This window comes from Homo sapiens, chromosome X (genome assembly GCF_000001405.40).
Source record: "Homo sapiens chromosome X, GRCh38.p14 Primary Assembly".
Lineage (NCBI taxonomy): Eukaryota > Metazoa > Chordata > Mammalia > Primates > Hominidae > Homo > Homo sapiens.
The window spans coordinates 67,522,057-67,810,414 of record NC_000023.11 but is presented as its reverse complement, the minus strand read 5'-3'; the positions used below and the strand labels follow the sequence as shown (position 1 = coordinate 67,810,414).

The 288,358-nt window shown below is 39.7% G+C and overlaps 1 protein-coding gene, 1 long non-coding RNA gene and 2 pseudogenes across 6 annotated transcripts, besides 3 other annotated features; 2 read left to right on the top strand and 2 right to left on the bottom strand.

Annotated features, from left to right (window-relative positions):
• Nucleotides 17,366–18,505, top strand: BMI1P1 (BMI1 proto-oncogene, polycomb ring finger pseudogene 1; annotated as a pseudogene).
• NXTAR (negative expression of androgen receptor regulating lncRNA) lies at nt 25,525–65,466 on the top strand. The gene is made up of 5 exons (XR_938423.3): nt 25,525–25,605; nt 48,449–48,542; nt 59,151–59,189; nt 60,809–60,911; nt 64,546–65,466. It is a non-coding gene; the product is annotated as a negative expression of androgen receptor regulating lncRNA (long non-coding RNA).
• Nucleotides 29,314–29,608: an enhancer, noted in NCBI's record as "tiled region #14511; K562 Activating DNase unmatched - State 24:Quies, and HepG2 Activating non-DNase unmatched - State 24:Quies". NCBI's record gives its function as "activates a minimal TATA promoter and a strong SV40 promoter by Sharpr-MPRA in K562 cells, with weaker activation in HepG2 cells {active_cell/tissue: HepG2 | K562}" and the evidence as "EXISTENCE:reporter gene assay evidence [ECO:0000049][PMID:27701403]".
• Nucleotides 79,796–266,394, bottom strand: AR (androgen receptor). 5 transcript variants are annotated; one of them, NM_001011645.3, is made up of 9 exons: nt 263,653–265,792; nt 241,393–241,579; nt 167,008–167,159; nt 124,289–124,405; nt 98,726–99,013; nt 92,793–92,937; nt 88,452–88,582; nt 87,431–87,588; nt 79,796–86,729 (listed from the first exon to the last, which is right to left on the bottom strand). In NM_001011645.3, the coding sequence occupies exons 2-9, from the start codon at nt 241,410–241,412 to the stop codon at nt 86,574–86,576; spliced, it is 1,167 nt and encodes a 388-aa protein (NP_001011645.1). In that variant the 5' UTR covers nt 241,413–241,579; nt 263,653–265,792; the 3' UTR covers nt 79,796–86,573. The 5 variants fall into 5 exon arrangements, with proteins under 5 accessions (NP_001011645.1, NP_000035.2, NP_001334990.1 ...); NM_000044.6 differs by lacking the exon at nt 241,393–241,579 and having other exon boundaries at nt 263,653–266,394; NM_001348061.1 differs by lacking the exons at nt 79,796–86,729; nt 87,431–87,588; nt 88,452–88,582; ... (1 more) ...; nt 98,726–99,013; nt 241,393–241,579 and adding an exon at nt 114,340–115,742.
• Nucleotides 264,996–265,098: a tandem repeat, named in NCBI's record as "androgen receptor repeat instability region".
• Nucleotides 265,032–265,097: a repeat instability region, noted in NCBI's record as "repeat instability region; expansion of the (CAG)n trinucleotide repeat is associated with spinal and bulbar muscular atrophy (SBMA)". NCBI's record gives the evidence for it as "EXISTENCE:polymerase chain reaction evidence [ECO:0000082][PMID:2062380, PMID:7702080, PMID:1303283]".
• LOC100288853 (poly(A) binding protein nuclear 1 pseudogene) lies at nt 276,472–277,261 on the bottom strand (annotated as a pseudogene).

Below are 288,358 nucleotides of genomic sequence, written 5' to 3'. Positions count from 1 at the left end.
GTGTGTATCTCTTTGTGTTGGTTTCCAACTGTTTGATTTGTGTATATATTATATGTTCATTTCTATTATTGGTAACTTGTATCTTCTCTTTTTGACAGTCTTGCTAGAGTCTGTCTCTTTCTCTCCATATAGGTATGTTTATATGTAAATATATCTACATATATTTCTTTATATTTCATTTATCTCTCTCTCTCTCTCTCTCTATATATATATATATATATACCCTTTATATAAATCTTTTTTACTTTTCCCTATTTATAATATAATTTCTTAAAATATTTCCTCTACATATGTATGAACCACACTGAAGTGTTATAATTTTGTGTGGACTATCACATATTATTTAGAAAGCACAAGGGAAGGAAAGCCTATTGCATTTACTCATATTTTTGCTTATTCTGTCTTTTATTCCTTCCTGATTGTCCAAGGTTTCTTATCTTATTAATTTCTTTATTTTAGATAACTTCCTTTAACCTTTTTGGGGGGGGGGTCAGGTCTGCTGATGGCAAATTCTCTGTTTTCCTTCATCTGAGAATGTTTTCATTTTTTTTTTTTCCTTTCTGTAAGAAATTTTCACTGGGTATAGGTTTCTGGATTGTTTTCCTTCAATACTTAAAAATATGCCATCTCTTCCTGGTATGCTTGGTTTCTGACAATAAATCTGCTGTCATTCCTATTGTTTTTCTCTAGTTGATAATGTGTTGATTCTTACTGCTCTAAAATTACTTTTCTTTGTCTTTACCTTTCAGAAGTTGTACTATGATGTATATAGGCATGGATTTCTTTGGGCTTAGCCTGTTTGGGATTTCTTCAGCCTCTTGAATCCATAGGTTCATGTTTGTCACCAATTTTTAATAAAAATTCAGTCATTATTTCTTTGAATACTTTTTCTGCCTCTCCTTCTTTCCCCTCTTCTTTTGAGCTTCCAATGACACAAATGTTATGTCTGTTGTTATAGTCTCATATATACCATAGGCTCTTTCCACTATTTTTTTTTGTTTATTTTCTGCTGTTCAAATTGGATAATTTCTATTATTCCATCTTCTAGTTCACTGATTCCTCTGTCACCTTGTCTCTATTGTGCTGTTAAGCCCATCCCTGTAACTTTTTATTTCAATTATTGTATATATCAGTTCTAGTTTTCCATTTGCTTGTTCCTCGTATTTTCATTTTCTTTTTTTGTTTCTTTCATCTTTTTTTTTTTTTTTACTTTCTTCATTTTTTTGCTGAGTCTATTTTTTGGGGTAGGTTTTCTATTTTTTCATTTGTCTCATGTATATTTGTAATTGTGTTTTAAAACTTTTTTTTCATGGATGCTTTAAAATATTTGCCAGATAATTCTAACATCTCTATCATCTTATCTTGCCACCTATTTATTTTCTTTTCATTTCATTTGGGTTCCTCCTGGTTCTTGGTATAATGATAAATTTTTATTAAAACATGAACATTTTCAGTTATGTTAGGAGCCTCTGGACACTATTTAAACCTGACTTAAATTGTGTTTTAACTGACTTTTTAAAAAGGCCACTCTGGTAAGGGAAGAAAGTTTGCCACCTCATTACTCCCAGGTAGAAGTAGAAGTTCTCATACAGCTTCTGTTGACAGAAGGCCAGGGTTCTTCATTACTGCTAGGTGGGAGTGAGAGTTTTGACTTCTGCAAAGTCTTCATGTACACTGTGCTGGGGGAAATGTATTTATCGCTTGGTGATAGTGAAAGTCCTGACTCTCCACTAGTACAACTCTGACACCACTGCAATTAAGAGGTGGTGGGACACCTTATTACTGGCGACTGATGGGGAAGTCTAGGCTGCTGAGTGGTCTCCACTAACACTTTCGTGATGGAGGGACATGTTAATAGCCGCTGTGTGAAAGTTTTGATTTTCTACTTAGCCTTTTCTGACACCACTCTGGGGGGTTTTGGAGTACCTCATTACAGCCTTACAAGGGTGGAAGCTTAGGTTTTCCACTCAGTCTACATTTAACACTGTTATGTGTCCTGTGCAGAAAATTGGTGAGTCTTGGAGAACTACACTGGATTATCATAAGCTTAACCAGCTGGTTACTCCAATTGCAGCTGCTCTATCAGATGTGGTTTCATTGCTTGAGCAGAATAACAAATTCTCTGATGCAGCTATTAATCTGGCCAATGCTTTCTTTTTAAAAATATTATAACTTGTAGCAAGGACCACCAGAAAGAGTTTTATTTAATTTGTTAAGGCCAGCAATACACATTCACTGTCCTACCTTAGGGATATATCAATTCTCCAGACTTGTGTCATAATTTAGATTGAGGGATCTTGATACCTTTCCCTTCCACAGACATCAGACTGGTCCATTACATCGATGGCATTATGCTTACTGGACATAGTGAGCCAGAAGTAGAAACTACAACGACTTGTCAGTAAAGCATTTGCATATCAGAGGATGAGAGATAAATCCAGCAGAAATTCAGGGGCCTTCTACCTCAGTAAAATGTGCAGGGGCTCAGTGGTGTAGGGCATGTTGATATAACTCTTCTATGGTGAAGGATAAGTTGTTACATCTCGCTCCTGCTACAACCAAAAAAGTGGTCCTGTGCTTAGTGGAATTCTTTGAATTTGGGAGACAACATATTCCTCATTTTGGTGTTAGAGGCCCAAAAATCTGCTAATTTTGAGTGGGGCTGAGAAAAAGAGAAGGCTCTGCAACAGGTACAGGCTGCCATGCAAGCTGCTCTGCCACTTGTGCCATATGAGCCAGCATATCCAATGGTATTTGAAGTGATAGTGGTGGATAGTGATATTGTTCGGACATTTTGGCAGGCCCCTGTAGGTGAATCACAGTTCAGATCCTCAGGATGTTGGAGCAAAGCCTTGTAATCCTCTGTAGGTAACTACAATCCTTTTGAGAAAGAGGCTTTGGTGTGCTACTGGACCTTAATAAGGACTGACTGCTTAACCATGGGCCACCAAGTTACCATATCTGAGCTGCCTATCAGAAACTGGGTGTTGTTTGACCCACCAAATCATAAATGTGGATGTGCACAGAAGCCTCAAACAGGACTGAAGGCACAACAAAATTACATAAAGAAGTAGCCCAAATGTCCATGGTCCTGATTCCTCCTATCTTACCTTCTTTCTCCCAGCCTCAACCTAAGCCTTTTGAGGAGTTTCCTGTAACCAATTGATATGGCAAGTGAAAACTAGGGACTGATTTACAGATGCTTCTCTGCAGTATGGAGGCACCATCCCAAAGTGGACATCTTTAGCACTACATCCTCTTTCTGGGACATGCCTGAAGGACAGTGGTGAAGAAAAATCCTCCTAGTGGGAATAATTTCTAGTAGTATACCTGTTCATTTATTCTACTTGAAAGGAGAAATGGCCAGACATGTGATTGTATACTGGTTCATGCATCATGGCCAATGTTTTGGATGGATAATCAGGGACTTGGAAGGAACATGATTGGAAAATTGATAACAAGGAGGTCTGGGGAAGAGGCATGGATAGACCTCTCTGAATGGGTGAAAAACATGAAGATATTTGTGTGAATATCTATGTGAATATTGTGAATGCACACCAAAGGGTAACCTCAGCAGAGGAGAATTTTAATGATTAAACGCATAGGATAGCCCATTCTGTGGATACCAGTCAGCCTCTTTCCCCAGTCACTCTAGTCATTGCCCAATGAGTTCATGGACAAACTGGACATGGAGGCAGAGATGGACGTCATGCATGGACTTAACAATTTGTTTTTTCATTTACCAAGGCTGACATGGCTGCAGCCACTGCTGAGTACCCAATCCTCCAACAGCAGAGACCAACACTGAGTCCCCAGTACCGCACCATTCTGTAGGGTGACCAGCCTGGTGGTAGGTTGATTACATTGAACATTTTCCATCATAAAAGGGGCACTATTTTGTTATTATTTGAATAGACATTCTGGATATGGATTTGTCTTCCCAGCACATGTTTCTACTAAAACTATCATCCACGGATTTACGGAATGCCTTATTTGCTGTCGTAGTATTTGTATTTGCCAGCTCTGGCTGCCATAACACAATACCATATGTAGTCGTGTGTCACTTGAAGATGGGGAATGTGTTCTGAGAAATGTGTCATAGGGCGACTTCTTCACCGTGTGAGCATCATAGCGTGCACTTACACAAACCTGGATGGAATAACCTTACTACTCTCCTAAGCTACATGGTATAACCTTTTGCTTCTAGGCTAAAAACATGTAAAGCGTGTTTTTGTACTGAATAGTGTAGGCAATTGTAACACAATGGTAAGTATTTGTGTATCTAAACATAACTAAACATAGAAGAAGTACAGTAAAAATATGGTGTTATACTCTTATGTGACCATCATGTTATATATGGTTCATCATTGGCTAAAATGTCATCATACGGCACCTGACTGTATTGGTTGTCTTAAATGACAGAAATTTATTGTTTCACACCTCTGGAGGATAGAAGCCTGCTATTAGTTTTGTTTTTCTAGAAAACCCGTACTAAGATTGATATGATTTTATCATTTTTTTCTGCATTGTTTGGCTGAAGTAGAGTGGTTATTGTCTAAAATCTTCTGACTGGCTAGATTGTTCTTTCCTTGATCTTTTGGATAAAAATAGCAGGCTTTTATTGTACCATTTTTGGTCTGTGCCCATTGGTATTTTTGGGTTGCTGATTTTTCAGCTCCATGTCTTAGATATATGAGCAAAAGGAAAACCCAAAGGAACCTATCACCATGTTGTTCCTCAGGTCTCAATGTCCCTTGCCAGTCTGCTTTCTCTTCTGTAGATTTCAGTCTTTTTATGTTTGTTTTATATATCACATTCAGGGTTTCTAGTTGTACTTAATGTGAGGAATAGGGAAAATTGTATCTACTCCATCTTCTCAGAAGCAGAAGTCTATATAAAATATTTTGTTTATTTTGCACAACATATTATCTTATACATTTCCTGATGTAGGCACACCCCACTTTTGAGAACTCAGGCCTAAAGAATGACTCTAAGCATTTGAGGAAGTGGAGGACTGGAAGTAAGAAGAAGTGGGTTCTACTCCTGGCTTGACTACTGTGTGATTTTGGACTCATCATTCTTTATCCTCAGTCTCTGTTACTTTATCTCGAAGATGAGCATAAAAACAGTTACCTTGCCCACTTCTAAGAGTTATGTAATATAAAATTTTAGAGGAATGTGAAAATTCTGTAAAAATATTAATAATCACTAGAAATCCAATACACAAGTATTGTGTATTGTGGGCTTGGGAAATAGCATTACATATCTAAGCAAGTAGGGTTATATCTGATATTTTAGTTTAACACTCTTGGGGATATGGAAGGGATGGAGAAGAGGGAACATTTTGGTAAAAGGATTAAATTCTAAGGAAATCTAGATGGGGAAAGGAGGAAGATGTTAGGAGTTTCTATGTACAGACTTTATATGGTACTTTTGCTTATAAGAAGTCCACTTCTTTTTTTAAGTATAGAGGATCCATTTTAAGGACTTGTACCCAGGAGACCAAGAAAAGCAAATCATCTGGTATTCAGTAGTATGGAGAACTACAGAATAGGTCAAAGAAGTTCCAGGGTCTTCAGCAACTGGAGGTTATGGTTTCTCATGCTAGTAGTCTTCCATGAATGGAACTCAGCTCCTCAATAATTTCTCTATTCACTTTTCAATTGTGGCCAATTTTATACCCTTTTCTCTACCTCCTGGCTTCTGCTTACTTGTGGTTCTGTTTCCACAAAATTTAGGGTTAAAATAGATTCATCACTGTTGCTCTTGTCTCTCTTTACCCGATAACCTTTCATATTCTGGCCTACTGTACTGGTACTGCTAATTGCTCCTTTCTCTCTGTATTTCTTAGTTCAACTTCTCAAAAGTTAGAGAGTTGCCCCAGCACATCTTTTTGTAGTAGAAAGTGTAATAGCTCACTGGCAAATCTATGATTAGGCTAAAAGTTTATTAAGTTTGCACCATAGTCTAATAGCTATGGCCATGCATGAGAGTAAAGTCACATGTTCTTTTAGTAGGGTCTGAAGTCATGGCCAGCAGTCTATAAGAAGAGGATGTGGGGAAATAGGAACACTTTTACACTGTTGGTGGGACTGTAAACTAGTTCAACCATTGTGGAAGACAGTGTGGCGATTCCTCAGGGATCTAGAACTAGAAATTCCATTTGACCCAGCCATCCCATTACTGGGTATATACCCAAAGGACTATAAATCATGCTGCTATAAAGACACATGCACACGTATGTTTATGGTGCCACTATTCACAATAGCAAAGACTTGGAACCAACCCAAATGTCCAACAACGGTAGACTGGATTAAGAAAATGTGGCACATATACACCATGGGATATTATGCAGCCATAAAAAAGGATGAGTTCATGTCCTTTGTAGGGACATGGATGAAATTGGAAACCATCATTCTCAGCAAACTATGGCAAGGACAAAAAACCAAACACCGTGTGTTGTCACTCATGCGTGGGAATTGAACAATGAGAACACTTGGACACAGGAAGGGGAACATCACACACCGGGGACTGTGGTGGGGTGGGGGGAGCGGGGAGGGGGGAGGGATAGCATTAGGAGATATACCTAATGCTAAATGATGAGTTAATGGGTGCAGCACACCAACATGGCACATGTATACATATGTAACAAACTTGCACGTTGTGCACATGTACCCTAAAACTTAAAGAATATATATAAAAAAGAAACCATGAGTGAGCAGGCATCACAATTTATATCTGACACAAAATAAATAATGTATAGAGCACAGTATGTAAATTACCAGTTGGTATTTCTTAGTATAAAGTCAAAGGGAATTGGGCAAAAAGGGATTTCAAAGATTCAGCTGTTCAGTTTAATCAGAGAATAAAGAGAGAATAATACTTTCACCTTTTTTCTACTACAAAACAAGTATGGCTTTTGAGTTTCTCTTCTTCCTGGGCTTGCTTCTTTATGACTAAGTGCTTGGGGCTTAATCAGCGGGCTCTGGGATTTGTGCCCTCTCAGTCTTCATCTTGCTGGCTCAATAAGTGACTCCTTTATGACCATTCCCGATATTTTACTGTTTCTTTATTATTCAAGTGTCATCTGTTGTTTTCCTTGTTAACGATCAAGTTGAGTAATGAGCTTTGTGTCTCAGGCAGTTTAGAGCTAACATTAATTCCATGCCTCATTATTAATGGGTTGATTTTATGTAGAGCCATTTTCCCCTTTGAACTATCAGAAAAAAGCTGTTAACCCCTTTATCAAATTCCCTTTTCTTCTGCTTGTCACCAATTTGCCTTCCTTTTTCATCTGCATAGGGTAGTGTCTTGAATTGTATTATCAGTCTTCTTTCTTCACCCTTGTCTCTTTACATGAATACACAATTGGAAAGTCTTTCAGACAAAATAAGAGCTATCCAGTCGGCCATTTCCACTCACAATTGACTAGCCTGTCAGTCAGCCTGTAGGCCTGAAGACTTGTCTGTTGGAAAGAATGCTAGGTAATCTGTTATCCAGTATGAAACCAGCCAGTAGGCCAGTCAGTCAAAGTGTCCGACAGTCAGAGAATCACCAAGTTTGTATGTCAATGAATCAGTCTATCAGACAGTCCATCAGATAATCTATCAATCACCTATATGATAGAAAAGGTAACTAAGGAATCAGCCTGCCAGACCACTAATCAGACACACAGAAAGCTTGTTCACTAGAGCACAAATAAGTCAGTGAGCCAATCATTCAATTAGTCAGAGAATCAGAAAGTTATCCTATCAACTAAATAAATTTGCCACTCACTCTATATAAGTCAGCCAATCAGAAATTTAGTTAGTACAGCAGCTGGTTAGCCAGTCAGTAATTCTGTCAGTCAGAGAGCCAGCCAAACTTTATTTTAATCAGCCAGACCACCAACCAGCACAGAGGAAGGCTAATATATGGGCCCTTTTGTGACCTTAAGGTGGTGACAACAGATAGGGTGAGATAGACATGTCCCATCATGGCTCAGGTCACATCTCACATCTTGATTGTCATCTTCTAAGACAGGAGAGGATTGCCAAGACATATAGTACCTTTGTGTAAATTATTAAAAGGAACCTCCCCACCCAAGATAAACTGTACAAAAGGCAACTTCAGGGATTGATTAGGAAGAGGCACTCTTTTTATTCTGACACAACCCCAAGCCAGGGCTCAAGTCTTGGCTAGCAGATAATGGGCTGAATTTCAGCCCCTCTGTTCTCAGTTGAGAGCCTTTGTGCAATATACATTGTATAATCATTCGTGAAGGTCCTGTGAGAAAGACTTTTCATGACACAGCCTAAAGTAGTTCCCAATATGCTGGATTGTCTCTGTCGACTTGGTATCAATTTCAGAGCCATATTTCTCAGAATCCTCTTCTTTATGTGGTTTTAGGTTATAGTTTTCCAAGAAAGGGCACTTGCATCAGATTTGGAATTAGAAGATGTTATTCTGTGGAGGCAGTTGCAGCAAGACATGTAGGCAAATGTGAGACTTACAGCATTTTTCCAGTGAGCTCTTAAGGTCTATCTACCTGCTTCACTAAGACTAAAATTGTAGATGGGAATATCCCTGAAGGATTCTGGAGAATTTTAGCAATTTTCTCATGAGCTCTTAGAAACCACTCACTTCTGTGTTTCAGAATACAATCATTATTAGCAGCATACCTCACCTTTGCTACCCCAGTTCATACAACAGTTGTATCATCTCCTAGTTCCTACACTAAGACTCTTCACAGCTGGAATCCATAGAGTAGCTTCTCTTTTCCTGACCAAACTATTTGATAGCCACAATCACTCCTTTTTTCCTTAACTTTTAAATTCAGGGGTACATATACAGGATGTGCAGGTTTGTTACATAGGTAAGGGGTTTGTTGTACAGATTATTTCATCACCCAGGTATTAAGCCTAGTATTCATTAGATATTTTTCTTGATCCTCTCCTTCCTTCCACCCTCCACCCTCCAGAAGGTCCCACTGTGAGTTGTTCCCCTCTATGTGTCCATGTGTTCTCATCACTTAGCTCCCACTTATAAATGAGAATAAGCAGTGTTTGCTTTTCTGTTCCTGCATTAGTTTGCTAAGGATAATGGCCTCCAACACCACCCATGTCCCTGCAAAAACATAATCTCATTCTTTTTTATGGCTGCATAGTATCCCATGGTGTACATGTAACACATTTTCTTTATCCAGTCTATCATTGATGGGAATTTAGATTGATTCCATGTCTTTGCTATTGTGAATAGTGATGCAATGAACATACATGTGTATGTGTCTTTACAATAGAATGATTTATATTCCTTTGGGTATGTGCCCAGTAATGAGATTGCTGGGTCGAATGGTATTTCTGCCTTCAGGTCTTTGAGGAATTGCCACACTGTCTTCCAAAATGGTTGAACAAATTTACACTTCCATCAACAGTGTAAAGTGTTCCTTTTTCTCCACAACCTCGCCAGCATCTGTTGTTTTTTTGACTTTTTAAATAATAGCCATTCTGGGCTGGTGTGAGATGGTATCTTGTTGTGGTTTTGATTTACATTTCTCTAATTATCAGTGATGTTGAGCTTTTTTTCATATGATTTTTGGCCACAAGTAAGTCATATATATATATATATATATATATATATATATATATAATTATTATACTTTAAGTTCTAGGGTACTTGTGCACAACATGCATATTTGTTACATATGTATACATGTGCCATGTTGGTGTGTTGCACCCAGTAACTCGTCATTTACATTAGGTATATCTCTAATGCTATCCTTCCCCCCTCCCCCCACCCCACAACAGGCCCCGGTGTGTGATGTTCCCCTTCCTGTGTCCAAGTGTTTTCATTGTTCCATTCCCACCTATGAGTGAGAACATGCGGCGTTTGGTTTTTTGTCCTTGTGATAGTTTGCTGAGAATGATGGTTTCCAGCTTCATCCATGTCCCTACAAAGGACATGAACTCATCCTTTTTTATGGCTGCATAGTATTCCATGTTGTGTATGTGCCACATTTTCTTAATCCAGTCTATCATTGTTGGACATTTGGGTTGGTTCCAAGTCTTTGCTATTGTGAATAGTGGCACCATAAACATACGTGTGCATGTGTCTTTATAGCAGCATGATTTATAATCCTTTGGGTATATACCCAGTAATGGGATGGCTGGGTCAAATGGAATTGCTAGCTCTAGATCCATGAGGAATCGCCACACTGTTTTCCACAATGGTTGAACTAGTTTACAGTCCCACCAACAGTGTAAAAGTGTTCCTGTTTCTCCACATCCTCTCTAGCACCTGTCGTTTCCTGACTTTTTAATGATCGCTATTCTAACTGGTGTGAGATGATATCTCATTGTGTTTTTGATTTGCATTTCTCTGATGGCCAGTGATGATGAGCATTTTTTCATGTGTCTTTTGGCTGCATAATTGTTTTCTTTTGAGAAGTGTCTGTTCATATCCTTCACCCACTTGTTGATGGGGTTGTTTGTTTTTTTCTTGTAAATTTGTTTGAGTTCTTTGTAGATTCTGGATATTAGCCCTTTGTCAGATGAATAGATTGCAAAATTTTTCTCCCATTCTGTAGGTTGCCTGTTCACTCCTATTCAACATAGTGTTGGAAGTTCTGGCCAGGGCAATCAGGCAGGAGAAAGAAATAAAGGGTATTCAGTTAGGAAAAGAGGAAGTCAAATTGTCCCTGTTTGCAGATGACATGATTGTATATCTAGAAAACCCCATCGTCTCAGCCCAAAATCTCCTTAAGCTGATAAGCAACTTCAGCAAAGTCTCAGGATACAAAATCAATGTGCAAAAAAAAAAAAATTTTTTTTTTTGAGATGGAGTCTTGCTCTGTCGCCAGGCTGGAGTGCAGTGGCATGACCTCAGCTCACTGCAACCTCCGCCTCCTGGTTCAAGTGATTCTCCTGCCTCAGCCTCCTGAGTAGCTGGGACTACAGGTGTGCACCACCACATCCAGCTATTTTTTTTTATTTTATTTTTAGTAGAGACAGGGTTTCACCATGTTGGCCAGGATGGTCTCGATCTCTTGACCGTATGATCCACCCACCTCAGCCTCCCAGAGAGCTGGGATTATAGACTTGAGCCACCTTTCCTGGCTCACATGTATGTCTTCTTTTGAGAAGTTTCTGTTCATGTCTTTGCCCACTTTTTTATGGGGTTGTTTTTTTCTTGTTAATTTGTTTAAGTTTCTTATAGATGCTGGATATTAGACTTCTGTCAGTTGGCAAAACTTTTCTCCCATTCTGTAGGTTGTCTGTTTACTCTGTTAATAGTTTCTTTTGCTGTGCAGAAGCTTTTTAGTTTAATAGATCCCATCTGTCAGTTTTTGCTGTAGTTGCAATTGCCTTTGGCATCTTCATCATGAAATCTTTGCCCATGCCTATGTCCTGAATGGTATTGCCCAGGTTTTCTTCTAGGGTTTTTATAGTTTTGGGTTTTATATTTAAGTCCTTACTCTATCTTGAGTTAATTTTTGTGTAAGGTGTAAGGACAGGGTCCAGTTTCAATTTTCTGCACGTGGCTAGCCAGTTATCCAAGCACCATTTATAAAATAGAGAATCTTTTTCCCATTGCTTGTTTTTGCCAGGTTTGTTGATGATCAGATAGCTGTAGGAGCGAGGTCTTATTTCCGGGTTCTCTGCTCTTCCACCAGTCTATGTGTCTGTCCTTACACCAGTACAGTGCTGTTTTAGTTACTGTAACTTTGTAGTATAGGTTGAAGTCAGGTAGTGTAATGCCTCCAGCTTTGTTCTTTTTGCCTAGGGATTACCTTGGATATTTGGGCTCTTTTTTGGTTCCATATGAATTTTAAAATAGTTTTCTTTACTTCACAAGTTACTCCTAACAACATTACCCTTTTTAATTCCATTATAGCACTTATGTACTACTAGGTGATATTTTCTTGTTTATTTTCTAGATCTTTCAACAGGATTAAAATTTTGTAAAAATAAAATTTGTTTTCTACAGTAGTATCCCCTATGCTAAAACAGACTCCAAAGCATAGTAAGCTCTCAATAAATGCTGTTGAATTACGGAATAGATAAACCCAGAAAGTAATTTCTTACATTTGTATAACACATTAGACTTTATTATTTTTAAAGTACTTTCCTTCAATTATGAATTATGAGCTAGGTGGAGATTTTTATCCTCATTTGATATGTGGGGAAGTAAAACTTTGGAATGTATGTGCTAAACAATTTCCCTATGCTATCAACAAGTGGATGCTAGAGTTATAAACTGAACACAGACCTCCTGACTCCTATTCTCTAAGTAAAAAAAAAAAAATCCCAACCATGGTAATGGGAAGAAGAATAAGGCCAACTTTTGTTAGTGGCTTGGAAAGCAGAGTTGGGCACAAGAGTCTGATAAACTTGTTGGTGTGTCTGTGTTCCACAGTTGACTTAAAAGCAACTCAGCAGGTCCATCTCAAAGAAAAATAGTAAAGTGGGCAGAGTTTATGTCTTCCCTTTGGGTTCTCTGTGCCCAACATTTAACTCTAAACCTGGTTGCCTGTCTCCACAGAGCTTCCCCCATTGTTTGGACTTTCTCAAACCCCACTTCCACCTTTTCATAAGTGCCCCTTATTCTTTCAGGGCACATCTTATGCTCACATTTTTAGTTGTGCTGATATGCAAAGGGCTTAAGAGACCAATATGTTACCCAATCTAAAGTTATAACATGTTGGTATTTTATTTGGTTTATTTATATATTTTTATTTTTTTATTGCAATCACTTTGTGGGTATAAATTTTTTCAGTACATGGGTGAATTTTATATTGGTAAAGTCTGGAATTTTAGTGTACCCATCACTTGAGTAGTGTACATTGTACCCAATAGGTAGGTTTTCATCCGTCACTCCCTTGCACCCTCCCCCTTCTTAGTCTCCAATGTGCATTATACCACTCTGATTGCTTTTGCTTACCCATAGCTTGAATGCTCTCACTTGTATGTGAGACTATGTGGTATTTGGTTTTCCATTCCTGAATTACCTCTCATAGAACAATGGCCTCCAGTTCTAGCCATGTTGCTGCAGAAGGCATTACTTTGTTTTTTTTGTTGTTTGTTTGTTTTAATAGCTGAGTAATATCTCATGGTATATGTATATACCATATTTTCTTTATCCACTTAGCAGTTGATGGGCATTTAGGTTAATTCCATATCTTTGCGACTGTGAGTAATGCTGCAATAAACACACACATGCAGGTGTCTGTTTTGCATAATATTTTCTTTTCCTCTGAGTAGATATCAGTAGTGGGATTCCTGGATTGAATGGTAGATCTAATTTTACATCTTTGATAAATCTCCATACTGTTTTCCATAGAGGTTGTACTAATTTACATTCCCACTGGCAATATATAAGTGTTCCCTTTTCACCACATCCATGCCAACATCTTTAAAAAAATATATATATGTATATATATGTGTACATATATACATATATATATACATACATATATATACATATATATACACATATATATACACACACACACACACACACACACACATATATATATATATATTTGTGACAGGGTCTCACTCACTCTGTCACCCAGACTGGATTGTGGTGGCACAATCATGGCTCACTGCAGCCTAAAACTCCAGGGCTCAAGTGAGTCAACCACCTTAGCTTCCCGAGTAGCTGGGACTACAGATGTGTACCACCAGGCCTGACTAATTTTTTTTTAATTATTAGTTTTTGAAGAGATGGGGTCCCACTATGTTGCCCAGGCTGGTCTCAAACTCCTAGGCTCAAGCAGTACTTTCACCTTAGCCTCCCAAAATACTGGGATTGCAGGTGTGAGTAATCACAACAATCCTGTTTTTTGACTTTTTACCTAGCGTTCTGGCAAGGTAAGGTGGTATCTCATTGTGATTTTAATTTGCATTTACCTGAAGAAAATGTAGTAATGTTTGATGTAGTGAGCATTTTTTTATGTTTCTTGGCCATTTGTATATATTATTTTGAGAAATGTTTATTCATGACATCTACCCATTTTTTAAAGGATTTTTTTTTCTTGCTGATTTGTTTGTATTCCTTGTAGATTCTGGATGTTAGTCTTCTGTTGGATACATAGTTTGCAAATATTTTCTCCCATTCTCTAGGTTATCTATTTACTCTGATGATTATTTCTTTTGCTGTAAAGATGTTTTTTAGTTTCATTAGGTCCCATTTATTTATTTTTGTTTTTGTCGAATTTGCTTTTGGGGTCTTAGTCATAAATTCTTTGCCTAGGCCAATGTCCAGAAGAGTTTGCCTGGATTTTCTTGTAGAATTTTTATAGTTTCAGTACTTAGAATAAAGTCTTTAATCCATTTAGAGTTAATTTTTGTATATGGTGAGAGACAGGGCTCCACTTTCATTCTTCTACATGTGGCTATCCAGTTTTCCCAACACCATTTATTAAAGAGGGTGTCGTTTCCCCACATTATGTTTTCATATGCTTTGTCAAAGATCAGTTGGTTGTAAGTATTTGGCTTTACTTCAGGGTTCTCTATCCTGTTCTATTGGTCTATATATATACTTTTATATCAGTACCATGCTGTTTTGTGTACTATAGCCTCATAGTATAATTTGAAGTTTGGTAATGTGATGCCTCCAGATTTGTTCTTTTGCTTAGGATTGCCATTTGGGCTCTATTTTTGGCACCATATGAAATGTAGGATTGTTTTTTTCTAATTCTGTGAATAATGATGTTTGTAGTTTGATAAGAATTACTTTGAATCTGTAGATCGCTTTGAGCAGTATGGCCATTTTCATGATATTGATTCTTCCAATCCATGAGCATGGGGTGTATTTCCATTTGTTTTTGTCATCTATGATTTCTTTCAGCAGTGTCTTGTAGTTCTCCTTGTGGATAACTTTCATGCTTTTTGTTAAGTTGCAACTATTGTAAAAGGGATTGAGTTCTTGATTTGATTATCAGCTTGTTTGGTGGTATACAGCAGTGTTATTGATTTGTGTGCATTGATTTTGATACTTGAGACTTTGCTGAATTCAGTTATTAAATATAAAGTATTTTGGAGGAATCTTTAGAGTTCTCCAAAGATTATATCATTGGCAGGGAAAGATAGTTTGACTTTTTTTTCTGATTTGGATGCCTTTTATTTCTTTTTCTTGCCTGATTGCTCTGGCTAGGACTTCCATGTTTGTGTTTTAACCTAGAGACAATACCTCAGCTCAAAAGAGTAAGCTGAATAGTAAAATTTCAGGAATGGTTTAAAGCCAGTGGACAAGAACTTAATATGAGAGATTTTGTTATTTTTTGTTTTGTTTTTTGTTTTTTTTTTTTTGTATTTACAGATTTCCCAGTAGACACTTTGGTGGAGACCTCCAAGCTGGGACCCTGGGTCTTGAGTGCCCCACTAATGGGCCAGAATGTCCTTGACTTCATCTATCACTTGAACTTTTTTTCAGGTTTATAGGTCAATCACTCACATTTACTAAACATCTCTTTTATAGCAAACTGGCTCTGTGTCTAAAAACTTTGACCTATACCATTGTGATAGACTCGGCAAGTTACCTACTCTCTATCCATTCTTTCCTCCTTCTAAACAGAACCATGATTTTGTTTGGGTAAATAATGCACCCACTTAAAATACTCCTCTCCACAAACTCCCTGCAACTAGGTGTGATAATGTGACCCACTGTGGCCAATGATAGATTGAGCTGGCACTCATCCTGTGCCTTTTGCCCTTCATCCTTTCATGCCTAGAATGTGATGCAACTTGAGAGCACAAGGAAGAAATATACATGCTAAGGATTTGGGGGGCCAAGAATCCTAAGAACCTAATATTTAAAGACTTTAGAACCACTGTTCCAATCCTCTGTGGTTTAAGTCCATCCTTTTTTTTTAGTGACACAAATAAAGCCCTTATTATCTAAGCCACTTTAGGTGAAAGAATTTCTGTTACGCAAAGACAGCACAATCTTAGCTGATAAAATAATCTCATTTAATCTTCTCAATAACTTCATGAGGTAGGCTTTATTATTCCAATTGGACACATGAAGAAACAGAAGCTAAGAGATTTGTCTAAGTCCACACAGCTTTTAAGTAGCAGTCTGGACCCAAATCTAGATCTATCTTTTCCTATGCTTTTTCTTCTATACTATTGCATGACAGCTTTCTTACAGGATACTCTGCCAGAGAGAGATTGTGTGTGTGTGTGTGTGTGTGTGTGTGTGTGTGTGTGTGTATTAGACAGGGAGAGACAGAGAGAGAGAGAGAGAGAAAGAGAGAGAGATGCAACCTTTTGAGAGAAGAATCAATCACTGCCCTCATGAGGCATTTTCTAGGTTCCTGATGGTACTAACTGGGTCATATACAAATAAGATATGTATGTATATAGGAAGGGACCAGGAAACTTTGTTCTTACCTCCCAGGAGCTTCTGGTCTAAGAACAATAGTCCTACTCTATCCCTTCTATGCCTTCCCACAGCATTGTTGGAACCACTTGTTGTCATTTAGGTGTAACTTTAATCCATTTATCTATGAGTTTAATGAACATTTATTAATTACATTTTCCTGACCAGGCACACCAGAAAAGAAATACTGGACTGATCCTGAAGACCTGAGTCCTAGTTCTAGTACTACCACTAGGAATGAGTTCTACGCCTCAGTCTCTCCATCTATATAAGAAGGACATTAGACTAGATGATCTCTAAAAAAACTTCTAGCCCAAACAGACTTGGTTCCTTTGAATTGATTCAGGTTTGGCCAAAAAGGTATTTTAGGGCCAGATCATACTAGATCTTTAATACCTTTTGAAATGTCTGGGACTTCCCCAGAGACGATAAGAAACTATGGAAGTTTTTCAGGTTATACTTGGGTAGTGCTTCTAAGTTAAAATTGCAGCTTTCAGTTTGCTGGTTGTGTGATCTTGGGCAAGTTTCTTAACCTTTCTGTGTGAGTTTCTATAGAACGGGAACAACAATTGCACCTATGGCATAGCATTCGTACTAGGGTTAATGAGAAATAAACATAAAAAGTCCATAGCACATTGCCTGGGAAAAAGAAAATGATTAATCCATGGCAACCATGATTATTACTGTTATTAATTTTCTGCCTTCTAGACACTCTCTCTATTTTCTAGCCAGGTTAGTAGGCCCCCTTTCTTCTTTTCCTGCCATCACACAAGGAAAACAGCTGCCCTTGCTGAAAAAGAACTGGCAAGGGTGAGGGTGGGGGTGGGAGGGGAGGGGATGTTGTCAAGGAAGCCCTGATTCGAATTAGAAATACCTTCTAGCCCAGCAGAACAGTATTGATTACTGATCGCACTCCTTCCTCATGCTCCCTCCCCAGGGCACAGAAGAGGAGCCAGGCTTGGGAGGTAGCCCAGCTGAACACCTACGAAGCAGAGGCTCCTCTTTGGCTGTTGACAGTGGTATCTGCTGCTCACTTTAAGATGGCCAGTTAGCCCACATTCATTTTCTGCTCAATGACTTTTAACTTTCATTGTCTTTTCCACTCGCTTTGATAACCTCAAAGTGGCTGCTTTTCTGAGATCTTTCATAACGCAAAAATGCATTGAGCAATCGGAGTCAAAATCACTGAGCTAAATCCCCACTTAATGTGTGTGCTTTGTGGAGGATACTTAATTGATGCCAGAACCATAATAGAATATCTGCATTCCTTCTGTGAAACCTGTATTTCGTGTTACCTATAGATCAGCAAATATTGTCCTTTAATGTCCAAGTTCACAAAACCATTATGCTCTGAATATAACATCAGATAAAAATCCTCAATCTATTGTATACAATTACTTCCAGGCCTTTTCAGAAATAAAATGAGAAGGGATCTTTATGCATCTCTTTATTCAGCTGTTGCTGCCAATGGCGCTAATGAAAATAGAGAAGTTGCAGATGAAGATAAGAGAATTATAACTGATGGCGAAACAATAAGCTTATCCATTGGATTTTTTTTTTTGACCAGAACAGAAAGTAAACAAAGACAAAGAGAAGTTTAAGGAGGAGGTGAATGATAAAAGTTATTTACAATGCTCAGCCAGAATGACTGTGATGAACCTAAGGAACATATCTTATACTTCCCAATTGATGTCATGTATGAAGAGGAATCTTTAAAGGATAAATATACATTAATGGATATTACTTACATTTATATGTGGATAAGAAATGGACTTCTTCCTTTAAAGTACGGTGTTTGACCTATTAGTAAAAGAATGAAGCTTAGTTGCTGGAGAGATGAACTGACAAAAATGCTGGAGAACTGGAATGTGACTTTGGAATTAACAAGGCCAATGGCCTAGTAGGAGTTATTTCCTCTAGCTCTTCTTGTTTGCCTAGCTGCACTACTCCAATCCAGTCTCCTCATCTTCACTTTCCTCACATGCCCAGTATTATGAATGCCACCAGGAACAGTCCCACTGGTAACTATGAACCTTTCTCTGCCAACAGACCTAAAAAATCATCAGCAAATGGGTTATTAGAAACTTCATTCTTAGGTTGATAACTGAGACTGTTAAGGAAAAAAAAATCCAGCTCCTAATTTTTTTTTTTTTGAGACAGGGTCTTGCTCTATTGCCCAGGCTGGATCACAGTGGTGTGATCACAACTCACTGCAGCCTAGACCTCCTGGGCTCAAGCTATCCTCCCACCTCAGCCTCCCAAGTAGCTGGGACCACAGGTGAGTGCCACCATGCCCAACAAATTTAAATTTTTTTTTAAATGTAGAGATGGGGGTCTCCCTATGTTGCCCATGCTGGTCTCAAACTCCTGGGCTCAAGCAATCCTCCCTCCTTGTCCTCCCAAAGTGTTGAGATTACAGATGTGAGCCATAGTGCTCAGCCAAGCTCCTAATTTATATAGGTATGTCTATGCCATTACAGCTTTACAAACACTAATACACATGACTGTGGTCAAATTTGCTTTCTTTTGTAGTTACATTGAATTTGACTATAAAAGATGGACCAAGTGTGACATTCATATATACATTACTTGGAAAGAAAGATTGTCTTAAAAAGAACTGGTTTTTGTGTGGGCAGGCAATGTTTTCTTCTGTGTGAAGTGTTTTCTGTAAACACTGTTTGAATGTGAAAACCCTCTAAAATAGACATAAACCTTGGTCCATAGTTCGTCAATCTCCATTAACATCTGTGTTACATGCTCTTGGATTGTTCTTGCTATTATGTTGTTTTATGAACCTGTAGACAACACATGCTTTTTATTTTGAAATTTAAAAAATAAAAAGAATATGCATAGAATGGTGCATAGACTATACATCAAATGCTGCGATGTAACTGTGAGTAGCCATTTCTTGCATATTTAACCATTTTGAGTTCTTCATTTCACTTTACTTCTCTGTTATTGCACAGAACAATCTTAAGAAAGTAAACAGCAGTTTTACAATTTGTGTGCTTTAAAAGTGGGTACTATTGTTTATTTTTACTGACTTGTTTAAATGAATATATTTTGTAAGAATCAGATGGCATTATGCTTGCTTTACAATGCTGTATTCGTACAGAAACAGTATTGTATATTTATAAATATAATAATGAAAATATTGTGTTTCATGTACTTAGAAATGGTTTTCAAGTTATCCAAACTAGTTCAGACTTGGCAGATACTCTGTGTTTGAACCTTGCTTATCATCATGTAACATTTTAAATGTGGATACACAAATCTAAATTATTTTCCATTGGAAGAAATTGACAAATCATTACAATGTTGAAATATTTCCAATAATACATTTTTTACTTTAAAATTTTATTACTATAATAAAGAAAATCTCTTAACCAAGGAATATAAAAATTGTGTATATCGTTCTAAATTTTGCCTGTTGGCTATGGTGGAATTAGTGTGTTTTTAAAATGCCTGTCAGTAACTATAATTCTATAGCAAATTTTAAAATGAAACGTTTAAATTTTTAAATGAATCAGAATTTTTCTTTTAGTATGGGGCATAGTAGCATTTTCTAATTTAATAGTTACTTTAACAGTTATAAACAATGGAATATACCTTCTCTGTAATGTCTGATAATACAAATAATTTATTATGATCTTCTACATGTATTAATTTTAAAATAGAGTGAGCATGTTGAACATAAAATATGAATAACTCCAACAATTTTCCATATATATTTTGCTTTGGCCAAACTGTGTATATTTATCATCTATCAGTTACATGTGAGGCTGTTTATTCTATATGAATATTGCTTCAGGTTTATATGGAAAATTTTTGGCTAAACATTTCATTGTCCCCTCTATGTAAAAAAAAGCACAATTCTATCATTTTGTCTTGCTTATCACTATTAAATCACTACATTTGCGTATTTTTAAAAATCAGAACTGGGAACATCCTAGGTTTTGCCAAAGAAGAGTTCCAAAAGACAAGGGTGTAGGAGGGAAGGTACAGTTTGTATCAGATGCCCATATTTTATCTACTGGGTTTTACTTTCCCTTGAAGGCACTGGTTCTCACTGTCACCCCTTGTAAGGGAACAGAGTTCTCAATTTAATGAGCACGGAGAAATTCCCAGGTTTGGACAAAGAAGAGCTTGGAAAGGAAGGCCTGCAGGAGGGGAAGGATTGGCTGCCCACAGCTCACCTCTCAGGATGATCTCTTTCTCAGCAGACACAACTGCCCCACTACTCTTTCAACTCTAGCTCAAGAAGGTATGCAAACTACATAAATTTGTGATTGCATTTGGCCACAAATAATAAAAGCAAATAAGCAAACAAAGAAACCCGGAAGTTTAAACAAGCAAAAGGTTTGCTTTTCTCATATAACAAGAAATCAAAAGCTAGCAAGTCCAGGAACCACTGGATATTCAGGCCCTCGTGTCTTTATGCTCTGCCATTCTTGCCTGCAGCATCATCCTAGTGATATAGGTATCTATCTACAGGATAGATAGCTCCTGAAGCTCCAGGCATCATGGCTGCATTGCAGGAAGAAAGAAGAGGACAGGAAAAAGGCAAAACTTATGTGCCCATATAAGTGTCTTTAAAAAAATAAACTTCTAGAATAGCAACACAGTGAGTTCTGCTTATATCTCATTGGCTACCTGTCATCTGGCTACACTTCTACAAGGCAAGGGAGGCTGAGAAGTGTAGTTCGTTCAGCTGGGCACACTTCTGCCTCAAACAAAATTAATGTTCTGTTAGACAGGAATAAGAGTGTAGGTATGGGATAAGGACAAGCAGTCTGCCACACATATTTTCTGCTTCTTTGCGGTACAGGTGAAAGTGGCTGTCATTTCACAAATAATTGTATTAAATACTAAAAACAGATCAAAGAAGGAAAGAATGACAAGAAAATTAAATCTTATTAACAAGGTCAATTTTACAAAGCAGTTCTTTGTGGCCAGAAGACAAGTATCCAGGCGCCTCTACCACTTCAGTGGGGCCTTGCTAGCACCACCTCCCAGGAAACTACATTTCTGCCCTCCCAGCTTCCTTCTAAATCACAAGTGCCACCTTTCTTGTTTATTTTACTGTCTTTTTAAAATGAGTATCTTTTGTAAGGATCAGATGGCATTATGCTTGCTTTACAAGGCTGTATTGGTACAGAACTAGCATTGTATAGTTATAAATATAGTAATGAAAATATTAGAAGGATAACAAAGGTACCTTTGGAGCACTCTCTTGGGTCTCACAAGCTCTTTCTAACCTAAGGCCAAAGACAGGGGTTGCCTAGGGCCGAATTTCCTCAGGTACAGTTTTCAGCCTGCCTCATTCATAGTCCATTGACGGGGCTTGGGTAACAGGGATGTCAGCAGTGGCAATGAACAACTGAAGATTAGAGGCCCTTCTCCCATTTCTCTGGATGCTGCATAAGCCTGCTGGATCAGGATCACCAACGTGGGAGGTGACATTAATGGCTTACATGGGGGTAAGCAAATGGAATATGCCATGTACACCTGCATTTGTACCTGAGAGTCATACCTAATGCAAATGTCTCCCTCATTCCAATGGTTCCTCACTGTTCCTCCACATGGCCCTTTGATGCTGACTTCACCTACCTGCTTCTTGTTGTGCTTGCCCTCTGTGTCCCTACCCCCTTCAACTCCACATGCTAGCCAAGATGTTTCCCACTGGCATCTCAAAGAGATTAGATATTATTTACATGATATATAAATATAATGTGATTAAGAGCTTCAGCTCTGAAGGGTGCAATACTGCCTTCCCTCTTGTCTACTTAAGATAGCCTTAGGTAAGTCATATAACCTCACTGTGTCTCAGTTAGCCATCTGTAAATGGGATAATAACATTACCTACCTTATAGGGTTGTTGTCAGGATTGAGTGAGTTAGTTCATAAGGTACTTGTCACATAGCTAGTTCTCAATAAATGTTAGCTACTGCAATACAGCTATGGGCTTTTGACGTGTTAGTTCCTCTGCTTGGAGCACCCTTTTCCACCTCTCCTGTTGGAAAACTCTCTTTTGTCCTTCCAAAATCACTCCAAATTTATCTCCTTTATGAAGAGCTAAGCAAAATTAGGGATTCACTTAGGTTTATTCAACACTTTGCACATGGCCCTCACTAATCTGGAACCTCCTTGAGGACAAGGTTCTATGCCTTATTTCTTTATCCTTAGCATCTTGCACAGGGCCTGACCTACAGTAGACTTTTGGTGGCTGTTTGGGAATGAATGAATGAATTGATGATGAATGCAAAACAAAATGCAGCAAGTGGGATCATCATATTCTCCCTTCCCAAGACTCCCCAATGACAGATTTTATAAGTTCTGCCACATACACATCACTTTTGCAGAATTTAATATAATACCCTCTTTCATGATGTCCTAAAATGTGACTCCACACCCCCCGTTTTATTCATGATAACCTATGGGTGTTAAAACTCACTGGACTAGCTATCAGCAGAGGGAGCTGATAGGGAGGGATGGTGTTTGGGAGGACACGAGTTGGGGTGGAAGAAGCCTAAGTCATCAAGATCTCCAGGGATGATACATCCCATTCCATTCCTTTCCCATAGGGCATGCTCTTAAAGATGTTTCTTGAGGGGACGTGAAACTTTCATGACCTACAGCAGTTCCTGTCTGTGAAAAGGATGGGGCAGCTGTGCCTGATTATAGAGAAAGAGGCTGGGAACTGAGCCAGAGCAGTCATAAAATGATACAGAGGCTGATCATAGGCTTATGTTGTCAGATAACCAAGGTCCCAAGCAGAATCAGGTGTGGTTGGCAAGTTATTTGAACCAAACTGATGGAAGGAGTAGGGCCCTCTCTTTGATAGTTCCCCTTGTGTCCAAAACTTGGGAATTCACATGAACCAAAAACTCTGACAGGGATGACTTCCACTAGAGTGTTAGGCCATAAAGGGTGAGGGATGAGGTGTGGAAAATTGGCAAAATCAAACTGTAATGTGGTTGCTTCTTTTCCTATGGCTTTGCCACTGACTCACTATGTGACCTTGGGTAAGTTCTCTTTTTTCTAGGCCTCAGTATCCCCATCTCTGCAATAAGGCGGCTAGACCTGATGATCTCTAAGAAACTTACAGCTCTGTAATTTTGGCATAAATTGTGAAATGAGATATCCAAAGACCCTTACAACCAGGAGAGATTCATCTGTCTGGCTTGAAAAGAAGGCTGCCCAGCATGAGGGCAGGGGGTTGTATAGGATGATCCCCTTGAAAGCCCAATGATCCTTGAATGTCTGTGTCCCCCAAGTAGTCTGGGGCTAATTCGAGCTCACTCCAGTCTCCTAGCCTTTGTATTCTTAATATTTTTTTTTGAGTGCCACCCCTAGCATGGGGCCCTGGCCTTGAAAGGTCTGAGAGAGGCCCTGGCTAATGAAGGCATTTCTTCCCTAGAGGAATTGAAGTGCTTTTTCCAGGCTGAGAAGGTGATAATTTTCTCATTTAAATCACATCTATTATAAACTTAAGTGGGGCTTATTTAGAGAATAATTTAGTTTCTCAAGACAACTGGAAAAAAAACTATTAGCAGTGGGAGACTGCTCCAAGCAGATGGCTTTTTTTTTTCTCCTGAGGTTGGGGGGGCAGGGTGGGGAGGAGGTAATTTGCTGGCATTTTTATAGTCCTTTGAAGCTAACAGTGGTATGGCCAGAAGGAAACATGGCTCCTTAGCTCTGGGGCAGGGCCTGGGAATCTGCATGTTGCTTTCTGGGAGTTGCAAGAAGGGAAACATCCTTGAACTACAGAGAAAATGGGTAAAAGGATAACAAAGGCACAGAAATGATACAAGGAGAAGCCCTAGGATGTGACTTAAGGAGAAGGCTTGGGGTCATCTAAAGTACAGAATGATGGGATTGTGATATTTAAAGACTGGAAGGGCCTTAAAGGATTGCCTGGGTCAAATATCACCATTTTGTAAGTTAGGAAGCTGAAGCCCAAGGGGCAGAGACATGTCCGAGTTCATACACATGCATAAACACACTCACAAACACACCTTAAAGTTATGGAATCGTAGATACACAGTGTCCTGGAACTGAGCCACTGTAACACAGTTTATCCAACACCCCCGCCCCTCCCCCCCCGGCCTTATGCTATCAATGGGGAACTAGAGGTCCAGAGAAGAGAAAGGATCAACCCAAGGTCACACAGAGAGTCAGCGGTAAGCTAGGGAATGGAGACACAGAGAAAGAGGTATTTGGAAACCCCATAAAGAATGAAGTGGGAGATGGAAGAAAAGGCTGCCGAGATTTGACACCAGGGAATTAGCAGGCAGACCACACACAAAGAGTGTGTTTACTCTTTCTAAGGCAATCCTGCCCTGGATAGTGGTCTTCATTTCCAAAGATTGCTGCAGAAGGAAGGCTCATACACTAGAGGCACATGTAAAAATTGCTATAGCCTCCAGTTCTTGGTTTCCATCATTTCTCTCTTCTCATCTCTCTCCATTTATCCTATCCTTGCTTGGCCTCCTCAGTTTCTCTCTCTGGTTTCTCTCTCTCCCTTGGGTTCTTTGTTTCAGAATCACTACTCCTAGGCCCCATCTTAGTTTTGTAGGTTGTGTCTATACCTAGCTGAGTGGCACCTCTTAGAGTTGCAGTGTGCATCCTGTATAACTCTATACAGCATTCCTGCTCCACCCCATCAAAAACAAAATGTTTATTACCTTATCTCAGGTAGATATATGGGAAGGAAGGCCTAGATTAAACACTAATGATGCCATTTTCCCTCTCTGGTGTCATATCGCTTTCAAAAGGAGAGCTAACTGCCTCCAATGAAATCTCATTGATGGATGATTATAGTTGGAAATATGAAGTTAGGGGAGGGGGGATAATATTGGGGATATAACTACTCCTAATATAATACCTTACAGATCTAGCACCAAGGACTTAAAGTTAGAGAATTCTTTCAATGAGATACTCATTACTGAGCACCTACTTTGTGCCAGGTTTCGTGTTAGGTATGGGAAGGGCATGAGAGTGAGAAAGTGGCAGGGAAAAATTACACAAAGAATTTCACAAGGAGTAGGGCAGGTGATTGCTTAAGGAGCTAATTATAACTCGGAGCTGAAGGATGTGTGAGCTAAACAGCTCAATATAGAAGTACAAAGGAGAGGGATGTTATCTTCTAGTGGGGGTGAGGGAAAAGGAAGGCTGCACAGAAGAACTGGCATTTGTGTTCTGCCTACAAAGCTGAAAAGGATTTCACCCAAATCAGGGAAGGTGAGGGGAAAGGGAACAGTGGGATGAGTAAATGCCTAGGAACCTGAAAAAATAGAACATGTTTGAACCTTGTGATAGGAGAATAACAGGGAGGAAAGGGTAGATGAAGTTTTACAGTTAAGAGTGGTATAAAAGGGAAGCCCGCAATGCCAGGCTAAGGGGTATGGGTCTTATCCTTGGGGAAATGAGGAGCCATTGAAGAGTTTTAAGCAGGGAAGTCACATGATCATATTTTGTTGTTTATTTTGTTTTCTTTCTCTGGATAATAATTATGGCAGCAAAGTGGAGGACTGGCTGGAGGAGGGGAAGCCTGAAAATAGGGAGATGAGTGAGAACATTTTGAAGGACAGAACTGAGTCAGTGTAACAGATAGAAAAGATATTTTGGTAGTAGATTAACAGAATTTGAGTAATATTGGATTGAGGGGTTTAAGAGTGAGCTACTAATGCTCCAGAACAATCACTGATCTCAATGCCGTATAACAACAAATATTTATTTCTCACTAGAATAACTTCAGGTCAACTAGGGTTGTGATGACCAGGCTGGGCTTGTCCTGGATTGGCTACAGGAATGAGAAAACACACACAATGCTTCTTAGTACCTAGCTTCAGAATTTGCATGCTGTCACTTATGCCAGCCTTCCATTGGCAGAAGAAAATAACATAACTGGGCCTAGAATCAGAGTGGAAGGGAGTGACATGTCACATGTCAACAAAGAGCATGGATAAAGAGAAGGGTGAATAATTGAGACCATTAATGCAATCAGTCTACCACAGTTGGAGCTGAAGGATGAGGCAAAGGCGGAAAGGTGAAAAAGACCATACGGCACATTTGAGAAACAAACAAAAGGCTAATATGGCTGTACCACAGAGAGCAAGGAGGGAGAGTGGTGTGATATAAAGCTGGTAGATGCCAGATCATGTAGGTTATCACGGGTCACAGCAATGGTTTTAGTCTTTATTCTGAAGGCAATAAGAAACCACTATAGAGATTTAAGTAGAGGAAGGACATTCTCCAAATTTTCAGCTGGGGCAAATGGATACCTTATGATGCTATTCAGTGACATAGAGAAGCCTATTGAAGCCTGAGTTCTTCAGCTGGAAGACCAAGATTAGGTGTATGGTAGATCTTGATGAGTATAAGCCAAGGTTTCTCAATGTTTAGTGCTATTGACATACTAGGTGTGATCAATGTTTGTTGTGGGGCTTGTCCTGTGCATTGTACGGTATTACCAGCACCCCTGGTCTCTAGCAGATGCTGGTCGTACTACTCCCCGCAAGTTGTGATAACGAAAAATTTCTCCAAGCATTGTCAAAGTCTCTGGGGACCAAAACCACCTCTGGTTGGGAATCACTGGGTCTAATCTAACCCTGGTCTAAACTAATCGTGGTTATTTCATTTACTTTGCCACTAATTGATTAGGAAGTGACATGCATTTCAGAGTGCTGGCTGTCCCCCCTGTTCTCCACTTCTTTCATAGCAATAGAGTGCCACTTTTTAGCTGGGCACTTTGCTATCAGATTCTCTTACAGATGGGTGTAGGAATGACACTAGGTTTTTGCCAATGAGTTTTTTTTTTCTTTTTTTTTTTTTTTTTTGAGAGGGAGTCTTGCTCTGTCGCCCAGGCTGGAGTGCAATGGCACGATCTTGGCTCACTGCAACCTCGCCCCCCACTCCGGGTTCAAGCGATTCTCCCGCCTCAGCCTCCCAAGTAGCTGGGATTACAGGCACCCGCCATAATGCCAGGCTAATTTTTGTATTTTTGTAGAGACAGGGTTTCACCATGGTGGCCATGCACCAATGAGATTTAAGTGGAAGTGTTGTATTCGATTTCTGGGAAGGCTCCTTAAAATGGATAGTGCGTCTTCTCTTCTGTTTCCTCTGTCTTCCTTTCTGAATATGAATGTCATGACTGGAGTTCCAACAGCCATTTGGGGCCATGTAGATATGGGCAATTCCATAAGAATGGCAGAAGAGAAGGCTGGAAGGATTCTGGGTCTCTGACGACTTTGTGAGTCTGTCATACCGGCCCTCAGCTGCCTGCCCCTGGGCTTCTATACAGAAATAAAATGTTACTATATTCAGGACATCCATTTTGTTTTATGTTTTGTTTCATTTGTTTGTTTTTCTGTTGTATTGCTGCAGAATCTAAAGTCCTAACTGCTAAAGCACATAGTGCAATTCTTACCAATGACATGTGAGAAGAAGTCTGTTGTGGAGCTTGGAGGAAAGGTTACTTCACTTGATCCTCACCAAAAGGCAGAGAAGTGACAGGAAAGATTTTTGCTGTCTAAAGATGAGTGAAAATGAAAGACTTTTCTCTTTTTCAGCCTTTGGCTATTAGTGTATGGAAACTTGATGCCTGGCACTGTGGCAGCCATATTTTGACCATAAGAGGAGCAGCTGACATGCTAAGGGTAATAGAGCAGACAGATGGAAAGAACCTGGATTCTTCATACCAGTGAACCGCTGAATTGACCAACAGCAGAACAGAGTACTTGTTAGATAAAGCCAATACACTGTTAACATAATTTAATCATTTTTACTTAAGTTTCTGTTACTTGCACCTTAAAGTCTCCAAAATGATACAATTAAGATATGAAGGAAAATAATGAGCTAAGTTGGGATATATAGAATTTGAAAAAATTTATGGGACATCTTTTTTTTTTTTTTTTTTTTTTGATATAGTCTTGCTCTGTCACCCAGGCTGGAGTGCAGTGGCGCGATCTCGGCTCACTGTAACCTCTGCCTCATGCCTCAGCCTCCCGAGTAACTGGGATTACAGGCACACACCACCAGGCCTGGCTAATTTTTGTATTTTTATTAGAGGCGGGTTTCACCATGTTGTCAGGCTGGTCTTGAACTCTTGATCTCAAGTGATCTGCCTGCCTCTGCCTCCCAAAGTGCTGAGATTACAGGTGTGAGCCACCATGCCCAGCCTGACATCTATGTTTTTGATGCCTAATAGTCCGTTGACCATATATATTTAAACCTAAAAGAAGATATGAGATTGGCCTCAGTAATGGGGAAGGAGCTCTAGTCCTCCTTGCAGGTGGGGGCTTGGCTATCCACTGTGACCGACCTCCCACTTCCTTATAGCTAATCTATTGGCAGGGTCACAATAGGGGAGCTCTACTTCAGGGTTCCAGGGAAAGAATAGCAGGGAGCTGCAAAAGAAGGGGCATGGGCCTCACTAGAATCAGAATGATATCTCCAAGGCCCAAAGTCAGCACTTGTTCAGGCTGACCTCAGAATACTGGTAATACTGTCACTCCCTCTCCCCACACCCCACATTCTGAGCTTGGCTTATAGCAGTAGCTTAGGGGAAAATCCAAGTACATGTGGGACCCCTGCTAATGTTACCAGCTGGTTATTATCCCTATATTGTCATTAAAGCTTGAGGCCTCCGGCTAAGCTCCTATACATGCTCATAACCACCAGAGGACAGTACGGTCTGGACAAGGCTTGCCAACCAGCAATGCAAGCCAGCCTTTCTGGAATTATTTATTGCCTAAACCAGAGGCCCTCCTACCTCTGCCTTTAATTTTAGACTGGGGCCCAAGAGGCTCTAGGAAGGAAGCTCAGAGCCATTGGGTTTTGAAGGAAGCTCTAGCACTTTGCCTTTGTCTTTGTTACTCCGTTTCAGGCTTTGTAGGGAAGCAAGAACTCCTCATGGCTTCAGAGTATCATGGGTTAAAGCCAAAAGCAGCTGGAAGCACAAGCTAAAGGATATATTTGGAAGGTGGATTCCTCCTCCTCTTCCTCCGGAAGGGGCAGGCAGATCTTGGCCTCATGCCCAGATCACAGAACCACAGACTCAGAGCTGAAAGAGCCCTTAGCTATCAGGCAGAAATTCTTAGCCTACAAGTCCATGAGTCACTTGAAATTGTATGCTAAATTGTGGCATCTGCATCCACAGATTTCGTCAGATTCTCAGAAGTCTGTGATTCCATGAAAAGTTAAGAAACATTACAAGCCCTTTAAGTTACAGACAAGGCACTGAGAGGGGAGGAGCTTGCCCAAGGCCACAGAGTTAGTCAGGGTTAGAGCTGGGACTGGAAACCAGGCCTCTGACATCAGTGCAGACACTCTGCACTATGCAATAATCCTTTAAACCCTTCTCTTCAAGCTGTGGTTTCCTGGGCACATAGGGGAATAGGGATAGAAGGTGATGGTAATGGTAAGCTAGATCTGGGCAGCAAGTACAACCCAGACTGCATTTGTAGGTGGTGGAATAGGCTGGAGGGGAAGATGGGAGCAGTGTCAGGGAACCCAGCAGTCTTATTGGGGAAGTTACCAGGGTGCTTTCTCCATGTCCTTTCTTTCTCTTTTCCTCTGGCTCCAGGATTATATCTTCTTACTTGTCTTACACATTATTACTGACTCAATTTCCTTGGGTTCCACCTCAGTATGCTCAGCTGGAGTTTAACTGTGGATTTGGATATAGTTTCCTTAGCTTCTTTCATTTTTTGCCTTGCTGAGCAGTGAGCATTTAGGAACTTTGGGTGTTGGTGCTATTCACTTCTGGGCCAGGGGAAAACCAAAATAACTAAGTAATCTTATAGAATGTTTTGAGTAACTGGCCCAGATCTACCACTAAGCTCAGTGGCCTATATAATGTCAAAGGGGAAAGAGATCTTAGGAAGTTCATCGAGTCCTTGATTATACAAATTGGGGTCTGTGGCCCAGAAAGGAATAGAGATGAACCTGTCAACACACAGTACTTAGGCAGGTGGAACTGCACTCTAAGGATATAAGAATCCTAGCTCTCTCTAGCATGCTTCGCTTTTCCCCATTGTGTTTTGGCCTCTCTAGGATGGTACTGGAAGTCTCATTTTGAAGCCCTGGCCAGCAAGTAAAGCTGTTAGTCTGGTGGGTTTTTTAGGCCCTATCAGAACCTTCTTCCTGATCTTGTGCCTAATACAGGACACTCCCCACTGCAAACATGCCAGCAGGTCAACCCTCTGGCTCCCAACTCCTTAGTTGTGTGTCCCTGAAGACAGTATGGCAAAATAGAAAAAGTCCCACAGACTGGGTTACTATACCAGGCAAGTTCATTTCTCTTCTCAAAACTCAGGTTTTTAAATCTGTAAAACAGGGAGAGAACCTCACTGGGTACTTTTAATTCCCTTTATGCAGCTTTACGTATTTTCATAGCGTTTATAACTTTCTTGCATACCTTATAATTTATTTACTTATTGTCTTTCCAATTGAAATGTCAGCTCCATGAGGGCAGGGCTCTTTGATTGCTTTATTCACTTCTGCATGCCCAGTGCCTAGAACAGTGCTTGACATATAATGCGTACTCAGTGAAAAGCTGTTAAATGAATGAGTGAGGATTAAATAAGAGAATGAATCGGGGAGTGTCCAGTTAACAGGAAACTCTCATGTTGAGAGTTCTTTTGGTCTTTCTAGGTGCTGATCCTGGCAAGTGTGCTGGTTAGCTAAGTACTTATCCCCCTCCCTGGCCTGCCTTCACAGCTGCTGCCTGCTCTTTGCACTGCATACCAAGGTGATATTGTAGCACTCCTTGTTGCAAGGTTGGAGATTGTGTCCCAGAGGCAGGCTGGGAGCTGGTGTGAAGAGTCAGAAGGCTATTCCAGTCTAGATTTGTAGCTGTCTTCCCCGGATGGTGAGATTCTTGCACAGGTGCTGCGCTCTCTCCTTGTGTAAAACAAATACCTAACCCCCAAGAAAGACATGAATGATTTACTGGACAATTTAGTACCTTTTGGGTGGAATCAATTAAAAAAATAATCCGCATTTAGGAAGCACTTAGAAATCCAAAGATTGTTTAACTACTAAGGTCACTATTATGAGAGCTTTGTCATTGTAATGAGAGTTCCAGTGAATGTACATTTAAGGCAGTCTGGCCTCTTCTGCCCACTCCCCACTTCTTCCCTCATCTGCCCTCACCTTCCTGAAAGTTGTGTCTTGTCTGTCTGTCTGCCTGTCTCTCAGACCACTCCTTGTGTCTCCTCTAAGCGTGCTCTTTCTGGGTTATCGAATTATGACATCTGCCTATCTTTTTCCCCTGTCTTTGTCTGGTTCTCAACCCTCATCTTGAGAAGTAAGCTGTAAAATATTCTCTTGGTAATTAGAAGTGGTAAAGCAGTTCTGCTGGCAGATAAGTCAGAAAATAAGTTTCTGAATTTCCAGAGGAAAGGCCATGGATCCCCTAACAGAATCTTTTGAGGCAGGAATTGTTATCTAAGTCTCTGTGAGCTGTGAGACACTACCAAACAGATTATGCTTGGGCCTGTACTGGGGGAATTCTCAGTTGCACAGAACCTAGAATACTACGCACGTATAAAACTAAGAGATTACCTAGACTACCTCTGCTCCCTTTAAAAGATCTATCTATCTATCTATCTATCTATCTATCTATCTATCTATCTATCTATCATCTATCTATCTATCTATCTAGATATGATTCTTCTCTGCAATAACTTGGAAAAACACTTGTCTAGGCCCCTCCTGCATATCTCCTATGATAAGGAGTTCACTCCATCTAATGACAACCTGTTTCATTTATAGGCTGCTCAGTTAAAAAGTCCTTCCTTGTGTTGAGCTGAAATTTGTTTCCTGCTGGTTCCCACCCAAGGGTCTCATTTCTGCCTTCTGAAGCCTCTCAGACTCCATCTGCTCTCTCTGTTCCTGACAATATCTTAGAGGTCTACAAAAAGAGCACTTCTCTTAAGTCTTCTCTTCTCCAGCTGATAGGATTTGGATGTTTGTCTCCTCCAAATCTCATATTGAAATGTGGCCTCCAATGTTGGAAGTGGAGCCTAGTGGGAAGTATTGGATCCTGGGGTCAAATCCCTCACGAATGGCTTAGCACTAGTTCCTTGGTGATGAGTGAGTTCTCGCTCAGTTAGTTCATGAAAGATCTGGTTGTTTAAAAAGGTCCAGGACCCCTCTTCACTCTCTTGCTCCCTCTTCTTCCTCCGCCATGATCGTAAACTTCCTGTGGCCTCACCAGGATTCAAGCAGACAGCAGCACTATGCTTATGCAGCCTGCAGAACCATGAGCCAATTAACCTATTTTCTACATAAATTACCTAGTCTCAGGTATTCCTTTATAGCAACACAAAATGGACTAAAACACTAGCATAAATGGCCACAGCTCCAAATTCTTTCAGCCGCACCCTTGTCTGTTCACTCCCTTCTGTACACATCCTACATATGACCCACTTAATGTATGGTAGTCCGAGCCAAAAGGAAGTCCCTCAGTAAGGGTCTAACCACTACAGAGTGGAAAGGGACTGTTGCTTCCCTTGATCTAAACACTATACATATGTTGTTGCAGCCTAAGTTCCCATTAGATTTTTTGGGCTTTATCATCTCAGTGATGATGCCTATAAGGGAAAGTCTCAAGTTCCTTTTCTGCAAACTGTGTATAGGACAGTCTATTCCACCCTGTGAATAGTCAGTTGGTTTTCTGCACTCAATTGCAGGCCTCTCCATTTGTAACTGTCAATCATCTGGTCAGGTTCAACCACTTACTTCAGCCTGTTGACATCTTTTTGGAGCCTAACTCCATGGCCTGAAATATTCCTCCCTCCTTTTCAGCTTTCAAACTTTAGTAATAATTTCCTCTCTTCTCTCTACATGAGCCTGTTTTGCTATTTTGTTGAGACATCAAGTCCCTCATTCATTCCTTCAGGAGGGTAGGGGCCACCTTCTCTGGGTGCTCCTGGGGGCAGTTCTCAAGGCCTGTGGCATGAAAACGACTTTGATCAGTGAGAACCAGCAGCTCACTGCTGCTCGGTGGAGAAGGCAGCTCCAATAGCAACATCTCCCTCAGCCTACCTGGGCCTCTGCCAGGGAGAACCCCACATACTGGCTGGCTCATTCAGATGTGGATAAAGTAAGATTTCCAGTTGGCTGCCAGAGATGAAGCCCTGGGATATCAGGCCAAGCAAGGGCACATCAGCACATCAACCTGATTCCTCTGATGGCTCAGAAGTTTTCAGGATCAATGGGCCTCTAGTCATTTATGTCACAACCCCTTCTTCATCCTTGGAGGGCTGGCCTGATTCCAATATTGACTGTCAGCACTCAGCTTTTTAAAACCGGCCGTATTTCTGACAGTCTTGGAGAAAAGACTGATGGCAAAAAGGGCTGTAATATTCCAAGAGCCTCCTTCTTACCAGTCCCCTTAACAGCTTATATCTTTTTATGTTAACACTTTATTTTAGAAGAATACATACACATGGTCAAATATTTTAAAAAAAGGAAGGAAAGTTCAAGATTCTTACAATCCCACCATTCAGGCATAAACCATTATTTGACGTTTTGTTGAAAATCTTATATTGGCAAACACACACACGCTCGTGTGTGTGTGTGTGTGTGTAATGCAACGTTATATTATTGAAAATATGCATTGGCAAAACATTCTGATCTAAAGTATCATTCCTAATGACATAATATCCCATAGGTACTTCTCTTGGGAGATATTTAGGTTGCTTCTAATTTTTCTTTCTTTTTAGCTTTTATTTCAGGTTCAGGGGTACATGTGCACATTTGTCATATAGGTAAATTTGTGTCATGGGTTTGTTGTACAGATTATTTTACACCCACGTGCTAAGCCTAGCAACAATAGTTATTTTTTCTGGTGCTCTCTCTTCTCCCACTCTCCACCCTCAAGTAGGCCCCAGTGTCTATTGATTCTTTGTGTCCATGAGTTTTCACCATTTATCTCCTACTTATCAGAAGAACATGCAGTACTCGATTTTCTGTTCCTGCATTAGTTTGCTAAGGGTAATTGCCTACATTTCCACTGATATTCCTGTGAAAGACACAATCTTGTTCTTTTTTTATGGCTGGATAGTATTCCATGCCATATATGTGCCACATTTTCTTTATCCAGACTATCATTGATGGGCATTTAGGTTGATTTCATGTCTTTGCCATTGTGAATAGTGCTGCGATGAACATTCATGTGCATGTATCTTTATAAAAGAACCATTTATATTTCTCTGGGTATGTACCCAGTCATAGGATTGCTAGGTCAAATGATACTTCTGTTTTTAGCTCTTTGAGGAATTGCCACACTGCTTTGACAATGATTGACCTAATTTACACTTCCATCAATGATGTATAAGCATTCCCTTTTCTCTGGAACCTCATCCCCATCAGTTATTTTTTGACTTTAATAATAACCATTCTGATATGTGAGATGGTATCTCATTGTTGTTTTGATTTGAATTTCTCTAGTTTTCAGTGACATTGAGCTTTTTTTATATGCTTGTTGGTCACATGTGGGTTTCCTCCTCCTCCTCCTCCTCCTCCTCCTCCTCCTCCTTCTTCTTCTTCTTCTTCTTCAGACAGAGCCTTACTCTATTGTACAGGCTGGAGTGCAGTGGCACAATCTCGGCTCACTGCAACCTCCGCCTCCTGGGTTCAAGTGATTCTCCTGTCTCAGCTTCTCGAATAGCTGGGATTACAGTTTGTTTATTTTCTCATAAATTGGCAAGTTCTTTATACATGCTGGATATTAGACCTTTGTCAGATGGATAGTTTGCAAAAATTTTCTCCCTTTCTGTAGGTTTTCTGTTTAATCTGATAGTTGCTTTTGCTGCACAGAAGGTCTTAATTTTACATTCCATTTGTCAAGTTTTGCTTTTGTTGCGATTACTTTGGTGTCTTCATCATGAAATCTTTGCCCGTTCCTTTGTCCTGAATGGTATTGTCTAGGTTGCCTTCCAGGGTTTTTATAGTTTGGGGTTTTACATTTATCTCTTTAACCAATCTTGAATTGATTTTTGTATATGGTGCAGGAAGGGGTTCAGTTTCAATCTTCTGCATATGGCTAGCCAGTTATTCCAGGACCATTTATTGAATAGAGAGTCCTTTACCTATTGCTTGTTATTGTTAATGGTGTAGGTGTGTGGCCTTATTTCTGGGCTCTCTATTCCATTCCCTGGGTCTATGTGTTTGTTTTGTACCAGTACCATGCTGCTTTGGTTACTGTAGCCCTGCAGAAGAGTTTGAAGTCAGGTAACGGGAAACCTCCAGCTTTGTTCTTTTTGCTTAAGATTGTCTTGGCTATTCGGGCTCTTTGTTGGTTCTGTATGAATTTTAAATAGTTTTTCTAGTTCTGTGAAGAATGTCATTGATAGTTTGATAGGAATAGCATTGAATCTATAAAGTGCTTCAGCTAGTATGGCCATTTTAATGATATTGATTCTTCTTATCAATGAGCATGGAATGTTTTTCCATTTTTTGGTTTCATCTCTGATTTCTTTGAGCTTAATTTTCATTATAGAAATCTTTCACCTTCTTGGTTAGGTGTATCCCTATGTATTTTATTCTTTTTGTGGCAATTGTGAATGAGATTTTTGTTCCTGATTTGGCTGTCAGCTTAGGTATTGTTGGTGTATAGGAATGCTCATGATTTTGGGACATTGATTTTCTATCTTGAGACCTTTCTGAAGTTGTTTATCAGGTGAAGGAGCTTTTGGGCAGAGAGTATGGAGTTTTCCAGATACAGAATTATGTTGTCTGTAAACAGGGATAGTTTGACTTCCTCTCTTTCTATTTAGATGTCCTTTATTTCTTTATCTTGCTTGTTTGCTTTGGCCAGGACTTCCAATGCTATGTTAAAATAGGAGTGGTGAGAGAGAGCATCCTTGTCTTGTGCTGGTTTTCAATGGGAATGCTTCCAGCTTTTGCCCATTTAGTATGATGTTTGCTGTGGTTTTGTCATAGATGGCTCTTAGTATTTTGAGGTATGTTCTTTCAATACATAGTTTATTGATAAATTTTAACATGAAGGGGTTTTGAATTTTGTTGAAAGCCTTTTCTGTGTATATTGAGATAATCATGTGTTTTTTGTCTTTAGTTTTGTTTATGTCATGAATCTCATTTATTAATTTGTGTTTGTTGAACCAACCTTGCATTCTGGGGATGATGCCTACTTGATCATGGTGGATTAGTTTTTTAATTTTCTGCTTAATTTGTTTTGCAAGTATTTTGTTGAGAATTTTTGCTACAATGTTCATCAATGATATTGGCCTGGCTTTTTCTTTTGTTGTTGTTGTTGTTGTGTTTTACCAGATGTTGTTATCAGGATGATGCTGATCTCATGGAATGCACTGGGGAGGAGTTCCCTCCTTCTTGATTTTTTGGAATAGTTTCAGTAGGAATGGTGCCAGCCCTTCTTTGTATATCTGTTAGAATTCAGCTGTGAATCCATCTGGTTCTGGACTTTTTTTGGTTGGTAGGCTATTTATTTATGATTCAATTTCAGAACTTATTATTGGTCTGTTCAGGGAATCAATCTTTTCCTGGTTCAGTCTTGGGAGGGTGTATGTGTCCAGGAGTTTATTCCTCTCTTCCAGGTTTTTTAGTTTGTATGCATAGAGGTGTTTATGGCAGTTTCTGGTGGTTATTTTTATTTCAGTGGAGTCAGTGGTAACATCCTCTTTGTCATTTCTAGTTGTGTTTATTTGGATCTTTTCTGTTTTCTTCTTTATTATTCTAACTACTGGCCTATCATATTAATTTCTTCAAAGAAACCAACTCCTGTATTCATTGATCTTTTGAATCATTTTCCCTGTCTCAATTTCCTTCAGTTTAGCCTTAATTTTTTTTGTTCTTGTTTTCTGCTAGTTTTGAGATTGGTTTGCTCCTGCTGCTCTAATTCTTTCAGTTATGATGTTATCTTGTTAATGTAAGATCTTTCTAACTTTTTGATGTGGGCATTTAGCGCTATGAATTTCTCCCTTAACACTGCCTTAGCTGTGTCCCAGAAATTCTGGTATGTTGTATCTTTGTTCTCCTTAGTTTCAAAGAACTTCTTGATTTCTGCCTTAATTTAATTATTTATCCAAAAGTCATTCAGGAACATGTTGTTTAATTACCATGTAATTGCATAGTTTTGAGTTATTTTAAACATCTGAACTACTATTTTATTGTGTTGTGGCCTCAGAGTGTGTTTGGTATGATTTCATTTCATTTGCATCTGCTGAGGATTGTTTTATATCCAATTATGTGGTTTATTTAAGAGGATGTGTCATGTGGTGATGAGAAGAATGTATATTCTGTTGTTTTTGGGTAGAGAGCTCTGCAGAGATTTATTAGATCCATTACATCCAATGTTAAATTCAGGTTCTAAATATCTTTGTTAATTTTCTGCCTTGATGATCTGTCTAGTACAGTCAATGAGGTTTTGAAGTAGCCTACTATTATTGTGTGGGAGTCTAAGTCTCTTTGTAGGTGTCTCAGAACTTGCTTTATAAATCTGGGTGCTCCTTTGTTGGGTGCATTATATTTAGGATAGTTATGTCTTCTTGTTGAATTGAACCCTTTACCATTATATAATGCTCTTCTTTGTCTTTTTTGATCTTTGTTGGTTTAAAGTCTGTTTTATTTGAAATTGGGATTGCAACCCCTGCTTTTTTTCTGATTTCCATTTGCTTGGTAGATTTTTCTCCATCCCTTTATTTTGAGCCTATGGGTTTCATTCCATGTTAGATGTGCCTCTTGAAGACAGCATACAATTAGGTCTTGCTTTTTTATCCAGCTTGCTACTCTGTGCCTTTTAATTGGGACATTTAGCTCGTTTACATTCAAGGTCAGTATTGATATGTGTGGATCTGATCCTGTCATTGTGTTGTTAGCTGGTTATTATGCCAGATTGTGTGATTTCTTTATAGTGTCACTGGTCTGTGTATTTAAGTGTGTTTTTATATTGGCTGCTAGCAGTCTTTCCTTTCTATATATTTAGTGCTTCTTTCAAGATCTTTGGTAAGGCAGGTCTTTTTCTTTTTTTTTTTTTTATTTGAAGGAGTCTTGCTCTGTCGCCCAGGCTGGAGTGCAGTGGCTCAGTCTTGGCTCACTGCAAGCTCTGCCTCCTGGGTTCACGCCATTCTCCTGCCTCAGCCTCCCGAGTAGCTGGGACCACAGGCGCCCACCACCACACCCGGCTAATTTTTGTATTTTTAGTAGAGATGGGGTTTCACCATGTTAGCCAGGATGCTCTCAATCTCCTGACCTTGTGATCCACTTGCCTCAGCCTCCCAAAGTGCTGGGATTGCAGGCGTGAGCCAAGGGCAGGTCTTGTGTTAGTAAACTCCCTCAACATTTGTTTATTTGGAAAGGATCTTCTTTCTCCTTTACTTAGAAAGCTTTGCTTGGCTGGATATGAAATTCTTGCTTGAAGCCTTTTTTTTTTTTTCTTTAAGAATTTTGAATATAGGCCCCAATCTGTTCTGGGTTGTAGGGTTTCAGCTGAGAGGTCTGCTGTTAGCCTGTGGTATCCCTTTTGTAGGTGGCCTGCCTTTTCTGTCTAGCTGCCTTTAATATTCTGTCTTTCATTTCAACCTTGGAAACTCTGATCATTTTGTGTCTTGAGGATAATCTTTCTGTGTAGAATCTTGCAGTGGTTCTCTGTATTTCCTGAATTTCACTGTTGGCCTCTCTAGCAAAGTTGGGAAGGTTTTCATGGACAATATCCTGAAATACGTTTTCCAAGTTGTTTGCTTTCTCTTCATCCTTTTCAGGGATGCCACTGATTCATAGATTTGGTCTCTTTACATAATCCCATATTTCTTGGAGGTATTGTTCATTTCTTTTCATTCTTTTGTCTTCATTTTTGTCTGATTGTCTTGTTTCAGAGAGCCAGTCTTCAGTTTCTGAGATTCTTTCCTCAACTTGGTCTATTCTGCTGTTAATACTGGTGATGGCATTGTGAAATGCTTTTAGTGTGTTTCCCAGCTCTGTAAGATTTGTTAGGTTCTTTTTTATACTGGCTATCTCATCTTTCAGCTTTTGTATCATTTCATTGTGATTCTTAGTTTCCTTGCATTGGTTTTGCCATTCTCCTGAATCTCGATTATCTTCATTCCTATTCATATTCTGAATTCTATTTCTGTCATTTCAGCCAGCTGAGCCTGGTTAAGAACCCTTGTTGGAGAACTGTTGTGGTTGATTGGAGGATGTACAGTACTCTGGCCATTTGCACTTCCAGAGTTCTTGTGTTTGTTCTTTCTCATCTCTGCCTGTGAGTGTTCCCTTAACGGCATTGTAGATTGAGTAAAGTTGATGGACTTCTTTTCTGAATGTTTATACAGGGCTGAGGCTTTGTGCAGGGTCCTTATTTGCAGCTTACTTCTTGCCTTTGGTTTCAGCGGGGTGTATGTTAGTGAAGTATGGTTTTTTTTTTTTTTTGTATTGAAGCTTTGGGGCGTGATCTGTAGGTGGTGCTTAGGCATATTGGCTAGTTGGTAGACTCTTCCTCAGTCACATGGCTCCCCTATATTTCCTCATAGTTGCAGCTGTGCTCCCTCTCAATGGTCTGAAGGTGTGGGCTCCTCTCCCACTTAAGTGCTGGCCATAGATTGTGGCTGGGCATTCTTGGGCTGTCCACCACAGCTCTAGGGTGATCTCTGGGTTTATGTCCCCCCTCCTCCAATTTGGAGGAAGCAGAGGAAGGGATCTTAGTAGTGGCTGTGGCCAAGAGTCCTTTGCTTGCCTCTTGGGGGTTCCACCACAGAGAGCTGCAGGTCAGCAATTGCTCAGTGCAATTAGCCCAGGATGGAAGGTCTGTGCTCTGGGCCTAATTCAAGGATTCTCTGAATGGTGATCAGCAAGGAAGTAAGTGGAACCCATGGGAGATGGACTAGCCTCCTCTCTTTGGGTTGACTGCAGCTTGTTGGAGGTGTAGATAAGGCACTTAGGGTCTTTGCTCCTTCATTAGTCTAAGGGTAGCAAGAGCAGTTCCACTGCAGAAGCAGTGGCAGAGAAGTTTTCAGTTGCCTGTGGGAGCTCTGCCTCCAAGAAACACAGAGCCACTGTTATTGGGGTTGTTCAGCCACTGGAGTGGGGAGGCTGCACTGCTGTTGTGAGCTTGGGGTTCCACTTGTTGGGGAGCTAGGGGCAGAAGGCTCGCAGGGAGGAGAGATTGTTCTCCTCTCTGTATGGTACTGGTGGCATGCTGTAAGCTTGCATGTAGCCCTCAAGCTCTTTATTTCTTCTCCAGATGAAGGGCAGCAGGGATAGAACTGTTACTATGGCAGTGATGGAGGGGCTGTCATATGCTTCTGATAGCCTCTCCCTGGGGAAAATCTGGGCCACTACCAGTGGGCATGCTCATCCATGGGTAGGGTGGCTGTTCTGCATTCATGAGCCAGGGCTCCTGCCTGGTGAAGAGTGCGCAGTGTAGGTTTCCAGGGAAGAAGGGTTGTGCTCCACACTTTGTATGGTGGCTGTGGTGTGCTGGAAGTACCAGTGTAATGACTAGACCTTTTGTTCCTTCCTTATTCTGAAGTCTGAGGGCTGTTATGGCTGTACTACTGCAACTGCAGTGGTGGAGTGGTTGTGAATTGACTCTGGGATTTCTTCCTCAGAGAAATGCTGGCCTGCCTCTGATTGCGGTGATCAGGTAAGGGCAGGTTGGTTGTGCTGGAGTCTCAGGTTGGGTGGCTCTGCCCATTGAGAAGTGAGGACCACGACCTGCATGGAGAACAGTCTGACCACTTTTCTGTGAGGTGGTTGCTCTGTGCTGGGGGTCCAAACCAGCCCTTGGTCCCCACAGACTCTTCCAAGCCTGGAAACAGCAAGGGAAAGGGCTGAAAGGAGCAAAGATGGCAACTCACCTTTCCCACTGGGAGCTCTGTCCAAGGAGCTGCAGAGTTGCTACTGGCTCAATAACCCTGGTGGGGGCTGGCTGAAGGCCCAGGCCTGGAAGACTCACCCAGGGAGGAAATATGGGAATGGGCACCTATGTAACAGTCTGGACACTTTTCCACAAGGCTGTTGTGGTATGATGGGGTTCTGCCCCAGTCCCTAGTCACTTTGAATTTTCCAGTACCTGAAAGCACCAACAGTGAAATCTGCAAAACAGCAAAGATGGTGGCCTGCCCCTCCCTCTGGGAGTTCCATCACAGGGAGGTATGGACCTGTTGCCAGCCTGAATGCACCTGTAGGAAGAAGGCTGGAGACCCCAGTTGGGAGGTCCTGCCAAGTGAGGAGAAATGGATCCAGGACCCACTATAAAAGCAGTCTGGCCACATTTTTGTAGAGCAGCTGTGCTGTCCTGGGAGGCCACTGCAGCCCCTAGTTGCTTCAGACTCTGCAAAGACTGAAAGCAACAAAGAAATGCTAAGTTGGCCAAACAGCAAAGATGGCAGCCTGCCCCTCTCTCTGGGAGCTCCATCCCAGCGATAATTTTTCAGTAGTACAAACATCGTAATAAATACTCTTGTGTAGCCAGGTGTGATGGCGGGCACTTGTCCTCCCAGCTACACTGGTGGCTGAGGTGGGAGGATCACATGAAACCAGAAGTTCGAGGTCACAGTGTGCTATTATATGATCATGCCTGTGAATAGCCAACGTACTCCAGTTTGGATGACATAAGGAGATTCCATTTCCAAAAATAAAAAACAGAAAGAAAATCTCTAGACATTGCCAAATGTCCCCTACAAAGTGACTAGCCCCCAGGTTGAGAACCACTGGGTTGTTCAAGGTGTTCTTAGGACGCAAAAAGCATGAATCATTAAAAAACGGAAAGAAATGATGAATTGGATTATATTAACACTTAAAAATTAAAAAATATTCCTGTATATAAAATACATGTTTTAAAATGTACTTATTCAGGAAAGATTGATTTAATGCTTACAGGTGCTTATTGTGCTAGGCTCTGGGGAAATATGGTGGGTAAAACATGTTAATTTTCTGCCGTGCTGGAGCTTGTAGTCTAATAGTCTGTCTGTCTCCTTGGGTTTAGCTCCTAGGGATGGAATTGCTGCATCAAGACTGCTTTCCAGAGCAATTTATATGCTTCTCAGTAGAAGACAAGGTTTCTCATTTTCCTATATTCTCATGAACATAGATTTCCTTTGAACTTTGAGTGGTTTCTTAATAATTTCTTCAGGAAAATGGAAGTGGACAACCTAGAATACAAGGGTGAGGAAGTTACATGGCCTCTAGACTCTTACCAATGTTTTCTCATTTTGGTCTTTGGCTTCTAGCACCTGATGCTTTTTGCTAGATAGCCCTAATAGTTTTCTTTTTCCCTGTGGTATTTTAGATTATGGATGATTTTATTTGTTGGTTTATTTGGTCATTCATCTATTCATCATTAATCACAGGATAAGTGCCTACTTTGCACTAAGGCCTTACCAGGTTACAGGGATATAGAAATGAAAGATAAGCTGCCTGCCCTCAAGATCTCTCAGACTACTACTCACAGGACCTGGGAGAGAGAAGGCCTCTGACACTATCCAATTAACTGAAGTGCCTTGATGTTGGAGCTCCTCAGGCCTCTGAGCATCCCGCAAAATTGAAACATCAGTGTTGGAGCCCAGAGGGTGTGTATATGGGGTGGTTCAGGCCTCTTTGCCTTCTGTGAGCAATCTAAGAAAATATAAAAAACTCATATAGAGAATAGCTCAGGCTGATATGTATGGAGGTGACTGCATGAATGGTAGAGTCCTTGCAGATGACATCTTTGGTAGTTTGACACAAAGCATTCCCTCCCCAACCCTATCTTAACATTTTGCCCAATAATTTTACCAATTGCTTTGTTGAGGGCTAGAGAACATTCCAATCAAGGTTACATATGCAAACAGGCTGTAAATGGGTAGGGCCAGGAAACAAGAGCCCAGGGTAATATCCTCAGTCCAAGGAGGGTGCATGTAGACCTGGGCTCCAGACCACAGCTGACAAGATGTATTAATCTTATTCAAGTGCAAAGTCCTGTACCTCAGCTCTAAAATCTAGCTGTAGTGTCAATTAAAAACAAAATGAAACTTTAAAAAAGTCAGTGAAATAATAGACACTGACTCCATGAAAATACCACAGGAAGCTCTAGAACTAGTGAGGGAAATAGAAAAAGAAATAGAAAGATATTGTCCAGAGTGATTAGTGCTACCATAGGGATAAATATATAACACTGTGGGAGCACTATATTAAGATGCATGAAGAATACATCCAGATGGGAAGGTGAAGGTAGTGTCAGGAATATGACAGTGAACAACAAACAAAAATTGCTGTCTTCATGCAGCTTACTTTTTAGTATAGGAATTTACACAATAAATACAAAAATATTATATACTCATATTAAGTGATATGGTGGAAAGTAAAGCAGATAAAAGGATGGGATGTGGGGGCTTGCTGGGGCTGTAATTTTAAATAAGGTACAATGACTGAGAAGGTGACATTTGAATAAAAAGCTGAAAAAAATTGCAAATGAGCCATGTGAGTATCTGGAGTAGAGAGTTCCAGGCAGAGGGAGTGATACGTACAAGGGTCCCAAGGTGGGAACATACTTCTTATGTTCAAGGAATAAGTTGGAAGACTGGTGTCCCTGAGGCAGAGTGAGCAAGGATGAGTAGTAGGACACAAGGTCAGAGAGGTTAGGATTATAGGGCAAGGTGGGAGGCGGAGCATGGAGGGTCTTGTAAGCCACAATAAGAATTTCGGCTTTTATTCTGAATGAAGTGGGAAGCCACTGGAGGTTATGATCAGACCTTAGAGGAACTTGAATGCTTTGTTCAACAGTTAGACTTTATTCTAGAGAATAAGAGGAGCCTTTGAATGTTTGTTGTTGTGGTGGTGGTGGTTGTTGTTGCTATTGTTGTTGTTTTGAGATGAAGTCTCATTCTGTTGCCCAGGCTGGAGTGCAATGGCATGATCTTGGCTCATTGCAGCTGCTGCTTCCCAGGTTCAAGTGATTCTCCTGCCTCAGTCTCCCGAGTAGTTGGGACTACAGGCACCTACCACCACGACTGACTAATTTTTGTATTTTTAATAGAGGCAGAGTTTCACTATGTTGGCCAGGCTGGTGTTGAACTCCTCACCTCAGGTGATCCACCCACCTCGGTCTCCCAAAGTGCTGGGATTATAGGTGTGAGCCACCACACCCGCCCTGTGAATGGTTTTGAGGAGAGTGGCATGTGGATATCTGTGTTAGAAAGATCATTCTGGTAGCTAAAGAAGGATGAGTTGAAAAGGAACATGTGAAAGTAGGAAAAGCAATTAGGAGACCCTGTCTCCTATCCTTCCTGTTCCAGATCCCCGAAGGAGCTGGGAAACAATTGGTCCTTCTCTCAGTTGAAACCTCAAAGCCAGTAGAATGGGGTGGGACTAAAATAGTGGCAAGGAGACTTGTTAGGAGACAATTAAGATTATCCCAATGTGAGACAATGAGGAGCTGAGCAAGGAGGGACAGATTTGTGAGAGGGTAAAAGTGCAGGGACAATCACAAGATGCAAAGTCAGGGCTCAATAGCAGCAACTGTGAAAATGACAAAGGGGTTTTAATTAACAACAACATCCTTGGCTCAATAATGTGATATGACTGTGACAAAAGCTAGGAAAGTGACAGGATGCATTGATAAAAGCATGATACCCGGAACAATGAAAGCTATCAATCTGCTTTAGTCTATATTGGTTAAGACTTCCCTTTTACCATGAACCTTTCTCTTATTAAGCTTCCATTATCTGTCAGGCACTAGGCTTAGAGCTATACCTGGGGTATCTCACAGAATAATCACCACAATCCAGTGTGGTAGCTATTTTATCTCCATTTTATAGAAATTGAAGTTTCGGAGAGGTAGAGTGACTAGCCAAGATCACTGCATCTTCTTCTCCCATCCCGCCTGCCAGGGCCTTGCACAGATTAGAGGGAAATATGTGGGTAATAATTCAAAAAGACTCTAATAATGACATCGAGTACTGGGCTTATGTTTAAAACAAAATTGAGGCTATGTTTAAAATAGAAACATTTTCTGTTAAAAAAGCATTCTGAAACACTTAGGGACTAAATGATTTACTTTAAAATACCCTGAGAGGAAAATGCATGGAAAGGCAGCAGAGTATGGAAAATGAAATGAGATGGGCAAAAGGTTAAGTACATGGGAGTTTATTATTCTGTTCTCTCTACTTTTTTATGTGTCAGAAATTTTTTATAATAATAAGTTAACAAGTAAAATGTAAAAAATAGAAAGAGGAAAAAAGGTCCTTAACACTGATGTATGATGATTACTAAAGCATCGTGGAGAGGGAGAGAAGACAGTCATTTAATAGCCAAATGAAGAAAGTTCTAGAGGCAAACTTGTTGGCATCAGTGAGCCAGGAAGAGAGGCAGTAAGATCTTCCTGGTGCTCTAGTACTGCACTGTCCAATGAGGTAGCCACTACCTACATGTGGCTACTGAACACTTGAGATGTAGCTATTGCAAATTGAGATGTGCTGTAAGTATGAAATATATACTAGATTTCAAAGAGTTAGTATGAAAAACAAAATGTAAATTATCTCATTAACAATTTTTTAAATTGAATTGCATGTTGAAATGATAACATTTTGGCATAGTAGATGAAATAAATACATTATTAAAATTAATTTCACTTTTTAAAAAAAACTTTAAAAATGTATTCACTAGGAAATTTAAAATTACATATGAAGCTCACATATTTCTATTGGACAGCAACAAAATGTCGTGAAACACTTTATTTCAAAGGCTGACATTTACTGTTACTCATTTATTCGTTCATTCATTTAAATGCTCAAACTGATATTGAGTGCCTACTCAATTCTTGAAGTGTTGCAGTGAAAGACAAAGCATGTATTTTAGAGTCACAAGGACCTGCTACTTACCAGCTTTGTGATCTTGAACAATTATTTAACCTTCCTAAACCTTGGTTTTTCTCATCAATGAAATCTATGGCCCAAGGTTGCCAAAGGCCATAATTTATTGCCATATTTCCTCAAATCTAAGATGCCATTGATTGAAATTACACCATCATTTTATGTAACACTAAAAAAAATGCTGTCAATGAAATGACAGCACATTGCTAAGAAATCATTGGTCTCAAGATGCCTCCTGATTTCAGAGATGTCAAAATGTAAAACACTGACCACACTGTACTTGTCATTATTGATTTACAGATAAGTATTTGTTGAAAGAGTGAAAATTTATCTTCTCCATTTCACCGTGAGCTACTCAATAACAGAATCGGCATTTAAATGACCTTTTTCCCTGAAACAGGGCCTGGCACAGTGTAGGCACTTAATCCATTTTATATGAATTGATTTGGCTTCCCTTTCTTCCCATTTGCTCTGTGTCAGGTGCTGGGGAGGCAGTGATGAAGCAGATTAGGCCCCAGTTACCTAGGAGCTCTAAGTCCGATAACAACAGCAACAAAAACAACAATTATAAGAATCATTCACTGAGCTCTTACTATGTGAAAGTATTTTATCATTATATTAATATATATCTTTCTAAATTCCTTTTCCTTTTTACTTCATTTCTTTACTTTTTCGTTTGAGACAGCGTCTTGCTCTTTCACCCAGGCTGGAGTGCAGTAGTAAAATCATAGTTGATGCTTGGGCTCAAGTGATTCTCCTGCCTCAGCCTACCAAGTAGCTGGGACTACAGGCATGTGCTACCATGCCTGGCTATTTTTTTATTTTTTGTAGAGACAAGGTCTCGCTATGTTACCCAGGCTGGTCTTGGACTCCTGGCTTCAAGCGATCCTCTTGCCTCTATCTCCCAAAGTGCTGGGGTTACAGGTGTGAGCCACTGCATCTAGCTCATCCCTTTACTTTTAATTTATTCGAGTTTTTAGAATTAAGGTGGGTTTCTTGTAGACCCAACCCACACAGTTGGGTCTTGTTATTTTAATCCATTCTGACTACCTCTGTCCTTTAATTGCTGTACTTGGACCATTCACATTTAAAGTGATTATTGATATAGTTGAATTAATATATATCATGTTTGTAACAGTTTTCTGTTTGTTGTACTTGCTCTTTATTTTTTTTCTTCTCCTCATTTTCTGCCTTTTCTGGTTTTGAGCATTTTATATGATTCCATTTTTTCCTTTCTTAACACACCAATTGTACTTTTAAAAAATTTAGTGATTATGTTAGGGTTTGAAATATAACCTAAGTCCAACTTATCTAAGTCCACTTTCAAATGATTTTATACCACTTTTATGTGATGTGTAGTGCAGTACCTTAGAGTAGTCATAATTCCTTCCTCCCTTCCCTTATAATATTGCTATTATTCATTTCACTTATTCATATTCTGTAATTGCACAGTACATTGTTACTAGTATCACTTTAAATGGACAGTTTTAGATCAATTAAGAATGAGAAATTAAAATATTTTATTTTACCTTCATTTATTTATTCTACAATGCTCTTTCTTTCTTTATGTGCATCCTGGTTTTTCATCTATATCATTTTACTTTTCTTTGAAGAACTTTTTACATTTCTTGCAGAGCAAGTCTGCTAACAACAAATTCCTGCAGTTCTTGTTTTTCCGAGATAATCTTTATTTATTATTCACTTTTGAAGGATAATTTTACTGAATATGGAATTCTCTTGTCAAGCCTTTTGCCCTGGAAAGTAGGCCTTTGTTATGGAGAATGCTCTGGGTGCACTTAAAAATGATGGTTACTTTTTCCTTCCTCCTGCCAGAGCCATCAGGAGATTTTTCTTGACTCCTCACCATGATAAACTGATGGGATTCCTGAAGAGACACTCCACAAAATTGTGCTCCTCCCAAAAAAACCCTGTGGCTCCCACTTTCACACTAATTCACACTCAGCCTCCTGTAATTTGTCAAAATTATCATTTAAATGTTCTTATGATTTTATGGCTCCAGGGACTTCTGCTCTAGAAATCATGGCTATAAGTCTCATAATTCACCTGTTTCACCAGATTTTGGAATGACAGCTTGCTCTGCATTGCCAGTTCTCTGATGGGTCCAATAAAAGTTATTCGTATTGAGTTTGTTCCAGACTTTCCTTTTTGTTATGATAGGATTAATATGAGATATGAAACTGGAAGTCTGGGAAAGCATTTTAAACATGCTTTTTTTTTTTTGTCAACAGATCAGCCTTATGAGGTGGATATTATTGCCACAATAATTTTCCAGATGAAAAATGGAGGCCCAGAGATGTTAAGGAATTTGCCCAAGATCATGAAGTAAGTAGTGGGGCTTGTATTTGAATTCAGTTCTGTCTGACTCTGAAGGCTAGAACATGGACACACATAGCATAATATATGAGTCAGAAAGTATGAGAATTATAAAAGGGCAGAAAAAATGTTATGGCAGTATGTAGAATGACAACGCCAATTTAGGGTGGGGGAAGGAAATTTTAACAGAAGATGTAGAAGTTAGGTGGATCTTGAAGGATTTAAACATACGGAGGTCAGCATTTGACCCAGCCATCCCATTACTAGGTATATACCCAAAGGACTATAAATCATGCTGCTATAAAGACACATGCACATGTATGTTTATCGCGGCACTATTCACAATAGCAAAGACTTGGAACCAACCCAAATGTCCAACAATGATAGACTGGATTAAGAAAATGTGGCACATATACACCATGGAATACTATGCAGCCATTAAAAAAAGGATGAGTTCATGTCCTTTGTGGGGACACGGATGAAATTGGAAATCATCATTCTCAGTAAACTATTGCAAGAACAAAAAACCAAACACCACATATTCTCACTCATAGGTGGGAATTGAACAATGAGAACACATGGACACAGGAAGGGGAACATCACACTCTGGGGACTGTTGTGGGGTGGAGGGAGCGGGGAGGGATAGCTTTAGGAGATATACCTAATGCTAAATGATGAGTTAATGGGTGCAGCACACCAGCATGGCACATGTATACATATGCAACTAACCTGCACATTGTGCACATGTACCCTAAAACTTAAAGTATAATAATAATAAAATAAAATAAAAAACATATGGAGGTCAGGACAGAAGACTGAAACCTTGAAACCCTGGAGGCAGGGGATATAGATATTAAGGGATTAAGATTTCCTTATGTAAATTTCCCATGATTTCTAGCCCAGCCATTGCTTACCCTTCTTTACATGGAAACCTATGATGATAAACAAAAAAAGGTTATTCAGTGCCTGACAAGGAGTGAGAGCTTATTGGCCATTCTCTTTCGTTAAACTCACATTACAAGTCAGGTATCTGAGCTTTGATGTGTTTTATTCTCCTCAGGGGTTCTTTCTTTGGAAATTATTGGAGAAAGTGGCAGACTCAGTGCCAGAAAGACCTTGTCGTCTTAACAGTGGTCAGTGTCCTCTTCACATAGGGAGGCCAAGAAGGGGAAACAACTGCCAGTGAATCGCGTCTTAAGAGGACTAGGAACTGCAACAGCTGGCTGGCCACTTTTATTCATTCCCTTCAGAACAGACTTGCATGCCAGATGCTCTTCATTCTTCTTTCTAACCATGTCCCTGGCACTCCCCAACCTGTCGGGGAGCTGATGAGAATTCTGTTGCATATAACACTGGGAACAGAGTTGATGTTTTATCTTCTTCTGGGAGTACAAGAGCCCCTCCTCCTGTCCAAAAAAGAATCCATGTTGAGAGAACAGGCAGCTACAGGAGGTGCCGTAAAGCCCCATGTGGTGCATCCCTACTTGTGGCGGGGGGAACATCAGGGTGAGTGGAAGCCCACTGGCCCAGCAAACACTGAAGACCAATGATGGAGGCCCCAAATCACCACTCTCAGAAGGCCTCATTACTCTTTTTCCCTCTTAGGGATGGTTCTGCAGAAAAGGTCCCCTGCACACACTCTATTGTCTTGATGAGGAGGACACACTACCAAAAATGCACCAGACCTGGTGTATAAACAGAATTGGATGATTATATAGGTAATAAAGAAGGTCTCTACCTATATTTGAGAAGTGATGGGTCCCAAAAGGCCCCTGCATAGCTGCCTCTTTCAGTATCTCCACATAGCTCACCATTGGCTATCTCCTTCTTAGGACAGTGACTTTTAAACATTTTTTACTGTGACTCATAGTAAGGTATACATTTTATAGTGTAAACTAGTAAATGCTTTCACTGTGTGTGTATGTGTACATACACAAATGTATACGTACATATGTGTGTATACATACATATTGGCAATTTTATATATTGTTCAACCTAATATAAAAACAAAAGTTTCACTAAAAAATACCCTTAATATATGCAGTCACATTGATATTTTCTATTTTATTTTATTTCACTTTTAAAAAGTGCCAGTTCTTATCTACCAGATTGATTCCATTATTTACTAGTGAGTTGTGACCCACGGTTTGAAAAATGCTGGTTTAAGATGTAACTTCCTTAAAGCCCTTCTTGAAGTATAGAGATTTTTCCTGATATAGTTAATGTCACAAGTTAAGGCCAGAGGGTCCCTCAGAGAATATGCAGATGAAAGGAGAAGGGAAGGAGGGAGAAAAGAGAGGGAAAGGACTGATGGAAGAATAAGTCAGGTCAAGGTATCTGAAAAGCTACAAAGTAATAGAACTAGAAGAGTCTGAATCTGTCATGCTACATATGGAGAAACTGAGACAAAGAGAAAGAAGAGATTTGCCCCAAGTCATATTTCAAATGTGTCATGGAGCCAGAGGTAGAACCTGAGGCTCTTGACTTAAATTCTAGGGATCCTTCCTGCCAAGAGAAATTGTGGCAACACAGCGCTTACTCCCAGAGGCATAGTAAGCCCCACAGGCCAGAGCTGGCACTAAGTACCAGCATTTGGGGCCTAGCTCATGGGATGATTGGCCAGACTTTAATCTGCCTCCTGTTTTTGACATGCCTAGTCATAAGTAATCTGTTCTGCTGACAGCTTCAGTGTCCAGTTACATGCTCATCTAAGCTAAGACAAGGGCAGGGAAGAGGAATGCAACCCACATGCATAGGTGTCCCTCAAACCAACTCTCTGGCTTGAGCAAGAAAGAGGTGGCTTATGGACTAATGGGAGCAGCTATAGACAACAAGGCATCTGAGTTTCTCTTGTCAGACCCTACCTGGATTCCAACCTCTGCCTCCTTCCTCCAAGAATAGCTAGGGCCCTTTTGACCTAATCAGTTAACCCAACCTGTCTTGGACTGGGCCTGTAGTACCAGCCCCAAACAAGTCCTACTTGGCTTCCTTTTGCTACTGTTATGGTACTGTCCCGGGGCCCCAAATCTGAGTTTCTGCCTGGGTTGCCTATCTTGTGCCTTCAGTCCTCTAAAGCCAGCCCCCCACCCACACCCCAGGTCAGTGATTATGAGCCTAACTAGCAGCAGGTTTATAATGCCTGGATCTAGGGAATCTGACTTCATCTCTGAGTAGCTGGACTCCGGGGCTACTGAGAGGGCTTCTCATCCAGCTACAAAAGGTTGAAGGAGTGAGGGAGGCAGATAAACATCTGCTGAGGGCTTAGTACTTGTACCTTCTCAGTAAAGCCAACTAAGACTCTTTTGATGGGCCGTTTTTAGGACAAGACCCCAAACCAAAAGTCTTTGTTTAACTGCTCTATAATTATATCATGAAAACTTATTCCTGCTTAAGTCCCTGAAATACCAAAACTTGCGGATAACAACCATGGATAACAACCATGAACATTCTGGAAAAAATATTTTTTTCCAGCCATAGCAGAAGACTTGAGGCCCTCTTCCTTGTATGAGAACCTAGGTAGCTTTCCCTCAGAGAAAGCCAGGCTAACACTGATGACTTTCTCCACCTGCATCCAGCCACCTGGTCGTGGTACTCAAGACCACATTGTAGGGTGGCACTACTTATGCCTTACACAACAAAAGCTGAGAAGGCAAGCAAAGACTAAAAGGCAGACTTGTCCTACTTGCCAAATGGCAGCTCATAATTCTGTACCCACCCAGAAGGGACATCTTTGTGTACTTGGTCTGCCCAAAGAAGGTATCTTTTTCTAATTCACATTGTACAGAGTAGGGGAGCATTGATGAGATTCTAAGAGCTCGTCTTGAAAGAAATGTTCTAGAAGCTTCTCTGGGCTAGGCCACAGTCATAGCTCCAAAAGAAGGGCCTCTGAGAACTGGGTCTTCCCTGCCTAATTACTTTAACCATCTGGTTTCCTCTATCTCAGGGCCTCAAGTCTTACTTCTGTGTTAATCTTTCCTCAATCCAGCTCTTCACCCCTAACTTCATTCTCAAACTCTAGATCGGTATTAGCCAACTATAACTGCTATCTCCACCTGGAGAGCCCACAGGCACTTCACACTCAAGGTACATTCCAAATCTCATCCCCTGCCAATATTCCTCATCTGTGTTGAACATTTTCTACTTGCCCCACCAGAAGCACTCTCTTCTCTACACTGCTCTGTTCCCTGCAACTCTGACCTATACACCTCTATTTCCTTCCTTGATTCTCCTTCCTTCCCATGTTCTCATTCCTTCTAAATAAGGTTAGAATCCATATTTTCTCTCTGTCTTAGCTCCCATATGCTCTGGATATGGAATAAATAGCTAGTGTGTGTGAATGTCTCCTCTGCTAGAAAGTGATCCCTTTGAGGGTGGAGACCATGTCATGTTCATCTTTATGGTCTCAGTGCCCCTCAGAGAGCTGACACAGAAAATACTAAAAAAATACTGAATATAAGCTGATTTGTTCTATTTTCTTCCTTTCTTTCTTTCTTTCTTTCTTTCTTTCTTTCTTTCTTTCTTTCTTTCTTTCTTTCTTCTTTTTCTCTCTCTCTCTCTCTGTGTGTGTATGCATGCACACACACAATAAAGGTGGGGCAGTAGGAAGTCCATGTACTGGAGATCACAACAAATGGCAAAAAGTTTGAGACCAAAGTTCCTGCATGAAAGAGAGCACTAAAGAAGGTAGGAAGAGGTAGAAAGGACTTGAGGTCTAGGAAGCGCCTATTGTATGCCAGGCTTATGAGGCTCAGAGAGGTAGGCAAAATAATAATACCTAATATTTATTAAACATTTTTCTATGGACCTGGAATATTCTAAGTGCTAGAAATGGATGAAGCTATTTAATCCTCACAAGGCATCAATGAGTTACGTACTATTATTATCTTCATTTTATATACAAAGAAACTGAGGCACAGAGGGTAGCCCAAGTTACCACAGCTAGGAAGTGTCAGAGCCAAAGTTCAAATTCATGAATTCTAGCTCTCTATAGCAGGAAGGACTTTTGTCTGAAGATCTAAATGATTAGAATTAAGCCCTAGCTCTGCCCTTAAGTCACTCTGTAGCCTTTCCCCTCCTCAAACCAGGTTCCATATTTGCAATATAGTATGTAATAAAATGTAAACCAGGAGTCTCCATTAGCGGACTTTAAAGTTCTTCCAGTGCATTCATTCAGTCAGTCCCCAAATGGTTACATCCTCAACGCCAGGCCCTATGTGAGCTAAACACCATCTTTTCCTCATAGAGCTCCTGTTTTAAGGGAGGAAGGAAGGAAGATCACACTAATCTTCCCTGAGTCTGGGGATGTGTGGCCTGTGTGTGCATGTGTGCATGTGTGCATATGTGTGTGTAAGTCCAGAAGGTAATGGGATGTTTAGCCTGGCGCAGTCAGGCTGCTCTCAGAATTGTAGAGGAGGAGAAAGACCAGGGAGTGGCCTATCTTGTGCTCTCTGTGTCCCCTAGATGCTTCCCATGATCTTACTCCAAAGATTTCCACTGGAAACCACACTTTCAGCTTATATTTGCTAGCCTTAGTGGATAAATAGCTTCTTTGTAATGAATAATAACTTGGCATCTGCAGTCCATAAGTGTTTCTGAATCAAGGCTCCTGAAGGGATCCAGGGTAGGGGACACACCCTGATGACACAGAAGGGACACAGCTCGGAATTTTGACAGGAAGTAGCATGAAAGAGTTTGGGGAGACAACTGGGAGCAAGAGGGAAGAGGTTAGCAAGGAGGGAAGGAGGAAACGAAGGGGTGGACAAGAGGAGTGAGGGAGAGAGGGAAGTCTTCCTAGCTGGTCTGTGGAAACTGAGTTATCTATACATACTTCTCTACAGACTTTCGGTTTTGGAGCCCCACAGGCTTCAGGTGACTTATCTAAGAATACAACATAATTTAAAGGACCAAGGTGAGTGTCAACTCTAGCATTATCACTTCTGTGTGGTGGCTTCTAAAGGGTGTAGAGAGCCCAGGAGGCTCAGACAAGCACTGAATACAGCCTTCACCTAGGAAGTTTTATTTTTCCTCCATGCTCTGAGCTTTCAGCAGCCATTTTTGTACTATGTGCCATTACCATCAGGTCCAAGCTGTCTCTCAACCAGTTTTTACTATGAGGCCTGCTAATAAGTCGCAGGCTGTTCCCTTCGCCTTCCCAGAGGCACAAAGCACCAGTGGTGGAATTTCATGCATTGGGTCATGTGATAGGGAAATATATTCTAAGATCTGGAATGATAGTCACGTAATAAAGATGCCACCATTCCCCCTTCCTGTGCCTGTGCACAAATCACTAATTGATCATACCACTTTCTTCTACAGCACTAAGATACTGCCTGGCAGTATCCTCTGGAAATGAGTAAGCATTAGAATAACAAAAATTATATTTATTTGCAACTCTGCTTAGGCTTATCAGAGCATGCTAAGTAGTCAACTACTTGCTTCATACGTGCAAAAGCCAATGGTTGGAAGAATATTTCAGTCCTTAAGGGCTCATTCAGTGAATGCTCTTCTATCTATCCTGAGCACTACCCTAGAAAGACCCAAAAACGATAGCCATCAACAAGGTTCTTAGATCTCACCTAATGCAACTAAGGCACTTAGAGTGCTTGCTCTGATAAGTTTAGTGTTTGAGCTTCATACAGGCTAGAGCAAAAAAGGGAAATATGGTGGGCTACATAATTTCTATGTTTGAGAAAAGAAAACAAGTTATTTATGCTAAACAAAGATTTTTTGAATTATATGAAAAGAGAACATGAATTATTTCCTTTTGACTTTGCAACAACCATGTTAGATAAGATTTATTTTGAAGATGGTGAAACTAAATATCAGAGTGATAAATAATCCTGCCCAAGATCAATATCTAGGATATGATAGAGTCAAGATTTGACCAAGATTGGATCAATTTTAATCTAAAGAACCTTTTCAACCTATGTTGCCTCCAAAAGTAACACAGAATGACATAATGGAATTTCAATCAACTTATTCCACAAATATATATTGAGTTCTTGTTATGTTCTAGGAGGAACTGCTCTAGGCACTGTGTGAAACAAGGCAGAGAGGATTCTTGCACTTATGGAGCTTAAGCTGTAGGTCTGGAGGCCTAGGAGTCAAAGAGGACACAGGCAGTACTCAAATTATTACTCAAATTACTCAAAATATACTATTGTAAACTATGAAGGTGGTAGTAAGGTGAAACACAGGGAGTCAAGAAAGCATATCGCAGAGGGGATTTGATAAACTCCTGGAGATTTTAGTTGAAATCTATAGGTGAAGAGAGGTAGAGAGAGTAATCAGACATTCTGGGTTGATGGAAAAGCATGTGCAAAAACTCTAACAAAGGAGGACCTGTTAAAAGGTGAGTATGTCAGGAACACAGAGCATGAGAAGAATGATTGGTGAAGAAGGCTCTGTAGGCCTCAATGAGGGGTTTGGATTTTTATCCTATGAGCAAAAGAAGCCATTGGAGAATTTTAAGCAAAGAAATGAAATTATCCAATGTGTATTTAAAAAAAATTTTTCCACTATGATATATGACACATATGTAGCAATGTGCATAAGACTTGTTTACACAATGCAATAAATATTTATACAATGATATCTGTGTAGCCATCTCCCAAGTCAATAAATTTGCAATAATACATTGCTAAGACCACAGAAACGCTTATGTGACTAGATCATAACCTTCTTCCTTCCCTCAGAGGTAATCACTGTCCTGACATTTGTAGGGCCCATGGGTTTTTTTTTTTTATTTTTATGAGATAAACTTTCTATTTTATGGTAATTACAGATTTATATGCAGTTGTAAGAAATGATACAGAGAGATCCCTGTACTCTTTACCAAGTTTTCCTCAGTAATAATATCTAGCAAACTTATTGTACAATATTACAACCAGGATATTGACATTAATACAGTCAAGATAGAGAACACCACAATAGTCCCTCTGATTGTCCTTTTACAGCCATACTTGCCTTTTGCTTCCTTTTCCCCCACCCCACTCATTCCTGAACCCTAGAAACTACTAATCTGTTCTCCATATTTTCCATTTCTCTAATTTTTTCATTTCCAGAATGTTATATAAACGATCACATATACACAGTATGTGACCTTTTTGGAATGGCTTTTTTCACTCAGCATAATTCCCTGGAGATTCTCCCAAATAGTTGCATTTATCACTAATTCATTCCTTTTTATTGCTAAGTAGTATTCCATGGTATAGATTTAGCACAGTTTGCTTAACTATTCATCTGTTGAAGCACATTGGATTGTTTCCAGCTTTGGAATATTAAGAATAAAGATATTGTAAACATTAGTGTATAGATTTTTGTGTGACCATAAATTTTAATTTCTTTGGGATAAATGCCCAAGAGTGCAATTGCTGGATTGTACATGTTTAAATTTCTAAGATACTGATAAATTATTTTCCAAGGTAGTTGTACCATTTCAAATTGTCACTAGAAATGTACATCATGCAGTTTGTTCATGTTCTCACCGGCATTTGGTGTTGCCATTGTCTTTAGTTTTAGCCATTCTGATAGGTGTGTAGTGATGTTTCTTAGTGATGTTGTTTTAATTTGCATTTCACTAATGTACAATTATGTTGAACCCCTTTTTATATGCTTGTCAATTGTATATTCTCTTCAGCAAAATGTCTTCTCTTTCTTTTGCCCATTTGTTAACTAGATCGTTTAGAGTTTTGAGAATTCTTATAGATAATAGTTTTTTGGTTGGGTCATTTGGGTGGATTGCATGGTTCAGTGTTTCTATATACTGTTTTGTTGATTTTCTGTTGAGTGGTTCTATAAATCTCTGAGAGTAGAATGTTGAAGTTCTCAACTACAGTTTTGGATTTGTCTATTTCTCTTTTCAACTCTACCATTTTTTTTCATTGTTATCTGAGTATCAGTTTTTGGTGCATACACATTTAGAATTATATGTCCTTCCAGTGGACTGATCTTTATATTATTATGTAATATCCCTTTTCATCCATCGTATTTTTTGCCCTAATGTAGGCTTTATCTTATATCAATATAGATATTCCTGCTTTTTAAATTAATATTTTCATGGTATCTCTTTTTCCATCTTTTTATTTTTAACATAGCAACGCCATTGTATTTGAAGTAGGTTTCTTGTAGACAGCATATCATTGAATAAATTATTTTTCCAGTTTTGAAAGCTCTTTTACTTATATTTAGCCCATTTATATTTAAGGTAAATGTCATGTTAGTCTGTACTATTTTTTTTCCTGTTTAATTTATCTGTTTCTTGTTCCTTTGATATCTTTTTTATATTCTTCTAGGTTATCTGATCATTTTTAAGGATTCCATCTTAATTTATTTTTAGTGTTTTTGAGTATATTGCTTTGCACCATTTTCTTAGCAATTGCTCCAGATATTGCAATATACATACATAACTCACCATAGTTTGCTGGTATCAATGTTTTACTATTTTGAGTGAGTTGTAGAAACCTCATTTTCTTTAGGTCTCTTTATCCTTCCTACTTAAAAATGTAGTTTGTTATGTATTTCTTCTGTATTCACGGGGTATGACATTAGACAGTTTTATAATTTTTACATCAATCTCCAAATATTGATTTAAGAAACTCAAGAGAAGTAAGATATTCTACTATATTTACCCCTATTTTTACTCATGGCAATGTTCTTTCTTTTCAAAAGTTCCAAGCTTTCTTCTGTTATCATTTATTTTGATTTAAAAACTTCTTTTAGTCATTTGTTTAGGGTAAGTATGCTGACAATAAATTCTTTTAATTGTAGTTAATTTGAGGATGTCTTCATTTTTCCCATCATTCATGAAGTTTATTTTAGCTGGATATAGAATACTGGGTTGACAGGTTTTTCTTTTTTTTGTTTTATTATTCTCTAAGTTTTAGGGTACTTGTGCACAACGTGCATGGGTATATACCCAAAGGATTATAAATCATGCTGCTATAAAGACACATGCACACATATGTTTATTGCGGCACTATTCACAGTAGCAAAGACTTGGAACCAACACAAATGTCCATCAATGATAGACTGGATTAAGAAAATGTGACAGTTTTTTCTTTTAGTGGTTGAAAAATGTGTCAACACCTTCTGTTTTCTATTTCTTGAACTCTAATGATCCAAACAGTAGATCTTTCATTATTCTCTAATAGGTATCCCATGCTCTGTTCATTTTTTTCCGTCTATTTTCTCTGTTATTCAGATTGTGTGAATTCTATTGTTATGGCCTCAATTTTTTTATTCTATCCTCTGTCATCTCCACTTTACTATTTAGCTCAACTAGTGAGAATTTTTTTCTGGCATTAGATTGCCAGTTAGTTTTTTTTTTTATAACTTCTTTTTCTTTGCTGAGAGTTTCTAATTCTTTTCATTTGATTCAAGAAAATTTGTAATTGCTTGTTGAATCATTTTCTGATAGCTGCTTTAAAAGCCTTGTTAGAAATTTTCAACGTCTAATTGTTGGTGTCATTTGATTGTTTTTCTCATTGAAGTTGTGATTTTCATGGTTGATATAGTAGTTAATGTTTTTATTGGACTCTGGATTTGTTGGATATTGTGTTATGATATTCTGAGTGAGTCTCATTTAAATATTTTAATTTGTTTTATATTTTTTTAAAGAAGACACTCTCCCCTATTGAGATGTCATGCAAGGATCAGGTGGGTATGTTTGTTCAAATTGTCACTGGGCCCTGCTGATGCCACCTCTGTCAAAGCGGTGCACTAACTTGTACTGCTTCACTGCATATGGAAAAGGTAGAAATTTAGCCACTCCCTCCACTCCTCACTCCTCTGACGCCTTCCCAGTGAAAGCAGGGTACCCTCTTGTTGCCTCCAAGTGGACGTGTAAAATCAACTCCTCACTGGTTCCACTGCCTCCCCACCCCCAAAGAGAGCTGATTCAAATTGCTCTGTTGCTGTGAGATGGGGGTGAAAGCTCAGCTTCCACTAGACCCTGCTGACATAGGAGGAGGTGAGAGGAGAGGGAATAAGTGCCAACTAGCTCTGCTTTGCATTGCCTCATACAGATTTATTGCTGTCAGGTGATTGTGGAGGTTCAGCCCCAGTCCCATGGGGGCTATATCATCTTGGCAGAACCAGAAATATGTCTTCTTTAAATGTTTACCAGTTTATTATAACAATATTATAAATGACACAGACAAAGGGATGCATATGGTGAGGTATGAGGGAAGGGGTGTGGAGCTGCATGCCCTCCCTGGGTGCGTCACCCTTTAGAAATATCCATGTCTGCAGCTATCTGGAAGTTCTAAAAGTATGTCTTTTTAAATATAGTTTTATACCTGCATATACATCTACAAAATTATAGCTAGATTTTTCCTTTTTACAAACCTTATATTAACGGAATCATATAGTATATGTTATTTTATTTCTTTTGCTCAACATTATGCTTGTAAGATCAATACATGTTGTTGCTTGCATGTAACTATAGTTCCTTTGTTTCCATTGCCATATAATATTCCATTGTACAAATACACTACAATCTACATATTCATTCTACTCTACATAAGCATTTAAGTTGCTTCAAAATTGGTGCTATTATAAACAGTGCTATCATGAGCATTCTGATATATGTATTATGATGCATAAGTATGTTAGTTTTCAAGTCATAACAGTTGTTGTAGAATATCTAGATCATAGAGTACAAATATGTTTAACTTTAGTAGATAATGTCAGATATTTTTACTAAGTGGCTTTCCAATTTACACTGCCATCAACAATATATGAGAGCTCCCATTATTCTACATCTTCATTACCACTTGCTATTGCCAGTCTTCCAAATGTTTTCCAATCTGATGGGTGTGTCTGATGTGCATTTTTAAAAAGATCTCTCTAACTACAATAAGAAACATGTCTTGTAAGGGGAAAGAGTACAACATACTTTCAATGGCAATTTTATGGAGGATGTAGACATACTTTTTATTTTATTTCAGATTGCTATTACAGCAAAGGGTATTCTGGGGAAATAGAACTAAGAAAATACATTTCCACCAGTGAAGGGAGAAGGAAGGAAGTTATGTCTAAGAATGGCCAGGAATTTGTTGATCTAACCCTAGGTTTCCCAGATTATGAGCTGAGGTTTCCCGGGGCACAACTGTGAACTCACAGGGCCTTCGTGGGATATTTTACATTTCTGAGGGGAACACAATGACACTAGACATCTGTCAGACATTCCACAAGCTACTAGCTTGTGTCAGTTCACAATTTCAACATTAGATTGTACTACATTCCTTTTGATGGCTGCTGTGACAAAAATCAAGTGCTGTGTGAAAATCCACATGAAGCAGGAAATGCAGGTGGTGGTGTCCAATCTGATTTCAAGATCTGAGAAGCTGTGCACTGCCTGAAAGGTATCTATTTAAGGTAAAATAAAAATATTTTTCTCCATTAATATGCATATTAATATTTTTCTTTTAATTTATGTGTATTATGATTTTAAGTGGCTATTAAGCTATTAAGGGTATAAATACTTATTAAGTTTTGTGAACTTAACTTCTGAATAAATGAAACTGTTAGATATTTATTTTGGCCTAGCGGCACTGTGAATTAATGAGATGCTAAGGACATTGGCAACCAAGAAAGCTTAAGAACTTCTGATATAACCCGATAAACCAAGAGAAATGGATGAGGAAGGTGACCTAAATGTTTCCGCTTTCACCCATCTCCCTGTTCTGGAATAGAGGTCATAAGACTGCCCAGAGCTTTCTTCCAGTTTTTCTTTCCTTGTCTCTAACCCTTCACTGACTGAGAGATGGACAGTTGTTAGGGGGAAGTGTTGGGGAAGCATTTTTTAACTTTACCTGTCTGCAGAAGAAAAACTGTCTTTGACTGGAACCCCAAGTATCTATCGTAGTTTCTAATTTGGGTGTAGGATTTTTTTATAGGCCATAATAAAATAGCTTTATCTACTCCATTTTAGTGATAGCTCCCCATTTGAAGGAGAGAGATGTTATTTACCTGTTCTTGTTACCAATGGACAAAATAAACTCATTAATTAATATTTTGAGCTCACTTGATAAGAAAAAGGTCCACAGAAAAATAGATTACATTTATAAGAGGAATTACCATTGACCTTGGTTTTCACTGGCACAAGAAACTCTAATGCTCTAAATGCTATACTTAACATAGGGAGGTAAGTAGGTAGATAGGTAGGTAGATAAGTAGACAGATATAGGTAGATAAGTAGAGGTAGATATAGGTAGATAAGTAGAGAGATATAGGTAGATAAGTAGGTAGTAAGTAGAGGTAGAGATAAGTTCTATATATAGAGAGAGTCAAAACTATCCACTAAGGAAAAATTATTAAACTCTCAAATGTTTTCATCAAGAAGGGTGGGGAAGAAAACTCAGAGGCTAGATAATAATAGGATGTTAGAGTGGTAGGGTATCTAGAGACCCGCTGGCCACATTACAGATGTAGACATTAGAGAGCTGACCAGATTCTAACAGAGGGAGAAAGGTTGAAAAAGAGTGTGGGAATAGTAGAAGGGCCTGAGCCCTTGTTTCCTAAGGGAGGGCAAGCAAGTAATAAAAGTTTAAGAATTATCTTCTCTTTGTCACATGGTGTTCCTTTCATACTGCTACCACTAAGATCTCTTCATTAAAGACTTACCATCCAAAATGTAAACATATTATCTGTTTTTAAAAAGTAAAAAAGTTCCACTTTGAGAAAATCCATTTGAAGGAGTGGTTGCTATGTTTCTGGGGGATTCTGAGACAAAGAGAGGTAAATGACTTCTTAAGGACTCACAGTCAGGCCTAGAACCCTTGGCTCCTGACTGAAAAGCTAAAGCTCTATCCAGCCAATCCTAGAGTTCTTTCTCTACCTCCCAGCAGTATGGGTCAGGAAAACTGTAATCTGAACTGATTTTCTAAATTTCTCTAGAATGGAGAACTCCTTCAGCTTGGGCGGCTTGGCTCCCACATCTGGTTTCAGGCCCAGTGCTGAGTATTCAGTGCTGAGAAACTTCCCAGGCCTGTCTGGGGCTCTTGACTTCCCTACCCAAACACTCAAGGGAAGGTACTGGTGAATCCTTTGGGGTGGCTGGGATTAGTAGCCCATGTGGGGAACCTGTTGGAATGCTTGTTCCTAGCTGGCCCTGGATGGAGATAAGGAAGGAAAGGAGGAAGAAGAGAGGAGGGAGACAATGAGGCAGAAAAGCAGGGGGTTGGTTCCTCCAACTGTCCCTCCCAGAAGGCACTGGCCAGGACCACTGGGCCCAGTACTCATGGCCTCAGGGAGGCAGAGATCTGAAGATCGATTACTGGCTGTATTTTCTTTCTCCCCTACCCCTCCTTTTTTCCCCTCCTTTTGCTCTTTGGGTTATGGTGACCTGAAACATCTCTCACAGTGAGTTCTGATGCAGCAATGTCTGAGAATAGCTCACAGAGCAGAAACAGTCTTTGCCGCCCTCTGAAAAGACAGGCAGGGGAAAAATTGTGGTGTATTCTGTTCACACTGCCTCTAAATGATTTGGGGGGGCTGAGCGCTGTGGGGGGGAAGTCATGACCTTATGTTCCTTGATGTTATTTGATGTTGGTTTTGGCTGCATTCAGAGAGTTAAAACGCACATAAAAAATGAAGCTAATAAAACTGCAGGGCTAGAGAATGGGCCAGGCACACTCTGTGGGTTCCCAGAGCAGCTGTGGCTGAGCTCTTGGGCCTGGATGGTTCACTATCCTTCCAAGGTACAAGTTTGTGGCAGATCACTGCCAAATGGCAGAAATTAGCTAACTTAGGTGGCCTATCTGATTTGAAACCTTGATTAGCTTTGTACAGAAAAAGACAATGAAGGGCACAGAGGTGGACATTAAGGCTCCACTTGTGAGATTCATGGATGCAAAACTGAGGTTGCTTTCCTTCCAGGCAGCATTTACTCCATCCAGACTAGAAAGATCAGGGTTCCTCTGCCAGTCTGCCCACCAAGGGACTCTGTGATAAGAATAATGGTGAGAGCTAAACCTACCAGGGGGTAATGGCATCAGGATAGGAATAAGGAAAAGAGGGTCAGGTCCCTGACATCTGGTCCAGGCCATGGAAGGCACCTTATTTAGGCAAATTCTGGGAGGCTCTGAGGACCTGTAAGGTGTTAATGATGAACAGAGTCATCAGTATCTGCCTGCTGATTATCTGGAGGTGAGGAGTGACAACTGAAAGAATGCCCAGTGTGAGTGCGAGTGGAGGTCACCTGTAAATGGCTTCTTGTCTCCACTATGTATGATGGTCCACATGTATGTAAAACCAGAAGGGGATCCTTTGCCACATAAACATGATTGAGGTGAAGGCAGAAGGCCAGGCTTTCACAGAGGGATGCCTAGTGGCAAGGGCATTGGATTTGGAGTTGGAAAACCATAGTCTTGACTTTGCTGCTTTTTCATTATGTAACCTTGCATAAGTTTATGACCTTCCCCCTAGCCTTAGTTTTCTCATTTGTAAAGTGATCATACAACCTTTGTTCTGATTAAATGAGAAAACGAATGCAATGTGTTTGACAATGTGTCCAGCATATACTTAGCACTCAACAAATTCTGGTGCCTACCACCCCCACCGCCCCCACACACATTTACTAAAGGCTGTATAAGGCTGAAAGGACAAGTGGAGAGATTTGGGGCTATGTATTCTCTGAAACATAGCCATAAATATTCACACCGAGAATGGAAATCTGGAGGTGGGCAGAGCCCCAAAGAGGATAGTTCTCATAGCTATTCTGGTGAAAGTAGAGGCAGGGAAGAGGAAAGGAGGGAGAAAGGGAGAGTGGAGGGACTTAAACCACGTGTCAGAAAATCCAGATGACTTTGAGAGAAACAGCTTCCACTAACTGAGGTCAAGGACACTTTCTCTTTCAGTGTAGTAATGAAGATGAGGAGCTGGTGAGAGGTGACTTTCCAGCTGCACTGGGCATTCTTGTAGCTGCCATTTCCTCTCAATCCTCTGAGAATAACCTTAATTCTGGCAATTTGTCCCTACCCTGATATCCATCCTATCTTCAATCTTGCAGGTGTCACCAGACTCCTGCTCCACTCCTGCCCAAGGCCCAGCCCATCCAAGAGCAAAAGGCAAGTGGTGTTACAACCTTGGGATTTCCTGTATCTGCCCTCTTGCGGATAGCAGGACAGAGTCACAGCTGCATTAAATTCGCTTAAGACTTATTGAGACACTTCAACACTTCAACAACGACCTGTGAGATTAAGATTATTATTTTAAATTTACAGAAGGGGAAACTAAGAATTATAGACATGAAGTGACTCACCTATGACCACCTGGTGATAGAACCAGGACTAGAGCTCAGGTATGAAGATTTCTGGGGGAGTCCCTGAAAAAAAGGCTCCATATGGAATTACAATGTGGAAAAGGCCAAGGCCTCACCAACCCTTTTCTCTTCAACACCTGGATCCCTAAGTCCTTATTCGTAACCTCCTCTTTGGACAAGGTTTTGGTAGACAAAGCCAGAGCCTCTTGCACTGAGAAAGACAAATTCTCCTCTTGCAGTGAACCACAGGTAAATGCTCCAATAGAGAGTCCAAGCCAAACCTCCGGGTGTTATTCATGACCCAGGCAAGTCTGCTTTCTCATTCCCCCTATCTCTAGACCGTTTTCCATTTGGGCTTCCTTTTCTTCTTTTATCCTCAAAGAAACATGTTTCCTTCTAGTAGGTTTGGCTGCCACCACTAGGGTCCTGGCTACAACTGGCCCTCAGGTAACTCTCTCACCTCTGAGTTGGATAGTATCCTCTCTCGTCCCCATACACAAGTGTTTCTCTTCCCAGACACCTTCCTTACACAATTTCCCATTTCTTTCTCATCTCACCCTTGCTTTAATCAACATAGTTCTTTCCCCTGAGATTACTCTTCAGCCTTTCTTGTTGAAGCACTGCCCAGTGGTTCTCTTGGGATTTCCATTTCTCTCCCCTCAGCTCTCTTGGTACCAAATTCTGTAAGCTTCTCTGGTTTTTGGTTTCTCTTCCTTCTTTTCCTTCCAGGCAACATTTACTCAATCTAGGCTTGGATGATCAGGTACTTCTGCCAGCCTGCCCACTAGGGAACTCTGGGCTAGGAATATGTCTCAATGGCACCATTATATTTGGAAGGACGCTTCTGTATTTACACTGAACACACTAAAATACTAAACTTGAAGCCAAAATCCCCTCTCTGGCTCCAGTTCATATGTTATATAAAGATGATAGTCTATAAACCATCAGGGTGAAGAAAAAGCACACTTCTGCTGCCTGGGGACCCCAAAAACAGACAAGGCAGGGAGCTGGGCCCTCCTGTGGCTGATTTTCAGACTATGGTGAAACTGAGTGGGTGGTAATTATTGCAGTAAGAGGTGTGTGTTGGGATCATTATGCTTCAAAATGAAATATTTGTATGACATTTTTTCTCCCATTTCCAATAAAATTAAGAGCTTTGGGGTCTAAATGCTATAACCTTCAAAAGATACAGTCTGAGCATGGCAGTGTTTGTCTATGCACCAGAATAAAGCTTATAAATTAGAAACTGTCAGTCAGAGTTCCCCATGGAAAGGTTATGCTGTACCTGAGAAATGTGTACTACCTAATTAATTCCAGTCTGGATTGTAGCTGTAGAAGCAAGATAATGTTATGGGGGAGGATGCAAAACTCAGGCATTTCTTTGAGTTAAACTCTGTTTTTTTCATTATTCATTTATAGGACTCCCAGGGTCCTGAAGATCTTGGTGACTTGGGCCTGGTGGGAACCAAATATCCAGGGGAAGACTATTTTGACTGCAATGATAGGACCCAGTAGATGCAAGCAGCCTAGGCAGGGCAGAACAAGTCACTAGACAAACATGAGTTGAGGGGACAGAACAGTGAAACTTGAGGGTACACTGATGCCCATGTCTTACTCATTGCCCACTGGGTATCAGATTCAATCATCAGCAAAGGAGACTTGGGGGAAGTGGGATGCACAGCATAGTAAACCACTGTTAGACCCCACATCTGAGGAGTACACTTTCTTTCAAGGCTGCATTGGCTGAAGGGGCTAAAAATTCAAGATTATTTCTGTTGTAGTCAAGACTTACTTAGGAACTGGGCCACTTTACCAGGCTGAGAAGGAAGTCAATAGTGTGGCAAATTTGGATTGGAAAATTGTGCAGAGGGGAAGTTGGGGCTTATATCACCTGGCCATTCCTCTTGTTCCATTTCCTCCTCACGCATATCTTTCACCTCTGCTGTCTGTCTCAGTTCCTGGTGTAGGTATTAATCATTCCCAGGCAGATAAATTAAGAATTTAATAGGCTTTGGAGCCAGACACAAAACTTAATTCTGCATCTTCTTAGTATGTGATTTTACTCATGCCCCCTTTTATCTCTGATCCTCACCGCTCAGTTCAGTTTCTTTGTTTGTAAAATGGGAATCATAGCCCTTTCTTTCTTTGCAAGGTTGTTGTGAAGAGTCTACGAAATTATGAATAATAAAATCAAGCATAATGTCTGGTACCTAGAGATTATTCTATAAATATCTGTCAAATTGGAATACTTGAGGCAAAGTTTGGGATCTATTTGAGGTAAAGATTGGCCCTAGTACAATTCAAAGTTAATTGCATTCCTTGGGTGGTTTTGTACAGGCACCTAGTGGGTATTGGGCAGAGCATTAAAAAAACAGAACTTGTGAAATCTGAGAGCAGAAGATTAGAAGAGAGGAGAGGAAGATTGTTATTGGAGGGAGAATGAAAGAGACTAAGCTGGGAGAGAGGGATAGGGCAGTAGAAATGAGAAAGAACAAGAACACTAAGAGAAGGGAAGCAGTAGAGAGATAAAGAAAATATGAATAGAAGGAATGAAAGAAGAAGAAAGAAATATGAGAGGAAGAGAAGACAGAGCAAGTGAGAGAGAAGAGGAAAGAGATAGGAAAGGAGAGAGAGAGGCAGAGACAGAATGAAAGAAAAGTGAGACAGAATGAAGGAGAAAAAAATGAACGAGATATTGGAATCAACCCAATCCAGTTGCCATTGGGCTACATCCTGCTCTGAGACTGGAAGAAGAGTGGGCTGGAAAGTGAGTCATAAAGGGGATTTTGACAGAAGGTAAATTGTAGGTTCCTATCTGTCTGCTGGTATAATGGGATAGGAGGAAAATTTCTCCCCCAAATCTTCTAGCCCTCCCTCCCTTAGTGCTAGTCTAACCATGAGGAAGAAAACAGACACTGGCATTTGCAGTTTGCCTCCTACTGACATCCTAAAAAATGTCAGAGTCTTGTTCATTTTCGCAGCCATAACCTGACACATTAACAGATCATGTGCAAGAGAATCAAGGTGAGCAGGTCCTGGAGGTAGAGAAGTCATTAGGCAGCTCTTGCTCAGTGATAGGCAGCTAGACTTTTCTTTAGCAGTATAGATAATTCCCCTGTGCAATACCTGGGGAGCATATAGGCTCTAGACCTTTCTTTCCTTTTGACCTATTGCACATTCTATCTTCTTGACTAAACTGTCTGTGGACTCCAAATCAGAAAGGCCCAGTGTGCAGGTGTGATACAACATTTGGATCCTCCTCTTCTCACCTTGGTGATTTTCTCCCTCCAATTTCTTCTTCATAAACTTTGTGTTTTTCTTGGTTGCATCCTTGACTACATTGTACTGATGTTATCTGTTTACTAGAACTATGAACTTCTCCAAGCCATATCTCATATCTTCTGCCTCCTCAGTAGCCATCACAAAGCTTGAGACACAGCTGATCTTGTTGAAGATTTCTGTGATGTATGAATGAGTAAATGAATGGTCTCACTTTGGCTATAGGTCTCTCATATCTAATGAAATAGCATACAGGCAAAGGTGGTACCATTTTAATTTTCAAAATAACCTCTAAGTTGAGGAGTTGTATAAGAGACACTGACTTCATTACTTTATGTATTTGTTTAATTTTAATTCAAAATATAACATTCATTACTAATAATAACAAATTCTACATTTTTTTTTTATTGAGATGGAGTTTTGCTCTTGTTGCCCAGGCTGGAGTGCAGTGGTGTGATCTCGGCACATTGCAACCTCTGCCTCCCCGGTTCAAGCGATTCTCCTGCCTCAGCCTCCCGAGTAGCTGGGATTACAGGTGCTTGCCACCACGCCTGACTATTTTTTGTATTTTTAGTAGAGATGGGCTTTCACCATGTTGGCCAGGCTGGTCTCAAACTCCTGACCTCAGGTGATCCACCCGCCTTGGCTTCCCAAAGTGTTGGGATTACAGGCTTGAGCCACTGCGCCTGGCCAGATTCTACATATTTTAATCAAAGGACATGAATCAATCATACACATTGATTATCTATTAAATGTAATGAAAAAAATATTTGAAGGCACCAAACATAGTGTTTAACATACTGTAGGTATTCAAACTTTCCAGTGGAATTGTCTTACAGTCATTAGCAAAGATATCTGGATTGCTAGAGCCAATGGATACTTTCACTCCTTATCTTGAAGTAGGCACTCAATAAATATCTATCGAATAAATACACACATTGGTGAAAATATGTTATCCTACTTTGATCTGAGTACTAAACTGTATATTGTGGAGGATACAGAGTTGGGAAACTTGGTGAGATAAGCCCTTGTATATGAACATAGTGAATTAGAAGAGTATGAAATTTAGAAGTTGAAGACTTGGATTTCAGTTTCAGATTTAAGCCATATAGTGGTTTTAGTGTGGCTTTGAACAAGTATAAATTTTCTCCTGTTGATAATCCAAGTGTCTTCCACCTGAATGTCCTCTAATTCCTTCAGCCTGTGGGAAGTAATCATTTCATTTAATACCTAAATATTAAAATAGAGTAATTTCCTATATAGACTGCCCCATTGAGTAATTCAATAGTACATCAAGAAAATTTTCCTCAAAATTTATTTTCCTCAAAAATTATTCCATCTAGTTAATGAAGAGTGATGGAATTAGTGTGTCATTATTTTACATTCCCTATTTAATTAGTGAATCTAGGCAATGATCATCAATGGCTTTTGCCACAGCAGAGACAAATATTTTGTGCATTAAGATAGGTACACCTATGAAATAGAAATCGTTTTACCAAAAAAAAAAAAGCTGAATTTGATGAAACCACAAATTCCACCTACCAATTTGCAATTTCTCTGACCTACAAAGGTCAGAGAAGCTTGTTAAACTATGCTGTGAGGAGGCAAATGACAAAATCCAAACTGTGATTCTATTTAGAATAGTATCAAAAATAATAAAATACTTAGGAATAAATTTAACCAAGGAGGTGCAAGAAGTGTACACTGAAAACTACAAAATATTGTTGAAAGAAGCTAAAGAAGACCTAAATAAATGCAAAGACATTATGTGTTCATGGATTGTTAATGTTGTTAAGATGGCAATACCTCCTACATTGAGCTACATATTTAGGGCAATCTCAAAATCCAAGCTGTCATTTTTCTTGAAATTGATAGGCTTATTCTGAAATTCATATGGAATTACAAGGGATCCAAAATAGCCAAAACAACATTGAAAAAAGAACAACGATGGAGGACTCACAATTTCCAATTCCAAAACTTACCACAAAGCTACAGCAATCAAGAGAATGTGGGACTGGAGTAGTGATAGACGTAAAGAAGAATGGAATATAATTGAGTCTAAAACTAAATTCTTACACTGAGTGTCAATTGGTTTTTGACATGTTTGCTAAGAAAATTCAGTGGGAGATAGAATAATCTTTCAACACATAATGCTGAGACAACTTGATATCCACGTGCAAAAGAATAAAGTTGGACCTCTATTTTACACAATATATAAAAATTAATTCAAAATGGGTCAAAAACTAAATGTAAACAGCTAAAAGTGAAAAATTCTTACAAGAAAACATAGGTGTCAATTTCTGTGACCTTAGATTAGCAATGGTTTCTTAGCTATGACTCCAAAGGCAAAAGCAGCAAAAAATAATAACAAAGTGAACATTATCAAAATGAAAAACTTTGTACTTCAAAGGACATCATGAAGAAAGTGAAAAGATATCCTACAGAATGGAGGAAATTTTTTTCAAATCACATAATGGTCTTCTTTCTTGAATACAAAAAGATGCTAAACTTGATAATAAAAAAGATAAATAACCCATTTTGGAAATGGGCGAATTATCTGAATGGGAATTTCTCCAAAGAAGATATACAAAGTGCCAATAGGCACATGAAAATATGCTCCACAATATTAGCCATCAAGGAAATACAAATAAAAACCACAGTGGAATACCACTTCACACCCACTGAAATGGTGATGACCAGAAGACAGATAGTAACAAATGTTGTTGAGGATGTGGAGAAATTGGAACCCTCACATACTTGGTGGGAAAATAAACTGTTTCAGGCTCTGTCAAAACAGACTAGCAGTTCCTCAAAATGTTAATTTAAGAGTTACCACATATGACCCAACAATTCCATTCCTAGGTATATATCCAAAAAAAAAAGAAAAGAAAACAGATGTCAACACAAAATCTTGTACACAACTGCTCATAGTAGCATTATTCATCATAGCCAAAAAGAAGAAACAACCCAAATGTCCACCAAATGATGAGTGGATAAAAACAAAGTTATGTATGTATACAATGGATATCAATTGGCAATGAAAGGAAATGACATACCAATATGTGCTACAACATGGATGAACTTTGAAAATGTTAGGCTAAGTGAAAGAAGCAAGTCACCAAGAATAACAGGCTGTATGATTCTATTTATACGAAATGTCCAGAATAGGCAAATCTGTGGAGACAGAAAGTAAACTAGTCACCATCTAGGGCTGGGGGATAGGGGTGGGATATGGAGGGATTGGAGAGTGACAGTTAAGAGGTGTGGGGTTTCCTTTTGAGGTAATGAAAGTGTTCTATAGCTAATTTTGGCAGTGGATGCACAAATAAGTGAATATACTAAAAGCCACTGAACTATAAACTCTAAATGAGTGAAACGTATCGTATGTGAATTATATCTAAATACAGCTGTTTAAAAAAATAAAGTGAAAAACAAGCAGCAAGATGTATTTCACCCAAGGGCCAACTCCTGGTCTAGGACATGGACTATTTTCATAAATATTCTACATGTGTTTGAGAAGAATATGCACTCTCCTGTGTTGGGTATAAAACTCTACATATGACCAAAAAATTAAGCTTGCTTAATTTTGCTGTATAAATCTTCTATATCCTTACTGATATTTTGTTTCCTTTAATCTATCAATTCCCAAATGAAATATGTTAAAAATCTTTCACTATAATATTGAGTTTGTTAACTTTTTAATGTAATGTCACACTTTGCTTTATATATTTTGAGGCTTTGTTATGAGAGTTAACATATTTAAAATGGTGTTAACTTCCTGAGAAACTGGACTTTCAACATTATGAAATTATTCTCTATTTATAGTAATGTTTTGTCATAAAGTTTGTCTGCTATTGATATAAATGCATAAGCTTTCTTTGGTTAGCATTGCCTAGTAAAAATTTTTCCATTTTTTTGGCTTTCAAACTTTCTGGTTATCTTAGTAATTTTAATGTAGATACTTAGTGAAGTCTAAAGTTAATGAGTATCTTTATCTTCATCCTCAACAACTTAAAGATCTTAGAATTTTTTAACTCTAATGACTCCTTACCATTGTATAAATTGTTGTTCAATTATTTATCTTGCTATTTTCCCACAAATTAGACATCACTGTTGTTTTTAATAGTTAATGTATATTGAGATTTACCCCCATGTTTGCCAATGTCTTTGCTTGCTCTTACCTCTTGCATCTCAAACTTCCCATCCAGAATTATTCTCTTTTCATCTGAAGTACATAACTTAGATGTTTCTTTAGCATGGATCTGGTTAAAATTTTTCTTATTTTAACTTTCTTTAAAGATAATTCTGCTAGGTACACAATTATCTTAGTACATTACAGGTATTTTCCACTGTCTTCGGCAGCCATTATTATTATAGGTAAGTTAAACTTAAATCTAATGGCTATTTTTTTTGTACCTGATCTGTTTTGTTCTCATTTCCCTCTTCTCACTGGCTGCTTTTCTAATATTATATTTTTCTTTAGTGTTCTGTAAAAACACTATGATGTTGTCTAGTGTGGATTTTTTTAAAAATTGCCTAGCTTGGGATTTTTCAGAATTCTAGACTTTAAAGATGAGTGTCTTGTAACAATGCTGAAAAATTCTCAGACATTAAATCTTTGAATATCACCTCTTTTCTACTCTATAACTGCTCTGGTACTCTGGTTAGATGTAAATTAGATCTACCTTCTCTTCCTTTATGCCTCTTAACCTCTTTTATTTTTCATTTCATTGCCTTTCAGTGCTACAGAAAGTGCTATGAATATTTTATTTGCATCTATCTTCCACTTCCCTAATTCTCTCTTGAGTTGTATATATTCTGTTCTTTAATCTGTCAATGTATGTTTGAGTCCCCTTTTCTACTTTTTAGTTCTGGACATTCTATTTTGTCCTTTTTCAAATACAATTGGTTGTCCTTTATAGTCTCCTGTTCCTTTCTCATATTTATATCATTAAAAAAAATCTCTTTAACCACTTTCAATAAAATTAACTTTATATTCTATGTGTGATGGTCCTACATTCTGAAGTCTGTGGGTCTGATTCTGATGTTTCTTGTTTCTGTGTGCTTTTACTCAGAGTGTTATGTTTGTTTGTGCATTTTGTAACTTTTGACTGTGAGATGCTCATTTTCTTTGGACTTTTATCTGTAGACATTTTTGAGGCTGGATGAAAGTTGCATTCTCCATAGAGGATTTGCCTTTGCTAATCACCCATGAGAATTGCTGATCTGGGATCTCAGCTTTTGATTTTTCAGACCTCATAAGTATCTTGAATTAGGACTACAAAATTATATGAGGACCACCTGTGGTTACAAATTCTCATGAGAGGTTTATCTCGCCACTTCACCTAGGGTCAAAGTCAAGCAAAGCAGGTTTCATTGCTATTCTCTTCTGTGAGATGGATTTAATTATCTGCTCTTACACTGAGATTATGGTCCTTTAGGGTACCAGCTTTATGTGGAAGTCTCCTATAAGTAAGTCTCTGCATCTTGGGCTGGCACAGTCTTTACCTCCTGTTTCCCTAATATTTTACAGCCATCAAAGTAGAAACTCAGAATCTCCCAGGGTCTGGTAAGATTCTAAGGGCAAAATCTGGCTTTGACACTAATTTACCTCCAGGGTTCCTGCTTTCATTTCTCTTTTAGCCTCTGTGGATTCCTTACTATCACACTAGCACTGCAATGAATTTTAAAAGATTATTTTTATATTTCACTTAGCATTTTAATAGTTTTTATTGGGTGGGTCATTCACAGTATCCAGTAAGACATACTGCTAGAAATAGAAGTCTCTAGCCAACTTCTAAAATAACAATGCTTCTTTTCTGTCACATATTTAGATGAGACATTAATTTCTGCTCTGCTTTCCTTTAGGATTCCAGTGTGTCTTCAACGACATAGTGCTATAAGGTATAAAGCATTATTTATATAGCAGTGGGTTGCTATTATACTAACTGCAAGCCAAGCTAGTGGTTTGGGCTAAGAGAATGGAGATTCCAAGTTCGAAGGATAGAGAGCTCATTTCCCATTGGAGAAATCAGAGAAAACATCTTCGAGCTAGTTTTTAATCTGAGCCTTAATGGGGAGGAAAAATTTTGTCAGGCAGAAATGGGGGAGGGCATTTCATATGGAGAGAACCACGTGAAAAAAGGGCTGATAAGATGTATTGTCCTATTTCCAAAGGGAAGCCTCTGGTCTGGTCTCTTGCCCACTAATGCTTATCCAAGGGCATTGCCTATATTCTGGTTCCAGTAAGAACGTATCACCTTCACCTCAGAAACTCCTCAAGCAGTCACAGTTGCCCACATTTATTCTGAATGGGAGATATGTCTGGCAGAGTCTTTGGCCCATATCAAAATATGTATACAGAACAGCCAAAGGGGCATTTGTAGAAACATATTCCCACTAAGATTGACAGGTGTGTCTGAATAGCAGGCAGAATGGTGTACTATAAGGTGGAGACTGCTGTGGAACAACAAACAATACGTTATTGGGTGTGTAGTCAGAAGGCTGATGGCTGGATATTTGCAAGTATGGAAAACACTGTCATTGGTCTTTTCTGGGATAAAGAATTCTAAAATGTGGGGATAAGATTATAGGCATTGGGGTGAGACAAAGTGAGAGATTCCCAGATTGACAAAATTCTCGTTTTAGCCAACAATTTCAGAGTCTAAGAAAGCATATTATAGCTGGAAGAAAAAAATGAGTCCTTTATCTCTTGCTCTACAGATGGGGAGACTGAGGCCCAGAAAGGGGAAAGGACCTACTTAAGTTAAGCTGGTTAGTGGCAGCAGCTGAAATACTGATTCCTGGTTCAATGTTCTTACTCTCTGCCTGCCTTTATAGACAAATATGCTCATAGGTTCTTTGGATGCCCAGTGAACTCCTGCACCACAGGTACCTGTAACCAGAGACAGGAAGGGGGAGCAAAAGCCTCAGTAAGACACTTGGGAGATGGTAGGGCATTCATTCTCCCAATAAAACCCACTTGAAGTTTGGGGAAGAGGCAGCTGCTCTGTGGAAATCCTGAGCTCTTATAGACCAGGCATAACTGTCATTCTCAGAGTGGGTGGTTATAAAGACAATTCCATTGACATAGCTTCTTTATTCCTGTTTATAATGCTGCCTGCTTTTGAGTTCTTTGGGCTCTTTGGAAAGATTTTGAGAAAATAAACCAGACTTTCAAGAAATAAAATGTAATGTAATGATCAAAATTTCAAGATTTGGTTACAAATATACTTGTTTAAGTTTAGGCTTTATTACTTAAAAGTAACCTTCGGTCTGGATCAGCAATAATGTTGAGTCAGAGCCTCAGTTTCCTTATTTATATAATGAAGGTAACTTCTCAACTCATAGGATTGATGTGAGGATTATAGAACATATATGGTGTAAAGAACTTTGCATTAGCATTTTCTGGCACATAGTAAGTACTCAGTAAATTTTATTATTGTTGTTGTTGTTAATTTGCTTTGGAATCAGTCTCTATTCATCTTCTATCATATTCTCACACAATAAATTTTAGCATAGTTTCCATCTACTGAAACTCATTATGTTACAGTTTTGCTCAAAAATCCTTAGTTATCTCAACTAGTGTTCTGTAATCAGATGTGAGGTGTGGCAAATAATTTGTTGATAATATTTTAAACATTGAAGTTGGAGGATAATTTAAACATACTGTAAGAGTTTCAGATTTTTCCTTTCAATACTGTCAGTCTTGCTTGCACTCATATCTGCTTTCTTAAGTGTGAGAAAAAGGAACTAAGTGTTTCAGGAGTTGAATACAGCCCTAGTGGCTCCCTTGAGAGTATGCCACAAGTGGCCATTATCTTTCACATGTGGCAACTGAGAATAACTAGCCTACAGAAGAAAACCTACCTCTTAACAGGGGACTTGAGGCCTTTCACAATGGGTCGTAGACCAGACTCATCTCCAACTCTTACTCCCCACTAGTTCCCAAACAGAAGGCATACTCTTTTCTGCTTCTTGTGAATTTGTCCATCTGTTCCTTCTTTGGTTGCCTGCCCAGCTACCTTTTCCTGTTATGAAATTTCATCTCATTGTTCAAGGCTGGGGGCAAATGTTACTTCCTCTAGGAAGGTGAAAAGTTGTCTCGTCTTTCATCATTTTTTTTCTTACTTCCTGTTTGGATGAATGAATGAGGCCCAATACCCATTTAGCAGCAATTTGGCTGGCTTTCCACAGACTGCACTACCCCTTAAGATGATGCTACTGCTTTTCTCTGGGGTCACCTGTCTGCCATTTTGGGAACCCTGTGCCATTGAATGTCACCTCAGGAAAGCCATGCCAGTTGCACATGGGATAGTAGGCAATGCCTGTTCTCACTAGAGTCATGTAAACACATTCCAAGAATTGCATTGCCAGGTCCTTTGATAGATTGGTGTAATGTGAATAGACTGAGACTGAAAATCAGGAGAATTGGGGCTTCCACTTTAGACTTAGGGCTATCAGTTATTTGGGAGCAGCCATTGGACAAATCACTTCATCTTGATGGACCAGTTTTCCTTTCTGCAAAATGGGCCTGATCCCTGACCCCCCTGCCTCTTCATGATGTTATGAGGTTTAGATGAGATTATGTGTCTGACAGTGCTTTAGGAATTGAAATGGTGGCAAAGGCTTCTATGGCTCCCCTTCATCTTTGGGATAAAGGCCTATATGTCACTCTTTAGTGTGACATATAGGCCATTGCTGGCTTTGCTTGTGCTTCCTTCTTTATCTTCATCTCTCAAAACCATACTCTTCTTCAAACCCTTCCCTCAGGCTAAACTGATCACAGTTTCCCTTACTAGGCTACTGTCTCTTGCCTGAGTTAGAATGCCCCTTTCTCCACACCCAGCCCCATCTTCATGCAACTTGTTTCACAGCCTAGACTTCTCTAAGAACCCTTCCTTGACCTTTCTACTAGACTGGGCTAGGCCTCCTTCCTCTGTACCCCAGCAAAATCCCCAACTTCCCTCAACATAACATCCATTACATTATATTACAATAGTCTGTGTCAAATAAATAGCTGTTGAATAAAGGAAAGAACAAATAAATGAGGAGAACACTGAATACTATGTCCCTGTGAGGGATTCTTGCAGTCTTTTGAGGCAGTGGAATTGTCCCACAATATAGTCCAACACAGACATTAGCCACCCGTGGCACTGTGCACACACATCAAAAAGGCCTGCTTCCTTTGGAAACAAGTGTTGCTGCTCAGGTAGTGAGTGTTGTGCCTCACACAGCATCTGCTTGCTCTGCTGGGCTGTTTTCTGGTCTGAGATCCAAAGTACTCTAATGGGGGTGTGGGGAGGGCTATTTGCATAGAGTTTGGAGTAAACCACCTTGTTTGGCATGAAGCCTTGTGGTTGACAGCCATACGAGGTTCCCCTAATGACCTTCTCCTTGCTTGAAGCCTGTGGGGAAGAAGCTAAGGGAAGCAGGGAAGTTGTGGCTTGAAAAAGAATTGGTGGTGGGATAATATGAGGATTTGAACCATCTGCATCTGCCTGTTAATTCAGAAAGTTCTCATACCTCGTGTCTGTTAAATTGTTCTCATTGCCTCTGTAGTCCCTATTCCAGCTCCCCCAACAGTTTTCTCCTTCTTTCACCCTCCCCTAGAGTGGCATGAAGAAAACCCCTAGGAGTGGGTGGTAGGTGAAGTAGATGCTGTAGTTGGTGTAGAGATCCTGGGTCTGTATATGTAGGAGCCAGACAAGAGGTGGAAGCTCTCTCACTAGGGCTCTGAACCCATATGCAAAGGGATGGTAGAAAGTCTCAGGTGCCCTATTACTTTGGTATGCTGCCTGCAGGCACATGAAGGGACCACGAGCTGGGTGTTGTAGGGCTGGTCCCTTGACACAGGCCCTAGTTCACAATAACATTCAAATTTTTTGCACAGCTCCCTCATGTGAAGAATAAGAAGTTAGGGCTAGATGAGGTCTAAGATCCTTTCTAGTTCTACCGGCAGGAATTCTAAATTAGAGGTTAGCCCAATCTCTTTGGAGAGAGTGATGTGGGAGGACTGGGGTTGGGTGTTATAGGTTGAAGTTCCAGAGTGGTCTGGCAAAGGCATTTAATAGAATGTAAACTCACTGAAGGCACAGACAGTGCATGGACTGGGGCTTAACTCCTACTTATCTCTGCCATTTATGAGATAATCTCAATAGGAAACTATTTCCCTTTGAGCCCCTTCCTCATCCATCAAGGGGTTGACAATATCTATTACACAGGACTCAGCTGTTGTTTTGACCCTCTCCACACTAGTTGTTTTGTAAATAATTATTGAGTGCAAATGTGAATATTCTAGCTCCAAAACTGTTCTAGGAGTAGTAAATGGTCTTTTTCTTTCCCCTTACGATTAAGAAAGATGTTGCTGCAGTTTTCAATAACCATGGCATCTGCACTAGAAGGGACTTCCCATCTCATGTAGTTTTACTCCACACATTTTACAGATTAGAAAACCGAGGTCCAGCAAGGGCAGATTGCTGCCTAGTGTCACATAGTAAATCAGCAGGGGAGAATCCTAGCTATACACTAGCTGCATGACTATGAACAAGTCACACACAGGACTCATGCCTCTAGGCTCTTTTCAACCCAATAGGTGTCCTTTGTGCTTTGCTACTCCTTGGAAAACTTATGGTGGATGCTAACCACCTCGTCTGTTTAGGCAGGAGCTGAGTGGTGAGTGAAGCCAAGTCAGATGGCTGTAAGGTCATTCGCTGTAGATGCAAACGAACAGGACCTAAGCAATGGTGGTTAGAGAAGATCCTCTGGAGGCAGGCTCTGACTTTACACACACAACCTGCAAATAAACATACTCTCTGTCTCTTACTTAAACACATGCATAACACACATCCCAAGAATCTATTGTTCTCCTCTCCTCTCCATCAAGCATTGATCTCAGGAAAAATCTGAGAAATCCATCCATTCTAAGGTGGTCAGTGATAAACATGGCTCAATGTGGGATCCCTCTCAAGGGTTCTGGCATTTTAACAGGGAGCAAAGCCAGAGCTTAATAGCCCACCAGCTGTGTCACATATGTTCTCACTGAATCCTCAACCCAGCCCAGAAAGAAGGCATTCTGACAACCCTTATTACAGGGGAGGATATGGAAGAATAGATAATTTTCTTATTATTCATTGACATGCTTTGTCACACCTCATTGATGGCTTGTATCTCAGGCCCAAAAATTCAATCTGCAACCTCATAAATATTAATACTGAGAGGCCACAAGAAGAGGCCTTGCTTGAACTGAAGAACCCAAAAGAAGGCTGATTTAGATTTTACTTGGGTGGTCAAGGACGGTAAGGCCCCTGAAAAATAGTGAAGATGTGAAGGTACCCATTCTTTAACTGAAGCTTGGTTAGAACTGGGCAGTGATGACACCATTTTATGCTCCTACAAGGATAAGGATGTGAAGGTGGGCAGCTGGGCTTTGTGTGGCTTTTCCCCAGCTGACAAGTTTGGGGTTTTTCAAGAGAAGTTGTGATGGGTCACCAGTGTCCATCTGTGCTTTCTAGCCCAAATTCCTTGTTATTTTGGTGGTCCCAGGTCAGCTTATGCTAAGGCCACCACAGGGCAAATTTGTAACCCTTGTGCAAAGACTTTTAAAAATATATGAAAATCAAAATAGCATAAAACGCAACCGGGCATGATACCAACTCTTGACTTCAATAAAAACAGCCAATAAAAAGAGCTAATTAAAAGAACTCTGATGACATTCATCTGAAATTTTAGATTTCTTTATGTTTTAACAAATTAACAACAATGATAAGAGGACATTAGCAGCTTTTCTTGGGTCTCTTTGTTAACAATAACTCGATCCTGCAGCCATAACAGGGGATGTGGCCAAGTTTTAGCTGGCAGACCAGTAAGCCAATATTTTACACAATGGATGACATTTCTGAAAGCAGAGGCAGAGACAGACCCAAAGTCACACATGTAGTCCAACAAACAAGTTTCTGCCATTTTTAATTGTATTTAGAGCAACAAAAGATTCCAAGATTACAAAAAGAGAACAGAACACTAGCGCTTGGAGCTGGTCCTGCTGCCCAGTGGAGGCCAAGTGCCACCGTGAGAAATGAGCCCCATCTAAAGAGATTTCAAGCAAAATTGTTTCTTTTAAGAAAATCTTTGTGTGATGCTTTCTTTCTCTCTCTCTTCTTATTTCTTTTTTCCTTCAATATTGAAAATTAATTTTTATCTCTGTTTACATAGTCTGCTCCCTCCTGCTGCCAGATTAATTCCAAGGACAGCACAAGAATGTCATGTCTGAGGCACTCCCTAATCAATGTTCCAGTCTAGAGGAAAGCAGAAAGGTGTCACTGGGTTGTGAGGGGACTTTTTAATTTTTTTTTTCTTTTTTTTGCGTGGGTCATTCTGATGGTGGCTGCTGTCAGCATCCAAGTGGCTTATGGGATAGGACAACCCCCCAGGCACTTCACTGTAGGACAGTTAGCACCAAGGGCTAAGGTTGTGAGATAATGCAAATCTGGCCTGTCACCTCTGCAGAGTACAGGTTCCCATACTGTGAGGCAGCAGCCAGAGAGGGAACCACCAGAGAAACAGCATTTCAGAATTGTCTTTCCTTTGGTGTATGGATATGTGTGTGTTCTAGTCTTTGGTGGGCAATGGAATCTGCAGCTCCATGACAATCTTGTTAAGTAGCTTATGTGGGAAGTGTTTCAGGTCACAAGGGCCACCCATTCTAAGGCTTCTCATTTAATTCCCCAGGCTAAGAGACAGGTGGGGAAAGGAAAAAACCTAGCACCTTGCTATACTGAATTGGAATCAGAAGCCAATCAATGCATATTACCTACTTTCTGGCCAAATCAAATGAGGATAAATCAAAGCTGAGTCAAAAGCTGTTTTTACTATGAAACTCCACCTGCTAAATTCAAATATCTACCACTCTTTCTATGGGTGAAAAAATTCCAAAAGATTTGTTATCTCAGCTGAAATGTCTGAAGAGGAGTAACTAATGTGGATTTTTCTGCCTTCACCTAGAAATGGTTGAGTTGGGAGGTCCTAGGCAACAGAAGTGTCAATCTCTTAATCAAAGAAAAACACCCTACCTGTGGGCAGAAATGGACCTGCACCTACAGAGATACAACTTCTAGTACTCTGACAAGTTTTAACAGAGAAAAACACATTTTCATTTGTCAAAATCTTTACAGAACATATCCAAAACCAGAATTACAGCACACAGACACCCAGTAACAAGAGCACCTCAATCTCAGGTGAGGGAATTTGTGTGAAAGATAGAGCGCTTGCTCCAGGTTCCAATGCAGGAAACTGCCCTTCTCTCACAAGGATGGTGAAGACCAAGGAACAGTTCTCTTCTTCCAACAGCTCAGGTCCCATTAGGGGGCCACTGGTCAATCACTTGGGTAGGCTTTTGGCCCCAAGTTTGGGCCTTCCCTGTGGTAAATCTCAGTCAGTTCCATTGAGTTTTTATGCTTTCCACATTCATCTGTCTTGAACTAGTAAAGTACAATGTATCATGTCCTCTACTCTTTTTATCCCTCTGCTCCTTCACAGGACCTGTGGGTCAAACCCAATAGGGGAGAAAACTTTTAGTTAACTGATCAATCCAGGTGTCTTGTTTGTTCTGAGAGAGCTTCCAAAACAAAACTGCATCCTCTCTCACAAGTACATGGCATCAGGTGTGATCTGGAACCAAATATAAAGATGCAGAGAAAGTTAAAGCTATCAGAACACACACACACACTATATATATATATATATATATATATATATATATATATATATTTCAATTTTGAAACATGGATACAAATATTCATTTACAATGTATTTCAACTTTCTGCCTTCAACTGCAGATAACTTTTTGTGCCATCCAAAGTGGGCAGAAATAAGGATTTCTGCCTGCTGTCCCTCTAGTGCAAAATCTAGTACTTTAAATGCTCCCTTATCAGCAAGGGTTTCACATCTTCAGATAAGCTAACATGGGCACTAGCAAACACAGTGGCTAAGAACAGCTCCATTTCCAACCATGCAATGATGGAGCTTCAACAATTTGCTCAGCAACTACTAGAGAAAAGGAAAGCCAGTTCTGCTTATAAAATCACTTAGTGAAGGACCCATAATCCCATTTTCCCGAAATTATTTTCAATTCTTCTAAACATGTATATTATTAGGGAAAAAAAAACCCACAAAGCTCTTATAAGTCAGTCACCAGCAGAGTCCTTTAGTCTGTCTTTGGACAGCTTATCAAAGAGGCACTAATGCTTGCTCCCCCCCTGCCCTTATGAATTTTGGTATCTTAGCAGGTACAATGTAATCTTTGGTTATATAATGTGATGCTTTCATCTCTCTTTTTAAAAACTGCTTTAAAAGATTTTCAAAAAGATTAATGGTGAGAACAGATCTGCCTACAAAGGCATCAGGGGTAGAAACTTCCTTTTCCAAGAAACTGAACATGCTGAATGGCTTATTTTGACTTTAAGTTTTGGATTTGATCTGGTGCTTTGGCATTCCTGATTCCCATGACCCCTTGTAGTGGGTCAAACATGAAAACCACTCCCTTGGCCCAGTGCCCTCTCACCTGGGCAACTGGCACAAGATAATTCGTAGACAGTCAGCCTCTTATTTTTCCAGGGCTATGCAGGGGCCATGCTCGGGTAGTTACTGGGCTGTCTGGAGAGAGTCTCCTGAAATGCAGCTTTGGTGCAGGGCTGGGAAGGGGCAGAGGAAGTGGCCTGGGCCTTTATGCCCTGCCAGATATCAAGGGAGAGAAGGGGGGAAAGGCCACATCTGTGCTGTGCCTAATGAAACAAACACTTAGAAGCTACTTGAAGCTCAATGTTAGCTCATTTGTGCATCATGTGGATGGTGGACATATTTTCTCTTAAAGTACAAGTCAAATAAAACTTGCTATGTATGCCTATATGTATTTAGAAGTAGAGTATGGACAGAGAGGGACTCTAGCATCAGCACATTATTTTTCAACCTGGACAATTACCTCAGCAACTACCCAAAGGACAGAATGAAGCTCTCTATATTTTTTAGTGCCAGTGAACATACATAAAAATATATGTATTACAGATTTTCTTTTTTCAAAGATATATGACAGTCCTTCAAAATATCCCTTTCTCAGAGTAAGGGAGTTAAAAAAATAATAAACTTTCCAAGAACAACAATATTGCCTATGGCATAGAAAAAGCTATGAAACAAAGAATCCAACAACTCCCATGTCAGCTCAGAGGCTGGGCCTAGGCGAGCTGCCCAATGAACGAGAGCTGAAACTGCCACACGACTCTTTTCTTTGACTACAGAGTTCGTGATCCTGGCAGCTGTCTGCTGCCCAGCACAGACGGAGCCTTCTCCCTGGTGCTCCTTCTTTTTCTCTTCCTCACTCTTCGTCCACATCGAGCACTGCCAACTTGTTTGGAGATGGTCCTTGTGACTTTTCCAGTGAGTGATCCTCATCTTCTAGCTCACCAGCTAAGTGGGTCTGAGTGGCCAGTCCCTCACAGGTGAGTACAGTATACCAACCATACCAACTCTGTTTGTAGAGCAGAGCGCATGCAAAATGAGACTTCTGTCAATTACATTGGCTAGAACATCAATGGCCAAAAGAAAAAAAAAATCCTCCTCCTTTCATCCATGGGAGAACAGAGCCAAGCTAAAATCTCCTTTGTTCACTCAAACCCAAGCACAGAAAGAGTAGGCCTAAAGGCTTGTGTAGGCTATTTTTCCCTAGTTTTGTCATTTGGAAATTTGGAGTAATCCAGTTGTTGCTTTTAATTACACTGCTGTTTCACTGATTTTTGGCTTTTGCAAATGAAAAACATATATTCATGAAGACAAGAGTCACAATTGGGAAACCCATAAAGATGAAAAATTTGATAGAGAAATGTAAAGGAGAGCTTCTAGTATTTACAAGGAGAGATATGAAAATGATATAATTCAATCTGTGTATCACAAAAGATGAAAATCATTCCAAAACAGATGTAAAGGACCTATTAAAATGTAACCTAGTGTAACTGAAAAGAGTGGTGGATATTTTTTTCTGTTTAAAACAGCTAAAAGTGATCCTGTACATGAGCCAGATTGTGTAATAATAAAGAAAACCAGAACATGTCTATCCCACCCCAAAAAGGGAACCTGTCAGCTTTAGTTTTCTCCAGCAGTCTTGGATTGGCATATTACTCATCTTAGGTTCCCCTCTCCCTTGTTATTTAAAGCTGTTTTGAAGTTCGTTTGGCTATTAATATCAATGCAGAAATCAGGGAAGGAAACCCTTGTGGATCATATCATGTCACTCAGAAACTATCCTCTCAACAAACAGAGTGAATCAATTAAAATGGGCAGCTTGATGACTGGCCCTTGATTTCTTGAGTTCAACAGATGAGATTAAGAGCTAAGTAAGGAGGCAGAGGCCAAGATGAGAAAGTAGGTGGACATTTTCCCTTGCACTTGGGCTTGAAGAACGAAGTCAACAGAACACAGGTGTGCCAAAAGACTATATAAAACCAGTGTCCCAGGGCACACCCTGAGTTCATGGGTGGCAAAGTATTGGAGCCACACCAACCAGACCTTTCCGAAAGAAGCCATGGTTCTGTAGAAAGTCTCAATGGTTTGGCCTCCCTCTGACTAAGAGGCAGCAACAAAGGTGGGGAATCTGAGTGAGTATGGGCAATGTCAGAGCCCAGAATCAGCAGCAGAGGAGGATGATGAGTAAACTCACCAGATGGTGTCCATCTGGCTTTAGGCTTTGCCGCTGAAGATTTTAATTCAGTAGTCAGAGTCTCCTCTTTGTTCCTTCTCTCTTCTCATGACTTCTGCAGGTGGATATGCTGGGTGACAAGAAGAGCATTTGCAGGGTTTCTGGTTCTAGTGCCTTCATTCTTCCCACCCTGGTAATTGAGTTTTCTCTTCAACCCTGATCTGGGTAGCCCCTTTAGCTGCTCTAAAGAAGGAAGTGAGAACTTCTCCACTTGCTGGGAGGGTATCATCTCTGGGGGACAAGGGCAAGACGCCCAGCTTGCCTGATCCCTTTGATGCCTTCTTTCCAGTTTGTCTAAGGGCTCCAGCGATCTGAGAGTTGGTAAGAAATCTTTGTGACTACTGGCATCTACAGATAGATGTCAGAGCTGTTGGCCTGCTAACCTTCTTGGTGGTGGGGGCTCTTAACAGAGAATCTGTGAACATGCCCAAAAGAAGCAAACAGGCTTGATGACCATGGCTGAAATGCAGTGTGATGAAATTCAGGCCCACAAAACACTGAAGGGAGGACATAAGGTGCTTGTGGCTTCACGGAGTTTGGCAGAAAACTTCATTCAGGTCTTTTAAAGGTGGGGAAAAGGTAGTGGCAGTGAGAGTTTAACTATTCAGTCAGTGTCCTAAGCAGGAGAACAGCCAAGCTATCATTTTCTTCTCCTCTGGCTCCAGCTCCTCCCTGACTCACACATGAGAAAGCAGACCTGGATCCAAATGGGGCCTTACAAAGGGTTAAATCTCTGCTCTCCTTCTTCTCAGTGGTCAGACTTTTCTGTGGAAGTCGCCAAGTTTTGGCTGAAGAGAACATTCAGTTCAAAGGTCTTAGAAAAACTATTGAAAGTCAATCTGAAGTTGGAGGCAGAGAGTGAGAGAGAAAAGGGTTTGGGGGTGAGGCATTAACATGCAGACAAATTTTCAACAACAAGCACATTTTCAGTATAATGAATTGCTCCACAGTTGAGCAGTCTAGCCCCCAGGGACCAAGGCTGTGGGCAGGTACTGATGCTCCATTGCCCTCCTTGTCCTCTCCTCTCTGTCCACCCCCCTGCCCAACTCAGCTCTGGGGTCACTCTGCCCTCTAATGGCAATAGCCATTGGCAGAAAATAAAGTCTCCCGTGGAGGGAGGAGATGAAAAAATCAGTAACTCCCCATGGGCCTGCAATTTTCACCTTCTCGTCACTATTGGCCTCTTTGGGGATTTCTATATGTTTGTATGTATGTGTGTATGTATGTACGTATTTATTTATTTATTTATTTATTTTTGAGGAAAAAACACTAGCAAGGTTTTTTGGCTTATTTTTTGTTTTGTTTTTGCTTTTTTTTTTTGTTTGCTTGTTTTTGTTTTGATTTCCCCAGATAATCTTAGCTCTCTAAACTTCCCGTGGCATAAGATAAGTAAACGTTTGTGTGGCTGGCACAGAGTAGTGCTGTAAACAAGCACAACTTGACACTGGGCCATATGAGGATCATCACAGATTTAAAGGCATACAACACCATTCAAAACACAGATAGGAGCCACAATGGGAAGCAAAGTCTGAAGGTGCCATGGGAGGGTTAGATAGGGAGGGAAGAAGAAAAAGAAAGGAGAGAAAGAGAAAAAAAAAGCCCAGCAAATAGAATTCAGGAACATGTTCATGACAGACTGTACATCAATAGAGGAAATTCCCCAAGGCACTGCAGAGGAGTAGTGCAGAGTTATAACAGGCAGAAGACATCTGAAAGGGGGCATGAGCTGGGGTGGGGAAATAGGGTTTCCAATGCTTCACTGGGTGTGGAAATAGATGGGCTTGACTTTCCCAGAAAGGATCTTGGGCACTTGCACAGAGATGATCTCTGCCATCATTTCCGGAAAGTCCACGCTCACCATGTGTGACTTGATTAGCAGGTCAAAAGTGAACTGATGCAGCTCTCTCGCAATCTGTAGGGAACAATAAGAGGGAGAAAAACAGGGTTGACAAGGAGGTGGCCTCTGCTAGCCTCTTCCCCAACCTCTGATTTTTGGTCTTTCAGCCTTTTGTTTCCTCCCCCTTCCCCGTACTTCCTTGGTCCTCCCCCATGAGGTCGTGTGTGTGTGTGTGTGTGTTAGAGAGAGACAGCGAGAGAGAGAGAAAGAAATGGTCTCCATGGAGTCACTGAGGGCTCCCAAGAGATGTCTTATACCATTGTAAGCTCTCTGACTCAAGACTTCTCCAGCTTGTGCTCTCACCCAAGCCTCCGCACTCCATCTCTCTCTCTCTCTCTCTCTCTCTGACACACACACACACACACACACACACACACACACACACACAGACAGACAAACTCACATGAACATGACTCAAAGAAGAGGGGAAAAACATCCAGGTCTGTTTTGTCTGCCTAGAGAATTCATCTGCTGCAAGTCCCTTCCCTGAGTCCCAACTGCTCTGTTCTCAACTCCTCCACCCCTTTCACAATATCCAGCTGGGACACTGTGACCCGTGTTCTTTTCTTCACCACATTTTCTTCCTGGACCACACTCAAAGCCAGAGGGGAATGGAAGCACCTCCCAACAGGTGGTGCCAGACTCTAGAGAAGCATATTATCATTGGCTCTATCAGGCTGTTCTCCCTGATAAAGCACCCTCCATCGTTTGCTTACAGGCTGCACGGAGTCCAGGAGCTTGGTGAGCTGGTAGAAGCGTCTTGAGCAGGATGTGGGATTTTTTCTTTTGCATGCAATGATACGATCGAGTTCCTTGATGTAGTTCATTCGAAGTTCATCAAAGAATTTTTGATTTTTCAGCCCATCCACTGGAACTGATGTGGGATGAAGACAGAATGGGGAGGGGAAGCATGCCCACGAAGGAGCATTAGACAAAGCACCAAGTTTTCTGACCACAGACTTGACCCCCACCCCCACAGGGAACCATCTACTTGGCTTCCTGTTAGTTGAAGTCTGTGTGCTTGGGGCCTTCAGTCTGTCAGGGAGATCTCAGGGGAAAGGATAGCTGGATCCGATCTGAAAGGAGTCAAGTAAATCAAATTTCCTGAACCTTTTCTTTTTCTACTCTTCTCAGATACTCATTTTTTAGGACCTAAGCTTTTATGTCATTCACAGTAAAACCCTGATTTAGATAACCAAAACACATAGCTTTGAATATCAAATTTTGCCCTTCTCCCTCCGTAGGGGCTAAGAGAGGGCTCTTAGAAAAGATATTAAAGAAAAGTTCCTTGGCTGCCATACAAATCCTATCTGAGTTGCTTACATAGATCTCCTCCTGTTGGCAGAAGAGGAAATCTTTCCAGGAGGAAATGCCTCCTGCTCTACTGCCCTGCAAAGAATACAAGGTGGCCCATGTCTGTTTCTATAGCAGAAGCTATGGAAAAATTCAGAGACCTGCTGTAACCAGTCAAAAAGGCCTTGTCCCAAAGACAGACTGGGGATAGGTGGGGAATCTGATGGAGGTTGACTTCTAGCAAATAAATTGGCTTCTAGTCATGAAATTGTTTCTTGTTAGGAAAATGATGCTGAGAGAGAGTAGAGTGGGGATGGGGAGGGGGAATGAAGAAGGGAAATGTCCAGGAGCTGGCTTTTCCCTAATAATGTTTTAATGGCAAAAGTGGTCCTCTCTGAATCTCTGTGCCCTCAGGGGGCATTCCCTGCACTTCTAGGCACTTACTAATGCTGAAGAGTAGCAGTGCTTTCATGCACAGGAATTCCTGGGGGGTGATTTGGAGCCATCCAAACTCTTGAGAGAGGTGCCTCATTCGGACACACTGGCTGTACATCCGGGACTTGTGCATGCGGTACCTGGGAAGGAGATACACAGAGGAAAAAGGAATGAGGGGAAGTTTACAATAAGCCCAGAGGGAATGTCTCTGATTGCCATCCCTCGCCAGGTTTTCCAAGAAGAGCTTGCTGTTTCTCCTGCTGGTGCTCCAGGGACCAGGAAAAGGTTTTTTTGTTTGTTTGTCTGTTTGTTTGTTTTTTTTCTCTCTCTGTTTTCCAAAATCCTGACACCCTGATAACTACTCATCTTCTCTGGCCAGGATATGGGTTAGCACATGGAATTTCCAGGTCTCTGTGCCCCTTCTGTTTTCTGAGTCAGGGACAGGAAAGCCTAACCAAATGAACACAATGGGGGAGGCACATGGTCTCCCTGACTACAGTTCTAACATCTCAGCTACAGCCAGAATGAGAACCTGCCTTCCAGGCAGCTCAACATGAAGGATTTTTAGGAGAAGCCCCAGTAGTCAGCTCTTAACATCAGGACATCAAGATTTGCAAATGACCCGAAGTGTTTGGTCATCCTGTTGACCCCTTTGCCTCTGGCCTGGAATACTAGAAATTTCATACTTATTCAAAAACTCCCAGTGAAGGAGATTCCACATTGTTCTTTCAAAACGAGTTCCAATGTTAAATCTGCCAGGGAGTGTTTTTGAATGTCTAGTTTAAATGTCCCCTGCTGAAGGGGAGCCCATTCCCTCATATGCTGGCTGCTCCTTACCACAGTTTGGAAACTGTAGACATATGTGAGTTGCATTTATTATAGTCACTTCTGAACAGATCACCACATTATCACCTATAAATTATATGGGGAAGTGGCCAATGCTTGGCCAGCTTTTCAAGGAAGAGCAACCTCTCGGTTCCATGGCTGACCATGGCATACCTCTAAGAGAAGACACAGCATCCTCATGCTAGTAGGCCTTCCAGTTTTCAGCACTTCAAAAATCGTGTGTGTGTGTGTGTGTGTGTGTGTGTGTAAGACAGAAATTGATTGTGCAGCGTGTGCAGAAAGGGAAGGAAATTTGACACCCACTTAAGTGGTGAGGACAAAGACCTCCCAGATGGAGCCTAAAGGCTATGGTTTGACATTTTGGTTTCCAAGCCACTAGCCTACTCCATAGGATGAGCAGGCCTGGTATTGTCTGGGTGGAAGCTCAGCATCCTATCTCAGAGAGATCTTGGCTGTCCTGGAGAAAGAGAGAAGAGGGCAGATGGTGTAGAATTATTCAACTCAGGCTGAAGCCCAACTAGAAAGAGGAAGTGTTTAGATGGTATCACAAATCAATTGAGCAGAACAGTGTTGCTCCAAGCTCTTTCACTGTAGAGAATTTTTTAGTAAGATTGGCTGACCCTGAGGTCTGGCTCTGCTCCAGTCTCCAATGTACTTTCCCACCTCTGTTGATGACAATGCTGCAATCTTTTTACCATTGAAATCACAATGCTGGAATGAGGATTCCTTTAACATTGCTGCAGGCCTCAGGGGCAGAAAAAGTGGGGAATGGAGGAAAGAGAAGGGGAAAGGAAAGAGAAGAAATTCATGGGGGAAGGGGAAAAGAAAGGGGGAAAAGGGGAAAAATACTAGGGAGACAGTTAAAGGAAGGAAGAGAGAGGAGAATGGAGGGTAGAAAAATGAGGCAGGAATGGAATTTAGGAAGAGAACAAGGTTGGTGGGAGTGCAAGAGAGAAAATAAGAGGAGAAATGAAGATTGGAAAACACTGAGCACAGTGCCTGACACATAGCAGGTGTTCAATAAATGACATATAGAAAGGTGCTATTATAATACTCTTCAGCAGTCTCCAGATAAAATTTGCGGCACATAGAAGTTCAGTAATTTGCCCAAGGTCACACAGCTAAGGTTCAAGCTCATTATCCTCACAACATGTGATCTCTACAAAGAGAGAAAGAAAGAAAAAAACAGGGCTGATAATAGAGCTTGGTGTTGAAGAGATCAGCAAATGGGTTGACCTACATTGGACAAGTTCTTCTCTCTCTCTTTGGGTCTGAGGCTCCCCATTAGCACCTTAGGAAGGCTGGCAGGGATTAGTTGCACTCAACTGGAGAGTACTGCCTCTTCAGTGGGTGTCAGAAATGTGTGGGAGCAGTTTGGGCTGTCAGAATGACTGGAATCCTATTTGGTATAGAGTAGGCTGGTGCCAGGTATGTTAACCATATTCTACATAATGACAAAATTATTTTTCCCAATATGTCAACAGAATCCATGTTGAGAAACACTTATCTAGATGTTTGTAGACACCCTGAGAGCTCTAACACAGTGGCTTCCTACAGGAGGAATAGGGGTCCTATTGTTTCAGGAGCCCTGGGTTTGATGGGTCTAGGCCTCTGACCCCGTAGGGAGGCCTTTTTATAAGATGAACAAGACTGGACCAGGAAGCCGAGGTGGGATGCCACATGCTTACTTAGAGGCAGAGAAGGAAATGAGGATTTAGAGAACAACCAATTATCACTTTTCAAAGCTCCAAAGGTCTCAGGGCTCTGGGGAAGGTAGAGCAGGTGCTCATGGAGTTGATTCAACTGCTTAAGGGCAGCAGGGGTTTAAGGATGGGAGATGAACAGTTAGGGGGCTTTTCAAGGCCTGCCCCAGAAGATGGCATCATAGGCAACTTTGCGGAGATCTGAAAACCACAAAGCAGTTTGTGCCAAAAGCCTAGTGGTTATTCTTAGCTTTTGGCTACCAGGCTGGCAGGGTTGGGAGAGGGCAGCTGGGGACGCTCACTCTCCCTCGCATTGCAGTGCTGTACTGGAAGGAACCATTGGCCTGTAGATTTTATTTTAAGACTCTTCTGGGTTAGAGGGCTGAAGAGGGGGGAAGGTCAATTCCTGTCCTGACTGGAAGGATTCTCTGTGGTGAGACTAGCTCAAGGTCCTTGGGAAGATTTCTCTGGCCAGCTCCATTCACAATGCCATCGAGGGACCTCATACAGCAGACATAGAAAAGATTATCATGCCCGGCTGAGGCGGGCAGATCATGAGGTCAGGAGTTTGAGACCAGCCTGGCTAACATGGTGAAATCCCGTCTCTACCAAAAATACAAAAATTAGATGGACACGGTGGCGGGCATCTATAATCCCAGCTACTCGGGAAGCTGAGGCAGGAGAATTGCTTGAACCAGGGAGGTGGAGGTTGCACTGGGCTGAGATCATTGCGCCACTGCCCTCCAGCCTGGGTGGCAGAGCAAAACCCCATCTCGGGGAAAAAAAATGTATCACTATTAGGGAAAGGGTGAATCAGAAAGGGACTTTTTTTTTCCTTCTTGCCTACTATGGGCCAGACATTCCACATCTGTCAATTCCCATTTAGTTATCATAAGAAATTACTTATGAAGGTTCTGTTATCATTAATGGATGAAGAAATTGAGGGTCGGAAAAGTTAAAGGTCTTTCCCAAAGATGCTGACTAAGAAAATAGTAGAACTGAGATTTTAGTGGAGAAAAATGTAATTCCAAAATCTGAGCCACTGGCCAAATTCATGATGTTATATGGAGCTGGTGGCAGGGCAGGTATTAATTAAAGCTGTTTAAGGGAAGGAAAATGGCAGTACCAAGGTCACACAGCCAGAGAGCGGTAGAGGTACTCCTTCCCATCAGTTACCACCATGACGCAGAAGAGCTGAGATCGACAGGGACATACGTTTGAATCTTGTCTCCAACAGGCACTAGCTCTGTGACTTTGGGTGAGTCACTTTATTTTGCTGAGCCTGATTTTCCCCATCCATAAAAAAATAGTGTTATCTATAAAAAGGTGAGGTCAGGTCACCATGAGGACTCAATGAGCTAGGATTTAGAAAGTATCTAGCATAGTCTTGGCACAAACTAGTTGCTCAGCAAATGGTGACTAGAAGTAGCCTTTGGTGGTAGCAAAAGAACCCAAGAAACTCCAGCCCTTAAAGCCAGAGTCTTTCTGCCTCTTTTATATGTGAAGGGGAGGAATCTTTCCATGTGGTTTTGAGATAAGCTGCAAAGCAGACCAGAAATATGACTAGGATTGGTTCTTGGGTGTGAAAGGGGTGGTCTCAGCACCATCCTCCTGGGCTCCTGCCAGTTGGCTGAAAGCCAGGGCAAAGCCGCCTCATACTGGATTGGCTGGCTGGGGCATCCGCTGCGACAACTGCAGATCAAATGAGCTAAGCTTCACTGTCACCCCATCACCATCACCACCAACCAGGTCTGGCCAAGCTGCTGTATTTTAGTGAGGTCTGGGCCCCAGGAGCACTTACTCATTGAAAACCAGATCAGGGGCGAAGTAGAGCATCCTGGAGTTGACATTGGTGAAGGATCGCCAGCCCATGGCAAACACCATGAGCCCCATCCAGGAGTACTGAATGACAGCCATCTGGTCGTCCACGTGTAAGTTGCGGAAGCCTGGAGAAGAAGAGGCAGAGGCAGTGGTCAGTCTGGGTACTGACGGGTTGAGCTAAGTCTGAGTCCCTGTTGGGCAGAGATGCTCTGGTATTCGGGCATCCCCTAAGGATCCCCAGGGACCATCCAGGCTGGCCATTAAGGGGTGGTGGGGAAAAGCACAAACTATATGGTGAGGATAATATTCCTTATCCTCCCTACTTCCCTGAGCTGCTCAAATGAGATGATGATGGAGACAAAAAGGGCATTGTCAGTTGTAAGAGAAAAATAATCTAACACTTATTGACTGCTTATATGAGTGAACTCTTTTTTTCTTTTGCTATTGGATTGCTCTTTTTTAAAAAAATTAAAAATAATTTTGGGTACATGATAGTTGTATGTATTTATGGGGTACATTTAACTCTTTTCTAAGCACTTTACTTATATTATCTCATTTAACATTCACAACAATGAGTAAGGTAAGTACTATTATTATCTCCATTCTGTGAACCAGTACAAGTGAGTCAGAGAGAGGTTAAGGAACTTGTCCAAGATCATACAGCTAGTAATTGGCAGACCAAGTTACAAAGCAAAGCAGTCAGATTCCAAGGTCTGTGCTCTTGATCACTTCACCTTTCCAAAGATGCAGTTTAACAATCATTTCCCCCACATAAACAGCAGTTTTCACTTCACAAAGCTGTTTTCCAGCTACGATCTGGTTTGACCCTTCTAACAACCCTGGGAGATGGATATTACATACAGTGTACAGGGTATGGAGAGATGTCTTGACAGCCACTGCCACCTGTTCACCACTTTCATGTTCCCTCTCTTGCGTCCATCCTCTTTCTGCCTGGCATTTCCTCTCCATTCTTTTCTACTCAATAGGTACCCTGGCCCTACTAATTTCCCACCCTACTGCCATCCTCATCTTACTGCCATCATTATACATGAATAGGCCCTTTATGACCTGCCTACCTAGACTGATCTCTTGCCACTTGCGCTCTCACATGCCTCTATATCTCTGTTATCTCTGCACAGGCAGTTACTTTTGCCTAGAATGCATTCCTCCTTCTCAGGCCTTTCATCCGGTAAACACTACTCATCTTTCAAGTCTTCACTCAAAGGCTACCTCTTCTGTGAAGGCTTTCCCAACTCATCCAAGAAGAAGGCTTAAAGATTCTTCTTTTACATTCTCATTGCACCTTGTGTAGCCTCACCCAATTATAGCAGTCATTACACAGCATTGAAGTCTATGTATATACATGTCTGTCTCCCCCACAAGACTTGGAGCTTCTTGAAGACAGGGACCATATCTTCTTATTTATCTTTACCTCCCTAGTACTTAGTACAGTCCACGTATTTGAGTGGGCACTTAAGAAATATTACCTAAACAAATGGCCTAAAGACCCTCAATTTTTTTTCCTTTTGTAAAATGAGAATTAAATGATCTCCAAATTACCTCCCTTAAGCTCAGAGAGCAGAGGCTCCCAGAAGCTACGTCTACAATAATACACAGGTAGAACAGACATGGCCATGTTCTCCTGGAGTTTTTGAAACAGTTGGATGCTTAAAGTTATAAAGGCATCACCTCAGAGCTCGTCCCTACCAACACTCTCTCTTCTCACCAACAAATCCAGAATTATCTGAAATTTTGTCATCATACCTCATTAGGAATGCTTCCCCAAATTTAGATCAAACTTCTCACTTTCCTGTTGATGACCTAATTTAACTCTCACAATAATCCCAGAGGTTAGGTGATGTGGCACTTATTTTACCAACAAGGAACATGAGGGCCAGAGAAATAAACTGACTTACCCAAGGTCATATGGTTTATATGTGGCTGAACTAATACTAGAACCCAGGTGTTCTGATTCTCTTCTCCAGTGTTTTTTCTACTCCACTAATGAAGGTTACAGCTCAGGAACTACCAAGGTCACCAGCTTTTGTCAGCCATAGGATCAGGTCTGAAGTCTACATTATCCAGACACATTGTTCTGCTTGGTTGGTCCCTGTCCACTCATATAGCCCCATTTCCCTGTTCTTTTCTTTTAGATCCTAGGCCTTCCAGGTATCAGGGATTCTAGAGTCCCTCATCTTAGCAGTCTTAGCTCCCAGGCCTGTGCTTCCCACCTTCACTGTAATGACACGCTGACAGACCGGCTGGAGCCTCAGATCCCAGAGTAGTTCCTGCTTGGAACCCTTCTGTAGCACAGAATGCCTTGGACTGACCCTTCTCAGCAGGAAATAAGAAGCAGGGTCTAAGCATGTAGCAACCAAGGATCTCTTAGAGAAGAGGCCTGGGAGGTTGACCCTGAATATCTTGGGTAGGAGGCAGTGGGGAGCAAGAAAAGCTTTTGGCTGGTGAACCTTGGTCTTCTGGTGGAATGTGTGAATGTGAAGGCACATGGAAGGATGAGAATTAAATTGTACAGGTATCAAGCAAATTGTCCATACTGATGCTTATTTTTTTCTCCCTAAAATGCCACCGAACTAACAAAGAGGAGAGAAAAGGGAAAGCTTAATTTGGCCATAATATTAATTAACCGTCCTTAATGAGAGCTGCTTAGCACTCAAACCCAGTAACTGTGCACATATCAGCAATATGGCTGGCTAACCTCCCTAGAGTCTAATCTGATTATAATACCTGACTCTGTTCTCTAATGCCCAATCTCTGAAGTAGCCTACATGACTATCAAGGGATTACTTGAGGAAAGAGTAGCTGCAACCCTACAGATTTCCTTAAGTATGCATTCACTCAACACCCATTTGCCACTGTGTTAGGCTGTTCTGGAGAAACAGAGAGGAGTCATTCTCAGGTTCTGAAACACATTAAACACGCTAGGGAGCAGAAGCAGTTTCTTTGAGACTCTGTTTTCTCACTAGAATCCGATTGACATCATATTTTTTTCATGTGCAGCAGAAACTTGTAGTCTCCTGTCTAGTCTGGGAGAATGGGCTCAAAGAAAGGCCAGTTTGGAAATCTTTGCTGCTGTAGTACATCTGCCAGCCGAGGTCTTCAGAGAACACAATTTCACCTTGGGGTCCATGCATGAGCTTCTAGGCAAGGCAAGTGGTAGCTAAAATTGAGTTTCGTGAAAGCAGTGGCTTAGCATTCAAGTCTCATAATAATAAACCACCATTTACAGAGCATTGACTATGTTTCAGGCTACGTTACTAGGTGCTCTTTATACATAATCTTTTTGTTGACAACAATTTGAAAGGTAGTGATTATTCTATCATCTTACAAATGAGGACACAGAAGCACAGAGAAGACATGTGATTTGCTCAAGGTCACAGAACTAGTCCATAGCTAGGATTCCAAACCAGATAAATTTGATTCTAAATATACTGTGCACACCCAGTCTACTCACCCACTCCAAATTAACAGTTATCATTTATTAATGTGCCAGGTACTCTACTAGGCAATTTTCATACATCTTTACTGTCACAGAAAACTTAAAACAAAATTTATCTTATTAGGGGCCTAGCACAGTTCATCTTACAGGTCAAGAACTCAATCTATTGAATTAGCAAATTACTTGTACTTGTAGGTAATTATAGATAATATGAAGAACAGTTCTTGTGAATGTGGTAATTGGCTTTCTTTTGAAGCTATTCTTTTAAAAGACTTGGGGTCAGAAATCATTTAGTCTGGCAAGCTAGATGGTGAACTGATATTGGCTTGCAGATTTGTTAATGTAAGGGGAGGGGGCTTTCCATCTTGGTGGTTGGGCCAAGGAAAGCCCCAGTGATCCCAAGTCATACAAATTCTGCTATAGTGTTTTGCACTAGGTTATTGTCAAGATAACCAATTTAGAAACCCGAAGGTCTAGGTCAAGTTCTGGTTCCATGTGTTAAGTGACCAAATGGAGCAAGTTAGTTAACCTCTTTGAGCCTTGGCATGTGAAATGGAAATAATAGTCTCTATGATTCATAGAATTGTTGTAAAGATTAAGTGGGATCATATATATGAAAAAGCTCTGTAGCCTATAAAATGAGATAAGTGTTTGGAAACTGCTTGGGAAGATTAAACTTTGAATCTCTGTCAAACACATGATATCAAAATATCCAGATGAAAAAGTGATAAGAATTAAAGCAACCTTCTCCTTTTTCTTTTTTATATTTTTCCTCTCTGAGTGAACCCTCTGTTTTGGCACAGAGCATATCCAGTCAGAGTCCTTGGGTTTCCTTCCCAGTGTTCTTATTGGCTAGTCGACCTCAGCTTCCCAAGCTGAGAAGGTATAAGAGATGGTTAGGGCTGTGACCAGGCCCTGTGAGTTGGAAATACAAATCTAAGACTTGACAGCCAACATGAAATGTCTTCAAATGCAACAAGCCCATACTATGACCCAAGTGGCCTTCAATGAAGCCTTGGCCCCTCACTGTAAAGCCCAGAGCTACAGAACTGCAGTGGTGCTACAGCCTACAGGTGGAGTGGAATAGAGAGAATTTGGAATCAGGAGAGAACCTGGGCTCAAGTTCTGGTCCTGCTATTTTCTGACTATGTAACTATAGGCCAATCACATCATTCTCACAGCTTCCCTATTTGGTCTGTAAAATAAGAGAAAGAATCTCATGTTATAGGATTCCTATAAGAATCAATTCAGGTAATACATACAAAATTGCTCTGTTCACTATAAATTTCTACCTGAATGGCAGTTATTATTGAAAGGCAGGTTAATCTTTGACTCCACAAGAGAAGGTTTGGTTGTTGTTATTTCAAAAGAATCTTTGAATCATAATTGCAGGATTAGGAGAACCTTTAAAGGGCATATACTTCACTGGTTTTCAAACTGTGTTCCTTGGAGCCCTAAGATTTTGCAAGAGTGACCTAGGGCTTCCCTGGGATAGAGAGAAAGAGGCTGAACTGGTGAGGCCCAAGCTACAGGCTCTGGCTTTAAATAAACTAGCTCCACTTGTATCTGTGTACAATTCTTTTGAGAAATAAAGCACTTGGCTGCTAAAGGAAAGTTTGTGAATCATTGGATAGAGGATCTCTAAGAATTCCTTAAGCTGTAATATTTTAATAACCAGACTTGTTTAAACAACAGATGACATAAGAAAGAAGTGAGTTCCCCATCACTGAGGAACTTCTGTTATCCAACTTCTGTTAGACCAACACTTGGTAATTCTTTCACTATTACCTAATCTTTCCTCTCATTATGATTCCTTAGGTAGTTTAAGGTGCAAAAAGCGTTCCTTTTTTCAAAAACTGGAAACCATCAATTTGATACAAACCACGCTTTATACATTATACAGATAGAGAAATTGAGACCCAGAAGGGGAAGGGATCACACAATAAGTTACTAGCAGAGCTAAGAGCAGACCCGAAGTGTTCTGATTCCCAACCTCATGTTCTTTCCACCATACCATATTATGAGAGTTCCCATGATATAGCTCCTAAAGATGACATTGAAGACAGAATGTCAGTCAAACTAGAGATTATCTTTGGGGTGAGCCTGTGTGTGCAAATATAGAAGAGCATCCTAAGGCATATATGGGTATGTCTATGTGATTTGTGATTAATGGAAAATTTGCTGACCATTTTTGTGAGTTGAATATGAAAGCATGACTGCTGTGCATCAATGTGGGCCACATAAGACACCCGATAATACTATCTTTCTCTTTGCTTTCTGAGTTTCGATCCCTGTATGTTTAAATTGAGACTTGTAACAATCCCTCTCCCACAGGGTTATGATGAAGACTGCCTGAGTTAATGGGCAGAAAAGCACCAGACATGGTGGCTGGTCCATAGGAGCGTTCACTAAATATGATCCCCCTTATCTCATGCTCCCACTTCCCTTTTCCTTACCAGGCAAGGCCTTGGCCCACTTGACCACGTGTACAAGCTGTCTCTCTCCCAGTTCATTGAGGCTAGAGAGCAAGGCTGCAAAGGAGTCGGGCTGGTTGTTGTCGTGTCCAGCACACACTACACCTGGCTCAATGGCTTCCAGGACATTCAGAAAGATGGGCTGACATTCATAGCCTTCAATGTGTGACACTGTCAGCTTCTGGGTTGTCTCCTCAGTGGGGCTGGTGGTGCTGGAAGCCTCTCCTTCCTCCTGTAGTTTCAGATTACCAAGTTTCTTCAGCTTCCGGGCTATTGGGAAGGAAGAGAGACTTGAATTTATCATCAGTGGTCAAAAACACACAATGCAACTACCTTTTTAGAAAAACTGCCCTAGCTAAGAAAATCACCATTCTCCCTGGTCACAGACTCTAAACTCCTTAAGGACAAGTGCTCATTCAACACTGGTTAAATGTATAATTCATCATCCCAAATACCTGCTAAACCCAAATTTTTCATAGCTTGCAGAGGAAAACTCTGATTCTTGTGCTAGACCAACCTAGCATATCCTTGGATCCAGCTCTGCCTGAATGCAGCCTTCAGTATTCATACCTGGAACTTTAATTAACGTATTTACTAATATATTAATGATTCATTTTCGTTCATTCATTCAGCAGATATCCATTGTTAGACCTTTGCTTCTGGGTGACAGAAAAGACACAGGCCCTGGCCCAGTCTGGTAGCCTGGCCACAATCAATTCTAGAAAACGTTGGACTGGAAAATGCTGCAATGGAGGCATCAACAAAATAGGAAAACACTAATCTTTTTACATAGGTGGGTTTAGAAAATGCTTTATATGGAAGATAGTATTTGATAGAATTTGAAGATTGATGAGGATTTCACCAGGCAAAGGTGGGCAGAAAGGGCATAAACAAAAGCACCAAGGAGTGTTCAGGGAAAAACTAGACACTAGTATGGCTGAAACATATGTTGCATATATGGGAAAGTGGTTAATAATGAGGTTGAAAGCAAAGATGGTGCTTGATTTTAAAGGAGCATGTATATCATATTAAGAAATTTGGCTGGGTAAGGTGGTTCATGCCTGTAATCCCAGCATTTTGGGAGGCTGAGATGGGAGGAGTGCTTGAGGCCAGGAGCTCAAGATCAGCCTGAGCAACACCACAAGACAATACACCATCTCCACAAAAAATAGTAAAAAACCAAATTAGCTGGGTCTGGTGGTGCACATCTGTAGTCTCTGCTACTCAGGAGGCAGAGGTGGAAGGATTCCTTGAGCCCAGGGGTTCCAGGCTGCAGTGGGCTATGATTGTGCCACTGATGCTCTAGCCTGGGTGACATAGTAAAACACTGTCTCTAAAAAAATAAAAATAAAAGCTAAGTTTGTATTTTATCATATAAGTGATAGACAAATACTGAATGTTGTAATTCAAAGGAGTGATGTACATGTGTCTATGTCTAGCATGTCTAGCCGATTGCTAGGGAAAGAGACTAGAAATGGAGAATGACTAGACTTGTTCTTTGGGTCCCAGAAAGAACAGTGAATTGGATTTTAGTCTCTCCTTCTCTTTCTGTCTCTCTCTCTCTCTCTAAACACACACACACACACACGCACACTCACACACACATGCACACACAAAAACACACACACATACATTTTGATAGTTAAAGCTCTTGGAGACGGAAAGGTTGGCAGGCACACATATCACTGGAAATGAGAAAATACTAGACACACAGTGGTTAAGAATTCAAGCATCATATGGGAATGGGGTTTTTAAAAGTGGCCTTGAAGGTCCTTTCCATCCTCAGACTATCAAATTCTATCCTATCATTTTGGGCTCAACATATGACAATTTTATGGTATTCCATTTCCCATTGAATACACATAGTTGCTCATAGTTGAACATGCATGATTCATAAGATGGCCGAATAGGAACAGCTCCAGTCTACAGCTCCCAGCGTGAGTGACGCAGAAGATGAGTGATTTCTGCATTTCCGACTGAGGTACCGGGTTCATCTCACTGGGGCTTGTTGGACAGTGGGTACAGGACAGTGGGTGCAGTGCACCAAGTGTGAGCCAAAGCAGGGAGAGGCATCGCCTCACCCGGGAAGTGCAAAGGGTCAGGAAATTCCCTTTCCTAGCCAAGCAAAGCTGTGACAGATGGCACCTGGAAAATTGGGTCACTCCCACCCTAATACTGCACTTTTCCAATGGTCTTAGCAAACGGCACACCAGGAGATTATATCCCACACCTGGCTCGGAGGGTCCCACGCCCATGGAGCATCGCTCACTGCTAGCAGAGCAGTCTGAAATCGAACTGCAAGGCAGCAGTGAGGCTGGGGGAGGGGCACCCGCCATTGCTGAGGCTTGAGTAGGTAAACAAAGCAGCTGGGAAGCTCGAACTGGGTGGAGCCTACCGCAACTCAAGGAGGCCTGCATGCCTCTGTAGACTCCACCTCTGGGGGCAGGGCATAGCCGAACAAAAGGCAGCAGAAACCTCTGCAGACTTAAATGTCCCTGTCTGACAGCTTTGAAGAGAGTAGTGGTTCTCCCAGCACACAGCTGGAGATCTGAGAACGGACAGACTGCCTCCTCAAGTGGCTCCCTGACCCCCGAGTAGCCTAACTGGGAGACACCCACCAGTAGGGGCAGACTGATACCTCACATGGCTAGGTACCCCTCTGAGACGAAACTTCCAGAAGAATGAGTAGGCAGCAACATTTGCTGTTCAGCAATATTCGCTGTTCTGAGCCTCTGCTGCCGACACCCAGGCAAACAGGGTCTAGAGTGGACCTCCAGCAAACTCCAACAGACCTGCAGCTGAGGGTCCTGACTGTTAGAAGGAAAACTAACAAACAGAAAGGACATCCACACCAAAATCCCATCTGTATGTCACCATCATCAAAGACCAAAGGTAGATAAAACCACAAAGATGGGGAAAAAACAGAGCAGAAAAACTGAAACATTCTAAAAATCAGAGCCCCTCTTCTCCTCCAAAGGAACACAGCTCCTCACCAGCAACAGAACAAACCTGGACGGAGAATGACTTTGATGAGTTGAGAGAAGGCTTCAGATGACCAAATTTCTCCAAGCTAAAGGAGGAAGTTTGAACCCATCGCAAAGAAGTTAAAAACCTTGAAAAAAGATTAGACGAATGGCTAACTAGAATAATCAATGTAGAGACGGCCTTAAATGACCTGATGGAGCTGAAAACCATGGCACGAGAACTATATGACGAATGCACAAGCTTCAGTAGCTGATTCGATCAACTGGAAAAAAGGGTATCAGTGATTGAAGATCAAATGAATGAAATGAAGCGAGAAGAGAAGTTTAGAGAAAAAAAGAGTAAAAAGAAACGAACAAAGCCTCCAAGAAATATGGGACTATGTGAAAAGACCAAATCTACATCTGATTGGTGTACCTGAAAGTGACAGGGAGAATGGAACCAAGTTGGAAAACACTCTGCAGGATATTCCCCAGGAGAACTTACCCAACCTAGCAAGACAGGCCAACATTCACATTCAGGAAATACAGAGAACGCCACAAAGATACTCCTCGAGAAGAGCAACTCCAAGACACATAATTATCAGATTCGCCAAAGTTGAAATGAAGGATACAATGTTAAGGGCAGCCAGAGAGAAAGGTCGGGTTACCCACAAAGGGAAGCCATCAGACTAACAGTGGATTTCTTGGCAGAAACTCTACAAGCCAGAAGAGAGTGGGGGCCAATATTCATCATTCTTAAAGAAAAGAATTTTCAACCCAGAATTTCATATCCAGCCAAACTAAGCTTCATAAGTGAAGGAGAAATAAAATACTTTAAAAACAAGCAAATGCTGAGAGATTTTGTCACCACCAGGCCTGCACTACAGGAGCTCCTGAAGGAAGCACTAAACATGGAAAGGAACAACCGGTACCAGCCACTGCAAAAACATGCCAAATTGTAAAGACCATCGAGGCTAGGAAGAAACTGCATCAACCAACGAGCAAAAGAACCAGCTAACATCACAATGACAGGATCAAATTCACATATAACAATATTAACCTTAAACGTAAATATTAACCTAAATGCTCCAATTAAAAGACACAGACTGGCAAATTGGATAAAGAGTCAAGACCCATCAGTGTGCTGTATTCAGGAAACCCATCTCATGTGCAGAGACACATATAGGCTCAAAACAAAGGGATGGAGGAAGATCTACCAAGCAAATGGAAAACCAAAAGAGGCAGGGATTGCAATGCTAGTCTCTGATAAAACAGACTTTAAACCAACAAAGATCAAAAGAGACAAAGAAGGCCATTACATAATGGTAAAGGGATCAGTTCAACAAGAAGAACTAACTATCCTAAATATATATGCACCAATACAGGAACAACCAGATTCATAAAGTGATTACTTAGAGACCTACAAAGAGACTTAGACTCCCACACAATAATCAAGGGAGACTTTAACACCCCACTGTCAACATTAGACAGATCAACAAGACACAAAGGATATCCAGGAATTGAACTCAGCTCTGTACCAAGTGGACCTAATAGACTTATACAGAACTCTCCACCCCAAATCAACAGAATATACATTCTTCTCAGCACCACACCACACCTATTCCAAAATTGACCACTGAGTTGGAAGTAAAACACTCCTCAGCAAATGTAAAAGAACAGAAATTATAACAAACTGTCTCTCAGACCACAGTGCAATCAAACTGGAACTCAGGATTAAGAAACTCACTCAAAACCACTCTACTACATGGAAACTGAACAACCTGCTCCTGAATGACTACTGGGTACATAATGAAATGAAGGCAGAAATAAAGATGTTCCTTGAAACCAATGAGAACAAAGACACAACATACCAGAATCTCTGGGACACATTTAAAGTAGTGTGTAGAGGGAAATTTATAGCACCAAATTCCCACAAGAGAAAGCAGGAAAGATCTAAAATTGACACCCTAACATCACAATTAAAAGAACTAGAGAAGGAAGAGCAAACACATTCAAAAGCTAGCAGAAGGCAAGAAATAACCAAGATCAGAGAAGAACTGAAGGAGATAGAGACATGGGAAACCCTTCAAAAAATCAATGAATCCAGGAGCTGGTTTTTTGAAAAGATCAACAAAATTGATAGACTGCTGGCAAGACTAATAAAGAAGAAAAGAGAGAAAAATCAAATAGATGCAATAAAAAATGATAAAGGGGAGATCACCACCGATCCCACAGAAATACAAACTACCATCAGAGAATACTATAAATACCTCTATGCAAATAAACTAGAAAATCTAGAAGAAATGGATAAATTCCTCGACACATACACCCTCCCAAGACTAAACTAGGAGGAAGTTGAATCTCTTAATAGACCAATAACAGGTTCTGAAATTGAGGCAATAATTAATAGCTTACCAGCCAAAAAAAGTCCAGGACTAGATGGATTTCACAGCTGAATTCTACCAGAGGTACAAGGAGGAGCTGGTACCATTCCTTCTGAAACCATTCCAATCACTAGAAAAAGAGGGAATCCTCCCTAACTCATTTTATGAGGCCAGCATCATCCTGATACCAAAGCCTGGCAGAGACACAACAAAAAAAGAGAATTTTACACCAATATCCCTGATGAATATCGATGCAAAAAACCTCAATACAATACTGGCAAACTGAATCCAGCAGCACATCAAAAAGCTTATCCACCATGATCAAGTGGGCTTCATCCCTGGGATGCAAGACTGGTTCCACATATGCAAATCAATAAATGTAATTGAGCATACAAACAGAACCAAAGACAAAAACCACATGATTATCTCAATAGATGCAGAAAAGGCCTTTGACAAAATTCAACAGCCCTTCATGCTAAAAACTCTCAATAAATTAGGTATTGATGGGACGTATCTCAAAATAATAAGAGCTATTTATGACAAACCCACAGCCAATATCATACTGAATAGGCAAAAACTGGAAGCACTCCCTTTGAAAACTGGCACAAGACAGGGATGCCCTCTCTCACCATTCCTATTCAACATAGTGTTGGAAGTTCTGGCTAGGACAATCAGGCAGCAGAAAGAAATAAAGGGTATTCAATTAGGAAAAGAGGAAGTCAAATTGTCCCTGTTTGCCGATGACATGATTGTATATCTAGAAAACCCCATTGTCTCAGCCCAAAATCTCCTTAAGCTGATAAGCAACTTCAGCAAAGTCTCAGGATACAAAATCAATGTGCAAAAATCACAAGCATTCTTATACACCAATAACACACAAACAGAAGCCAAATCATGAGTGAACTCCCATTCACAACTGCTTCTAAGAGAATAAAATACCTAGGAATCCAACTTACAAGGGACGTGAAGGACCTCTTCAAGGAGAACTACAAACCACTGCTCAATGAAATAAAAGAGGATACAAAGAAATGGAAGAACATTCCATGCTCATGGGTAGGAAGAATCAATATCGTGAAAATGGCCATACTGCCCAAGGTAATTCATAGATTCAATGCCATCCCCATCAAGCTATCAATGACTTTCTCCACAGAATTGGAGAAAACTACTTTAAAGTTCATATGGAACCAAAAAAGAGCCTGCATTGCCAAGACAATCCTAAGCCAAAAGAACAAAGCTGGAGGTATCACGCTACCTGACTTCAAACTATACTACAAGGCTACAGTAACCAAAACAGCATGATACTGGTACCAAAACAGAGATATAGATCAATGGAACAGAACAGAGCCCTCAGAAATAATGCTGCGTATCTACAACCATCTGATCTTTGACAAACCTGACAAAAACAAGAAATTGGGAAAAGATTCCCTATTTAACAAATGGTGCTGTGAAAACTGGTTAGCCATATGTAGAAAGCTGAAACTGGATCCCTTCCTTACACCTTATAGAAAAATTAATTCAAGATGGATTCAAGACTTAAATGTTAGACCTAAAACCATAAAACCCTAGAAGAAAACCTAGGCAATACCATTCATGACATAGGCACCGGCAAGGACTTCATGTCTAAAACACCAAAAGCAATGGCAACAAAAGCCAAAATTGACAAATGGGATCTAATTAAACTAAAGAGCTTCTACACAGCAAAAGAAACTACCATCAGAGTGAACAGGCAACCTACAGAATGGGAGAAAATTTTTTCCATCTACTCATCTGACAAAGGGCAAATACCCAGAATCTACAAAGAACTCAAACAAATTTACAAGAAAAAAACAAACAACCCCATCAAAAAGTGGGCAGAGGATATTAACAGATACTTCTCAAAAAAAGACATTTATGCAGCCAACAGACACATGAAAAAATGCTCATCATCACTGGCCATCAGAGAAATGCAAATCAAAACCACAATGAGATACCATCTCACACCAGTTAGAATGGCGATCATTAAAAAGTCAGGAAACAACAGGTGCTGGAAAGGATGTGGAGAAATAGGAACACTTTTACACTGTTGGTGGGACTGTAAACTAGTTCAACCATTGTGGAAGTCAGTGTGGTGATTCCTCAGGGATCTAGAACTAGAAATACCATTGCACCCAGCCATCCCATTATTGGGTATATACCCAAAGGATTATATGTCATGCTGCTCTAAAGGTACATGCACACATATGTTTATTGTGGCACTATTCACAATAGCAAAGCCTTGGAACCAACCCAAATGTCCATCAATGATAGACTGGATTAAGAAAATGTGGCATATATACACCATGGAATACTATGCAGCCATAAAAAATGATGAGTTCATGTCCTTTGTAGGGACATGGATGAAGCTGGAAACCATCATTCTCAGCAAACTATCTCAAGGACAAAAAGCCAAACACTGCATGTTCTCACTCACAGGTGGGAATTGAACAATGAGAACACCTGGACACAGGAAGGGGAACATCACACACTGGGGCCTGTTGTGGGGTTGGGGAAGGGTGGAGGGATAGCATTAGGAGATATACTTAATGTAAATAAGGAGTTAATGGGTGCAGCACACCAACTTGGCACATGTATACATATGTAACAAACCTGCAAGTTGTGCACACGTACCCTAGAACTTAAAGTATAATAAAAAATATTTAAAAAAATGCACTGTAACATACATATTGATTTTTTTCTTTTTTAGCAAAGGGGAGAAGAGCGGTGAAAGGCTGAAGTCCTCAATAGTATCAAAGAAGTGAGAGAATCTTTCTGCCTCTGCCATCAGTCTGTAAAATGGGAACTATGCTAGGAGACAGTCATTGGAAAGAATGATAGAAATAACATTATTTAAGACAACCACAATAATCCAAAACTCAAACCTTAAGAACCATCTTCCCCATGTGCTCACACACACAATTTAGAGGTCCTTAGGCATTCCGATGCTTACTTTGTACTATTTTTTCCAGTATTTATATAGACAGAAATATAAATAATTGAAAAGGTCATAATTCTGAGGTCTAGCATAAGCAGTTGCACTGAGAAAGACCATGAACCACTTTAATCCCTTTAACATAATAATAATAAATAAGAAAGGTAGAAACCAAAGAGAGAATTTTATTGCTCAATTTAAATGGATAAATACAACAAAACCTGCTCTCATCTGTGTCTGGCCCCTGTGAAAAAAGATACAACCTGGAACTGACTTTTTTTTTAGTTTTTATTTATTTTTTGAAGGAGGATCTTCCTCTGTCACCCAGCTGGAGAGCAGTGGCACGATCAAAGCTCACTGTAGCCTCAACTTCCTGGGCTCAAGCAATTCTCCCTCCTCAGTCTCCCAAGTAGCTGGGACCAGAGTTGTACACTACCACTCCTGGTTAACATTTTTTGTAGAGATGGGATCTCACTATGTTGTCCAGGCTGGACTCAAACTCCTGGCCTTAAGCAATCCTCCCATCTCGGCCTCCCAAAGTGCTGGGATTATAGGCGTGAGCCACCACACCCAGCCTGGAACTGACTTTTAGTTCTAATTAGAAAAAGAAGTCCTTCAATGCAAACTCCAGTCATGGTGTCACCCAATAAATCACTGCAAGAATGGATTACATGTTTGGACCAACAACTAGGGTAGGGAAGAGGAAAATAGTGGGGTTGGTGTTGCAAGAGGAACACAGAAGAACTCAGGGGAAAATAACAAGGAAGCCTGGAAAACCAGCCCTGAGTGCAAGATGACTTTGTCCAACAATCATTTCTGCGGGGCTTTGGCACAGCCAGTAATAAGGAGATATGCATAGCCACTGCCAACACCCACATCCCACCAAAGGCACAGGCTGCAAGGTATGATCTGGGCCAAGACCATCTTCTTGAGTTAGAGGCCTGAACCCCACAATAACTTGTCATTTGGTGGGCTTATTGCAAACATGAGTTCTTGGACACAGCTCCACAGACTGGTGGCCTACAGGATCTGCTCCCCTGCTACAGTTCCTACAGAAAGACCCCATCTTCCCCATTACTGGACCTTTCTAGCTTTGAGCTCGGGAGTTGCCAGACCATTTAGTCCCCTTAAGGGTAACTACTAATTTTTTCAGGGCCTTCTGCGTGCCTCGCTTCATCACATTACATCACTTAATTCCACATGATCTTAGGAGGTTAAAGATATTTCTTATCCCTATTTTACAAATGAATAAACTGAGGTAACACAGCTATAAAAAAGGTGAGAACCCAATCATCTGAACCTCATCTTCTGATTATAAAGCCCATATTCTCTCTACTGCCTCCCCAAGGAATCTGAAGCCCTGAACCCTACTTCTAACTCAAAAGCAGAGTTGAGGAGTGGGGCTGGGGTTATATCATCCCTGCCTCCCTTCTTCACCCTTGACTCCAAACTTCATAACTAGTATCAAATCCAGAAGGGAATAGACAGGAGGCTATGAGAATACTCCAGTCATCTGCCCAAACTGGAATAGATTTGGGACACTATAGTGGCTTAAAGATTTTCAGCATGACAAAACAGGAAGGGTCCTTAGAAATTATCTTATCCAATGGTGACAGATTAAAAGATCTTCAGGCTCTACATAGGCAATACAGTAGGGTGTGTGTGCATGTGTGTGTGTGTGTGTGTGTGTGTGTGTGTGTGTGAATGGTTAGTACACTGGTGAATTGAAATGAATGCCTTACTGCCTTCCCATGCTTGTGCATGGGCACATGTCTGCAAGCGTGCATACACACACCTAGAAGGCATTAATAGATTTTTAAAAAATTCCTGAAACTTGTGTATCCCAAAATTGAATTCAGTCCATAGCCACCATTTTGGGACTTTCGACGTTAGTTAGTTTAACCTTTCAAGTCAAAGATGGGGAGGCTGAAGCCAGAGAGGGCAAGGTCACCTAGTGGCAGAGCTGAGATTAGAGCCAGGGCTCTAATTCCCAATCCAGAATTCCCTATGTTACATTGGCTCTCTTTTTGACTTATTCCTGCTGTATCTCAGCATGTGTCTCTCTGAGATCCTTCTAGACTTGTACTGTCCAGTATAGTAGCCAACTAGCCACATGTGGGCTACGTAAGTTTAGTTTAATTATTAAACTATAAAATAGAAAGCAAAAATTTTAAAAAATTAAATTAATTACAACATTAAAAAATTAAAAATATAATCCCTCAGTCTCACCTGCCACATTTCCAGTGTTCAAAAGCTACATGTAGTTAGTGGCTGTATTATATTGTACAACATAAGATATAGAAGATTTTCATCATCTCAGAAAGTTCTACTGAATAATGCTGTGAATGTACACTGTTCTCTGGGGCAACTTTCCCATTTGCAATACCCCACTAAAGCTATTGATAAAGAAGAAATAAATCCAAATGAATTACACACAAATGAATCCATGGACTTTTTCAAAAGGTGGAGGGACACACAGAGCAATTGGTGACAGTGAGATCAGTGAGATATAATCTGTCGCCTCGACTTTCCCACCAATGACTCAGATCTCCCTGGGATGATGACTCGTGAACCTAAGCAAACTCATTACAAGTAAGATCAATATGTGCAGAGACTGTGGGGAGAATCCATCAAGATGAAATAATTCCCCTTTCTCTGTATAGTGCCAATGAGAACTTGGCTGGTATTCTCACATCCTCCTCCCCAGGCCTATATGGCATCTGCTTAAGGAAGAAAAACTGCATTCCCACTTGCCTCCAGGACCCAGGTAGTGTGCTTGTCCCTGTGACCACAGTGGCCCTAGCTGCACCAGGTGTTCTGGCTTCTCTGCCTAAAGAGAGTGACTATACTGAACGTAATTGAAATCAGACTCCATTCATTCTGCCGGGGGATCCTCTGTTCTGTCTGCAGCAGAGACCAGGATGTTGCTAGACGACTTGGAATCCTGGACAATGAGGCTTGCTAGTCTCAGCTGTTACTCAGTATCCAAGGACTTCTTTTCTTCCATGAAGGCCATCCTTATGCCCCTCCTGCCCTCTGCACCTGAGCCCCAGAGTCAAATCTAATTCTTTCATATAAGATACAGGTCAGCTTGCCACTGTGTCAAGGCAGAGACTCATTGGTTTACTTAAATGGAGTGATAAAGCAAAGAGAAAGGGGGAAGTATAAGTGGATAGTTTTAATAGTATGTGAGTTCACTATCTCTGCCCTGTTAGTCTTGGGTCAGAGCAGTGACAAGAAAGGGCCATTGGCAAGGGGCTTTCCAGTCCATACCTCCTCTTTAGGAGATTGTAACACCTGGCCTGATATCATGCCTGGATGGATCCTATGGGGAACTAACTTTTCAGCCCTGGGGCATTAGACCCCTGTGGGAGCTATCTATAGCACCAGAGAAAAAAATTTCAAATCAGGTTCCATGGATCATTCCTAGGGAGGAGCAGATGTAACCAATCTGTAACTTCTTTAGCGTCCTTAACCTTTAGGTACTGTTCCAGTCTCACTCCTGGCCACTCCAAGATATAGGCCTTCTCAACCATGATTAAGGAAAAGGTGAAAGTGGCGTGAAGTTTCCAAAGTCTTAGGAAGTTTGAATCCCTTTACCTAAGGTCAAGGATGTGATGTTTCTGTTCTCCCTATCTCACTATGAAATTTGACACATGAAAAGAATCAACATCTGTAGTAGGCTGACTTCTAAGACGGTCCCCGAGATTCTGAGACCTTAGTTTCCAGTCATTCAGTCAAGCACTAACCTAGATGCTGTTGTAAAAAGGCTAGGTAGATGTAATGAAGGTGCTAATTCAGTTGAATTTGAAGGGTGGCTATTCTTGATGTACCTGACCTCATCAGGTGAGCCCTTACGGGACTGGGATCCTCCAGGAAAGACATCCGTAGAGTGAGAAACATTCAACACAAGGAAGAGTCTCTGTTGTTGGCTTTGAAGGCGTTGGGGTCCACATGATAAGGAAAGAGGGCAGCCTCCAAGAGCTGAGAATGGCCCTTGGCTGGTAGCCAGAAAGGAAGAGGGAGCCTTAGTCCTACAACCACAAATAACTGAATCCTGCAATAATTACATGAGCTTGGAAGAGAACCCTGAGCTTCAGATTAGAATGCATCCTGGTAAACACATCAGTTTCATCCTTCAGAGACCCTGAACTGAGAATCTAGCCATGCTGTGCCAGACTTCTGACTTACAAAACAGTGAGCTGATAAATGTTTGAAGCTGCTAAATTTGTGGCAATGTGTTATGCAGTAATAGAAAATGAATACATCTTCCTTGTAAGGAACTGTGGTGTAGGGCAAAAGAATAGGCTCTGGAGTCCAACAGTCTTGCGTTCAAATCCCGGCTCCGTTAATTACTACCTTAATGACTTTGAGGTCTTTGTTCAGCTTCTCTGAGATTTAGTTTCCTCATTTATAAAACGAATGTGCTGCTACCTGTCTCTTAGGACACTTATGAGAACTAAATGAGAGGATGCTTGGGACACAGTGAACCCTCCAAACTGGTTTTCACTCTCCATTCATTCCTAAAGATTAACCAGTGAATGGCTTGCAGGGGCCCTAACTCAGGCATGAAGAATGGCAGAAAGCAGGATTGACAGGGGTCCAGACACAGCAGGGAAAGCAAGGGTGAGACAGTATGAAACAAAAAACAATAACTGAGGTTCTTCCACACATGAATGCCTGTGAAACTAAATTCTGATCTTAAATCTAATTCTAAACACTAAGTAAACATAAAGGTGTGTTTGGTGTAGGGCTACAAATTCTTTGTGAAGCTAGACTAGGCTATACTTTTGTGAATGCATGTGTGCAGTGCTTATATATTGCAATGCTTAAATCTAAAAGTCATAAACTCAAATACCTTCACAAGTCAGGCAGACACATAAATGAGTAAAAAAGCCTGGCAAACATAAATAAGGAGGGCTGGGGACAATGACAGTGATTGATGCCCTGCCTAGGGGCAGTCTACGTCAATTTTCTAAACAAACACTGTGCTGGACAAACAGAATTCTGCAGGTGAATTCTGGCTCTGGGGAAGCCAGTTTGTGGCCTCTGGCTTAAATCATGCCAGCCATCTTTCCATCTACTAGGATTAGAGTCAAGGGACCTTACTGTATAACTTTAGGATTAGAAGGTCAGAGGAATACTGGATTGTGAGTCAGGGGAGCTCACTGTGGGGCCTCAGGGACATCTTTCCCTCTTTTGCTTTTAGTTTCCTTACATATGTATAAAGAGTAGTAGTTAAGAGCAAATATTCTGGAGTCAGGATGCCTCATTTGTAACTCCGGCTCTATCACTGACTAGCTGTGTGACTTTGGGCAAGACTTAGCCTCTTGGTATCTCAGTTAACTAATTTGTAAAATGGGGATAATATCATTACTTAATTCATAAGTTTGTTATGAGGGATAAAGACACTGTGGTGTTGTCTGAGAGTAGAAGGCAGATTCTGTACCACCAGGACTCCAAGATTAAAGCATGGTGAAAAAGTGCACTGAACTCCAGGAGGCAGAATGCAATAATGACACTGAAGTTCTAAAATGCTTTTCACATAAAAGGTTTATTATTCTTGATGGTGGTATTCAGAGTCTTATGGAATGTGTGACCTTGAACAGATCTCTTGATTTCTCCTACACCTCAGTTTTTCTCATCTATATAATGGTGATGATATGACTGGACTACTGCATAGGACTATTTTTAGGAGGAAATGAGATGAACCCAGTGAAGGTACTCTGCACCATGTGACAGTGTATGCTAATGGGCAGGTTCTGACTTTTTCTAAGAATGGATCTCTAGCTAGAAATCACTCTGAAAGACTGCTTATGGTGGTAAACTGTGAAAAGTATAACCTTCCATGTTGGGCAACTGGTCTCAAGTCAAAGATTGAGAGTCATGCTGGCAGGTTTCAGAATCTTAAGATAATAACAGATCTACCTCACAAGGTTGTTGTGAGTTTTCGGATGAGTATGTGTGTAAGATGCTTAGAACAGAGTAAATTCTGCAAGCCAATCAATGATGTTTTTTACTATTGCTAGTTACTGAGCCCCACATTCTCCACTTCATGACCTTTACCCCAAGCAGGTGAACTTTCTGAAAAAGTGAACTGATGAAACATATAGAGTTTCACAAGGACTGAAATGTAACATAAGAGAGACTTGGCAGATCCCCAACAGTCCTATAAGTCCTATAAGTTTTTTCGAGGGTTCCTGAGAGGGGGCAAAGTGGGCCTGAGCATGTGGCTCCAAGCACCCCACTTCCTTTCAAACAAGAACAGCAGTATTTTATTCTGTAGGTAAATTTGGGACTCTGCATCAAATTTTGTTTGAAGAAAAGGACCCATTTCCAAAAAAGAGTTCAAAGGCCTTGGATCTTGTCTATCCCTTCCTTCCTCCTCCAAACCAATTCTTAAAGACTGTTCAGACTGAAGAGCAAAGGTTAAGTCATGCCCCAGGTCACACAGCTAGATAATGGTAGAGCAGGAGCTAAAACTAAGGTATCCTGACTTCCAGGGTGGTGCTACTCTTTATATTTCATCGGGTTGAATAGCATCTTACTGGAGAGAAGGATCAGTAGTGGGAAATGGAGATAGGTGAGGAAGAACTAGGACAGGGATGAGAAGCAGGGAGCAGAGCCAATCCTTGGCAGGTATGGAGTGAGGGATTAGTAGGGAGTGCAACCAAATGGGATTAATAAGTGCATGCCAAATTCCCCCAGGCAAGAAGGCTCCTTGATTCTTTCCCCCAAGTCTCCAATCCCCTCCCAGCCCCAATTCTGGGTCAGAGAAATGGCCAGGCAAAAGAATATCAAATTTTATCTTTCAAGGTTTATGTTGGACTATTTAGTCTAATGGTTTTTAGTTCATGGAGGAGTAAACATAATTAATGATAGAATGATATGCAATGCTGCACATCCTTGCCAAAGCACAGGATCCAGCAGAAACTGTCTCCAAGTCTCCTCTCTCTGACTACTGAGCCAGAAGAAAGGGGCTCACTGTCCAGATACCACCCTGAGTGAGGGACAAAAGATTTTACCAAAAACCTGCTCATATGAAATTGCAGAGCCTGGAAATGCTTTCGAATACCAGGCTTTTCCACTGAAAAAAGTAACTACATGATTTTAGAGCATACATGCTTTTACAATTACATTTAAACTGACATTAAAAACAAATGTGAAACAGTCCAAGCTGAACAGGTCAGCATGACCTGGAAAGCAAACGAGAGAGAAAAAAAAGGAAAAAAAAAAAAGAAAAAAGATCCAATGTTAACAGCATTAATTCTCTCAGTCTGTTGTAAATAAGAAAATACGATTGGTGTATTAATGGCTTTATTAAGGGAAAATTTCACTAGTAGAAATATGCAACATTCAAACAAATAGAAAGTAGTTAAAAATAAACCTCATTAGCCTTTCAATCCACATTAGGGAACTTCTTGTTGGTCTGGAGATTAAAATTCTGCCCTGAGAAGGGGGAAACTCCCCTCCTGAAGTCCTTCCTTGGCTTTTCTCCAGAATGTTGCTGAGTCAGGGGAAAGAGAAAGAAGTGTGTGTGTATGTGTGTGTGTGTGAGAGAGAGAGAGAGTGTGTGTGTGTTGGGGGGGGAGAGAGAGAGAGAGCGTGTGTGTGTGTGTGTGTGTGTGTGTGTGTGTGTTTAGACAGACTGGAGAAGGTGGGAAAGACAGGCCCCAGGCAAGTCAGGGAGAGTCCTTCTGACTCTCACATGTGTGTTTCCCTGGCTTCACAGACTCCACTTCTCCACTAGAAAGAAACTGGTGTCAATATGGAAGCTATGGAGCAGAGAGAGAACAAGATATTCCAAACTCTAAGTGATTCTTCTTTGACATCAATACAATATTTGAGTCTGGCTTGGGAGAAGAATGAGAGGCTTACAACTGATGAAGAGAAGCATGTGATGTGAGAGAGCAATCAAGGAGTGTGGCTACAGTAAGGCTAGATGTAAGAGGGAAAGTCGGACTGTAGTCTCTCAGTGTGTTTGAAGAGAGGGGTTGGCTGGCTTCTTCTCCTGGAGAAGCAGAAATCTGGTCCTTGTTTACTGAACTTCTGTGGATCAGCTACTACCTTCAGCTCAGTGACAGGGCCTGAGGCTAAGATCTAGGTCACTGGCTGGGATCCAGAAGGCTAGAACCTAAGGGGGAAATACGAATTGCCTAATACACAAATAAAGATGGCCACAGGAACCTCAGACAGACACAGTTGCTTCTTGTCCAAGGTGACACCTTGAGTCCCATCAGCAAAGTTTCTTCCTGGCAGCACACCACGAAAAGCAAGCGACTGAGCCAGAGCTTCACTGCATCCGCCTGAGTCAGTGCCTGGCCCCCATCATATGTGATCAAGAACAATCAAAAAGCACTTTGCCAATGCCAAGCCACATTACAGGAAACAATAATCATGATACTCACAACTACATGAATGGTAACCACTATTACTTCTACAGCCCGTCCTCACAACATCCCTGTGAGGTAGGAAAACACTATTGGTCCCGCTGGAGGGAGTCAGCAATCAAGAGAGTAGCCCCCAACCCCAACGTCAAAGTCTGTGTTGAGGAGCAAAAACCTAAGCTCCTAAGCCTCAGACGCCAGGTTTCTCCAGACTATCCACTAGAGCCCTCTAGAGCCCTCATTTTGAATGAGGCAAGTCAGCCTTTCTTCAGGGTCTGGTCATTTTGAGATGCTTGCAATTGCCAACCCGGAATTTTTCTAGTATGAAAGAGAGACATTGTTGACTGTAGCAGTCTAAATACGGGCTTGTATCTAGCAGGCTCCATAATCAGATGCCTAAGACAGATCCTCTAACATAGGAAGCAGCATGTAAAGTTGGGGAGGTGGGCGGTTGCCATTTTTTACTGGGGGTTTTTCTTTTCCTATCCACTTGTAAGACAGAAGTGAGATGGGGAAATGGAAAATTGTTTACTTGGAGTTTTTTCTTCTTTTCTGCTTTATTGACAAATATACTATATATATACATATATATGTGTGCGTGCATCTCTCTGAACATAGTGGACAAGAATTGTGTGTATGTGGGGGTGGGGTGGGGAGTGAGAAGATGTAGGAGAAGAGAAGGGAGGTAGAATTTAAGTTACAGTCACTCAGAGACCAAGAAAGACTACTTGTTGGAGTCTGCTGAATTTCTTGCAGCAGCCAAACAATTGCATAATACTATAAGCATTATTACTCAGACTGGAGATGAGAATGCTTTGAAATTAATGTCTGTGTGCCTAACAGCTCACTAATCAAAGCTTCCATGCCTCATTTTCCACCCTGAGGAGAGTCATCAGTCTCTTTCAGTTTCATTGTGGCCAACATGACACTTCACTGCACAAGCTTGGGCTGGTGACTTTTCATCTTGGTCAAGATGCAGATTTTCTTCTTAGATCCAAATGCCAGTCCAAGTTTTCTGCAGGTGCTCGGTGCTTACATGTTTTTAATTGTTGACTGCTAGAGGGCTGAAATGTCCCTCAACAATCAATTTTTACTTCAACCACAGGGGCATTGGTTCCATGGGGTATTAAGCAAGGGAAAATATATTTCTATGCCTTGGTTGAGATCTAAAAAGTATCACAAGGTTGAACTGGACTGAGAAGAATGGAACCTGATTCCAAAAAAGGTGATGCAGGATAGCGATGCAATTTCCTGTTTACTTCCTAGATATCTGTTGTCACAGAAATATTAATAACAGATGAGCTGAAGGCTCTACCGATTTCTGGGTGGCTGCGTGTTTTTCCCTTAGTTCTACTTCTTAACAACGTGATCCCAAAAGATGTGCAAATGTCTCCAAAAAGCAGCTTGCTCAGGTAAGTTGTCTATGCATGTGTTCAGTATAAAAAGAAAATATTTTACATTTTTGTGATCTTAAGGAACACATCCCACAATCTGTAACAAGTGACACTCTTTTTAAATAATAAATAATAAAATGGTTTTAAACAAACAGGTTACCAACGAAAGTGAAGCTTTTTTCCTGAATTATTATTATTTGCAAAATACTTGCTTTTGTATATATGGCCTATTGTGTGCTGTGTACTCAGTTTTCTGCCTACTACCTTTGGAAAATATTGCCTATGGCATCATCTTGCTCTTTCAAGAGCAACTGAGGGATTTTGGAGCACTCACAGTAAAAGTAAACAACAATAAAATCTTTCTATTGCTATTACACTTTAAAAACTCAAGGATTTAAGTATAAATTTTACAAGGAGGTACTCATTCAAGTATCAGATATGCGGTATCATTAATTTTTATGATTAGAAAAATTTACTTCGCTCTAACCATAGTTCTCTAAGAGCAAATGCTCAGAGACAGAGTACAACATATATGTGCTATCCCAGATAATTTGGTTTGGAGGAATTAAGAGACGCAGTCTCTGTTTTTTCCATATGCAAATTCCCTTAAGAACTACAGTTAGAGAGACATAAAGCTTTTCCCCTCCAAAGTGTCACCAAATATGTATGTAACCAATTTAGGGATGACGATTTAGGTCATGGAGTGGAAATTTCAAGGGTTGTTTCAAGGGTAATTTACAGACCAAAGAACAAAGAAACAAGAACCAAAAGCCACACTGTAACAGCAGAGAGAGAGAGAACAGACCCCAGTGGTGACTGGGAGCACAAAGACCATTTTTCATCCACAAAAGAAGGGCTGAAGGGTACGGTGACATTGATTGTGTGCCTACTGTGTACCAGTTTCTCTACATACTTACAACAATGCCGTAAAAAAGATTTTATTATTCCCACAGTGTGGTTGGAGAAACTGAGGCTCAGAGAGGTCTGGTGATTTGTGCAAGGACATCAAGATAGTAAGTGACAGAACCAAGACTAGAAACAAGGCCTCTCTGTATCTGAGTCTATTGTACTATTTCCACTATACCACAGGACATCTTAAAACAAAAACCAACCAAACAAAAAAATCCCCAGAGTTTCAAAGTGCTGAGTCACAAGTTGCACATGTTGATGCCAAAATTTATAGAGTAATTCTGCTCCTTGGTGCACACCTCAGTTATGCAGATCAGCTAAAGCACTCAGCTATCAAAGAATTGTGGGTAGGAAGCAGCACTTCTCAGAAATGAGACTTCCCACTTGCATCACCAGCCTGAGGGTCTTTGGAATTCTAGTCTAGAGAATCAAAGGAGAATGGAAGAAATCCCAGTAACTGAGTTCCACGTTGTTAATTCTTTATGACACTCTGCTGCCTGCTGAACAGGAAGTAGAGGGGATTCAATCATTGGATGGTTTCTACAAATCTGTGATTTCTAGGCCTCCCACTTTAGCAATGAGGTTATGTGGTAGCACTGTGATGGGGTTCTGAGTAAATGTCAAAATGTTGGTCAGACAGTGTATAAAAGGACTATTAAATTCTACAGCAGAATGTCTAGATATTCAAAATATTAAATGGTCATTCTGCATGATGCTGGAAGTCACTATATTTCTTAGAAATAACTTCTTTAGCACAATCCTTAGGCCAGGAATATGTACCTGCAGACATTAGATAACTTGGGCAATAACCATGCTTTGGCCTAGGACAGTTTTGCATCCTATCCTTTGTGTATGACAACGTTGCAGACCCAACATAATTAACTTTAGTGGCATTAGTAGCTAATAGCATAATAGCATAATCTTATGCACCATGTGGTAAGGATGGTCTGCTTTTGATCATTAATGCATTATTGACTGATTCTTAATGACACACACATCTGCAAAATGATGACCTGAGCTAGAGGTATAGGTATTCTCTGCCTATAGGATAGAGTTTTTGTCTATACCCATGTTTTCGAAAGTGTATTCCAGAGAACAGTGGTTTTGTAGGATAACAGGTGTTATGTGAATAAATGAGGTCCTGTGGTTGAATCAACTTCGGGAATCCTGAGTTACAAAGCTCCTCGGTTACTTTACCGCAGTATTCACCAGGACCTGTGATATGCTAATAAGGATTGTAAATCTTCCTGAGCAGGACCATGATATGCAAGTTTCCCTCACTTATTTGACAATAGAAATCATATTTTTCATGGAACATGTCATGGAACTAGTTTTCTCAGGACACATACCAGTAAACACTGGCCTAGACCAAGGAAACTGGCTTTTGGTATGAGGGTAGGCCTCTTATACAAGCCAATTGCCTTGGTCTAAACCAGTACTTCTTCATATACGTGGTCAGTACTTGCAGGTAACAACCCAAATGGAGGTAACTACAAATCCTAGGTGTTTAGCAAAATTTGATGCTAGAAATTTCTCTCTAGCTGGCCTTCCTAAAATTGTCTCACTTTCTACAATTTAAACCCTCATCAACAAAACATTTGTGCTGCTGCCAGTTTTCTTTAAAGAAACATGCAAATAAACACAATGTCATCATGCCTATCCCATGCTCAAAGATTTTCAACTGCTTGAAGTCTAAACTACCTAGTATAATAACCAAGTTTGCTTTCAATGTGGTTTCAGCTTGCCCTTACCATTTCCCCAGCTCTGGCCATGTTAAACCAATTGCTGTTCCTCAAACCCTCAATGCATTTTGTTCATGTCTCTGTGCCTTTATTCAAACTGTACGCTTTACCTTAGATGTCCTTTTCCTTCCATCTCACCTAACTTCTTCCAAGTGATTTCTTATTTTTCCTTTATGGCTAAGGAATATTCCTCATTACTTCCTTTCTCCTCTTGCTCAAATTTTTGAGGAAAGGAATAGTATCTTATTCAGTTCTGCTTCCCCAAAATGCCTAGCAGAGTGTCTGGCACATAGTTGGTACTCAATAAATATTTGCTAAATGAATAAATAGGTGAGTAAATGGATGAAAAGATGAAAGCGTGAACTTCTTGGCTGGCTGGAAGGATGAATGGATAGATACATGGATGAATAAATGCTGTGAAGAGCCATGCCATGAATAGTAATTCAGCAGCGAAATCACTCTGTTGCATTCAGGACATGGGATCCTGAGGTAGCAATGCTGGGATGCTCTTGAACATGGGGAATGATGAGACAGCTGGCATCAGGGCTGTCTTCAACAATGGAAACTGCAAGGATGTTCATAGCGTCCATAACGACATCAGACCATGGCAATAGGCTCCTTGAGCCATCCTCTCAACTAGATAATTCACAGAGGTTGTCAAAACCTGTAGATATGTTAAGTTTTTATTCTCAGATGCAGAGTTCAGTCTCCTAGTAGGAAAGACACCTCTCAAATATGCTAGACGAATCTGTGAAGTAAATGCTGCACACCTCAGGTTCTCACATGGTCTAGGTCTCTGTGTTCCTTCTCTTCTTCTGGGGTTTGGCTGCTACCTGAAATTTCTGAAAGGCCTACTACCTTCCATGGTCCAGGAGAGGAAGGAATCAACAGGGACCAACACCATTTACTAAATGCTGAGAACTCAAGAGTTGCAAAACGCAGAAATAAATCATGTTTGGGGAGGAATAGGAGGAAAGTGGGAAGGAGGAAAGGGTCAGGGGAGAAGATGGCAGGAAGGGCACTTCTTTATTTCTCATTCCATCTTGGAAACAAGGAGTGTACCCTTGGAAAGTGCGGAGAAAAATGAGAAATGGCTTTACATTTATCCTAACTATGGACTGTGAGAAAGCCACAGCTAATTCACTGGAGGGAAGGTCCTCATTTGGACTTTTTTTGTAAGTGTTTTCTGAAATGAAAAGTAGTCAAGGGATTTAAATTCGTCAAGCAATTAACAATATGTGGTTTTCAAATGCAGCCAGGAATGAATCATCTACAAAGAAAGGCTGATCTCTGTTGTGGATGAGCAGCTGAGAGTCTGAAGGTAGTCTTTAAGGAAGCCATTCTGAGACTCCAAACACCCTCAAGATTCTTTCAGAAACAACAACAGCTGCTAGAAAAAAAAGCAAGAAACAGGTAGGTAGGCCTGGAAGCAGGAAAGAAAAAGCTATATCTATTAAGTATCTCTGAACTGAAGAGATTCCATCACCAAACAGTGAATGAAACACTATAGAGAAAGCCAGATTAAAGATCTTGAGGCCTCAAGACCAAGCAGCCATCAGCTGAAGAGTGCCAGCTTCTTTAAGATACAGAGACAGCCCTTCTGCCCTCCACTCTCTGAATAATCTGTCTAGTCTACTTTTAGACAGATATCTTAAGTAGGTGTGAATGGAGGTAGATACAATTACGATGTATCAAAGCACTCAAGTCTCACTATCTATACTTCTGGGAGCAGGGAACAGACAATCTAAGAAAGGGCTGAAAAACAATCCTTTCTGTGTGGCTTTTTACATAGAATCACAAAATGTTAGCACCAGAAAGGTCCTCGGTGAAGCCACAATTCCAGTTCTATGATGGGAAAACCAAGCATCAGAGGAGAGAAGGGACTTGCCCAAGGCCACATTCCTAGTTGCCATTTTGGAATATATTATGTAATTTTGATTTGAGTGATGGGAATCAGAAGATAAAATTATATGAATTCTTCTTCAAGGTAATCAATATGTCTATGCTAAATCCAAATCTGATGAAAATGGAAGTCTACTCCTTAAGGAATAGACAAGGGCCACTTTGAATTGACACTTTCTTTCTTTTCCATTGTTTGAGTAAAGGTGTGCTGTGCATTGAATGTGTAAGTTAACAATAAACTTGGGAGGGGGTTGTGTCAGTAGGGCAGGGAACGTGGAGATAAGTTCATTCAGCAAAATGGAAAGATTTGCTCTTCAAGCAGTGATTTAAGAAGGTAAACAATTGGGTTTTTACTGGCATGGTATTTGAACATAGCATATGATTCCCTTAATTACTAAAATTAGCTTCTGAACAGGATCCTGGTGGTACTTTTTCGTTTGAGGTAATCAAGAGTGTTTTCTGGCGATTCTCTGCCTGTTGGTGCTGTTACATATTATATGGCATACCAAGTTACTTAGGGTAAAAGCCATCGGGAAGTGCTGTGTTACAGACTTTCCAGCTAAATTACTAGTGACCTCAATGTCATATTAAGCCCCCATATTTGTCTAGCATTTTGCTATTTATCAAGGATGTTCACATTCATCATGTCATCTGATACTCATTATAACTCTATGAGGATGGTATTTCTAAATCAGAGATGAGGAAATTGAGGCTCAGAGGGGCACACAGTAAATAAAGGAGCTGAGCCTTTAAACTAGATCTGCCTGACTCTAAAGGCAAGGCCATTTACACAACATCAAGAATCCTGGTATCTTGTGAACACTTCCTGAAGTTTGCCAGCCTCAAGCTCTAATGCCTAGCATGGTGCCTTGTACATGGAAGACACTCAAAATATCATGGGCCTGCAACTGAAATGAAGGCCAGTCACAGCACTTCTCAGCTTGTCTTCATTGTGTTCACCAAGCCCACTCAAATTTGAGTACTATACCAATGAATCAATTTGAAAATGTACTGAAACATTGTCACCAACAAATTAATTTACAAGCCTGCATCTGACGGTTATATAGTATAGTGAAACTATCTGTTATACACAGGCTCCTTTTCAAAAGTGGTTCACTGTAATCACATCACAGGCTGCTTAATAATGGAGAATGTTGGCTGAGACATGGAATTAATGTTAAGATTTGCATCCAAATGTTATGAGGACTTTTGTTACCATTAAACTTTACCTGCATCAAAGTGGACTTGCAATTCATATTGCCAGATGGCAAGCCAAGAGGTTCCCTACTTGAGAGTCCCTATCTTTTATACTATACATAATTCACAGAAGGCTAAATAATTGACAGTTGAGTGTATAAGAACCCTCAACATGGGGCTGCAACATTCATATGGAGAACATTTTTTCTTGTCAATCACTTTGTCACCCTTCCTGCCTTTGCCTCTGTACTCCCTGACCCCAGTCCTACTTCTTCTCCACTGTAGACCTCAATTGTTGGATTTCTTTGGGGTGCACCAAGCAAACCAAAACAAGGTTGAGTTTTCTCAGATATCTGAGTCTCATTTGATGTGGATGCTTGGAAAGCCACTCACAGAACATCTACCTGTGATGTTTGGGAGTACTGGACGCTACTTGAGATGATTCTTTTGAAATTGTCTCTCATCCAGCCTGGGTCAATTCATGTGAGGTACTTTGTTCTGTTTAAATAATACTACTGCCCTGTGAGGATGGGGAGGATATAGTTATCTATATGAAGATCCACACATGGCCCTGCTCCAGGATAAGAGAACTAGTTGTTGTCTATAAATGTGCACATAGGCAGACAAGGTATTGAACACCTCACAGAAAGCCAGAGATAGACAACTGGTCTAAATTAGACTTAAGAGGAGAGGGGAGAGGGTTGGATTCTAGGCACTTGGGTTTTCCAGGCTAATAATGAATAATTGGGTATGAGGCTACAGTTGCAGGCACTCAGAAATAGGCTTGCCTTTCTTCAAATTCCATTTCCAAATCGAAGTGGATTAATGATCTTGTTTTTCTCATGAAAGACACATCTTTTTGGAAGTAGCAGGCAGCAGCGAGGACCCTGGCATTGGGCAGATGTAAACATGAAGAGATGGGGGAGTTTGGAGAGGGAAAATATAAGTCTCAATCAACTGATGTCAAGCCTTTCTGGAATGGTGACAACACTCATGGTAGACAGGTTTGTGGGACAGAGAGCCTTATGATAGAGGAACGCCCTTGAAAGAGCTGTATCTTCCATCTATCACGTTACTGTGCTACTGAAAAAAAATGCTTTTGGAAATGGTCAATAGCTTTGCAAAGAAAAGGAAATTATTAAAACACCTGCTCATCTTTGGGAGAGATAGGATAGGAAATTGGCTCTGTGTGGCAGCCTAGTCACAGGCTCCAAAGAGAAGTAGCTTCTCATTCGAGGTGGCTGGCCCTACAACATAGGCAGCAGTTAGCTAAGGGATATTCCCAGGTGTTCAGGATCAGCCTGTGCCTGGGTCATCCTGCGCCTATGCCTGGGTCATCCTGCACCTCTGACTGTTCTGGATTTCTTAGTTCTCTCATCCTAGCTACCACTGAACAACATCAGGCCAGTATCATTAAGTCCCCTGGGGGCCCTGCCCAGTCAGATGCATCCTCACTCACCTTCTGTTGGCTCCTGATCCCTGCTTCACACCGCCTGCTCTAATGCTGAGCCCCGGAATGGGGATTGGTATAGATAAGGATTAAAAAAAAGGCACCAGCTGGCTGATGGCCACGTTGCCTATGAAAGGGTCAGCCTGTGTCTAGAGCATGGCTGGTCCCCTTGGAAGCATCAAAGAAGAAAATCTGGTCTAAAGAGAGACTAGAAAATGAGGGAGAAGGGGGAGAGAGGAAGGAGGAGGAAGAGAAAGAAAAGTATCTTACCTCCCAGAGTCATCCCTGCTTCATAACATTTCCGAAGACGACAAGATGGACAATTTTTCCTTCGGAATTTATCAATAGTGCAATCATTTCTGCTGGCGCACAGGTACTTCTGTTTCCCTGGGAGAACAAATACAAGAGTTGATAGACCTGATAATGAGTTTCCAGAGTCTCTTTCTTCGGGTATTTCTAGAACAGAAAAGATATGAAATTATATCCTACCACATGAAAAAAGTGGACAGAGTATGGCACCAAACAATTTGATCATACAGAACCTAAATATTCAAACAGTTTAATTTGGCACTATATTGTTTGATTTCCATTGGTGTTTTTTTTAGGGATGAACAATTCAGATCCTGATGATATCTCCACTATTAGGACTACTCAATGGTTTTTAAAATAAGGTGCTCTACTTTTACCAAAAGTCAGAAATGCCCATGAGAAAATGATCCATTGTGGAACTTGTCACCCCTTTAGCATGGCGTAGAAGAGATTTGAACTCAGTCAATGTTTCTTCCTATTGATACCTGTAATCATGCATAGAATTACACTCGAGCTAATAAGATGCTTATTTTTCATAATATTAGTAGAGGAAAATTTCTACAAAAGATAACTCCATGGGATTTCTAACTGTTTTTAGATTGCTGGTGATCATACCCCCAGTCTTGCAGGTTATAAAAATCAGAGATAAAGCCCACTCTATGTAGTGAATCACAGCAAGTAAAAGGAAGTTCGATGAAGCCAACAGAGTAACAAAGATCACTGTCATGAACACCTGGAGTTGTCACAGATACATAGAAGCGCACACACATACACATGCTCAGACCTAGAGATCCTCAGAATTACAGCTGCTCAAACATATTTTGCTCAATACTTTGCTCCTTTACGCTAGCACAATCCTGGCACACAGCAGGCTCTCAGCAAACGTGGATTGACTGACTAAACATGTAAATATAGCAGATGGATGCATAGACACACAGAGTCACCAGCAGGAATAGGCAAAAATACATCCTTGGCTGCTCTGAAACACGCAGAACTTCTCATGCTTGCAACCGTGCTCCAGCTTCAGCTTCTGCATCCCCTCACTCCTTTCTGTCTCTAAGTCCCTGGTATTTTTTCCTCAAATTTATTGCTGTGCTTTGGCTTACTGGATAGACTGGGATTTTAGGGAAGCTTCTTTAAGCAGAGGAAGAATGCTTGTGGTCGGAAAAAGAAAGAGAAACTAAAGAGTGATTGATATTTGAGAGTAGAAAAAAAAACAACTAAAAACATAAATTTAACTATACATCAGCTTTCCTCTCCCTTTACTAAGCCTAAAAAGTGAAGATTAGGCACATAAATGCATCTATTATAGTAGGCTATTTTATGTAGTAGGTTCAGTAGTAACCAGGTCAGCAAAGAACTTCTTTTACTTAAAGTGCTACTTGCAAGAACATAAGATTAGTTTTATTGTAGTAAAGGATCCTTTTTCCTTTCCTCCTTTTTAACGTTTTATTTGTTCTTTTTCCTTTAATTTTCCTTTCTTCTTTCCTTCCTTTCTCCCTTTATGAAAGGATTCCAAAATGCTTGGCTTGAAGGAACTGTTAAAAATCACAACAGTACAACTCTCATTCCAAGGAGGAGTTCCAGGGAAGTGACTTACCTGAAGAAGCACACTGAATCGGAGGCCCCCAAAGGAAGAAAACTACTATTTATTGGGTGCCTACTATGAACCAGGCCTGTGTTAGGGGTTTTTAACATATGAGAAAACTAAGGTCTCCAGGCCAGTGCTCTTTCTAGCATACCACAAGATTTTATTTGCATAAATAGAACACATAATTTGCTAACAGCTTTATTTCTGTTGCAAACTGAGGACTACCATATGTGCACAGAAAGGACGGTGCTACGAGTGCTGTTCAGCCTTTGGGTGTTAGCTCCTCAAAAACAGGTCCTGTATCCAATTCTAGTGCGTTCAATTCCAATGTTGTAGCTGTTCTAGAACTGGTACACTCCCACAGTATTGGTACTGCTGCAATCATCAAGACCAGCTTGTTACATTGATTACTGAAATAAGCTTAGGTTAGAAAGTGCGTGCCTTCTTTGAGAAATCTCATCTTCCCCAGGAAAATACTTTCTTGGACCCTAGTTTGTCAAGAAATGGTTGCACCACCAATGGAATATGGCTCCCATAATAGTTCTAGATTGCCCTTCTGAAAGAGAATCACTCTGTGAATGAGAGAGGTTATAGCGGAAAAGCATGATTTTTTTTTTTTTTCAATTTGGAACTCGGATAATTTCCTTAGCATAGTTCACACCTTTTCTCTGGGTACCTCTTGGTCTAAAACAAGGCAACCTAAAACGTAGATATTCTTTACAATTTACTCAGGAGTAAGTGCAAAAGCCCAGTACAACCAAAGCCATGACATATTAATTTAACATTTACTGATAATCTATTATGTGCAAGGCCCTGCATTGGATATTGAGGTTACAGAGGAAAATCTCTAATGAACAAAAATACACAAATCCCAGATGAGAGAAAGAGCAGTGGGCTGGAAGCCCCAACATCTGAATCCTTGTTCAGCCTTATCACTAACTCACTATATGACCTTGGACAAGACCTTTTGCCTCTCTGGGCCCCATTGATTACATGAGATAGATTGGACTGGAAAGTCATTAAAATCTTTTCCAGCTCTAAGAATCTTGAAGGATGTCTGGATTTCTTCTGCAATATATTTACAGAGTTTTTTTTTTTTAATGTAAAGGACTTAAGTATTACTGGTAAGCAAGAAACTATCCAAAATAATAGTCTCTTGTCCCTGTATTCTGTCTTTTTAGGATAGTAACTTATTGCAACATTGTCTCTTACATCTAGAATCATTTAGTCTCTTGTCTTTGTTCTCTAAAGCTCTCCCAAAACTCAAGGTAGTTAACATTGCCTTAGAAAGGCACTGATGTTGCCAGTCACATGCAACATAAGCATAAACATGCTAATGTACATGTGTGTATTCATGTATGTGTGAGTGCATAGGTGTTTGAGTGTGACTGAATAATTAACACAGGGAATACAACACCCACACACTGGATTTTGGAATTATCTGTGCATATGTGGGTGATCACATAAAGCATAAAACACACCAAAACATACAAATGGGTACACATGACACATGTGTTCCTTCAAAGCAGAATGAGGAATTTAATGTTTGAAATGACACATAATAGTGACAGAAGTGGTTGAGGATTGCAAAGATGGATATGAAAGGAATCTTTTTTCTGTAAGTCCTAAAAATAAGACCTTATTTATCTGTACAATTTGGTTTAAGGACAAAGATAGGGGATGGAACAGGCAATCTCTCAAGACTGCTTCCAAGTCACTTCTCCTATCTGAATTATCACTTCCCCAAATGATGGTAGAGCCAAGGTAAAATCATTGGGATGCTATTATTTCTTTCCTATTATTTATTCAATTTCTCCAAATATATGGATGAGGCTATCAGAGTTCTTAACAGTAACAATAATCACTCTCATTTGATTAGTTTACAAAGTTTAATAATAATCTGCAAGGCCAGGTGCAGTGGCTCACTCCTGTAATCCCAGCACTTTGGAAGGCCAAGGTGGAAAGATTGCTTGAGCACAGGAGTTTGAGACCAGCCTGGGCAGCATAGTGAGACTCCGTCTCTATAAAAAAATGAAAAAAAAAAATTAGCTAGGTGTGGTGGTGTGCACCTGTACTCCCAGCTACTCAGGAGGCTGAGGGGCTAGGATCCTTTATGCCTGGGAGGTCGTGGCTGAAGTAAGCTGTGATTGTGGTACTGCACTCCAGCCTGGGTGACAGAGTGAGACCCTGTCTCAAAATAATAATTAAATAATAATAATAATCTGTGCAAAGTAAGTATAACAGGGATTATTATATACTTCATTCTATGATGAAGAAAATGAGGCTCATTAATATGAAATTGGCTAGGACTTCCAGTACTATGTTAAACAGAAGTGGTGAGAGTGAGCATCCTTATCTCATTCCTGGTCATTGAATATAATGTTAGCTGTGGGCTTGTCTGATATGGCCTTTATTGTGTTGAGAAACATTCCTTCTAATACCCAATTTCTTGAAAGATTTTATCATAAAATGATGTTGAATTTTGTCAAATTATTTTTCTGCATCTATTGAGATGATCATATAGTTTTTGTCCTTCATTCTGTTAATACTATTGATTTGCATATGTTGAACCATCCTTGCATTCTAGAAACAATACTAGTCTTTATCACATCCTTGGTTTGCTGCAAATCACAGTCCATAAGGTTACAAATCTCAGATTAGTTGGAAAGAATTTTTAAAGACTTTTTGGTTGTATCACATCCATTCCTCCATACAAGGCTTGAATCCTCTCTGCAGCATCCCTGCAAAGTATTGTCCTATCTTTTCTTGAATACAGCCCATTTTACCTCTGGACTGTGTTATATGTCCTTTCCTTCCAGGAAACTCACTGTTTCCTTTTAGCTCTAACCCATTGGGCCTAATTAGAAACACAGAATCATTGGGCTGTAAAGAATCTTAAAATGTCCAATGTGATGCCTGACACTTCACTTATGAAAATGGGCACAAAGTATTGAAATTACATGCCCCAAGCCACAGCAAGTTGGTGTTAGTGCCAGCACAAAAATCTGGAAAGTGGATCCAAAGGAAATATGGTGTGGGTGATTATAGTCTGAAGACAAAGCGTTCTGAGTGTGGCAGAAATCTTTTCTCTTTGTCTAGGAAGCATATGGCCTTGTGGATCCCTTCTCTGTATTCAAGTGACAGAGAACTGTGTAAATGGGATGTAATCCTGCTGTAAGGTGGTTCTAGAAGGTCCTCTATAACCTAAGAGACTGAAAAATTAACACAGGGAATACAACTTCCTAGGCAGCTCCCCCTCCTCAGATATTACAAACATTATACCCAGTTGTTTGACACTGTTAATTTCCAACAGCAAAGTTGTATCCACAGTCTATAATGAAGGGCTCACTAAAAGTCATTGTGAAATGACTGACAAAATACAAAAATCTTCTCATGTTGAAGTAGGTAAGGCCACACTCTAGAGCTGCAAAGAAATCACTCATTGAAATGCATAATAACTGTCTTATTAGAAAAATCTTAAACCCTTGACTACCTAAATAGTCATAAAATGGGCTGGCATGAGGTCCACTGCATGCCAGCTGGCTCTGAAATTCTTGACTGTCTGATGTTGCTCTGTGTCTTTCTTCATAGTCGTATCCTTCCATCATAAAACTTAAGTATGATTCAAAGGCCATGAGACAGCTTTCAAGTTTGTTTCTCTGTAGGATTTCTTCCTATTTCTGTTGTTTTCTGTCAGTCCCATTGGTGCTGCCATGCAGTATGGCTTGGGGTTAGTGTCTGATTATGATTCTTTTAATTTGTTCATTCTGAAAAATCCTGTTTGGAACAGAGGAGGTAAGGCAGAGAAGTTACCCACTATTAGTGGCATCACATTATGCAAACAAAGAAAGGGTTGAGTCATCATCTTCATTGTTAACCTACAGAGAATCCTGAAGAATGTAGTATTTCTCACACTTTATATATATGGTGTTAATGCAGGACCTATATGAACAAAACAAAAAACTTCATGGTGGTATTTAAGGAAAGAACTGAATTAAATGCAAAGTTGTACCATATTCCTGGCTAAGAAGAAGCAATATTTCAAGGATTTCAGTTCTTTCCCAATGAAATCTAAAAATTTAAAACAACTCAAACAAAATCTTGACAAAATAATCCCAAAATTTATCTGAAGGAATAAAACATGAGACAATGCCAAGATATTTGTGAAAAATAAGAGTAATAAGACATTCCCTGCTGTACATTTAAAGTATCTAAAGGCATAATGATTACAACAGTTTGATACTGGCTCCAGCTTAGGTTGATCAGTGGAAGAGATCAGAAAAGCCAAAACCAGACACAGTATATGGAATATGCCATTCCAATTCAGTGAAGAAAGGATGAATTATTCACTAAATAATGTCAGAACAACTAGTGAATCATTTGGAGAAGAAAATAAAGTTAAATTACTAGTTAAAATCAAAATAAATTCCAAATGGATTAAATATGTCAATTTAAAAGAGGAAATCATGTAAGTACTATTAGACAATACAGAGGAAAATTTCAAAATTTTTAAAGGTAGAAAAGGTCATTTTAAGTTATTGACAATGAAGAAAACATAAGTGAAGACAGACTTGATAAATTTCATTAGAAAACATTTATAATTTCTTATGTGAAATAAACACCATTATAAAACTCAAAGACAAACCATAAACTAAGAATAATTATTAGCATCAAGTATGTAAAACCAATGGTCAATATATTCGATATATAAAAATAAACAGCACAATAGAAAAATGGGCAACAGACAGGAGAAAGCAGTTAGAAGTACAAATGACCAATAAGCATATGAAGATTATTTAATTTAGCTAGAAATCACAGAAATACAAATTAAATATCATTGTCTTAAGCCAGATTGGTACAGATTAAATACTACGTGTTGGTGAAGAGGTATTTCTGGTAGGAATAAAAATACTTTAGAGAGAAATTTTGCCATATATTTGGAAAAAAATTGGAAATGTGTATAAACTTCTAGGAATTCCACTTCTAGGGATGTGTTGTAAGAAAATAATACAATAAGCACAAAATAGAAGTTTATTGTAGCATTATTTAAATAGAAAAAGTTGGAAACATTTGAATGTCTAACATTAGGGGAATGATTAAATGAATTATTCCATATTCTTGCAAAGGAATGTTTTGCAGTTATTAGTGATGACTGCAATGTCTTTTTTCTTTTCACTTGGAAGTATATTCACAATATATTGGTTTGTTAAAATAATAACAAAAATGAAGTTACCAAACAATATACTTGGTTACATATCACTTTAATACTTAATACTTTAATACTTAAGGCCTTAGAGCTCATCTAAATCAAGTTTTTAAATTTCTAAATTGACAAATAATAATTGTATATATTTATGGGGTACAGTGGGATGTTTTGATATATGTATGCATTCTAGAAAGATTAAATCAAGCAAATTAACATATCCATCACCTTGCCTACTAATAATTTTTTGTGGTTAGAATATTTAAATTTACTCTTTTAGCAATACTGAGACATATAATACATTATTATTAACTATGGTCACCATGCTGTGCAATAGTTCAATATAACTTATTCCTTCTATATAACTGACACATTGTACCCTTTTATTATCTCTCTTTTCCTAGCTCAGTCAACTGCCTCCCAGTCCCTGGTAACCACCATTCTACTCTCTGCTTCTATGAGTTTGACTTTTTTCAGCATTATTCACAATAGCCAACATATGGAAGCAAACTAAGTGTCCATGGATGGATAAGTGGATAAAGAAAATGTGGTGTAATGGACACAAAGAGGGGAACAATAGACACCAGGGCCTACTTGAGGTTGTAGGGTGGGAGAAGGGAGAGGATCAGAAAAAAATTGATTAGATACTATGCTTATTACCTGGGTGATGAAATAATCTGTACAAGAAACCTCTCTGACATGCAGTTTACCTATATATCAAACATGCACATGAACCCCTGAACCTAAAATGAAAGTTACAAAAGAGAAAATGTGGTGTACATACACGATGGAATACTATATAGCCTTTAATGAAAAGAAAAGTCTGTCATTTGCAGCAACATAGATGATGCTGGAAGACATTATGCTAAGTGAAATAAGCCAGGCATAGAAAGACAAATACTGACTGCATGATCTCACTTATATGTGCAATCTTTAAAAATCAAACCAGTTGAGTTTTTTATAGTAAACTATTTTTAAGAATAAAACATTACATAGAAACTCTCTATATAAATCAGATAAAATTAAATGTAATCTGCCTGGGGTTGGCATAGGAAACTGGGAACTTCTCTTGTCAGGCCACTCTTTTTCTCCTCTTCCATGCAGGCTTAGCGTTGTGGTTTGCCTTAGCGAAACTCTGTAGGAGCCCCCCACCCCAGGGCTTTGTGGAACATTTTAGAGACCTACTGATTTAGTCCAATCTTCATACCCCCCTATTTTACAGATTGAGAAACTGAAACTCAGAGAATTTGCTTGAAGATCACACCATGAATCAGTGTCAAAACAGAGACAAGAATCCAGGTGTCCTCATTGCCAGTCCAGCAGTCCAGTGCTTTTCTCACATGAGATAACAGATGCAAAAATATCATATAAAGTGTAAAGCACTCTACAGATCATATATATTATTATTATATAAGAAAAATTAGGAGTCCTTTTGAATGTCAGAATAGGTGAGAACCTCTATGGAGATCATCTAATCCAACAATCTCATTTTACAGATAGGAAAGGGTGAGATCCAGAGAGCAGAACAGACCTGACTCAGATTACACAATGAGTCAATAACAGAGATGGAACCAAAACTCAGGTATCCTGCCCACTATATTCTCAGTATTTTCTGCACATTTGCTTTGTTAGTTTGAAATCATTTCCATATTTATTATCTCTGTATGATCAGAAGACACAGACCATTCCTCTCGATTTATAAGAGGCTATATTCACACTCAATCCTTCTTCCCCTAGCCTCTGTCTATTTTGCAAGCTTTCCATTGTGTTATTACCATGTAAAGATATTCAGCAGTGTACGAAATGTTATAGGTCACTATAAATTGAAAGAGTGGTTATCTCCCTCGTTAGATTGTGCAAGAGATAAGGGTACGGTGCATTCTTTTTTTGTAGTCTCACTGTCTGGCTACAATATACCTCAATTCTGAATATACCTTATTTGAATGAATGATTGATTAATCTATCTTTCAATATGTTGTTGGCCAATAAAGCTTTCTGTAACATGCTTCTTAAAGAAGCAGCCCAGGTCCTGGAAGATCATGTGATTTTAACGTTTTCCTAAAGAATAGTAGTATCTGTATGGAATAAAAAGAATCAACAGGGTATCTTATTTTGCAAACCCTAAGTCTCTCTCTCTTTCCTTTCATAATGGCTGTTTGGAATCCTGGTTCGCCTTCAGTCTTAGTGAGTTTGGTGAGGGCACTCTGTGGAATGCTGGCTTGGAGTCCCTTAGATAATGAATGGAATGGGTCAAGGGAGGCCAGAGGACAAAGTTTGCTATCACCTCCTTGTCTGCCCACCACTGCCAGTACTACCCTTGGCAGCTTGGGCATCAAGAAAAAAACAAAGAAAAAGACCTTATAACAATTTCAGAGAGTCCACATGTCAGCCAGGCAGGAATGTTCATCCATGAACTCAAAGCAAGCATATTAAAGACAACGGAGACACCCTCACTGCAGAAAACAAATAAAGTTTTAAGGGTGATGGGATTGGAAAAGCCCATACATTTATAACTTACAACAAAGAAATTCATTCCGATAATATCACCTCTCTTCCTCAAGTTGCGTACAGCAACTTTGGAAACTGCCCTGTTACCAAATGCCAGATCCAAATCCTGTCTGCTGGGGATTAAGAACATTAGACAATGAAACAAGGGCTTGCTCCTGGAGCAAGTTTTACTTTTGCCATAAACCCTGCACAGGCTTTTAGTAACCTTGCAACTAAAACACAAAGATAAGCTGTTATGGGAAGGCACACCCCATGGTATTTCTTGGCCATTTTCTGACTACTGATCACTTGTTGGGAGACAATAATTGTCTCTATAAGCAAAATTATATATTTGTCTATTTCTGCATCATGCAAAAGTGATTGGAAATATTGTCATTGAATTTGGAGGTTATCTCTGCAACAGACTATTTTTTGTGGTGATAAACAAAATTCACTTTGAGAAGCTCTGGTAGGTACTCCAAAGAGGTAATGATTCCAATGTTACTGCAGGCTGGAGGACATGTGCCTTATGTATTAATAAGCTGTGCACAAAGAAAACAGTGGAGTGATTTGCAAGTAAAGCTGTTTCTCCTACAGGCAACTCTTTGCAGGGTTGCTCAGAGGCAAATAATAATTTATTTAAAAATAGACATGGTTGTCCTGTACAATGGTAAGGAGACTCCTAGAAACTAGAAAATAATACTCATGTGATATTTTGTCATTTTCTATAGTGTTTTCAAAAGCATTATCACCTTTGATCTTTTCAGCCATTATATTATTTCTCTTTTACAGATGAAGCAACTGAGGCTTACAAGGGTCAAATGAATTTTCTAAGGCTCAAAGCTAAGACATGGATTTTCTGATTCCAAGCGCCCTTTCCTTCTACCTCCATCCCAACTGCTTTGAAATTGCTAATACTAGGGTAGAGGTGGAGCAAGATGGCCAAAGAGAAGCCTCCAGCAATTGTCCCCCATCCCCGCTTGCAGGCACAAATTGAACAGTGATCCACACAAAAAAGCACCTTCATAAGAACCAAAAATCAGGTGAGCAATCACAGTAACTGGTTTTAATATCATACCAAGGAAAGAAGCACCGAAAAGGGTAGGAAAGACATTCTTGAATTGCCTACAACATCCCTCCCCCAGCCCCCAGCAGCAACCACATGGTGTTCAGAGCAGGCTTGGGAGAGGAAGATTGCAGTGACTGTGGGACTTGCATTGAAACTCAATGTTGCCCTGTCACAGCAGAAAGCAACATGGAGCAGAACTCAGCCAGTGCCCACAGAAGGAGCACTTAGACCAGCCCTAATCAGACGCAAATTGTCCATCTCAGCAGTCAGAAACTAAATTCTGGCAAGCCCTGTCACTGTGGGCTAAAGTGCTCTGGGATCTCAAATAAACTTGAAAGGCAGTGTAAGCCACAAGAATTGCAATTCTTGGTCAAATCCTGGTGTGCTAGCCTCAGAGCCAGTGGACTTGGGGAACATGCGACCTAGTAAGACACCAGCTGGGGTGACCAAGAGAGTGCTTGTGCCACCCCTCCTCCAATCCCAGGCAATGCAGCTCCCAACTCCAGGGCGGACTCATTCCTTCTGCTTGAAGACAGGAGAGGGGAGAGTAAAGAGGACTTGGTCTTGCAATTTGGATACTACATCAGCCACAGTAGAACAGGGCACCAGGCAGAGTCCTGAGGTCACCATGCCAGGCCCTAGCTCCCAAATGATATTTCTAGATACACACTGGGCCAGAAAGAAACCGGCTGCCTTGAAGGGAAGGAATCAGTACTGGCAGGATTCATCTCCTGCTGACTAAAGAGCCCTTGGGCCCTGAATAATCAGTGTGATAGCCAGGCAGTACTTGCCAGGAGTTTTGAGTGAGACTCAGAGCTGTTCTTGCTTCAAGAGTGACCCAGCATATTCCCAGCTGTGGTGGCTATAGGGAGAGTCTCTGTAAAGGAGAAGGAAGAGTAAAGAGGACTTTGTCTTGCAGCTTGGGTACTGGTTCTGCCACAGTGGGTGTAGAGCACCAAATGGACTCTTGGGGAAACTGATTCCAGGCCTTGGCTCTTGGATAGTATTTCCGGACCTGCCCTGGGCCAGAGAGGAGCCCACTTCCTTGAAGGGAGAGACTCAGCCTTGGTAGCATTCACCATAAGCTAACTAAAGAACCCCTGGGCCTTGAGTGAAGATTGGTGGTAGCCAGACAATACTTGCCATGAACATGGGGGTGGTGGTGGCCACAGGGAGAGACTCCTTTGCTTGAGGACAAGGAAGGAAAGTGTGGAAAAAATCTTTGTCTTATGGATTGGGTGCCAGCTCAGTCACAGCTCGAGGCCTTGGCTCCTGGACACCATCCCTGGACCTGCTTGAGGAACTCATCACCCTGAAGGGAAGGACATAAGACAGGCTGGCTTCACCACTGACTGATTGTATAGCCCTTAGGCTTTGAGCAAACACAGACATTACCCAGGGAGTGGTCTCTGTGGGCGTTGGGCGAGACTCAGTGCTGTGCCAGCTTTGGGTCTGACCTAGCACAGTCCCAATGGTGTTGACTACAAATGTGATTGTGTCATCCCTACCCCAGATTCAGGCAGGTCGGCAGAGAATGAGAGGGAGAGAGAGAGAGAGAAAGAGAGAGAGAGAGAGAGACTCTATTTGTTTGGGGGAAAGTGAGAGAAGAGAACAAGAGTCTCTGCTTGGTAATCCAGGGAATTTTCCTGGCTCTTACCCAAGAGCATGCAGGCAGTAACTCTATGAGTCTGAAAGAGCCACAGCATTACTGAGCATGGGATGCTCCATAAAGCAGATATGGCTGCAGTGACCAAAGACTAAGATCACAGCATCCAAATCCCTTCGAATACTTGGAAAGTCTCCCAAGGAGGGCAGGTATGAACAAGCCCAGACTGTGAAGACTACAATAAACATCTAACTTTTCAATGCTCAGACACTGAAAAACATCTACTAGCATTAACACCATCCAGGAAAACATGACCTCACAAAATGAACTAAATAAAGCACCAGATAGCAATCCTGGAAAAATAGAGATATGTGACCTTTCAGACAGATAATTCAAAATAGTTGTGTTGAGGAAATTCAAGGAAATTAAAGATAACACTAAGAAAGAATTCAGAATTCTATCAGATATATTTAACAAAGAGATGGAAATAATCTAAAAAAAAATAAGCAGACATTCTGGTGCTGAAAAATGCAACTGACACACTGAAGAATGCCTCAGAGTCTCTTAACAGCATAATTGACCAGGCAAAAGAAAGAATTAGTGAGTTTTAAAACAGGCTATTTGAAAATGTAGTCAGAAGAGACAAAAAAAAAAAAAAAATAGCAAACAATGAAGCACACCTACGAGATCTAGAAAACAGCCTCAAAAGGGCAAATCTAAAAGTTATTGGCCTTAAGAAGGAGAGAGAGAGAGAGAGAGAGACAGAGAGAGAAAGAGAGATCTTGGTAGAAAGTTTATTCAAAGGGATAATAACAGAGAACTTCCCAAACCTAGAGAAAGATATTAATATCCAAGTACAAGAACACGAAGAAGATTTAATCCAAAAAAGACCACCTCAAGGCATTTAATAATCAAACTCCCAAAGGTCAAAGATAAAGAAAGGATCCTAAAAGTAACAAGAGAAAATAAACAAGTAACATAGAATGGAACTCATATATGTCTGGCAGCAGACTTTTCAGTGGTAGCCTTATAGGCCAGGAGAGAGTGGCATGACTTACCTGAAGGGCTGAAGAAAAAAAAAAAAAAAACTTTTACCCTAGAATAGACTATCCAGTGAAAATATCCTTGAAACATGAAGGAAAAATAAAGACTTTCACAGATCAACAAGAGCTGAAGGAATTCATTAACACCAGACTTTTCCTACAAGAAATGCTAAAGGGAGCTCTTTAATCTGAAAGAATAGGATGTTAGTGAGCAATAACAAATTATCTGAAAATACAAAACTCATGGGTAATTGAAAGTACACAGAAAAACACAGAATATTGTAACACTGTAATTGTGGTGTGTGAACTACTCATATCTTGAGTAGAAAGACTATGAGATGAACCAATCAAAAGTAATAACTGAAACTACTTTTCAAGACATAAACAGTACAATAAGATGTAAATAGAAACGACAAAGTGACAACAAGCAGAGAGATGAAGTTAAAATGTAGAGTTTTTATTAGTTTTCTCTTTCCATGTTTTTTTATGCGATAGAGTGTTGTCATCAGTTTGAAATAATGAGTTAGAAAATATTATGTACAAGCCTCATGGTAACCTCAAATCAATAACATGCAACAAATACACACAAAAAAAAATAAAAAGGAAGAAAATAAAATACACCACCAGAGAAAACCACTTTCACTAAAAGGGAGACAGGAAAGAAGGAAAAAAGGAAGAGAAGACCACAGAATAACCAGAAAACAACCAAATGGCAGGAGTAAGCCCTTAGTTATCAATCATAACGCTGAATCTAAATGGACGAAACTCTCCAAGCAAAAGTTATAGACTGGCTGAATGGATGAAAAACAAGACACCTGGATGGAGCTGGAGGCCATTATACTAATTAAGTAACCAAAGAATGGAAAACCAAATACTGTATTTTCTCATTTATAAGTGGGAGCTAAGCTATGAGAACGCAAAAACATACAGAGTGATATAATGGACTTTGAGGACTCCGTGGGGGTGGGGTGTTGAGAGAGGGTGAGGAATAAAAGACTACATATTGGTCATACTGAATAGGCAAAAGCTGAAGCATTCCCTTTGAAAACCAGTGCAAGACAAGGATTCCCTCTCTCACCAATCAAGTGGTACAGTACCCAAAACAGCATGGTACTGGTACCAAAACAGAGATATAGACACGTGGAACAGAGCAGAGGCCTCAGAAATAACACCACACATCTACAACCACCTGATCTTTGACAAACTTGACAAAAACAAACAATGGGGAAAGGATTCCCTATTTAATAAATGGTGTTGGGAAAACTCGTTAGCCTCATGCAGAAAACTGAAAGTGGACCTCTTCCTTACACGTTATACAAAATTAACTCAAGATGGATTAAAGACTTAAATGCAAGACCTAAAACCATAAAAACTGTAGAAGAAAACCAAGGCAATACCATCCAGGACATAGGCATGGGTAGAGACTTCATGACTAAAACACCAGAAGCAATGGCAACAAAAGCCAAAATTGACAAATGGGATCTAATTAAACTAAAGAGCTTCTGCACAGCAGAAGAAACTATCAGCAGAGGGAACAGGCAACTTACAGAATGGGAGAAAATTTTTGCAATCTATTCATCTGACAAAGAGCTAATATCCAGAATCGACAAGGAACTTAAACAAATTTACAAGAAGAAAACAAATAACTCCATCAAAAAGTGGGTGAAGAATATGAACAGACACTTCTCAAAAGAAGACATTTATGCTGCCAACAAACATGAAAAAAAGCTCATCATCACTGGTCATTAGAGAAATGCAAATCAAAACCACAATGAGATACCATCTCATGCCAGTTAGAATGGCGATTAAAAAGTCAGGAAACAACAGATGCTGGTGAGGATTTGAAGAAATAGGAACGCTTTTACACTGTTGGTGGGAGCATAAATTAGTTCAACCATTGTGGAAGACAGTGTGGCAATTCATTAAGGATCTAGAACCAGAAATATCATTTGACTCAGCAATCCCATTACTGGGTATATACCCAAAAGATTATAAATCATTCTTCTATAAAGACAAATGCACACGTATGTTTATTGCAGCACTATTCACAATAGCAAAGACTTGGAACCAACCAAAATGCCCATCAATGATATACTGGATAAAGAAAACGTGGCACATATACACCATGGAATACTATGCAGCCATCAAAAAGGATGAGTTCATGTCCTTTGCAGGGACATGGATGAAGCTGGAAACCATCATCCTCAGCAAACTAAAACACAAGAACAGAAAACCAAACACCACATGTTCTCACTCATAAGTGGCAGTTGAACAATGAGAACACATGGACACAGGGAGGGGAACATCATACACCAGGGCCTGTCAGGGAGTGGGGTAGGGCTAGGGGAAAGATAGCATTAGGAGAAATACTTAATGTATATGGCAGGTTGATGGGTGCAGCAAACCACCATGGCACGAGTATACCTATGTAAGAAACCTGCACGTTCTGCACATGTATCCCAGAACTTAAAGTATATAAACATATATTATCTACATACTATATATATGCTTTATAAATGTATTATATATATACTATACTATATATATGCTTTATGTAGTATATATATAATATATTAGTATAGCTGCTAATTTTTTTGGTTTCCATTTGCATGAAATATCTTTTTCATTCCTTTACTTTCAGGCAGCGTGTTTCTTTATATTTAATAGGTGAATTATGTTTCTTGTAAATAAAAATTATTATTTTAAAATATTTTTAAAATAATACTATTTTTTAATAAGAACAATTATTATTTTTTAAAAAATTTCATTAGTTTTGGGGGCACAAGTGGATTTTGGTTAAATGGGTGAGTTCTTTAGTAGTGGATTTTGAGATTTTAGTGCAGCAGTCACCTGAGAAGTGTACATTACCCAATATGTAGTTGTATATATATTATATATACACACTATATATATAAAGCATATATAGTATATATATAATATATGGGTAATGTACACTTCTCAGGTGGCTGCTGCACTAAAATCTCAAAATCCACTACTAAAGAACTCACCCATTTAACCAAAATCCACTTGTGCCCCCAAAACTAATGAAATTTTTTAAAAAATAATAATTGTTCTTATTAAAAAATAGTATTATTTTAAAAATATTTTAAAATAATAATTTTTATTTACAAGAAACATATTTCACCTATTAAATATAAAGAAACACGCTGCCTGAAAATAAAGGAATGAAAAAGATATTTCATGCAAATGGAAACCAAAAAAATTAGCAGCAATACTAATATCCGACAAAATAGATTTCAAGACAAACACTACACAAAGAGAAAAAGAAGGTCATTATATAATGATAAAGGGGTCAATTCATCAGGAGGATACAACAATTTTAAGTATATATGCACCCAACACTGGAGCACCCAGGTATCTAAAGCAAATATTATCAGAGTTGAAAGAAGAGAAAGATCCCAAAACAATAATATTTAGAGATTTTAACACACCACTTTCAGCACTGAAGAGATCATCCAGACAGAAAAATGAACAATGAAACATCGGCTTTAATCTGCATTATGTCTTAAATGGACCTAATAGATATTTAAAGACAATTTTATCCAATGGCTGCAGAATATACATTCTTTCCTCAGCATATGGATCATTCTCAATGACAGATCATATCTTAGGTCACAAAACAAGTTTTAAAAAAATTATTAACAATTGCATTCATATCAAGCTTCTTCTCTGACCACAATGGAATAAAACTAGAAATCAATAACAAGAGGAATTTTGGAAACTATACAAACCACATGGAAATTAAACAGTATACTCTGGAATGACTATGTCAATAAATAAAGAAGAAAATTTAAAAATTTATTGAAATGTACCAAATTGGAAACATACTAAACAACATACTAAAACCTATGGGATACAGCAAAAGCAATATTATGGTGAAAGTTTATAGCAATATGCACCTATATCAAAAAAGTTCAAATAAATAACCTAACAATGCATCTTAAAGAACTGGAAAAGCAAGAGCAAACCAAACTCAAATAACTGGAAGAAATGAAATGATAAATATCAGAATAGAAATAAATAAAATTAAAAGGAAAAAATAATACAAAAGATCAGTGAAATGAAAAGTTGGTTTTGTGGATGAACAAACAACATTGACAAATATTTAGCTAGACTAAGAAAAAAAGAGAAAGCTCAAATAAAATCAGAGATTAAAAAAGGAAACATTACAGTGGTTACTGCAAAAATTCAAGGCATCATTAGAGGGCATTATGAGCAACTGGATGACAATACATTGGAAAACCTAGAAGAAATTGATAAATTTTGAGAAACAGACAACTTGTGAAGATTGATTCATGAAAAAAATCTAAAGCCTGAACAGACCAATAACAAGTAATAAGATTGAAGCTGTAATGAAAAGTCTCCCCAGCAGTAAAAAGCCCAGGACCCAATGGCTTCAGTGCAGAATTTTACCAAACATTTAAAGAAGTAACATCAATCCTATTCAAAGTATTTCAAAAAATAGAGGAGAGAATCATTCCAAACTCATTCTACAAGGCCAGTATTACCCTGATAACAAAACCCAAAAGACACATAAAAAAAAGGAAAACTATAGGCCAATATCCCTGATAAACACTGATGCAAAAATCCCCAACAAAATACTAGCAAACTGAATTCAACAACACATTAAAAAGTTCATTCACCATGACTAAGTGGGATTTACCACGGGATGCAAGGATGGTTCTAAATACACAAGTCAATCAGTGTGATACATCGTATCAACAGAATGAAAGACAAAAAGCACTTGATCATTTCAATTGTTGCATGAAAAGCATTTGATAAAGTTCAATTTTTATCTTCCTTAAAATATAAAAACCTTCAAAAAACTAGGGAACATACTTCAACATAATAAAAGCCATATATGACAGACCCATAGCTAGTATCATACTAAATTCAGAAAAACTGAAGGCCTTGGCTATAAGATCTGAAACAAAACAAGGATGTTAACTTTCCCCACTGTTATTCAACAGAGTACTGGAAGTCCTAGTTAGAGCAATCAGACAAGAGAAAGAAATGAAAGGCATCCAAATTGAAAAGAAAGAAGTCAAATTATTCTTGTTTGCAGATAATATGATCTTATATTTGGAAAAGCCTAAAGTCTGCACCAAAAGCCTATTAGAACTGATAAACAAATTCAGTAAAGTTGCGGGATACAAAATCATCACATAAAAATCAGTAGCATTTCTGTATGCCAACAGTGAACAATCTAAAAAAGAAATCAAGAAAGCAATCCCATTGTCAATAGGTAAAAATAAAATAAAATACCTAGCAATAAACTTAGTCAAATAAATGAAATATCTCTACAATGAAAACTAAAAAAAAATTAATATAAGAAATTGAAGAAGACATCCAAATAATAGAAGGATATTCCATGTTCGTGGATTTCAAGAATTGATATTGTTAAAATGTCCACACTACCTGAAGCTATCTACAGATTCAACGCAATTTATATCAAAATATCAATGACATTCTTGACATAAATAGAAAAAATAATCCTAAAATTTATATAGAACCACAAGAGACCCAGGATAGGCAAAGCTATCTTGAGGAAAAAGAACAGAGCAAAACTGGAAGAATCACATTACCTGATTTCAAATTATACTACAGAGCTTTTGCAACCAAAACAACATGGTATTCACATAAAAGCAGACACATAGACCAATGGAACAGAACAGAGAACCCAGAAACAAGTCCATACATCTACAGTGAACTTATTTTCAACAAAGGTGCCAAGAACGTATATTAGAGAATGAATAGTCTCTTTAACAAAAGGTGCTAGAAAAACTGGATATCCATATGCAGAAGGAAACTAGAGCCCTATCTCTCAGCAAATACAAAAATAAAATCAAAACATATTAAAGACTTAAATCTAAGACATCAATCCATGAAACTACTTCAAGAAAACATTGGGGAAACTCTCCAGAACATTAATCTGGGCAAAAATTTCTTGAGTAATACCGCACCAGCACAGGCAACTAAAAATGGACAAATGAGGTCACATCAAGTTAAAAACCTTCTGCACAGCAAGTGATTCGATCAACAAAGTGAAGAGACAACCCACAGAATGAGAGCAACTATTTGCAAACTACCCATCTGACCAGGGACTAGTAACTAGGGCATATAAAGAGCTCAAGCACTCTGTAGGAAAAAAAAAATCTAACAATCTGATTAAAAAATGGGCAAAAGATCTGGGTAGACATCTCTCAAAATAAAACATACAAATGACAAACAGATATATGACAAGGTCCTCAACCTCACTGATCATCAGAGAAGTGCACATCAAAACAACAATGAGATCTCATTTCACCACAGTTAAAATGGCTTTCATCCAAAGAACAGGCAGTAATGAATGCTGGTGAGGATGTGGAGAAAAGAGTATCCTCATACACTGTTGGTGGATATGTAAGTCAGTAAAACCATTATGTAGAATAGATTTGAGGTTCCACAAAATACTAAAAATAGAGCTATCATATGACCCAGCAATCCCACTGCTGGGTATACACCCTAAAGAAAGAAAATCAGTATATCAAAGAGATCTGCATTCCCACGTTTATTGCAGCACTATTCACAATAGTCAATATTTGGAAGCAACTCTTGTCTATCAACAGACAAATGGATGAAGAAAATGTGGTACATACATACAATAAAGTACTATTAAGCCATAAAAAAGAAAGAGATCCTGTCATTTGCAATAACATGGATGGAACTAGAGGACATTATATTATGTGAAATAAGCCAGGCACAGAAAGACAAACTTGGCATTTTCTCACATATTTGTGGGAGCTAAAACTTAAAACAATTGAGCTCATAGAGATAGAGAGTGGAATGATGGTTATCAGAGGCTGGGAAGGGTAGTGGGAGGGGAGGAAGTGGGATGGCTACTGGGTACAAAAGTATAGTTAGAATGAATAAGATCTAGTATTTGATAGCTCAACAGGGTGACTGCAGTCAACAATAATTTATTATACATCTTAAAATAACTAAAAGAATATAATTGGATTGTTTGTATCACAAAGAAAGGATAAATGCTTGTGGTGAGGGATACCCCATTAACTCTGGTGATTATTATACACTGTATGCTTGTATCAAAATGCCTCAGGTACCTCATACATATATACACCTACTTTGTACCCACAAAAATAAAAAATAACTTTAAAATTACCCAGAAAAAAATGTCTGAAACTAGTCAGAGAAAGGCTTATCTGCAGGATCCATTTTATGCATATATTCCATGGTGTGAGTCAGCAAACTCTGGAATTATATTTCCTAGAACAGTGAGGGCCTCCTTGAGGCAACATACTGATCATATTCTGTTCCAAAAATGGGTCAGGTCACTCACTGATGTTACTAGCAACAAGGGTGTCAAATGCTCACACCATCATAAAAGGGCTTGCTAGTCGAGAGTGATCTTTGTGTTATTAGATGTGTGTGTACATGATGGGCATTTCTCTAGGACCCCATAGGAGCATAGGAGATGGATTAATGAAGAAGAAAGAAGGGCTACCAAGTGAAGATTGGGCCAAGCTGACATGACTAAAAGAGAGTCAGCCACCTTATGGGAAAGTGTCTAATGCCCAAAGAAAGCTCTTCATTGTTTTTTTCTGAGATTCCAAGGAATATAATCCTATTTTTATTTTCTATACTGGATTTCTAGTTTGTTCTCCCTCAGTATTTACTAATGGGCATTTTGATGAATGAGAGTTCATTTCTATTATTTTCTAAGAACCCAAGGAATGTGATCTGTACTTATACTCAGGGTTGAGATGAGAAAGAACAGTGGGTGGTAACACTAGAAACCAAAGTAAGATTTTTGTGAAGATGGCCGAATAGGAACAGCTCCAGTCTACAGCTCCCAGCGTGAGCAACACAGAAGATGGGTGATTTCTGCATTTCCAACTGAGGTACCGGGTTCATCTCACAGGGGAGTGTCAAATGGTGGGTGCAGGACAGTGGGTGCAGCGCACCGAGCATGAGCCAAAGCAGGGCGAGACATCGCCTCACCCAGGAAGCACAAGGGATCAGAGAATTCCCTTTCCTAGTCAAAGAAAGGGGTGACAGATGGCACCTGGAAAATCGGGTCACTCCCACCATAATACTGCACTTTTTCAATGGTCTTCACAAACGGCACACCAGGAGATTATATCCTGTGCCTGGCTCAGAGGGTCCTACGCCCACAGAGCCTCGCTCATTGCTAGTATAGCAGTCTGAGACCAAACTGCAAGGCAGCAGCGAGGCTGGGGGAGGGGTGCCCGCCATTGCTGAAGCTTGAGTAGGTAAACAAAGCAGCTGGGAAGCTCGAACTGGGTGGAGCCCACCACAGCTCAAGGAGGCCTGCCTGCCTCTGTAGACTCCACCTCTGGGGGCAGGGCATAGCCGAACAAAAGGCAGCAGAAACCTCTGCAGACTTAAATGTCCCTGTCTGACAGCTTTGAAGAGAGTAGTGGTTCTCCCAGTATGCAGCTGGAGATCTGAGAACGGACAGACTGCCTCCTCAAGTGGTTCCCTGAACCCCGAGTAGCCTAACTGGGAGGCACCCCCAAGTAGGGGCAGACTGACACCTCACACATCCGGGTATTCCTCTGAGACAAAACTTCCAGAGGAATGATCAACCAGCAACATTTTCTGTTCACCAATATCCACTGTTCTGCAGCCTCTGCTGCTGATAACCAGGCAAACAGGGTCTGGAGTGGACCTGCAGCAAACTCCAACAGACCTGCAGCTGAGGGTCCTGACAGAAGGAAAACTAACAAACAGAAAGGACATCCACACCAAACGCTCATCTGTACATCACCATCTTCAAAGACCAAAGGGAGATAAAACCACAAAGATGGGGAAAAAACAGAGCAGAAAAACCGGAAACTCTAAAAATCAGAGTGCCTTTCTTCCTCCAAAGGAATGCAGCTCCTCACCAGCAATGGAACAAAGCTGGATGGAGAATGACTTTGACGAGTTGAGAGAAGAAGGCTTCAGACAATCAAACTACTCTGAGCTAAAGGAGGAAGTTCGAACGCATGGCAAAGAAGTTAAAAACCTTGAAAAAAAATTAGACAAATGGCTAACTAGAATAACCAATGCAGAGAAGTCCTTAAAGGACCTGATGGAGCTGAAAAACACAGCACGAGAACTACGTGACAAATGCACAAGCCTCAGTAGCCGATTAGATCAACTGGAAGAAAGGGTATCAGTGATTGAAGATCAAATGAATGAAATGAAGCGAGAAGTTCAGAGGAAAAAGAATAAAAAGAAATGAACAAAGCCTCCAAGAAATATGGGACTATGTGAAAAGACCAAATCTATGTCTGATTGGTGTACCTGAAAGTGATGGGGAGAATGGAACCAAGTTGGAAAACACTCTGTAGGATATTATCCAGGACAACTTCCCCAATCTAGCAAGGCAGGCCAATATTCAAATTCAGGAAATACAGAGAACACCACAAAGATACTCCTTGAGAAGAGCAACTCCAAGACACATAATTGTCAGATTCACCAAAGTTGAAATGAAGGAAAAAATGTTAAAGGCAGCCAGAGAAACAGGTCAGGTTCCCCACAAAGGGAAGCCCATCAGATTAAGAGCTGATCTCTCAGCAGAAACTCTACAAGCCAGAAGAGAGTGGGGGCCAATATTCAACATTCTTAAAGAAAAGAATTTTAAAACCAGAATTTCATATCCAGCCAAACTAACCTTCATAGGTGAAGGAGAAATAAAATCCTTTACAGACAAGCAAATGCTGAGAAATTTTGTCACCACCAGGCCTGCACTGCAGGAGCTCCTGAAGGAAGCACTAAACATGGAAAGGAACAACCGGTACCAGCCACTGCAAAAACATACCAAATTGTAAAGACCGTCGAGGCTAGGAAGAAACTGCATCAACTAACGAGCAAAATAACCAGCTAACATCATAATGACAGGATCAAATTCACACATAACAATATTAACCTTAAATGTAAATGGGCTAAATGCTCCAATTAAAAGACACAGACTGGCAAATTGGATAAAGAGACAAGACCCATCAGTGTGCTGTATTCAGGAAACCCGTCTAACATGCAGAGACACACATAGGCTCAAAATAAAGGGATGGAAGAAGATTTATCAAGCAAACGGAAAACACAAAAAGGCAGGGATTGCAATCCTAGTCTCAGATAAAACAGACTTTAAACCAACAAAGATCAAAAGAGACAAAGAAGGCCATTACATAATGGTAAAGGGATCAATTCAACAAGAAGAGCTAACTATCCTAAATATATATGCAACCAATACAGGAGCACCCAGATTCATAAAGCAAGTCCTTAGAGACCTACAAAGAGACTTAGACTCCCACACAATAATAATGGGAGACTTTAACACTCCACTGTCAAGCAGACCTAACAGACATCTACAGAACTCTCCACCCCAAATCAACAGAATATACATTCTTTTCAGCACCACACCACACCTATTCCAAAATTGACCACATAGTTGGAAGTAAAGCACTCCTCAGCAAATGTAAAAGAACAGAAATTATAACAAACTGTCTCTCAGACTACAGTGCAATCAAACTAGAACTCAGGATTAAGAAACTCACTCAAAACCGCTCAACTACATGGAAACTGAACAACCTACTCCTTAATGACTACTAGGTACATAATGAAATGAAGGCAGAAATAAAGATGTTCTTTGAAACCAATGAGAACAAAGACACAACATACCAGAATCTCTGGGACACATTCAAAGCAGTGTGGAGAGGGAAATTTATAGCACTAAATGCCCACAAGAGAAAGCAGGAAAGATCCAAAATTGAAACCCTAACATCACAATTAAAAGAACTAGAGAAGCAAGGGCAAACACATTCAAAAGCTAGCAGAAGGCAAGAAATAACTAAGATCAGAGCAGAACTGAAGGAAATAGAGATGTAAAAAACCCTTCAAAAAATCAATGAATCCAGGAACTGGTTTTTTGAAAAGATCAACAAAATTGATAGACCACTAGCAAGACTAATAAAGAAGAAAAGGGAGAAGAATCAAATAGACGCAATAAAAAATGATAAAGGGGATATAATCACCGATCCCACAGAAGTACAAACTACCATCAGAGCATACTATAAACACCTGTATGCAAATAAACTAGAAAATCTAGAAGAAATGGATAAATTCCTCGACACATACACCATCCCAAGACTAAACCAGGAAGAAGTTGAATCTCTGAATAGACCAATAACAGGCTCTGAAATTGAGGATATAACTAATAGCTTACCAATCAAAAAAAGTCCAGAACCAGATGGATTCACAGCTGAATCCTACCAGAGGTACAAGGAGGAGCTGGTACCCTTCCTTCTGAAACTATTCCAATAAATAGAAAAAGAGGGAATCCTCCCTAACTCATTTTAGGAGGCCAACATCATCCTGATACCAAAGCCAGGCAGAGACACAACAAAAAAGAGAATTTTAGACCGATATCCCTGATAAACATTGATGCAAAAATCCTCAATAAAATACCAGCAAAAAGCGTATCCACTATGATCAAGTGGGCTTCATCCCTGGGATGCAAGGCTGGTTCAATATACGCAAATCAATAAACATAATCCAGCATATAAACAGAACCAACGACAAAAACCACATGATTATCTCAATAGATGCAGAAAAGGCCTTTAACAAAATTCAACAGCGCTTCATGCTAAAAACTCTCAATAAATTAGTTATTGATGGGACGTATCTCAAAATAATAAGAGCTATCTATGACAAACCCACAGCCAATATCATACTGAATGGGCAAAAACTGGAAGCATTCCCTTTGAAAACTGGCACAAGACAGGGATGCCCTCTCTCACCACTCCTATTCAACATACTGTTGGAAGTTCTGGCCAGGGCAATCAGGCAGGAGAAGGAAATAAAGGGCATTCAATTAGGAAAAGAGGAAGTCAAATTGTCTCTGTTTGCAGATGACATGATTGTATACCTAGAAAACCCCATCGTCTCAACCCAAAATCTCCTTAAGCTGATAAGCAACTTCAGCAAAGTCTCAGGATACAAAATCAATGTGCAAAAATCACAAGCATTCTTATGCACCAATAACAGAAAACAGAGAGCCAAATCATGAGTGAACTCCCATTTGCAATTGCTTCTAAGAGAATAAAATACCTAGGAATCCAACTTACAAGGGACTTGAAGGACCTCTTCAAGGAGAACTACAAACCACTGCTCAATGAAATAAAAGAAGATACAAACAAATGGAAGAACATTCCATGCTCATGGGTAGGAAGAATCAATATTGTGAAAATGGCCATACTGCCCAAGGTAATTTATAGATTCAATGCCATCCTCATCAAGCTACCCATGACTTTCTTCACAGAAATGGAAAAAACTACTTTAAAGTTCATATGGAACCAAAAAAGAGCCTGAATCGCCAAGTCAACCCTAAGCCAAAAGAACAGAGCTGGAGGCATCACGCTATCTGACTTCAAACTATACTACAAGGCTACAGTAGCCAAAACAGCATGGTACTGGTACCAAAACAGAGATATAGACCAATGGAACAGAACAGAGCCCTGAGAAATAATGCCGCATATATACAACCATCTGATCTTTGACAAACCTGACAAAAACAAGAAATGGGGAAAGGATTCCCTATTTAATAAATGGTGTTGGGAAAACTGGCTAGCCATATGTAGACAGCTGAAACTGGATCCCTTCCTTACACCTTATACTAAAATTAATTCAAGATGGATTAAAGACTTACATGTTAGACCTAAAACCATAAAAACCCTAGAAGAAAACCTACGCAATACCATTCAGGACATAGGCATGGGCAAGGACTTCATGTCTAAAACACCAAAAGCAATGGCAACAAAAGCCAAAATTGACAAATGGGATCTAATTCAACTAAAGAACTTCTGCATAGCAAAAGAAACTACCATCAGAGTGAACAGGCAACCTACAGAATGGGAGAAAACTTTTGCAATCTACTCATCTGACAAAGGGTAATATCCAGAATCTACAAAGAACTCAAACAAATTTACAAGAAAAAAACAAACAACCCTATCAAAAAGTGGGCAAAGGATATGAACAGACACGTCTCAAAGAAGACATTTACACAGCCAACAGACACATGAAAAAATGCTCATCATCACTGGCCATCAGAGAAATGCAAATCAAAACCACGAGATACCATCTCACACCAATTAGAATGGTGATCATTAAAAAGTCAGGAAACAACAGGTGCTGGAGAGGACGTGGAGAAATAGGAACCCTTTTACACTGTTGGTGGGACTGTAAACTAGTTGAACCATTGTGGAAGTCAGTGTGGCGATTCCTCAGGGATCTAGAACTAGAAATACCATTTGACCCAGCCATCCCATTACTGGGTATATACCCTAAGGATTATAAATCATGCTGCTATAAAGACACATGCACACGTATGTTTATCATGGCACTATTCACAATAGCAAAGCCTTGGAACCAACCCAAATGTCCATCAATGATAAACTGGATTAAGAAAATGTGGCACATATATACCATGGAATACTACGCAGCCATAAAAAATGAAGAGTTCATGTCCTTTGTAGGGACATGGATGAAGCTGGAAACCATCATTCTCAGCAAACTATCACAAGGACAAAAAACCAAACACCGCATGTTCTCACTCACAGGTGAGAATTGAACAATGAGAACACATGGACACAGGAAGGGGAACATCACACACTAGGGCCTGTGGTGGGGAGAGGGGAGAGGGGAAGGATAGCATTAGGAGATATACCTAATGTTAAATGATGAGTTAATGGGTGCAGCACACCAACATGGCACATGTATACATATGTAACAAACCTGCATGTTGTGCACATGTACCCTAAAACTTAAAGTATAAAAAAAAAAGTAAGAGAAATTGAGTCTCAATGAGGACAAGGAACTCTGAGGGACAGAACTGGAAAACGCTATCTGACTTCCTAGACAGCACCTCTGTCCCTCAACCCCACAGCATTTTATTTTCTATTCTAACATAGGAGGCCTTTCTTTTCCACATGTAATTTATAGTTCTGTAATGATGTTGGAGTCTCTACCTAAAAAAGAAAATCTGATCATCTGGAAGCCACAATCCCCAAACCATCTCAGTGAAGTCAACCAATTACTAAACACAGCCACCTATCTCCCTCCAATTCCCCATATACACCTACTATTCGTAAAGGTTTGGTTATCACACAGCAGACAAAGCTGCCTCTACTCCACATCAGCAGTTAAAATTCTGTTTGATTACTGGTGTGAACCTTTTTGTATATACTGAATCTCCCATGCTGCCCTGAGTTTTCCTGCCTCTGCTGGTTTTCTGATTTCCAAACCCCTCGTGGTTTTCTAATGTCCAAAGAAGGTGACTTGGAACAGGACGTCCCCTTTGGCCTTGACCCCTACAGTTCTATGTAAAGCCAACTACTGGTTGCCCAGAACTCACACATCTCTCCCTAGTTTCAAGTGATCTCACTGGGCGTGGTGGTGTGCACTTGTAGTCCCAGCTACTCAGGAGGCTGAGATGGGAGGATTGCTTGAGTCCAGGAGTTTGAGGGTGTAGTACGCTATGATCACACTTGTGAAGAGCTGCACACTGCAGCCTGGGCAACATAGCAAGACCCTGTCTATAAAGAATAAAATAAAATAAAGTGATCTCACTGCTTCTATTGTGCCCATAGCCAAACACAATTACAAGTTAAATGGATAAAACTTATACATTTCTCTCTACTATCCCTTCCTCTGCTTCTTTTTCCCTTTCTGTTCTTTCATCTAAACAAATACTCAATGCTTTCATTTGACCTCTGGCTCCTCAAAGCCTGCAGCTTTCATGCTGTATCTAAGCCTTCCTATTCTACATAAGAATTTTCTCTTCAGAACTTCTCTTGTATTCTGTATCCCCTATAAAATATAATATTGGTGATTCCATTCCTCCACAGTCTTGCTAATGGACATACTGACAGTCTAATGCTCAATACTATTTCTTGATTATGGCTGAATGTGTCCCAGGAGGCAAAGCCTTCCAAAACAATTCCACATATGATGGGAGTTTCAGACACTGTGAGACAGCATCAGTAGCAAGATATCTTCAGGTAGAGGGCCCTTTCATAAATTCTTAAGTCATAACACATGATTGGTTATCTGTGATAGACATGCTCCAATCCCAAACCCCTGTTTTGACCCTGAATTTCCAATGGTGGAAATGGATGCTAAGGAAATTTAAAAAGAAAAAAAGGACATGAATACAACCTGAGTATATGGAAACAATCTAAACCTCCAATAATATAGAGGCATGAGGACAACCGAGCAAAACAGTGACTCTATAAATTATATGCATGCATGAGGGCCAGACCTAAAGGAAATGAAGACAAGTTTTAAGTATTTGTTGTGTTAGGGTGGTGGGCTTAAAAATAAAGTCATTAGCAGAAAGTGTAAACCTCCAGATAGGTGATGTGTTTTCACATACTTAAGAATTAAGGTTGAAGCCCACCAGACACAATGCACTCCAGTAGAGGTTTTCAATGTGTTTAAAGTAAAATCATGGTTTCAGCCAAGTGAGTCTTCCTCTGAAGAGCTCAGTCTAGTGGAGGAAAGAGAACTGTAAGTGTATTACTGAAAGATAAAGCAGGAAGTGGAGACACCCATGAAGTGATGTGGAGTACAGGAGAGGGCGGGGTACCTTTCAGTCGGGTGAATGCTTCATGGAGGAGGAGGCATTTGAGTGAGGCCCTGAAGGAAGGTAGGACTTAAGAATATGGAAATGTGGAGAAAAAGCACCTGAGGCAGAAGAGATACCCTGAGTAAAGGTAAGGATAGGGGAAAGTGTGGATGTGCTTTGAGATAAAGGAATAATTTAACTATATTGTAATACAGCCCCTGAAATATCCTGGTATCCTTGGGTGGGAAACAAGCACTAATCTTCCATTGTAAGGATGGAATAAAAAATGAAATAAATTCATTTCAACCAAATTATCAACCAAATTGAAATAAAATTAGCAAACACTTCTGTTTGGGCTTTGATTTAAATCAATTAGTTGTTTTATAATTCTCAATAACATTTTTTTGGGGGCTTTGATTTAAACCAATCAATTGCTACAGTGATCTCTCTCTCTCATTTTCCACTTATCTCTTATGACACTTATCACAGCAGTATTTAATTTTTGTTTCCACACAGATATCTCCTACTAAGCTTTAAGATCTTTGAGAGAATGACTGTGTTTCATTCATCACTGACACTGAGTTCTTAGCATCAAGCAGAAGGGCTGCAATATACCTGCCCCACTGTGTGCTGTCATTTGCTCCCACTGGACTGAAACTATGCTTTACTCATCTCTCTCTCCCTGCCATCCAGCACGAGGCCTGACATAAAACAGATGCTTGATGTTTGTTGAACTGAGGTGAATTAGGTGTATTCCTGTTCTCTTAGTCTTCTGTGCCTCAGTTTCCACATTTGTAAAATCAGGGTAGTAGTAAGAGTATCTACTATCTTATAGCATTGTTGTGAGGATTAAGTATGCACTTAGTATAGTACTTAACACATGGAAAATGTTTGGTAACATTAGGCTCTATGATTATCATCACCATTATTATTGTTTTTGTTGTTGTTGTTAAGGCTTCCAAACCTGCTGATAGGGACAGGCTCATTGTACTATGCCAGTCTTGGTTAGGATTGTTTCAATGCCTGGGAATGGGGAGGCTCTGCTTATAGATTTTTTCTCTGTCATGTCCCATCACATTGTATCTGCCGCAGGTAGGTGCTCTTTATAGTGCTAAAGCTGCAACTGACCTTGGAAGGCAGGCCCACCAGACTGGAATCTCCTTGAGGACACGGCTAGTTCACATTTGTCTCTGGATGCATACAAGGCCTGATACCATACATGCTTGTTGAAAAAATAAATGAGTGAAAACTACTCACCTCCAGCCCTTCTTCCCTGCCATTGGACTATGAGAATACAAATGCTTATAGCCTGGAGTTCTCTCTAGCTAGGGGACAGGGCCCAGAACGCAGGGAGCTCTGTGCTGCCACCTTGTCATCACTCTAGCCAACTTTCTTTAGTTTTGGGTACTTGGGGATGGACTCATCTGTAAGGCTTCAAAGCTATCCATGTCCAAAAATAACTACTATCAAATTATCCGTATAAATAGCAACAGACAAATTATTTAATCCACATTAGCATTTCTACAGTGACATAATTGGAGCATTGAAAATGTGCTGTAATTTGATGAGGGACTGATTTCTCATTTGTGTACTAGGAAGTACTGTTATCAGTGTTTGATTCATTTTATTTTCGAAAGTCTATCACTATGCTAGGAAATTTCAAGTTGCCTTATCTCATGTTATCCTTATGAATCCTCTGGGGGTGGTCATCTGTATGCCTATTTTACAGTTAAGAAAACTAAGCCTTTGGGGGTGGTATCATTTTCCCAAGGTCACACTACTAACGGATATTAGACCTAAGATCAAGTTTTTTACCTTTATATCAATAGAATTCTTGGGTAGAGAGTACTTGAATATCTCAGTAGTGCTCACTAGGTAGGTGGGAAATCACTCTATACCTCCATATCCCTTTTTTTTGTTTCCTATATCTATCTCTGCTCCCATGGAACAATAATTTGAACTTAAACTTGCTGGCTAGTCATTGTCAAGTTGCAAAAGAGACAAAGAAAACTCTTTCCAAGTGACATGGGCTACAGAGGAGTTTTGGGGGAGTTGAAGAGGCTACACAGGTGGGATGGCAGAAGAAGCTATGCAAAAAAGTGGGGAGTAGGAGGCTTTTAGTTATAAACAACACAAATGAAGAACCAACCCCTTCTGTATTCTGAAGCTGAGCAGAGTTAAGGAACCTCAAGGACAGGATGTCTACTTACTGATGGGCCCTGAGGGCTCTTGGCTGGGTGTTATTCCCCTCTCTTCAGATGGAGCTTTGGACAAGATCTGAAGTTGATTCTGGTGGAAGTCAGAGATAAGCAGTATGTACTTGCTGGTTTTGGTTGGCTGCTTTTAAAAGAATCAGAACTGAAGAGTGGGTGAAGACAGAGGGATGTAAAGTTAACCTATGGGAAGCAGAATGAATACCACTATACTGCCATAGTTTCATTTTAAACAAAATAGAGTCATAGACCAGACCAAAGTATTACCTTGCTTCTGAAAGAAATGTCTCCCTCCCCCACAACAGACAAGACAATACCACTATAACCAAACCACATTCCTCCAAGAGGTCCATAGCACTAGGAATGTAGGAGACGGCATGCTAGATAAAAGACAATCCAGCTTAGTTTTTAAAAATATTCATCCAGCTTCAGGAAAAGGAGCTTTAAAAATTATTTACACAGGTGCTGGCTCAGGTTTCTATTGAATCTGGCCTCAGCATACTTTGAGACACACCTCTGGCTGGACAAGGGAAACCAATGGCTGGAAAATATGGAGAATAATTTATGACCTTGCTAGCTTTTCTCCTGGACAGTGGCTTAGGACTTGAATTTGCTGGGGAGGTCAGACTTATCTTGTTGGGGACAAAGATACACAGAGAGCTCTGACACCTTCAAGTCCAAAGTCTGGAAGTCAAGAGAGGCAATGAACACGTGCTGGCTGGGCTGGCTGGGGAATGTTACTCACAGTGTACTGGGAGGTAAAAAGTAAAGAGGAAGAGATTGACCTTTGTTATATTCTCATACAAATGCTGATGGCCTTTCTGGTCCCTAATTAAGTAACTCTAAAGAGAAGTGAAATCTTATGCCAACCCAAGGCCTCCTTTACCTGGGGAATACCATAGATACCATCTCTTATTTGCTCTTTCGGCCTACCCAGGGACGCTGCAAGTATACGCATGCCTATGACCAAGACTCACTCTAGGAAAAGGATACAAAACTTACTGAGTACCAGTAGCTTTATTACACATCATTTAGTTCTTAAAATAATTCTGTGAGCTATTATTATCCTTATAGAGGCATACAAAAGTGATTTGCTCGAGATCACATATGTATTAAGTCTTACAACTAAGGATTGAAATTGGGTCTGCCTGTTTCCCAAATATTATGCATACAAAGTGAACCATTGGCCAATGGATGCATCTGGATTATCTGTAAAATTGTAGAGATTTACTACTAAAATTATTGTTAAAGATTTATATTGTTATATTTTTATTTTTTATTTTAATTTTTTTATTATACTTTAAGTTTTAGGGTACATGTGCAAAACGTGCAGGTAAAATCTTCAAGATCATTTAATACAACCATGTTACTGTTCCAATGGAGATTTTAATGTACAAAGAGGGAACTAGACATGCTTAAGGCCAGGTGGTAAGTCAGCAGCAGAGCCAGAGCCCCAATCTGGTGCTTTTGCACTGCATCTTGTTACACTACCTGGATAGTAACCTTCTTCCGAAAATCCCAGACACCAGCCTAGGGCAGCTATGGACAGCTCAGCATGCGGAGGGAGCAAGGTACAAAGAGCCAACTGAAGGCCTGTCAAACAGCTTGCTGCATCTGATGAGATTCCCCACAATAACCTCCAGATTCCATAATGTTCCCCAAACAAGCCTCCCACTTTCACATCGCCGTGTCTTTGCTCAGCCTGTTCCCTCCTCCTGAAGTTCTCTTCCTACCTTTTTGTATCTGGCAAACTCTTATCCATCCCTCAAGACCCAGATCAACCCTTAACTCCTCTGTGAAGCCTTCCTAAACTTTCCAGGTAAAATAAATCATTCTCTCATACTGTCTGCTCAGGGGATTATGTACCTACTTTTAGTACAGCAGTAATCTCACTCTTTTATGTTGGTAACTATTCATCACATAGCCACTGACTATTTGTATGACTTTGGGCAAATCACTCAACTCTTCTGTGCCTCAGTTTCCTCATTTGTAAATTGAGGGTATACAGATTGAATAAGAAAATGACTACAAAGCATCTAATGCATACTGACTGCTCAATAAACAATTTTAGCTGTTATTTCATGTCTCTTATCCCAGTGCCCGGTATAGGTCTCATGTACACAGTAGGCACTGAGTGTGGAATAAATATATGTTATGTGGGGAAAGTGCCAGTCATTACATAGCCATGTTGGATATCACTGTAGTCAGGATGGGTCTATAAAATCCTTACCAAAGACAAGACTGGTATTCTGTAATCTTCTCTGGGTTATAGAGCCTCTGAGATCCATGTAAAAGCTATGAATATGCTCCCTAAAAAAGTTTATACATGCACATACACACAAAACAACCTTGGAACAATCCTCACACCAAGAAATGTCTTACAGAGTCCTCTCACTATAGAATACCTTTATTACTCATTAACTTACTAGGGAGGAAGACATACAGTTACAGAAGACAGTCTCACACAATGGCAAAGGCAGAGATGACTATCAGGGACTAAGCTCCTTCTAGGAACCAAGGGCCATAAATGCTTACTATGCTGCCTCACATAATTCTTGAGAATTGCAAGGTAATGACCTCTGTGACTCTGCTAATTAGCTATTAGGCAGGAGAGTCTCTCAGACAGAAAACTAGAAATGGCAGGGAGGCTCTCATTTCTGCCATTTATAGGCTATACAAACCCAGGAAAGTAATTTCCTCTCTCTGAGCCTCACTTTCCTTTTCCATGAAATGGTTTGACCAGATTTTTTGATTTCTAAATTCCCTTCCTTCAAGTTTTAGTGTTTAAAGATACTGCAGTTTTGAACACTGCAAATCTTTTAAGTATTTTCATGAAATAACCTGTGACCAAATCAACCATCCTGTAAGTAAATGAGCTTGTGACCTGTAGGAATGTGCTTATGTAACTTAAGGAATTGTTAGAAGTCCATGGTCTTCAGGGTCCACATACAGATACCACAATGAAATCAAGGTCCATCCACACAATGATCTGACCCAGGAGAGGAAGGAAAAACAGAATTTTAAAACCCTAATATAGGAAAACAAGTTGCTGCCTCTATGACTTTTTAATTCTATCCTGAAAGACAATATTCTCTATTTTCTGACATTGAGGAGGAGGGAAGTGGATTTCTCTTGCTCGTGGCCCCATGGAAAACACTCCGTGGGATGCTCTGCTGAGAAGGCTCAAACCAAAGAGCCAAGGAACCATTAATCTACATTTATAGCCACACATCCTGTCTAAGCTCTTTCTTTAGCTTGGTCATAAGGAGCAAAATTCTCATGAGCACAGGTGTTAAGTTGTGCTTCCTGTTCTATAGTCGTGTGACAACAGTGAATTAAGAGCTACCATGCTGGGTCTCATCAGAATCAGAACTTTCCCCTGAAGAATATAAGTTAGTAGAAGGACTATGGCCCACATGTCCCTCGCACATCTAATGAAGAGAGTTGCTGATGAACTACCAGCGGTTTTAAGTGCTTGGAATTTTCTTAGGAAGACAAGTTCCCTGTGATGTTAGCGATACTTGGTGGTTTCTCAGTTACTCCCCACAGTACTTAACATCTTTCTTAACTTCCTTCTCTCATATTTGACTCTGCTGTTGCTCTTCATTGCTGCCTTTCTTGTTGCCTAGGCATAGTACTTGGTTTCTATGTTGGCTTATTTGAGGAGCTGCTGTGACAGAGCAGAGTGAATGCTGCCTTTGACCCCAGAAGACTTGGGTTCAAATTCCAAATATATTATTTACTACCTGTTGATGAACTGGCAAAGCCTCAGTTTACTTATATGGAAAACCAAGAGAATAACCTCTCACTCTGTACCAAGAAAGTTGCGAAGTTCAAAAGGACAGCAGATAGGGTGGCCTTTCATCCACTGAAGAGCTTTAAAGATTGCCACATTTTCACGCCTGTAATCCCAGCACTTTGGGAGGCTGAGGTGGGTGGATCACGAGGTCAGGAGTTCGAGACCAGCCTGGCCAATATGGTGAAACCCTGTCTCTACTAAAAATACAGAAAAAAAAAAAAAAGCTGGGTGTGGTGATGAGCCCCTGTAGTCTCAGCTGCTCAGGAGGGTGAGGCAGGAAAATCACATGAACCTGGGAGGTGGAGGTTGCAGTGAGCCGAGATCGTGCCACTGCACTCCAGCCTGGGTGACAGACAGAGCAAGACTCCGTCTCAAAAAAAAAAAATGCCACATTTATGATCAATAAGCTATAACCTCCTGGAAGCAGGCCCTGTATCTTGCATATGTCAGCCCAATACCCTATATGTAGTAAGCACTCTGTAAATATTTACTGACTGAATGCATGAGGATATTACTACCAGGCCTGTTCTTATGAGGTGCTCTGCAGAGACAGGCATTAGTCTAGATAGGAGGAATAGTGATTTCACTGGAGTGCCTCAGTAGTCACAACACAGCCTGGGAGCAAAGGGACTGAGAATTCTAAACCTTGTTCCCTTTATCAAGAGTCTTTCACCTCCAAATCTCAGTTCAATTTTCTGCAGGTTTGTAGGTAGAAAGCTCACTAGCATCTGTACAAGGCTGAAAGCAGCTGCCTAGCTATGAAGAGACAGGGAAGGAACATGAAAATCTGAATAACAGTTTCCAGAAGTTGCACACATGGCTACTATAACTGAAGATATTGTTGTTTTACAATGATGGCTTCTCGCAGAATTCAGTTATTTTGAGGAGCAGTATGCTCCTTGCTGTGGGTCTAGAACCCAGAGAATTAATACATAATTTCTATCTCTGAAGAGAAAGTGAGTCTAACTCTTATCCTCACAACAGCAGCCAACTGCAAAAATGAACTACCAGAGTTTGATAGTCACCCAGCAATTCCCTGAAAGGACTGAAGAAGCTTCTGACTGCAGAATATGGAGAGGCACATAAAAAATTGATAAGGGTTACTGTAGCCTTGTAGTATAGTTTGAAGTCAGGTAGCTTGATACCTCCAGCTTTATTCTTTTTGCTTAGAATTGTCTTGGGTATATGGGCTCTTTTTGGTTCCATATGAAATTTAAAGTAGTATTTTCTAATTCTGTGAAGAAAGTCAATGGTAGCTTAATGGGGATAGCATTGAATCTATAATTTACTTTGGGCAGTATGGCAATTTTCACGATATTGATTGTTCCTATCCATGAGCATGGAATGTTTCTCCTTTTGTTTGTGTCCTCTCTTATTGCCTTGAGCAGTGGTTTGTAGTTCTCCTTGAAGAGGTCCTTCACATCCCTTGTGAGTTGTATTCCTAGGTATTTTATTCTCTTTGTAGCAATTGTGAATGGGCAAAGTCTTCATGGCTAAAACACCAAAAGCAATGGCAACAAAAGCCAAAATTGACAAATGAAATCTAATTAAACTAAAGAGCTTCTGCACAGCAAAAGAAACTATCATCAGAGTGAACAACCAACCTACAGAATGAGAGAAAATTTTCGCAATCTATCCATCTGACAAAGGGCTAATATCCAGAATCTACAAGGAACTTAAACAAATTTACAAGAAAAAAATAACCAACCACACCAGAAAGTGGGTGAAGGATATGAACAGACACTTCTCAAAAGAAGACATTTATGCGGCCAACAAACATATGAAAAAAAGCTTATCATCACTGGTCATTAGGGAAATGCAAATCAAAACCACAGTGAGATACCATGTCAATGCCAGTTAGAATGGCGATCATTAAAAAGTCAGGAAACAACAGATGCTGGAGAGAATATGGAGAAATAGGAACACTTTTACATTGTTGGTGGGGGTGTAAATCAGTTCAACCATTGTGGAAGACAGTGTGGAGATTCCTCAAGGATCTAGAACCTGAAATGCCATTTGACCCAGCCATCCCATTACTGGGTATATACCCAAAGGATTATAAGTCATTCTTCTATAAAGACGCATGCATACGTATGTTTATTGCAGCACTATTCACAATAGCACAGACTTGGAACCAACCGAAATGCCCATCAATGATATACTGGATAAAGAAAATGTGGCACATATACACCATGGAATACTATGCAGTCATAAAAAAGGATGAGTTCATGTCCTTTGCAGGGACACGGATGAAGCTGGAAACCATCATTCTCAGAAAACAAACACAGGAACAGAAAACCAAACACTGCATGTTCTCACTCATAAGTGGGAGTTGAACAATGAGAACACATGGACACAGGGAGGGGAACATCACACACTGGGGCTTATTAGGGGGTGGTGGGCTAGTGGAGGGATAGCATTAGGAGAAATACCTAATGTAGATGACGGGTTGTTGGTTGCAGCACACCACCACGGCACGTGTATACCTATATAAGAAACCTGCATATTCTGAACGTGTATCACAGAAGTTAAATATAATGAATTGAAAAATAATAATAAGGGACTAGGAAATTGGTAAGGCATGGTAGCAGAAGGCAATGGACTCAAAAGGTCTTGCAAGTGACAAAAGTTATGTAAGCATTACAGATATTTACATAATGGTGCAAGTGCTATGGCAACTTCTTATTAATCCCTGTTTCATAAAATGCACAGGCTATAAATAAGCAGGCACAAGGCCACCATGAAGCAGCAATGGCAAATTCTTGGCATGGCTCCCGAATTGGGCACTGACAGAGACTTGGGTGGGCACCAACTTCAATGAGTTACAGAGCTAAATTATTTCTTCTGCAAGCCTGTGGTCTAGTCGTGTTATGGGGAGGCCCAGAATTAAGCCGGTGAGTGTGCGAAGACAGAATCATGAGGTAATATATGGCAGATCCACAACTCTGCTGGCCTCCTGGGATCTACTTTCTATGAGACACACAGTTTTTCCATGACACTTGGTACCAGAGAGTCCCCAAAGCCCTTCCTTTTTACCATCTGGAATATATGTGTCATCCAGAAAAGTTCATTCATATATAGTTCATAGTTATCCACAAATTTACAACACAGAAGTCTAGAAAATGTTTGAAATATTTTCAGTTTCTCCTCTGGGTATTGCAAGGAGGAGTGATCTACTAGATCATTAAAACAAAAAAGTATCCTCTTCTAGCATTTCTAGACTTATTTATTTTTTCTCTTGTTTAGTAAATAAGCTCAGGACCAAGAAGCCACTAGGCCAGGTATTCTGTGCTAACAAGTTGTTCAAACTTTGACTGGCCTACTAAGATACCAAGAGATGGAAAAACATAAAACCTATGCAGATTTATAAGTACAGAAGTGATTAGCTAAAGCACAGGTCAACAAACTGCAGCCCATAAACCAAATCCACTCTACCATCTGTTTTTGTGAGGCCCAAAGAGCTAAGAATGATTTCTAAATTTTTAAATGGTAAAAAAGAAAAATAATATTAAACGACATGTGAAAATTAAGTGAAATTCAAATTTCAGTGCCCATAAAGTTTTATTGGAACACAGCTACTCCCATTAGTTCCAGTATTGTCTATGGCTGCTTTCATCCTACAAAGGCAGAGTTGAGTAGTTGACACAGAGACCATATGATCTACAAAGCCTAAAATATTTACTACATGGCCCTTTACAAAAAAAGTTAACCAACCCCTAAATCTAAAGTCTGTCTGTGACATTTAAGAAAATCAGAGGCAGAAACATGAGAGGAGCTTTGTGAAAAGATCTCTAGGACTCGCAAAGTCAGGATCAGTCAACTCCTTGGCCAAAGATACCTGATGAAGGCTCTGTTGAAGCTGCAAGCAGATCCTCTTAGCAGAGTTAATTTGCCTCTGGGAAATGTTACTTGAAAAGTCAGGGAGTGAAGGGGACACTGATATGCACCAAAAACTCTCTGCTAGACTCCAAACTAGAGGCAACATTCAATTCCACATGAGTTGAGGTGGGAAAGAATGGATTTAAAGGACAGAAAGAGTTCAATGAGGGTTCACTTGCATTTCTTCCCTAACAAAAACCTGGAGTGAGAGAGAGAATCAAAGCCATACTTACATAAAATTTGCTAAAGAAACTAAATTGGGACCTATTGTAAACATCAGTGAGGATGGTGTAATTCTTTGAGTTCAGAATGTAAACTACAGTTTCAATTTTATGATGTGTACCAAACAGCACTCCATGTGTACAAAACAAATGGACATATAATCTTCAATGTTTTACTAGAAAATGTCTGAAAAATAGTAAATTCTTGAGCACATAATGCACATGATGGATTAATTAACCCTCTTTGAAACATAATGAGGTAGAGATGGGGATTCATATCCTGATTTTCCAGATGAGAAAATAGAAAAGAAAGGAAGTTACCCAGCAATGATCACAAGGAGAAAATCTGAGTCCTGAGTTTTAACTCACTCCATCCATAGTACACTCTCTCAGCTGGCTCTATCCCCATCTGAAGATTGCTTCTTTAATTGATTAGGATCTGGGATTAGTCACCTTCTAGGAAAGCAAGACCAAAAACTTATGCAGGTATAAATACATGTGAGTTTGCTGAAATGATGATGATTATGTTTGTAATTTGTAGAACGGTCACAAAATGTCTAAGCTGGAAGCACATTTTAAAATATCTAGTTCAAGTCCGTTGTTTTACAAACAAGGAAAACTGAGGTCCAAAAGGGAAAATTTCTTATCCAAGTCTACACAACTAAAACCTCTCTGAGCCCTTACCTCTGTTTATGTGTATTGCCTTGCTTTGACTTCCTGGTCTCTTAGCATCCAAAATGCCTTCCCTTTCACCACCCCACTCATCCTACCCACTCCATAAACCAACTATTTCCCTCCATGCCTGTTTCTAACCCAGAGTTCATCCCACCAAGCACTCAGACACAGACTTTGACCAACTTTCTCTCCCCATACACACTTTGACCAAGTTTCTCTCAACCAGAATTTGGTCATTTTACCCTCATGGCTTAGTAGCATTATTTTTTCTCACCGCACCCTTTTTTCTATGCAGACCCTCCCTGCCCAGCCTCACCCTCACCCCAATTCTCCAACATTACTGACAAGGAGAAAATGTAGGACTCCCTCTTCCCACTCTTCCTCAACAACAAAACCTGTCCAGATTACAACTGACTCTGTGCTGAGCCCTGCACCAATGACAGCCTAAAAGTCCCATCTGTTATAAACCACCAAAGCTAAAAACATATTTCTGTCTGAGATGCCAGGCTTTTAAGTCCTGTACCTATGCCCATTCCAGAGATTTATGAAACTATGAATTAAGTGATAATCAAGACTCTGAATACTCAGTCCGAGTTAACTGACTACAACAAGCAAGTAAGGAAGAGAAAGATTTTTGTTTCTATTTTCTCTAAGACAGGTATAATTTGATGTTTCAACAAGCCAGACTGAAAACCACCTCCAGAAAGGCCATATGGGCGATAAAGATGCATTGTAAAAATGGAAAAAGAAAACCAAATCAATAAATGTCCTCTTTGGGTAATAAGACAGCCCCCTGCCTTCAAACAGGGATAATGATGGCAGTAAAATCAATCCAACAGCTTCACAGATGGGAGGAGAAAGAAAACACCAGTAATTTTTTTTTTGCTTCATTCTGGTGTGTGTTTGTGTGCGTGTGTGTGTGTGTTTTCTAAACCACCTTCTCCTACCTTCAAAGGGCTCAGGACTGAAATCTATGGTCCATATGTCAAAATAACCAAGGGGCTCAGAAGGTTCCCTTTTCATTGTTTTTCAAGGAATCCATTGCTGATTTTTCATATTTCAAGCAGGCAAGTGCATTTGGCCCTATGAGCTCACAGAGTTTCCCTAACTTAACAGACTCTAAGGTGTAGAGCGTTTTGAAACCTTGCTGGATTTCTGTGTGTTCTGTGAGTTGGGTGATTCCCTCCCCAAAACCTCATTTCTTTTCTTCCCTGTTCTCAAATGGCACAGGATCCACCTCATTGCAGAGCTCCTCCCAGGCAGCCCTGCCAGTTGCCCTTCTGCCTGCCTCCCTCCTTCAGCTCTAACTTCTGCAGAAAGCTCCCATGTGGGATGTATGATATGACAGCAAAATCTTCCCTTTCACAATGTGATTGAGCATTTCCCCTGTTTTCTGAAAATAACAATTTAGTGACCCATATTTGTAAAACTCAGAGGAAGCATCAAGTATAATCTAATCTATCTGACTATTGAATTTGCTTGTTTGTTCACTTGAACTCCTTTCCCATCTGATATGGCTGCTATTACTGTGGTGCAGTGCCTGGGCTTGCTGACACACTACCTCTAGATGAGTGCTCTGTTTCATTCTCTGCTCTATAGACAGGGCCCGCTAGGTGAGAGGGTATGGGGAGGTGCCAGGGTCTCACTGGGGAAGTTGGGGTGGTCTGAAGTCTCTGGAACCCATCCTCATTTCCTTTTCTGACAGCCATCCTTTCATGAGTACTCTGAAGAAAGGAAGGCACTGCTCTCAGGCTCTTTAGGCACTGCTCTAGGCCTTACTGCCTAGACCTAGACATTAGGGCCCTGGGCTTCATATTAGCCCAGCATAAACAGTAGCAATGGGTAATTTGGGGGTATGAGCTGAACATGGGGCATGTTTTCAGTAATACCAAATGATAGCTGCCTTCTTGTAGGCCCTGAGGACTGGAAGAAAACAACATGGCAGCTTCTGTTTTATAGATATTTCTGCCACCTAGCCAAAATGATGAATCAACACTCATCATTGTGATTGGCTATCACTGAGGAGGTCAGTTAAAGGGCATTCTCTTTCTACCTTTTCTCTAGATGCTTCAAACTCTCTGGTGCTTCTTCCATATTCTGATGAGTATCAGTACATTCGTGGTGAATGGTGTGGCCTACATACCTATGTTTTAAGACTGTTCTCAAGGTTTATAGCTCTTATAGAAGGAAAGGTTCTCTGTTCTGGTTCTGAAGTGGAACTCAACACTTCCAGCCAGTGAGAGGAAAGAGAAAGGCCTTGGCAGGAAGTACCTCTTTGGGGAAAGTTGGGGCAGAGGTGAATACTGGTGTTTAACAAGGGGTCTGGTCCCAGAGCACAGCATCTCTCTCTAGGGGCTCCTCATCAATGTCTCTTTGAGAAGAAAGCCCTCAATACAGGGTGAAGTGGATAAGCAGGAAGCTTAAGCCCTGGGTGGTTAGAGGAAGGAGACATTACCGTATATAAGAGGCCTGAAAATGGGAGTTTCTACTGCAGAATGTGGGCTGAGCGCCTCTAGAGGTTGAGCAGACATGAGTTGTTCTAAGCTAAATAAAACTAAGGAGCTAGGGCTTGAGCCAATTTAGCCAGATATAAGATGCTACCTTAGATTAAGGTTAGGGACTAATGGACAGGCTTTGAGATCAGGTCTCTGGAGAGGAGAATAAATGTGTTTCTTCACTCTGAGTTCTTACCTACCTAGGAACTATTAATGCAAAGACAGGTCCCAAGGAGGCCACAACAGGAGGGAGCAGGTGCAGAGACTGATAGTCTGCTGAAGAGTGAGAACACTCCCTTTCTGGGGCCGAGGCCAGGAAGCCTTTGCTAAGGAACAGTCTCATATTCATCCCAAGGAACAGGCTGGGGACTCAGTTGGGGTTTCTCCACTTCTAACCTCTCTAATAAGGACAAATTTTTCCTTTACTAGCCAGCAGAGTAGAAAACAAGAAGGGAGGAAATTAAATCTTTTCAAATCATTAATTTTTCTTTCATTTCTAGGACCCACTGAGCCCCAAGCCCCAGCTGGGACCACCTTCACTGCCTAAATTGCCTGTACAAACAAGGCTGCTGAAACCAGGGAACTAGCAAGTACAAAAATTTGCTTCCTTAGGCTCCTAAGTTATTTGATAGGGCCTTGCCAATGACTCTATTTCTGAGATGATAAAATCCTGGGCCCTGAAAGGTTAGTGTCTCTCTCTGGAAGGTAAAGGAGAAAGGGAAAGAGAAGTGCATGTGCAAGACCCTTTACCTTCAGCGGCTCTTTTGAAGAAGACCTTGCAGCTTCCACATGTGAGAGCTCCATAGTGACACCCAGAAGCTTCATCTCCACAGATCAGGCAGGTCTTCTGGGGTGGAAAGTAATAGTCAATGGGCAAAACATGGTCCCTGGCAGTCTCCAAACTGGAAAGACACAAAAAACCAATGCAACACATGTCACTGAATGGCAGAAATAGGCAAGTGAAGTCTCAGGTCTTCAGCATTAACCTGCAGGCATAAATGACTATTATTCATTGCTCAAGTTAGTTAGTGTGAAGCTGAATTTTCTGAGACTTCTCCTAAAGATGATGGTTGTAGGGTGTGACTGAGCCTTTTTGGATCTTGCCAAGGGATTAGGGAAGTTCTCTGGGATTAGCCAATCTCATAGTCTATGTCTATATGCGGGAGCAATGAAGGCAGGAAGCCTGAGGTTAAGATATCTAACTGAAGGTGGTGTCCAGGCAACATTTTCAGACTAATTAAATGATATGAACCCAGGTTTGTAACTTTACCTCATCCAAAGGGAGACCTATAACAAAACCAGACCAAATATCAAAGTGATTTGATGTTCCTTGCTTTAGCTTCGTGAGCCTCAAATCTCATCTATAAAATAGAGATAATATCTCCCATCCTATTGAGCTGCTGCTGTGAGTGGTAATATAAATCAGATAATGGATAAAATGCCATTGGAATAAATACACAAGGATCGTGATTAGTATTATCATAAAAGTCTTGTTCTTTTTTTTCCCTCATTTCTTCACTTTCCTTAGGTGTTTCTATAGATCACATGGACATCCGCCAGATTCCATTCCACAACATAAAGTACCAAGCATAATCCCTATGCCTGAAGCTTCTGTTGAAAAAATGATGTACAATGATTCTGGACATCTTTTAGGCTACCATCAAAATACTTGGCCACTGGAGCTTCAGAAGTCACCTTGTCTAACTGCCTTTCTGCAAGAACTTCTGCGCCCAAGCTCTTTCAGGTGGATATGAAGGAGAAGGGCCAGAAAGCCAATCCTAAAACCTTCATGGAAGGTTAATTCTCAGTCTCCTATAGTAAAAAATTCAAGTTTGAACAAAATGGAACATTGTTCTCACTACCCAAAGGTCAGCTTTTGTCATTCCTATGTCTTATGCCTAAGCATTAAACAAAACTCAAGTGACATTCTGGGTTACATCTGCTTCAGGGAGATGACAACTGCCCATGCTATCATTCACAAGAGCACAACTGCTATATTTTATAAGCACTTCTTCCTTACTAAGGAATGAAGGAAAATGAGCCCTAATGGGAGCCTGTTTGTTGTGTCAACACCTAACGAAAACTCTGTGAAGACAAGCTTATTTTCTCATTTTAATATCCACTGTACAGATGAAAAACGTTAAGACTTGGAGAGGGGAAGTGCAGGACAATTTGATTACAAGTCCAACACAGTTTCCATTACCCTATTGTCTTCTCACCACTCACCTTTACTTTCCACCAATGGCCTTTTGGTTTGAATGTTCAGCACAGTCATCAGAATGAAGAAAAAAAAAAAACATGAAAGGTTATCCTCCCCTCAACCCCAAGTGAACAGCTATGTCAGGACAAGAGCAAAGAAAACTTTCACTCACTTTACAAGCACTTTACCAGCAAGACACAAATATCAGCCTTTATTCAAGTCCCAAGTACAACAGAAAGCAATAAAAAATTCTACTGATTTGCAAACCCAGTGGCTTGATATCATGGCCTATCTTCATTCCCCACAAGCCTTCCTTTCCCTACCCTAACTAGAAAGCCAGCAAGAGCACTTCCAACAAACCAAGGCTAGCAAGGCCATAAGTTCCACATGGAAGGAGCTTACTTCCAATATATAATTCAGCTAAATGCTAAGATCATTTCTTTTGGCTAAAAATGTCATTTCCTTGGGTAAAAACTGTGCCCCCTTCCTCAGTCCTGAATGAAACATGGAGAAGAAATAGAAAATTTTCACAAGTACCTTTCTCCTTTCTCCACCTTTTTGACTTCTGTTACTAACACAAACTGTCCAAATAGAATCAGAAGAACATGTATTTAGGCACTCTATATGCCAGGCCATTTCATACATATCATCCCATTTAATTTTCCCAACAACCTACCAGGTAGCTGTGTATCATCCCTATATTGCAGAAGAGGAAACTGATGCTCAGAACAATTAAGTAAACTTGTTCAAGATCACGCATCTATTAATAATAAGTGGCAATGCCAGGATTCCATCCTGGGTGAGTCTGACTCCAAAGTGTAGATTCTTAACCACTGACAAACCATGTTGTGCTAATGAAGGTTAAGATTAGGTACAATGGTTCAACTCAACTCTTAGCATCTGGCCCTATGGACCAGGCACAGGGTTAGGTGCTGGGGATATAGTGGTGATCGAGATATTTCCTTGGCCCTAAGAAACTACTATCTGTTAGAGAAGAAGGACTGGAAATAAATAATTATAAAATAAGATAATAAATGATATAAGAAAGCAGAGTGCAGACTGCTAAAGATGAGGATGCACTTCAAAGATGGGATTATTATTTGAAAGACACAAATGTATGTATGGGTAAAGGAGATGATAATGATAATGCTGATGATGATAATGATGGTTATTATTAGATAATTACAAAATAAATATCAGATAAACAGTCTATTTTGTAGATAGACCACTAGCCAGACTACTAAAGAAGAAAAGAGAGAAGAATCACAGATGCAATAAAAAATGATAAAGGGGATATCACCACGGATCCCACAGAAATACAAATTACCATCAGAGAATACTATAAACACCTCTGGGGCAAATAAAATAGAAAATCTAGAAGAAATAGATAAATTCCTGAACGCATATACCCTCCCAAGCCTAAAGCAGGAAGTCAAATACCTGAATAGAACTATAACAAGTTCTGAAATTGAGGAAGTAATTAATAGCCTACCAACCAAAAAAAGTCCAGAACCAGAAGGATTCACAGATGAATTCTACCAGATGTACAAAGAGGAGCTGGTACCATTCCTTCCGAAACTATTCCAAACAACAGAAAAAGAAGGAATCCTCCCTAACTCATTTTATGGGCCAGCATCATCCTGATACCAAAACCTGGCAGAGACACAACAAAAAAAGAAAACGTCAGGCCAATAACCCTGATGAACATCAGTGCAAAAATCCTCAATAAAAAAATACTGGCAAACCCAATCCAGCAGCACATCAAAAAGCTTATCCACCACGATCAAGTCCGCTTCACCCCTGGGATGCAAGGCTGGTTCAACATACACAAATCAATAAACATAATCCATCACATCAACAGAACCAATGACAAAACCATATGATTATCTCAATAGATGCAGAAAAGGCCTTCGACAAAATACAACACTGCTTCATGCTCAAACTCTCAATAAACTAGGTATTGATGGAATATATCTCAAAATAATAAGAGCTATTTATGACAAACCCACACCCAATATCATACTGAATGGTCAAAAACTGGAAGCACTCCCTTTGAAAACCAGAACAAGACAAGGATGCCGTCTCTCACCACCCCTATTCAACATAGTATTGGAAGTTCTGGCCAGGGCAATCAGGAAAGAGAAAGCAATAAAGGATATTCAAATAGGAAAACAGGAAGTCAAATTGTCTCTGTTTGCAGATGACATGAATGTATATTCAGAAAACCCCATTCTCTCAGCCCAAAATCACCTTAAGCTGACAAGCAACTTCAGCAAAGTCTCAGGATACAAAATCAGTGTGCGAAAATCACAAGCATTCCTATACACCAATAACAGACAAACAGAGAGCCAAATCATGAGTGAACTCCCATTCACAATTGCTACAAACAGAATAAAATATGTAGGAATCCAACTTACAAGGGATGTGAAGGACCTCTTCAAGGAGAATTACAAACCACTGCTCAAGGAAATAAGAGAAGACAAAAATAAATGGAAAACCATTCCATGCTCATGGATAGGAAGAATCATTATCATGAAAATGGCCAAACTGCCCAAAGTGTTTTACAGATTCAATACTAACCCCATCAAGCTGCCAATGACTTTCTTCGCAGAATTATAAAAAAACTACTTTAAATTTCATATGGAACCAATAAAGAGCCTGCATAGCCAAGGCAATTCTAAGCCAAAAGCACAAAGCTGGAGGCATCATGCTACCTGACTTCAAACTATACTACAAGGCTACAGTAACCAAAATAGCACGGTACTGGTACCAAAACAGATATATAGACCAATGGAACAGAACAGAGGTCTCAGAAATAATACCACACATCTACAACCATCTAATCTTTGACAAACCTGACAAAGACAAGCAATGGGGAAAGGATTCCCTATTTAATAAATGGTGTTGGGAAAACTAGCTAGCCATATGCAGAAAACTGAAACTGGACCCCTTCCTTACACCTTACACAAAAATTAAATCAAGATGAGTCACGTAAGACCTAAAACCATGAAAACCCTAGAAGAAAACCTAGGCAATACCATTCAGGACATAGGCATGGGCAAAGACTACATGACTAAAACACCAAAAGCAATGGCAACAAGAGCCAAGATTGACAAATGTGATCTAATTAAACTCAAGAGCTTCTGCACAGCAAAAGAAACGATCATCAGAGTGAACAAGCAACCTACAGAATGGGAGAAAATTTCTGCAGTCTATCCATCTGACGAAAGGTTAATTAATATCCAGAATGTGCAATGAACTTAAACAAATTTACAAGAAAAAGACAAACAACCCCATCAAAAAGTGGGTGAAGGAAATGAACAGGCACTTCTCAAAAGAAGACATTTATGCGGTCAACAAACATGAAAAAAAGCTCATCATCACTGGTCATTAGAGAAATGCAAATCAAAACCACAATGAAATACCATCTCACGCCAGTTAGAATCGTGATCATTAAAAAGTCAGGAAACAACAGGTGCTGGAGAGGATGTGAAGAAATAGGAACGCTTTTACATTGTTGGTGGGAGTGTAAATTAGTTCAACCATTGTGGAAGACAGTGTGGCAATTCCTCAAGGATCTAGAACTAGAAATACCATTTGACCAAGCATTTCTATTACTGGGTATATAAACAAAGGATTATAAATCATTCTACCATAAAGACACATGCACACTTATGTCTACTGTGGCACTATTCACAATAGCAAAGACTTGGAACAACTGAAATGCCCATCAATGATAGATTGGATAAAGAAATTGTGGCACATATACACCATGGAATATTGTGCAGCCATATAAAAGGAAGAGTTCATGTCCTTTGCAGGGACATGGATGAAGCTGGAAACCATCATTCTCAGCAAACTAACACAAGAAAAGAAAATCAAACACTGCATGTTCTCACTCAAAAGTGGGAGTTGAACAATGAGAACACTTGGACACAGGCTAGGGAACATCACACACTGGGGCCAGTGAGGGGTGAGGGGCAAGGGAGGGAATAGCATTAGGAGAAATATCTAATGTAGATGACAGGTTGATAGGTGCAGCCAAACACCCTGGCATGTGTGTACCTATGTAACAAACCTGTACATTCTGCACATGTACCCCAGAACTTAAAGTATAATAAAAAAAGAAAAAAAAGTTATCAGATAAACAAAATGGAAACACGCAGAAAGCTCATTTTGTAAAGGACCTTTAAGAAACGGAAATGGAGTGTTGCTGTTCAATGGCTATAAAGTTTCAGTTAAGCCTGAAGAAAAAGTTCTAGACGTCTGCTGTACAACATTGTGCCTACAGTTAACAATATGGTGTTGTCATGCACACGTATGTTTATTGCGGCACTATTCACAATAGCAAAGACTTGGAACCAACCCAAATGTCCAACAATGATAGACTGGATTAAGAAAATGTGGCACATATACACCGTGGAATACTATGCAGCCATAAAAAAGGATGAGTTCATGTCCTTTGTAGGGACATGGATGAAGCTGGAAACCATCATCCTCAGCAAACTATGGCAAGGACAAAAAACCAAACACCACATGTTCTCACTCATAGGTGGGAACTGAACATTGAGAACACATGGACACAGGAAGGGGAACATCACACACTGGGGACTGTTGTGGGGTGGGGGGAGGGGGGAGGGATAGCATTAGGAGATATACCTAATGCTAAATGACGAGTTAATGGGTGCAGCACACCAACATGGCACATGTATACATATGCAACAAACCTGCACGTTGTGCACATGTACCCTAAAACTTAAAGTATAATAATAATAAAATAAAAAAAAAACAATATGGTGTTGTGCCCTTAAATTTTGTTATGAGGGTAGACTTTATGTTGTGTTATTATTAAAAAATGTTTTTTAAAGAAATCGAAATTTTCATCCATACTAAAGTGAAAATACAGTTAAAATTTTTTCAAGCAATCTAATTAATTGAATTTACAATCAATGAAAGACAAAATATTCATTAGAGTTTTGTTTGTTAGGCATGAGTTTAATAAAGTGCACCTTGAACAAAAATAACTGTAAAGGAGGAAGAGGAAGATAAATAGTGAAGGGGATTCAGAATCTGGACTTTTACTAATTGCAACCCATTTTGACTAGAGACCTGAGATAGTGCCTCCTGGCCTCACTAGGTCAGTCTCTGCTTCTCCCTGACTCCCCAGCTAGCAAAATATTTTGGGTAGCACTCCCACTGATCCTGACCTAGTGTGGACAAAGGGCACATTGCAGCTCTGACTCATGAGCTAAACTTTGGGCTTTGGAAATGTAAATTCCAACTGCAGTCCCTCTCTCAGGCTTATATCCTAGAGAAAGTTGGTCACATATGTACTAGGAGGCACATGCAGGAACAGTCATAGCAGTTTTGTTTATTAAAGCATAAATGATAAACATTAACTGACAGGAGAAAAATAATTTATGGCACACATATCCAATAAACTACAATCAGCAATGAAAAGGAATGGAATCGAGCTACACATAGTTGAATCTCAAATACTAATGTTGTGTAAAAGACATAATTCACAATAGGATACATACAATATGATTCCATTATATAAAGTTTAAAAAGAAGCAAAAGCAAGCAATATATTATTTGGGAATATACATGTGAAAACTTATCAAAATGCAAGGGAATAATAAAGCCCAAATATAGGATAGTGGTTACCTCTGAGGGGAGGCTGGGAGTGATGGTAAGAGGAAAGAGGATATAAGTAGATTTATGCTCTTATTTTTAAAATATTGACTAAGCTCCTATTATGTGGCTGACACTCCTCTAGGTCCTGGGGATATAGCAGTGAACAAAATGGACAAAAATCCATGCCTTCACAGAGCTTCCATTCTAATAGGGTTGATGCAATCATGATGTTAATGTTGTTGATTCTTTAATCTGGGCTCATCAACATTAATTTTATTGTTATGACATATAAATTATATATTACATGTATTCTTTGATATTACTAAAACAGCACATAATGAAAGAAAAACTAAAATAAAAACCTCAAAAGTTTTGAATATGCTCCTAGATAACATCCTAATTGCAAACACAGGAGAGGTTTGCTTTGAGAACAAGTGCAGAATTTGCACGTGACATTGTGTTTTTTCTTACCTCCCGAGGGTTACACGTTCACTTATTATCTTGAGGCAGAGCATTTGGTTTTATGAATCTGAAGCAAAAGCAGTGCCCCATAGAACGGAAGGTTTCTGAACCAGAACACCACTTGCAATTCTTCAACAGTTTCACTATTAATTAAATAAAAGTGGATTACTAGAAGCTGTTGGCCTGACAATACAGGCTCAACCATGGGGAACTTGGGCTTAGGAAACCTTGGCACCCAGCTGAGATCACCAGGTTTCTCTCTCTCTCTCTCTCTCCCTGACTCCTTTCCTTTTTATCTCCTCTCCTCTGCTCCTCCTCCTGTCCCCCAACTTTCTTTTCAAAGGAGGACTTGGGGATACTTTGAAGAATCTGATTAACTTAAGTAAGTCCCACCAGTGACTGTGGAAGCGGGGTGAAATGCAAAAGTCACAGACCAGTTTTATTTGTTAGCAAGAGGAATGGCAACCCAACAAGGATTTGGAGCCCACCAGACCTGGGTTGGAATCCTGCCTCTACCACTGAACTTTGGGTGAAATAATTAAGGCTCTCTGTGCTCCATTTGCCTCATTTAGAGTTGGAAATATTTTCAACTCTAGACGGCTTTTGTGAGAATTACAATTACATTAAATAACATGTAAAAGCCCTTGCCTCTGTGCCTGCCACATGGTAGGCACATTGTAAGTCTTGGTTGCCTTAATCTTTTGTCTTACCATAAGAAAATGAAATATCTAATATCCTAAAAATAAAAAAGAGCACTTTTCTTGGCTATGCAGAGCTTTTAGAGAAAGGTAAATACATGTGGGGGTTGCGGGGGTGTAGGGCATAGGGGTTGGGGAGGGAGGGAGAGAGAGGGGAAGAGACAGAGAGAAGGCAAGGGTAAACATGTAAACACATATCTTTCTCATACATACCTACTTTTCAAACTAAAAGAGGTCGAGGCAACCACCAAACATCTTTATGGAACATAATATTTTTCCTTGTGTTTAGTAACAAAATATATTTTATTAATCACATTGTGGAACATGACATCCCTACATGACTTTTTAAGATAAAATCAGAGTTCACAATTATTCTCTCCTTATAGATCTATTGTGCTTACTTATTTGTGGTTACAAGGAATATTTTGGTGGAGAAGTTGGTGAAGTAATGGCTTAAGATAGGTAGCATCTTTATTCCCTGCCACCGTGAGATTTGAAATTTAGTGTGTGTTCATTCACGAGGGCAGCAATGTTTACTATTAAAAGTATTACCGAAATTTAGTTCATAGCTTTTCAATTCTCTTTAATAAATTCTTTAGTTGAAGTGGAAAGACACATAGGTAGAAGATCTAGTTTTCATGTCCATCTCTGCCACTTGCTAACAGAAGGACCTTGAACAACTCATTTGACTTCAATTTATTTACATGTAAAATGGGCAAAGAAATAAAGATCCCACAAGACTGCAGTGAGGATTCAGTGAAGTTGTGGAGGTAAAGCAGCCCCACACCACTGCGGACACAGTGCTTAATAAATGGTTATTACTGTAATAATATTATGAGAAAGTGGTAGAGGAGAGATGAGGAAGAACAAGGTTTTGAAAAGGTACCACTGAGGTAGGTATCATTACCTCTATTTTGCATATATGCAAACTGATACTTAGAGAAAGCAAATGACTTGTCCAAGTCCATACACTAGTAGTGACAAAACCAGAATTATACTTGGGACTATTTCCCCACCCTTACTCCATATTTTCCCACTATTCTAAACTGCCAAAGCCATATAATATTTCTGTTATAGCTTGGTTTTAATTTAATTAGGTTGTTTTTAATGGGCTTACTGAGTTATATTTCACATACTATAAAATTCACCCATTTTAGCATACTCACATCTATTACTGCAAACTAATTTTAGAGCAATTATATCACTCCAAAAAGAAATCCTGTACCCATTAGCAGCCACTCCTCATACTGTCTCCTCCCAGACCCTGGAAAAACTAATTTCCTTTCTATCTCTAAATATTTTTCTTTTATGGACATTTAATACAAATAAAATCATACAGTGTAGTCTTTTGTGAGTTGCTTTTTTCACCTAGCATAATGTTTTCAAGGTTCATCCATGTTGGAGCATGTATGAGTACTTCATTTCTTATTATTGACAGATAAACCATGGCATGGATATACCACATTTTGTTTTTCCATTTATCAGTTGGTGGACATTTGGAGCCCACATTTGGAAGACATTTGTCGTCCACTCTTTGGCTATTATAAATAATGCTGCAATGAACATTTGTGTACAAGTATTTGTGTGGACATGTTTTCATTTCTCTTGAGTATTTACCTTGGAATAGAATTACTAGGTCAAACAGTAACATTTTTGATACATGTACACCATAGTATACTATGCAAAAAGAATGAGATCATGTCCTTTGCAGCAACGTGGATGAATCTGGAGGCCAGTATCCTAAGCAAACTAAAGCAGGAACAGAAAACCAAATACCACATGTTCTCACTGATAAGTGGAAGCTAAATATTGAGTACATATGAACACAAAGAAAAGAACAAGAGGCACCAGGGCCTACTTGATGGTGGAGGGTAGGAGGAGGGTGAGGATAGAAAAACTACCTATTGGGTACCATGCTTATTACCTGGGTGATGAAATAATGTGTACACTAAACTCCTGTGACACACAATTTAGCTATATAGCAAACCTGCATATGTACCTCTGAACCTAAATTAAAAGTGAAGAAAAACCAAATAACAAATAGTAATTTTTTAAAGACTTGCAGACTGTATTTCAAAGGGCTGCATGACTTTACATTTTACCAGCAATATATAAGGGTTCTGGCTCCTCCACATTAAAGCCAATACTTGTTATTTGTTCTTTTATTCTATAGCCATCTTAATAGGTGTAAACCGGTATCTCAATTTGGTTTTGATCTGCATTTCCCTAATGACTAATGATGTTGAGCATTTTTAAATTTGTATATCTTCTATCAAGAAATTTCTATTCAAATACTTTGCCCATTTTAAAATTGGGTTGTCTTTTTATATTGAGTTGCAAGAGTTCTTTATATATTCTAAATTCAATACCCTTATCAGATATATGATTTGCAAATACTTTCTCTCATTCTGTGGGTGAGATTTTCACTTTCTTGATGGTATCATTTGCAGCACAAAAATTTCAAATTTGATGAAGTCCAATTTAACAATTTTTTTTTCTGGAGCCAAGATGGCCGAATAGGAACAGCTCAGGTCTACAGCTCCCAGCATGAGCGAAGCAGAAGACGGGTGATTTCTGCATTTCCATCTGAGGTAGCGGGCTCATCTCACTAGGGAGTGCCAGACAGTGGGCGCAGGTCAGTGGGTGCAGCGCACCGTGTGTGAGCCGAAGCAGGGCGAGGCATTGCCTCACTCGGGAAGCGCAAGGGGTCAGGGAGTTCCCATTCCTAGTCAAAGAAAGGGGTGACAGACGGCACCTGGAAAATTGGGTCACTCCCACCCAAATACTGCGTTTTTCTGACGGGCTTAAAAAACGGCGCACCAGGAGATTATATCCCGCACATGGCTCAGAGGGTCCTACGCCCATGGAGTCTTGCTTATTGCTAGCACAGCAGTCTGAGATCAAACTGCAAGGTGGCAGCGAGGCTGGGGGAGGGGCACCTGCCATTGCCCAGGCTTGCTTAGGTAAACAAAGCAGCTGGGAAGCTCGAACTGGGTGGAGCCCACCACAGCTCAAGGAGGCCTGCCTGCCTCTATAGGCTTCACCTCTGGGGGCAGGGCATAGACAAACAAAAAGACAGCAGTAACCTCTGCAGACTTAAATGTCCCTGTTGGACAGCTTTGAAGAGAGCAGTGGTTCTCCCAGCACGCAGCTGGAGATCTGAGAATGGGCAGACTGCCTCCTCAAGTGGGTCCCTGACCCCTGACCCCTGAGCAGCCTAACTGGGAGGCACCCCCCAGCAGGGGCAGACTGACACCTCACACGGCCGGGTACTCCAACAGACCTGCAGCTGAGGGTCCTGTCTCTTAGAAGGAAAACTAAAAAACAGAAAGGACATCCACACCAAAAACCCATCTGTACATCACCATCATCAAACACCAAAAGTAGATAAAACCACAAAGATGGGGAAAAACAGAGCAGAAAAACTGGAAACACTAAAAAGCAGAGCGCCTCTCCTCCTCCAAAGGAACGCAGTTCCTCACCAGCAACGGAACAAAGCTGGACAGAGAATGACTTTGATGAGATGAGAGAAGAAGGCTTCAGACAATCAAATTACTCCAAGCTATGGGAGGACATTCAAACCAAAGGCAAAGAAGTTGAAAACTTTGAAAAAAATTTAGAAGAATGTATAACTAGAATAACCAATACAGAGAAGTGCTTAAAGGAGCTGATGGAGCTGAAAACTAAGGCTCGAGAACTACGTGAAGAATGCAGAAACCTCAGGAGCCAATGCGATCAACTGGAAGAAAGGGTATCAGCGATGGAAGATGAAATGAATGAAATGAAGTGAGAAGGGAACTTTAGAGAAAAAAGAATAAAAAGAAACGAGCAAAGCCTCCAAGAAATATGGGACTATGGGAAAAGACCAAATCTATGTCTGATTGGTGTACCTGAAAGTGACGGGGAGAATGGAACCAAGTTGGAAAACACTCTGCAGGATATTATCCAGGAGAACCTCCCCAGTCTAGCAAGGCAGGCCAACATTCAGATTCAGGAAATACAGAGAATGCCACAAAGATACTCCTTGAGAAGAGCAACTCCAAGACACATAATTGTCAGATTCAAAAAAGTTGAAATGAAGGAAAAAATGTTAAGGGCAGCCAGAGAGAAAGGTCAGGTTACCCTCAAAGGGAAGCCCATCAGACTAACAGCAGATCTCTCGGCAGAAACTTTACAAGCCAGAAGAGAGTAGGGGCCAATATTCAACATTCATAAAGAAAAGAATTTTCAACCCAGAATTTCATATCCAGCCAAACTAAGCTTCATAAGTGAAGGAGAAATAAAATCCTTTACAGACAAGCAAATGCCGAGAGATTTTGTCACCACCAGGCCTGCCCTAAAAGAGGTCCTGAAGGAAGCACTAAACATGGAAAGGAACGACCGGTACCAGCCGCTGCAAAATCATGCCAAAATGTAAAGACCATCGAGACTAGGAAGAAACTGCATCAACTAACGAGCAAAATAACCAGCTAAAATCATAATGACAGGATAAAATTCACACATAACAATATTAACTTTAAATGTAAATGGACTAAATGCTCCAATTAAAAGACACAGACTGGCAAATTGGATAAAGAGTCAAGACCCATCAGTGTGCTGTATTCAGGAAACCCATCTCATATGCAGAGACACACATAGGCTCAAAATAAAAGGATGGAGGAAGATCTACCAAGCAAATGGAAAACAAAAAAAAGGCAGGGGTTACAATTCTAGTCTCTGATAAAACAGACTTTAAACCAACAAAGATCAAAAGAGACAAAGAAGGCCATTACATAATGGTAAAGGGATCAATTCAACAAGAAGAGCTAAGTATCCTAAATATATATGCACCCAATACAGGAGCACCCAGATTCATAAAGCAAGTCCTTAGTGACCTACAAAGAGACTTAGACTCTCACACATTAATAATGGGAGACTTTAACACCCCACTGTCAACATTAGACAGATCAACGAGACAGAAAGTTAACAAGGATACCCAGGAATTGAACTCAGCTCTGCACCAAGCAGACCTAATAGACATCTACAGAACTCTCTACCCCAAATCAACAGAATATACATTTTTTTCAGCACCACACCACACCTATTCCAAAATTGACCACATAGTTGGAAGTAAAGCTCTCCTCAGCAAATGTAAAAGAACAGAAATTATAACAAACTATCTCTCAGACCACCGTGCAATCAAACTAGAACTCAGTATTAAGAATCTCACTCAAAACCGCTCAACTACATGGAAACTGAACAACCTGCTCCTGAATGACTACTGGGTACATAACGAAATGAAGGCAGAAATAAAGATGTTCTTTGAAACCAAAGAGAACAAAGACACAACATACCAGAATCTCTGGGACACATTCAAAGCAGTGTGTAGAGGGAAATTTATAGCACTAAATGCCCGCAAGAGAAAGCAGGAAAGATCCAAAATTGACACCCTAACATCACAATTAAAAGAACTAGAAAAGCAAGAGCAAACACATTCAAAAGCTAGCAGAAGGCAAGAAATAACTAAAATCAGAGCAGAACTAAAGGAAATAGAGACACAAAAAACCCTTCAAAAAATTAATGAATCCAGGAGGTGGTTTTTTGAAAGGATCAACAAAATTGATAGACTGCTAGCAAGACTAATAAAGAAAAAAAGAGAGAAGAATCAAATAGACACAATAAAAAATGATAAAGGGGATATCACCACCGATCCCACAGAAATACAAACTACCATCAGAGAATACTACAAACACCTCTACGCAAATAAACTAGAAAATCTAGAAGAAATGGATAAATTCCTTGACACATACACCCTCCCAAGACTAAACCAGGAAGAAGTTGAATCTCTGAATAGACCAATAACAGGATCTGAAATTGTGGCAATAATCAATAGCTTACCAACCAAAAAGAGTCCAGGACCAGATGGATTCACAGCCGAATTCTATCAGAGGTACAAGGAGGAACTGGTACCATTCCTTCTGAAACTATTCCAATCAATAGAAAAAGAGGGAATCCTCCCTAACTCATTTTATGAGGCCAGCATCATCCTGATACCAAAGACGGGCAGAGACACAACCAAAAAAGAGAATTTTAGACCAATATGCTTGATGAACATTGATGCAAAAATCCTCAATAAAATACTGGCAAACGGAATCCAGCAGCACATCAAAAAGCTTATCCACCATGATCAAGTGGGCTTCATCCTTGGGATGCAAGGCTGGTTCAATATACGCAAATCAATAAATGTAATCCAGCATATAAACAGAACCAAAGACAAAAACCACATGATTATCTCAATAGATGCAGAAAAGGCCTTTGACAAAATTCAATAACGCTTCATGCTAAAAACTCTCAATAAATTAGGTATTGATGGGCCGTATTTTAAAATAATAAGAGCTATCTATGACAAACCCACAGCCAATAACATACTGAATGGTCAAAAACTGGAAGCATTCTCTTTGAAAACTGGCACAAGACAGGGATGCCCTCTCTCACCACTCCTATTCAACATAGTGTTGGAAGTTCTGGCCAGGGCAATTAGGCAGAAGAAGGAAATAAAGGGTATTCAATTAGGAAAAGAGGAAGTCAAATTGTCCCTGTTTGCAGATGACATGATTGTATATCTAGAAAACCCCGTTGTCTCAGCCCAAAATCTCCTTAAGCTGATAAGCAACTTCAGCAAAGTCTCAGGATACAAAATCAATGTACAAAAATCACAGCATTCTTATACACCAATAACAGACAAACAGAGAGCCAAATCATGAGTGAACTCCCATTCACAATTGCTTCAAAGAGAATAAAATACCTAGGAATCCAACTTTCAAGGGATGTGAAGGACCTCTTCAAGGAGAACTACAAACCACTGCTCAAGGAAATAAAAGAGGATACAAACAAATGGAAGAACATTCCATGCTCATGGGTAGGAAGAATCAATATCGTGAAAATGGCCATACTGCCCAAGGTAATTTATAGATTCAATGCCATCCCCATCAAGCTACTGATGACTTTCTTCACAGAATTGGAAAAAACTACTTTAAAGTTCATATGGAACCAAAAAAGAGCCCACATCCCCAAGTCAATCCTAAGCCAAAAGAACAAAGCTGGAGGCATCACACTCCCTGACTTCTAACTATACTACAAGGCTACAGTAATCAAAACAGCATGGTACTGGTACCAAAAGAGAGATATAGATCAATGAAACAGAACAGAGCCCTCAGAAATAATGCCGCATATCTACAACTATCTGATCTTTGACAAACCTGACAAAAATAAGCAATGGGGCAAGGATTCCCTATTTAATAAATGGTGCTGGAAAAACTGGCTAGCCATATGTAGAAAGCTGAAACTGGATCCCTTCCTTACACCTTATACAAAAATCAATTCGAGATGGATTAAAGACTTAAACGTTAGACCTAAAACCATAAAAACCCTAGAAGAAAACCTAGGCATTACCATTCAGGACATAGGCATGGGCAAGGACTTCATGTCTAAAACACCAAAAGCATGTCTAAAACACCAAAAGTCAAAATTGACAAATGGGATCTAATTCAACTAAAGAGCTTCTGCACAGCAAAAGAAACTACCATCAGATTGAACAGGCAACCTACAAAATGAGAGAAAATTTTCGCAACGTACTCATCTGACAAAGGGCTAATATCCAGAATCTACAATGAACTCAAACAAATTTACAAGAAAAAAACAAACGACCCCATCAAAAAGTGGGCGAAGGATATGAACAGACACTTCTAAAAAGAAGACATTTATGCACCCAAAAAACACATGAAAAAATGCTCACCATCACTGGCCATCAGAGAAATGCAAATCAAAACCACAATGAGATATCATCTCACGCCAGTTAGAATGGCAATCATTAAAAAGTCAGGAAACAACAGGTGCTGGAGAGGATGTGGAGAAATAGGAACACTTTGACACTGTTGGTGGGACTGTAAACTAGTTCAACCCTTGTGGAAGTCAGTGTGGTGATTCCTCAGGGATCTAGAACTAGAAATACCATTTGAACCAGCCATCCCATTACTGGGTATATACCCAAAGGACTATAAATCATGCTGCTATAAAGACACATGCACACGTATGTTCATTGCGGCATTATTCACAATAGCAAAGACTTGGAACCAACCCAAATGTCCAACAATGATAGACTGGATTAAGAAAATGTGGCACATATACACCATGGAATACTATGCAGCCATAAAAAAGGATGAGTTCATGTCCTTTGTAGGGACATGGATGAAATTGGAAATCATCATTCTCAGTAAACTATCGCAAGAACAAAAAACCAAACACCGCATGTTCTCACTCATAGGTGGGAATTGAACAATGAGAACACATGGACAGAGGAAGGGGAACATCACACTCTGGGGAATGTTGTGGGGTGGGGGAGGGGGGAGGGATAGCATTGGGAGATATACCTAATGCTAGATGATGAGTTAGTGGGTGCAGCGCACCTGCATGGCACATGTATACATATGTAACTAACCTGCACATTGTGCACATGTACCCTAAAACTTAAAGTATAATAATAATAAATATATATATATATATATATATATAAAATTAGTCGGGCATGGTGGCGGGTGCCTGTAGTCCCAGCTACTCAGGAGGCTGAGGCAGGAGAATGGCATGAACCTGGGAGGCGGAGCTTGCAGTGAGCTGAGATTGCACCACTGCAGTCCAGCCTGGGAGACAGCCAGACTCCATCTCAAAAAAAAAAAAAAAAAAAAAAAAGAGAGAGCCTGTCATTTGCACCAACATGGTTGGAACTAGAGTTCGTTATGTTATGTGAAATAAACCTGGCACAGAAAGACAAACTTTACATGTTCTGACATGGGAGCTAATTTGTGGGAGCTAATAAAATTAGTTCTGTCTATCTCCATGAGCTGAAACTACTGAACTCATGGAGATAAGAGGAAATCATGGTTACCAGATGCTACGAAGTGTAGCTGGGAGGCAGGGGAGTGGGGATGGTTAATGGGTACAATAATATAGTTAGATAGAATGAATAACATATAGTATTTGATAGCACAAGGGAATGACTACAATAATAATGTACTGTACATTTAAAAATAACTAAAAGAGTATAATTGGATTGTTTGTAACACAAATGATAAATGCTTGAGGTACTGGATACTTCATTTATCCTAATATGATCATTGAACATTGTATGCCTGTATCAAAATATCTCATATACCCCATAAATATACACACCTACTTTGTACCCACAACAAAATTTTAATAAAATAATCAAGGGTTTTTTTAAAAAAATTTTTTTTCTCTTATTGCTTGTGCTTTTGGTGTTATAGCCAAAAAACCATTGCCTACTTCAAGGTCATAAAGATTTACTTTGATATTTTCTTCTGAGATTTATCATCTTAGCTCTATAGCATTTAGATCCATGATACACCATGAGATCATTTTATTTTTTTTGCAGGTTTGAAGTGGTCCAAAATCTTTTATTTTCATGTGGATATCCAATTTTTCCAGTACAATTTATTGAAAAGACTATTCTTTCCTCATTGAAATGTCTTAGCAACACTTTTGAAAGTCAATTGGTCTTAAATGTAAGAGTTAACTTTTGGATTCTCAATAGTATTCCATTTATTGATCTGTTTGTCCTTATGCCAATACCATACACTCTTGATTACCACTGCTTTGTAATAAGGTTTGGAATCAGGAAGCATGGGTACGCCGACTTTGTTTTTCTTTCTCAATATTATTTTGGTTATCCTAGGTTCCATGTATTTAAATATTAATTTTAGGGTCAGATTTTCATTTTCTGCTAAGAAAACAGCCAGTATTTTGATAGGGATTTCCTTCAATCTTTGGGGAGTATTTCCATCTTGACAATATTGAGTCCTCTAGTACATGAACAAGGGATGTTTTTCTATTTATTTAGATTTTTAATTACTTTCCACAGTGTTTTGTGGTTTGCAGCATACAAGTCTTACGCTTCTTTTGTTAAATTTATTTTTAAGTATTCTGGTATTTTGATTATATTGTGAGTGAACTGTTTTCTTAATCTCATTTTCAGATTGCTCATTGCTAGTGTACAGAAATACAATTGATTTTTGCACATTAATCTTGTATTCTGAAACCTTGCTGAACTCGTTTACTCGTTTTAATAGTTTATCATGGATTCCTTAAGGTTTTCTTTGTATAAGATCATGTCATCTGTGAATATAGATATTTTCACCTCTTCCTTTCCAATATGGGTGCCTTTTACCTCTTTCTTTTTTTTTTTTTTTTTTTTTTTTTTTTTTGCCTAATTGCCTTGACTTGAATCTACAATACAATGGTAAATTGAAATGGTGAGAACAGTCATCCTTGTCTTGTTCCTGATCTTACAAGGAAAAATTTCAATCTTTCCCTATTTAGTATGATGTTAGCTGTGTGTTTTTCAGAGATGTCCATTACAAAGTTAAGAAAGTTTCCTCCTATTCTTAGGTTTTTGAATGTTAATTTACATTCCAGAGATAAATCCTACTTGGTCACCCTTTATAACCCTTTTTATTTGTTGCTGAATTCTGTTTGCTAGCATTTTGTTGAGATTTTTAGAAAGTTATCTATATTCAAATGTGATATTAGCCTGCAGTTTTATTTTTGTGTCATATCTTTGGTTTTGGCATCAGGGTAATGCTGACTTTGCAGAATTAGTTGGAAAGGGTTCCAGCCTCTTCCAAGTTTTGAAATAATTTGTGAAGGATTAAATCTTCCTTAAATATTTGATAGTATTCACCAGTGAAGACTGAACCTGGGCTTTTCTTTGTGGGAAGTTTCTTAATTACTAATCCAGTTTTGTTACAGGACTTGTTACAGGACTACTCAGATTTTCTGTTTCTTCACTGGTCACTTTAGATAGTTTGTGTTTTTCTGAGTATTTGTCCATTTCATCTAGGTCATCTAATTTTTTGGCATACAGTATGGTTGATATGGTTTTGCTCTGTGTCACACCATCCAAATCGCACGTTGAATTGTAATTTCCAGTGTTGGGGAAGGGACCTGGTAGGAAGTAATTGGATCATGAGGGCAGATTTTCCCCTTGCTGTTCTCATGATAGTGAGTGAGTTGTCATGAGAGCTGATGGTTTAAAAGTGTGTGGCACTTCCCTCTTTGCTCTCTCTCCTGCTGCCGTGTGAAGACATGTCTTCCATGCCCCTTAGCCTTTCACCTGATGTAAATTTCCTAAGGCCTCATGATCCATGCCTGCTGTACAGACTGTGGAACTGTGAGTCAATTAAAGCGCTTTTCTTCATAAACTACCCCATCTCAGGTAGCTTTTTTATAGTTGTGTGAGAATGAACTAATGCAATGGCATTTTCTTTTAATCCTTTGAAAATTCTTTTTAAGGTAGGTAGTGATGGCCCCATTTTCATTGCTCATTTTGATAATTTGAATTTTCTCTCTTTTTTTCTTATTCAATCTGACTAAAGTTTTTTTCAGTTTTGTTGATCTCTTCAAAGAATCAATGTTTAATTTCATTGATTCTAGTGTTTTTCTACTCTATTATTTCATTTATTTCCCTTTTAGTCTTTATTAGTCTTTCTTCCTGCTTTCTTTGTAGTTTGCTGTTCCTTTCCTAGTCTAAGGTGGAAGGTTAGGTTCTTGATTTGAGATCATTTGTCTTTGTTGATATAGGCCTTCGCAGTTACAAATTTCCCTTTAAGTACTGCTTTAGCTTGGCTGTATCCTGTAAGTTTTGGAACAATGTATTTTCATTTTCATTAATCTCAAAGTATTTTCTCATTTCCCTTATGATTTCTTCTTTGATCCACTGTTTATATCCCACAAATGGTGAATTTCCCAACTATCCTTCTATTACTAATTGTTTATTATTTCCACTGTGATCAGAGAGCTTACCGAAGTTTTTCTTGAATACATTCTTCTCAGATTGTTGGAAGCCTCTGTTTCCTTTCCAGAGTTCTGGAAAAGTTAATTTTCACAACGTTTGCTAGCGTTTTCACTGCTTTCATGAAAGGGCGGATTTATGGGGGCGGGGGGGTGGTTCTCATTCCACCATTCTGGAAGTCTTGCCTTCTAAGTAAGGTTATATTTTATGTGACACAAAAATTATCCCCTTATATACACACACTAGTCCCCATCGTGAAGAAAGAGAGAAGACAGGTCACTCCTACTTTTCATTCATTTATTCATCTATGCATCCCTTCATTCAGTAATTAGTACATTATAAAGGGACAGCTCTGCTAAATGATGCATATATAAAGATGAAAAAGACATAGCCCCTATCCTCAAGGAGCTTTCATGGCCTGTTTGAGGCTAAGACAAGTGCACAAATGGTTAATGCAAAGTGTAGCAAAAAGAAATGCTGCAAAAGTGGCTGAGATGGCAATTGCTATAGGAAGAAAAAACTTTTTTTGCTTGCAGATACTAGGAGGTAACTGCCACCATGTTCTCAGCCCTATGACTGACCAAACTAAATATTTTACATATTCATCAAATATTTACTTTGAAATCTACTTAAAGATAAGATGGGGGTGTCCATGGCCCTAATGCATACTCAAGTCTCAAACCTGACATGCAGCAAGTGCTCTGTACAACACATAACCATGAATAGAACAATTACTTGTCACTATGCATCAGGTTGCTATAGCCCTATTGGTGATTTCCATTTTCTGTAGCTTACATCACCAACAAACATGCCAAGACAGCTGGAGTGGTAGTAGCAAAAGTGTTTTTTAACAGCGTATCCCACTGACAATACAAATCTGTCCTTTTCTCCTGGAATCACTCTCATAAATGGGGCTGGATAGACAAATCCTTATTACAGTCATGTCCTTGCATTTCCCAAGCCACATCTGCTGTCTTCTGTGAGCCAATTTTTTTTTTCCAATGGCTTTCTAGCCATCATAGCCAATCAGCCATGGGACGACTAGCCAGATTTCTTTCTGCAATGTCATCAAATCTAAGGACTGAGAGCTATTTCCACATTATGTTTCTGGAATCCATTGCTAAAGAAACAGGAAAATGTTTTCAAATACTTGATTTTAATTTACCTGTTAAATCTTACTGAACCAATATTTTTCTCACATCTTCCATCTGAACTTCTGATATTAAAGAAGCTATTTACTGGGGGCTTATTATGTCCTAAGCTCTGGTGAAGGTGCTTAATCCCCACAACTATTACTGCCAGGTACATAGTGTATCTCCATTTTGATTTCTTCAAGATCACACAACTAGTAAGTAACAGAGCCAGGGTCTGAATGCATACCTGGCTAACTCTAAAGCCCATGCTCTGTCCACCATACTCTATAGCATTGTCTCTTGTTGACTATCAAAGTTGGATGGCCCTTATCAATCATCTAGTCCAGTGTTTCTCACCCTTGGCTGCACATTGAACTTCACTAGGGGGCCTTCTTAAAATACTGATGCTCCTCTCAACATTCTGTATTCTGATTTAATTGAACTGGAGTGAGCAGTTCAATACACCATGGAATATCAGGCCACCATAAAAAAGGATGGGTTCATGTCCTTTGAAAGAACATGGATGAAACTGGAAACCATCATTCTCAGCAAACTAACACAGGAACAGAAAACCAAACACTGCACGTTCTCACTCATAAGGGGGAGCTGAACAATGAGAGCACATAGACACAGGGAGGGGAACATCACACACCAGGGCCTGTCTGGGGTTAGGGGACTAGGGAGGGATAGCATTAGGAGAAATACCTAATGTAGATGACGGGTTGATGGGTGCAGCAAACCACCATGGCACGTGTATACCTATGTAACAAACCTGCATGTTCTGCACATGTATCCCAGAACTTAAAGTATAATTAAAAAACAAACAAACAAAAACAACAACAACAACGACAAAAATCTGGGCATCTAATTTTTTTCAAAGATCCCCAAATAATTTTAATGGCCACTCGAGGCTGAACCCCACTAAACTAGTCCAACTCCTTCATCATTTGGGGGAAATTTCAAGCCTAGATAGAGACAGAGAATTGACCAGGAGAAACAGTTATTCAGAGGCAAGTCTGAGACTAGAACACAGGTGTTATCATTCTTACGCCAGGGATCTGTTGTAGAATAATATTTCCTGTCAAATTCTGGATATTTAACTTCTTCCACGGCATAGAATTTGGAACAGGCAACCTATGAAAAAATCTATATAACAACCATCATCAGTTATCTAGCTATACTCCAAAATCATTTTAACAGATGGTAAAAGCATTAAACACTACAGTAGCCACCAAAATGTATCTCACCCATTATGGAGCTACCCTCTTTCTGGAAAATGTGGTAAATATTTATTGAGTGCCCTTCTATGTGCCAGGCACTTAGAAGCACTTTCAATACATTAGGGGCCCAAAGATACAAATATCCTTATCCCCTATCATAAGTCTGGTCTGAGGAGATTTACTGTCATACAGAGCAAGAGTTACAGAGCTCCATTTTACAGTTGAGGCAAATGAGACTCAGAGTTAAATACATCTTCTCATTAGTTACAGTGTCAAAAGAGGAAAAAGCAAAGGCTTTGGGGCAGAGAAATCTGAGTTTGAATCTCACTATTATTGATCACTAGCCATGTAAAGTTGGGCACAAGATGAACCTAACCTCCCTTCCCATAAGTTTCCTTATCTATAAAATGAAGAAAATCACATTTCAAACCCAAAGAGAATTGTGACAAATGCATTAGACAATACATGAGAAAAGGCCTGGCACACTCAAAATAAATGGTAATTTCTCCCCATTTACCCCATCTCACTCCATCTTCCCCTTGGTACTAGAGTCTAGGCGGGTAAAGCATCTGACTTTCAGTCCAGTGAGCTCTGCAATCATCATGCTACCTCCTCTGTCAGACACTACTGGTTAAGGCAGAAAAGCAGCATTTACCACTTGCCCTTACCCAAAATGTATAAAAACCCTGGGGAAAAAAAAAACCAAAACCTATCTTAAAGTCCTTTTGTGACTTTGTCTGTGGCAGGGAAAACACAGATGATATAGCTTAAGAAATGTGAAAAATGTTCAGCCAAGTGTCTGAGGGCTTCAGAAACCCAAAAGAAGGAAGATAGCATCATGTAAGCAGACACAACTTGGGTAGCAGTGAAATGTTGACGAGAATCCACAACCAAGAAGCCAAGGTTAGACATTTCATGTTGGCCCAAAGAAACTACAAGAACTAGAAAAACAGCCCCATTGAGATACTCACCAAGAACAGAGCTTACCCTGATCTCTTAAACAGATGTGTAGTGAGGTCTGGCCCAAGGCAAAACAAGGCAAGGTATTAGCCTTAAACACTTGGGAGAAGTGTCTCACTCCTCAACACATAAGAGACTGATTTTCTGATTTTGATCATGGGGAGAGGAGTCATTGGCAGAGACTAAAAAATCCCCTACCCCATCTCACTCCAGTACACATCACAACATATAGCACAATAATAACAGCTGATGTTTACTGGACCACTATACGTCCCAGTTACTAAACTACACTCTACATACTTTAACCTCATTTAGTCTTTACAACAAATGCATGAGGTATGCATTATTTTCCTCATTTTACAGAAGAAATAACTGAGGTCCAGAAACCTTAAGTGTTCTGCCCAAGACCCACATACAGCAATTGATGGCTTCAAGATTTTAATTCAAGTCTACCTCCAAGATCAACTATGATAAGACTATATAGTTTCTCACATTGGATGGCAATCCCCAATGACTCAACTTAGAAAACCATGAGTCATCCTGGACTTAATGTAATACACTTCCCTCAACGCACCCCACCTATCACTGCCATCCACTCAGTCAATCAGTGACTAATATCTGTTAATTTTACTGCCTAAATAGTTCCTACAATTACACACACACACACACACACAGAGAGAGAGAGAGAGAATCTTTGCCTCCAAAATAACTGCAACTGTCTTATTCAAGTCTTTCTGCTTCCTGTCTGATCCTCTCCAGTCCATAAATTACACAGGACCCCAGAGGAATCCTATCTAAAACATCTGCTTCTGTGGCTCCTCTCCATAGCAGCTTTCAATAACTACCTATGGCTTACAGCAGTGGTCATAACTCACTGATATATTAGAATCCTCTGAGGAGCTAATTAGCAATATGGAACACTGATTCCACCTTCAGTTAGCAGACTCTTCTGAATCTGAAGTTACAGGTGAGACCTGAGAATCTGTAATTTTATTAAATGACCAAGTGAAAACCACTTGGCTTACAGCATGCAAATTCAAAGTACTAGGATGGCATTCAAAGCTTATTTCTAGCTTCTTATCTCAATACCTTCACAATCTTTTCCATGTGACCTTCCAGCAGTACCACCCTGTTGCAATTCACTAATCTAACCTTGCTTTTTCATGCCCCTGTAGCTTTGCTTATATTGCTACTGCCTCCAATTTCAATGACCCCACCTTGCCCCCAGCCATCTGTCTCCTTTGCCACATCATCTCATAACTCAGGTCTCAGCCCAAGAGGCTACCACTTATTCAATGAAGCCCTTCCTGACTCTATCCCTAGATAGAATAGGAACACATCTCCACTTGTATGGTCTTCTTTCAAAGCACCTATTAGCTTGGTGCATTATACGGTACTTCTATATGGATTGGAACACAAATAATTGATGCACATATCTGATTCCCATCCACCATGTGGCTTTCATTGATAAATTTCCAGTGTCTAGCCTTGACGCTGCTTGGGCACTTTTCCCTCAAATTTTCTCCTCTTTTCTTCCTTCTCCTCTCATTCTTAAGTCACAGAACAGAGTTTGAAAACAACAATGTTATCTCTCAAAGGGCATCTTAATTTGAAGGCCAAGATGGACCCTGAACAACTTTTGAATCCTAAATTAAGACGTTGCTAAACTATATCAGACAAAGAAAACCTTCTCTTTTTTCCCCTCAAAAACTACCAAAGACTTCACAATATCCATTCTATCACAGTATCTCTCATGTCCTGGCCATGCACTTCTTCATCTCTAATACAAATCCCTTAGATTATTTCTCTGTCCTCAGTAGAAATGGAAAATAACCACTTGCTATACTCTTACCTTACTCTTTCTACACTACACATTAAGATAAAGTTGAACAAAATGTAATCTAGAATAAAAACTGAGAAGGAAAATGTTTCATAGTTGGTATATTTTTGAATTAGGCAAAAGTCAAGTGGTAAAGAGCTGGTGGAACTGTCGTTAGATAAACACAGATAAAGTATTCAATGTGGTAAACAAGCTCTTTCCATTCTGCAAAGTTATCATGTCGTCTCTGGCATAGCACTTTCCTAGTTTCTTTTTGCCATGAAGAGACAAGTTGCAGCCAGACGGAGCCTGCTTTTCTTTGTCCCTCATCAGTGCCTGCTCTCCACTGTTTCTTCTCTGGAATCTGCCTTAGTATACTGGAGTGGGAGTTGGGAGCCTGAAATTCCATTATAAATTCTGACACTAACTCTTTGCATGACCTTGGATCAGTCACCTTTCTCCCTGACTCTATTTTCTCATCTTATAAAACCCATATTTGTGGAGCACTTCAAGCACATAAAGCACATTCACATAAATTTATCTTGTGGGATCTGCACAATCACTGTGAGGCAAATACATGAGTCAAGGGAACCTTCAAGGGAAGCTTCTATGTCAAGGGAAGATATATCTTCTATGATATCTATAAAACTCAAGAGAGTTGGATTAGGGGTTCTTTAACGTAACAGCTTAAAATTAACAACAATATGCACAACACTTCATAAACTTAAAAATGCCTTCACATTCATTATCATCCTTTCTGTCAATAAAATTATATTTGGTGCCTACCATAAGCCAGACACCATTAGACTGAGGATGTAGTACAAACAAGTTAAACAAAGTCCCTCACTGTCTTAAGGTAGCTTCCATGGTGGTGGGCATGCATGAAACACTCATACAAAAATTTAGAAAATGAATTTCATATACTTCTAAGTACAGCAGGGTAAGGGCATACTGGGTGACAGCAGCATCTTATTTAATCGTCTCAATATCCCTATCATGTAGATATATTTCATTAACTCCATTTCCAGACAGAGCAAACAAAAAGGCAGAAAAGCTAAGTGACTTAGCAAGCAAGTGAAGAAAAGAGCTTGGCTTATATACCTACACACCACAACTTCTGAATATATGTTTCATGCTCATCCCATTCTTTTGCCTTGCTCCCGGTACTAGTTTTCTAGGATTCTATGATTTAGTCTTCAAATGACTGACTTGCACTTATTAAAATAAGGCCTTATTTCTGAGGCCTTAGGAGGATGAGACTTAGGCTAAATGCTCTGTGCTCATGAGATCAGGAGCACCAGGCGCTTTGCCTTCAAAACAGGACCAGCGTGTTTGCTGGTCCATTTGTCTATCAGTTCCTTAAGAGTAGCTGGGGCTTGTTTTGTTCACAGTTTTATCCCCTGTGCCTAGCACATGGCTTGGCCCCTAATTAGTGTTTGTTAAATATTTATGGAAGCTATGAATAAATGAATGAATGAACCAAGAAGAGAGCAAACTAACACAGCTTGCAGGAAAATGGGTTGTCGTGTTTATGGCAAAAAGAATTAAACTGCATTCAGCTTCTCTCTGGAATCTTCAGCCACTTTCTCCTGGGAACAAGCAGAAAGAAAATGTGGCACATATACACGATGGACTACTATGCAGCCATAAAAAGGATGAGTTCATGTCCTCTGCAAGGACATGGATGAAGCTGGAAACCATCATTCTCAGCAAACTAACACAAGAACAGAAAACGAAACACCGCATGTTCTCACTCATAAGTGGGAGTTGAACAATGAGAACACATGGACACAGGGAGGGGAACATCACACACCAGGGCCTGTTGAGGGGGTTAGGGGACAGGGGGAGGGATAGTATTAGGAGAAATACCTAATGTATATGACGGATTGATGGGTGCAGCAAACCACCATGGCACATGTATGCCTATGTAACAAACCTGCACATTCTGCACATGTACCCCAGAACTTAAAATATAATAAAAAAATAATAATGGAGTACTAGGCACACATAAGCTAAACTATGTTTTTAACTTTTTAAAACTGTATTTTTGCATCATTTTCTCAGTGATTACTTTGGGGCTTCTAACATATATCTCAAATTAACAGAATCGACATCATATTTATACTGACTTAGTTCCAGTAGGTTATAAAAACTTTACTCCTCTACAGCTCCATTCCCTCTCCTTGTATAATAATAATTGTTGTAGATAATTTGTCTATGTTTATTACTAATAAAACAATGTGTTTATAATTATTGTCATTTTTAATAGTCTTATGTCTTTTACAGAAGCTAAGGGAAGAAAGGAGGCCACAATTAATTTATAGAAGTTTTTAATGTTACTCTTCATATTTGCCACTTAATTTTTTCATTTCTTTCTGTAAATTCAATTTACCATGTGATACCATTTCCTTACTCCAATTTAGCTTAATTCCCACTCCCCTCTTTTACATTTTATTGTCAAATAACAATACAATTTTACAGATAGTGCTTTAAGAAATTGATTTTAAATAAGTTAAGTGGAAAAGAATATATAATGATGTATTTTTATTATTTACAAATTTCCCTTTATTGGAATTTTTTTTCATGCAGATTAAAGCTACTGTCTAGGAAGCTTTTAGTATTTCTTGCAAGGCATGTCAGCTAATGAAAAATTCTCTCAGCCTTTGTTTACCTAGGAATGTCTTCATTTCATTTTTACCTTTAAAGATAGTTTTGTTGAATATATGATTCTTGACTGACAGTTTTTTTATTCTTTCAACGTTTAGAATATGGGATTGCACTGCCTTCTGCTCTCTGTTATTTCTGATGAGAATCAGCTGTTAATCTTATTGTGGTTCCATTTCATTTTTCTCTTGCTAATTTCAAAATTTTCTCTTTATATTTGACTCCAATATTTTGACTATGATGTATCTAAGTATCAATATCGTTACATTTTCCTGCTTGAAGTTTTAAAAAAATTTTCTTTGATGTGTAGGTTGATGTTTTTCATTAAATTTTGGAAGATTTTATCCATTTTTTAAAAAATATTCTTTCTGCTCTTTTCTTTCCCTTCTTTTCTTCTCCTAATGATGTGTCTTTAAGATGTCCTACATTTCTTTGGGAATCTTCAGTTTTCTTCATTCTTTTTTTCTTTCTACCCTTCAAAATGAATAATCTATATTGATCTATGTTCTAATTTGCTGATTGTTTCTTCTGCCAAGTTATATCTTCTTGTGACCTTTTCTAGTGAATTTTTCATTTCAGTTATTATAATTTTCAACTCCAGATTTTCCATTTTTTTCTTTTTTTATAACTTCTATCTCTTTATTGGCATTCTCTACTTGACAAGAAATTGTTATTATACTTTATTTTAGTATTTTAGACATAGTTCCTTCAGTTCTTTGAATATATTTAAATAGCTGGTTTTTAAAGTCTTTCCCTAGTGAATTTCAACATCTTTGTTTCCTCATGGATAGTTTTTTGTTGATTTTTTCATATAATACCATGTATGAGTCATACTTTCCTCATTCTTTGCATGCCTCAAAATTTTTAGTTCAAAACAATATTTTAGATACTATATTGTAACAACTCTGGATACTGACTTGACCCTTTCTGAGACTCATTCTTGTTTTTTGCTTAGTCGTTTGTTTGTTTAGTGACTTGGCTGAACTGCTTCTGTGAAATTGGTTTCCCTGACACTTTGAGACTTCTGGTGTTGTTACTCACAATGTTTTGTTTGTTTTTATGGTTGAGACTGGCATCCCATTGGTCAACTCTGGGTTTACATAAACCACTTATTAAAAATATAGTCATGATTTTTTTATTTTTAATTTTTGTTGACTTTTTCTATTCAGTCCAACAAATAAAATTAGTTGATATTTTGTATAAGTGTATATCAGGGAGCACATTTTTCCTTTTGCCTCAGGCTCGGATATGGGTTGGCATGGCACCAATGAAAAGTTTTATTTTTCTTGACTCTGGGTTTCCTTTATCCTTCTTATCTCCACAATCCATTCTTTAAACCACGATGGCCTAAATTTATTTAACTTCATTTATTTCCCAGCACTGCCTCTGCACAGTAACCTCATAGGCCTCCTTTCCCTAACCTGACTTTAAGCCTTCTGAGTACAGAATAGCATAGAATGCCTAGGGAATTATGAAGCAGGCAAAGACTACATAAACCACTTTTTGGTTAATGTTGCTATGAAGCCCTCTTAGCCAGTTAGATTTTCACCCTTTACCACTACTGGATGTGCATGTGGCTTGGAAACCACTTTCACACTTCAGGGAGTTTAGAATTTTGCCACACATTCAGGTAGGGACAAACACTTCAGAAATTATCTCTCTAGTTGCTTTTCAAAGGGCACAGTTTTAGGCATAGTTATCCATTCCACTAGAGACAAATATGATTTTATTATTTTGCCTGGCTTTGTAGGAGTTGCCCCTTGGTCAGGGTGGCATAACATTTAGAAAATGTAGGGCCAGAGATTGTACTTAAGCCTTTTTATCCTTAAGCCCTCCACATTTTACTGATGGATCCATGTGTGGCTTGAGGAATGCTTTAGAGCCTACCCCACATCCTGTTTAGGTTGCTTTTGAGAGGGTACAGTAAAGCACACATGCATAACTTTCCACACACCCAGCAGTGAGTGCAATTCCACAAGGGCTCTTCTTAGTGATTCCTTTGTCTGGTTCTCTGGTATCCTCCATGCTGGTCTGCTGTTTTGCTTGTTGTTACTAGTATCATGGAGCTACCAATCCACTCTTAATTGCTCACCACCAAGATCTCCATTATTTTTGACAGTGCCCTTAGGCATGAACTTCTTCATGCTCTGTTCCAAATAAAGTCAGTCACCTCAGGGAGAACTGTGGAGTTCTCCATCCTAACAACCTGCCTTTCCCTGGGACAGAACCTCTGTCACTGCAATAGAATTTGAACCAGGGACAGTGACGAGTGACTCCCCTGTTCCACAAGTGGGGCAGTGACCTGCTTCTCCCAGAATGACACCCCTGTTCTACAAGTGGACCCTGGGGATAACGGTATATTCCCTAGTCCTCTTAATTTGCCTTTCCTAGTGTGGAAGCTTTACCTTATATATGAGCTGAGGCAGGCACAAGCAGGATCCCTGTATTCTTGACTTACCATCCCTGGGGCAAAGCCCTCATACGTAGAAAGTGGGTGTGGAAGGAATCTCCAATCCTCTAAGCTATGCCTTCCTAGAACAGTGATTCTGTAATATAGGGCTGGGGGAAAAAAAAGAGATGCTTGTGGTCTGCCCCATTGTGGGTGAAATTATAACTATGGAGTAAGATTTTGAGAGAGAGGAAGCCTCCATCTTCTTGGTTGCACTTGCCTGAAGAATGGAGATAAGGGAAGGATTAGGAACAGGTCATGACTCAAATGCCATAGACTCTTGCTGTTTTTACTGAGGCTTAATAGCTTTTCTTGAATAAATGTTTCTCTTTTTGCTATGTGCCCTTAGGATATTTTCTGAAGATTTTAAATGGTTGATTGATCATTTTTACTAGTTAAACGGTTGTTTCACTGAGTAGAGGGTCCACCAGATCCTTGATCTGCCATTCCAGAAGTCATGCCTATAGAAACACCTTCGTCTTGGAGTGGAGAGATTGGAAAAGGCTTCACAGAAGTTACAGAAATGATGTTTATTTAAGTTGGCTTAGGCAGGCAGACAGGCAAGAAAAAAGTTGCCCCACACGGGGAAACAGCATGTGCAAAGGAATGTGTAAATAAGACTGGAAGACTGCATAGGTGCTAGAGGTCAAGTGACTACAGTGCATAAGCTATGCTAAGGTACTTGGATCTCATCCTACAGGCAATGAGGAGGCATGAGAGGGCCTTAGAATGGGGAATGATCTGCGCAGTTCTGAATTCAAGACAGGTCACTCTGGCTGAAGTCCCAAACAGTTTAAAAGGTATTAGATTTAATCCCAGACTTTGCCAAAGCAGAGAAAGAAAGATGAGAATGCAGTTAGCAGCCAAGCCAATGCTTTTCAGTTCTCATATATGTCAGACCAAAAATATACTTAATTTCTGTTAAGGTAAATACACATTTCACATTCATAACGAAAACCATTAAGAAAATAAAACACAAATGAATATGCTCCTTTGGTTAAAATATTTGCACATTTGTTTAACTAAATATCCAAAACACACAGGTGATTTGTACATGTATAGTACATATGCTGATGAATCTCTAAGTGAAAATTAATCTGAAAAATAAAAAAAAAATTCTCTGAGTTGCTTAAGTATGTATTTTATTTTTTAGTAGAAAGCTCTTTTTGTGAAACCATCTGGTTAAATTGAATGATCACTGAAATACACATCAGGAGCTAGAAGTTCCAGTCTACATTTTTGCCATTAGCTTACTGGAGAACCTTTAGACTCTTTTCTTTCTTTAGGACTAAACTTCTTTTCATCTGCAGAGAAAAATTAAAAAGGTATGAAGAAAAGGTGGTTGAACTAGGAAATCTCTAAGGTCCCTTTTAGCTCTAACATCCATAATTCGTGAGTCTTTTTGGCAAAAATACTTCCAGTACATGATTTAAATCATCCCCACCTAGAAAGACCTTTGAAGCATGATCTCCAAACTCTAAAGTCATAAGAAAAAACAATGATGAATTTAACTACATAATTTTAGACTGATGAATAGGAAAACATAAACAAATTTTAAAGATAAATTGGAAAAAGTATTTGTCACACATATAAATAGAGGCTAAATTCCTGTATATACAAAGAGCTCCATAAACCAATAAGAAACAGATGAAAAGCCATATAGTAACAGCAACAACAAATAGGCAATGGCCAGGAACAGTTAGTTCACATGGAAAGAAACATAAATGGCCAAAAAAACATGTGAAAAGATAATCATTTTCACACAAAATTAAGATAGGCAACTTAAAATGATGATAAACTGTTATTTATACTTATCAGATTTACTAAGATTTAAAAAGTTAATATCCAATATTTGCAATTTTTGGCAGGGAAAAGGTAATATCTACCAGTACTTAAAATGCGTACATTCCTTATGTCCAATGGTTAAACATCTAAGAATTTGTCTTATTGCTATACATGCAAAAGTATGATAATAAAGGTATACAATTATACTAACAATTATATAGTCCTTCACTACTTAATCTAAAAATAACTAAGTTCTTAAAGTGCATTATTAACTTACTAAATCCTCATAAAAGCCCTACTGGATAGTGACCATTATTGCCTCCATTTTTTCACACAAGGACACTGAGGCAAAGAAATTAAGCAACTTGCCTAAGGTCATACAGCAAGGAATTGGTGGCACCAATATTCAATCCAAAGTAGTCTGGCTCCAGAACCATTCATCTTAAACACCATATATACTGCCTCTCAAGGATGTTAATTGCAGCACTACTCTTAATATCAAAAGAGTTAGGGAAACATGAAATATCCATTAGTAAGGGAAACAAAAAGTAAATTACAAGACAGCCATACAATTGAAAGTTGTGCAACCTTTAAGAAAACTTATATAGATCTATATATACCGATATGGAAAAGCATATATAAGGTCTATTAATTAAGTGAAAAAATTAAGTTGTAGAACAGTAATTATAGTGTAACAGGAATTTTGAAAACATACCATGCATATATCTAACAATATATATACATAGAAAATCTCAGGAACCAAACACAAGAAGCTAGTCACTGTGGTTACCCTCTGAGGAGTGAAACTGGGAGTGAAAGAAGGGGTGAGGTCATGAGTAGGAGAACTTCTAAATTTTCATACCTTTTTTTTCAGTTTTATCATTCTACCATAAGCATGTATTACTTGTATTAGTTAAAAATGCTAATAAAAAATATCAAACCAACTTTAAGCACCCTACCAGAAGTTCCTATTTGCTGCTTTTTCCCATAACAGGAGAGAGACCTTTATGACATTAATTAATTAGTGTGATGCATGAAAGCTCTAACACTAAGCTGTAATTCCATTGACCTTTCCTTTGGGTCTCTCAAGCACCAGGCCCAAGACTACAGAGGATTCTGGACACTCGTAGGACAGCTCCCTTTGAATTAACAAAAGCATGTTCTCTTGAGTGGTTGCCTCAGGATTTTTAGATGTGCCCTAAGTACAAGGACAGCCAATTAAGCCTAAAAATGTTTAAGGGCCTTCAGTGTTTGTTTCATTACAGGTTAGAAGGTTGGGGGCAGTTACAAAATAATCCCTACCTCCTTCTTGGCCTCTAGAAATCTACGTTTCCTGTATTTTCCAAGAGTTAAGTGGTCTTGCCCCCTTACTGAAAAATGATTTAATTTTCACCTATTTTATGACCCTTAAATTACAATTTAAAACTGGTATAAAAACAACCTTTAAACAAATCTTCAAATGCTTTGATGCCTACTTAAGTTTTTCCAACATTTCGGAGAATACGTCTGAATTATATTGTGGAAAAAACATATTTTTAGAAAGATTATATTTGTGGAAAAATTGATATACATGAAGTCTTCATTAAAATTGCCAGGGAAGACACTAAGAAATCATAGTATAAATGGGCAAAGGTGCAAATATACAAATCCCATGCAAGAAAAAAATAAAAACTCAGGATATATTTCGTATCACCTTTGTCTTTTCTTAGAATAATTTTTAGAGAAAAAAAATCAGGTTAAAATCAAAGGATGCCTTAAATAAAAATAAAATCTAGAAAAAAGGAAACCACATCATTATTAATAATAAAATAAAATGCAAAGTCAATCAAGCATAAGCTATCTTTTAATGGAAAATAGGGTAGAATAAAAACTTATAATGTCCAGTGTTGTTGAGATTGCAGCGAAATTAGTACAATCATATGCTGCTAGAAGTACTTTAAGTTGACATAAACTTTTTTGAGAGGACTATGGCAATACACTGCAGGTTCCAAAAAATCTTCTCATGCTCTTTGACCTAATAACTCCACTTTTGAAATTGATTCTAAGAAATAATTCAGCCAAAGCAAATAGCTATGTACATAGGTATATTCACCGTCAAGTTATATAAAATATTTAAAAAATAAGAAATAACTTAGATGTCCAACAAGAGAAAAATGATATAGTACAGTCTGGCACATTTACTCCAGGGCAATGCTTTCCAAGTGAATTTTCTGTGTTGATGAAAATGTCTTATATCTGTACTATTCAAAACAGTAGCAACTAGATAGATGTGGCTATTGAGTATTTAACTTGTGACTAATGAGATTGAAGGGATGAATTGTTAATTTTCTCTGATTGTAATTAGTTTTAACTTCAATCTATATAGCCACCAATATTGGAAGGGTATGCCAAGAAGCAATTAAAATTTAAAAAATACAATATTTTATGTCAAAGGAAAAGAAGTAAAACATAAAAGAAATAAGCCATGATTAAAACCATGTTTAATATAAACAATATATAAAAACACATGTTCATGGACAAATATAGAAAATAAAAATGGTTAAATATGCAAACATAAAAATGAATTTTGGTAGAGTGATTAACTAGTGATATGTTTTACTTGTTTTTAACATTCTTTTATATTATTTCGATTTTAAATCTTTTAAAAACACTTCATTGCAGGTCTGAATTTCAACTCATGTTACAAATTTTTCAAATATGCTTTAGATTCACTAATACTGATTTATTATTAGGTTGGCCAATACATCCTTTCTTTAGGCAATTCTAAATTTCCTTGTCAGGAGCAAAGAGATGAGGAACTAGGATCTTCCTAACATTTCTGTCCCTAAAGATAAGTTTAAAAACATGACGTGCTCCATGAAAGCTGAAAGCCAGAGCATCTTAAGCTGGCACCACTGAAGTTAAAACAAAGGAGAATAGAGATAGAATGACTAAGTAGCTAGGAACATACTTCTGTTAATGAAATATACAATAAGATAGAAGGACATTCAAGGCCTCTTTATGTTGGAATTTAGAGGGTAAGGTGGGAACTGCTTTGAATTCGCACCTTTATCTTCCATCTCGCAGATACCAAAGGCAAAGTTTCCATGTGGTTATTAATTCCACTGCAAATAGTAAACTCTGGTCTGGTCTGCCTGCTACTGTATTTCCATTGACTACAAAGTGTTATGAAACTAGATTTACAGATACATCTGGTTTCATGTTGATTTTTGGCCAGTGAAAAATCTACGGCTCTGCTGGGCATCGGACTTTAAGACTATTATGCCTGGACAGTTTGAACAGAAGGAAACTTGAGTTTCATGTTAGATCTGGGGGCCCGGGCCCAAATTCAGCTTGCACATGGGCAACAGAACTAGATGTGAGCGCAAAGTTGGTGGCAGGCAGCTCATGCAAAATGGGTGTCTTGTTGGTCCCAGAGCCAAAATACGGCAGGGAAGAAGCCAATACAGAGAATTTTTTGGTCCCATATGATTCTGTTACATGTGGAACTCCAGCTTGTGAAAATTAAGTGGAGGTTTTTCTGTACAACTCTGAATGAGCACATAAGTCACAGTGGGGACAGAACATCTGGATGGAGAATGAATTGTTCTTTTACTATTTTTACTAATTCTTAACATTTGAATCACACTTTAAACAAAATGCTTACAAATCCATTATCCCATTTGATGCTCACAATAACCCTGTGAGGTAAGCATAATACTCAGTACATTAACAACAGCTGTCTTAAGAACCAGTATTTGTATAGCACATTCTCTTTTAAGTGTATTACCTAACTTGTTACTCATAACTCAAAGAAGTAGCTAGAAAGTTTCAACTTCCCATTTTATAGCTAAAGAAACCAAGGCTCAGAGAAGAAGAGCAACAAGATGGCTATGGATTCATAATTACTTATGTAGTAGCAGCAGGGCCTGGACACTAGTGTTCTAATCCAAGCTCACTGTTCTTTCAAAAATACCGTGTGGGCCGGGCGCGGTGGCTCATGCCCGTAATCTCAGTACTTTGGGAGGCCGAGGTGGGAGGATCATCTGAGGTCGGGAGTTCAAGACAGCCTGACCAACATGGAGAAACCCTGTTTCTACTAAAAATACAAAATTAGCCGGGTGTGGTGGCGCATGATTCTAATCCCAGCTACTCAGGAGGCTGAGGCAGGAGAATCGCTTGAACCTGGGAGGCGGAGGTTGTGGTGAGCCAAATTCGTGCCATTGCACTCCAGTCTGGGCAAGAAGAGCAAAACTCCATCTCAAATAAAAAAAAAAACAAAAACACAACAACAATAACAACAAAACCATGTGTTCTATTTGTAGTCATGCATGTTGAAGATATTCACAAAGAGCCAATAGAAGGCTTAAACTTTTTCACTCAAGTGCCATGAATTTGCAATACCCAGAACCAACACATTCTGCCCATCCTTTTTCGCTCAACTACTGTTCAGTGTAGGCAACAGACTCCAGAATGATCCCACTATCTCTGGTTTCACTTCTCTGTATTTTACTCCCAAAGTCATCATTCTAAAATGCAAATCCTACTGGGATAAACCTCTGCTTATGATCCTTCTAAAGGCATACAAACTAATAATTGCCAAGCCTCAATCAAGAAAACTAATATTAGAAAAAGTAATAATCATTTCATGCACAGTGTACGTAAGAAGTACTTGGTGAATAGCAAATTATTTTTTAAATCCTTCTAAGATTGTGTTCATAAAACAGTTCAATATCTTCAAAGGGTAAAAAGTTTTTGTTAGAAGTTTTTGAGATCTGCACAACATGGTGACTACAGTTGATAATAATGTGTTGTCTATTTCAAAGTTGTTAAGAGAATAAATTTTAAATGTTCTAACCAAAAAATAAGTATGTGAGGTGGTAGATATACAAATTAGCTTGATTTAATCATTCTACATTGCATACATATATCATAACGTCACATTGTACCTCACAGAAATATACAATTATATTTTGTCAATTAAAATTTAAATAAAATTTTAAAACCCCTCAGCATGTCATCCAAGGCCCTTTGTAACCTAACAGGCCTGCTGTCTGCTGAAGCAACAGTGAAGTATGTGCCATTCCCTTAAACTCAATGTACTAGCATAGCTCTATGCTAGTCCCTCTGTCTGGGGTGCTTTTCTTCCCTCAGCTTGACTTTCTCTGAGAACTTTCCCTTATCTCTCTTTTCCCTCAGAATCAATCACATATTCAGCACCTTATACTCATGTACACTATGAAATTTAAAAAAAATAGCAATTTGCTCATATATTTGTCTCCCCTGTTCGACTGAAAACACCTAAAAGACAGAGATTTGTCTCATCTGTTAACAGAATGCCTAGCACAGTGCCTGGCACATGTCAGGCACTTACAGGCTTATTGAATTAATTCACTTCAATAAAGCAATGCCAATGATCTGTCTATTATGTTACCTGACAAAATATTATATGCCCATTTTGAGGCAAATACAAACCAGTAAACCTCAGATTTGATGAATTATCAAATCCAATACATCATCAGTTTCTGAACAGACAGATAAAAGGCTATCACATGGCTTCCCTGAGTTACTCTTTCTGCTGCTTGGCAGCCATGAAGATAAGAAAGGGAAAAACTGCTTTTTTTAGGGACAAATAAAGCGGCCGGATGACCATTTCATAGCCCACAGAGTGGCTGTAAAACAAAATGGCAAACCACTCAACAAATGGCTTTCTCATAAAGAATGCTCCAGGATGGAATGAACACACACGTGCATGCCAAACTGGCCCTCCAAAGAGTCTGTCCACAATGAAAGTGGAACTATCTAAGCAAAAAGGGTGAGTCATCTCACAACCATGTACACATCTCCCCTCAACACCAAAAGGAAATGCCAACTGTGTCCTCTGTAACACAGGCAACTGGAAGAATCCTTTGCAAATGCCTGAGGCTGAGTCCTTAGTGCTCTACAATACATTGAGATTCCTACTGAACTCATTCCCAGGGAAGGAAACACTTTCTTAATTATTTTTGGACTTCACTTAACCAGCTCCAGATCATAAAGTTCCCATTCTCACACTGGTCCCTGAGGGACAAAAGTGAAGGACACTGTTCCAAAGATGCCATTGGCAACTAACCTTGGAAAGAGGTTTCAAAAAACACTCTCCAGTTACCACTGCTAGGTCAACTCCCTCCTCTGGAGGCAGACAATAACAGCCTGCAGTGAAAACTATTCCAGCATAAAAGGCTCACAGAACAAAGAGAAATGTAAAGAAAAATGTGTTCACTTTCCTAAATTTCTTCAGCCAGTGGTTGAATAAGCTAATATTGTTTACCCTGTGTGATCTTGTTACAGTCACACACAAGTTGTTAAGAGTCAAGCAAATTTTCAACAACAGTAGGAAACCCTACTCTTATTCTTCAGGTAAATGGTCCATATACTGGTAATTATCAAACAGGGTGAGTGCAGAGGAATATATATCAGAATCTCTGGGAGAAGGTGTCATTCAGAGAAATACATTCTGTACCATAATTATTTGATACTCTGGCACCAATGACTAATTTATTTGAGGATTTCAAACATTAAAAGAGGGTATGAAACTTTCATGTTTATTGAAAATGGATATGTGCTTATTATAAATGTCAATTCTTGAACCTCAGTAAGTTTGAGGAGGGGCCAAAGAATCCACATTTGTAACAGAAATACTCTTCTCTCCCCTTCCCAGGGACTCTATATAAACAGTCCTGTGATCGCATGTTACAAATCCTACCATCCTATAAATGCTACACATTTCCCAACAGATCAGTTTATACATGCTAAGGGTTAGAGAAAGTGACAAACAGACAGTTGGCAGATCATTAGCATAGACTTAGAACAAACATGAACCCCAAAAGTAACCTTCGGGCACAGTGAAATTGAATCACCCTATTCTCTCAGAGGAACATTAATTTGTGGAATGTGGTGATGCCCAGGGAACAGATCAACACCTTTAAGGCCTCTTGGAACGGGTGAGTGCTAGCAACTTGCAGACCCCACTGCAGTGGCCTCAACTAATCTACTTCCCATCCTTAGTCCCAGAAATGGCACATACACACACACACACACACACACACACACACACACACACACACACACATATTTCTCCCCAGCTTCTGACCTTCTGTTAAAGAGCAGCTGTGGGGTTGGAAGCCAGTGTTGTTCCTGTACCATCATGTATAAAAGGGTTCTTTCCTCTGACTATTGCTGTTACCCACCCTCTCAGAATTATACTGTAAGTGTTAAGTATGAGATCTAGAGCCAAGCTGTCTTGGTACTAATCCTGACTCTAAAACTTCCTAACTCTGTGATTTCAATCTATCTCAGCACCTTACAAAGCTATTGGGCTTTACCTCCTTGCACCATGCCATGCCAATTTTATCTCTATGACACCTCTAAAACATTTTCTGTCTTCTCCTTTTCCAAAACAACTCTTCTAAATCATCTCTTTATCATCTTTCTATCCTAAATGTGCTCCCTGTCTCCAGCCTCTGCCTCACCACCTTCCAAACTTTACCATCAACCCTTATCTACACTATTGCTAGAATTTTCTTTCTAAATCACAGATGTGATCAGTTCACCCCTTTGTTCAAAAACAAATGTTAATGTCTAAACTCCTTAGCCTGAAATTCAAGGCCTTGTATGACTAACCCCAATCTATACTTTTAAACTTGTTTCCTACTACACTTATTTTTATGCATCTTATACTTCCATTATACTGAACTATTGAATTATCCCATATGATGATGTTCAAGGTTATCTATGCTTTTGTTTGTGCTCTTCTCCCTAGCTGGAATGCCTTCCTTCTTCACCTTCTCCTATTCAAATCCTAACTATTCTTCAAGGCCCAGTTCACAGACAATCTCCTCTGAACTCTTACCAAATTTTGTCAATCTCAAGGCGACAAGCACTTCCTACTTTGCAGTAGAGTTAGTGTGACCCATATTTTACCTCTTCTACTACGTTATGAGACACTTGAGGTCAGACACCATGTCTGATTCCTTTCCTCTTTATACTGTCTACAGAGCTTATTATGGTACCAGGTTCAGAGTGAGCTCCCAAGATGTATGTGATGCAAATGAACAGTTTTCCAGGCTCCATATTTTCTCTGCCACAGTAGAATAACAGGCATATGACCTCTGTATCCTAAAATTGCATTGTGGGAAAGTCTACCTAGAGACAATTTATGTTCCTTTACTATTCATTTGTGTATCAAAGGATTTGTATAGGCCTGGGAGAATCAGTATCATTACTATTAATACTACTAAAATTAATAATACATGTCCTCTATTACTTTAGAAGTCATGTTTCTCAACTACAACTTCACAGCAGTATAAATTAATTCCATTATGTCAGGTAAAAAGAAACTGAATCATGAGAGGATAAATGCCTTGCCTTGCATGGTAAATATATTAGTTTTTTATTGCTGCATAACAAATTATCACAAAATTAGCAGTTTAAAACAATACTCATTTATTATCTGACTTTTTTTTTAGGTCAGAAGTCAACTGGATTCTCTGCTCAGGGTCTCACAAGTCCAAAATCAAGGTGTCAATCAGGCTGGACTCTTATATGGAAGTTCTAGAGGAAGAATCCACTTCCAAGTTCAAGTTCACTGACAGAATTCTTTATGGCTGTAGGTCTGAGGCCCTCATTTTCTTACTGGCTGTCAGCCAGGGATCACTCCTAAAGGCCACTTTCCATGCAGCCTCCTCTATCTTCAAGTTAGTACTGGCACATCAAATTCAAATTCCCCTCAATGTTCAAATCTCTGCGTGGCTTTCTGCCACCAGTTAAAAAATACCCAAACCCTCTGCTTTCAAATGGCTTGTGTGATTGGTCCTTTCTTAAAGTTAACTGTGCCATATAACAAAGCCTAATCAAGGGAGTGATATCATATTCACAGTTTTTATCCTTACTTAAAGAGGAAGGAATCATACAAGGACAAGGTATTCAGGGTCATTCTAGAATTCTGCCCACCACAGTAAGTGATTAGTGCAGCTAGGATTTTAACTAAGTGAGGCAGATACAAAGTTCCTAAAAAGCATAAAAACTCAGTCCGGGTAAAAATATTTTTGTATTAAAATGGACTGAGTAGAGATAGCTTAGTTTATTATTCTGAAACAAAAAGATAAATATGAAATAAGAATTATCCTTTCTAATTATATATTACTTACTGTCATGTAAACTTTCCAGAAAATTTTTATAAAGAGGTTATGGTTCTGTCTCCAACTTAATTAATTGTCATATTTTTCAGGACACATTACTGTGGGCAAGCTATAACTGCCAAAGAGGATTTGATATGGGTATGACTATCAGCACAGGAATCTCACTAAAATGGAAGGCAGGGGGCCTAATTAGGTTCACCACTGACTTGCTGTGTGACTTTGAACAAGTCTTTTCCTTTTGGTGGGGGCTTCAATTTCAACATCTGTAAAATGGGGTGTGGTGGACTGAATTATCTACGAGCTCTTATTTAATTGAAACAGTCTGTGAAGTGATTGTATTTCACATTATCCCCTTTATACTATTATTCTTATGGGTAAAAGGTGAACCTTATAAGAATCTGTATTTTCTGACAGGAGCTGAAAAATGAAACCTATGAAGAGATTAATCAAATAAACACATGAATCTGAAATAAACTTTTTTCTTACAGTTTTCTGCAGGTCTGCAAAGAATAAAATAATAAATGTAGAAGTACCTATCATACATTATGGGCTCAAAATGCCTCTTTCTAAATAATTCACTAACTACATTATTGAGTGTCTGCTCTCTACTTTGCATTTCCTACTGCAAGGGGATTTCAAGCATCAGAAGACAGGTTGGACTATGAACACGGCATTTAAGAGCTCTTCTAACGCTGAAATCCCATAATATATACACTAAGGTACAAAATACATAGCATTTACTATCAAGCAACTTACAACTCTCCTTGGGAGACATAAAATTATTTAAGGAGTAAATGGGCCAAAATGTACTTTTATTCCCCAGTTTATGAATAAATATCAAGAAAAGGTACACACTGTTAGTCATTGCATAACCCAATATCTCATGTGTTTTCATAATGATCTGGCTGAAATCATCCATTTAATTTATTTTAAAAACACAAACAATTTATATTTGAAACTTAACTAAAAATATAAAAATGTCTTTTTACCAAAAGGTCACATGTGCTGTCAACAAGTTTGCCAGAAATAAGTAAGCAGAATTTATGGAATAATCTTTTCTCTTTGTATTATTTTATTTCATTTCATTTATTTTTTGCTAGGCTCCCTTGAATCATAGAAGGAAGAATCTTCTTTTTCAAGTGATCTTTGCTAACTAACATACAAAAATGTCCCCCAAATATCCAATATAACTGAAGACAGTTTTCCTCCAAATTACCTTTATTTTGTTTATAACTTGAACTATGGTTTTTATTTTTGTTTTTCTTTAATGCACAGTTTTTTTTAATTTTGTGAGTACACAATGGATGTATATATTTATGGGGTATATGAAAATTTTTGATAGAAGCATGCAATGTGTACTAATCACATTATAGAGAATGAGGTATACATCCCTCAAGCATTTATTCTTTGTGTTACAATCAATCCTATTATACCTCTTTAGTTATTTTAAAATGTACAATTAAATTATTATTAACTATAGTCACCTTATTGTGCTATCACATAATAGGTCTTATTCATTGTTTCTATTTTTTTGTGCCCATTAAACATGCTCACCTCACCCTCCCCTGCCCCACCAACTATCCTTTCTAGCCTTTGGTTACCATCCTTCTACTTTCTATATCCATTAGTTCAATTGTTTTGATTTTTAGATTCCACAGATTAAATGAGAACATGCAATGTTTGCCTTTCTGTGCCTGCCTTATTTCACTTAATATAATAATTTCCAGTTCCATCCATTTTGTTGCAAAAATGACAGGGTCTCATTTTTTTATGACGAATAGTACTCGGTTGTATATATGTACCACATTTTCTTTATCCATTGACCTGTTGATGGAGCTCTGTTTTTAGTACCAAAATTTTAAATAATATTTTTATAAATAATAAAAGTAATTTATAATCATTGTTTTTAAAAAATCAAACTGTGCAGGGGTGTATACCATAACAAACCTCAGTTTTTAGCCAACTCCTTTCCATGTCCCTCTCCAGGTGGAGCCACTTTTAGCAACTTGAGGTATATCCCCTCATAGCTTTTTCTATGCACATATAAACATATGCATATATGTACATTCAAATGTATGGTTTTCCTTTTGCAAGAGTCAGATGATATTAACATACTCATTTGAAACTAGCTTTTCTTACTCAACTATATAATATGTTGGTATATGCACATTTGCATATACCAACATATTTAATGGTTGATTTAATGGTTGCATAGTATTTAATGGTTGATTTAATGGTTGCAAAGTATTCCATATGCGCATATCATAATTTATTTAATGATTTTTCTGGCAATGACATGTAAAATTGTAAGTTTGGATTTAAAAATAAATAAAAAACAAATCATCATTCAGCTTTGTCGCTTAGCTTCAAGCTTATTTTGAAATAAATCAGCATTGCGAAATCTCTAAAAAGAAAATCTACATGTAGTGTAAGCAGTAAAAATTTACTCTAAAATTGTATTCATTTGTTGAATAGTAAACATCATGGACTCATTTTTGTTGGTAGCATAGAATCAACATTGATTGAGCACCTGTTTGGTGCCAGGCACTGGGCTAGGCACAGAAGAAAGGTGCAGGTTCAGAGATTAAGAAAACTCCTCTCTCCCTCCTCAAGAAGCTTACATTCTGGTAACTGGAAGACAAATATAAGCTTTAACATTCAAAACACAATGTTGGTGGTTTATAATTACCCAAAATGGCCTTTCTCAATCAAGTGGCCTAAATTCAGTCTTCTAAACTAGCCATTTAAATCAAACCCATTCTCAGAGTCTGATTTTAGTAGTGAACTCACTACGCCATGAATCTATTTACTAAACATCCTGCATTTTCCATGCAGTAAACAAAACCAAACTATCCTCATTGTCCTGTACTCTTATGAGCAAGTATTTAGTCTACATTGCCAAAACATGATACATAACAATATTACCTACGTAACTTAGATTTGAGACTATACCACCAAAGCCACAACTAAGTAAAAAGCAGAGAATACAGGAGCAAGTAATGCCACACATGCCACTGCCACCCGCTCAATAGGCCCCTTCTCTAACACATACATATTTCTGGTTTATTTGGGTACCCTCTTCTGGTTAGTTCTCTCCACCTCCTACTTCTCATCTCACGTTTCCACTTGAACTAGTGTTGTTTCTATTGCTCCATTACCACAAGTGGCTACTGGCTGCATATCAGAAGGAATGGATCTAGATAGCTCCCTCAGGACAAAGATTCTACCATGTCCATCACACAGGTACTTAGGAATCTCTTGGTGAATAAATCACCACCATGCTTGGTTTTGGATCATAAGAAGACATTCTTTGCCTCAAACCTTTCCCTGAGAAGAAAAACAAAAGTGAAAAAAAAAAATTGAGGTGAGAGTGGGGATAGGGAGCAGCTAAGAAGACTATGGCTTCTGGAGCCCAGTAATTCCATATTAATAAAATAATATTTGAACTAATGGTCCAAAGGCAAATAGGTACCCTTATTATGGGTATATTAAGCAAAGAGCCAAACAAAACCAAACATTACTTTTCTAGTCAGAATAAAAACACATTGCTGAGGTGGGGTGCGGTGGCTCACATCTGTAATCCTAGCATTTTGGGAGGCCAAGGCGGGCAGATCATGAGGTCAGGAGTTCGAGACCAACCTGATCAACATGGTGAAACCCCGTCTCTACTAAAAATACAAAAATTAGCTGGGCGTGGTGGCACGCACCTCTAATCCAGCTATTCAGGAGGCTGAAGTCAGAGAATGCTTGAACCTGTGAGGCGGAGGTTGCAGTGAGCCGAGATCGTGCCACTGAACTCCAGCCTGGGCAAGACAGCAAGACTCCGTCTCAAAAAAAAAAAAAAAAACATTGCTACAAAGTGCCACAAAAGCAGTAAGAGGTGCTTATTTAAGCAGTGAGTTTTCAGCACTTTTTGTACTGTTGCCTCAATGGCTCACTCATCTCAATTATTTCCTCATTTTCATAAGGAGCAGTGCTGGGCGCTAAAGTACTTTTACACCCATTATCTCCTTCAATTCTCTGCAGAATCCAGATAAGTAATTATAATCACAGGTATTATACTCATTTCAAAGATGAATAACCTGAGGCTCACAGAAGGGAAGCAACTTGCTCAAGTCCGCAAATACTGTAGTTAAGTCAGTAGTAAAGGCAACCAGGGCTTCAAAATCTTGTCCAAGTGTTGTGTCTTTGCAACAGGCTGCCTTTCACCAAAAGTATATTTGGTCTGCTAAAATGATGTTTACCACCCCCTCCAACAACAACAACAAAAGTCTTTGTCCAATTTTAAAGTGGTAGTTGGATAATTCTATTTTTCGTTTTCCAGCTGGTCCCAGTGAAACATATTTATCCTAAAAGCAAGGGATACCTAGAATTTTTAGGGCAAGACTAGCAAAAAACTTCATGTAGGAAAGGTAGGGCACCCACTCCCTTGGAAAATAGTTATCAGGGCAGTGAGCAGATAGTCCATAGGCCAGTATGAGCCAAATTTTCTGCATTCAGTAGCATACAGCTCTCTGGAAAACCTGCATGTTTGCTTATGAAGGGGCCCAAAGGTGGGGCTAGAAGTGAGCAAATCAGAAAAGTGCCCAGGTTGTGGTGAAAAACTTCAAGAGGTTAATATCTGGCAACATGAAGATCCCAGGATTATAAGTATGCTCTTACTACAAGTACCTAATTCAATTTTGAACTTAGCTATGCTCCCAGAGAGTGAAAAGGAGGGCAAATGGAGGTACCAAACAGGACCATGGGATCTTGTACCATAGTTCAAGAGCTGAGGTCAGTTAAAGAGCTCAGTTCAAGAGCTGAGGTCAGCAAACTACAGTCTCAGAGCCAAATCCAGCCTATTGCCTTTTCTGTAAGGTTGTACTGGAACACGGCCACACCCATTCATTTCAGGATTGTGTATAGCTGCTTTTGCACTACAACAACGAAGTAGAGGAGTTTTGACAGAGATCATATGGCCCACAAAGCCTAAAATGTTTACTATCTGGGCTAGTGCAAAAAAAGGTTTTTGACTCCTGCTCAAGAGAAGTGCCAGAAACTCTTCCTACATTTCAATGAAATGACCTTCTGAACAAGTTTCCACACTGAGCAAATAACTTCCTAGTTATGTAATTTGGGGCAAATCACTTACCTCTCTGTTCCTCTCCCTGTGAAATGGGTGTGAAGTAGGCTGTAAGGCAGAGTATAAAACCTAGTTGCTGTTTTAGTGCATAGAAAAACGTTCAGCATATGGTACCTAAAGAGAGAGATAACTAGAACTGCTCCCTTTAAAGGAATCTTTATTTTCAGTGCAAATCAGGGTACACTTTATTGCTTAACTGCCTGAGAAAACATCACCACACATGTCTTTTCAAGTGAGAGTCCTGCAGCCATGGCCCAACTAGTTTCTCTAGAGAAATGACATGTAATGAGTGGTGCTCACTAGTCTATGTATGCTTAAAATGAGTGTGCTAAGATTATGTAGCATGATAATCCAATTATACATCTGACTAGCTTCTTACAGTGTGGGAGAAATGAATATACACAGACTGAACACACTGAGGAAGGCAGAATCCACAAGGTAAATAATATGCTTAAAATGTGTTTCTTATTTGATTGCATATGGAGGCCAAGATAGATTTTTTAAACCATTTTAAAAATCAGATAGTCAAAATAATCTAAAATGAGACTTTAAAATGCTTTTTTAAATAATTAGTTTAATTTAAGAGTAAATATCAATTGAAAAACAAAGGAAATAAATACATCATCTGGAAGGATACATAAACAAAGAAAAGAAGTGGAGTCACCAAGAAGACCCTCTCCCTGATACAAAAGAGACTGTGTAAGTCCATTCTTGCCTTGCTATAAAGAATACTTGAGACTGGGTAATTTATAAAAAAAAAAAAAAGAGGTTTAATTGGCTCATGGCTTTGCAAGCTGTGCAGAAAGCATGGTGCCGGCATCTGTTCGGCTTCTGGTGAGGCCTCAGGCAACTTAAAATTATGGCAGAAGGTGAAGGGGGAGCAGGCATGTCACATGGTGAAAGCAGGAACAAGAGAGCAAGGGGGGAGGTGCTATACAACCAGATCTCATGAGAACTTACTATCACCACAACAGCACCAAGGGGATGGTGCTGAGCCATTCATGAAAAAACTGCCCTCATGATCCAATCACCTCCCTCCAGGCCCCATCTCCAACACTGGGGATTACAATTCAAAACCAAATTTGGGCAGGGACACACATCCAAACTATATCAGCGACCCTCATTGTGATTTCATACATTTATAAGCTTTTCAAGGTGAAAATTATTTACTTATTTGTTTATTTATTTATTGGAGATGGGGTCTCACTTTGTTGCCCAGGCTGGAGTGCAGTGGTGTGACCATAGCTCACTGCAGCCATAACTTCCTGGGTTCAAGCAATCCTCCCAACTCGGCCTTCTGAGTAGCTGGGACTATAGGCACGCACCATCACGCCTGGCTATTTTTTTTTTTTTTGTATATTTTTGGAAAGACAGGGTTTATGTGAAATCCATTGACAAATCAGAATCTTAATGACCTAAGGAAGTAAAAAAAAATCTTTCTAATGAATTTTGTGAATTCTATGGGAAACATTATAAAATAATAAACAAAGAGAAAAATATCATTTAAATTTAAAATAAATTTAATCTAAGTTATACTGAAGTAAAGATAGCTTTAAAAAGCAAATTATACCATCAGGATTTACACCATTGCAGTAGTTACAGATAATACAGTCGCATAATCTTTCTAAAAAGTTTTTTTTTTAAGAAAAAAAAGCAAAGATGCCATGGCAGGCCTTGATTTTTTTCTCAAGCTCATTTTGTTGCTAAATTTGTCAATATACAGTGTAAGATTTTTATAAACCTTTAATTACTAAAGAAAAATTAGCTGTGACACAGCTCTCATCAACAATCCCTCCATAGCACTCTCTTAAGTACTCAAGCTAAGACTTCAAGTAACCTTCGTGCTCAGCATGTTTTCAGAGAGGCAGGTTTGAGCACTGTTGAGGCAACCCTTTGATGTAAAACATATTCGAGTCTAGATTAAAGCCACAACTTCTGCCGATCTGAAATGGTAACTGTCTTCCTTCAGAATCTTTTGCATTCTAGATTGGAAAATTATTTAGGAACTGAAAAAGCGGAGGAGCCTGTCTCTCTCTCTCTCTCTTCTTTCTTTCTTTTTGACAAGGTTTCACTTTGTAGCTCAGGCTGGAGTGCAGTCCTGTGATCTTGGCTCACTGCAACCTCAACCTCCTGGGCTCAAGTGATCCTCCCACCTCAGCCTCCTGAGTAGCTGGGACTACAGGTGCGTACCACAACGCCTAGCTAATTTTTTGTATTTTTAGTAGAGACAGGGTTTCACCATGTTGCCCAGGCTGGTCTTAAACTCCTGAGTGCAAGTGATCCACCCACCTTGGCCTCCCAAAGTGCTGGGATTACAGGCCTGAGCCACCACACACATCAGAGAGTTTTTCATTGGCTTATTAGCAGTAGTAGGTAGGAAGAGGACTCTGAAGACTAGCCCTATAAGCTAATATTTGCAGTTTTTCACACTGATTAGGATAAAAATTTGTATAGTAAATTTTTTGTAATCATATAAAAAACAGCTATCATTACAAAGGTTTTTGTTTTAATTAGTGCTAATCTACATATGCTTGCTTTGTTAAAACATGTTTAAGATAAAAGTAATATTTTCATTTTTATTAAATACAAATATTATAAAGGGGGGCTGTGGTTTACCATGTATACTATGATAAAAACTGCCTCAAATATCCATAATTTATCTATTATATTATAAATGGTTTTCTTTCCAAAGCTTGACAAAGCTCTAAAATAGGGTGAGTGTAGTGGCTTATGCCTGAAATCACAGCACTTTAGGAGGCTGAGGTGGAAGGATTGCTTGAACCTAGGATTCTGAGACCAGCCAGGGCAACATAGTGAGACCCCATTTCTATGAAAAATTAAAATAAATTGCAGAGAGTGTGGTGCCCACTTGTGGTCCCAGTTAGCTGGGAAAGTGAAGTTGGAGGATCACTTGAACCAGGAGATCGAGGCTGTAGTAAGCCATGAGCGCACTACTGTACTCCAGCCTGGGAGACAGAATAAGACTTTGTCTCAAAAAAAGGCACTAAAATAACCAAATTATTCCTCGGTTCTTTCTGATTAAAATCCTTTGATGCCTGGGGTTAAGACAATAGACAGAAACAGTCACTTTTCTGAAAAATTAATCTGAAAAAATTAATTAACCACTGCCTTAACTTTATCATGTGCCTTCTAAAAATGAAAACCGTACTTATTTCAGTTGCAAAAACATGTTCAATGTTATAAAGGAAATGCATTTATAACTGATGAAAAATTCATGTATATTTGTCATTGTTTTATGAAATGGTTTAACATTCTGTTGCCTGTATGACAAAATAGTCCAGATCTTTTTTAAAAATATCAGAATATTAAGAAAGCACTTAAGAAAACTTATTACTGGCTGGGCATACTGGCACACGCCTGTAATCCCAGCACTTTGGGAGGGCAAGGCGGGCAGATCATGAGGTCAAGAGATCGAGACCATCCTGGCCAACATGGCGAAACCCCGACTCTACTAAAAATACAAACATTAGCTGGGCATGGTGCTGCTACTTGCTACTTGGGAGTCTGAGGCAAGGGAATCGCTTGAACCCGGGAGGTGGAGGTTGCAGTGAGCCAAGATCACTCCACTGCACTACAGCCTGCAGCCTGGTGACAGAGCAAGACTCTGTCTCAAAAAAAAAGAAAAAAAAAAAAAGAAAAGAAAACTTATTACTGAATTACTGACACCAACCCAAAGCGGCCATTTTAAGAAGTTCAGAAATTCAAGTAGGAGAAAGACTCCAAAGAAGGAGGTAAAGATAAGGGTCTGTTTCGGAAAAGATCATATGGGCTTCAATGAAAAGGTAAAAAGTTTCCAAAGAAATCAAATGTGAAAGAGGCTGAGGGAATTTAAGACACTATGCCATTTAAGAACTAAAGTGAAGAGTAAAACAGTAATGTTAACAGTGATGAAACATTGGGAATTTGATTCCTAAACCAGCTGGGTGGGAAAGGACTGAAGTAGATAGGGTTAGAACAGCATTATCAAAATAAAAGAGTTACATTGTAGACTTTGGGGTTAGTTAGATAATATTCTTGGCACTATTTTACTTGTTTTTTTAAAGTTAGAAATTCTCAAATGGCATTTCCCTGGATTGTCTTAGTTTTGCTCTTCTGAAACCTACTCGCACTGCTATACTATCAAAACAAGAAGCACCAAAAATCAGTTGCCAGCAATTACTCAGTAAGTCATTGCCACAGTTTGTAGAGGTATCTAACCGTTCCTTTTAGGATATGCTTGAAGTTCTACAGTGAAAAGAATATCACAAAAATCTTTATAAATAGATATTGACATAACTTAAATAGATTCATCTTCAGTCTTACCTAGCATGCTTAGTAGATTTTAAAAAAAAAAAAGTTTTTTTTTTTTCTGGGAATATTCCTAAAACAAGAAAAGAAATCAATAGGGCACATGACGTGATATGCAGTCACTTCATTTTACAATCGTTCAAGAATGACAAATGTATGAAGAGAGGCACATCTTCCTTTCAAAAGTTCCAGAATTTTGTGTTTTTATACAACAGAGATACTCCTAGAAAGGTAGAAAAATCTGAAATGTACATAATCAAATCATATTTTAAATGCATTCAGGGAGCTTCTTACTTAAAAGACATCTTATTCAAAATCTTTTTAGGAAGTGAAAATGAGGATAATTGTTCCCAAATTAATCCTTTGTGTAAACCTGGATTGCCCTATATTGTGCTTGCTTAGCATGTGAGAGATCTGTAGAGTTGACACTCTTACCTATTGTTCAGCCCAGATTTCTGCCTCCAATTTGCAGCAGAGGCTGCAATTGGTAGACATAGATCCTCACATCCCCACATAAACCTAATATGGCTAATTTCAATGAACACTCAAACCACAAGTTCTTTATTAAGAGGCCGATAGTCAGGCAAACATAATAGTAAGGAATTCAGTGGTTCTGCATCAACAAAGCATCACTCTTGAACACATTATCTTAGTTTCACATATATCATGCCTTTTAAGTCAGCATGCATCTCTTAGCTTGATTATGCTCCCTCGCACATCCTTTACTCCACCTCTGTAAAGACAATCATCCGTTAGATGAAGAAAATACTTTCCACTAAGGTTTCTTCTAGGTAACTGTTCTTTAGTCATTTAGAGGATTGTATGTCTTGTTTATTTAAGGGAAGAAATTATTTTACAAATGATGTCAGCAGTGAGAACAAAGGAGAGGGTGGTGACAACTCCAAGAGAAACTGGAGAATGACAGTGCTGCAACAATGCCCTTCCAGCCTGGAGTTTTTATCTCGTGGCTCTTCCCTAGGCATCCTACCAAGCCCCTTGGAGGATTTTATGTTTGGTTAATTGATTCTAAGACATAATTTTCCCTACCCATTTTCCACTAAACAGAAATGTATCATCAGAATTTTGCCTCCTTGGAGAGCCCTGTTGGGCCTTATTGGGGTTGCAGAGAGCACAGTGCTCACCAAGGGGCGTACTCTACCCACCCAAGCCCATCTTAAAGATTAAGCTTTCATCCGCAATGGAGGTAGGAGAAGGGAACCAAGCCTGCTGCATTTGGAGTTGAAAGGAGTACTTTATTTAAAAATATATTCAAGAGAAGTCAAGCTCTCCAGTTTATTTCTCACACTTTAACATGTTACCTCTAAACTCCTTTTTCTCTCTATGCATTTCTTTTTTTTTCACTTCTTTTTTTCTCAACCTTACAGCGATATATATTCTGACCCTATTCTCTCCCACCCTGTTGGTCAGCATAATTTTCCACCAAACCCATCCTATAGTTATTGATGTTAACTGTAACAAGTTGACAGGTCGCTTTTCTAGGCCCAGAGCTGTGTTCCCAAATTCTGTTTCTAGTAGCATGCTTACTTCTAGCCCACTACTTAAATTTTTTTCTCTCTCGGGCTAATTTTTTTCAGGCCCACAGCCCATGCATATACACATACCTGGCTTAAAGTTTAATATGATGCCTGGAAGAAACCCAATATAAAGTGCAGAAGTGGAAGAAGAATCCTGAGACAAGTGTGAGGTTGCAGAAACAGCAAATCAAAGGTCACAGTGACCATACAGGCTTATTGTTATCCCAAATAAAAATAGGATTCAGAACGCAGCCAATTTCCTGTCATTTGCATTTTACTCTTTATTTGAACAATGGTCAGACATCAGAACTTAATACAGGAGCACTATCTTAGATTACACTTTAAGAAACATCAAAACTGATGAATTCCAGAGTTCTACTCTGTCTTAAAAGAGAATTTTCTTACTAGGATAGTCTGGAAAGGAGAAAGTATAGTTTACGAACTCCTAAACTGGAAGATAACTTAAGAAGTCATCTGATCCATCCCTCTGTCCAGAGTCACATCTAAATTATCCATGCTGTACAAAAGGCAAGAAAATAGAAGAGTTGAGATAATAGACAGTGAAAGGAAAATAATAATAGCTTTCAAAATCATAATCTCATTTTACCATTTACAAATGCCTTTTTATCCCTCATATTACTTAATTCTCTTCCTAGTGAGATATCATTATTATCAATATCTGTGAGGTAGTGATTATTGTCATCATTTCCATTGTAAAGATGAAGAAAATCCAAGTTTAAAGAGGTTAAGTCACATGACTGAAATCATTAAAAGGTGTAGCCAGGCCTTGACCCCAAATCCTCAGGGGAGAGATGATGAACAATTGTTATCATAGCAAAGAACTAGTCTTTTCCAGTGATATATGTGATAATTCAAGGCTTTCACTCTGAGATCTAAGTTATTTCTGCTTAACCCAAGAAAAAAAGAAGCCTTCATCCCCCTTCCCCACCTCAACCTAGTCCTTGAGTTCCGACATTCTTTTATGCCCTAAACCAAACTCTTGGCTTCATACCTGGTCAGGGTGAGCAATGTTGAAGCTCTTAGTGATCATCAAACACCTGGGAAGATGAAAAAAAAATAAAACCAGTAGGAAAGACAAAAGAATAAGAGTGTGGGTACTTTGGACTAGGTAGCTTTAAGAAGCTCAAAAATCAACTGTAAGGGGAGGCAAAAGAAAGCTTTCTTCAAGTCTTCAGGTTTCTCTTTTAAAAATTCCAATTTCAAATGACAGTGGCAACCTAGATGTCTTCCACGCTTCTCTATTGGGATATATAAAATAGTCCCTCAGTCAGGGCCAGGAACCACAGGGCATGCTCGAGTATACAGCTCCTCCCCTTGAGGCTTGGCTCCACTCCTTGGCTGTGTAAGCAAGGGAGAAAACAGAGGGGAAACTGGCTGCCTGTATCCAACCTCCATGCACACCAAAGGCATGGCTGCCATGTCTAATTTTAGGCCTCTCTGCCTTGAGAGGACTCCTATAATTCTCTTTTTAACAAAGCACAGGCAGTGATCTCTGGGAGGCAGATGGGGAAAGCTCAATCAGGTTTACTCAAGTTGAGTCTGCCCTCAAAATGTATATCAATGACAAACTTTCTCCATGGGATCCTCATGGAAGGCAACAGTGAATACAACAGAAGAGGACTCTGTTGGCTGTCAGGACAAAGGCCAATGCAAGTCTACTCCCAAATTCATGTCAATTAGAAGGCCTGGGAGAGGAAAGTTGATTTCATTTTAACATACTAACATACACACTCTGTAAGGCCGTGAGCTAAAGTTTGCTTTGGGGCATATGGAAATGAAAACAGGTAACTTACAAATAGAAGAGGCCAGTTGCTTACAAACTAGGCAGGGGAAAAGATACTAACAGTGGACTTCTTTTTTTTTTTTTTTTTTGAGACGGAGTCTCGCTCTGTCGCCCAGGCCGGACTGCGGACTGCAGTGGCGCAATCTCGGCTCACTGCAAGCTCCGCTTCCCGGGTTCACGCCATTCTCCTGCCTCAGCCTCCCGAGTAGCTGGGACTACAGGCGCCCGCCACCGCGCCCGGCTAATTAACAGTGGACTTCTTAAACACTTAATTTGTAGTTAACAAGCATTTTTTGAAGACTTGCTGTATGTGCCTGCCAAGAGAAAGTAAGCAACACAGGCATGTCCCTTGCCTTCATGAACCTAAGTAGAAATAAGAAAGACAAATTTGAACATGTAATTACAAGTGTGTTGAGTACTACTAGAGGGAAAGGAGCCCAGAGTGTTATTGTAGTTTCACTTCCAGAATTGTCCTTGCTCTAAAAGCAATGATATGAGGGATAAGAAAGGTAGACAGAATAGGGATGATCTTAAAATGACAAACTGTCCACCCCACAGCTGACTTCTGACTGAGAACACTCTGCAGATGGCAATGGGGAAAGAAACACAGAAAAAGAACAAAAGGGAAGAAAGGAGATAGAGAATAAAAACCAATTGTGAGGCCAAGTCTATTTAGTCAATGTCCTGGGGCATCAGCCGGGCATCAGCTTGTCACTATCACATTCTGCTTTTTGATAGAGGAAAATTTGCCTGAGCTGGTTATTCAGATGAAATTGGAAGAGCCAAGGGCACTTTCATAAAGGGTACCTGGGGAAATTGCCAGCTAGCATTCCCTCTCTCTCTTGCTCTTCCAATAAAAACAGGCTTGATGATCCCAGGCTGGGCATGACTAATTGTGAAGTGCTGGGTGGCGGCTGTTGTACTGGCCTGCATGGCCTCAGCGCTTGTCATATTTCCTTACAAAGTGCTTTGGGATACCTTGAGAACAGAGGCACCACCAATCATTCTGATTCTAGTCTATATAAAGCCAAAGAGTTTGAAGCACCTCCTTTTAATCAAACAGTGTGGGGACATGGGCAGCTTGAGAAATCTGCTCCCAGGACAAGTCTGAGCCTGGTCTACTCACCCTTGAGATGGATTTGGGTACAAGAAGCAGTACAATGCATGACACACACATGGGCTCCAAGATCTGGAGTTTGCCTTCATATGGAGTGTGTGCAAAGAGCAGTTGAGAGTGCTGGCCAAGATATTGAGTAACAGCCTCCGATGCTCCACAGAACATTCTGTACCTGCCCACTTTGGAAGCCCCCAGAATTGGGAGGGTGGAGTGGAACACAGGGGGCCTTGGAAGACAGAAAAATAGATAATCAGTCCTTGCAAGAGCAGTGCATTTCAACATGGAGCAGTAGGCAGACTTCAGAATGCATGCCTGTGAATAACTACTGAATGTCTCGGGGGACAGGACTGGGGAAGGGGAAAGGAGAGAAGCAATATTTACTGAGTAGCTTCTAAATTCCTGGTGTGGGATCTCATTTTCATTCTCACAAAAATCAGGCAAGATGGCATTTTAAAATTTCACTTCAAAGAATAAGAAAAGTGAAATTCGGAGAAGTTAAATCATTTGCCAGGGTCACACTATGAGTAAGTATAACCCAAATCTAGCCAGTTTCAAAGTCCATCCTTTTCTTTTTTCATTTCATTCTGGAAAGGTAGCCTTTCCAGAAGCATTCTGACAGAATTTCCTAACATGCTAAATGTGGTTATCATGCTCAAAGTCTGTGTCTAAATCAGAAAATATTCTGGGACTTACACATATTTTCAGCTATGCTTTGGAAAATGTCTATCCATGTAGATGCAGTAATAAATAAAATCTGTACTGGAACCATCTTCTATCACCAAAAAGTGTGATTTTCAAACAGGCAGCTCAACTTCGAAGGAAAGCACCCAAACTTTAAGGCTGCTTGTCTGCCCTTGTCCTAGCTTGCCTTCGCCCTGGAAAGCATATGGATAGCCAAATAAATGAAATGAACATTAATGAATACTTATGCAGCATGAATCATGGCTGGCTTCCAGCAAGGATGCACACATTTAGGCAAACATCACACGTTGGCACCACATTCCCCAGCTGATTTTCCTGCCTCCTGGCTGGTCCAGTGTGACCCAGTAGACAGAACAATGGACTAGGAGCTAGGAAGATCTGGGTTCAACTCTTGCCTCTCCCACTTCCTAGCTGTATGATCTTACTAAACAAGTAAGTTCTCCTACTTGAGCCTTAGTATCCTCATCTGGGAAATGAGAATGCATATTTTATAGGGCTATCCTGATTATTAAATATGACAATGGGAAGGAAAGATCTCATAAGTGGCAGAGCTATAGAAATGTGCAGAGGTGCTAATATTCTCACTTGGCAAGCCAGTGCAATCAACAAGTGAACTGAGATTGATAACAGTGAGCCTCTACCCTTTCAATAAGGTAAAAAGTAGGAAAGTGTCATTTCTTATCCTAGTCTTAAATAGAAGCAATACAGCTGGGGCCAACTCTATAACAACTGGGTCTGGAGTGGTCATTAACTATGTTTGGGGCCACTCTTACACTGAACTCAACATACAAGAACTATAAACTTCCATAATACCTAAATAATAACTGGTCTCTGCATGCACCTACCAACCGTCTAACCTCATCTTCTAAAATTATGAGTTTTCATTTGGCTGTCCTTTTCAGAGAGAAAATTGGAAGCCTGAAAGGTTGAAGGTCATTCATTAATTCACTCAACCTTCAAACATTTACAGATTGCCTACTATATGCGAAGGGCATGAGTTCCAGAGATGGAGAAGGAATTTTCATCTCTCATAGAGGTGTAACAGCAGACAAGTGAATTGACTAATCACAGGAAGAAGTGTGATAAAGGAGTTACAGACAAAGTTGGTATAAATAAGGGAGGTGACATTTGAATTGGGATGTTTCCAGGTGAAAAAAGGAAAGGAGCATTCTAGGCAGAAGGAGCAGAACATGCAAAGCCATAGAGAATTGAAATGAAATAGTAAGAAGTTCTGTGTGACTGAAGCACAGGATATGTGTATGTTTGTGTGTTTGGGGGAAGGAGGGAGAAAAAAGTAGAAGGAAATGAAATGGTCTTATATGGAGGTGGAAGAGGCTGTCATCTCCAGCCACGATTTGAGGGGTACATAGAAAATTATGCTTCCTCAAAATATCTATCTCCACACACTTGCAAATTATTGAAATTTCATCCTGAGTAATTCATTATTTTGAATGATTCAGGCTCTCTCTGTCCTTCAAGGGTCTTCTCTTAAAAAACAAGTACCCTCTTGAAAAGCCACTGGGAGCCATAGCAGGAACAGCAGATAGTCAGCTGAAAGAAAGAAGAACTTGCAAGAAGGAGATAAAGGAAAAGGTCTGGAGATATGATGCAAATATAAAAAAGGTACCCTTAACTTTCTTTGTTTTTCACAGCAGAAAGCACTGACATAAAATTATAGTGTCTGTTGTCATCCATAAATATATTAATAGTATATGTGGTGATTTATGTGCTTTGGGTACAACAGTGTTCACTGGTTGTGTTATGGGCTAATCACTGTCCATGCACTGCCATGATCCATCCACAAACTCTTCCCTATCTCCAAACGTTGTGACCAATAATGGTATGGTGATTTTTAAACCTTCTTACTTGTGACAAAGATAGGCTATGGTTATGGAGCAATCTGGCATGACTCAAATCCTTGAATTCCTCGGCTTCACTAAACACTGTACTGCAAGCTTATTGCTAAGTTACCTCAGACTTCTCACTTCAGGTATATGCCTTTACATGGGCAATGAACAGACCTGACTAGTCATTTGAGTTATAATGTTCACTACGGACTGCCAAGTGATTGATAGAGCTGAGGTAGTTGATAATGTTTATAAAGGAAGCCAAATGACAAGTTATATCATGCTATGATCCACTTCACATTTCCACCCCACAGAAACTCAGTCCATATTGCTTATTGTTTTCAGTAATAATGTTGATACTGAATGATAAAGAATACTGAGGTTTATGCTACAGATAGTTATTTTGCTATCAACTCTTTTTTTTTTTTTTTTTTGACAGTCTCACTCTGTCACCCAGGCTGGAGTGCAGTGGTGCAATCTCGGCTCACTGCAATCTCCAACCTCTGCTTTCCAGGTTCAAGCAATTCTTCTGTCTCAGCCTCCTGAGTAGCTGGGATTACAGGCATGTGCCACCACACCCAACTAATTTTTGTATTTTTAGTAGACATGGGGTTTCACCATGTTGGTCAGGCTGGTCTTGAACTCCTGACCTCAGGTGATCCACCCATCTCAACCTCCTAAAGTGCTGGGATTACAGTCGTGAGCCACTGCGCCTGGCCGCCATCAACTCTTACACTTTTATACAAGAAAGATAAATTCTCACTGCTGAAGTGATCCTAGTGAGGCTACTGTGAGTTCATGCCCTTCAAAGTTGGCTGAGACCTAGAAAATAAGGTTACTCACGGTTTAACCCCAAACCAAAGAAGGACCTGCTCTACCCAAAAAGTATTATAAAAGTCAGCCTTGCAAACAAAGAAGCCTGGGAGAGTTGGAAGACAATATGAAAATAAAAATAGGAATATGCCTTTTTGTTTCTTATATTTTCCCAACCTTTCTACCTTCTGATTCCTGAGAAAAGGTTATCAACAGTTACCAAGTTATCCAACGAAGAGGACCATCTGACAATAGAAAAACAGGGCAGTTAATTTTCCCATTCAAACATTTACTGAGTGCTTGGCTCAATAAACTCTTATTTAGAAACAATAATTACTCAAATTCTTATAAATGGCAAAACAGGAGTCAAATGCAGATCTGTCTGAATCCAAGTCAAGTACTCTTTCAATAAACTCAACACATTTAGGGGCTACCTCTGGATGAAGATTCAAACCTACTTTTCCTCAACCTTATCTCCAGAAGTACTTACTTAAGATCTCCACAGGAGCCTATTCAATTCACTTTTCTTCACAAAGACCATAGCCAGTGTTGTCTCTGAACTTTCTCTTATACCTCTTGCCTTGAAATCGAACTCCATCCTTTAAGATAGAGCTCAAGTTCACTCATCCATGAACTGTTCCCCTGGGTCAATGAATGTGGAGAGTGAGTGATGGAGACAGGGAGTTTCTGGGTAGGGAGAGGGCCTCAGTGAACAGTGGATATAGACAATATATTTTCTTTCCAGGATCCCCAATAAGTAGTAACAAATGCTATAGAGTTAATGAACATCCAGCAACTATTCATGGAGTAAATATTTGAGAACTACCTCCTTTCTGATTTATTTTATATCTGCTAACTCATTTCTCCTTGATCCAGATGACAAACTAGTCCTGTGCTTTGCGTTTACTATGTGAATAAGCAGAAAGCAGGAGTAGTCTGTGGGCATTTCCTAAACATTAAGACCAAACTGACACCAGAAAAACTTCACCAGGATTTTCTAGGGGTCAGACAATACCTCAAAATGTATAGATCACATGTGTATTCCTAAATTCTGGCCAACATATGTAGGATGTAGCTACTCAACAGTGTGCTTCCATCTTCTTGGTAGTGGAGAATTATATATCATCAGTGACTACACTCTGACATACTACTTGAGTCCTAATTGTTTTTTTTTATGGTTGTTGAATACATCTGGTGTGTACAATGTTTATGCCACAAAGTACATGAAGACTTGAATCTGAATAAGTCTCTATCTAAAGGAGAACCAGAGTGGTTAGCAGAATGACCATTGGCAATCAGCTTTCAAAACCAACCTCTTGACTGACAGTGGAGAACTACCTCTCAAATCACTCCATTAGCACAAACACAGACTCATTCATCAACAAGCAAAATATCAAGCACTCACAAGTCTTGCAGCCCCATGGCAATGTAATGGCCATGCAAATACCAAAGAGCTGTTGTATCTAGTACCATTTTCATTCTATCACTCCTGACCTTTGCAACAGAACTGAAGATTATTGCCTTACAAAGAAACACTGCTTGAGGAGTTTGGGAATTTTTACATAAATCAGAATAAAATGAAGCATGTGAATAGAATGTGGTTCTTTTATTGAAATGCTTCATTTGAGGTATGTGCTATAGAAAAAGCTAATAAGTGGCTCCGTGGAATAAACAAGTAGTTATCTTACTCTCCCAGGCCTCTAGCTGGGAACAGAGATTTCATAGTAGCCTATGGTTCATAAATAAATCAACTTTACAGTTGACACTTTTTCTTTATAAGCAGAGAGGAGTCTCAAGGGTTCTGTACAAAGTTATTCAAAGTTGATGAGCACCACCACTTTCCTTTCATGTATGGCACTGCTGTTTGCAATGACCAAAAATGAAGCTGCCACTTCTTTCCTTGGGAAAGAAAAGTTCTCAATGCTCTCACATTTTTGCAAGTTTTTCTTCCAAATTATCTCCATGTGAAAAGTCTTCACTTTTAATCCATGTTTTAATATTGAAATCTTATATAACCCTCTAGGCCCATCTTAAATGCCACCTTGGGGAAGTATTGCGATGGATACGGGAGTGGAGAAGTTCAGCCACAGATTTTCAATTATAGCTATATATGAAAATTGCTTGAGTGAATTTTAAAAATACAGATTCCTGGCCTTCATACCAGACCAAATGAATCATAATGTCCAGGAATAGGAACTGGTACAATTATTTTTGATTCCCTAGGCAATTTTGGAGCAGACTCATGACTGAGAATCAGTATCTTTAGTTTCGTGTAATAGACCACAAAGTCAATAAAAATGCTTAAAGGTCCTCTGGAGGACCTGAGTATGAACAACGACTGAAACAGATTAAGTCAAAGGCAATTCTGTCTACTTACAGTTGACTCCACAAGCTTCCTTTTGCTAAAGCCAACACACATCAAACATCCTCTTCCCATGGAGAAAATATCACCTAATCTTTCCTGAAAATCAACAGAGAAGTTACCATCCCAGGGCTCTGGAGATGCCAATTCTCCTGATCAATGTGATGCAGAGATACTGTTAGCACAAAAGAATGTTATGTGCTCCTGCTCTGGTCATCAGTCAAAAGGGGCAAAGACAAAGATGAGAAAATTCAGTCCTTAGATTAGTAGTATATCAAACCTTTCTTCTAAAGAGCCCATCACTTCTACACAACCCAGTAATATCTTAGTCAGAATCAGAAGAGATGCTGTATGTGTAAATGTGCATACATTTATCACTAGAGTTTTGCAAAATAGATATGATACTAAAAAGCTGTCAGGAAAGTAAACTTTAACTGAATCTGATCTTGCCACTGACTTAAATTACAGAATTAGAAATGCATTTTTATGTTGGGCAGATGATCTTTCAAACAAATGAGATCAAGATTGGGAGGAGCAAAGGAGTTAAGATAGGTAGTCCAAACCCCAAGGCAAGCCATGTACTGGTACTCTGGCACTCATTCCAGTAACTGAGAACTGTATCCTTCACATTCTCCCTTCCTAGAGTCTTGTAAAATTCTATTATTTCTTTAACTAATAATTTCTATTACCTCTGTCGTACAGGGTAGGAGAATGAAAACCTTATGGATGCTGCTTTTTTCTCACATACCTTCCATCCAATCTAGGCTTAGCGGCTTACTGGCTGTGTAAACTAACCTCTTTGAGAGCAGTTTCCTCATTTATAAAATGCGGATATGTTAATATCTTGAATATCGTGAAGAATATTACAAAATTTCTAGCATAGTGGTTGGCATATAGGAGGCAGTCAACAAATATACAAATAGTGTACATTACTAATATACACTATTTAAAATGAGTAATTATAACCATAAACCTCTCCCTATAGAGGGCAAAGATGAGGTTTATGGTTAAGGACAGTACCAGGGCTGAGAGCCACATGCTGGAAAGAAGGCCTGAACATGATATAACTTCATAGGTTTGAAAATCATATAAAAGTTTGCATTTTTGACTTTATAAATATTCAATATTTTTTTCAACATTGAAATTTCTTGCAATAAGATATGCCTCTTAAAAGCTCACATTCTATAAGAGGTACATATAAAACATCACATTCTATATAAGAGGTACGTAAAAACTTCTTGAAGGCAATTTGGCTCATTTTCCATGATAAATCCTAGAAATTGCCATGTGAATTAAAGATTTGTTGTGGGGCCATGCTAATCCTAAAACTATGAGAGAGGAGTAAGGAGAGGAGGGGAAAGGACAGGAGAAGAGACAGATAGCACTGGCTATACGTAAGAATCACTTATGGGCTTTTAAAATGTATATACGTGCTAAAGTTTAGACCTGGAGATAATTAATAAATAGATTGCCTTGTCATTGTTTTAAAGATTCATTAATGATTCTCACGTCCAACCCAGGTTGATAATTCTTGGCTTAGATTATTCAACTAAGAGTTAAAATATAAACTCTTCTTTATGACTTATTCATTCAACAAATATTTACTGAGTATCTTCTATGTGCCAAAAAGTCTGATAGTGCTGGGAATGTATATAGGAGTGAACAGAGTATCATGGTCTCTGCCCTCACAGAGTTGACAATCTAGTGGGGAAAATGGATAATAAGCAACAGAACAAAAAAACTCATTCATAATGACAAATTGGAATAGGCACTTCAAAGGAAACAAACAGAATGCTATGACAGCAAGTAATGGGAAAAGGAGTAGAGGTAAAAAAAGAAGAAAAAACCAGAGTGGTCAGGGAAGGCTTCTTTGAAGGGAGAGCTTTTAAGCTGAGATCTGAAGAGTCAGAAAGACAAGTCATGGGAATTGCCAAGCAAAGATGATACCTTTAGATTCAGTAAAAAGTACATTCAGGTTATAAATGAGTAACTAGCGAACAACTTTCCATCCTGTGGCCAGAATAATAGTAACACTTTAAAGGTAATTTTATAAGTTTCCATATTATGGATTATAATTATCACAAAAGTAATAATCATAGCTATTCTTAAACCACAACTTAATGAAGGGCCATAATAAGGAAATCCAAAGCTGTGTATATTTTTGACAACAGATTATTATTTGTAGAAGTAATTATTATGTGCAATATAATTGTTATTATGTTACATATCTCCCCTGTAAAAACAATAAAAGACAAATGGAGGGAAGAAATTTTTTCGTTAGGGTTTGGTCAGAAATCTCTGTCAGGGCTATGAGGCAGTAAATTCCCCCTGGAGATGCTTTTTTTTTTTTCCCTTGAGGATCTTTAGAGAAAAGACAGACAGCCATATGCTTAAGATGAACTAAGAACTGTGGAGTTGGGGAGCAGGATCTGACAAATACGCATGAGAACTGATGAGTGGTGGCTGAGGAAAGGCCAAAATAAGACCAAAAAATGGCCACACCACTAGCGATTGGATGTTAGGGTCATGTGCCAACTGGGAGAAAGAGTAGCAGACTAACAACTTATGGTACTACTCAGAGAAGGAACAATTTAACCCTTTCAACCTCCTGGGTGCTGCCATTTTGTTGTGCAAAAAGGCTGAACAGATGAGAAATTACAATGTTTGCATTCATGACACCTGGAGGAAAACAAACCTACTTACTATTTTTAAACAAAAAGAAAGGCAGTTTGCTCATGTAAGAGGAAGAAACGAAGAGAGCCAACGAGAGTGAGCTTGAGCTCAAAGCAGATTAAATATGCTTTAATAGCTGCATAGAAACCTGAAGCTCATAAATTTTCCTTCATGTGCCTAGGAGGACAGGGAATTGCATATTTATGAGTTTCGTGTTGGAAATCTGTAACTGTATCTTCAACATTATACAACACTTTTTGAAGTAGCATTCCAAGGACTGCCTGTTTGACATTAAAGAAAATAACTCAAGACAATCATCTACCACATTTTCCACCCATGCTTACAGCCCTTTCTTCACTCAAAGTGCCTATTTTGACATCACAACCCTTTTCTGAAGTAGTGCTTTTAGACAATACAAAGTAGCCTTGCAAATTGCTTCAATAGAAAGTCTACCAGCCCCGAAAGTGATAGGTGTCTGCCCACCCAATCTTCTGCAGTCCTTTCCACAGATTTCAGTGTCCTTCTGAAGACAAAACTGCTTGCCAAGACCACTAAATGTATTAAGATATTCAACGACAATGTTATAGGCACACTAACACCAAAGGCAAGTCGCTAAAAGGATATTCAAGATAAAAAGCTAGTAAAAGAATACGTTGCTACTATGCCTGATATAATGAAGGAGAAAAAGAGCTACGTTGAGAGAGAAGACCTGGGCTCTGGTTCAAACTCTGGCACTTTACTTTGTGAATTGAGACAAGTAACTCTATGTCTTTCAGCCTCAGCTGTCTCATCTGAAAAATGGAATTCATACTGACTGTATGCTTGCTTCAGAGAATGTTTATGAACAGATAGTGAAATAAAGAGCATTAAGTACTTCTAAAGGCACAAAACAGTATATAAGTGTAAGAGATTATTATTACAAGAAATTTCTGCTAGGTAATAGTATCTTCAAAATGTCAGATAACCAGAAGAAACTATCAATAATTATTAAGCACTTATGCCTAAATAAAGCAGAATATAAATGTTCAAAGTCCTTTCATTTTCCCAGCCCATTCTGTCTATGCACTAATTTCATGCCAGATTTGACTGCAACAGTAATGTGCAGTTTCAAAAACCCAGTTGCCCTGTGCTCAAATACAAAATATGAACACTTATTATACACCAGGAACTTTATGTTAATTACTTCATTTTGTCCTCACAATAATTTGAGAAGGTGGGTTTTTACATATATCACCAATAAAGACTCAGAGAAACAAAGTAACTTGCACAGTGACACACAGCTAAGAAATAGCAAAACCACTATTTGAAACTAAAGTCTGTGGGATTTTAAAACATGCTCTTATTGTTTTTACATGGGGTTTCATGATTTCCCACTTGAGTTTATTTTATTTTTAAATCACCAATATAAATTGCTTAAAAACAAGGAGGGTATTATTTGTGCTCATTGTTTCACACACAAGTACATAGAGACCAAACATAAATAAAAAGTACATTTGGTACATATTGCTGGTACTTCAAAGTATTCCAGAGTTTTAGTTGAGATACTTCTTCAGCCAATTGAACCATATTAAGATGGATATGCCAATCTGAATAAAGCTTACTTACTTTTCTACCAGGTTCATATCCCTTTCCTCCCTTGCCTCTGCTTAGGTATGCATAAGGCAAAACAAAAAGAAAAGATCCTAAATCCAACCAAGCTAAAGTAAAAAAAACACAACACAAAGTATAGAGCTTTAAATGTAGATTCTCCTTGTCCCAGATAAGTTTGGGAAGTGGGGGGCTTCAGTGCTAAATTTCTGACAAATTTCTGTTCTTGGGTTGCATTCTCAGTAGTGAAGCCAAGGTCACTTAGATTCTGCTGGCATTCATACCCAGCAAAGTGGCTAATGCAGCTAAGATATGTAACACCAGTAGAACAACGCAAATGCTTGCTAGAAAACATCATATAACTGTGAAGTATCATCCCTAAAATGACAAACATCCAAAATATATTGTAAGATCTTACAACTCAATAATGCAAAGACAAATAACCCAATTTGGAAATGAGCAAAGGATCAAAAAATATACAAACGGCCAATAAGCACATGAAAAGATGATCAATATCCTTACTCTTCAAGGAAATGCAAATCAAAAGCATGATGGGGTCCCAATTCACACCCATTGAGATTACTATTATCAAAAAAGCTGAAAAGGACAATGACAATAATGAGTGTTGTTGAGGATGTGGAGAAACTAAAACTCTCATATACTTCTGGTCAAAATGTAAAATGATTCTGCTGCTTTGGAAAAATCTGGCAGTTCCTCAAAAGATTAAATGTTAAGCTACCATATTACCCAGCAATTCCACTCCTAGGTGTATACCAAGGAGAAATAAAAACAGATGTTCATACAAAAACTTGTACACGAACGTTCATAGCAGCATTATTTAAAATAGCTAAAAAAAGGATGAAAACAACCCAAATGTCCATCAACTGATGATTGGAAAAAACAAATATGATACATTAATACAATGGAATATTATTCAGCCATAAATAAGGAATGAAGTATTGGCAGATGCTACAATGCAGATGAACCTTGGAAACATCATGCTAAGTGAAAGAAGCCAGATACAAAGGGTGACATATTGCATGATTCTGTTTACATGAAATGTCCAGAATGGCTAAATCTATAGAGACAGAAAGTACATTTGTGCTTGCCTAGGGTTGAAGGGTCAGGGGGTGGGGGAAATGGGGAGTAACTGCTAATGGGCAGAGGGTTTCCTTTTGGGGCAATGAAATTGTTCCAAAATTGATTTTGATAATTGTTGCACAACTCTGAGCATCCAAAAAAAAAAAAAAAAAGAGAGAGAGAGAGAGAAACCCATTGACATTTACAGTTTAAATGGGTATGCTTTATGGTACGTACATTTTATATTAATAAAACTATTTAAAAAGACAATATGGCTCACATGAAAATTTACCACCAATTTTTTTTCCAAGAGAGAGAATAAAAATAGAAAAGAAAATAAGGGTTATGCAGCCAAGAGTTACAAGGAGGAGATAACCACATAAAAGGTATTCCACCATATCCACCAGCAACCATCCTGCTCTGGTACATCTACCTGAGTAGGGCTTTCTCTGCTAGCTCTCAGCACACCAGCTCCAAACACCAAAGTCTGGAAAATAAAATCCTTTATTTCTGGTGGCCATTTTACTAAAAATATGACCTCTGAGGCTGAGACCAAGGTATCCAAACGTGGATAAGTGTATTAGGAGGAGGATGCTTGCCAGCCTGTCTTTCTTCCTTTCTGTGCTGTTATTTTCAAATAAATTTTTCATTAAGTGAGAAAAACAGCAAATGTTTAAACTGTAGCTCCCAAGGCACAAACTCATGATTTAATTCTCTCTCTCTCTCTCTTTTTTTTTGTCCATGTACACATTCATTATGGTAGCTCTTCCACAGGCACATCAGAAGATAGGTATAGTGCCAAGAAGTTATAGTTGGGCTCAAGCAACAGCGAACGAATTCTAGTTGTCAACTATATACAATGGAACCAAATAGGGTATTCCACAGGAAAATGAAAATTTACAGTAGTACCACTGAGGATGTGAAGTAAAAGCTGCATCTAACCAGAGAGTCCAAAATACCCATATTCCAGCTCTCCGTGAGGACTTCCTGGTCTGCAGTCATGTTGCTGACATGGAAGCACACCCATGTATCTTTCTAATGAAAGAATACTTTTTGACAAAAATTCGAAGTCTCCCACCCTCCATAGTTTGGCAACCAGATGACAGAATATCTTTCCTGTATAGTATACATAAAAACTCACAGGTTTTCTGGACATTTCAAATATGTTTGTTTGACTTTTTTTCTCATAATTCTGATTCTGACAATGCATTTTTCTCTTCCTTTGCCTCATTTGTCTTTTTCATGTGAAACTTAAATAAAGCTTTAGTTGAAAATTGAGGTGATATTTACCCAAATAAAATTTATACCAGTTTCCTACACCAACAAAAACAAACCAGATAAACAGAATAGCTAGAAACACAGCCCACTCCAAATAGACACCTCAAATATAAGAGGTAAAGGAAATAGCATGTGAAGTTACTAGCAAGCTAAACTGTTGTATTACATTTCTGAAAAGAATGGGATATTCTTTTATGTCCAATATACAGGGAGAGGAGAGACGGTTATTCTTTTAAATTGTTCCTCCTTCAGCCATCAGCCCTTCTCAGTATCTGAGTACAGCTCTTAAAGTCTAGTTTCTGAAAGTCTGCACTGCCTTCCTTTAAGCATCTGGACACAAGCATTTCATTTCTTCTTCTAAACAAAAGCACTATTTCTTTTAATGCTATCCCATTTTGATAACCCATAGAGTTTTTGGTGTATCCGCATATCATACGATTCCATACAGATCCTAAAGTCACAGTACAAAAGTTCTGACTACAGCCAAGGCTAAGCTACCTACAATTATTTCTACACACTCTCAATGTTTTGTAATAGAAAAGAAAAACTCTCTGACCTCTATAATTGTCAGGGGGAAAAAACAAACATCACTTTTAAGAAGTCAAGGATTTCTAAGGATATTTGGACCTCTTTCAAGGTTTCTTTTCAAAGGATGGGTGGCCCAGTTTTTCCTTTTCTCTCTCCCTCTCCTTTTTAAAAATGAATTACAAATACTTCACTATCCCCAACCTGCTCCACTCCCACTGCTCAGTAGGCTTCTTCATGGAGCTTTGAAAATGTGTTAAATCTTGGCCCAATTCTCATACCCTCAGCAGACTTGTCTCCTCTACATACATTCAGTGCACTTAGCAAAGATCATATGTCCTACAAAGAAACATTTTCTTATCCTTCCTCATATCACTAGTTAGAAGTCATCCCCCCCGGAAAAAAAGAAAATTGGCTCTATTATTTGGGTTTATCTTTGTGGTTTCCTTACTGTTTGGTGCTGCCAGAAAGTCAGCAATTTAAGCTTATAGTTTCAACCTCATATTGAGAAGTAAAAAAATGCCGCTTTGAGTTTATTAGTAATCACATGGCCTCAGGCTAATTTCTTCCTTCCCAGCAGTTGCCACACCTCTATGAAAAGGGGCAGTTTTACTGACATCTTTCCCTTTGCTTGGATTAATTGTAGCACCTCTCTTTTAGGAGAATTTATCTTCTAAAGCCTAAGGAGCAATTGAAAGAAATCTAGAAAACACAACCTTCAATTCAACGTTTCTTTATCTCAACACTACTTCCAAAGTTATGGGGATGAGAGGCTAAACTTCTGCTACAAAGCTAGTCATTGAAAGCTGAGAGGCCATAAAGTCAGATATGATGGCAGTCATTGCCCTAGGCTCCATGGCTGGGTGACATATGACAGGTTAGGGAGTAGGCTTAAGCTAAAACGGGGAGCACAGAGACTGCACACGTTCAAACTAGCCCAATGGGTCATTGGGGCACTTGAGTATATTTCCATTTTGATATAGGGTGTTTCTGGAATACAGTCTTACTTACTTACTTCTGGAAAGTGTGTAAATGGTTGCTGCCTCTGTTGTTTTAGAGGGTGGGAGGAGAAGGGGAATGAAAGCCAGATCCAAGTCTGAAAAAATGCTGGAACTCATCACCTTCTATAAAATATGTCAGGAAGGAAACACACGTAGTCACTAGCATTTTCTTTCAAACTACCCTCTATGGGTGGTGTCGCATAGGCCTTCTATAGTTGAAGTGAAGTAAACCACCACTTGCAAGAATCCTATGTACTAATGTGCTGGCAAGGGCCTTAAAAATTATCAACTCCTATTTTCCGTACACTTCCATTATGTTTTACAAATGGGGAAAATATAAGCTGGAGAATGGAAAGAATTTTGTCTTCTTCAACAGCTATAAGATCCAGAGCAATGTTAACCCAATTGTGAAATGTATGCTACTGGTAGAGTGGTGAGATGAATTTAGGTGGTGCTGCAATAAACTATTTTTTAGTAGTTATGCTTTATTTTAATCATTATTTCTACTTCTAATTATTTGTAAAACTTTCATAACAAACAGAAATGATGAGGTAAAACCACGTGGTCTACAAATTCAAAATTGATATTTACTCTGACAATAACTCGCTGTGTGACACTGGGAAAATTATTTTGCCATTCTGGGCCTCAAGAGACCCTATATACAATGAGGTAGTGACAATGCCACCCTCAAATTGTTTGCCAAAGGGTGGTAGGGCAAGAGCCCCATTCCATCCACCCAGTGGGTCAGCTTGCAGTGTTGTGCTGTTACTCAAAAAGGCAATAGAAATGTATTCATAATTGAAGGCTTGAGACCAGATGACCCTGAGATTTGAAGGGTTAGGGGGGACTTTCAGAAGTCAGTCAGTGCAGCCCTCTACATAAGACCTCAGAAAACCAATCCATTTGTGCCAAACCTGCTGTCCCTAAATGGATAAACGTTAACGGGCCATTCAGAATAAATAGGATGATTGGCCTAGACTTCAAAAGAGCAAGATAAATAAATATCAACCCAGGGAAGAATTGGTTCCTCCATCTTACTCTATCTTTCTAACTCAAAGCCAAATTATCTAAGGTTAAATAATTCATAAGTACTGTTTGAAGGTACCAGTATTTTAGTTGTCTTTGATTGCTTTTCTTTAACTTGAGCATTGTTAATGGCCCTCTAAAAGTGTAGAGCTTTCATTTGAATGACCTCCAGTTTCTGCTTTGTAGAATGGTTAATCTTAGGGAGCAGAGATTAAGGTTGGTCAGCAGACATCTATACAATCATAAAACAAATATTATAGGGAAATAACTATGTGCTGAGCTCAAATTATCATCTATCACATTCTAGTGGTAGGACCCTGGCCCAGTTAATTTATGTCTCTGTGTCTTCATTTCTTCATCTATAAAATGAAGACGAAGATTCTTACCCACGTCATTCGGCTATTGTGAGCATTAAAATGTCAGAACACTTTACATGTACGCAATAATTTTTTGATAAAGCTGGATTGTTCCTGGAAAGGACCAATCTTAAGCACAACTGAACAATTTAAAAAATGCTGACTTGTATATGTAACTATTTTTGACTACCCATGATAGGTTGAACTAGCCAAATACACAGTAGAGTTTCCTACCTGAAAAGAAGTAATCTCAAGGCTTACCCTGCAGTCTAATTATCTACTACTTACAACTCGAAATTTAGTTTCCATCATACCAGTAAAACAGAAAAAAACGGAATTGATAGTTCATAGAAAATCACTATAAACTTTAAGAAGCTGTCCTTTTCCTTTTGTATACTGGAATTTTCAAATCTAATATTATATTGATAAATGAACCAACATCTGAGATCTCTACTTTGTTTAGAGAATATAAAAAGTATCTTTATTATAATATTTGATGTAATAAGAGTTTACCTGATATTCTGATATAGATTTCTTTTTTAATAATTAAAGGACAATAAGGAAGTCACTACACCCCTGAGGTCATAACAGCTGCCACTTAAATATTTGTTGACTAACAAAATTGAACACTCTATGTTGCATGTGCAAAGCATTAATAATTTTTACCACGGATATATCATCTCAGAAAAGTAGTGACTCCTCTTCAATCCAATACTCAGCCTCCCTCCCCAGAAAAGGCAGAATCAGAACTGATGAATTCTTTCCTAAACAAAACAGAATGGCCAGGGTTTGCAGGGTTTGCTTCAGAAGACAATCTCAGAATATTACCCTAACTGAATAAATTTTACTATATGAAAAATCCACCCTATTGTCCTTCTTTTTCTTATTTTTTCCCTTAAATAAGTGAGAAGTTTGTCATATGCAATCATTTGGTAGCTACTGAGACAGGCTTTATTATTACCATTATACAGATGAGAAAATCGAGGTTTGAAATTATCAAGGTTGGCTGCAATGTAGAGCCCACATACAAATGTTTATCTTCTGACTGGAATCCAGCATCATAGACTTCTCTGCATTTAAATCAATACAACAAAAGAAAAACTCAATTCAACGGTCTGAATTATAAAATAGGATAGATTCCTCCTCCTTGTTTTTTTTTTAATTTTCATTATTTTACATTCAATAATTCTAACTAAATCAAAAGAGCCTGTTTTATCATAAAACAGACACAATGACTTAATTTTGTCATGTCAATTTTATGTAAATAGTATGTCTAAGGTGTTTGCCAATTAAAAAAATTATTTGAATATCGGAAATATCCCTCTCCTAATCTTACAGGAGGATTAGGTCAAAATATTTATGAAACATTTGTACTCTTTTTATTGAGCATAATTCAGTTAACTTCTAGATATATGTTCCCTTAGCACAGTACTGTATTAATTTCCAACACCTAGACAACTTACATGTTTCTACTGAACCTAGTCTTTTATTAATGACCACTTCCTTCTCAGGGACTACCATAATTGTGAAGGAACTGTATGTACTCTTAAGCAGCCTGCATACACACTGGACAACTGACATCACAGACTGACATCAGAAAAATCATGGTTGCGCCCATTAAGCACCACAGATACACTGGGAAGAGAGCAGAACTGGCATAAAGAACCCCCTGCCCATATCAGTGGATCAGTGTGTATGATGTTTGCAGTGACACTTAACAAGCTGTCTTTAATATCGTGCAAAGAAACAAGTATAATAAATGAGTGAGCCACATGTGGAATTTCCTTCTTGCTTTGGCAGAACAAGTCCAGAAAATAATATAATCAAAGAAAGAAAGAGAAACCAAAAGAACAGAAGTTTTAAATAGAGGTGGTAACCTTCCATCAGAAAGAAAGAGGAGAGCTGGTCTCTTCCTCATCCCTACCCCTCCCCTTACTGCCTTCCTTATATGGTCACAGCAGCCCAGGACAAGGAAAGATCTGGTCCTGCTAAACTTCTCTCTATGACCTTCACCTCTCCATTTCCTGTGCACTCCATCCTGAGCCCCTGGATGACTCCATTCAAACAAGGAATATGCCCATCTCTCTGTTACTTTTCATTCTCCTTTTTATCTGTACTCCATGTGTTCTAAGTCAACCTCAGAGCTCTTTGTCCCTAAGACACCATCTGTAGTAACACTTCAAAACAAAAACCCAAACAAAACCAGAAAAGTAACACCTTCTAACCCAGTAATTCTTATCACAAATAAGAATTATCACAATAATTCTTATTTGTGATAAGTCTCATCACAATAATTCTTATTTGTGATGTCTTATCAGAAATAAGACTTTGCAGTACAAATAAATGCTTTCTCCACCATCAATATGCTGAGTTTTAAAAAGAACATAGTTCTTATGCAGCCCATATCTTGCAAATTTACTTCACTGACATCATGAAATTAATATGAAAAGATTTATCATCTAACCACTCATTTCTCAAGGATTCTCTACACACAAGTGTCCTGTTAATAAAGACACACTGTGCATAATTTTTAACTGACTCTTTTGACATCCTACATGAATAAATTATGCACACCTACGTACCAACACACTTTTAAGTACCATAGCAGCTGGCAAGTAAAAAAACGAAACGTGAGTTATTTCACAAAATAATCTGGTAGATTCCTTGGAGAGCAGGTGAGCTTTTTATGAACCCGGTGGGTGCATATGCACAGACGTAGAGCCAACAACACAGACACAGACAGAAGCCAATATACATAGACAGCTACACAGAAATATCTGGTCACAGAGAAGCAGAAAGATACATGGATGCGTACACATACAATGAAATGCACACACAGGGACAAACACAGGGACAGCCAACACAACTGACTGCAAACACAGACAGTTCTGCTTCTCAAAGACAGAGTTGGATATGCTCACTCATACAAACTAAAACATGCACAAAAAAGATAAGAAGCCAATTCTAGTGGATATATACAAAAACATAAGCCAAAAACTGCAAAGGCCCAGAACTGCAAGAGAGGGATATACACCCAGAGAAATACAAACTAAGATAAGTAGGCAGATACATTAGAACATATACACACAGAGACACATGGAGATGGGGACAATAGGGGCATAGAAAAAGACATACCTAGAAGCAGTCACACAAAGAATGGCTATGACATAAACTGAAATAGTCACCCCAAAACAGTCTTGCTTAGACACACAAATTAAGATGAAAACAGACATAGAAATCCACACACCGACAGAAATAAACAGCTGTAATACAGACACAGTGATACAGTGGCCTGGAGTGAGAGATATCCACATAGACAGAGACGTGCAAACTCAGGGGAAAAAATACATGAAGGCACAGAGACACAAAGACAGAACTGGTAAAAAGAGACAGAGGCACATTGACTTAGCAAGACACTCGATTACACAGAGATACGAGCACAAAAGAAAAGACACGTTCCCACTAGCAAAGCACACAGGGTAAGACACTGTTTCTGGATCTCTGTGTGTCACAACTGCTCAGAAATGAACTCACAATAACAGACACACATACCCTGGTACACAATCACATACAAACATCAAACCACAACACATGTGCAGAAACCCACAGTTGTTCCTTGCACAAAGGCTGAAAACTGGAAGACACCATGTATGCTGCTTACTGTCTCTAGGGGTCTTGCAGGTAGGCCAGTATGCATGAAAAAGGCAATCTTATCATAGCGAATTAAGTGCTTTTTGCATTTTAATAATAATGAATTGCTCAACCCCCAACCCCCCCCCACACACAAAATCCCCCACCCACACTATATTCTGCCCCAAATTAGTCAACATGCTAAGATATTCAAGCAAGCTAGTCTAGATGCCTAATAGATAATGTCATGGCTGCGTAATATTAGGTCACAGTCCAAACCTTACAACACTCACTACCCTAGAAACTGAGTTCTAAGTTTTCAATTGAAGAACCTCCCACCTGTGAAGCCAGAGTATCATGGGAAAAAGTGACAGGCAATGTCAGGAGCACTCTGCATTCGTTTCCCTGGTTCCCTGTACAAAGTCCGGTACAAAGCCAGCCTCCAGCAGCTTCAGGCAGGCATTTGCATAGGCAAGAAGATGGAACAGATGACCTCCGAGGAATCCCTCTCTGCTCGCAGCACCTACTGGAGAAGAGAGCAACTTGGCAAATCAGAGCTGATAAAACATTCTGCAATACACAGTGGGTTGGGAAGAGGAGGGACGGCGCAGATAAGCAAACTAACATACCCTCCTGATGCCAATTACTGCCTTGTTAATTGCCAAGATTCAAATGTGATTTCAATAAGTACAGTAGTGTGAAAATATTGCATATAGAGATCAGAATCCCTCTGACTGCCAGGCCTCTGAAAAATAAAAACCAAGGGGAGGGGCTGGTACATATTCCCACTTTAATTGGAGTTGGTACCGCAGAACCCACTGTCCCCAGAGTGCAGTAGAAAGAGTCAAAATCACTGAGATCAAAGAACACCCTAGCTAGAAAGGGCATTTAGTTCTGACCTGGGAGCAGAAGCCCTCGATTTCCAATCTGAATGTGCCAGTAAAGTGTTTGTGCTTGTGAACTTGGTCTAATTCCCTTCCCTGTCTGGGTTTCAGTTGCCCAGTCCATACGAAAGGGAACTGACCTCTAGAATTCTCTCTAAATTATGACTATTTCTGATTCTTTGGCATAAACTTGCCCTCTTTCAACCCACTGTTTTGAACTCGTGTCTAGCGAAGAAGCACAATTAGTCCTCAGAAATGGAAAGAAGAGTAATGCTTTTCACCAAGTTGACAAATGCCTGCTATATACAAAGAAGGAAAATAGACGCCCAGACACAGACGTGCCTACTTGAAATGAGCTTCTAATGTTAAGTTTGAATAAATAAGAGGGCTTTGTGGTATGGGAGGGAGATTTGGAGGGGCTACTCTGCCTGCCATCTGCTGACCCCTGAATGCATAACCCTCTTTTCACACTTGCTCAATGAAGAAGCATGCCACTGCCCTCAGCCCCGTTACTACAATTGCTAAGTTGCTGGTACAAGGGAAAACCCACCCCTTACACCACACATGCACAGGCTTTTAGAAAAAACAGGAGAAGATTTTATCCCTGAAGTATAGGATTTAGTTTGTGGTAATCAAAACGGCTACACTTTAAATCTATAAGCCCTTTCTGAATTTACAAATTACTTCTAGACTTAATGTTTCATCTATATAATTAGAATTTATCTTCCAATCTGCTGATAAGGGAACTCTGACTCAGAACTGTTGACTTGCCCAAAATTATACAGATAGTAACCCACAAAGTCTGGACACAAACCCTAGTATTTTAAGCGTAGGTCTGCTGCTCTTTCAAGTACTTTAGTCTTCTTCACTCATGGTCTTATTGGTGGACTTCAACCTCTCCTCCTACCTCAGTCCAGCTAGAGGGAAAGAAAACCCTGGCATGAACTCAGGGCTGAAAGGAACCCATGTCTATCTCCCACTTCCATCTCTGCACGGAGACTAGGGAAACAGGAGGAGGTGTGGCATTTGGCTAAAGGACTCTCGGAAAGGAAGGGAGGAAAGCCTTTCCTCATCACCCTCCATTACTCTTAGTCCTCAGGGAACATTGTGGGTAAGTTTATGAAGCTAAGGAAGTAAAAAAGAGATGACAAGTTGCCTAGGAAATTCACATCCCAAACTCATTTTTCCTGAATTAGCTGTGACTTTGATTTTCCATATTACAGTTAAATAAGGCACTTAAGAGCCTGGATTAAGACTCTGGGTCCCAGTACCCAGAAAGGCTGTAAAACCTTTTCAGAAGATTATTAAGAGGACGCTAGAGAAGAGTTACGTTGAAGGGAGGCAAGAGGCTTTGGCTGATGGAGGGTACATTTAATGGCCTCTATGAAAAATAAAGCTGAAGTGGTGTGGAATAGTGAAAACAGCAGGGAGGCCAGGAAACAAACAAACAAAAAACTGAACAATCAAAATTCAAGTCCCAAACTACCAAGTTACTATACTATGTGATCTTGAACAAGTCATTCAAGTCTCTGAAATTCAGTTTCTTACCTATAAAGTGGAACTAATAAGAGCTACCTAGGATCAAAGTAAAGATTAAACAAGAAAACAGAGAGACAACATCTAACATTGTACCTGTCACTGACAGGTAAATGCTCAAAAAGAGTAATACTTGACCAGAAAGAGTTAACCTATGACTGGAAGGAGCCTTAAGTGGCAGGTTTTCAAAGCAAGTGGAATGATGATGCTCCAAGTCAGCTGACCATTTACTTGGAAAAAATCTAAAATCAACTCTTAAACAACAATCTTTGTCACCCCCATACTCTACTCAAATACATAACCAGAAAGTTGGGACTCACCAGGACCATTTAAGGCCCCCCATAGATCCTACTTAACAATCTCGCAGCCCCATCCATCATCACACACTCAACCTTCACACACACAAATACACACACAGAGGCTGAAACATTCCACTTCTGTTCTTAGCAAGACAAGATTAGATTAAAATGCAATTTCTCATAAGGCTTCATCTTCATTTACCCCAAATAAAAGACACCCCATTTTTAGGATGGCCATAGTCACTGAAGAATATAACTTGAGATTTTGCTAATGGCGTTTCACAAGTTGCTGTTCATATGTTTACTACTGAGATGTCAGTCCCCAGTCTGTGAGATTTTAGAGGCCTGAGATGGTATCTTATTTCTCTTTGTAGCCTCAGAATCCAGCACAGGGTTTGATAGAAAGTTGGTACTCAGGAAATGTATTGATGAATAAAATAATTAATTAGTGAATTCGCAAATGAAATGCTCATTTAACTAAACTGACATTGCTAAGAATGAAAAAAAATTTTCACAAGTGATAAAACAAATCTTCAACCAAAAGTTGGAAAGAATGTTCCCAAATGACATATATACTCATTCATTCAATAGCAAATCTGAGCTGTGAACTTGAAAAAAGTTGGACTTACTGTCAAAAATTAATGGTCTGGGGCTGGGAGCAGTGGCTCATGCTTATAATCCCTGCACTTTGGAAGGCCAATGGAGGTGGATCACTTGAGACCAAGAATTCAGGACCGGCCTGGGCAACATGACAAAACCTCATCTCTACTAAAAATACAAAAATTAGCCAGGCATTGTAGCACATGTCTGTAATCCCAGCTACTCAGGAGGTTGAGGCACGAGAATCACTTGAACTCAGGAGGCAGAGGTTGCAGTGAGACGAGACCTTGCCACTGCACTCCAGCCTGAGTGAGACTCTGTACCTCCCACCCCCCAAAAAATTCACCAAATCCTGGTTCTGTTGCTTATTGTCTGAGTTACCTTGGAATCTCCTTTAATTTCCTCCAGTCTCAGTTTACTCATCTGTGAACTAAGGATTTGATCCCTGTTGTGCCTACCTCCAAGTTGATTTTGAAGAGTAAAAAAGATAATGTGTCTGAAAGTACTTGGTAGATTTCAAGCAATTTATACATCCTAGGAATTGTAATAACTTAGTCTCAAACATGCTCATTCGTTCCACTCCCATTTTCCGGTCCTCCACCATTTCTCTTACCAACTAACTATAACAAAGCCAGCCTCTAAGTCCTTTGAAAACCATCGATAAACAAAATGCAAGAGGGAAAGGAAAAAAGAGAACTAGGTCTCCTGCCAGCTCAAGCAACTTTTAGCTTACCTGATTTCTTATAGATCCGGGGCATGGCTGCCTGAATAAGTCAGTGTTGCTACCACTGATAAAATATCTTAATACCAATCTTTTAAAGTCATCCAGAAAGCATCCTTCATGGATCCATTGTGATTTCCCTTCCTAGAAGTGGTTTCAGAAGGGTCTGTGAGGATGGTTTTGATGGCAAGGAGATGGCACAGTGAAAGTGGAGTGGGAGGCTGTGCCACTGTGGGAAGACAGTCTGAGGTGCTAGAGAAGGGAAAAGTAGATGAAGGAAAATGGCGGTGGGCAAAGAGAAGGATAGTTGCCTCAAACAAGAAAGAAGATTGGGGTCTGTGGAACAGGGTTCAAACAGGCCAGGACCAAAGAGAAGCTCTAGGTTTTGCTAATTTTTAGGATTACAGATTTACAAGATGAAAACCAGGGGGAAAATTGGCTCTAAGGAAACCCCAATGTGTACCTATAATGAACAGTTGGTAACTGCTAATTTCTCCACTAATAAATTTAGAAGTGCAGTGGAGAATAAAGTAGAAAAAAAATTATTTCACTTTCTAGCAACTGTCATATGCCATGGTAACAATGCATGTGACTGAAACTGAAAAGAAAAGAATTAAATGAACCCATCAACCTGACACTTCCATGCTACTCTCAGCTACCAATAGCAGGGCCATTACAATTTCAGACAGCAGGGGTTATTACCACTGACACCACAGAAATAAAAATAACTATCAGAAGGTATTATGAACACCTCTATGCACACAAACTAGAAAAATCTAGAAAAAATGGATAAATTCCCAAACAAATACATCCCGCCAAGACTGAATCAGGAAGAAATTGAACTCCTGAACATACCAATAATGACACTGGTACGACTGCTCCTTCCCTCTCACCCTTACTCTATTATACACTGAGGAGTTCAAAGTTGATAGAATAAGAAGGCTTAGTAGATGCTCTCCAGAGTCGTGGGAGATGGAAGTGGATCACCTTGTTTGTTTCCATGGGAGAAAGCCAAACAGATTTCACCTCTCAACTTACTCCCCCATAGACTGGGGTATAGTCCTTGCCTCTTAGGATATGCCAGCCTGCTCTTAAATGACTCAGCAGATCTTTAAATATACCCAAGCAAAGAGCTGCTCCGAGACACAACTTGCTGTTAAAAAAATGTTTTAATCTGTTTGGGGTGTTGAGAGGAAGGTCCTTTGTTAACATTAGGTTCCCAAGCAAATTCAGTACTGCTGTGACTCTTTCTCTCCCTATATGCTAAGAGGCTTGTTTTTGTTCTGCTGCCTGCCATTTGCCAGCTGTGTGGATCACAAGGATGAGAAGGGAGATCATTCCAGGCCACGGAAGGATTCAAGAAAATTCCTGCCCAGTAATTTTGTTGGGGGAAGGGTGCCAATATGTGCAACGGAGTTACTAGTTTAAATGTAGGGGCCCCAAACTCAAAGAGGTCCCATAATTTGCATTGAGTCATTCTGTTCCTTGTGGAAGACCATGACCTCTGGCCAAGAAGAGGAATCTTCTCACTCTCCCTCTCTCCTCAGACTAGCTCTGTCTCACACTTTGAAGCACACATCAACCAATAAGAGATTTCAGCTGGGCTGAGGGAAGTAACTTAATAACTTGCATTACCGAAGCAAATCATGCTCCCCTGTTATCTGCAATGACCTCACGCTTACATTCCAGCCAAAGCATTTTGGAGACTCAAAGCTTTGTGGAAGGGGAAGCCAGGCAGCAGTGGCCTGGGGAAAAGCCCATGTATGTCAGCCAGAGTCTAGCGTTTTCCCAAGCTCTGTTTGTCTGGACTACTACTACTACTAATAATAATAGGTACAATTTATGAAGCTTGTACTATGCACCAGGCCCTGGGCTAGATATTTACATTTATTATCTCACTTATATTCACAAAAACCCAACAAAGGAAGCATTAGTATCTTCATTTTAGAAATGAAGAAACTGAAACTCAAGAGAGGTGAAGCAGCCCAGAACTGGAAGCTAGTAAGACCCAGAGCCAGTATTTAAAACAAAATCTGTCAGATGCCAAAGCCTATTCCTGAACATCGGTCAACATACTACACTTTGACTCTTACCCCAGCTTCTTTCCCGAAGGCCCTTCAGCCTCTCTGTTATGTATTTAAAATCCTTAACTACACAAAGTATGCCTCATATCATCCAAATGGGCATTTTGGAGTCATCTATAGGCTTTTAAATTGTTAAAAAGTGACTGTAAAAATCATCTACTATGAGTTCAAACCTTTGCCCTATACATGGTTCCCAAAGGGTCCAGACTCTTCTTGAATGTCTTCAGTGAATGTGAATTTACTATTTATGTGATTCAGCCAATAGATAGACAGATATGGTGTGGTGAATTAGAAGAAGGGAACTAATATTTCAGCACCTACTAAGTGCCATGCCCTTTATCCTAGTTGTTTTATTTCATTCTTATAATAACTCTATAAGAAGAGTGCTCTACAGATAATGAAGATCTAGAGGCTCAGAGGGGTTATGTTACTGTCCTGAGGTCATCCAACTATGTTATGTGGCCGTGCTAGAATTGAAAGCCAGGTCTGATCCTATTGTGGTGCTGCTTGTACATTTCTTTAGCTCCTCCTATACGAGGAGTGAAAGCCCTTGGAGTAAGCAAGGGACCCAAGATTTGCTTAGGTCTCTGATCTGATGGGGATGACATACTCGAATGACTAGAAGAGTCAAGCAGGTAACTTAAATGAATAAAGCGGATCAGTGCTGCCTGGGCAAACTGCAAAGTGCATGGCCCATCCAGAGGATCAGCTGCTTTTCACCTACAGCTGGTCATTACCATGTAGGAATGAAAGTCCTGTATTGCCAGATCTTCATTCCCTATGGTGGAAATCTGAATTTTGAAGTAAAATGTTAGCAAGTAATTCAATAAACACACACACATACACACACACACACACACACACACACACACACACACACATATACACCATATAGACCAAACAAAACTCATATGGTCCATGTTGACAACTTCTGATGAAGGGTGAAAGAAGCTATTCTAAGAAAATATCTTTCAGGCTGGGCACATTGATTCACGCCTGTAATCTCAACAATTTGGGAGGCCGAGGCAGGCGGATCACCTGCAGTCAGGAGTTTGAGACCAGCTTGGCCAACATGATGAAATCTCCGTCTCTACTAAAATAAATAAAGAAATAAATAAATAATAAATAAAATTACCCAGGAGTGGTGGTATACACCTGTAATCCCAGCTACTCCAGAGGCTAAGGCAGGAGAATCACTTGAACCCGGGAGGCGAGGTTGCAGTGAGCCAAGATTGCGCCATTGCACTCCAGCCTGGGCGACAAGAGTGAAGACTCCCATCTCAAAAAAAAAAAAAAAAAAAAAAAAAAACCTCTTTCGTTTACTGAACTGTAATCTGTCCTCATTGCTTTTGCCCTTTGGGGTACTACAGAAAAACATCTAACTTCTTTATTCCATGATAATCCTTCAGGTACGTTGAAACAATAGTTATGTTCACTGCTCCATGTCTCTCTCACAGCTCCTCCATGCTTTACAAAAGGAGATGCTCCATGAATACTGGGGCTGAACAATACATTGCAAATGTGTCTGACCAGAATTTAACAGAGCAAGACAATCAACTCCTTTATTCTGTGTCCCATATAATAGTCCCTTGGTATTTGAAGGGGCATGGTTCCATTCCCCCACTCCCATGAATACCAAAATCCAAAAATATTCATGTTCCTTAACTAAAACATATAAAATGGTGTCATATTTGTATTTAACCTATATACATCCCCCATATATTTCATTTATATCTAGATTACTTGTAATAGCTAATACAATGTTATGTAAATAGTTGTTTTACATAATTTTATTTGTATTTTTTTACTGTCGAATTGTTATTTTTACTGTGTCTCTAAAATATATTTTCCATCTGCAGTTGCTTAAATCTGTGGATATGGAATCCATGGATATGGAGGGCTGACTGTATTTATGTTAATGGAACTTACAATCCATCAGTTGTTTTTGGCAGTTACTTACTACTATTGACTCTGAATCATTTCATAAAGAAATACTTATGGAATACCTACTGTGTACACCACTGTTAAGTTATGTGCTGTGGATATCTTATATCCAAAGAGAATCTTTGCAGATATATCCAACCTTTGCCCTAAAGAGAGACAGATGTTTAGAGGTATATTTAGAAGGACGTTATCAGACATTAACACAAGTACTTCTGATTTAAGGGACTAAGTACCATATTGATGGAGAAAGAAAAAAGGGATAAATCCAAAAGGTCTTATGCACTCTTGACTTGTGCCTAACATCCATAATCACATATGATCCCCTCTCCACAAAATCTTATAAACTAGAGATTTCTAGCCCCTGGTTTACAGATAAAGAAGTGAAGCCAACATTCTTTCAACCATATTGTGTCATATAGATCACTTCTCCTTGGGTTGGGAGGTTGAGAATATTCATTTTGTAGGGGGCTGTCATAGAAGAATGGATAGTATTGAAATTGGGATAGCCTTCAAGGTCAAAGGGATTATAAGAAAAATAACATGTTCAAAAAACAAGAGAGTGAGGATGGTTTAAAGTGACAGTGACTAGATCCTTTTGGCTGGGTTTTAAGAGTTTTGTAAGGGAACTCCAGGAATTCAGGCTGGAAAAATAAGCAGATCATAAAAGGACTTGAACACCAGATTTAAATAATTTGGACTTTAACCCATAAGCCAATGGGGAGAAGCTGAAATTGTAATCATGCATTACACAACTATACAGCAAGGCTTCCTTTGCATTAAGCACGAAGAATAGGGAAAAAATAAGACAGGACTCCCACCCTTAAGGAGCTTAAAGACTAATAGACATTTAAAGCAGTATACAGACAAGATTGGAGCTAAACTTTGGAAAGATCTGGTGGCACAAATACAATAGGAATTAGAGAGTAGCAGAGAGAGCTAGAGAGAAAGGACGTGGGATCACTGCACTAATCCTGGAAAGAGGTGTTAAGAATCTGAACTGGGGGGAGAAGGAATGACTGAGAAGGCTTTGGGAAACAGCATATCCCTTCAGCACCCTAATTCCCAAAGCCTTCAGCTTGGTTTTTCAAACACTATGAGATCATCTTTGATGGGGAACTCTGAATTGGGAAGGGTAGAGAAGAGTCCACCCTGCTCAATCCCACATCTGACCTGCCATATTTTGAGTCAATCTAGCACCTCACTGAAGCCCAGAAAATGTCTAAAGCAAACTACATACCATATGAAAGTATGAGCATGGTTAAAATTTTTGGTCTATTATTAGATAGTTGGTGACTGAAATATCTCAGTCTAATTTGGTCTTTTTTATTCAAAAGGCTGATCAAACAAATTTTTCAGATGAACAATTGCAAACAGACTACACATTTGCTAACTGTGGTTTTTAAACAAAGATGAAAGGGAAGGAGGGATGGACAGAGTAAAGAGACCCAAAACATGTTCTGGAATCCTTTCTGCACCCAAACACCAAACATCAAGTGTTTCCATCTTTACTCTCAACTCTTGGTTTATGCAGTCTCCTCATCTAATTAGAAGTTGGACAATGCTTCAGAGAGGTGGCCCAATGTGACAAGCTTGGAAAAATTCTTTCTCTCCTGCACTGCCCATTTTCAAATAAATGCTGAAATAGTTATCATTTAGCAAGACTACCTTCTTTAAAAGAAAACCTGGAGAGACAGATTTTTGCAGTAGCCTGCTTCCATTTCCACAGTAACAAAAAGGTTATCTGACAACCACATTCATGACTTCCTATGGGATCCTGCACAACACATTGGGGCCTAGAGGGACGGAGGTAGCATCTTGTCAGTCCTGGGAAGTGTCCCTTCTTATTTAGTGTAAATCCCACAAATCCCACATGCTGACATTTTTTCCTAACATTTTGTTCCTTTTGTCCAGTCTCTGGAAGGAAATGGACTCTGCTCACTCTCCCAATTCTCTGTCCAATCTTGTTGATGGAGACAGGTAATTAAAAGGTGAAGGGCAGAACAATACGGAGGAGGAATGGAGGGAGACAAGTCAATGTTAGAAGGGAGCCCAAGTGATAGAGTGGAAAGAGGTCTGGCAGTCCGGAGTCTCAAATTCAAGTTCCGGTTCTGCTACTTACTCACCATGTGACATTAGGTTAAGTATCCTTCCTTCTAAGAGTGCTTAAAAGAAACTGGTGCATATTAAGGATATGAGTTGTTCAGTGTTTGAAGTTCAGGCACAATGTTTTTGCATTTTAAAAACTTTCTGTTATAAGAAAATTACCTCATTCCATAAATATAGTGGAAAATAACATAAGTTGTGGAGCTGAACTACCTAGATTCTAATATTGGCACTTCCACTTACTTGTTCTCTAATCTTGTGCATGTTATTTAATTGCTCTGTGCCTGTTTCTTCATCTACAACATAGAAATGATAATTGTAGCTACCTCATGGAGTATTTTGAGGATTAAATGAATTAATACATGTAAAATAAATAAAACAATGTCTGACTGTAAAAATTGGCAATTTTATTTTTCTTATCTTAACTCTCCTATTTAAGCAGGCATTGAATTGCCCAGGTTTGTAGCAGTCGGAGATCAACCTCCTTGGGATCTCTAGGCCCTTTTCAATAATTCCTGTAGTCCTGTTTTCCAATCCCTATCATGAGTCATCAACTTCTTCTAACCACCCCTTTCCATCACTCTGCCTCTACTTTAACCTCTAGGCCACCCACCTATTTGGTGAGGATCAGTGGACTATAATAGGGGCAGAGCATAATGAAGTCACCTACGTCACCAGTCATTTGGGTTGGTAAAGGTGAAGGGTAATCTGAGAAGCTCCTGGTATTGCACAGTAGTTAGAACCTTGTGGTTAGAAGCCAGACTTCCTGGGAGTGCACACAAGTTCTGCTACTTCCTAGCTGTGTGACCCTTGGACATGTTCCTTAACCTCTCTAGGCCTGCTTCCTAAAGTTGACATGAGAATTAAATGAATCAATTCATGCAAGGTGCCAAAGTTTACACAGCAAACATTCAGGAAGTGCTATCATTATTATTATATATGATTATGTATAATTCTTTGTTCTCAGTATGGACCAAAGAATTTTCACTTTTCCAATGTAACTTTTTTCAAGAAAACAACATACGACTAACCCTTAAAACAGGCTCTGACTAGGCTCAGGCACTAGCTTGCTGTATGAGCTTAGCCAGGTCCCTTTCCATCTTGGTGCCTCAGGCACCTCACCCATAAAATGAGCTAGCTGGACAAGATGGTCTCCCAGGTTCCATGAACTCTAATTTCCTAGGATTTAAGGCCATTTCTGTCCAGGTCCTCTGTAGATTCTAGCTTTGTTAAAAGCTCAATTGCCTTTAAAAGTTCACTTACTGTGTTTTTACAGGAAAAATATTTTGGTATGTGGTTCAGTAAAAATAATAATATTTCAGTGTGATTGGGGAGAGCAACCAATTTGTATAGTTTCCCAGTTTTATTCACTATTTAGTTTAATTACCTGGTTTTAGGTTTGGGCAAAGAAACAAACAAAAAACAATAACAAAAAACTCACTCTTGCCCAAATGAGTCCTCAGAATCACACTAAAAAAAGAAAATCTACTGATTCAGAATTCAAGAGAACTGGGTTTGTGCCCTAGTTCTGTCGCCAGCTCACTGTTTCACCTTGGATAAGTCCCTACCCTTCTATAGACCTCTATAAAGTAAAAGGAAAGAGGGGAGAGGGTACCTACAGCCTAGGCGATCTCTAAGTTCCTTTTTAATTTTCTTGAAGAACAGCAAAGCTGAAGGCACTGCATGAGAACTAACTGAGAAGAAGCCATCAGGATGTTCATCAGATAATTCAAACTTTATAAGTCAAAAATCAAACTCTTGATTTCTACCCTGCCCATGCACCTGCTCTACATACAGTCTTCACCATTTCAGTAAATGGCAATCTCATTTTTCCAGTTACTCAGACCAAAAACTTGGCAATCATCCTCATCTCTATTTTTTTCACAGTGAATATCCAATCTGTCAGTAAATGCTGTTGGCTATACCATCAAAACTCATCCAGAATTCAGCCACTTCCTACCTTCTCCACCAATACCACCTTAGTCTGAGACACGGTCACCTCTCACCCAGATCACTGCAGTGTACTTGTTTCCCTGCTTCCCCCCTTGCTCCCACAGTCTCTTCCCCCCACATACAGTAAGTAAACAAACAAACGTATAATATATCAGAGTGACAGATGTTATGAAGAGGAGGGAGCCTGTTAAAATGTAAGTCAGGTCATGTTACCCTGCTCAAAACCGTCCAATACAACCTGCTTAGGAGTAAAATTCAAAGTCCTAAGGAAGACCTACCATGCAACCTCATTAACTCTGATCTCATTGTCTACCATCCTTCACTTATTTAAACCAGCCATATGGGCCTCTTTGTCCTCCATCACAGCAAGTGTGCTCCTGCCTCAGGCCCTTTGCGCCTGTGGTTCCCTGGGCCTGGAATATTCTAACTCCAGATGTCCAAATAGCAGCTCATTTCCTAATTTCCTTCAGGTCACTACTCAAAATTTACTTTTCCAGTAAGGTTTTCCCTGGCCAGCAAATATAAAATATTCCCTCTCACCATCAATCTCTATACCCTACACTCTGTGAAGTTATTCTGCATGGCACTTTTCATGCTCAGATGTACACTACATGTCTCCTCTCATTAAACTGTCTGCTCCACGAAGAGATTTTTGTCTGTTCTGTTCACCACTACATCATTGGTGCCTAGTACAGAATTTGGCATATAGTAGATGCTTAATAAGCATTTATTGAATATATGCAGTCTGTAAAGTAGAATGGCAAGGTTATTGGCACCCAGAACTCTCACACAACCAAATCCATCAGTCTGGTGGATGGGTAACAAACCTAGAAGCCTTAAGAAATTCATAAATTTCTAGTATTGATACCACTTGTGGTTCTTTTGCCTCTCTGACTCTCATGTTTCCCATCTATAAGGTAAAAAGAGCTGTGAGATAAAAGCAGGGAACACATGATCTGGAGAAGAAAGAATGGGACTGAAATTCCAGATCAGTCACTTTGAAGCTGTTTGATTGTAAACATGTAACTTAACCACTCTTTGCACAATTTTTATAATGGGAATAATAGTACTGTAATAGTATGAATACTATTATAATACTCCAAACTCTAGTTACTTGTAAAAGGTAGAAACAAGAATGAAATGCAATAATGGAATATGAAACTTCTCTATAAACTGGACAGTGCTACTTGAATATATCCAGTGTCACTGTTTTCTGCTCCATATGCAAAGAAAGGTATTAAAAAGTCAAAATATTACTAAAAAATGCTTGCCACTTCGAGAAACAACATCCCAAATGAAACAGTAAGTACCATAGTAGCTTATTTATTGTCTGGTGCTAGGCAGTTCTGGTTCAAGTTATCCTGCGATAGGGCCTTGGCTGTGTGTTGAAACCATCAATGGAGGCTCACCATTCCCAGGGAAATCCTGCCACGGGGCACTTGCAGTCCCCCTAGCGGCCAAATAGCGGGACTACAGTTCCACAAGCAAGGAACCTACTCAACCTGCAGAGAACAGAGCCCATGTTAGGTGGTAGGCCATTTCAGAATGTTACGTTGTCTAATACAGCAAAGCTCTTATAAGATCATCATGTGCCCCCTTACTCCCCGAATTGTTTGGTTTGTGCAATTCATCAGGATCAATGGAAACTTAGAAGGCAGGAAAACAACTCTTATGTCAAATTCAGAGCCATTAATCACCTTCAATTTTAATTTATTACTCATATTATTGCTGACTTGTTCAGATAAAGACATCATAAACATGTACCCACCAAGTGCAATGATATAGCCAAAGAAACTGAAGAAGAAATTGGCAACTAACTTGACTGGGGTGCACTATTGAATAAGCAGAAATAGATTTCAACCCATTCCTCCAGTTCATTCTTTCCAGTGGTACTAACTTCTGTTATTTAAAATATACATCAAGATCTTTAATCTATTGCTTGAGTTTAGACATGCTCCTACTTACTTCCACGAAGGATTAAAAGCAGCCACAGGTAACATTGCTGACCACTTCAGCCTCTATTGATTCATTCCTCTTTTTTTTTAAAATATCTACATTTTAAGAAATCCATACCGTACAATCCAGGATCTCATACAGGCATCATGGCATGATGATACTGCATTTCTGTTTGGTTTTTGGTTGTTTGGTTTTTGTTTGTTTTTGTTTTTAGTGGCTATAAGCTCCTCGTAAGCAGTTACCTCAAGAAGATTCTGTCTGAATTGTGTCCCCTTTCACCTTATCTCTTCCTAGCACATGCTGGGCACATAGCAGGTGCTTAATGAAAAGTGGTTGATTGATAGATTCTTTTTTTTTTTTTTTTTTGACGGAGCCTGGAGTGCAGTGGCATGATCTCGGCTCACTGCAACCTCTGCCTCTTAGGCTTAAGTGATCCTCCTGCCTCAGCCTCACAAGTAGCTGGGATTGTGGGTGCTCACCAAAACGCCTGGATAATTTTTGTATTTTTAGTAGACATGGGGTTTCACCATGTTGGCCAGGCTGGTCTTGGACTCCCGATCTCAGGTGATCCACCCACCTCGGCCTCCCAAAGTGCTGGGATTACAGGATTGAGCCACCATGCCCGGCCAGATTCTTTTTTAAAAAATCCCTTTATTAGGCTAATCTCTACAGACAGCTATTAGATTATAACTAAACCTTTTGCTGGGTGCCCTGCAGTTAATTCACAATTATCAGGACATTACAGTTGTAGCTGATTAGCTATGACCCTTAGCCTAGAGTGTTAATGAAGACAAAGTTCAGTCTGTGTATAGATGAATTTTATCTTTGCTTCATGGCTATGGAGTACATCCCTAAAAAGAAGCTTAAATTATATGAGAGTAAATGAATCCTTTCCCCATCTAGAAATGCACATCAGAAGGAGTACTGGAATTTACTTTGTCCAAAGGACAACATATAAAAACATAAAATTATGATTTTAGCTGCTTACGATAACCTAAACATAAGCCTAATATAGCTAGTGATTTCATTTGTCACCTCTACATGTTAGTTTTCTATATAGAAATTATTATTATTACTCACTGCCTTGCTAATAGTTCCCAAATCCAAATTCTAAAAAAGGGATTATAAACTACCCAAACCTTACTAGGCTTCTTTCCTGCTGTTCTCTAAAGAGATGAACATTTAAAAACACTCTCCTATTCATCCCGAAAGGGGATGGGATTACCAGTTCGAATTTATAGCTGAGTAAAACTGAGAAGAATGTCCCCATGCAGCCTTCATACAGGATGAAATGAAGTAAGCTTTAACTTTCAGTGCAGCAGCAGAAGCCCTCTTCCCCATAAGTCCCAGAAGCATTCAAAACTCAGGTATTTTCAGCAAGGTTGCAGGATACAAGATCAATATACAAAACAATTATATTTCCATACATTGGCAGCGAATAATCTGAAAATAAAATCAATAAGACAGTTCAATTTATAGTATCAAAAAATAAATCACTTAGGAATAAATTTTAAAAAGAACTGCAAAACTTATAATCTGAAAACAATAAAAATTGTTGACAAAAGGAAGACCTAAATAAATGGGAAGACATCGCATATTTATGGATGAAAATAACTTAACGTTGTTGAGATGACAATGCTCCCCAAATTGGTTTACAGATTTAATATAGTTCCTGTGAGAATCCTAGCTGACTTCTTCGTAGAAATTGACAAGCTTATCCCAATTCATTTGAAAATTCAAGGGACCCACAAGAGCCAAAGCAATCTTGAAAAAGAAGACCAAAGTTGAAGAGTTCAAAATTCCTAATTTCAAAACTCACTAAAAACCTACAATAATCAAGATAACGTGGTACCGGCATAGGAATAAACATATAGATCAACTGAATATAGTTGAGAGTCCACAATTAAACCCTCACATTTACGGTCAACTGATTTTACACAAAGGGTGCCAAGACAGTTAAGTGAGGAAAGATTCAACAACAATATTGTGAGAACTGAATATCTACATGCAAAAGAATGAAGTTGGACCCCTACCTCAGTCATATATAAACATTACATCAAAACTGATGAAAGACCTAAATGTAAATAGCGAAAACTATAAAACTCTTAGAAGGAAACATATGTAAATCTTTGTGATCTTGGATTAGGCAAAGACTTCTTAGATACGACGCCAAAATCATAAGCCAAAACAGAAAATAAATAGATGAATTGGACTTCATCAAACTTAAAAACATTTTTGTGCTTCAATCTAGATACCATTAAGAACGTAAAAAGAAAAAAAAGGAAAGTAAAAAAGACAACTCACAGAATGTGAAAAAATATCTACAAATCACAATCTATTAAAGGACATGTATCCAGAATATATTTTTTAAAAATCTTAAAACTCAATAATAAAAAACCCAACTAAAAACTGAGCAAAGGATCCAAATAGATATTTCTCAAAAAAGAAGATATACAAATGGCCAATAAGAACATGGATACTGAACATTATTTGTTATTAGGGAAATGGAAATAAAAGCCACAATGAGGTACCACTTCACACCCACTAATATAGCTATAATGAAAAAGACAGAGAATAACAAGTGTTGGCAAGGATGTGGAAGAAATGGACCCCCATAGGTTGCTGATGGGATTGTAAAACAGTGCAGACACTTTAGAAAACAGTTTGACAGTTCTTCAAAAGGATAAACACAGAGGTATCATATGACTCAGAGATTTCAATCCTATGTATGTATCCAAAAGAACTGAAAATGTCCAAAATATGTGGACTGAATATGTCCACAATAAACTTGCACGTGAATGTTCACAGCAGTATTATTCATAATAGCCAAAAGGTGGAAACAACCGTAATGCTCATCACCTGATAAATGGATAGATAGAATGTGGTATATCCATATAGTGGAACATTATTAGGCTATAAAAAATAGTGAAGTACTGATATGTGCTTCAACATGGATGACCTTGAAAACATATTTTATGTGAAAGAAGCTAGTCACAAAAGACCACATATTACATGATTTCATTCATACAAAATGTTAGAATAAGCACATCCATAGATAGAAGTAGATTATTGGTTGCTAAGGACTGAGGGAATATAGGGGGATGAACACAAAGGTGCATAGGGTTTCCTTTGGGGGTGATTAAAATGTTCTAAAATTGATTGCAATAATGGTTGCACAACTCTGAATATTCTAAAAAGCATGAAACTGTACACTTTAGATGAGTGAATTGTATGGATTGTAAATTACGTCTCAATAAAGCTGTTATTTAAAGAATAAAACTTAGGTACTAAGTAACCTAAATTGACAACATTCTCAAATGACCCAGCACTTTAATGCTATAAATTTATCGAGATGAGCTGCCCTCAATCCTGGTGTGGCCTGCAGGTTGGCAGCAAGAATTGCCATGAGAGAGAGGGAGTAGCATCACCCATGAGTGTGCAAGCAATAATTCACGGACAATCATCTCTATGTAGCAGCTACTGAGAGAAGTCCTTAAGAGCAACAATCTAAAGTATTATCTGTCAGGTGGGAAATTTCAAGAAGAAAAAGCTTGGGAGTATTGCTCTAGAGAGGTTCCCCTACGTGGTAAACAAATATCATAGAAAATCTAACTTTCTACTTTGTTACCTAGCAAAAGGGTAATCACTAAGCACCCCTCCTGGCCTACTCACACTTACACGAATGCAGTGAATAAACTGGAAAACACCGTCTCTTTTTTTGGAAGAATGCTATGTAAATATGAGATTTCATAATTCTCTTCCGTACGACAAAGGGCAACCAATGCTGGTAACTGTACAGAACTTTATAAGCAATTTTGTTTAAAAGTCAACTTTGTGTTTAAGATAAGGTTAACTTTCTCTGAATTTAACATCCCAGAACTTGATGGAATGCTGATAGGGGAAGTCGGAGATAGAATAATTTCTTTAATATCTTTCTTTGTTTTCAAATGATTAATTTTTATGAAGCTTAAGCAGATTAGCCCAGCCGGACACTTGCAGCACGCACCCTCATATGCATATTGGGTACTGCTTGTGATCCAGCTACTGAGGTCTGAACCGAACAGACCTGGGAAGTGTCTCAGAGCTGTCTCTCAGGCTCTGAGAGAAAGTAGCCAACATTACAGTAGACAGAGAGAGACAGAGATCAAGACAGAGACAGAGACAGCATAAGACAAAATACTTTATGAAATTGCCAAGTCCTCAAGCAATCTAGTTAACTCTCTCAGCAACTGTTGAACCAGGCTTTAACCTCAAGGTAAAAAAAAAAAAAAAAAAAAAAACCCAGCTATTCATTTTGCAATCCCCTCATGTCATCTAGTCTTAAGGGAGAGATACTGGGGTTAATCTAATCTACTACTCTACAGATTTTTTTTAAAAAAGAAATTCTTTAGGAGCATGCCACAGGTGTAATAAGAAAAATACCCTGAGAAGTGGAAAGAAGAGTCTGTATTTCAATGTCAAAAACATGAAAGGAGTGGAATAAAAGAAAATCGGGGACAGGCAGCACTTGAGGAAGCTGCAGACAAAGAGAAAATGGTGGAGGTGGGGGGTAGGGAGAGATTTCCTTTTCCTTCTCTGACCAAGCTCACAAAACTTGATTTTTTTGTTTGGTTTTTTTTTTTTTTATTTTTCAGAGTTGTGATTTCAGGTTTGGCTATAAAATAAGCCCTTGCTTTGCCACACCCAGTCCGCATTCTGCTCCCTGCTTATGCAAGGTTCCGAATGAAACTGGTGATCTTGATATCACCATTAAAAATAATCATAATAAAATTGTCCACATTTCTAACTCCAGTTCACATAATCCCACCAAGTAGCTTGTACGTGTACAAGCCGCAGTGCATATACGCATAAGGAGACCAAAGAATTTTTGTTTTAAATGCATATATGTACACTAGATGAAAAATTACTATGGGAATGAAAACACTTAACAAAGAAAATTAAACGTACCAGCAAATCCAGTATATTATTTCAAAGTTTACAGCTCAAAGAATGGAAGCTTGATGAGATAAAATTAGTACAGGCAAGAAAGCACCCCAAAATGACCCTGCAATTGGAAGCCTGCAAACTTCTTTGAAAATATCTCTCACCAGTGTTAATCTTTGGCTGACTTGAGCTGTGAACAAGCAAGAGGGCTACTTCCTGTGTATACTTCCGAATGGGGTGCCACCCAGTGTGGCTATTTGGTCCTCAGGTGTTGATTGTTGGGATCCAGACAGAACTCACCACCTATTTGCTGACCACAAAGAAAAGATGCTTCTTGCCAAAATATTGGTTCCTGAAGCCTATGGGCAGAAATAATCTGTCTTGGTTTCAAAGGAAAATTCTGCTTTACAAGACAAACTGTTGCTTGTAAGATAGTCATAAAAATGCTTGATAACTGAGAGGAGAGAGGAGAAGGAAAGAGGAATTAATAAAATGCCTTATTTTGAAAAATCTAATAGAGAAAGGGAGCAAGACTTGTCAATATCAAAGCACTACTAAAATACTACCTACTATGGAGACCAGAACAAATTACCAAGAGAAAAATTAAAATGTTCTTTTGGCATCTGGATAATTTCTCTAAACCCCAAACTCTAATTCTGGCATGCACTCTCTTAGAACCCAACTCCCAAGAATAAATTTTTGTCATATTATTGTGCTGCTTGCTGGAATATAAGAAGCCCTACTTTTGCCAAGGGAGCCAGTGGTCAATTAACAAAGTTGTAGTCCTGTTTGATCTCAGAGAGAAGACAGACAGCTCCATAAAATATCATCAGGGTTGCACACAAGCCCCATCACTTTTTATTTTTCCTTCTGTTCAAACCACATGCTAAATTAAGTAAAAGAGACCACCTTTGCATCTTCCCTCCTCTCAGCAGAAACACTGTAAATGTATAAGAACACAGAGTGAGTGCAGATGTTACTAAGGTTTAAAAAAACCCCTCCACAAAATTATGTACATAAACACACACATGAATGGTAAAGGGAGGGACCCAACAGGTCATTGGAAGCCTGCCCAATTTTGAGATTTTTAGCTCAAACATGGCACATAATGCATGCAACACAGAGAGGGAAGACACTCTTGCTTTGGCTTAAGAAATCTCTTGCCTTTCACCAAATTGTATCCCTACAAAATGAGGGAAAAAAAGAGAAAGTAAGAAAATATCAACTTTTGGATTGGAATTGATTGTATTCTGATTAAATTAATTTTCAATAAAAAGAAAGAAAATACTAACTTTTGTATTGGAATTGATTGCATTCTGATTAAATTGATTAATTTTCAATAAACCGGCTTAAGGATTTTCTATATCCTAGAAATGGAAAGTCTTCGTCAACTCACAAGACAGGAACACCAGTTGTCCCTTTAACTAGACTCCTCATATTCAGTGCAGCAATCACAAACCAGAAAAAAAAAATAAACTTGTACTTTCTGCAGGAACTGCTAAATTCTCATTAGTTTATGTCATTAATTTAAGCGGACTGTCAAGGAGGCACCAAGATATGATAACCTTCCTCATAAAGAAGCTTTTTTCATTAAGACCTGAAATAAAATCACCAAGCTCGTTGTCTACTTGATGGGAGTAACTTTTGCTCTCTATAGTTATTCCCTAAAAATTTTGGTTTTGTCTTTGAAGGCACACATTTTTTAGCAAATATGTGGAACCATCAGTTTTTTCCCTGTTAAGTAAGTAAGTTGTGGGGGAGGCATGCAGAAGATGGAAGGTTCCAGTGTCTGGGTTTAGTATCATGGCAGGTCAAAATGCACCTTAGACATTTTCCCCCAAGAAAAGTTTACAGTAGAAGAGGGGCTCCACCGTCTAGTGACAGCCCTAGAAAAAAAATTAACCCTACCAAGTAAATTTGTTCTTATAAAATGAAGAATACTTTTTTTGTCCCATAGCATAAACCCATTACAAAAATGAAGAGTCTAAATTAACTGGAAAAGACTTTGACAATATCAAATGAACCCTCTGAAAATCTTGTAAGTCAAACATTAAAAACCTAATGGAATGTAAAGCCTGGTAAGAAGCTGTTTCTTCAACAGCCCACGAAATAATATGAAATCCTACCCTCCTCTTTCTTTCTTTACTAACACTGTGCTATCTACCTTGTAAGAAGGAAAGCATCAGTGAAAGAAGGCAAATTGCTGGATTTAAGTCCCCAAACAAAGATGTTAAGGCTAACAAAGAAATTTCGGAGAAGTCACAGGTAAAAGAAAACAGCCATAGAAACAAAGAATAAGACAAAAGTCCACAGGGACATCAGCACCTGGCCTACCTGAGGAGTTAATTCCCCAATTCAGTCTGTCCTCCCTCAGCAGATAAACTAATATCTTAATTTGCTGGGGGAGAAAATCTTCAGCATGGTCTCCAAGAAGCTCAACAACTGCGGTGAGGAATAATTTTTAATAAGCACGATGCAATTGCCTGCCACTTTTCTCATATGCTAATTAAAACTTTGGGGTAAGATTACGGCTCATAGGTCATTAAGAGTTCTTACTCAATTTGTTAGAGCTAACTGCACATATTCTAAAATGCAAACATGTCCTAAAAATAAAGGAATATAATAAAAAACCTCACTCCACCCTCCCCAGTGGAGATTTTGGAGCACACTGAAATAGCAGGAAATGCTTTACAAAAAAATGTTTTCCAACAGTTTTGTAAGTCAGAGTCAAGCCTAATTAAATTGTACATTAAAAGAATATTCTCCTCTTTATAGATCTGATGCAAACCTGAAGTAGGGGGCTGTGGATCTGTTATAATCCACAGAGAAAATAAACACTTTACAAGAGAAAACCGACCCAAGCAACTACTTTCAACATAGTCAACCAACGTTGAGAAACTGTGAGTGCAAATCCTGTGAAGTCTTTACCAAGAAAGTTGCCCCTCTGCCTACTCTAAACATGACGGTTTGGATTATCTCTACTGACCTCCAGCCCTGGAGCAAGTCCCCAGTTGCTTCAGGAGAAAGAAGTTCACCCTTTCACACAGCAGACCTCAGCACCCAGAGACCACTTTCTTTCCCTAACCGAGAATTTCACTTTACCTCTCTGGAGGATACCCGCTGAGAAGCTATTGGGCCGGTCTTTTTGACTCTAATCTGCGCAGGCTGAAAGTGAAATCCTAACAGACCTGAAGAGGAGAAATTGCCCAAATTCCTGTTGAGGTTCTCAGACTTTGAGGACAGGAGGAAAGGAAGAGTGGAGGGCTTGGGAGCTTTATCTCTGAAGGTGGCCCGTGCAATAGGATTTCTGTTTGGGACCTCGAGTACCAGGAGGTAGTGAGAATTTGGGGCGGTTGGGGGAGTTGAAGAATCTGGGAGGGCAGGAATCAGCACCCAGGGCACGCAGCAGAAATTAGGAGAGCTCAGGTTAAACCTCTGGCAGGCCGGGAGTCCACGGGAGAGCTCTAGGTTTACCCTGCTGAGCTCTCCCAGGGGCAATCTGAGTGTTCGCGCAGGTAGGAGCCGCTAGATACCCCAGAACACAGAGTGACTCTGCCCTGGGCCGAAAGGCGACATTTCTGGAAGGAAAAACTTACCGCATGTCCCCGTAAGGTCCGGAGTAGCTATCCATCCAGGGGCCCATTTCGCTTTTGACACAAGTGGGACTGGGATAGGGCACTCTGCTCACCATGCCGCCAGGGTACCACACATCAGGTGCGGTGAAGTCGCTTTCCTGGCCCGCCAGCCCCTGAGGGGGCCGAGTGTAGCCGTAGGGGGCTACAGCTCCCGCCTCGCCGCCGCCGCCGCCGCCGCCGCCGCCGCCGCCGCCGCCGCCGCCGCCGCCACCACCCCCACCACCACCACACGGTCCATACAACTGGCCTTCTTCGGCTGTGAAGAGAGTGTGCCAGGATGAGGAAGCGGCGGCTGAGGGTGACCCAGAACCGGGTCCCGCTGCACCCGCGCCATGCAGGCTCGCCAGGTCCCCATAGCGGCACTGCGCCGCCGCAGCCGCCCAGGCGCTGCCGTAGTCCAGCGGGTTCTCCAGCTTGATGCGAGCGTGGGGATGGGGAGGCGGCGGAGGGGGCGGCGGTCCGGCCAGAGCCAGTGGAAAGTTGTAGTAGTCGCGACTCTGGTACGCAGCTGCCTCGTCCAGTGCTCCGGACTTGTAGAGAGACAGGGTAGACGGCAGTTCAAGTGTCCCGGAGCTCCCTGCTGCAGCGCTGCCAGAGCAGCCTAGGCTCTCGCCTTCTAGCCCTTTGGTGTAACCTCCCTTGAAAGGGGAATACTCAGCAGTATCTTCAGTGCTCTTGCCTGCGCTGTCGTCTAGCAGAGAACCTTTGCATTCGGCCAATGGGGCACAAGGAGTGGGACGCACAGCGGGTGGAACTCCCAAAAGTGGGGCGTACATGCAATCCCCCCGAAGCTGTTCCCCTGGACTCAGATGCTCCAACGCCTCCACACCCAGGCCCATGGACACCGACACTGCCTTACACAACTCCTTGGCGTTGTCAGAAATGGTCGAAGTGCCCCCTAAGTAATTGTCCTTGGAGGAAGTGGGAGCCCCCGAGGCCTCCCTCGCTCTCCCGCTGCTGCTGCCTTCGGATACTGCTTCCTGCTGCTGTTGCTGAAGGAGTTGCATGGTGCTGGCCTCGCTCAGGATGTCTTTAAGGTCAGCGGAGCAGCTGCTTAAGCCGGGGAAAGTGGGGCCCAGCAGGGACAACGTGGATGGGGCAGCTGAGTCATCCTCGTCCGGAGGTGCTGGCAGCTGCTGCGGCAGCCCCTTGCTGGCGGCCACGGCGGCTCCAGGCTCTGGGACGCAACCTCTCTCGGGGTGGCACTCCAGGGCCGACTGCGGCTGTGAAGGTTGCTGTTCCTCATCCAGGACCAGGTAGCCTGTGGGGCCTCTACGATGGGCTTGGGGAGAACCATCCTCACCCTGCTGCTGCTGCTGCTGCCTGGGGCTAGTCTCTTGCTGCTGCTGCTGCTGCTGCTGCTGCTGCTGCTGCTGCTGCTGCTGCTGCTGCTGCTGCTGCTGCTGCAGCAGCAGCAAACTGGCGCCGGGAGGTGCTGCGCTCGCGGCCTCTGGGTGCCTGGGGCCCGGGTTCTGGATCACTTCGCGCACGCTCTGGAACAGATTCTGGAAAGCTCCTCGGTAGGTCTTGGACGGCGGCCGAGGGTAGACCCTTCCCAGCCCTAACTGCACTTCCATCCTTGAGCTTGGCTGAATCTTCCACCTACTTCCCTTACCCCGCCTCCCCTTCTCTTGCTCAGAAGAGTTCAACAGGCTGTGATGATGCGGTAGTCGCTGCAGCTAGCTGCCCACCTGCGGGAAGCTCCAGAGAAGGAAACTTGCGGGAGCAACCACGCAAAAAGCGCTCTGACAGCCTCAAAGTCTCGTGCAGAAGAAGACACACGGTGGACAAGATCTGCCCTGCTAGGCTCACAGTCTGTCTCTTAATACTTGAAGGGTAGATTCAAAAGATGCCCAGATCTTAAAAGAAAAAAACAAAATCCTCCACCTTCCAAATTCAGTGTCCACTGAAGTAGGTGCAAATAAGAACTGAGTTATTATCTTTTTCTTTTATTTCGGCTTTTTTGTTTTTGTTTGTTTTGTTTTTTGGCTACTGAAGACCTGACTGCCTTTTCATCTTTTGATCTCTGGCTCCGCACTCGGGGTGGGGAAGGCAGGAGGAGGTGGAGAGAGAGTGGGGGAAAACAGAGGGTTCTCTCCGCGTGCAGCCTAACCAGGCGGGTCGTGGCTGCAGTGCTGAAGCCGCTCCCCAGTCGCCTGGCTCCTAAGAGCCTTCTTTGCAATGTGCAGCTAGCTCGCCCGCTCGCAGCCAAAGGGAGTTACCTCTCTGCAAACTCGGGCTGGCAGCGCTGGGCCGACGGGGGCGGGGGGGCGGGTGGGGAGAAGGGTGGTGAGGGGGGTTGGCTGAGAGTAGCCGACTGAGGCAGCTGCGGGAGAGAAGACGGGGGAGGGGGGGAAGGCAGGGTGGGGGGAGGCGGGGTGGAGAGGAGGAGGACAAAGGCAGCCGTCAGTCCTACCAGGCACTTTCCTTGCTTCCTCCGAGTCTTTAGCAGCTTTTAAAAACTTCACCGAAGAGGAAAGGGCAGCTCCGGGCGGCGGCTTCGAAGCCGCCGCGCTGCAAGAGGCGTTGGCTGTCGCTGGAGCCGGGCTGGGGCTGGCGTGGTGCGTCCCTTCGGCTCCTGTACAGCACTGGAGCGGCTAGCTCGGCCCTTTTTCCCTCTGTCGCCTCCTCTGCCTCTGGGCTTGCTCCGGACCGTCCCGCTCTCCCAGCAAGCTGGCTCCCCGGGATCTCGGAGGGGGCGCTGGGAGGTGGAGAGCAAATGCAACAGTTTGCGAGTCGGGTCCCGCCCCCACCGGGCCGGCCTCCTTGCCTTCCCACCTCCTTTTCCCTCCCCTCCCCTTTCCTTTTCTCCCCTCCCCTCACCGCGCGCTAACGCCTGCCTAGTGGCTTTGGAGAAACAAGTGCTGGCGCAGCGTGGGCGAGGGCAGGAGAGGCTAGCTCTAGCCCTGGAGGACCCCTGCTTCCTGAATAGCTCCTGCTTTCCTAAACCAAGGTTTAGGCGCCAGGGCTCCAGATTTCCTGGAGGCCAGCACTCACCAAATTTGGTTCCAAAGCCCAATCTAAAAAACCAACAGGGTGGAGGCGAGGGAGGGAGGAAAAGGACGATAGGAATACCTGCTCCTGGCTGCCAGGGGTTCTTTTCAGGACTGATAAGAGCGCGCAGATGGGAGAGTGGGAGAGTCTCCTACAAACTGAGGAGCAAGCCATGACCAAGCCAGCAGATACTTGCTGAAACCTTAGATTCCGTCATAGGGATAGATCGGGCCTCGTGGCATTGTGCCATTTGCTCTAGGAACCCTCAGCCCCAAGAATCAGAGGTCATTTCTACCCTCTTCTCTGCCTTTCTTCCTGTCTGGAATTGCCTTTAACCATGCATTTCTCATCCAGACTCTCAAAGGCAAAATCACCCAGACAAGCAGGTAAACACACAAACACTAAAAACACTTGCCATGTACACATAGGCGCTCAATTTTGTCCAGAGCTCTGTAAACGTTTGCTTTGTATGCAGCCGCTTGCTTTTCCAAGTTGCCTTCGCATATTTTAAACTTTACAACTGGAACTATCCAAGGATAGAACCTATATAGGGCTGCTTTTCGCCTCTTGATGGACAGCCAGGCGTAGAGGATGATGTGGGTTACTGCAACTGCTCTTTTGTGGAGGAGGTCCCATAAGCCCTGTGTAAAGGTGGAGATGCAAGTGGGAATGGAAAGAGAGAGAAAATGTAAACGTAAACCTATAAGGAAAACATCTTTCCTTTATGTCAGTAGAGACCCTGGGCCTCCCTATGTTTTAAATTCCTTTGACTTCTGATTCTGGGGAGGCTCTCTGTTCCAAAAGTCATTCCGAGATTTTTGCCTGGGTCTCTTTTGCTTTTTGCAGTCTTCTACAGAGAAAAGATGGGTTGTAGCTTTGTTGTAGCTTTATCTTGTGCACAGCCAAACATCATAGGCATTTACTTACCTTGACCAAAGAAGGTAACTCAAACCTAAAGGCAAGGAAGACTGGATATGATAGGCTCTATTTCACAGATGAACAGGCTGAAACAAGGACATAATTTGTTCTATGTTCCACATTAGTAAAACCTAAACTAGTCTTCCAGTCCATTGCTATTTGAGCTAGACTCTAGACTCATCAATCGCATTGTCATTTGGGAAATGGCTATAAATGAACCTTCCAGAACACAAAGGCCTGAAGACCCTTTCACCTGAGGAGGTGAAAAATTATTTCCTGAGATTTTAATGGCTACAGCCTTCCTTGAATATACCTCACCATATGTAAGTAGAATGCGTAGATACTTCAACCTCATTTGAATACTCATTGCAACATTTAATCCCACCACAACTTTCAACTAGCATTGCTCAATAGGAATTGAGTGGGCTGGCAGGATGGTAGAATGGAATTAACATAGGTCTCAGAGCCAGGAGAACTATGTGTCTACACACTAACAGTGAAGGAAGGTGCAAAAATCACTGAATGAACAATGGACAGGAGTGAAGAGGACACATAGACACAAAGAGGCCTGAAAAAAAATTAAGGTGAGAAATAATGCTCTGAAGTTACTCTGAATAAAAAGCAGTCTGACATTCAAACCTGGGTCTGAAAGACTCCAAAGTTTATGTTGCTTCCACATCACCAACATTGTCTTCACAGTTTCCACATCTGAAAACTGTTGCCAATATAAGTTACCCTCAGAAGGCTAGTGTGTCATTTAAAAGACATAATGTGTATAGAACAAACTTGTAAACAGGAAAGCATTCTACAAATCTGAAGGATTACTATGTTATTTTTATTTTTAAAGATGGTGCTGTCAACAATTATATCATTATCAGGAAAGGTTAACTACTATAAGCATATTAGGGCCATATACTTTATTTGGATTTTGAACTCTGATCTTCCAGCTCAAATCTCATTTTCTTCCCATTGCTTTTAAGAACAAGAGACAATTATTGATTAATATTATATAAGTTCACTGTTTGTACCAGCTTTCTTCTTCTTTCTCCTCCTGTTCTTTGCAGTTTTTTAGTAATCAAATGGAACCAGAGGTGTTCTCTCAGATTAGTCAGGTTGAGAGTAAGTTTCTGCTATAAGCTTCCTCTGCAACTTCAAGAGGGATTTATTAATAAAGTCTTCCCTAGCTCTTTGCTCTGGAAAGCCAGGATGAGCTGACCTTTGGAAAATGGTGACCATCGGGTTTTATTTCCTAAGTATCTCACACATCTGCCCATTTATTTCATCTCTGTTGTTGCCAACCTAGTTCACTTCCAGAAGGCACCGTTCTCTTCCACCTGGAGCACTGTAAATGGTCATCCTCCCTCCACTCTTTCCTAGAATCAGTTCTGCATTGTGCAGCCAGAGGGTTTCTTTTTAATAGCCGTACTGAGGTATAATTGATATATACAATAAACTGCACATATTTAAAGTTGCATAAATTGATCATTTTTGACACACGCGTGCACTCATGAAATCATCACTCAATCAAGATAGTGAATATATCTATGATTCCAAAAGTTTTTATTGTGCCACTTTGTACATTTTCCCTCCACCTCTCCTATACTCCTCCTCCTCAGGCAACCAATGATCTGCTTTCTGTCAGTATAGACTGTTTTTCACTTTCCAGAGTTTTATGTCAATGGAACTATACAGCATGTACTCTTTTTTTTTTTTACTTGCATCTTTCACTGAGCACAATGCCTTTGATGTACATTTAAGCTGTTATGTATATCACTAGCTCATTCTTCTTTATTGCTAAGTAGTATTCTATTGCATTGCTGTACCACGCTTTGTTTATCCATTCACTTTTGATGGACATTTGGGTTCTTTTCAGTTTGGGGCTACTACAAATAAAACTGCTATAAATATTTGTATAAACATCTTTGTATGGATGTATTCTTTCATTTCTCTCAGGTAAATACTTAGCCATGGAATGGGTGAGTCACAGGGTAGGTATACACCTACTTTTGTAAGAAACTTCCAAATCATCTTCCTAAGTGATTGTATCATTTTACATTTCCACTTCACCAATACTTGGTATGGTCAGTCTTTTTAATTTTAGTATTCTAATTAGAGGTGTCTTTCCCATTTAATTTTTATTTCTCCCATGAATAAAGATGCAGAGCATTTTTCATGTGCTTATTTTACAATTGTATACTTTCTTTGATGAAGACTGTAAATTTTTTCTCTTTTTTTTTTTTTAATTGGGCTACTTGTAATTTATTATGGGGGTTTTAGAGTTATGTATTCTGAGCACAATTCCTTTATCAGAAATATGATTCAACAATATCTTATCTGTAGTTTGTCTTCATTATCATACCAGTGTCTTTTGAAGCACAAACATTTTAAATTCTGATGAAGTCCAGTTCATCACTTTGTTCACTTATGAATTATGTTAACTTACGGATTATGGTGTCAGATATAATAAATCATTTTCAAACTCAAGATCACACAGATTCCCATCTGTGTTTTCTTCCAGAAGTTGTATAGCTTTCAGTTTTACATTTAGGTCTGTGATCCATTTTGAATTAAGTTTTGTAGACAGATACCCAACTTTTAATATAGATGTCCTATTGTTTTGGCACCATTTTTTGAAAATACTATTCTCTCTCCACTTTGTTGCCTTTGAATCTTTGTCAATAATTAACTCTCAATATATATTTGCATAGAGGGTTTTTTAGAAAGTTTAATCTGGTCATATTATTTCCCCGTTTAAGTCCTGTCACTGTCTCCCCATTGCTCTTAATAGAAAAGTCCAAAACATTAACCATACCCCACATGATCTGCCTCTCTGATCTCATCTCATACACCTTTCCTCCTGTTTTCTGAGATCCACTTACACTGGCCTTTATTCAGGTCCTCCAACGACTCCATAATCCTTCCTGCCTTTGCATATTCTGTTCCCTCTACCTGCAATGTTGGTTCATCCTTCTCTCTATTTATCTAGTTAATGCCTATGCATATCAGCACATCCAGGAAGACTTCCTGAACCACCTAGGCTAGCTCAAGTCCCTCACCCACTCACCTTTTAATATATTTTAATAGCACCCAGTATTTGTTGGAGGACTTCTCACAATCTGTTTTCCTCACTGAACTGTATGTTTCCTAAGAGCAGGAATCATGTTGGTTTTTGTTCATCATTGAATCCTTAGGACTCAGCCTGGTGTGGGACATGGTCATTGTTTAATAAATATTTTTTGAATAAATGAATGGATTTTATTTTCACAGAATTAAAATTCTGTTTCCAAACTGGGAGTTTTGGTTTTGGGGGGTTGCCAAATGCCCTGTGATTTCAGCATATTTAGGTATGTAATAAACCTTTTTTCAACTTATGAGCAAAGTAGAGAATCACTCCAATTCATGCACTGAACGAATATTTGTTAAGCATTTACTATTTGCCAGGCTCTGTGCTAGGCACTTGGAATTCACTGATGAATAGGACACTGTGGACCCTGCATTTAAGGAGCTCATTCATGATCCAGGAAGGAGAGTGAAGAACAATTTAAATAATTACATTTGAACTGGATTGGAGATGAAAAGAGGGGCTTATGAATAAACTTTCAGAGTTGTTGCCTCTGCTGATTTGTGGACATCTGCTATTTCCTTTGCATAGATGCTTATAATGGACTACTTTCTCATCTCAATATTCTTTCTGTCCTCAATGTTGAAGCCATCATCTCATCTTATCCTTTCTCATAGCTCCAGCCCTAACTTCTCCCCTGGCTGCCCTCTTCCAGGCTATCTTCAACAAAATGAGAACAGAGGGTTCTTTCTTAAAAGACAACTCTGATAGCATCTGTCCTCTGCTCTATAACCCTCAATTACCTGCATCAGAGGTTTCAAACCCAAATATCTCTTAAGTAACAAAAATGAGTGAAAAGAGCTTGGTATTAGAGAGATAAAGGGAAGTGGTGGCAGCTGTAATCGACTAGGGATCAGATGCCCCATGTAAAGTGGGCAGTCACTACGCAGCTCCAACTGATTGCTGTCAGTCAGGAATGTGGCCTCAATGTTCCAGATGTTTCATTATTTTCAAGAACAGCAGCATTCCATATTTTAATGTGGCATCTCTTGATTTTTGAAAATGATGGCTACTAATTCAGATGGTTTAAAATCATCATGCAGGCCAAACCTCTGCAGGCCAAACAACACATGTCTGTTGATAAGAATCAGTTTATGGGCTGCCAGTCTGCAAACACTGGCCTGCAGATTCATGTCCAAGTCCCATAGCCTAGCCTTTAAAGTCCATCACAATCAAGTTTCAATTTTTCTTTACAGCCTCTTCTCACACCTCTTCCTCCTACCAACCACCAATCTTTTTAGTCACATCAGACATCTTGGGCTCCCTCTGAATATACTCCATACTACTGAAGACCTGACTGTCTTTGGACCTTGCTGTTACCTTTTACTGAAATTGTATCCCCCCTCTCTTCCTTCATGACCAAATTCAACTTATCTTTCAAACGACAGCCCAAATGTTGAATTCTTTGGGATTCAATATTGGGAATTATTTTCTAGATTGATTAATCATAGTTAATTTATATAGTACTTTATTTCTATCTCTTTTAAAATACTTATCACAACCAGATATGTATTCTAATTTTATAGATGGAGATCTATAGATATAGAAATAAATCTTTCTCCTCCACCAGGCAGTATCTCCCACCTCCTGCATTGCCATTCCTTCATTTCTCTAATTTGTTAACAAATAAGTGGAAATTTTCACTGTATGCCAGGCACTCTGCTAGACACTGGGACTAAGAGCTCTACATGTTTTGTTTAACCAAAATATAGGTATACAATATTAAATGCGGCCAGGCGCATTGGCTCACTTCTGTAATCCCAGCATTTTGGGAGGCCAAGGCGGGCTGATCACAAGGTTAGGAGTTCGAGACCAGGCTGACCAACACGGTGAAACCCCATCTCTACTAAAAATGCAAAAATTAGTCAGGCATGGTGGCGCAGGCCTGTAATCCCAGCTACTTGGGAAGCTGAGGCAGGAGAATCACTTGAACTCGGGAGGCGAAGGTTGCAGTGAGCAGAGATCATGCCACTGCACTCCAGCTTGGGTGACAGAGCAAGACTCCATCTCAAAAAAAAAATTAAATTAAAATATGTTACAAAAGTAGTATAAGAAAGAGAGGGGCTCGTCTATACTTCTGCTGTTTTACTCCTAATGATAACTTACTAGGAACCCACTGTGATATACTGGCATTGCAGAACACTGATAATTACATATTTTTGCATAAGAAACCAAGCAGTTTTATTCCTACTTTATAGAGGGGTTAACTGAGGCTCAGAAATATTAGGTAATTTGCCCAAGGTCAGCCAGCTAATCTGAGGCAGGGCCCGTACTATGAATCTGGGTGTTCTATTAGAAAGCAATTGATCTCTTACCACTCTACTTCAACTACCTCTCTGATGCTATAGTGTGGTGCTCTGTTCATCCATAATATAAGAACCAGACATTAGGTAAGCAGGGACGTTATTGAATCTTTGTTATAGCAAGGCATTTTGTAACAGAGTTGTACAGTTACGTCTGATGAAAAATAAAAATAATTTCCATTCTTATTTATATGCCATGTGACCTCTGTCTTAATCACTTAACCACTTTAAACCTCATTTTACTTTTTTTCTAAAATGGAGATAATAACTTCTTTCTTGATGATTTGTTGTGAAAAACCTAGTAAAATGATGAATGCAAAGAAAATGCATAATAAAGATTATTTTAATTGTCTATTATGTGACAACATGTATATTGTGTAATTGTAATAATAACTCTCCAAGTGAAATATTATTGTTTGTTATTATCCCCATTTTAAAGGTAACAATATTGAGGCAGAGTTAAAGGTTGAAGCCTGGTTTGTTTGACACAAAACTGACTGTCATATTACTTCTCAGGCATTAGGCAACAGTTAATTACCGGTATCATTTGTGTACTGCTATTTGCTTTTCAAAATGCCTAAGGATATTTGACCCCAAGTTCAGGTGCCAGGGATAACATTTGGGATTCAAAGTTTAAACTCCACATTTAAAAGATTTCAAAACATGTGAAGCAGAGGTCAACAGTTGAAAATTAGTTTAGCAAGGTCCCTCTTCCTCCCTACCCACATTTCACTCTTCCCCAGGAAAAAAGCCCTATCCCAGTCCACTCTAGAAAAGTCCTTGGCAGCATTCTTTGCTGCAAAACATATATTTGTAGATGGCAAAATACTGGGAATCTTGGCTCATATTCATTTAGGCTCCACCAGGTACTGAGGTGGGACTCAGTAGCTGCCAAAAGGGAAAATGACCACCAGTCAAAGAACATATGTCACCTTTGGGCCTTTAAGAATGGAGTATTCTGGGGAAATCAGAATGAGGCCAAAGATGCAATTGAGGCTACTGCTATCTTTCACAGTAACAGAACCTCGCTGTAGAATTCAAAGGTACTAAATGATTGCTGTCATATCCGTATTACTTCTCTGGTGAAATAATACAAATGATGAGGAGGGGTGCCTTCACCCTGTCTTCGCACCTTCACTCTCTGGCAGCAGTGATACCACCTGACTTTTGTACAGGACATTGTGGTAAACAAAGAACATTTGCATGTATTACCTCAGTCAATTTTCATAGAGACTTTTGGAGTGAAGCACAGCATGCACTATTATCTCTGTTGCACAGGAGAGGAAACTGAGCCTCTGAAAGCTTAAGTGACTCACCCAAGGTCATTTAGCTATTCAGACGCAGAGAAATATGGGGCACGCATTCTCCTTTGTCAGAATTATTTCTTCCACACCAGGGTTTTAAGAAATTAGCCCCACTCATCAAGTGATCCCTGGTCCCCAGAGATACAAATTATTTGCTGCTAACTGAAAACTTTGGTTAGGGTTGGACTGGCTCTATCTTGACTTGAGGACAAATTATTTGTACTCATTTCCTGGCAGCTGCTTCTGGGAATGGGTGACAGCGAAGTCACAAGGGAATAGCACTGATGATGTGTTATAGGTGGAATCCCACAATTCCTTGCTAATGCCTTCCTCTACTTGCCTAACAGAGAAGTATGACATATCTCAGAAGCCCCTGAGGAAATGCCCCCAGCCCTCTTACTTTCACTCTGATCCAGGGCAGATAACTACTTAGAATATCATGAATCAACTTGTGAACGTCAGAAGTTTCCTTAATTTCTGGCCGAGTAAAAATGTAAGTTAATAAAAAGAAGGGGTGTTATTCTCTCATATTTTGGAAAGTACAGGGTTATCAGTAGGAATTCCTATACCTAATGAGTCACAAACAGTGCTTTGGTATTTGTCAGTTGAAAATCTGTTACTTTATTTAGATAGATGATTCAAGCTTTTGTAAACTAAAATTTTGAATTATTATGATCAAAGCCATGGAGAAAAACAAACAGTATTTTTCAACAGACCAAAACAGATTACATTCTCATAGAATACCAATTCTGGCTATATTATTTCCTGAATCAACTGAAATCTGGGACTAAAGCATATTCAAATACAACAATCAAATACTAGCATATCAGAAATAGCCCCTTTGTCTCCCATTCAGCATTATCATCCCTTAGTCACCCGCTTTTCAATGCTGGCCAAAATGTAACTGTGTGCACTATGGCAGTGTCCAGAAAACTTGGATGCAAAGCTGTTAAAAGCAGTTTCTGTCAAAGATGGCAAACCAGGACAGTCATATGGACACAAAAGGAGTACAATATTGCAAGGACATTTAGCTTGTGTGTTCAGATTGAAATGAAAGGGCCTTATCAAGGAATAACAAGGTTGTGGTTCTATTATCTATTATAGGATATAAGTGATGGACTATTATAGCAGCTAACATTTATTATACACTGACTATGTGCTAGCCATTTCTCTTCTTTTCTTTCTTTCTTTTTGTTTGTTTGTTTGTTTGTTTTTGAGATGGAGTTTCGCTCTATCGCCCAGGCTGCTGGAGTGCAGTGGCACAATCTTGTCTCATTGCAGCCTCTGCCTCCTATGTTCAAATGATTCTCCTAGCTCAGCCTCCCGAGTAGCTGGGACTACAGGTGTGTGCCACCACACGTAGCTAATTTTTGTCTTTTTAGTAGAGATGGAGTTTCACTATGTTGGCCAGACAGGTCTTGAACTCCTGACCTCAGCTGATCCACCCTCCTCAGCCTCCCAAAGTGCTGGGATTATGGGCATGAGCCACCGTGCCCGGCCTAGCCATTCTTCTAAGAGCCTCACATGAACTAACTCAGTATGAACATGATCTCAGTCATTCTTCTAACTGCTTTACGTGAATGAACTGAATCCTCACAACAATCCTATTAGAAAGGTACTATTATTATTTTTATTTTACAGATGAGGAAAGAGAAGCTCAGAGAATATAGCAACTTGTTGAAAGTCATACAGGTAATAAACAATAAAGTCAGGATTGGAACCCCTGAACTTGGCTCTAGATCTTATGTTATCCTGACTACTAAATGATATTTGTATGTCATGTGTGTGGGCCTTTTCTCTTAGTCAAAATGCACCTACTATGTGCTAAACATGCTCTCGAGAAGCTCATAATACAAAGTGAAGAACCAAAGTCATCATTTTTCAACATTCATGGAATAGACTTCTATTTTGTTGAAATATCAGAACAACTGGTACATGTACAGCAGTTTAGACTTTTCAAAGCTTTTGCCCCCCATCTAATCCTAATACACTTTATGAGTTCAGCTGGGGAGGTTTTTCCTTTTTTCATCTGCTTTTCATTTTTCTAATTCATTTTCCCTTCCTTTCTCTTTTTCCCAATATACACTTCATTTTCAGTAAGGGGAATATTATATTATTTTAGCCTGGCCCCTGTAGCTCAACCTCAGGGCCGATTGCTAAAACCACTGTAGAAATGAGAGCTGGAACTGTCATAGTTTGTTGTCCAGGAACCAGGACTCCTGGAAAACCTGTCTGTTGTACTGATGCCTGGTCTGTTGGTTTATTTGGGGATCACCTTGATCTTTCTTTCTCTATATAGAAAGACCAAGGAAGTCCTTTCTGACTCTTTGTTTCAGAACTCTGTATATACAAACCCCTTGGAATGGCCTCTAATTAGCCAAAGAGTATGGTAACGCTGTTGACTGAACCACAACCATAAAAGTGTGCTTCCAGCACTTCTGCTGTTGCATCATAGTTCACATTGCCAACATAGATGGAAGCGACATCAGCCTTCATCTTCTCCTCAATGGATGATCACTGGGCTAGCATTGTCTAGAGGTAGACTTATATTCATCTGCTTGTCTACTTCATTCTGTAGCTCCTGAAGCTTTTCAGCTTCTTCCTCTGTCTTCCTTACTTGAGCTCCGGGTCCTCAATGCTACCATACCCCAGATCATCCACAAATAGTCCTGGCTCCTCTTTCTCATCCTGGCTGCCAGAGGCTCCTGATCCAGGACCAGGGCTTCCCCTTTTGGGGTCTGGTTCAGGCTCAGGCTTTAGCAGCAACTCTCAAACTCCAGTTCTTCAGACTCCAGGTTGTTCCCATAGTCCACTGCATCCTCCAGTTCCCAATCCTGGCCTCCCTATCTGCCTGGGCAAAAGATGGTGCCACCACTGCCCTAGCCCAGAGCCTGGACACTTGCAACTGCAGCTACTGCTGCCACTCCAAGAAGATATTTTTATTCTCATTTCATAGATGAGGAAATGAGGCTCATGAAGTTTAAATGGCTTGCTCAATTCCACACAGTTTGAAAATGATAAAGACAAGATTCAACCATCTTCTTTATTCTTTATTTTTACTTTTTCTAAGAGATGGGCTTTTGCTATATTGCCCAGCCTGGACTAGACCTTTTAGGCTCAAGCAATTTTCCTGCCTCAGCCTCCCTAGTAGCTGGGGCTACAAGCACATGCCACTGTGCGCGGCTCAAGATTCAGATATCTTCTGACTCTACAGCTTGTGCTCTCTAACTACTCTATGCCATATTGCATGAATGTCTCAACCACCTTGGGCTCAGAATGGCTGTGCTCAAATACTATGACATTGGCTTTAGTTGGTTAGAGGAAACATTTTGACTTCTTTAACCTGCCATCTTTATCCATGAGAATTACTAGCTCAAAGTCAAGATGTTCCACACTGGACTGAGACAACAAAAGTCATGAACAATCCAAAATCATAATACCTTGATATGTGTTTTAGGTCTGATATTGATCCTTGATGAATCTTTGAATTGCTTCGTGCCTCAGTTTCTACAGGTTTCTTAACGATGGAAATAGCACCTGGCCTACAACTTCTGCCATTAGAAAATCATGTGTGAACAAGTGATAACACAAATCAAAGAAGAAAATACTTGTATAATAGCAAGATTGTGTGAATGTAAAAGATCATTAATGACTTGTCTTTGGTTTTCATAAATATGGAGTTTTATTAGTTAGGAATTCTGGTTGCAAGAGAAGCCCAGTTGAGTTCACTTAAGCAAAAAGAAAAATGTCATAACTTAGCCTATGGATCTGTTTGTAAGTAAGCCTACAAAGATGTCTCACAGAACAAGTATTCTACTGGGCTTCAGATGCCATTGGAATAGGGACTCAATGCTCTCAGGACTCTTTCTCTCCCTCCATTTTCTCTGCTTCTCTTGGCATGTCTTGTCTTCTCTCCACTGACCACTTTCTTTATTCTAAGTCCAAATGGGAGAAAATGGCCATTGCTAACATTGCTAAAGTTCAAATTAAGAACCAAACTAAGCTGAAATCTCTTGGTCCAAAAGTCCAAGTGAGGACTTATTGTACAAGCTTGGATCAGATGTCCACCTTTTCACCAATTAATTGTCACCATAGAGTGGAATCTCATTGTAGGAACATCTTAGACCTCAGTAACCATGTAAATGAGGGGGTTCCTTTTGGAAAAATTGAGGGATAGTTTCCTTAAACTGGACTTTCTGAGAAGACAATCAAATAAATAGATTTCATTTACAGAGTCAGAAAGTACACATTTTTGAGAACTACTACAGCCTGAGGACCTTATTAGTGAGATTTGGAGATGAGTTTCTCTGTGTATATCAATAGATCTGTGCTCTTTCTTAATCCTATCAATGATCCATAAAATGTCTATGTTTTGAGGCTGCTAAACAGCATTTCCAGAGATATTGATAAACACTTCGTCATCTTCTTCCTTTACAGAAAAATAGATGAATGACTACTGTTCTAGGGGACATAATATGAAAAGTCTTTTAGCTGTGACATTTTATGGTTTTTCTATTGTAAGTCTCCTATAGTGGCAACAGCTTTCACCCACCTGGTATGATTGCCAAGGAACCTGAGCTTTATTGATATTCCCCAGAATACTACCATTAGTTTTCTGTTTGTTGTAAGGCTAAGCCTTCAATTCAATGCCCCTTTCCTTAGGAGTGGTCACCTATAAAGTTTTTGTAGTCATTGGCACATCAATATGAATTAATTGACCAGATCATTTCCTTAGAGCATATTGACTTAGAGAGGGGGAAAAAGGAGAACATTGGGAAGGCAATGAAAATGTGGGCTTCCTGTCAGGGAAAACAGGAAAGTTGAGTACAGGAAGGAATGACTGGAGGCTTAAAAGACAAAGGTTTTCTCCTTCACCATTACAGAGGTACACCTTCCTGGCTGTACAAAGTGCCTGGACACCACCAGCAACTGGGCTAATGCTGTTGATGACATTCTCGTATCCTTCAATCTTATCAGATTCCTGATCAGGATTCCATAATAAGATGGTCTCTGGTACCTGTAGCTAGCAACCCATGCCTCTTAGCTCCCCTGCCCTTGGGATCAAATAGGAACACAGCTACTAATAATTTCATCAGTATAGTAATATACTGTCCATAAGAACTCTTCTGTGTGTTATCTAATCTAATCTTCACAACTTTACTATAAAGTATGTTGGGCAATGACTATTCTTCCATCGAGGAAACTGAGGATCTTTTGAATAAAATATTACAGGAGCAAAGCAGGTATATGTCAAAAAGACCTAGCCTGTTCACTTTACAAAAGTAAGGATCTTGTGTGCTTTGTTTATTGCTCTTATCTCTGGCCCCTTGCACTAAGCTAGACATTTAGGAGGAACTCAATTGCGATTTGTTGAATGAATAAATTAATTTTCTTCACTTGGACTCACATCTTCTCTGACTCTCAAACTTATGCTCTATATTGTCAGGGAAGCAAACAAGAAATTATATTTGAGGAACACCTGAGGCCCTATATATACATATTTTATTTAATCCTCATTAGAATTCTGCAAAGTAGGGATTATTCTTTCTCTCTGAGGTTCAGAGAGGTGTAGCTTCTCACAGCTAGGAACTTACAGAGCTGGTATTTGAACCCAGGCATCTTGGCTCCATAGCCCTCAAGACTGCATTCATATAGAATTGCAATATCAGTTCCCCTCATTTCCCAGAGTCAGAATGAGAGGAAAATGAATGCATACAAGTCACCAAAGAGATCAAAATGTTGTCCAAAGTGAGAGACAATCATTAATATTGCGGGCTCATTCTGTCAAACTTTATTTTTCCTTGATAAAAATTTACCTTTCCCAAACCCATTTCCTCCAAGAAGCTCACCTTAAGTGTGAAGGATTTACAGTGCCTCAAGTCACCCACCTGCTGCCTCAGGCCTTTCTAAACTTCCAATAAACTGAAATGAAAGAAAATTTTTAATTTGCATATTTTGTTTTCAAAGTCTTTCTGGACAGAGGTTATGCCTTTGATTGGGTTATAGAAATAACCACCATTCAATGATGAAACTCAATGATTATTAAATAAAATCATTTACTCAGTGGTAGATAGCAATAACAACAACAACAATAATTTTTTAATCACTTCTATGTGCATTGTGCTTTCCAGTTTATAAAGTGCTGTCACTTTCAGTAACTCAGTTCAGGACTTTCGTCTCCCACTCTCATACCTTTTTATCACTCTTTTAAATCCTTAAAACCAGCTGTGTTTTCACTTACCACATTTTGTTCAGAAGTTTGTATTTGTATTGGACTATTGGTCCAAAACCAGCGATGCCCAACCTGGTTTTTCAGCACCTTGGGAAGCTTTTGTTCACATTATTTCTTCTCCTTGAAATGCCCTTCTTCCTCTTCCTACTCCTTTTATTAGACTCTTACCTGTCTTCCAAGGCTCAGCTCAAAGTTTACATTTTCTGTGAAGCATACCAGATCCACTCCAACTCACAGTGCTCTTGTCCTTCTCAGAAGGCCTAGAACACTTCTACCACTCACTTGGCACTTAGCAGGGTATGCCTAATATTATTAATATTTTCTATATATCCTTACTATCCAGCAAACAATTGATGTTCAATAAATGTTGGCTGATCATATTGCCAGTGATCCCAGTAATGTACCATGAATTTTTCCAAATGTATGGAAATGAAATTTATTTCAATTAAAAAATATACAATGCTTACTTTTGTTCATATTGCACTTGCTCATATTGCTCACTCTGTACAGCATGTAATAGAGAGGACCTTGAATGTAGAATGATAGACATGAGTTGGAACTCTAGATTAATCATTTTTAGCTCTGTGAACTGAAGTCCCTTTACCTTACTATATATATGTATATGTATATGTGTGTGTATATATATATATATATATTTTTTTTCAGTTTTCTCATCACTACAAAGAGGCTAGAAATACCTTACCTACACTGTGCCTGGCAGGTAGCAGACCCCCAATAAATATCTTGTAAAACGCAGAATCAACACTTATTTATTTTTTTCTTCAACTTTTATTTTAAGTTCCAGGGTACATGTGCAGGATGTATGGATTTGTTACATAGGTAAATGTGTGCCATGGTGGTGTGCTGCACAGATTAACCCATCACCTAGGTATTAAGGCCAGCGTCCATTAGCTATTCTTCCTGAATTCTTCCCCCCAACCCCCACAACAGGCACCAGTGTGTGTTATTCCCCTCATGTGTCCATGTGTTCTCATGGTTCAGCTCCCACTTATAAGTGAGAACATGCGGTGTTTGGTTTTCTGTTCTTGAATTAGTTAGCTGAGGATAATGGTTTCCAGCTCCATCAATGCCCCTGCAAAGGACATAATCTCGTTCCTTTTTTATGGCTGCATATAGAGAATCAATACTTATTTCATAGGGTGGATATTATGGCTTGAATGTTTTTGTCCCCTCTAACATTTATGTTGAAACTTAATCACCAATGCAAAGACACTGGGAGCTGTGCCCTTTGGGAGGTGATTGAGGGCTTTGTCCTTATGCATTAGGTTAGGTACTCTTATAAAAGGGCTTGGTGGAGGGAGTTCATCCCCCTTTCTTGCTTGTCTGCCTTCTGCCATATGAGACCACAGCATTTCTCCTTTCCAGAGGATGCAGTGTCCAAGGTGCCATCTTGGAAGCAGAGACAGACTCCCACCAGACAATGAAGCTGTCTTTATAAATGAACCTGTCTCAATAAAGTTTGAGAACTACTGTCCTATGATATCATAAGCTTCTACACCCAGGCAAGAGAAGAACGAAGAGAGAATAAGAAAGGTGCACCTGCTTTTTAAGTGCTGTGGCCAGGAAGTGACAAACATCACTTTTTTCATATTGCATTGATAAAAACTGATTATATGCCATGCCTCCTCACTTCTCAGCAATAGTTTTTATATTATAGAGATGTACTAATTAAATAATCATGCCCACTCATAATAAATTTGCAATTATGTTAAGAGAAACAAAGAAAGATACCAGTGCCCTTAGTGTATGAAAAGGAGGCTTGCTATGGACAGTGAAGTTAGAGGTTTCTCTAAAAAAATGACCACTGAGCTAAGATTTGAGGCATCAGTAGAACTAGGCAAAGATAGGTAGGAAAAATTCTCAAAACAAAAAGAATAGCATGTGTAAAGGCCCTGAAATGCACTAGAGCATGGTTATTAAAAGAATCAAGATGATTTATGCAAAAGAGGATTGGAACAGTAAAGCATTGTGCAAATGCTATCATTTTAAACAGTCGTTATTATTTATTTTCATACTCTCCTCTGATATCCTGCAACTCATTTCTCTAGGCTTAGCTGATTCAATTTTTTCCAACCTGGAAGGGAAAATGGGATAGGGTTATAGAAATTTGAAGGTACTGAAAAACGAGTCAGAAAAGAACCCGAGCTCTGTTTTCACATTAAATAAAAAACATGCAAATTAAGTACTCACTGACATATTCTATTAGCCATCACTTTTGCAAACATTGTTAAGCTTTTCCCCTTTGCTGCCAGTCAGCTAGAAAAGATCCTGGTAATATCTTTAATCCATATACCTATCCATCTATCTATATATACTTTTACTTACCTGGCTTGTGCCATTGTGACTTTGGTTTCACAGTAAAATCCAGAAAAATACCTACATTTCCTGGACTGGAGAATATCAGACAGCAGATCTGTTTGGACATGAAAGTTAGAAACGAATGAATATGTATCCTATGGAGTTTAACTTACAAGGCTCATTTGGTGAAATCTTTTATATGGGCTTTCATGAATTACTGAGGCTAGGCAAATTCAAACCAATGCAACCCAAAATGCCCCTGTAGTCCTCCTATTGCCCCATTCTTTGGATACCCAAATTAGAAAAAAAATTATATATATGTAATATACATATTAGATATAATAACATATATATGTATATAATATACATATATACAAATATATAATATAAATACGTATATAAATAAGTGTTTCTATTTATAAGTGTCTCTATTTCTCTGTCTCGGTCTCTATATGAAGACAGAGAGAATATATATATATATATATTCTATTTTCCAAATAAAGAGATAGAAACCAAGACAGAGAAATATGTATATTTATATATATTTATTATTTATATAATATATTATAAATACATGCTTATAAATAATGTGTATGTTAATATTTTTATATATTTAACATATATAGAGACAAATAGAGACACTGATTTATATATGTATGTATATTATATATGTGTATATATGAAATAAATATTTAATAAATATGAAATATTTATTTTATATTTCATAAATATATATTATATATAAAGAAAGAGAGACAGAAACAGAGAAATAGACACACACACATATATAATCAGAGATAGATACAGAGAAATAGAGACATAGAGAAAGATCTGTGCTTTCAATCTGGATGAGGAAGTCAGAAATGTCTCTTAGATACCTTTTGCAGTATTCATCTACCACAGAGACATGGTATTTCTTCTATACCCACATGCTTTATAAATTCCCTTGCCATAGGGACCTCTGTACCCTTCTAGGGCAAGGAATGTGAACCATATGACTGACATAATCCTAGAGACCTGGATCTGAAATGGGAGAGAGATTGATAATCTTTTAGAAGATCAGTTAGATTAATATATAGCTTGGGACACTGAAATCCAGAAATAGGAAAGGATGACTGCAGTATGTCAACAGCAGGACATAGATTGAAATCCCAAGCCCTATCTCACCCCTCCACTCCTCACCCCTGATTGGTGCTCTTTCTAATACCTCCCACTGGATAACAATTAAACTTCTCCAGTGCCAAAGTGACTAGAGTTAGGGTTAGGGTTAAGGTTAGGGCTTTAAATGAGTGAAGAGGTTTGTGTGGCTAGAGCAGAGAGTGAGTTGAGAAGAAAAGTTTAGGTTACAGCAGCTTGTAGAGAACCAAACCAATGACTTCTGGCTTTATTCCGTAGCCTTCTGGAAAACATTGCACATTTTTAAGTAAAATTGTGACATAGATTTGTTTATTCATTCATATACTTGCTGCACTCCAAAAGATCTTTCAACTGACAAATTGTCTCTGCTTAAAATCGCTAACTAGCTCCCCATTAGCTTTAGATATAAGCTAAGCTTCTTAATGTGGCATCTGAGACTCCTATGGCTAGGTCCCATCCACCTTCCTCTCCAGCCTCATCTCCCATCCCTTCAAGCCTTGCACTCTAAGGTTTACTTATCCTGACTCATTATAATTTCCTGAGCATAGAGTGCTGTAAGAGACCTCCTTGCCTTTGCTTTTTCTGCTTCTTCTTTGGCATTTATTTCTCACTGTTTCCCCCCAACTACTTTCAACCCTACCTGGCGATCCCTTTTACAGGAAGTCTTCCCCGATGCCCCTAGGTTGTGTTGGATCCTCACCCTCAGTGCTTTCAAGGCATTCAATCTCATTTCTAGCCTATAATTAATCACATTATATTGAAAGCATATATTTACTTCTCTGGTTTCATAAACAGCCTTTGAGCTTCTGAAGAGCAGGGAGTAGACTCAGTCCACTTTGTCCCCCCAGTTCTTAGTACTGGCTTGGCACAGAGTGATTGGCTCAGTAGGGCATGTTGAAATAGACTGAGAGTTGGCCAGTTTGAAGCCTTTGGTAGACATCTATGTTTCTATGCCTCTTTAAAGTCAATTCAGGACTCTAATGCCTCAGAGCCAAGGGCCTAAGTCAATATAGGACCTCAAGCCATGCCTCAGGGGCTTCTAAAATCAGATTATTGTAATAAATTCAACTGATTACGGATAAGATAAGGCTGGCAGCTGAATTTTAACAGTATGCAGGCATCCAGGCACAGCTAAAAGCCAGGAGTTGAAGAAACACCTTCTCTCCTCCACTCTTTGCCCTGACACAAATGTTGAGGTGACCTGGTTTAGCCAGGCTTACAGCCCGCCCAAGTGGCTGATCAGGAAGGTGAGACTAGCCATAGAGCTGACTGGAGATGTTCCCAGTTCCAAATTTGGGTTGAGGCTAAAGTCCCAAGCCAACCACAAGCTGTCTTGCACTGCTGCAGCTCCCTGTTCTCAAAGTGCTGTTTCAAAGAGGAATATTCTGAACAGGCTATAGTTACACTTGATGTGGAATTAGAAACATAGATTTGCCCCAACTCCCTTTCAGGGGAGAGGGTGGAACTCCCTCAGAAACCCTGGGGAAAATAAACTCAGAACCAACTTCTTCCTTTCCCCACAACTTTTACTTCTAGCTAGTGCATTCGCAGCACCAGAATAACAGGATAGAAAATGGTAACAAAATCAGTTATCTGGCCTTAGAAATCAAATGTATGTATAAAACTACTGTGATTTTTATTTTTCTCCCGTGTCTGGTTTTTCTTTTTTTTTTTTTTTTTTTTCCAGATTTCAGTCAAACAGGTTTCTGTGTGCAAACAAAATCAAAATGCCAGCCCTTGGCAGGGTTATGAGAGCACTGCTAAGTATGTTCCTCATAATAGTATGTTTTCCTGCTAAGAATCATTTCCAGAGTAAGATGTGTGTATGACGGAGGGGTGGATTTGGGTTGGGGGAGTATACTGAGGGCCAAAGAGATGAAACAGTCAATACCTTTCCTCTAAGGCAACCCAGGAATTCAGTACTGGAGCTGGGCAAAATCCCATCAGATGTTACAGTCTCTTTTTTTGGCTTTTGCTATTTCACCAAAAGAAAAGTACAGCCACCCAGATACCACAAATCTGTCAAAGATAACATTGTCTGGTGGTGGCAGTTCTGGGAGGAGGCCCAGACCCCACAATTTCTTGTTCTATCCATGTCTAGTGTTTTCTCTACTGACCAAGGATTTAATCTTCAAAGTATTTTTTTATAAATATTAACCAGTGAAGGCTCTGGCCCCATGATGTGGGTTGAGAGCAGCAGTCATGCACTGATCTAGTGAATACATGAGAAATGGCAAGAAGCCAAGATGGGTTGTTAACTTTGGCAAAGGCAATCTGGGACTTTGTCTGGAGAGGTCAATGAGGTTCACAGAAATAGCGTCCTTTTGAAAAATGGAGGAAAGGTCAAAGATCATTTCTGTATTTCTAGGCACTTGTGACCTAAACTAGTAAAGTCTCCTAATGGTTCTTTAGCATCATTAGGTGAATTTGTTTTTCTCCCTGCAGCATTCCACAATGTAATCAGCACATAAGGGACTACAGTATAGTAAGCATTAAACTCATTAGGTTTTCAGTAAAGGGACAGTTTGCATTTGAGAATCACCAATGTGTTCTTGTCTCCGTTTAAGCAGGGAGTAGGGATGGCTTTGTAGGCAAGTGTCCCGTGGTGTCGCACAAAGCCCCACGATTAGTTTCATGATCCATTATCCCCATCATGAAATTTTATATTAGAGGTCTCACATTTTCATTTGAACTGCACCCCTTGGCAATTTACATAGCCAGTCCTAGCCACTTTACTTCCTCTCTGACCCTTCTCATCTCTGTATTACTGAAAATGTACACTGTCAATTCTGAGCCCCATCAAGCATGGGAAACACAAGAAGAAGTATTATGAAATTTTAAAGGCATGTCTGAGACCTTGCAAATATGAAACTCTTCTCTCAGATCGTGTGCTGCAGTGAGAACAGGTGTTGGTGATTTCAGTTTAGATACAGCTTAGGGAAGTTATGGCCAGATATGAGGATCTGTGAAAAGCCAAACTACCCCAGTGCCTCATATTTAATCTCTAGTCATTCCCATTTTGAACTACTCAGGGTACACATTGAAACAAGGAGAAGTACTTAAGTGCCAAGCTTCCAGGTCCTGCCAGCACTGTGAAAAGCAAACGCGACTTTTTCCCCTTTGTACTTTCATTAGTGGGAAAGGTTCTAGAAACTGGTGCTGGCAGAGATTTGGAGTGGTGCAGGAGGCAGAGCCCAATCCATCTCACTGTTTCACAGCTGTCTTGGCTCCTGGCAGCTGCAAAATTTGTTTTGGGGAAGTATGCAGCTCTGACTCCAAACAAGCCTCAGAAGAAAGAGGACCCTGGGAAGCCAATTGCATAGTGTTTAGTTCCTGACCATAAGCCTTCTAGCTGGCCAATAATTCTTCATAAGAGGATGCTCATTCTAAACATGACAATTAAACTGGTGCTACTTGGCTCGTTCCCTGGGGTAACAAAATAGCAGCATGAGGGTCTAAGGGCACGACAATACTAACTGCTGTGGAGGTTTGAAAACATTATTCCCTTGGAGTGGACAATAGAGGCTTTAGTCTATGCACAAGAGAAGGGGAGGAGACTCAGCCTCCTAAAGCCTTCCACAGCTTTCATTTTTAAAAATTAGCCTTAGCTTACAGTTTTTATATTTACACAGTTGTCCGAGATAAATGTGAGAGTCTTTTCTGGCTATGCAATGCTGATTACTAGCTGTAGAAAATGATGATCATGAGAAAGCTTAGCCCAGCTCCGTAAGTCCCTGAATCCACACCGAAGCCTTGCTATTTGGGTTCCAAGCCATATTTCCAACATTTTAGGAGATCTAGTGTGTGTTTGGTGCTTTAGGATCATCTTGACAAAGTTATATTGAAGAGAGAAACCTTATAGCTGTTGATTTTCCAGATAGAGTGAAAGGAAGAAATAGAAGAGCAGACTTGTGTCTAGTGTCTTCTGCATAGTAACTATGTGACCTTTCACCTCTCAGAACCTGAACTTTATTATCTGTCAAATGGGAATGTTGATCCTTTTTCTACCTGCCATGTTGTCAAAGGCATTTAAACCAGAGCAACTTCATCTTGAATAGAGGCTAGGTAAAATAAGGCTGAGACCTACTGGGCTGCATTCCCAATCAGTTAGGCATCCTAAGTCACAGGATGAGATAGGAGGTCAGCACAAGATACAGGTCATAAAGACCTTGCTGATAAAGCAGATTGCAGTAAAGAAGTTGGCTAAAACCCACCAAAACCAGGATGGCAATGAGAGTAACCTCTGGTCGTCCCCACTGCTACACTCCCACCAGCGCCATGACATTTTACAAATGCTATGGCAACATCAGGAAGTTACTCTATATGGTCTAAAAAGGTG

What these genes read in the sequence shown, in the direction of transcription:
- AR (NM_000044.6), bottom strand. Translation starts at nt 265,268, where the DNA reads ATGGAAGTGCAGTTAGGGCTGGGAAGGGTCTACCCTCGGCCGCCGTCC. An exon ending in GTGGGCCAAGGCCTTGCCTG is followed by an intron (nt 92,938 to 98,725) that starts GTAAGGAAAAGG and finishes CTTCTTCTCCAG; the next exon opens with GCTTCCGCAACTTACACGTG. An exon ending in CCTGATCTGGTTTTCAATGA is followed by an intron (nt 88,583 to 92,792) that starts GTAAGTGCTCCT and finishes TCTCCTTCCCAG; the next exon opens with GTACCGCATGCACAAGTCCC.